The sequence below is a fragment of the Chiloscyllium plagiosum genome, unplaced genomic scaffold, assembly GCF_037043375.1.
Source record: "Chiloscyllium plagiosum isolate Xiang-an unplaced genomic scaffold, Cpla_swu_hap1 HiC_scaffold_30, whole genome shotgun sequence".
In the NCBI taxonomy this organism is placed as follows: domain Eukaryota; kingdom Metazoa; phylum Chordata; class Chondrichthyes; order Orectolobiformes; family Hemiscylliidae; genus Chiloscyllium; species Chiloscyllium plagiosum.
The window spans coordinates 54,825,733-55,027,832 of NW_028270168.1; the positions used below are offsets into that span (position 1 = coordinate 54,825,733).

Consider the following 202,100-nt stretch of genomic DNA (forward strand, 5'->3'; position numbering starts at 1 on the left):
TGTCCTGGAGTGGAATGTCTCATCCTGGGGGCAGATGCAGCAGAGGTGTAGGAATTGGGAGTATGGGATAGCATTTTTAAAAGAGGGTGGGTGAGAAGAATTGTAGGAGAAAGTGAGGACTGCAGATGCTGAGGATCAGAGTCGAGAGTCTGGTGCTGGAAAACTACAGCAGCTCAGGCAGCATCCGAGGACCAGGAGAGAGAGGAATTGTAGTCAAGGTAGTTTTGGGAGTTGGTGGGTTTGAAATGGATATCATTGGTAAGTCAGTTTCCAGAGACATTGACAGTGAGATCCAGGAAGGGGAGGGAAGCGTCAGAAATGGTTCACGTGAATTTAGGGGCAGGGTGGAAGGTGTTGGCAAAGTTGATGAACTATTCAAGCTCCTTGTGGGAGTATGAGGCAGCACAGAAGCAGTCGTCAATGTAATGGGGGAAGAGGTGAAGGATGGTGCCAGTGTAGTTGTAAAGATGGACTGTATCAGGAATCATACAAAGAGGCAAGCGTAGCTTGGGCCCATGTAGGTGCCTCTGGCCACCCCTTTCGTTTATAGGAAGTGAGAAGAATTAAAGGAAAAATTGTTGAAGGTGAAGATCAGTTCTGCCAGGTGAATGAGAGTATCAGTGGAGGGGGAACTGGCTGGGCCTGTTCTTCTCTCTCTTTGGGCTCTATCCTCACCTATTGTTTACTCCTTACCCTTCCCCCCCATACTATCTTCTCCACATAAACTTACATTTTCCCAGCTATCATCAGTTCTGAGCGTCACCAGACCCAAAATGTTGACTCTGTTTTCTCTGCATAGATGCTGCCATAGTTGCTGAGCTTTTCCAACAACTTCTGTTTTTGTTTCTGATTTACAGTATCCACGTTGTTTTTTGTTTTTATTTTGTCTGAGATTTTTAGGAATTTAGACCAAGTTCTGGGATTGAGACTGGGTGCTGGTCCAGCTCTAGGACCAGGTGAGGATCACATTAGGGAAAATTGAAAAGGATTATCAACTTCGAACACCCTTCTAGACTCGATGGTTCTTCCACATGTCCTGACGTGACTTGCATTTCCTGTTTTTTGTTCAGATTTCTGGCATTCTCTGTCCCTGCTCAAACACCATGTGGAGATGCCAGCGTTAGACTGGGTGGACAAATTCAGAAGTCACATGATACCAGTTTACAGTCCAACAGATTTATTCAAAATCACAAGCTTTCGAATCTGTGATTTCAAATAAACCTGTTGGACTATAAAACGGTGTCGTATGACCTCTGACTTTGTGCCTTCAAACAGGCAAATCCTCTCAAACAAGCACTGTATGAAATGACGCCGGTTTAGCCAAAGCCTACCTGCTGGTTATAATACATTGTATACATTAGCCAGCTCCGCTATCTGGAGAAACGTTACTTCAATAAAGTTCTGAAAAGCTAGGCAAACACACATCCATCTAAGTTGCAAACAGGTTAAGCAACATATAAAATGAATTTCGCTTTTCATTTCCTGTAAAATTCTGCACATCTTCAGTCACAGACACTGATTGGTGCAGAGACTTTCCACCGGAGCTGAATGTGAAACTGGTAAGTTAGAAGTGCATTGGGAAACCCAGCAAGAGGTGCTCACGTCTCTCGCCTGGTGAGTGTGGATATTAATGTCCTGGGGTTACAGAATCTGAAAGTTAGTAAGTGTGGAATTTGCTGCATTGTTGTTTAGTGAGTTAAAAGTCACTCAACATCAGGATGTAGACCATGAGGTTTATTTGGAAGCTCTACCAAACCTGTCGGACTATAACGCGGTGTTGGGTAATTTTTAATTTTGTTCACTCCAGTCCAACACCGGTACATCCACATCTTTGTTTCGTAAGTGTGGAAATTAGTGTAACTAGTTAGTGAGTGTGGAAATGACTGAGAGTGGAGGTAGCGGAGTGTCACTGATGCGCGAATGAGGATTTGTGTGAGAAGACCATTGTGAACGGGATGAAATGTGCAGCTGTATCCCCGGAGTGGCCAGCTGTTTGTTTTGTGTCTGACTCTGATGTTGTTTCTAACTAAAATGGGAGTGTGTTGAGCAGCCATTTAGTGCAGCGCTTATTTGGTAGGCGTTGGCGGTTTGAGCAAGGACAGAGGATGTCAGAAATTTGAAAGAAAACCGGAAACGAAAGTCACGTCACGAAATATTGAAGAACCATCGAGTCTAGAAGAGTAATAGAAACTGACGTCCTCCTCCTCCTCAAACTTTCCCATCGCGATCCGAACCTGATGCCAGAACCGGACCAGCTCCCGAATCGAATCCAGAGCGCACTGGTCCAGTGTAGGGCACAGGGTGGGATTGGAAAGATTTAGGTTGGAAAAGTGAGTATGTGAGATGTAATTATTGAGCAGGATTAATTGAAGGCGTAGAAGTTTCATTACTCAGACGTGATTAATTGTTAAGGACCTCTGGGTTCGAGTTTGCCTTCTTCAACCAGACCTCCCAAAGCCCGCGAAATGCTTGCATCTGAATGATTCATTAGTTCTGGATTTGCACTGTCTTGTACAACTTTCTCTGCAATTAATTCTCCTGCCGTCATTTCGATTCCTCAGACCCAACTTTTGTTTCTTTGTCTCTTTTCAGTCCATCTTCTTTTGGTTCTCATGCCATTTAATCTCTTCTGTTTTGCACTCATCATTTTGTTTTGTTGTCCATTCCCAATTCCTCTTTTCCTGTCCCTCTGATGTTTTCAGTCTGATCAGAAAGACCATCTCTGAAGTGTTGACTCTTTTTCTCTCTTTTTCTCTGGTTGACCTGCAGAATATTGCAAATAATTTTGTGAAAAGTTCTAGTATTTGCAGTGTTTTGCCACTTTCCTCCCTCTCTCTTCCCCTTCATCTTGAAGTCTCTCTCTTCCTTAACCACAGCCCTGCTCCAATCACATCGTTGGAAAAATAATACAGAAATGTAACATGCATATTTGTCCTGATTTGGAGGTGCTGGTGTTTGACTGGTGTGTACAAAGTTAAAGATCACACAACAATAGGTAATAGTCCAACAGGTTTATTTGGAAGCACTAGCTTTTGGAGTGCTGCTCCTTCAGTTGATTGTGGAGTATAAGATCATAAGACACAGAATTTATTGCAAAAGTTTACAGTGTGATGCAACTGAAATTATATATTGAAAAAGATCTGGATTGTTTGTTAAGTCTCTCATCTTTTAGAATGATCATGTTGGTTTCAGTTCTTCCGTATGTCAATCCCAGAATGTTTTTTTGAAGTTACATTCTCAAGTGAACTTTAACAATAGGTGCCATGTCATCTCAGATAATGCATTGAAGGTGTGAGGTGCCCTGTGTGAGGCTGTCTGTGCCCCAATGTTCAGACTGATTCTGTTTCTAAAAACATGGATTTCGAGAATCTTAATGGATTCATGCAGTTTTTGAGCAAAATAAAATATAATTCTGCAAGTACAAATTCACCCCACAGTCATGTGTGTCTGTGGGGTGGTGGGGGGGGGGAAGGGTATGAGTGTCTGTGAGAGAGTATGTCTGTGTGTGTGTGTAAAGGGGTGCGAGTGTGGGTATATATATGTAAGCATATGAGAGAGAGTCTGTGTGAGTGGGTCTGTAGGAGTGTGTGTGTGTGTGTGTGTGAGAGAGAGGGTGGGTGGGGGGAGAGAGAGAGAGAGCCTCTGCTTGGCCACTTTTCTTTGTTGCCTGTCCCGAAGTCTGCCTTGGAGGGCAGTCACCCGAAGGTCCGAGGCCAAACGTGCTAGACCGCTGAAGTGTTCTCCGACTGGGAGGGAACACTCCTGTCTGTTGATTGGTGTGCAGTGTCCATTCATCCTTTGCCATAGCCTCTGCTCAGTCTCACCAATGCCCTGGCCATCCTAATTCATTTGCTCCCTGTACTTGATGCACATCTCCCTGCCCCAGACATGACTGACCAACTTATTCACAATATCACTTCTAAACAGAAATGCCAGGGACAAAAAAGGGATCTTTGACCAAGATGGGTCAATAGGAGTCATTGCCCTATAAGGCTCCTCCTTCCTTCCAAATTCTACCCTAGGCTCTCTACACACTAATACATCCTGTGTTAGACATTGTGCTAGCACATTACATTTGGGCGATGCAGAGGGTCAAACAAACAGATGTGGAGTCAAAACTCCATAATTTAAAGAAGTGTAACAAACAATACATAACAAACAGAGCCATTCTCACCCATGTCACCAACATACCCTCATTAAGTTTTATTATTCATCTGCCTCCTACTTTGTTTTAACGCCACCCCTGTTTCTGAGGCTGAGATTGAGGGAGCCTGCTCAGCAGTGAAGGCCTTTGATCCTGGAGGTTTGGTGGTGTGACCACATGGACAACTTTGTCTGGATGAGCTAGACATGTGGAGGGACTACTTGCCAGAGGAAGGCGAAGCTTCCACAGCTGCAACCTCCAAGATTAAGACAGGGGCAGGCTGGGTGGCGATGGATGGTGTGGCCACCTCTGAAGTATCCTGAGATTAGACTACTGAGAGGCCTCTGTGTGAGTCCTCCTTCGGCACCACCCTGTCTCTTCATGAAGAAAGGGCATCTGGATTGTTTGTCAGGTTCCCTATTACTGTGTCACCATGCCTTCAGTCTTGAGAACTACTATCTGAGGCAATGGAGTCCATGTACAATAGACCCTGAAGGTGCTATACCTAGCCCTCAATGACAGCCGCAACCTGTTCATGGAAGCAGCTCGACACTTGTATGACTCACTGCACTGCTGTAGCTCTGGACAATCAGGACCATTGCATCTCAGATACCTATCTGCCTGTCTTGTTGTTTCTGTGCATATGTGAGAAGTCCCTCATTGCTGATACCACAGAATCCTCCTTTGCCTAGGGCTGTGTCGGTTCCTTGTCCCCAAAAGCCTGAGTGCCAGTGGCCTAGGGCATTTCTTCTTCAACCAACTGCTCTTTTAATTCCAATACCTGTACCAGTTTTGAAGAATCATTTAGCAGGGTATTAATAGATTGTATGAGGTCCCAATTTGGCCTCATCCCAGGACTGGGAACCAATATCTTCAAACAATAATGGATGATTCCACAAGATTCCCTGAATCAGGGACTTTTGGAACAATTACTGCAAAACGTAGTAGTGGAATAGTGGTAGCAGAGATTTTTGCAAAATATGGATCACCCAAAAAAATGCAATCAGTTCGAGAATTCAAATTTACATCACACGTATGGAAAGAATAGCTGACAATTTGGCAATAGAGCAATTTAATCTTCTTCTCACCACAATCTAAAAGTGCATTGGAAAGATGGCATCAAATCTTGAAGACCACAGTTACAGCTGATTGCCAAAATGTTACTAGGATTGGGGGGTTTGAACTACAGGGAGAGGCTGAATAGGCTGGGGCTATTTTCTCTGTGGCATAGGAGGCTGAGTGATGACCTTATAGAAATTTATGAAACCATGAGGGGTGTGGACAGGGTAAGTAGACAAGGTCTTTTCTCTGGGGTGGTGGTGTCCAAAGCCAAAGGTTACAGGTATAAGGTGAGGGGGAAAGATTTAACAGGGACCTAATGGGCAACGTTTTCACACAAAGGTGCATGTATTGAATGAGCTGCCAGAGGAAGTGGTGGAGACTGCTACAATACAATATTTAAAAGACAACTGGACAGGTCTTTGAATAGAAAGGATTTCGAGGTAAATGGACCAAATGCTGGAAAATGGGACAAAATTAATTTAGGATATCTGGTTGGCATGGACGAGTTGAACCGAAGGGTCTGCTTCCCTGCTGTATATCTCCATAAGTCTATGTCCTGACTGCCATGTGGGATTCTCTGAATAACTTTACAATATTTAGTCATTATGAAACAATACATAAATATGGGATGAAAGGAGCACCTAAATGATTTCAAGAAAAGTTGAATAAACCAAAGCTCGGAAATGATGCTTAATTTGTCTTGGATTTCTGATCGATATTGACAAAAGCATTTGAGTTGGCTAAAAAGAAACTTGAAGGCTGCTCAAGAAAAGATTAAAAATACAACAAATAAATAGGCAAAGTTTGACATTTGTAGTTAATGTGTTTATGTTATTACCCATTTTTGGAGGACCATTAAAAGCAAGATTCACTGACTGTATCAAATCTGAACAATCTCAATAATATAAATTATGTATAGAGTATGCTAGTCAAGAGAAATGATCAGCAAGTGTATCACTGGAGATTGTTGTCAAGTGAACAGACCTGGGGGTGTAAATGCACAGTTCCTTGGAAGTGGTATCGCAGGTCAACAGGGTAGTGAAGAAGGTGTTTGGTACACTTGCCTTCACTGGTCAGAGCATTGAGTACAGGAGTTGGGACGTCGAGTTGTGGCTGAGCAGGACATTGGCGGGGCCACATTTGGTGTTCTGTGTACAGTTCAGGTTCCTGCAATAGGACAGATGCTGTTAAACTGGAAAGGGTGGAAAAACATTCACAAATTACCAATACAAGAGGGTTCGAGTTATAAGGTGGGGTGGATAAGCTGGAATTTTTCTCTGTAGCATAGGAGTATAAGGGGTGATGTTATAGACGTTTATAAAATCACGAGGGGCATAGATAAGGTGAATAGCCAACGTCTTTTCTCCAAGGTAATGGAGTCCAAAACTACAGGCTTAAGGTGAGAGGTGAAAGATTTAAAAAGGACCTGAGAGGCAATGTTTTCACACAGATGGTGGTGCGTATATTGAGTGTTCTGCCAGAGGCAACGTTTAAGAGACATTTGGACAGGATCATACAGGAAAGGGATGTGGGCCAAATACAGGCAAATGAGACTGTTTCAGTGGAGGAAACCTGGTTGGCATGGATGAGTTGGGCCAAAGGTCTGTATACTCTATGACTGTAAGTTAATATGTTGAAAAGATATTATAACAGAGATGGTCACTGACGAGTATACTCATGGTACCAAAAGAAAAGGGAATAAAGTATAAACATCAGATCAATTGGAGAATGAATCAGAAATGGAAAATTCAAAAGGTGACCCTCCAATAATCAGACAGAGGTGTTTAAAATGTTGGACCTTGTGTTGTGTGATTTTTAAAAATGTTAGATAGCAGCATGTTTTACTTCCATAAGACTATAAATGCGGCTTACTAAATTAGAAACAATAGTTTTAGCTGTTCATGATGTTAATGTGGGGTACACGTTACCTATAAAGTAACATACATACACACTCATTCCTGAGAGATTGGCTCACGTGAGGGATGATATTAAGTTCATGATGGACATTGACATTATTGATTGAGTCATAGCAGCTGAGTCTCACCTATCATGGGTTTTATTGATCATATAAAGTCAATGTGGTAACAAGAGCAGAATCATATCCTGTTTCTAGATTAGAGGATTGTGTTTAAAGAATTGGAACTGTACAATGCGCTACAAATCTCACTTGCTAAAGGATATTATCAGTTTTTGTTAACTGAAAGAACAAAAGAGATATCAGCTTTTGTCGCACTTTATCAGTGAAAAGTCATGCCACTAGGATTGAAAATAATGCACCATCGACATTTCAAAGATTAACAAATAAAGTAATGAACGAACTGTGTTATTGTATGGTGATGATTTGGTTGTTTTTAGCCACACCTGAGAACAGTATTTATACTATTGAATGGATTGTATGTTTGGATACAAAAAGCTAATTGGTGATAAATTTGACTTAAGAGTGAATTTGCCAAGATCAGGGTAAATAATTTGGGCCACACTGTGGGATAGCTGGAAAAGCGCAGCAGGTCAGGCAGCATCCAAGGAACAGGAGAATCGACGTTTCGGGCATATGCCCGAAACGTCGATTCCCCTGTTCCTTGGATGCTGCCTGACCTGCTGCGCTTTTCCAGCAACACATTTTCAGCTCTGAACTCCAGCATCTGCAGCCCTCACTTTCTCTCACACTGTGGGATAGGACCAAGTAACATCTAGAGAAGCAAAGTACAGGCTATTTAGGATTTTCCCATACCAAAAACAAAATGTGGAATTTTACACTGTGCTGGCCTAAGTGGTGATATTGCAAGTTTGTTATAAAATGCAGCACGGTTGTTGCACCTTTAACAAAGTTGTTGGGAAAATAGTAGAAATTTGAATGGATGCAAAGTGCCTTTAAAAATTTGAAGGTATGCTGACAACCATACTAGTTTTAAGTTAAAAATCACACAACACCAGGTTATAGTCCAACAGGTTTAATTGGAAGCACACTAGCTTTCGGAGCGATGCTCCTTCATCAGGTGATAGTGGAGGGCTCAATCACTATCACCTGATGAAGGAGCGTCGCTCCGAAAGCTAGTGTGCTTCCAATTAAACCTGTTGGACTATAACCTGGTGTTGTGTGATTTTTAACTTTGTACACCCCAGTCCAACACCGGCATCTCCAAATCATGATAACTAGTTTTAGCCATGGTACATTATAGTACATTGGCTGTTGATGCCAGCGATATCAGTGTGGAGGCTGTTTCACTGCAATGTGATGAGATGGAATTGAACAACCTGACTCCGCATCATTTTGAAATATATGTCAGCAACAACAATGATTAAAAACGTTATTCATTCACACCAGAATCCTGTAATTTTCTAATAAAAGTTCTGGGACAAGAACTTATCATTACTTTGATGGAGCTTAATTCTCCAACAGTATAATTTGAAAATTGTTCGTATGCTTGTAAAAGACAATATTATTCGCACATTTAATTGGGAGGATATATGAAGGATTCTGAGTGATGAGGTGTTACACCTCTTCCCACCCTACCTCCTGCAAAAATGCTATCCCGTATTCCCAATTCCTCCACCTCCGCCATATCTGCTCCCAGGAGACCAGTTCCACCACAGAACATACCAGATGGCCTCCTTCTTTAGAGACCACAATTTCCCTTCCCACGTGGTTAAAGATGCCCTCCAACGCATCTCGTCCACATCCCGCACCTCCGCCCTCAGATCCCACCACTCCAACCGTAACAAGGACAGAACGTCCCTGGAGCTCACCTTCCACCCTATCAACCTTCACGTAAACCAAATCATCCGCCGACATTTCCGCCACCTCCAAACAGCCCCCACCACCAGGGATATATTTCCCTCCCCACCCCTTTCTGCCTTCCGCAAAGACCGTTCCCTCCGTGACTACCTGGTCAGGTCCACGCCTCCCTACAACCCACCCTCCCATCCTGGCAACTTCCCCTGCCACCGCAGGAATTGCAAAACCTGCGCCCACACCTCCTCCCTCACCTCCATCCAAGGCCCTAAAGGAACCTTCCACATCCATCAAAGTTTTACCTGCACATCCACCATAAATATCATTTACTGTATCCGTTGCTCCCGACGTGGTCTCCTCTACACTGGGGAGACTGGACGCCTCCTAGCAGAGCGCTTTAGGGAACATCTCTGGGACACCCGCACCAATCAACCACACCGTCCTATGGCCCAACATTTCAAATCCCCCTCCCACTCTGCCACCCCCTCACCACTGCTCCCTCACCACCCGACGCCTGGAGGAAGAACGCCTCATCTTCTGCCCCGGAACACCTCAACCCCAGGGCATCAATGTGGACTTCAACAGTTTCCTCATTTCCCCTTCCCCCACCTCACCCCAGTCCCAAACTTCCAGCTCAGCACTGTCCCCATGACTTGTCCTACCTGCCGATCTTCTTTTCCACCTATCCACTCCACCCTCCTCCCTGACCTATCACCTTCATCCCCTCCCCCCACTCACCTATTGTACTCTATGCTACATTTCTCCCCACCCCTATCCTCCTCTTATTTATCTCTCCACCCCTTCAGGCACTCTGCCTGTATTCCTGATGAAGGGCTTTTGCCTGAAACGTCAATTTTCCTCGGATGCTGCCTGAGCTGCTGTGCTTTTCCAGCACCACTAATTCAGAGTCCATGGCATCATGTAAACTGTGTTTGCTGTGTAACTCATTGCACTTTTACTATCAGTAGGTTACCCTAATGTTACTGTGTGTGGGAAAAGACCTGCAAGCCTGCCTACCCATAATGGGCCCACACAGAACATAGGAAAGAAAACTTGGCCAAACTATACCAAAAAACACCCAGAATGCCTCAGCAGGGACCAAGCAGGCTGACAAGTGAAACCAGACAGCACTTGCAGACAAGGGAACACTTCCCAAAACCCACTAACAATACCAGATCAACCGCAGCTGTCCCAAAGCCCAGAGGGCAGTCTCATAACACAGCAATACCAAGGCCACACAAAGAACAGGTCAGACAGAGAGGCAGCACAAGGACATAGCTCCCAGGACAAGACAATGGAAGCACCTTACTGTTTCAAAAGAGACATTCTCACCTACCAGCAAAGAGACCTGGAATCTCCTGGCCCATTGATGCTGTCAGGATGTTGCATTGCATCGAGAATCAGGACATTCATCCGATAACTATTTTTCAGCTATCATTATTGTAACTAGATTACTCCATTTCCAAATACATTTTACCTTTCCCTATTTTAATTAACCTTATTGTACAAGATTCCTATAAAACCCGGCTTCATCTTCAGCTCAAGGAAGAGAATTCTCGGCTACCTGGATAGACTGTCTGTGCTGTTTCAGCTTAGTCAATTTCTTGTCCGCGATATCGCCGTACTAATAAACTTTATTTGTCCGTTTCACTTTGAACTGTGCTTTGCGATCTCTGATTTATTGGGCTAATTTCTCTGACACTGTGACATAGCATTGGTGTTAAGAACATTTTTATGAGTCACAAAAATACCTGTTCAAGAAACGTTATCATTCTTCTCTGGGTGGCAAGTGCATGATTTGTATAAATTTTAAGTTTTCTTTAAAAATGTTGATATTTGAATTTTTAAGTAGTGAGTTTTTTTTCTGTGTGTCTGAAAGGTTTAATGATTAAACTGTTAAGTACTGGTGTAGCCATGGTGATTTTCTTTACAACACTTGGTAGCTATCAATTTATTTAATTTTTGTAAGCTTAGGAGAGATTGCAACCAAGCGAGGTAAAGATTATGCATCAGGGTTTATGTGAGAAATTTCTGGACTTTTCTTAAGTTTAGATGAAACACCAGAAAATAAAGTTTCTCTTAAAGTTTCAGTTTGGGGCAGTTCAACAGAGGTCTTTGGGTGAAGATGTCTTTGTAAAGCAATACTCCCGAGAAAGAGAGTAAGCAATAAAAATAGATTTGTTTAGAGCAAGGATTTTAGTAATAGTTTCAGACCAGTAGTTTTTGAATAAAACTTTGAAGAGGTTATTTGAAGCTGAGACCATTCCTAACTGGAAAATAAAGTCACAAAAATTAAACCAATCAAGGCGTTTGTGGGAGAGATTGTTCTCTGCTGTGAAAACTATACAAAATGTATTTTGGGAGGTCTGTAAAAGATTGTTTTGGGATTAGTAGGATTATGTTTTAAATTTGTTTCAAATAATTAGTGTTATATGTAAATAGTTTGGGTTTATTCTATTTTATTATAATTTCTTGCATGAAATAAACTTCTGTTTTATTGTTAAATCCAAATCTGAAACATTACTTTTTCTGGGCTGTCGAGCTCTATGACTATGACTACAATAGCTGTTAAATTTGAATGAAGGAAATTGTGAAAGCATGAGGCTAAATTGGCTGAACTGGTTTGGAAAAAAGGCATAACTGTACATAAGCAATGCACAGTCTTTAAAGAACGACTACATGGCTCACGGCAACTATATGTTCTATAATGTTGTAAAAACGTCAGTCGCGTATGGCTGACAAAAAAAATGTTAAGGATTATATAAGATTAAAAAACGTATAAATTGGCCAGAGATATTAATAAAATTAAGGATTTGACAATGAGCCAGAGTATGAAGTAGAACTGTGGAGTGGTGCAGCCCTGAGCCAGTGTGACGCGATGCTATTGGAGAGAGAGGTTGAGAGTGTGCATGGACACAGCAAGAGCAGCTGTCTGTGGAACGTGGCTGAGTGCCATCTCCCAGGTACCTTGTCAACTCTTCCCCTGAACCATGACCTCATCATGGAACATCAACATTGTATCAACTATGGTCACTGACCTCATTTCATCTGGTGATCTCTCCCCACCACCTCCAAGCTGATAGTCCGCAGTCCTGCACAGCTCGCTTCTATCTCCTGAAAATTTCCAAACAGGACTGCCCCGACAGACCCATTGTTTCAGCCTGTTCCTGTCCCACAGAACTCACCTTTTTCCACCTTGATTCAGCCTTTTCTCCTTTGGTCCAAACCCTGCCTACATACATTCATGATTCCTTTGATGCTTTTTCACCTGTTTCAGAATTACCAGTTTGCAGGCTGCACTGTCTCCTTTTTCACCATGGACATCCAATCTTTTTATACATCCATCCTCCACCAGGATGGTCACAGGGTTCTCTGATTCTTTCTGCAGCAAAGGACTGAACCATCCCCACCCACCACCACCCTCCTTTGCTTGGCCAAGCTTGTCCTCACCCTCAACAAACTTTTCTTTTAACCCCACTCATTTTCTTCAGGTCAGTGGGGTAGCCATGGGTCCCCGCATGGGCCCTAGTTTAGCCTGTCTCTTTGTGGGGTACATGGATCATTCCTTTTTCCAGTCCTATTCCAGCCTGCAGCCACAACTTTTCTTCAATAGATCAATAATATCATCGGTGTGCTTCCCTGTCTCATCTGGGAATGGAAAAGTTAATCAATTTTGCTTCCAATTTCCACCCTGCCCTCACTTTCATCTGGTCTATCTCTGGCTCCTCCCTTCTCTCCCTTAACATCTGTGTTTTCATTTCTGGGGATAGACTGGCCACTAATATCCATGATAGACTCTCATGGCTACCTGGACTGTATATCCTTGCACCCTACTTTCTATCAAGACTCCATACCACTCTCCCAGTTCCTCCATCTCCATTGCTTGTGCTCTGATGAGGGAGCCTCTCACATATCCGCTTTGTTCCTCTACTGAGGATTACAAGGCACCGTTGTCAACAGGGCCTTCAACCATCTGCCACACTTCTGCCCTCATCCAGAACAGTAATAGGGTTCATCTTGTCCTTCCCTACCATACCACCAGCACTACACCCAGAAGGTAATCACCCACCATTTCTGCTATCTCCAGCGAGATGCCATCACCAGACACATATACCCCTCCCCGCCCTTATCCACCTTTCTTAGGGAGTGTTCTTCTGGGACACCCTTGTCCACTTTCCCTTTACCCCCAACACCAACCCCCGCAATCCTCTGGCACCTTCCCCTGCAACCGCTGAATATGTAACACCTGTCCATTTACCTCCTCTCTCCTCAGTATCCAAAGGCCCAAACATATCTTCCAGATGAAGCAGCACTTTACCTGCACTTCTTACAATCTTGTCTCCAGCATTCGCTGCTCGCAATGTGATCTCCTCTGCATTGGGGAAACGAAGTGTAGACTGGGTGATTGTTACACGGAACATCTACATTTTGCCCAAAAAAAAGACCCTGAGCTTCCAGTTGCCTGCCGCTTTAACACACCACCCTGTTCTCTGGTTAACCTCTCTGTCTCAGGCTTGCTGCAATGCTCCAGTGAAGATCAGCGTAAGCTGAATGAACAACACCTCATATTCCTCTTAGGGATACTACAGCCCTCTGGGCTCAGTATGGAGTTCAATAATTTTAGGACCTGAACTCTCCCATGTCCTAGCCCCCTATTGCAACCAGGCCTTATTATCACATAGTCTGCCATTACATACTACCTACCATTAGCCACTAACAGTCTCCATTAATAGCTACTCACCCTCCCAGCCTGAACCTTACCAATATCGCTTGACATCGGAGTGCGTCTGGGAAAATTAACAAACAATGAAATTCACAACTAATCTTGGACGAATCTGTTTGGGAGAGGTCACAGCACAGAAACACATAAGTGAATATCTTAAGTGTGGCTTTACAAAAGGCTGCAGTATTGAGTAGAGTGGATTCTTTCTTGATTATATGTTATATTGAAATATGTCTCTCGATTAAACTTAAAAATATAATCCATAAGCATTAAGTTAACCTGGAGCAGTGTTTTGTAGAGGAATAAGTCAGTGCTAGTTTCTGGGTCTGGAGATTGAAATAAGCAAAAATGGCCTTCAGTAGAGTGATATGCTCTTCTTGTAGGATGTGGGGGTTTCGGGAGAGTTTATGTGTTACTGAGGATTAAATGTGCAATAAATGCTGTTGGTTGGGAATTCTATCAGATCAAATGGATCAGTTAGAGAGACAGTTAGAGGCAATGAAGAATTAACAAGAGCAAGGGGATGTGATGGATGGCAGTTATAGGAAGGGGGAAAAGTCGCAGATACAGTCACATAGATGGGTTAATTCTGGGAAAGGTAAGAGAGATAGGCAGGTAGTGCAGGAGTCTTCTGTGGCTATCCCCATTTCAAACAAGTATCCTGTTTTGGAAAACGTAGGGGGTGCTAGATTTTCAAGGGAATATAGCATGAACAGGCAAGTTTCTGGTATTGAGACTGGCTCTAATGCAATGAAGGTTACTTTGGGTTCCAAGAGATCAATTATGTTTGGGGACTCTCTAGTCTGAGGTACAGACAGATGTTTCTGTGGCCAGCAACGAAAAGTCAGAATGGTATGTTGCCTCCCTGATGCCAGAATCAAGGATGTCTCAGAATATTCTCAAGGGGGAGAGGGGATAGCAGGAGGTCATTATACACATTGGAACCAATGATATGGGAAGGGAAAAGATTAAGATTGTGAAGGGAGAATACAGAGAGCTAGGCAGGAATTTAAAAAGGAGGGTCCTCGAAAGTAGTAATATCTGGATCACTCCCGGTGAGAGTAGGAACAGGAGAATAGAGCAGATAAATGTGTGGTTGAGGAGCTGGTGTATGGGAGAAGGATTTACATTTTTGGATGATTGGAATCTCTTCTGGGGTAGAAGTGATCTGTCCAAGAAGGACGGATTGCACCTGAATTGGAAGGGGACTAATATACTGGCAGGGAGATTTGCTAAAGCTGCTCGGGAGGATATAAACTAGTAAGGTGGGGCTGTGGGACCCTGGGAGATAGTGAGGAAAGAGATCAATCTGAGGCTGTTACAAATGAGAACAAAGGCAAGCCAAACAGTCAGGGCAGGTAAGAACAGAGCAGAGTACAAGGTAGGACTGATAAATTAAACTGCATTTATTTCAATGCAAGAGGCCTAACAGGGAAGGGAGATAACTCAGGGCATGGTTAGGAACATGGGACTGGGATATCATAGCAGTTACAGAGACATGGCTCAGGGATGGACAGGACTGGCAGCTTAATGTTCCAGGATACAAATGTTACAGGAAGGATAGGAAAGGAGGCAAGAGAGGAGGGGGATTGGCATTTTTGACAAGTGAGAGCATTACAGCTGTACTAAGGGAGGATATTCCTGGAAATACATCTAGGCAAGTTATTTGGGTGGAAACGAGAAATAAGAAAGGGATGATTATCTTATTGGGATTGTATTATAGATCCCCCAGTAGTCAGAGGGAAATTGAGAAACAAATTTGTCAGAAGATTTCAGTTATCTGTAAAAATAATAGATTAGATTACTTACAGTGTGGAAACAGGCCCTTTGGCCCAACAAGTCCACACTGACCTTCCACCCACCCAGACCCATTCCCCTACATGTAATGCTACGGGCAATTTAGCCTGGCCAATTCACCTAACCTGCACATTTTTGGCTTGTGGGAAGAAACCAGAGCACCCGGAGGAAACCCACACAGACACTGGGAGAATGTGCAAACTCCACACAGAGAGTTGCCTGAGGCGGGAATTGAACCCGGATCTCTGGTGCTGTGAGGCAGCAATGCTAACCACTGTGCCACTGTGCTGCCCCTATTTAAAAAAAAAATTTTTAATCCCAAAACTTAATCAGTTCAAAGTAAATGGTGTTTCAAATGAGGTCACCATGAACTGGGAGGCAAAGTGCAACACTAAATAGGGAGCAGATAAGCACAGGGTGAACCTAATCCACAGCAAGATGGCTTTCCCTCAATTATCTCCAAGAACAGTTCAAAAACATGGGCTTTTAGACAGAACAGATTTTAAAAATCATTTAATCATTAATTTTACAGTGTAATTGTAAAACATGGGTCATCAAACAATAAACTTTGTTCAGTATACATTAGTTTCCTTCCAATGTTACTACCAGTTATACAACAGCTCTGCTAATGAGATGCAACTCTTCCTTGTGCACAGAGGGCACTACTCAGTGTGCACAAAGGAGTCTTGGCTTGTGGTTGTGGTAGGAGATTTTAACTTTCCAAACATAGACTGGGACTTGCTGAGATATTTGTATCATCGATAGTCACAGGTGAGGTGCCGGAAGACTGGAGGTTGGCTGAAATGGTGCCACTGTTTAAAATGGTAGTAAGGACAAGTCAGGGAACTGTAGATCAGTGAGCCTGATGTCGGTGGTGTGCAAGTTGTTGGAGGGAATCCTGAGGGACAGGATGTACGTGTACTTGGAAAGGCGAGGACTGAAAAGGGATAGTCAACATTGCTTTGTGCGTGGGAAATCATGTCTCACAAACCTGATTGAGTTTTTTGAAGAAGTAACAAAGACGATTGATGAGGGCAGAGCAGTAGACATGATCTATATGGACTTCAGTAAGGCATTTGACAAGGTTCCCCTTGGAAGACTGGTTAGCAAGGTTAGATCTCATGGAATACAGGAAGTACTAGCCATTTGGATACAGAACTGGTTCAAAGGTAGAAGTTAGAGGGTGGTGGTGGAGGGTTGTTTTTCAGACTGAAGGTACGTGTATGGAATGAGCTGCCAGAGGAAGTGGTGGAGGGTAGTACAATTGCAACATTTAAAAGGCATCCAGATGGGTATATGAATAGGAAGGGTTTGGTGGGATATAGGCTGGGTGCTGGCAGGTGGGACTAGCTTGGGTTGGGATATCTGGTTGGCATGGATGAGTAGGACTAAAGGGTCTGTTTCCGTGCTGTACATCTCTATGATTCTGTAACTTCTTTGTCTGTCCAACTGTTCGTTTGTCTGGGGTGAGTAGATGTGGCGTTGGGAAAACACAGCAGGCCAGACAGCGTCTGAGGAGCAGGAAAGTCAATGTTTCAGGTCGAAACCCTTCGTCAGGAGTGAGGACGGGGAGGGGAGCCCAGAAGTAAATAGAGGGAGTGGGTTGAGCTAGGGAAGTGTAGGTGGGATATAGGTCGAGGGTCATCATGATTGGAGCCAATAGATGAGACGGAAGATGGACAGGTGAGGTCAGGTCAAGGAGGCAAGGAAGAGGAGGAGGGCTGGACATGGGGTTATGCTGGAGGGATTTTAAAGCCAAAATGTGAAGTGTTGTTCCTCCAGTTTATGTGTGGCCTTGCTTTGACAATGGAGGAGGACATGTCATCAAGGAGTGGGAGCAGGAATTGAAATGGATGGCTACTGAATGGTCAGGTGGTTGACACTCCATGGATGCTCTGCGAACCAGTCCCCTCGTCTGTGTTTGGTTTTCCCAATATACATGAGGCTACATTAGGAGCATGGATGCAACAAATGAAGTTGAATGATGTGCAGGTGAATCTCTGCTGGATTTGGAAGGATTGTTCCGGGCCTTGGACGGAGATGAGAGGGAAGGTGAAGGGGGCAGGTGTTACATCTATTGTGGTTTCTGGAGGAGTTACCTGCTGTAGTCGAGAGGTTGGTGGTGGGTGTGGAGTTGATGAGGGAGTCACAGAATGAATTGTCCATGCATAAAGCAGACAGGGGTAGGAAAGGAAATATCCTTTTGGTGGTGGGGTCTTATTGTAGGTGGCAGAAATATTGGAGGATGATGCATTGGGGTTCAGAGGTTGGTGGGATGGTATGTGAGGACTAAGGTGACTCTATCCTTATTGTTATTGGGGGAGGAGTTTTGAGGCCAGAAGTGCAGGAGATGGTGGAGGGCATCTTTGATTACCAGGGATGGGAAACTATGGACCTAAAGTAGGAGGATTTCTGGGATGCAGACTGGAAACAGAGACTTTATGGTGCGACCGTTGATGAACGGTCAAAGAAATTTTTCAAAATGCTCAACAAAAATATTCTGGTAAGAGGAGGGGTAATCTGCCATGGGTGTCTCAGGAAGTAAGGCAGGCTATCAAAGTGAAAGAGAAGGCATATAAAGTAGCCAAAAACAGCAGGAATCTGGAAGATTGGGAAAACTTTTAAGGTCAACAGAAAGCCACAAAAAGAGCTATAAAGAAAAATAAGGTAGAGTATGAGAAAAAATTAGCATAGACTATAAAGACAAATAGCAAAAGTTTCTATAAATATATAAAACAAAGACGAGTGGCTAAAGTAAATGTTGATCCTATAGAGGATGAGAAGGGACAGTTAATTGTGGGATATGATGAAATGGCTGAGGCATTGAACAGGTACTTTGCATTGGTCTTCACAGTGGAGGATACCAATAACATGCCAGTAATGTTGAAGAGATGAAGGTAGTTCAGGACCTGGAATTAATTATTATTATGGAAGAGCTAGTGTTGGGTAAGCTAATGGAGCTAAGGATAGATAAACCTCCTGATGGAATGCATCCTAGGGTACTTAAAGAGGTAGTGGGAGAAATAGTAGCTGGACAGGCAGTAATTTTCCAACATTCACTGACTCTGGAGCAGTCCCAGCAGATTGAAAAATAGCAAATGTGATGCCACTGTTTAAAAAGGATAGTAGACAAAAGATGGGAAATTATAGACCAGTGAGCTTGACCTCTGTAATGGGGAAGATGCTTAAGTCTATTATTAAGGAAGAAATAGTAGGGCATCTCGAAAGAGATTGTTTCTTTGTATAGATGCAGCACAGGTTCATGACGGGCACGTCATGCTTCACAAATCTTTTGGAATTCTATGAAGACATTTCAAGCAAGGTGGACAATGGGGACCCAGTGGATGTGGTGTACCTAGATTTCCAAAAGGTCTTTGACAAGGTGCCACACATGAGGCTGCTGCATAAGATAAGGATGCATGGTGTTCGGGGTAGGGTATTAGCATGGATAGAGAATTGATTGACTGACATAAAGTGGGGATAAATGAGTCGTATTCTGATTGGCAGACTCGATGGGCCGGACGACCTACTCTTGCTCCTAGTTCTTATGTTCTTATGTCCTGGAGTGGAATGTCTCATCCTGGGGGCAGATGCAGCAGAGGTGTAGGAATTGGGAGTATGGGATAGCATTTTTAAAAGAGGGTGGGTGAGAAGAATTGTAGGAGAAAGTGAGGACTGCAGATGCTGAGGATCAGAGTCGGGAGTCTGGTGCTGGAAAACTACAGCAGCTCAGGCAGCATCCGAGGACCAGGAGAGAGAGGAATTGTAGTCAAGGTAGTTTTGGGAGTTGGTGGGTTTGAAATGGTAAGTCAGTTTCCAGAGACATTGACAGTGAGATCCAGGAAGGGGAGGGAAGCGTCAGAAATGGTTCACGTGAATTTAGGGGCAGGGTGGAAGGTGTTGGCAAAGTTGATGAACTATTCAAGCTCCTTGTGGGAGTATGAGGCAGCACAGAAGCAGTCGTCAATGTAATGGGGGAAGAGGTGAAGGATGGTGCCAGTGTAGTTGTAAAGATGGACTGTATCAGGAATCATACAAAGAGGCAAGCGTAGCTTGGGCCCATGTAGGTGCCTCTGGCCACCCCTTTCGTTTATAGGAAGTGAGAAGAATTCAAGGAAAAATTGTTAAAGGTGAAGATCAGTTCTGCCAGGTGAATGAGAGTATCAGTGGAGGGGGAACTGGCTGGGCCTGTTCTTCTCTCTCTTTGGGCTCTATCCTCACCTATTGTTTACTCCTTACCCTTCCCCCCATACTATCTTCTGCACATAAACTTACATTTTCCCAGCTATCATCAGTTCTGAGCGTCACCAGACCCAAAATGTTGACTCTGTTTTCTCTGCATAGATGCTGCCATAGTTGCTGAGCTTTTCCAACAACTTCTGTTTTTGTTTCTGATTTACAGTATCCACGTTGTTTTTTGTTTTTATTTGGTCTGAGATTTTTAGGAATTTAGACCAAGTTCTGGGATTGAGACTGGGTGCTGGTCCAGCTCTAGGACCAGGTGAGGATCACATTAGGGAAAATTGAAAAGGATTATCAACTTCGAACACCCTTCTAGACTCGATGGTTCTTCCACATGTCCTGACGTGACTTGCATTTCCTGTTTTTTGTTCAGATTTCTGGCATTCTCTGTCCCTGCTCAAACACCATGTGGAGATGCCAGCGTTAGACTGGGTGGACAAATTCAGAAGTCACATGATACCAGTTTACAGTCCAACAGATTTATTCAAAATCACAAGCTTTCGAATCTGTGATTTCAAATAAACCTGTTGGACTATAAAACGGTGTCGTATGACCTCTGACTTTGTGCCTTCAAACAGGCAAATCCTCTCAAACAAGCACTGTATGAAATGACGCCGGTTTAGCCAAAGCCTACCTGCTGGTTATAATACATTGTATACATTAGCCAGCTCCGCTATCTGGAGAAACGTTACTTCAATAAAGTTCTGAAAAGCTAGGCAAACACACATCCATCTAAGTTGCAAACAGGTTAAGCAACATATAAAATGAATTTCGCTTTTCATTTCCTGTAAAATTCTGCACATCTTCAGTCACAGACACTGATTGGTGCAGAGACTTTCCACCCGAGCTGAATGTGAAACTGGTAAGTTAGAAGTGCATTGGGAAACCCAGCAAGAGGTGCTCACGTCTCTCGCCTGGTGAGTGTGGATATTAATGTCCTGGGGTTACAGAATCTGAAAGTTAGTAAGTGTGGAATTTGCTGCATTGTTGTTTAGTGAGTTAAAAGTCACTCAACATCAGGATGTAGATCGTGAAGTTTATTTGGAAGCTCTACCAAACCTGTCGGACTATAACGCGGTGTTGGGTAATTTTTAATTTTGTTCACTCCAGTCCAACACCGGTACATCCACATCTTTGTTTCGTAAGTGTGGAAATTAGTGTAACTAGTTAGTGAGTGTGGAAATGACTGAGAGTGGAGGTAGCGGAGTGTCACTGAGGCGCGAATGAGGATTTGTGTGAGAAGACCATTGTGAACGGGATGAAATGTGCAGCTGTATCCCCGGAGTGGCCAGCTGTTTGTTTTGTGTCTGACTCTGATGTTGTTTCTAACTAAAATGGGAGTGTGTTGAGCAGCCATTTAGTGCAGCGCTTATTTGGTAGGCGTTGGCGGTTTGAGCAAGGACAGAGGATGTCAGAAATTTGAAAGAAAACCGGAAACGAAAGTCACGTCACGAAATATTGAAGAACCATCGAGTCTAGAAGAGTAATAGAAACTGACGTCCTCCTCCTCCTCAAACTTTCCCATCGCGATCCGAACCTGATGCCAGAACCGGACCAGCTCCCGAATCGAATCCAGAGCGCACTGGTCCAGTGTAGGGCACAGGGCGGGATTGGAAAGATTTAGGTTGGAAAAGTGAGTATGTGAGATGTAATTATTGAGCAGGATTAATTGAAGGCGTAGAAGTTTCATGACTCAGACGTGATTAATTGTTAAGGACCTCTGGGTTCGAGTTGGCCTTCTTCAACCAGACCTCCCAAAGCCCGCGAAATGCTTGCATCTGAATGATTCATTAGTTCTGGATTCGCACTGTCTTGTACAACTTTCTCTGCAATTAATTCTCCTGCCGTCATTTCGATTCCTCAGACCCAACTTTTGTTTCTTTGTCTCTTTTCAGTCCATCTTCTTTTGGTTCTCATGCCATTTAATCTCTTCTGTTTTGCACTCATCATTTTGTTTTGTTGTCCATTCCCAATTTCTCTTTTCCTGTCCCTCTGATGTTTTCAGCCTGATCAGAAAGACCATCTCTGAAGTATTGACTCTTTTTCTCTCTTTTTCTCTGCTTGACCTGCAGAATATTGCAAATAATTTTGTGAAAAGTTCTAGTATTTGCAGTGTTTTGCCACTTTCCTCCCTCTCTCTTCCCCTTCATCTTGAAGTCTCTCTCTTCCTTAACCACAGCCCTGCTCCAATCACATCGTTGGAAAAATAATACAGAAATGTAACATGCATATTTGTCCTGATCTGGAGGTGCTGGTGTTTGACTGGTGTGTACAAAGTTAAAGATCACACAACAATAGGTAATAGTCCAACAGGTTTATTTGGAAGCCCTAGCTTTTGGAGTGCTGCTCCTTCAGTTGATTGTGGAGTATAAGATCATAAGACACAGAATTTATTGCAAAAGTTTACAGTGTGATGCAACTGAAATTATATATTGAAAAAGATCTGGATTGTTTGTTAAGTCTCTCATCTTTTAGAATGATCATGTTGGTTTCAGTTCTTCCGTATGTAAATCCCAGAAAGTTTTTTTGAAGTTACATTCTCAAGTGAACTTTAACAATCCAGATTGGAGACCTGAGAAATGTTCAAGTCATAAAAAGCGGTTGGCATCTACAATCAGGATCACTTTGTTTATAGTAAATCTAGAATCAACTTCACACTGAAGAATATCTTTGGCTATTAATAGAAATGCTTTACTTTCAGATCTGGTCTGTACAATGGAGTTGGAAGATTCAGAGGGAGCCAACAGCACTTCGTCAGGTACAGCTCATTGTGTCATAATGTTGAGATATATTTCCCTCCCCACCCCTTTCCGCCTTCCGCAAAGACCGTTCCCTCCGTGACTACCTGGTCAGGTCCACGCCCCCCCTACGACCAACCCTCCCATCCTGGCACTTTCCCCTGCCACCGCAGGAACTGTAAAACCTGTGCCCACACCTCCTCCCTCACCTCTATCCAAGGCCCTAAAGGAGCCTTCCACATCCATCAAAGTTTTACCTGCACATCCACTAATATCATTTATTGTATCTGTTGCTCCTCATGCGGTCTCCTCTACATTGGGGAGACTAGGCGCCTCCTAGCAGAGCGCTTTAGGGAACATCTCCGAGACACCCGCACCAATCAACCAAACCGCCCCGTGGCCCAACATTTCTGAGGCTGAGATTGAGGGAGCCTGCTCAGCAGTGAAGGCCATTGATCCTGGAGGTTTGGTGGTGTGACCACATGGACAACTTTGTCTGGATGAGCTAGACATGTGGAGGGACTACTTGCCAGAGGAAAGAGAAGCTTCCACAGCTGCAACCTCCAAGATTAAGACAGGGGCAGGCTGGGTGGCGATGGATGGTGTGACCACCTCTGAAGTATCCTGAGATTACACTACTGAGAGGCCTCTGTGTGAGTCCTCCTTCGGCACCACCCTGTCTCTTCATGAAGAAAGGGCATCTGGATTGTTTGTCAGGTTCCCTATTACTGTGTCACCATGCCTTCAGTCTTGAGAACTAGTATCTGAGGCAATGGAGTCCATGTACAATAGACCCTGAAGGTGCTATACCTAGCCCTCAATGACAGCCGCAACCTGTTCATGGAAGCAGCTCGACACTTGTATGACTCACTGCACTGCTGTAGCTCTGGACAATCAGGACCATTGCATCTCAGATACCTATCTGCCTGTCTTGTTGTTTCTGTGCATATGTGAGAAGTCCCTCATTGCTGATACCACAGAATCCTTCTTTGCCTAGGGCTGTGTCGGTTCCTTGTCCCCAAAAGCCTGAGTGCCAGTGGCCTAGGGCATTTCTTCTTCAACCAACTGCTCTTTTAATTCCAATACCTGTACCAGTTTTGAAGAATCATTTAGCAGGGTATTAATAGATTGTATGAGGTCCCAATTTGGCCTCATCCCAGGACTGGGAACCAATATCTTCAAACAATAATGGATGATTCCACAAGATTCCCTGAATCAGGGACTTTTGGAACAATTACTGCAAAACGTAGTAGTGGAATAGTGGTAGCAGAGATTTTTGCAAAATATGGATCACCCAAAAAAATGCAATCAGTTCGAGAATTCAAGTTTACATCACACGTATGGGAAGAATAGCTGACAATTTGGCAATAGAGCAATTTAATCTTCTTCTCACCACAATCTAAAATGCATTGGAAAGATGGCATCAAATCTTGAAGACCACAGTTACAGCTGATTGCCAAAATGTTACTAGGATTGGGGGGTTTGAACTACAGGGAGAGGCTGAATAGGCTGGGGCTATTTTCTCTGTGGCATAGGAGGCTGAGTGATGACCTTATAGAAATTTATGAAACCATGAGGGGTGTGGACAGGGTAAGTAGACAAGGTCTTTTCTCTGGGGTGGTGGTGTCCAAAGCCAAAGGTTACAGGTATAAGGTGAGGGGGAAAGATTTAACAGGGACCTAATGGGCAACGTTTTCACACAAAGGTGCATGTATTGAATGAGCTGCCAGAGAAAGTGGCGGAGACTGCTACAATACAATATTTAAAAGACATCTGGACAGGTCTTTGAATAGGAAGGATTTCGAGGTAAATGGACCAAATGCTGGAAAATGGGACAAGATTAATTTAGGATATCTGGTTGGCATGGACGAGTTGAACTGAAGGGTCTGCTTCCCTGCTGTATATCTCCATAAGTCTATGTCCTGACTGCCATGAGGGATTCTCTGAATAACTTTACAATATTTAGTCATTATGAAACAATACATAAATATGGGATGAAAGGAGCACCTAAATGATTTCAAGAAAAGTTGAATAAACCAAAGCTCGGAAATGATGCTTAATTTGTCTTGGATTTCTGATCGATATTGACAAAAGCATTTGAGTTGGCTAAAAAAAAACTTGAAGGCTGCTCAAGAAAAGATTAAAAATACAACAAATAAATAGGCAAAGTTTGACATTTGTAGTTAATGTGTTTATGTTATTACCCATCTTTGGAGGACCATTAAAAGCAAGATTCACTGACTGTTATCAAATCTGAACAATCTCAATAATATAAATTATGTATAGAGTATGCTAGTCAAGAGAAATGATCAGCAAGTGTGTCACTGGAGATTGTTGTCAAGTGAACAGACCTGGGGGTGTAAATGCACAGTTCCTTGGAAGTGGTATCGTAGGTCAACAGGGTAGTGAAGAAGGTGTTTGGTACACTTGCCTTTATTGGTCAGAGCATTGAGTACAGGAATTGGGACGTCGAGCTGTGGCTGAGCAGGACATTGGCGGGGCCACATTTGATGTTCTGTGTACAGTTCAGGTTCCTGCAATAGGACAGATGCTGTTAAACTGGAAAGGGTGGAAAAACATTCACAAATTACCAATACAAGAGGGTTCGAGTTATAAGGTGGGGTGGATAAGCTGGAATTTTTCTGTGTAGCATAGGAGCCTAAGGGGTGATGTTATAGACGTTTATAAAATCGCGAGGGGCATAGATAAGGTGAATAGCCAACGTCTTTTCTCCAAGGTCATGGAGTCCAAAACTACAGGCTTAAGGTGAGAGGTGAAAGATTTAAAAAGGACCTGAGAGGCAATGTTTTCACACAGATGGTGGTGCGTATATTGAGTGTTCTGCCAGAGGCAACGTTTAAGAGACATTTGGATAGGATCATACAGGAAAGGGATGTGGGCCAAATACAGGCAAATGAGACTGTTTCAGTTGAGGAAACCTGGTTGGCATGGATGAGTTGGGCCAAAGGTCTGTATACTCTATGACTGTAAGTTAATATGTTGAAAAGATATTATAACAGAGATGGTCACTGACGAGTATACTCATGGTACCGAAAGAAAAGGGAATAAAGTATAAACATCAGATCAATTGGAGAATGAATCAGAAATGGAAAATTCAAAAGGTGACCCTCCAATCATCAGACAGAGGTGTTTAAAATGTTGGACCTTGTGTTGTGTGATTTTTAAAAATGTTAGATAGCAGCATGTTTTACTTCCATAAGACTATAAATGCGGCTTACTAAATTAGAAACAATAGCTTTAGCTGTTCATGATGTTAATGTGGGGTACACGTTACCTATAAAGTAACATACATACAGACTCATTCCTGAGAGATTGGCTCACGTGAGGGAAGATATTAAGTTCATGATGAACATTGACATTATTGATTGAGTCATAGCAGCTGAGTCTCACCTATCATGGGTTTTATTGATCATATAAAGTCAATGTGGTAACAAGAGCAGAATCATATCCTGTTTCTAGATTAGAGGATTGTGTTTAAAGAATTGGAACTATACAATGTGCCACAAATCTCACTTACTAAAGGATATTATCAGTTTCTGTTAACTGAAAGAACAAAAGAGATATCAGCTTTTGTCGCACTTTATCAGTGAATAGTCATGCCACTAGGATTGAAAATAATGCACCATCGACATTTCAAAGATTAACAAATAAAGTAATGAACGAACTGTGTTATTGTATGGTGATGATTTGGTTGTTTTTAGCCACACCTGAGAACAGTATTTATACTATTGAATGGATTGTATGATTGGATACAAAAAGCTAATTGGTGATAAATTTGTCTTAAGAGTGAATTTGCCAAGATCAGGGTAAATAATTTGGGCCACACTGTGGGATAGCTGGAAAAGCGCAGCAGGTCAGGCAGCATCCAAGGAACAGTAGAATCGACGTTTCGGGCATATGCTTTTCCAGCAACACATTTTCAGCTCTGAACTCCAGCATCTGCAGCCCTCACTTTCTCTCACACTGTGGGATAGGACCAAGTAACATCTAGAGAAGCAAAGTACAGGCTATTTAGGATTTTCCCATACCAAAAACAAAATGTGGAATTTTACACTGTGCTGGCCTAAGTGGTGATATTGCAAGTTTGTTATAAAATGCAGCACGGTTGTTGCACCTTTAACAAAGTTTTTGGGAAAATAGTAGAAATTTGAATGGATGCAAAGTGCCTTTAAAAATTTGAAGATATGCTGACAACCATACTAGTTTTAAGTTAAAAATCACACAACACCAGGTTATAGTCCAACAGGTTTAATTGGAAGCACACTAGCTTTCGGAGCGATGCTCCTTCATCAGGTGATAGTGGAGGGCTCAATCACTATCACCTGATGAAGGAGCGTCGCTCCGAAAGCTAGTGTGCTTCCAATTAAACCTGTTGGACTATAACCTGGTGTTGTGTGATTTTTAACTTTGTACACCCCAGTCCAACACCAGCATCTCCAAATCATGAATACTAGTTTTAGCCATGGTACATTATAGTACATTGGCTGTTGATGCCAGCGATATCAGTGTGGAGGCTGTTTCACTGCAATGTGATGCGATGGAATTGAACAACCTGACTCCGCATCATTTTGAAATATATGTCAGCAACAACAATGATTAAAAACGTTATTCATTCACACCAGAATCCTGCAATTTTCTAATAAAAGTTCTGGGACAAGAACTTATAATTACTTTGATGGAGCTTAATTCTCCAATAGTATAATTTGAAAATTGTTCGTATGCTTGTAAAAGACAATATTATTCGCACATTTAATTGGGAGGATATATGAAGGATTCTGAGTGATGAGGTGTTACACCTCTTCCCACCCTACCTCCTGCAAAAATGCTATCCCGTATTCCCAATTCCTCCACCTCCGCCATATCTGCTCCCAGGAGACCAGTTCCACCACAGAACACACCAGATGGCCTCCTTCTTTAGAGACCACAATTTCCCTTCCCATGTGGTTAAAGATGCCCTCCAACGCATCTCGTCCACATCCCGCACCTCCGCCCTCAGACCCCACCACTCCAACCGTAACAAGGACAGAACGTCCCTGGAGCTCACCTTCCACCCTATCAACCTTCACGTAAACCAAATCATCCGCCGACATTTCCGCCACCTCCAAACGGACCCCACCACCAGGGATATATTTCCCTCCCCACCCCTTTCCGCCTTCCGCAAAGACCGTTCCCTCCGTGACTACCTGGTCAGGTCCACGCCTCCCTACAACCCACCCTCCCATCCTGGCAACTTCCCCTGCCACCGCAGGAATTGCAAAACCTGCGCCCACACCTCCTCCCTCACCTCCATCCAAGGCCCTAAAGGAGCCTTCCACATCCATCAAAGTTTTACCTGCACATCCACCATAAATATCATTTACTGTATCCATTGCTCCCGACGTGGTCTCCTCTACACTGGGGAGACTGGACGCCTCCTAGCAGAGAGCTTTAGGGAACATCTCTGGGACACCCGCACCAATCAACCACACCGTCCTATGGCCCAACATTTCAAATCCCCCTCCCACTCTGCCACCCCCTCACCACTGCTCCCTCACCACCCGACGCCTGGAGGAAGAACGCCTCATCTTCTGCCCCGGAACACCTCAACCCCAGGGCATCAATGTGGACTTCAACAGTTTCCTCATTTCCCCTTACCCCACCTCACCCCAGTCCCAAACGTCCAGCTTAGCACTGTCCCCATGACTTGTCCTACCTGCCTATCTTCTTTTCCACCTATCCACTCCACCCTCCTCCCTGATCTATCACCTTCATCCCCTCCCCCCACTCACCTAATGTACTCTATGCTACATTTCACCCCACCCCCATCCTCCTCTTATTTATCTCTCCACCCCTTCAGGCACTCTGCCTGTATTCCTGATGAAGGGCTTTTGCCTGAAACGTCAATTTTCCTCGGATGCTGCCTGAGCTGCTGTGCTTTTCCAGCACCACTAATCCAGAGTCCATGGCATCATATAAACTGTGTTTGCTGTGTAACTCATTGCACTTTTACTATCAGTAGGTTACCCTAATGTTACTGTGTGTGGGAAAAGACCTGCAAGCCTGCCTACCCATAACAGGCCCACACAGAACATAGGAAAGAAAACTTGGCCAAACTATACCAAAAAACACCCAGAATGCCTCAGCAGGGACCAAGCAGGCTGACAAGTGAAACCAGACAGCACTTGCAGACAAGGGAACACTTCCCAAAACCCACTAACAATACCAGATCAACCGCAGCTGTCCCAAAGCCCAGAGGGCAGTCTCATAACACAGCAATACCAAGGCCACACAAAGAACAGGTCAGACAGAGAGGCAGCACAAGGACATAGCTCCCAGGACAAGACAATGGAAGCACCTTACTGTTTCAAAAGAGACATTCTCACCTACCAGCAAAGAGACCTGGAATCTCCTGGCCCATTGATGCTGTCAGGATGTTGCATTGCATCGAGAATCAGGACATTCATCCGATAACTATTTTTCAGCTATCATTATTGTAACTAGATTACTCCATTTCCAAATACATTTTACCTTTCCCTATTTTAATTAACCTTATTGTACAAGATTCCTATAAAACCCGGCTTCATCTTCAGCTCAAGGAAGAGAATTCTCGGCTACCTGGATAGACTGTCTGTGCTGTTTCAGCTTAGTCAATTTCTTGTCCGCGATATCGCCGTACTAATAAACTTTATTTGTCCGTTTCACTTTGAACTGTGCTTTGTGATCTCTGATTTATTGGGCTAATTTCTCTGACACTGTGACATAGCATTGGTGTTAAGAACATTTTTATGAGTCACAAAAATACCTGTTCAAGAAACGTTATCATTCTTCTCTGGGTGGCAAGTGCATGATTTGTATAAATTTTAAGCTTTCTTTAAAAATGTTGATATTTGAATTTTTAAGTAGTGAGTTTTTTTTCTGTGTGTCTGAAAGGTTTAATGATTAAACTGTTAAGTACTGGTGTAGCCATGGTGATTTTCTTTACAACACTTGGTAGCTATCAATTTATTTAATTTTTGTAAGCTTAGGAGAGATTGCAACCAAGCGAGGTAAAGATTATGCATCAGGGTTTATGTGAGAAATTTCTGGACTTTTCTTAAGTTTAGATGAAACACCTGAAAATGAAGTTTCTCTTAAAGTTTCAGTTTGGGGCAGTTCAACAGAGGTCTTTGGGTGAAGATGTCTTTGTAAAGCAATACTCCCGAGAAAGAGAGTAAGCAATAAAAATAGATTTGTTTAGAGCAAGGATTTTAGTAATAGTTTCAGACCAGTAGTTTTTGAATAAAACTTTGAAGAGGTTATTTGAAGCTGAGACCATTCCTAACTGGAAAATAAAGTCACAAAAATTAAACCAATCAAGGCGTTTGTGGGAGAGATTGTTCTCTGCTGTGAAAACTATACAAAATGTATTTTGGGAGGTCTGTAAAAGATTGTTTTGGGATTAGTAGGATTATGTTTTAAATTTGTTTCAAATAATTAGTGTTATATGTAAATAGTTTGGGTTTATTCTATTTTATTATAATTTCTTGCATGAAATAAACTTCTGTTTTATTGTTAAATCCAAATCTGAAACATTACTTTTTCTGGGCTGTCGAGCTCTATGACTATGACTACAATAGCTGTTAAATTTGAATGAAGGAAATTGTGAAAGCATGAGGCTAAATTGGCTGAACTGGTTTGGAAAAAAGGCATAACTGTACATAAGCAATGCACAGTCTTTAAAGAACGACTACATGGCTCACGGCAACTATATGTTCTATAATGTTGTAAAAACGTCAGTCGCGTATGGCTGACAAAAAAAATGTTAAGGATTATATAAGATTAAAAAACGTATAAATTGGCCAGAGATATTAATAAAATTAAGGATTTGACAATGAGCCAGAGTATGAAGTAGAACTGTGGAGTGGTGCAGCCCTGAGCCAGTGTGACGCGATGCTATTGGAGAGAGAGGTTGAGAGTGTGCATGGACACAGCAAGAGCAGCTGTCTGTGGAACGTGGCTGAGTGCCATCTCCCAGGTACCTTGTCAACTCTTCCCCTGAACCATGACCTCATCATGGAACATCAACATTGTATCAACTATGGTCACTGACCTCATTTCATCTGGTGATCTCTCCCCACCACCTCCAAGCTGATAGTCCGCAGTCCTGCACAGCTCGCTTCTATCTCCTGAAAATTTCCAAACAGGACTGCCCCGACAGACCCATTGTTTCAGCCTGTTCCTGTCCCACAGAACTCACCTTTTTCCACCTTGATTCAGCCTTTTCTCCTTTGGTCCAAACCCTGCCTACATACATTCATGATTCCTTTGATGCTTTTTCACCTGTTTCAGAATTACCAGTTTGCAGGCTGCACTGTCTCCTTTTTCACCATGGACATCCAATCTTTTTATACATCCATCCTCCACCAGGATGGTCACAGGGTTCTCTGATTCTTTCTGCAGCAAAGGACTGAACCATCCCCACCCACCACCACCCTCCTTTGCTTGGCCAAGCTTGTCCTCACCCTCAACAAACTTTTCTTTTAACCCCACTCATTTTCTTCAGGTCAGTGGGGTAGCCATGGGTCCCCGCATGGGCCCTAGTTTAGCCTGTCTCTTTGTGGGGTACATGGATCATTCCTTTTTCCAGTCCTATTCCAGCCTGCAGCCACAACTTTTCTTCAATAGATCAATAATATCATCGGTGTGCTTCCCTGTCTCATCTGGGAATGGAAAAGTTAATCAATTTTGCTTCCAATTTCCACCCTGCCCTCACTTTCATCTGGTCTATCTCTGCCTCCTCCCTTCTCTCCCTTAACATCTGTGTTTTCATTTCTGGGGATAGACTGGCCACTAATATCCATGATAGACACTCATGGCTACCTGGACTGTATATCCTTGCACCCTACTTTCTATCAAGACTCCATACCACTCTCCCAGTTCCTCCATCTCCATTGCATGTGCTCTGATGAGGGAGCCTCTCACATGTCCGCTTTGTTCCTCTACTGAGGATTACACAGCACCGTTGTCGACAGGGCCTTCAACCATCTGCCACACTTCTGCCCTCATCCAGAACAGTAATAGGGTTCGTCTTGTCCTTACCTACCATACCACCAGCACTACACCCAGAAGGTAATCACCCACCATTTCTGCTATCTCCAGCGAGATGCCATCACCAGACACATATACCCCTCCCCTCCCTTATCCACCTTTCTTAGGGAGTGTTCTTCTGGGACACCCTTGTCCACTTTCCCTTTACCCCCAACACCAACCCCCGCAATCCTCTGGCACCTTCCCCTGCAACCGCTGAATATGTAACACCTGTCCATTTACCTCCTCTCTCCTCAGTATCCAAAGGCCCAAACATATCTTCCAGATGAAGCAGCACTTTACCTGCACTTCTTACAATCTTGTCTCCAGCATTCGCTGCTCGCAATGTGATCTCCTCTGCATTGGGGAAACGAAGTGTAGACTGGGTGATTGTTACACGGAACATCTACATTTTGCCCAAAAAAAAGACCCTGAGCTTCCAGTTGCCTGCCGCTTTAACACACCACCCTGTTCTCTGGTCAACCTCTCTGTCTCAGGCTTGCTGCAATGCTCCAGTGAAGATCAGCGTAAGCTGAATGAACAACACCTCATATTCCTCTTAGGGATACTACAGCCCTCTGGGCTCAGTATGGAGTTCAATAATTTTAGGACCTGAACTCTCCCATGTCCTAGCCCCCTATTGCAACCAGGCCTTATTATCACATAGTCTGCCATTACATACTACCTACCATTAGCCACTAACAGTCTCCATTAATAGCTACTCACCCTCCCAGCCTGAACCTTACCAATATCGCTTGACATCGGAGTGCGTCTGGGAAAATTAACAAACAATGAAATTCACAACTAATCTTGGACGAATCTGTTTGGGAGAGGTCACAGCACAGAAACACATAAGTGAATATCTTAAGTGTGGCTTTACAAAAGGCTGCAGTATTGAGTAGAGTGGATTCTTTCTTGATTATATGTTATATTGAAATATGTCTCTCGATTAAACTTAAAAATATAATCCATAAGCATTAAGTTAACCTGGAGCAGTGTTTTGTAGAGGAATAAGTCAGTGCTAGTTTCTGGGTCTGTAGATTGAAATAAGCAAAAATGGCCTTCAGTAGAGTGATATGCTCTTCTTGTAGGATGTGGGGGTTTCGGGAGAGTTTATGTGTTACTGAGGATTAAATGTGCAATAAATGCTGTTGGTTGGGAATTCTATCAGATCAAATGGATCAGTTAGAGAGACAGTTAGAGGCAATGAAGAATTAACAAGAGCAAGGGGATGTGATGGATGGCAGTTATAGGAAGGGGGAAAAGTCGCAGATACAGTCACATAGATGGGTTAATTCTGGGAAAGGTAAGAGAGATAGGCAGGTAGTGCAGGAGTCTTCTGTGGCTATCCCCATTTCAAACAAGTATCCTGTTTTGGAAAACGTAGGGGGTGCTAGATTTTCAGGGGAATATAGCATGAACAGGCAAGTTTCTGGTATTGAGACTGGCTCTAATGCAATGAAGGTTACTTTGGGTTCCAAGAGATCAATTATGTTTGGGGACTCTCTAGTCTGAGGTACAGACAGATGTTTCTGTGGCCAGCAACGAAAAGTCAGAATGGTATGTTGCCTCCCTGATGCCAGAATCAAGGATGTCTCAGAATATTCTCAAGGGGGAGAGGGGATAGCAGGAGGTCATTATACACATTGGAACCAATGATATGGGAAGGGAAAAGATTGAGATTGTGAAGGGAGAATACAGAGAGCTAGGCAGGAATTTAAAAAGGAGGGTCCTCGAAAGTAGTAATATCTGGATCACTCCTGGTGAGAGTAGGAACAGGAGAATAGAGCAGATAAATGTGTGGTTGAGGAGCTGGTGTATGGGAGAAGGATTTACATTTTTGGATGATTGGAATCTCTTCTGGGGTAGAAGTGATCTGTCCAAGAAGGACGGATTGCACCTGAATTGGAAGGGGACTAATATACTGGCAGGGAGATTTGCTAAAGCTGCTCGGGAGGATATAAACTAGTAAGGTGGGGCTGTGGGACCCTGGGAGATAGTGAGGAAAGAGATCAATCTGAGGCTGTTACAAATGAGAACAAAGGCAAGCCAAACAGTCAGGGCAGGTAAGAACAGAGCAGAGTACAAGGTAGGACTGATAAATTAAACTGCATTTATTTCAATGCAAGAGGCCTAACAGGGAAGGGAGATAACTCAGGGCATGGTTAGGAACATGGGACTGGGATATCATAGCAGTTACAGAGACATGGCTCAGGGATGGACAGGACTGGCAGCTTAATGTTCCAGGATACAAATGTTACAGGAAGGATAGGAAAGGAGGCAAGAGAGGAGGGGGATTGGCATTTTTGACAAGTGAGAGCATTACAGCTATACTAAGGGAGGATATTCCTGGAAATACATCTAGGCAAGTTATTTGGGTGGAAACGAGAAATAAGAAAGGGATGATTATCTTATTGGGATTGTATTATAGATCCCCCAGTAGTCAGAGGGAAATTGAGAAACAAATTTGTCAGAAGATTTCAGTTATCTGTAAAAATAATAGATTAGATTACTTACAGTGTGGAAACAGGCCCTTTGGCCCAACAAGTCCACACTGACCTTCCACCCACCCAGACCCATTCCCCTACATGTAACGCTACGGGCAATTTAGCCTGGCCAATTCACCTAACCTGCACATTTTTGGCTTGTGGGAAGAAACCAGAGCACCCGGAGGAAACCCACACAGACACTGGGAGAATGTGCAAACTCCACACAGAGAGTTGCCTGAGGCGGGAATTGAACCCGGATCTCTGGTGCTGTGAGGCAGCAATGCTAACCACTGTGCCACTGTGCTGCCCCTATTTAAAAAAAAAATTTTTAATCCCAAAACTTAATCAGTTCAAAGTAAATGGTGTTTCAAATGAGGTCACCATGAACTGGGAGGCAAAGTGCAACACTAAATAGGGAGCAGATAAGCACAGGGTGAACATAATCCACAGCAAGATGGCTTTCCCTCAATTATCTCCAAGAACAGTTCAAAAACATGGGCTTTTAGACAGAACAGATTTTAAAAATCATTTAATCATTAATTTTACAGTGTAATTGTAAAACATGGGTCATCAAACAATAAACTTTGTTCAGTATACATTAGTTTCCTTCCAATGTTACTACCAGTTATACAACAGCTCTGCTAATGAGATGCAACTCTTCCTTGTGCACAGAGGGCACTACTCAGTGTGCACAAAGGAGTCTTGGCTTGTGGTTGCGGTAGGAGATTTTAACTTTCCAAACATAGACTGGGACTTGCTGAGATATTTGTATCATCGATAGTCACAGGTGAGGTGCCGGAAGACTGGAGGTTGGCTGAAATGGTGCCACTGTTTAAAATGGTAGTAAGGACAAGTCAGGGAACTGTAGATCAGTGAGCCTGATGTCGGTGGTGTGCAAGTTGTTGGAGGGAATCCTGAGGGACAGGATGTACGTGTACTTGGAAAGGCGAGGACTGAAAAGGGATAGTCAACATTGCTTTGTGCGTGGGAAATCATGTCTCACAAACCTGATTGAGTTTTTTGAAGAAGTAACAAAGACGATTGATGAGGGCAGAGCAGTAGACATGATCTATATGGACTTCAGTAAGGCATTTGACAAGGTTCCCCTTGGAAGACTGGTTAGCAAGGTTAGATCTCATGGAATACAGGAAGTACTAGCCATTTGGATACAGAACTGGTTCAAAGGTAGAAGTTAGAGGGTGGTGGTGGAGGGTTGTTTTTCAGACTGAAGGTACGTGTATGGAATGAGCTGCCAGAGGAAGTGGTGGAGGGTAGTACAATTGCAACATTTAAAAGGCATCCAGATGGGTATATGAATAGGAAGGGTTTGGTGGGATATAGGCTGGGTGCTGGCAGGTGGGACTAGCTTGGGTTGGGATATCTGGTTGGCATGGATGAGTAGGACTAAAGGGTCTGTTTCCGTGCTGTACATCTCTATGATTCTGTACCTTCTTTGTCTGTCCAACTGTTCGTTTGTCTGGGGTGAGTAGATGTGGCGTTGGGAAAACACAGCAGGCCAGACAGCGTCTGAGGAGCAGGAAAGTCAATGTTTCAGGTCGAAACCCTTCGTCAGGAGTGAGGACGGGGAGGGGAGCCCAGAAGTAAATAGAGGGAGTGGGTTGAGCTAGGGAAGTGTAGGTGGGATATAGGTCGAGGGTCATCATGATTGGAGCCAATAGATGAGACGGAAGATGGACAGGTGAGGTCAGGTCAAGGAGGCAAGGAAGAGGAGGAGGGCTGGACATGGGGTTATGCTGGAGGGATTTTAAAGCCAAAATGTGAAGTGTTGTTCCTCCAGTTTATGTGTGGCCTTGCTTTGACAATGGAGGAGGATATGTCATCAAGGAGTGGGAGCAGGAATTGAAATGGATGGCTACTGAAGGGTCAGGTGGTTGACACTCCATGGATGCTCTGCGAACCAGTCCCCTCGTCTGTGTTTGGTTTTCCCAATATACATGAGGCTACATTAGGAGCATGGATGCAACAAATGAAGTTGAATGATGTGCAGGTGAATCTCTGCTGGATTTGGAAGGATTGTTCCGGGCCTTGGACGGAGATGAGAGGGAAGGTGAAGGGGGCAGGTGTTACATCTATTGTGGTTTCTGGAGGAGTTACCTGCTGTAGTCGAGAGGTTGGTGGTGGGTGTGGAGTTGATGAGGGAGTCACAGAATGAATTGTCCATGCATAAAGCAGACAGGGGTAGGAAAGGAAATATCCTTTTGGTGGTGGGGTCTTATTGTAGGTGGCAGAAATATTGGAGGATGATGCATTGGGGTTCAGAGGTTGGTGGGATGGTATGTGAGGACTAAGGTGACTCTATCCTTATTGTTATTGGGGGAGGAGTTTTGAGGCCAGAAGTGCAGGAGATGGTGGAGGGCATCTTTGATTACCAGGGATGGGAAACTATGGACCTAAAGTAGGAGGATTTCTGGGATGCAGACTGGAAACAGAGACTTTATGGTGCGACCGTTGATGAACGGTCAAAGAAATTTTTCAAAATGCTCAACAAAAATATTCTGGTAAGAGGAAGGGTAATCTGCCATGGGTGTCTCAGGAAGTAAGGCAGGCTATCAAAGTGAAAGAGAAGGCATATAAAGTAGCCAAAAACAGCAGGAATCTGGAAGATTGGGAAAACTTTTAAGGTCAACAGAAAGCCACAAAAAGAGCTATAAAGAAAAATAAGGTAGTGTATGAGAAAAAATTAGCATAGACTATAAAGACAAATAGCAAAAGTTTCTATAAATAAAGAAAACAAAGACGAGTGGCTAAAGTAAATGTTGATCCTATAGAGGATGAGAAGGGACAGTTAATTGTGGGATATGATGAAATGGCTGAGGCATTGAACAGGTACTTTGCATTGGTCTTCACAGTGGAGGATACCAATAACATGCCAGTAATGTTGAAGAGATGAAGGTAGTTCAGGACCTGGAATTAATTATTATTATGGAAGAGCTAGTGTTGGGTAAGCTAATGGAGCTAAGGATAGATAAACCTCCTGATGGAATGCATCCTAGGGTACTTAAAGAGGTAGTGGGAGAAATAGTAGCTGGACAGGCAGTAATTTTCCAACATTCACTGACTCTGGAGCAGTCCCAGCAGATTGAAAAATAGCAAATGTGATGCCACTGTTTAAAAAGGATAGTAGACAAAAGATGGGAAATTATAGACCAGTGAGCTTGACCTCTGTAATGGGGAAGATGCTTAAGTCTATTATTAAGGAAGAAATAGTAGGGCATCTCGAAAGAGATTGTTTCTTTGTATAGATGCAGCACAGGTTCATGACGGGCACGTCATGCTTCACAAATCTTTTGGAATTCTATGAAGACATTTCAAGCAAGGTGGACAATGGGGACCCAGTGGATGTGGTGTACCTAGATTTCCAAAAGGTCTTTGACAAGGTGCCACACATGAGGCTGCTGCATAAGATAAGGATGCATGGTGTTCGGGGTAGGGTATTAGCATGGATAGAGAATTGATTGACTGACATAAAGTGGGGATAAATGAGTCGTATTCTGATTGGCAGACTCGATGGGCCGGACGACCTACTCTTGCTCCTAGTTCTTATGTTCTTATGTCCTGGAGTGGAATGTCTCATCCTGGGGGCAGATGCAGCAGAGGTGTAGGAATTGGGAGTATGGGATAGCATTTTTAAAAGAGGGTGGGTGAGAAGAATTGTAGGAGAAAGTGAGGACTGCAGATGCTGAGGATCAGAGTCGGGAGTCTGGTGCTGGAAAACTACAGCAGCTCAGGCAGCATCCGAGGACCAGGAGAGAGAGGAATTGTAGTCAAGGTAGTTTTGGGAGTTGGTGGGTTTGAAATGGTAAGTCAGTTTCCAGAGACATTGACAGTGAGATCCAGGAAGGGGAGGGAAGCGTCAGAAATGGTTCACGTGAATTTAGGGGCAGGGTGGAAGGTGTTGGCAAAGTTGATGAACTATTCAAGCTCCTTGTGGGAGTATGAGGCAGCACAGAAGCAGTCGTCAATGTAATGGGGGAAGAGGTGAAGGATGGTGCCAGTGTAGTTGTAAAGATGGACTGTATCAGGAATCATACAAAGAGGCAAGCGTAGCTTGGGCCCATGTAGGTGCCTCTGGCCACCCCTTTCGTTTATAGGAAGTGAGAAGAATTCAAGGAAAAATTGTTAAAGGTGAAGATCAGTTCTGCCAGGTGAATGAGAGTATCAGTGGAGGGGGAACTGGCTGGGCCTGTTCTTCTCTCTCTTTGGGCTCTATCCTCACCTATTGTTTACTCCTTACCCTTCCCCCCCATACTATCTTCTGCACATAAACTTACATTTTCCCAGCTATCATCAGTTCTGAGCGTCAGCAGACCCAAAATGTTGACTCTGTTTTCTCTGCATAGATGCTGCCATAGTTGCTGAGCTTTTCCAACAACTTCTGTTTTTGTTTCTGATTTACAGTATCCACGTTGTTTTTTGTTTTTATTTGGTCTGAGATTTTTAGGAATTTAGACCAAGTTCTGGGATTGAGACTGGGTGCTGGTCCAGCTCTAGGACCAGGTGAGGATCACATTAGGGAAAATTGAAAAGGATTATCAACTTCGAACACCCTTCTAGACTCGATGGTTCTTCCACATGTCCTGACGTGACTTGCATTTCCTGTTTTTTGTTCAGATTTCTGGCATTCTCTGTCCCTGCTCAAACACCATGTGGAGATGCCAGCGTTAGACTGGGTGGACAAATTCAGAAGTCACATGATACCAGTTTACAGTCCAACAGATTTATTCAAAATCACAAGCTTTCGAATCTGTGATTTCAAATAAACCTGTTGGACTATAAAACGGTGTCGTATGACCTCTGACTTTGTGCCTTCAAACAGGCAAATCCTCTCAAACAAGCACTGTATGAAATGACGCCGGTTTAGCCAAAGCCTACCTGCTGGTTATAATACATTGTATACATTAGCCAGCTCCGCTATCTGGAGAAACGTTACTTCAATAAAGTTCTGAAAAGCTAGGCAAACACACATCCATCTAAGTTGCAAACAGGTTAAGCAACATATAAAATGAATTTCGCTTTTCATTTCCTGTAAAATTCTGCACATCTTCAGTCACAGACACTGATTGGTGCAGAGACTTTCCACCGGAGCTGAATGTGAAACTGGTAAGTTAGAAGTGCATTGGGAAACCCAGCAAGAGGTGCTCACGTCTCTCGCCTGGTGAGTGTGGATATTAATGTCCTGGGGTTACAGAATCTGAAAGTTAGTAAGTGTGGAATTTGCTGCATTGTTGTTTAGTGAGTTAAAAGTCACTCAACATCAGGATGTAGACCATGAAGTTTATTTGGAAGCTCTACCAAACCTGTCGGACTATAACGCGGTGTTGGGTAATTTTTAATTTTGTTCACTCCAGTCCAACACCGGTACATCCACATCTTTGTTTCGTAAGTGTGGAAATTAGTGTAACTAGTTAGTGAGTGTGGAAATGACTGAGAGTGGAGGTAGCGGAGTGTCACTGATGCGCGAATGAGGATTTGTGTGAGAAGACCATTGTGAACGGGATGAAATGTGCAGCTGTATCCCCGGAGTGGCCAGCTGTTTGTTTTGTGTCTGACTCTGATGTTGTTTCTAACTAAAATGGGAGTGTGTTGAGCAGCCATTTAGTGCAGCGCTTATTTGGTAGGCGTTGGCGGTTTGAGCAAGGACAGAGGATGTCAGAAATTTGAAAGAAAACCGGAAACGAAAGTCACGTCACGAAATATTGAAGAACCATCGAGTCTAGAAGAGTAATAGAAACTGACGTCCTCCTCCTCAAACTTTCCCATCGCGATCCGAACCTGATGCCAGAACCGGACCAGCTCCCGAATCGAATCCAGAGCGCACTGGTCCAGTGTAGGGCACAGGGCGGGATTGGAAAGATTTAGGTTGGAAAAGTGAGTATGTGAGATGTAATTATTGAGCAGGATTAATTGAAGGCGTAGAAGTTTCATTACTCAGACGTGATTAATTGTTAAGGACCTCTGGGTTCGAGTTGGCCTTCAACCAGACCTCCCAAAGCCCGCGAAATGCTTGCATCTGAATGATTCATTAGTTCTGGATTTGCACTGTCTTGTACAACTTTCTCTGCAATTAATTCTCCTGCCGTCATTTCGATTCCTCAGACCCAACTTTTGTTTCTTTGTCTCTTTTCAGTCCATCTTCTTTTGGTTCTCATGCCATTTAATCTCTTCTGTTTTGCACTCATCATTTTGTTTTGTTGTCCATTCCCAATTCCTCTTTTCCTGTCCCTCTGATGTTTTCAGTCTGATCAGAAAGACCATCTCTGAAGTGTTGACTCTTTTTCTCTGCTTGACCTGCAGAATATTGCAAATAATTTTGTGAAAAGTTCTAGTATTTGCAGTGTTTTGCCACTTTCCTCCCTCTCTCTTCCCCTTCATCTTGAAGTCTCTCTCTTCCTTAACCACAGCCCTGCTCCAATCACATCGTTGGAAAAATAATACAGAAATGTAACATGCATATTTGTCCTGATTTGGAGGTGCTGGTGTTTGACTGGTGTGTACAAAGTTAAAGATCACACAACAATAGGTAATAGTCCAACAGGTTTATTTGGAAGCACTAGCTTTTGGAGTGCTGCTCCTTCAGTTGATTGTGGAGTATAAGATCATAAGACACAGAATTTATTGCAAAAGTTTACAGTGTGATGCAACTGAAATTATATATTGAAAAAGATCTGGATTGTTTGTTAAGTCTCTCATCTTTTAGAATGATCATGTTGGTTTCAGTTCTTCCGTATGTCAATCCCAGAACGTTTTTTTGAAGTTACATTCTCAAGTGAACTTTAACAATAGGTGCCATGTCATCTCAGATAATGCATTGAAGGTGTGAGGTGCCCTGTGTGAGGCTGTCTGTGCCCCAATGTTCAGACTGATTCTGTTTCTAAAAACATGGATTTCGAGAATCTTAATGGATTCATGCAGTTTTTGAGCAAAATAAAATATAATTCTGCAAGTACAAATTCACCCCACAGTCATGTGTGTCTGTGGGGTGGGGGCGGGGGGGAAGGGTATGAGTGTCTGTGAGAGAGTATGTCTCTGTGTGTGTGTAAAGGGGTGCGAGTGTGGGTGTGTATATGTAAGCATATGAGAGAGAGTCTGTGTGAGTGGGTCTGTAGGAGTGTGTGTGTGTGTGTGTGAGAGAGAGAGGGTGGGTGGGGGGAGAGAGAGAGAGCCTCTGCTTGGCCACTTTTCTTTGTTGCCTGTCCCGAAGTCTGCCTTGGAGGGCAGTCACCCGTAGGTCCGAGGCCAAACATGCTAGACCGCTGAAGTGTTCTCCGACTGGGAGGGAACACTCCTGTCTGTTGATTGGTGTGCAGTGTCCATTCATCCTTTGCCATAGCCTCTGCTCAGTCTCACCAATGCCTGCAGTGTATGAGATAGATAGCGTTGGCTGAGTCACATGAGTATCTGCTGCATACATGGTGGGAGGTGTCCCCATGTGTAATGGTGGTACCTGTGTGAACATTCTGACACGCCTTGCAACATCTGCCGTGACAGGTTTGTCTGGTGTTGTCCTGAAAGTGGGGCAGTTTGCTGCAAACAATGATCTGTTTGAGGTTTGCTGGTTGTTTAAAGGCAAGAAGTGGAGGGGTGGCGACGGTCTTGGCAAGACGCTAATCCCCATTGATGATATGTTGCAGGCTGTGAAGAACATGGTGTAGTTTTTCGGTTCCTGGGAAGTACTGGACGACAAAGGGTATCCTGTCAGTTGCAACCCGTGTCTGTCTCCTGAGGAGGTCATTACGGTTTCTCACTGTGGCAGGTCGGAACAAGCGGTCAATGAGTTGAGCATCGTAACCCATTCTTATGAGGCCATCCTTGAGTACTTTCAAGAAACCGTAATGACCACACACACACACACACACAATCGCACCCACAAGCACACAGACACACATAACTTTGTGGGGTGAATTTGTACTTGCAGAATTGTATTTTATTTTGCTCAAAAACTGCACGGAATCCATTAAGATTCTCGAAATCCCTTTTTTAGGAATAGAATCAGACTGAACATTAGTGCACAGACAGCCTCACACAGGGCACCTCGCAACTTCAATGCATTATCTGAGACAACATGGCACCTATTGTTAAAGTTCATCTGAGAATGTAACTTTAAAAAAAAGTTCTGGGATTTACTGAAACTGAAGGACTGAAACCAAGATGGTCATTCTAAAAGATGAGAGACTTAATGAACAATCCAGATCTTTTTCAATATATAATTTCAGTTGCATCACACTGTAAACGTTTGCATTAAATTCTGTGTCTTATGATCTTATACTCCATAACCAGCTGATGAAGGAGCAGCATTCCGAAAGCGAGTGCTTCCAAATAAATCTGATGGATTATAACCTGGTGTTGTGTTATTTTTAACTTTGTATATATTTGTAAGTATAAGTCTATTTCCTGTAGTGATATGTTTGTAATGACAGCACTCTACAAAATAACAGGTTTTTCAAGGATAGACTCTCCCTATAGTCTAGAGGTTTTGAAATGGATTGGAGACCTGAGAAATGTTCAAGTCATAAAAAGCAGTTGGCATCTACAATCAGGATCACTTTGTTTATGGTAAATCTAGAATCAACTTCACACTGAAGAATATCTTTGGCTATTAATAGAAATGTTTTACTTTCAGATCTGGTCTGTACAATGGAGTTGGAAGATTCAGAGGGAGCCAACAGCACTTCCTCAGGTACAGCTCATTGTGTCATAATGTTGAGCTTTTTATTTTTGGATTCAGAAAATTGAGTTCTATGCTCATTTTTAAAAGACTACATCCCTAACTTTGCTGGGAGCTGAGTGTAGTCCCCGCTGGAGAGGCCAATGGAACTGAGATTGAAGTGTGGTATGGCTGATTTCTCATCACTTCCTGTGATAAAATAAAGTTCTCAGTCTATTAATGATTTTGTTATTTTAAAAGATACGGTTTATTTAAAGAAAATCAGTACATTGTAATTCCTTCAATTAATCATCTGTGAAAGCAACATTTCACTCAAGTACACAATCTTATGAAAGCAGACTTATTATATAACCACTGATTGTCAATCAAAGTGTTCAGTTGAAGACAGCCCACTGTGAGAATGTTAGATAGTAATCAGCCATGCAGTGTAAATCCTTTAATGGTAACTCCTCAGGCTCATCTCAACAGCTGGCGAAATCTAGCAATAACTGACTTTTTAAAAAAAAAATCCAAACATTTGAAAAAATTTGAAGTCTTATTTGAATAGCTTTTTTCAAATTCTATTTCTGATCTTGATTGAACAAAAATAAGCACTTGCTGCAGACCCTGAGTTTTCCAAACAATTTCTGGTTTTGTTTGATTTCCAGCATCCGAGGTTCTCTTTTTTTTTGCTTTTGAAAGGTGCCTTGTCGAACAGAAGTCCAAATACAAAACATCTACTGGTTTCCCTCGAACCACTCTGGTTGGGACTTCCTCAAAGCTCTAATGAATTGGTCAGGCTCTACTATCGTTTTATGAAGCCATGCTGACTCTGCTTGATTATATTATGATTTTCAAGATATGCTGCTATTACTTACTCGAATGATTCCATTGTCTTCTCCACTTTAGGCTAATCAGCTTATAGTTATTTGCATGTTGTCTCCCTCCCTATCTTGGGTAGGGATGGCACATGGACAGTTTTCCAGTCCTCCAGTTCTTATTCAGAATCCATGTGTTTTTGAAAAATTACAACCAGTACACCGCCATCTCTTTTAGGATCCTCAGATATAAAGGGCAGGGACTTACCTACCATTAGCCCCATCAATCTATGTAATACAGCACCTTCAATGATGGTGACTATACTTAATTACTCCACATTAAAGACTGATGCAAAATATCTGTTTAACTCCTCTGTCATTTCCTTGTTTTCCAAAACCATCTTCCTAGATTCATTTTTGAGGACTTATGCTCACTTTGTTCTCTGTCTCTCTCATTACACATTTCATGAAGTTCTTATTGTCAATCTTTATATAACTTACTAATTTGTCCTGAGTTTTTTTTTCTCTCAATCTGTTTAGTCCTCCTTTACAAGATTCGCTCACTCTTGAATATATCAAACAAACTGACCCCAATAGCTTTCTGTGGTCGAGTATTGCTTAGGTTCACAACTCTGAGTGAAGAAATTCTTCCTCATCTCAGTCCTGAATGGCTTACCCCCTTATTCCTAGACTGTGACCCCTAGCTCTCAACTTCCCCAACATTAGGAACATTCTTCCTGCACCTAATCTGTTCAGTCTCATCATGAATTAGTACTACACTCTGAGTAAAACAACTACCTCTGACATCTGTCCTATATCTATCACTCCTCAGTTTAAAGCTATGTCCCCTTGTGCTAGCCATCACCATCGGAGGAACAAGGCTCTCATTCTCCACCTTATCTAACCCTGTGATTATCTTAACTGTCTCAATTAAGTCAACTCTCAACCTTCTGCTGTCTAACGAAAACAGCCTCAAGTCCCTTTTCCTTTCCTCGTAAGATGTTCGTTCCATACCAAGCAACACCCAGTAAATCTCCTCTGAACCCTTTCCAAAGCTTTCACATCCTTCCTATAATATGGTACTCTGCATTCAATTTATTCCTTTCAAAGTGAACTACCTTACACTTTTCTGCATTAAACTCCATTTGCCACTTCTCAGCCCAGCTCTGCAGCTTATCTATGTCCCTGTGTCACCTACAAAATCCTTCGGCACTATCCACAACTCTACCAACCTTAGTGTCATCTCCAAATTTACTAACCCACCCTTCTACGCTCTCATCCAAATCATTTATAAAAATTACCAACTACCGTGGACTCAAAACAGATCCTTGTGGTACACTATTAGTAATTAAACTCCCGGATGAACATTTTCCATCAACCACCACCCTCTGTCTTCTTTGACTAGCCAATTTCTGATCCAAACCGCTTAATCACCCTCAATTCCATGCCTCCATATTTTGTGCAATAGTCTATCATGGGGAGCCTTATCAAACACCCACTGAAATCCATACACACCACATCAACTGCTTTACCCTCATCCACTTGTTTGGTCACCATCTCAAAGAGCTCAATAAGGTTTGTGAGGCATGACCTACCCATCACAAAACCATGTTGACTATCCCTAATCAACTTATTCCTTTCCAAATGATTATAAATCCTCTCTCTCATAACCTTTTCCTACCTTTACCCACAACCGAAGTAAGGCTCATTGTCTATAATTACCAGGGTTGTCTCGACTTCCCTTCTTGAACAAGGGAACAGCATTTGCTATCCTCCCGTCTTCTGGCACAATTCTTGTAGATAATGACAACATAAAGATCAAAGCCAAAGGCTTGACAGTCTCCTCCCTGGCTTCCCAGAGAATCCGAGGATAAGTCCCATCCGGCCCAGGGGACTTATCTATTTTCAACTTACCAGAATTGCTAACACCCCCTCCTTGTGAACCTCAGTCCCATCTGGTCTCTTAACGGTACTGCCTGCAACAGTAGTAGACCCGCCAACTTTAAGGACATTTAAATGGTCATTGCAGAGACATATGGACAACATTGGAATAGTGTAGGTTAGATGGGTTTCGGATTGGTTTTACAGGTCGGTGCAACATTGAGCGAGGGCCGAGGGGCATGTACTGCGCTGTAATGTTCTATGTTCTGTGATTTTATATGTCTCAATGAGACACCTCCTCATTCTTCTGAATTTCAATGAGTCAAGCCCAGTCAATGTGCATATGCCAATTCTGCCAACCCGGCAATCAGTCTGGTGAATCTTCATTGGATTCCTTCAATAGTATGAATATCCTTCCTCAGACTAGGAGACCAAAACTGCACATGATACTCAGGGAGTGGCGTCACCAAGGTCCTGTAGGACTGAAGCAGGACTTCCCTACTCCTATACATATATCGTCTTCTTTGAAGGCCAGTATGCCATTAGCTTTCCTCACCGCCTGCTAGACCTGCACACTAACCCTCAGTGACTGTTCTACCATGACACTCAGACTCATTACACCTCACCTTTCCCTTAACTGCCACCGTTCAGATATTCTGCCTTCCTTGTTTTGTCACCTGTGTGAATAACCTCATATTTATCCACATTATATTGCATTTGCTAAGTATTTGCCCACTCAGCCAGCCTGTCCAAATCATTCTGCAGCCTCTTAGCATCCTCCTCACAGCACAGACTGCCACTCAGCTTAGTATCATCTGCGAATTTGAAGATATTGCATTTAATTCCCTTGTCTAAATTGTTAATGTATATTGTGAACAGCTAGGGTCACAGCACTGACCCTTGTAGTACCCCACTCATCACTGCCTGCCACTCTCAAAAGAACCAATTTATTCCAAAACAGAGTGAAGATTTTGGACCCAGTATGGCTCTTCTTTAAAACCGGCCTGATTCCCCCAGCCCTGAGAAAATGAAAGTGCCCTGTTGAGGGAAATGACTTTTTATTTCAGGTCACTTCTTGCCACAGAACCACTGGAGACTTGAATGACTCCACGGAGACTTATATCCCGTCATCAAATCACACCTTACTTACACATGGATAGTCCTTGACACTGATCCAGTTTTTATTATTTTATTAAACAGTACAGTTTACAAACAATTAACATTAAAAGTTGTGTACAGAGAAACAGAAATTTACAAGGGAGAGGAGTGGCAAAGCCAGACCCCAAACCCTACCATTCAACCAGTTTTCAGAGAAATGAGGACAATCCTCAAATCCCACTTTCAGTCATCACAGAAGCAGCTGTAACACATAAATACAAGACAGTCCAATTGGATAAGAAACAGTGCATAGAATACTCCAGCAATTATTACCATAAACAGTGCTCTTCCAAATGTAGAGTCCATTGCCAGGAACAGAGTCCTCTCCAGTATACAAAGTGCATTGTCAGAAATAGAGTCCACTCCAGTCTGCAGAGTTCATTGCCAGAAACAATCCACAACCGAGAGCAGAGTCCACTCCGGAAGGCAGCAAATGCAAACCCCACAGTAACCACACCAGTGTTCAGTCTTCATAAAAGCCTGGTCCATCCAGAGAGAACCAGGTCCACTTTCGAACACATTGTGAAGGTGCAGTTAACTCACAGGGATTTGGTCCACTCCTGAAGGCAGAGACCACTCCTGAACTCCAGGATGCAGCAAATGCTCACCTTCCAGCACTCTCACAGGTATTCAGTCTTTACAGAGGCCTAGTCCACCGACAAAAGGCCAGGCCTACCCACAGGAACAGCTCATCTGAAAAGGTGCATTTTCTTATAGGGGCTCAGCCCAAACACCAAAAAAAAGGTGAAAACACATACAAAAAAAAAAGAAAGTCAGGGTGCAAGGGCTAAGCCCTGCCACAAAATCAGCACTGTCCTTTTCCCAAAGTAAAAGCAAAGAGTAACACACAGGCTGTAACCAGCCAGTCAAACAATTGTTTCCTAATGAGAACTAAAACACATTGACTGTGTAGATCAGGCAATTTAAAAATCAGTCCTCAATAAAAAAGGAATACCAATTAACACATTAGCTATATAATTCAGCCAGTTCAGGAATCAGGTTTCCTCCAAAATAAACAGAAACCAACAGTAGCAGTACACACTGAATGTGGGCAGCCAGAGGAGGTGTGGGGTTTGGTGCTGGTGTAGGATCCAGGGAAATAGTGAGGGAAGACATCAATTTGAGACTGGAACAGTTGGGAAAGGGAGCGAGTCAAACAGTCAGGGCAGGAAGGAACAAAGCAGAGAACAAGGTAGAACTGATAAATTAAACTGCATTTACTTCAATCAAGAGGCATAATGAGGAAGGCACATGAACTCAGGGCACAGTTAGGAACATGGGACTGGGATTTCATAGCAATTCTAGAGATTTGGCTGATTTCTATCCTGGAATGTTAAGCTTAACGATCAAGGATACAAATGCTTTCGGAAGGATAGAAAGGATGGCAGGAGAGGGAGTGGCATTTTTGGAAAGGGATCGCATTACTGCTACTTAGGGAGGATAGTCCTGGGAATACATCCAGGGAATTTATTTGGGTGGAACTGAAAAATAAGAAAGGGATGATCACCTTATTGGGATTGTATTATAGACCCCCTAGCAACCAGTGGGAAAATGAGAAACAAGTTTGTAAAGAGATTTCAGTTATCTGTAAGAAAAATAGGGTGGTTATGGTAGGGGATTTTAACTTTCCAAACATAGACTGGGACTGCCATAGTGTTAAGGATTTAGGTGGAGAGGAATTTGTTAAGTGTGTACAAGAAAATTCTCTGATTCAGTTTTTGGATGTACCTACTAGAGAAGGTGCAAAACCTGACCTACACTTGGGAAATAAGGCAGGGCAGGTGACTGAGGGGGAGCATTTTGGGATCAGTGACCATAATTCTATTAGTTTCAAAATAGTGATGGAAAAGGATAGACCAAATCTAAAAGTTGAAGTTCTAAATTGGAGAAAGTCTACTTTTGATGGTATTAGGCAAGAACTTTCAAAAGTTGATTGGGGGCAGATGCTTTCAGGTAAAGGGATGGCTGGAAAATGGGAAGCCTTCAGAAATGAGGTAACGTGAGTCCAAAAACAGTATATTCCTGTTAGGGTGAAAGGCAAGGCTGGTATGTATAGGAATGTTGGATGACGAGAGAAATTGAGGGTTTGGTTAAGGAAAAGAAGGAAGCAAATGTCAGGTTTAGACAGTAAAGATCAAATGAATACTTAGATGAGTATAAAGGCAGTAGGAGTATACTAAAGAGGGAAATCAGGAGAGCAAAAAGGGGATAGCTTTGGCAAATAGGGTTAAGGAGAATCCAAAGGATTTTAATAAATACATTAAGGACAAAAGGGTAACTAGGGAGAGAATAGCGCCCCTCACATATCAATAAGTCAGCCTTTATGTGGAGGTACAGTAGATGGGAGAGATATGAAATGAGTGCAGAGGAACCTTGATTATCCGAAGGAGATGGGCGAGCACTATTTCGTTTGGATAATTGATTGTTCGGTTAATCGATTCAATGTCTTTCCTCTGGGGCTCGGAGTTTTCTATTAAGTCTGCTCTCTGTTCAAGAGACTAGCAGCAGCACAGCAAATGAGCCCCTGCCCCCCAACCCTGTCCAACACCGCACCCCCACCTGACCCCAAGCCCGTCCAACACCGCACCCCCAACCCCCCCCCCCAAAATCCTGTCCAACACAGTCCCCACCCCGCCCCCATCCCCATCCTCACACGCCCCCACCCCGTCTCCAGGGCAGCCGAACTGGACACCAACAACAAGATTACTGCTACTGCCTTTTGGGGGGGAGTGAGCATACACACACATACAACTTTTTACTGCAACTTTTTGACAGGTTCCACCTCTGTCCTGTAGACAACAATGTTAGAGAGATTATCTGGGGAAGGGGGGGTCCAGGGTACACGTCTGTGTCGAACTCCAGGGAAAGTGTGGGAAGAGGGTGGGAGGTCAGTCATTTAGAGACGGTGCCTGTGCTCCCATCAGTCCAGGACTGTTCTCGGCAGCACTTTTAATCACTGTAAACAAAATACGCAATCAGTGTTGGACGTCTTTGATGTAAAATTTCTGTCGGGACCTGGAGATCTTCTTCGGATAATCCGATTTTTGGATAATTTATATTCGGATAATCGAGGTTCATCTGTATTTTGCATCAGTGTTTACTGTGGAGAAGGACTTGGAAGGTATAGAATATGGGGACATAGATGGTGCCATCTTGAAATGTGTCCATATTAGAGATGAGATTTTGGATGTTTTGAAACAGATAAAAATGGTTACATCCCCAAGACCTGATCAGGTGTACCGGAGAACTCTGTGGGAAGCTAGTGAAAGGATTGCTGGGCTCTTTGATGAGATATTTGTATCATTGATAGTCACAGGTGAGGTGCTGGAAGACTAGAGATTGGCTAATGTGGTGCCACTATTTAAGAAAGGTGGTAAGGAAAAGCCAGTGAACTATAGGTGGTGAGCCTGACATCTGTGGTGGGCACATTGTTGGAGGGAATCTTGAGGGACAGGATTTACAAAGAACAAATAAAATTACAGCACCGGAACAGGCCCTTCGGCCATCCAAGCCTGCAATGGAACAGATCCCCTATCTAAACCCATCACCTATTTTCTAAGGGTCTGTGTCCCTCTGCTCCATGCCCATTCATGTATCCGTGTAGATACATCTTAAATGATGCTATCGTGTCCACCCCTACCACTTCCACTGGCAACGTGTTCCAGGCAACCGCCACCTTCTGCACAAAGAACTTTCCACGCATATCTCCCTTAAACTTTTCCCCTCTCACCTTGAACTCGTGACCCCTAGTAATTGAGCCCACCCCCTCCCCCCCCCCCCCCCACTCTGGGAAAAAGCTTCTTGCTATCCACCTCTTATGATTTTGTTGACTTCAATCGAGTCCCCACTCAACCTCGGTCTTTCCAATGAAAATAATCCTAATCTACTCAATCTCTTTTCATAGCTATCTTCCTCCATACCATGCAACATCCTAGTGAACCTCATCTGCACCCTCTCCAAAGCATGCACATCCTTTTGATAATGTGGCAGATGAGATATATCCAAGACTGCTGTGCACAGCAAGGGAGGGCTCTGACTTTAACTTTCTAACTTTCACGTCCTCTGCACATATTGAAGAGTTGCCATAAGATTGAAGGACAGCTGTTGAAGAAATTCCTGTTATCTCAGTTCAAAAGTGTCGTCCCATCACTGTAAGGCTGTGTCCTTTGGTGTTCGTCTTTTCTACTAATGGAAACATCTCCTCCATGTCCACGCTGTCCAGGCATTTCAATATTCTATAATTTTGAATCAGATCTTCCCTCATCCTTCTAAACTCCATTGTGTACAACCCTGACTCCTCAACTGCTCCTTATGTGACAAGGAGCATATATAGGGTGGCACGGTGGCACAGTGGTTAGCACTGCTGCCTCACAGCTCCAGAGACCCGGGTTCAATTCCCCCCTCAGGCGACTGACTGTGTGGAGTTTGCACATTCTCCCCGTGTCTGCGTGGGTTTCCTCCGGGTGCTCCGGTTTCCTCCCACAGTCCAAAGATGTGCAGGTCAGGTGAATTGGCCATGCTAAATTGCCTGTAGTGTTAGGTAAGGGGTAAATGTAGGGGTATGGGTGGGTTGCGCTTCGGCGGGTTGGTGTGAACTTGTTGGGCCGAAGGGCCTGTGTCCACACTGTAAGTAATCTAATCTAAGCTCTTCATCTAATCTAATATCAAGCTCTTCATCTCCAGCTTCATTCTTGTAAACCTTCTCTGGATCTCCTCCAATGCCAGCACTTCATTCTTTGGATACGTGACCCAAAACTGCTTACTATATTATAACTATGGTCTGACCAGAGTCTTATACAGCCTCAGCAGTACATCTCTGCTCTTGTATTCTAGACATCTTGAAATGAATACCAACATGGTTTTGCTTTCCTAACCGTCACTGAACCTGCATGTTAATCTGAAGAGAATCCTGAATTAGGACTCCCAAATCCCTTAGTACTTCATATTTCCAATGCCTTTTCCCTGTTTCGAAAATAGTATATGCCTCTGTTCTTCCTTCCAAATTGCATTAGCTCACATTTTATCACGTTTTATTCCATCTGCCATTTTGCCCACTTGCCTACAAACGCCTTCAGAACCTGGGGTGTAACCCATTCAGTCCAAGTGATTTATTCACCCTCAGAAATTTCTGCTTCCCCAGTGCTTTCTCCTTAGTGATGACCTCTACACTCATCTCTGCCCCTGACTCTTGAAGTTCTGGTGTGCTGCTAGTGTTTTCCATTATAGCTGAATACCTATTCAGTTCTTCTGCCATTTCTTTATTACTATTTCTCTGGCCTCATTTTCTAGCATCTAATGTCCATTCTTGCCTCTCAATTTTTTAGACATCTTAGAAAACACTCTTCAAATCTTATTACTCGCAAGCTTTCGATCATTTTGTCTTCTCCCAACTTATTGCTTCTTAAATTATCCTCTGCTAGTTTTCAAAGGTTTCCAAATCCTCTGCCTTCCCACCAATATTCACTGTACTGTGTGCTTTTTCTTTTGTTTTTATGCTGTCCTTGAGTTCCCTGGTCAGGCATGGTTGTCTTATAATCCCCTTAACGTGTTTCTTCTTCCTTTCAATGAATTTCTGCTGTGCTTCCCAAATTAAACTCCAGAAACTCCTTCTGTTTTTGCTTCACTGCCTTCCTGGCTAAGCTCCCCTTCCAATCAACTCTGGTCAGCTCCTCCCTCATGTCTTTATAGTTACCTTCATTCAATTGTAATAGCCTTGCACCTGATTCAACCATCTCCATCTCAAACTGCAGGGTGACTTCTATTGTATTATGATCTCTGCGAGTATTGGAGTCCCCAGTGATTATTCTAATAGTGTCTTGATTACGTGCATTTTTTAATCTCCTTATTTTTTTTTCTTCCCTGATTACTGACACCCCATCCTGCCTATTGCTAGGAAACCTGTACAAACTCCCATCAGGGTCCTTTTTCTTTGCAATTCTTCATCTCTACTCACAGAGATTTTACACCTTCCGACTCTATATTATTGTTGCTATCGCTTTCATATATTTTATTTAGTCAACCCCTCCTCATCTGCCTGTCCTTTCAACAGGATGTGTATTCTTAGATATTCAGTTCTCATCTCAATCACCTTGTACCACGTTTGGGACACCACAACATGGTACCTCCCAATTTCAACCTGCATTACAAGCTCATTACCTTATTCAGTGTATTTAAGTATAACACCCCAAGACCTGTGTTGACTGACCCCCTTCTCATAGTTGTCCCTTTGCCTGGTGTGCCTGTCGTTAGATTCCTGACCCTTTCCATATTCTGTCCTATTACTTATTCTGGCAACTTTAACTTCTGCTGTCTGCCCCCCTTTAATTGTTTTCCACACAACTGAACCCATCTCTCCACTATTTAGTTAAAGCCCTATGCACAGCCCTAGTAAAGCAATTCGCAAGGACCCTGGTCTCAACAAGATTCAGATAAAGCCCGTCCCATCGGAACAGCTCCTGCTTGCTGCCAATGTCCCATGGATTTCAACCTGTTTCTTGCACACCAGTCTTTGAGCCCCACATGTTGACCTCTTTAATCTTGTGGATATTGTGGCAATTCGTTGGTGGCTCAAATAGTAATCCAGAGATTATTACCTTTTTGGTTCTGCTTTCTAATTTAGCTCCGAGCTATTCCCTCTTTCCTTTTTTTACCTTTATTGTTGTTAGCTATTTGGACCATGATTTGGAGCTTTCCCCTCCCACTCCAAATTCCTCTGCAGCCCAGATGAGATATCCTGAATGCAGACACCAGGCAGACAACATAGCCTTCAGGATTCTTAAACCTGGCCACAGAGCCATAGAGTCATACATAATTTGTGAAAAGATTTGTAGCTCGGGTGCTCGTTGTTGTGGTTCTGTTCTCGGCGAACAGAACCACAACAACAGTCATACATAATGGAAACACGCCCTTCGTTCCAAGTCATTCATGCTAAGTTTCCCAAACTAAACTCATACTATTTACCTACATTTGGCCCATATACCTCTAAACCTTTCCTATTTATATGCCTGTCCAAATGTCTTTTAAATGTTGTAACTGTACCTGTCTACGATTTCTTCTGGCAGTTCTTTCCACATGAGGGTTAGATAGGGTGGACAGTGAGAGCCTTTTTCCTTGGATGGTGAAGGCTAGCACGAGGGGAAATAGCTTTAAATTGAGGGATGACAGATATAGGACAGATGTCAGAGGTTGTTTCTTCATTCAGAGAGTAGTAGGGGTATGGAATGGATGCCCTGCCTGCAACAGCAGTAGACTCATCTGCTTTAAGTGCATTTAAGGGGCAGCACGGTGGCTCAGTAGTTAGCACTGCTGCCTCACAGCATCAGGGTCCTAGGTTCGATTCCAGCCTCGGGCGACTGTCTGTGTGGAGTTTGCACATTCTCCCCATGTCTGCGTGGGCTTCCTCCGGGTGCTCCGGTTTCCTCCCACAGTCCAAAGATGTGCAGGTCAGGTGAATTGGCCATGTTAAATTGCCCATAGTGTTAGGTGCATTAGTCAGAGGGAAAATGGGTCTGGGTGGGTTACTCTTCAGAGGGTCGGTGTGGACCTTTTGGGCCGAAGGGCCTGTTTCCACACTGTAGGGAATCTAATCTAATCTAATCTAATCTAATATGATATAATCTTAAATGGTCATTGGATAGACATATGGATGAAAATGGAATAGTGTAGGTTAGATGGGCTTCAGATTGGTTTCACAGGTTGGAGCAACATTGAGGGCTTAAGGGCCTGTACTGCGCTGTAATGTTCTAAAAAAAATGTGAACCACCTTTGTGAAAATGTTGCCCCTCAGGTTCCTTTTAAATCTTTCTCTTCTCACCTTAAAAATATGCCTTCTAGTTTTGAACTCCCCTAACCTAGGGAAAAGACTTTTCTATTCACCTGATCTATACCCCTCATGATTTTGTAAACTTCCTGTAAGGTCACCCTCAACCTCCTACCGTGGAATGAAAAAAGTACCAGCCTTTCTTTAAAACTGAAACCCTCCAGTTCTAGTAATATCCTTTGTAAATCTTTTCTGCTGACCCTCTCTAATTTAATAATATCATTCCGATAGTTGGACACCAGAACTGTACAGTACTTCAAACGTGGCGTCACCAATGTTCTATATAACTGTAACGTGCGTCCCAGTTCCTAAATGCAATGGCCTGACCTATGGCAGCAAGCGTCCCAAATGCCTTCTGTCTGTTTGTTCTTTGAAAGTTGCATCACAATGTACCTGAACCTCTCTGATTAACAACACTGCCAAGGGTTCTACTATCCACAGTACAATCTGTCCTTGTTCATTTAAAAAAAATGCAATCCATTTATCCAAATTAAAACCATCTGTCATTCCTCAGCCCATTGGCGGAATTGATCAAAATCCCTTTGTAATCTTAGATTTTTTTTTCATTGTCCAGTATACCACCAATAGTGGTGTCATCCACAAACTTACTAACTATGCTTCCTAAATTCTAAATCAAATTGTTTATATAAATGACAAACAACAGTGGACCCAGCACTGATCACTGTGGAACACTGCTGCGCTCAGGCCTCCAGTCCTTTCGACAGCCCTCCACTGCCACCTTCTGTCTCCGACTATCATGCCAATTTTATAGCTAATTGGCAAGCTCTCCCTGAATCCCATGTGATCTAACTTCACTAACCAGTCTACCATGTGGAACCTTGTCAAAGGCTTTACGAAAGTTGATATAGATAACATCCACTGCTCTGCCCGTATCTATTTCTTGGTCTTTTCCTCAAAAAAACTCAAATCAAGTTTGTGAGAAAAGATTTCTCATGCACAAAGCCATGTTGACTATCCTTAATCAGTCCTTGCCTCTCCAAATGCATCTTATCTTTCAAAATCCCCTCCAACAACTTGCCTATCATTGATGTCTATAGTTCCCAGGCTTCTCCTTGCAGCCTTTCTTAAATAAAGCACAACATTAACCATCCTGAAGTCCTCCAGCACTTCACCTGTGGCAGATGATACTTTGCTAGGGGACCCGCAATTTCTTCCATAGTTTCCCACAACATCCTCAGATACATCTGATCAGGCCTCAGAGATTTGTCCACCTTTATGTTTTTTAAGATGTCCAGCCCATCCTTTTCTGTAATATGGACTATTTCAAGACATAAATATTTATTTTTCCAAGTTCCTTAGTTTCCTTGTCTTTCTCCACAGTAAATCCTGATGCAAAATATTAATTAAGTATCACTCCACTCTTATGTGGTTCCATACATAGGTGATTTTGTTGATCTTTAAGGGACCCTATTCTCTCCATGGTTGCTCTTTTGCTCTTAATGTACTTAAAGAACAAAGTACAAAGAAAATTACAGCACAGGGACAGGCCCTTCGACCCTCTAAGCCTGCGCTGATCCAGATCCTCTATCTAAACCTGTCGCCTATTTTCTAAGGGTCTGTATCCTTGTGCTCCCTGCCTATTCATGTCTCTGTCTAGATATGTCTTAAATGGTGCTATCGTGCCCGCCTCGATCACCTCCGCTGGCAATGAGTTCCAAGTCACCACCATTCCCTGCATAAAGATCCTTCCACGCATATCTCCCTTAAACGTTTCCTCTCTACCTTGAACTCATGACCCTAGTAATTGAGACCCCACTCTGGGGAAAAAGCTTCTTGCTATCCACCTGTCCATATCATTCATGATTTTGTAGACCTCATTCAGGTTGCCCCTCAACCTCCACCTTTCTAATGAAAATAATCCTAATCTACACAATCTCTCCTCATAGCTCATGCCCTCCATACCAGGCAACATCCTGGTGAACCTCCTTTGCACCCTGTCCAAAACATCCACATCCTTTTGGTAATGTGGCGACCAGAACTGCACGCAGTATTCCAAATGTGGCTGAACCAAAGTCTTATACAACTGTAACATGACCTGCCAACTCTTATACTCAATACCCTGTCCAATGAAATAAAGTACACTGTATGCCTTCTTGACCATTCTATCGACCTGCGTTGTCACCTTCAGGGTACAATGGACCTGAACATCAAGATCTCTCTATAGATCAATGTTCCCCAGGTCTTTCCCATTTGCTGTAAAGTTTACTCTTGAATTGGATCTTCCAAAATTCATCACCTCGCGTTTCCCGGATTAAACTCCATCTGCCATTTCTCTGCCCATGTCTTCAATCTATCTATGCTTCTGCATTCTCTGACAGTCCCCTTCACTATCTGTGACTCCACCAATCTTAGTGTCATCTGCAAGCTTGCTAATCAGACCACCTATATCTTGCTTCAGATCATTTATGTAAAATTTTAGATTTTTTTTGGATTATCCTTGACTGTTGATCTAAATAAGGACAAATTTAAGGGCACTTAAATGGTCATTGAATGGGCATATGGATGAGAATGGAATAGTGTAGCTTCGATAGGCTTCAGATTGGTTCCACAGGTCAGTGCAACATCGAGGGCTGAAGAGCCTCTACTGTGCTGTAATGTTCTATGTTCTCTGTGCTCCAGATTGTTGATGTAAAATTGTAGAAGTTTTTTAGGATTCCTTGGCCCTCTTGATTTCTCTCTTAATCCTGTCCCTCCTCCCCTTATACTCTTCAAGAGATTCACTCAATCCCAGTTGCCTATACCTGGCACATGCCTCATTCTTATCCTTGACCAGAGCCTCAATTTCTTTATTCATCCATTGTTCCCTATTCCTACCAGCCTTACCCTTCAGTCCAGGTAAAAACAATGACTGCAGATGCTGGAAACCAGAGTCAAGATTAGAGTGGTGCCTGAGGCAGAGAGGCAGAGTGCCTGAAGGGTGGAGAGATAAATGAGAGGAGGGTGGGAGTGGGGAGAAAGTAGCATAGAGTACAATAGGTGAGTGGGGGAGGGGATGAAGGTGATAGGTTGGGGGGAGGGGGGAGTGGAAAGGTTGAAAAGAAGATAGGCAGGTAGGACAAGTCATAGGGACAGTGCTGAGCTGGAAGTTTGGAACTGGGGTGAGGTGGGGGAAGGGAAAATGAGGAAACTGTTGAAGTCCACATTGATGCCCTGGGGTTGAAGTGTTCCGAGGCGGAAGATGAGGCATTCTTCCTCCAGGCGTCTGGTGGTGAGGGAGCGGCGATGAAGGAGGCCCAGGACCACCATGTCCTCGGCAGAATGAGAGGGGGAATTGAAATGTTGGGCCACAGGGCGGTGTGGTTGATTGGTGCGGGTGTCCCAAAGATGTTCCCTAAAGCGCTCTGCTAGGAGGCATCCAGTCTCCTCAATGTAGAGGAGACCGCATTGGGAACAATGGATACAATAAATGATATGGGTGGATGTCCAGGTAAAACTTTGATGGATGTGGAAGGCTCCTTTAGGGCCTTGGATAGAGGTGAGGGAGGAGGTGTGGGCGCAGGTTTTGCAATTCCTGCGGTGGCAGGGGAAGGTGCCAGGATGGGAGGGTGGGTTGTAGGGGGGCGTGGACCTGACCAGGTAGTCACGGAGGGAACGGTCTTTGCGGAAGGCGGAAAGGGGTGGGAAGGGAAATATATCCCTGGTGGTGGGGTCTGTTTGGAGGTGGTGGAAATGTCGGCGGATGATTTGGTTTATGCGAAGGTTGGTAGGGTGGAAGGTGAGCACCAGGGGCGTTCTGTCCTTGTTACGGTTGGAGGGGTGGAGTCTGAGAGCGGAGGTGCGGGATGTGGACGAGATGCGTTGGAGGCCATCTTTAACTATGTGGGAAGGGAAATTGCGGTCTCTAAAGAAGGAGGCCATCTGGTGTGTTCTGTGGTGGAACTGGTCCTCCTGGGAGCAGGTACAGTGGAGGAATTGGGAATATGGGATGGCATTTTTGCAGGAGGTAGGGTGGAAAGAGATGTAATCCAGGTAGCTGTGGGAGTCGGTCTGTTTGTAAAAAATGTCAGTGTCAAGTTGGTCGGCATTAATGGAGATGGAGAGGTCCAGGAAGGGGAGGGAGGTGTCAGAGATGGTACAGGTAAATTGAAGGTCAGGGTGGAATGTGTTGGTGAAGTTAATGAATTGCTCAACCACCTCGAGGGAGCACGAGGTGGCACCAATGCAGTCATCAATGTAGCGGAGGAAGAGGTGGGGAGTGGTGCCGGTGTAATTACAGAAGATGGACTATTAAACGTTGCAAACAAAGAGACAGGCGTAGCTGGGGCCCATATGGGTGCCCATGGCTACCCCTTTGGTCTGGAGGAAGTGTGAGGATTCGAAGGACAAATTGTTAAGGGTGAGGACCAGTTCGGCCAAACGAATGAGAGTGTCGATGGAAGGGTACTTTTGGGGACGTGGGAGAGGAAGAAACTGAGCGCTTGGAGGCCATGGTCATGGCAGATGGAGGTGTAGAGGGACTGGATATCCATGGTGAAGATGAGGCTTTGGGGGCTGGGGAAACGGAAGTCTTGGAAGAGGTGGTGTCTCAAACGTATGTGGGGAGTTCCTGGACTAGGGTGTCAAGGTAGGTAGAAATGAGTTCAGTGGGGCAGGAGCAAGTTGAGACAATGGGTCGGCCAGGGTGGTCAGACTTGTGGATCTTGGGAAGGATGTAGAACTGGGCAGTGTGGGGTTCCCGGACTATGAGGTTGGAAGCTGTGGGTGGGAGATCTCCTGAGGTGATGAGGTTCTGTATGGCCTAGGAGATGATGGTTTGGTGATGGGGGTGGGGTCATGGTCGAGGGGGCGGTAGGAAGAGGTGTCCTCGAGTTGGCGTTTGGTTTCAGCAGTGTAGAGGTCAGTGCGCCAGATTACCTTTTCCTTCAATCCAGCAGAACAGTGTCCATTCTCCTAACTATACTATCCCTGATTACAACTACATTTCTCTTTTCTCCCTACTCTTGGATGGCACCCTGTACCATGGTCAGATTGCCCATCCTTCCCACAATCCCACTCTCAACTGCACAGGAGTCAGACCTGTTAGACACACTCAAAGGCTGAGGCTCCTTCAGCACTACCTCCTGAACCCCTTTACCTGCCTCACTCATATTCATACCCTCCTGTCCCTTACCACTGACCAAGTTTGTGGTGGATGATCTAAGGGGTGTGACTGCCTCCTGAAACACAGCATCCATTTAACTCTTCCTCTCCTTGATTCGATTCGATTTGATTCTCTACAGTGTGGAAACAGGCCCTTCGGCCCAGCAAGTCCACAGCAACCCTCTGAAGAGTAACCCACCCCCCTCTGACTAATGCATCTAACAACTATGGACAATTTGGCATGGCCAATTCACGTGACCTGCACATCTTTGGAATGTGGGAGGAAACCGGAGTACCCGGAGGAAACCCATGCAGACACAGGGAGAATGTGCAAGCTCCACACGGCCACCAAAGGCTGGAGTTGAACCTGGGATCCTGGTGCTGTGAGGCAGCAGTGCTATTCACTGAGCCACCCGTGCTGTGTCACAGTGTTTAAAACTGATTCCAGCATGTCAACTCTGAGCCAGAGTTCATCAAACAACCAACACTTGCTACACATGTGGTAACAATGAGCCACAGTAGGGTCCACTGGCTCCCACATCAAACAGTTACAACATATTGCCTGGCCTGGAATCTCTATTCTTATTATTTTGTCTTAAATTTGATTTTTAGAACTCATCTGTAATCTGTTATTTGCCTTATTTACCTTCAATCTGAAAGTAACTTACAATAGATTGTCAAATTGGTAGCTGTCACTAACCAATGAACTTAGTTTTCCTGTCATGTCATTCTTTTGTTCTTGGCCCCTGATCCTGCTCTTCAGTTATTCTGTTAAACAAACCTTACAAACCATGATCCAAGAAAAGCAAGCAATAGCGCTTCTTTCCCATCTGCACTAAATTTCCATGTTGCCACCAAATTCCCAGACCTGTATACTCACTCAAGCTGTGTCTCACTGAGGATGGGATCTCTCCTTCCTGACCATGCGAAGCTACTAATGAAGTATGATTAGGATGACAGAGGGAAAACTAGTGTGCTTCCAATTAAACCTGTTGGACTATAACCTGGTGTTGTGTGATTTTTAACTTTGTACACCCCAGTCCAATACTGGCTTCTCCAAAGCAAGAAGGGTTACAGTGGTGTCCCAGGGAGGAATGCTAAGACTGCTGTGTTCAGTTCAGGACACTGTACTTTGAGATGTGTGAAGTTAATCAAGGGGATGCAGGTAAGATTTACTTGAGTGATAACAGTGGTAAGGGACTGTTGTTGAGTAGCGAGACTGAAGAAGCTGCACTTCTACTTTAACAAGTCAAGAAGACTAAGGGGAGATTTGATAGGAGCTTTCAAAATCGTGAAGGATTTTAAGTAAGTATGTACCGTATCATGCTATGCTTAATAGATGATGAGAACAATTGTTGATTGTGACATTGTAGTTTTAAAATACATTACTCTTCCAAGGTGTCAGAAGAAACCTGTCTCCTGAAACACCAACAGGAAGGAAGCAACGAAAACGAAAACTCAAAGGCCCTCATATCACAGCAGAAGATTCTGAACTGTGGAAGAATTGTAAGTGTAAAATTTGGGATCTTTTAGCTGACACAAGGGAATGAGGATCGCTATCCTCTTATGAGGTGGCGAGTTCTAATTTTATTAAAGGATCAGACAAATCAGAATATTAGATGTAAGAACATAAAAATAAGAGCAAAAGGAGGCAACAGGACCCCCTAAATTTGCTTCTCCATTCACTAAGATTATGGTTGATCTTTAGCCACAACTCTCTTTTCTTGCTCAGTCTCCACTTAACATGATTCCTGTGGAGCCTAAAAATTGTGCTGATTATAGGTTTGAATATTTTCAATGATTAAACATCCATAGCTGTCTAAGGTAAAAATTCCAAATGTTGCTGATCCCTTAAGAGAAAGCCATGTTCTTGAGTTTGAGACTGACCAGCAAGGACAAGCAGTCTCTCTCAAGCTCTGAAAATCTTATCTTTCCATGAGGTCATCTGATTGTTTGAAACTCCATAGTATATATGTCCAGTTTACTTAATCTTTCCTCATAGGACAAATTATCTAACCCTTGGAATCAATGCACCAAAGAGCTATTGCATCTCCTCCCAAAGCAAGAATTTCATTTTCTTTGATATGGACATCAAAACTGTGTACCCAGGGCTCCACATGATCACAGCAAAGCCCTCTTTATTCATGTGTTCGAAAACTTGTAAAAATTGTGAATGATATATTGTTCTGACTTATCTTGGATGTCTCAAAAAGTGATGTCTCAAACTCATTTCCACAATTTGCTGGCTTTTTATTTTATTTCAGTAAAGCTATTTTCTTTTCATATGCATAGGCAGAAGTCATGGGATAATGAGAATAAGTTTTAAAAATGAACAGCATTAGAAGACAACAACTTAAAAAAAAGGGCGTAAAAACCAACAAATTCCTTGGGTATATTATTGAGAGTGCCAGAGGCATGCAGATACAAACAAACCCCTCAGCTCACCATATCTATGCCGACACAATAAACACCAAACTGCACTAATCCCATTTTCCTGCTTTTGGTCCTTGGCTAATATGCCATGACACTTTAAGTGCTTACTCAGATGCTTCTTAAATGTTGCAAGAATATCTGCCTCCACCACCCTCTCAGGCGGCACCTTCCATATTTTTACCATCTTCTGGATGAAAATTATTTTTTTCGATCTCCTCTAAAGCACTTACTCTTCATTTTAAATTTGTGTGCTCTGGTCTTAAATGCTTCTGTCATGGGGAAAAGATTCTCGTGAAGTACTCTGTCTATGCCTCATAAGTTTGCATACCTCCATCAGTTCTGTCCCTCCACCCCTTTCCTCCTCTGCTCTAAGGAAAACAGACCCAGCTTATCAGTCTCTCCTCAGAACTGAGACTTTTTAACCCAGGCAACAACCTGGTGAATCTCTTCTGCACCCTCTCCAGTGCACTCATGTCCTTCTGATAATGTCATGACTAGGCTGAGACCATTCTCCTCAATACCAACAATACCAATTTTCATTGCATTTGCAAACTTGCCAATGATACCTTCCACATTCACATCCAAGTCATTAATGTATATAATAGACAGCAAGAGTCTCCGAACTGATTCCTGTGGTACTTCCAAACACAATACACAAAAATTCCACCACCATCAGCCCCCTATTTGCAAGCTAGTTCAGATTTGAGATTCCATGGGCTCTTACTTTTTGGATCAGTCTTCTATGTGGGACTTTCCGAAAAATCATGTAAACAATATCAACTGCAGTACCCTCATCAATATATTTAATCACCTTTTCAAAAACTCAAGTAGATTAACTTCTCAGAACTTCCTTTCAACAATTCGATGCTGACTATGCCTGATCAATCCCTGCCTTTCCAAGTGTTGATAATCCTGTCCCTCAGAAGTTTTTTCCAATTTCCCTTCCACTGATGTCAGACTAGCTGGTCTCTAATTACCTGTCCTATCCCTTCTGTCCTTCTTAAACAACATTAGCTATCCTCCAGTCATCTAACACTTCACCTGAGGCCAGCCAACTACTAAATATCTCCTCCAGGACATAACAGTCTCCTCCCTTACCTCCCATTGGCAGCCTGAGATGCATCTCATCAGGCTCTTATGCCTACTGAAACATGTAATGCTGCTCCTTATTAATCTTAACATGTTCAAGAAACTCACCATTTCAACTGAAATGTCTTAGCTACAATGTCTTTCTCCTCTGAATACAGATGAGAAATATTGACTGAAGACCTCAACTACATCCTTTGGGTTCATGCAGAGGTTATCCCATTGGTCTCTTTCTGTAGTAATCCTCTTTCTCTTAATATACTTATAAGATATCTTGGTCTTTTCCGTGATCCTATCTGCCAGATACTCTGTAGCCTTGCTTTGCACTCCTAACTTTCCTTTTTAATCAACCCCTGACACTCTGTATACTTTTGAAGAACCTTTCCTGTTTTTATGCTCTGTATTTAACATACACTTGCTCATTTTTCTTAATCAAACTCTCGTTATCCCTTGTTATCCAGGTTTCTCTAGACTTGCTGCCATTGCCCTTCACTTTTAGAGGAAGATGTTCACCCTGAATTCTCACTATATTTTAAAAGACTTCCACTTCCATTTGGAGACTTAACTTAAAGGATCCACTTCCAGTATGTTAGCCAGATATGTTTGTCCAATGACATTGAAATTGATCTCCCCCCAATTTAGACACCTAACCTTATCCCTTTTCATAATTACTTTGAAATGTACACAGTTATGGTCACTATCTCCAAAACACTTGCTCACTAAAACTTCAATCAAATAACTAGCTTATTCCTTAGGATTAAAAAGTGTGGTGTTGGAAAAGCACATGATGATGAATGATGAAGGAATGATGAAGAGCTTATGCTTGAAACATTGATTCTTCTGCTCCTCGGATGCTGCCTGACTGGTTGTGCTTTTCCAGCACCATAGTCTTCGACTCTGATCTTCAGCATCTGCAGTCCTCACTTTCTCCCTCCAACTAAAACATTGTTTTCTCATACAGTCCTCTGATTTGCCAACATATTTGTTCTTTCTCCTTCTGACGATTGGAAGGGATGTAGTGTAATCCCAGCAAAGGAATTACCCCTTTTTTTCGGGTTTCTGAGTTCTACCTGGATAGCCTCAATTAAAGACTCTTTTAGCATTACATTATTGCAGTGATGTAGCCCTACACCCTAGGTTTCTAAAAGAGGTGACTGCAGAGATATTGGATGCATTGGCTGTGATCTTTGAAAATTCATTATATTCCAGAATGGTGCCAGCAGCTTGGATATTAGCAAATTAATACCACTATTTAAGAAAGCAGGGAGAGAGAAAACAGTTCAGAAAACAGTCTACATGGTTTAATGAAAGGCAAGTCTTGTCTGTCTTTGTAATCTTCCAACCAAAGTGAATAATCTGACACTTCATTATATTACATTCGATCTGCCAATTTGTTGCCTGTTCATCGAACCAATCTTTATATTTTGCAGCCTCTTTGTATTTTTCTCACAGCCTACACTCTCACCTAACTCACTAATGTAGATTGTAAATATCTATAGCTCCAAAACTAATCCTCATTGGTAAACTCTGCCAACTTGATAATTACACATTTATCTCTACTTTGTTCTTTGTTCTTAAACTAATTTTCCATATATTGTTTCCATACACTTTATTTTGTGGAAACTCCTTTGTTTCGTATATAGCACTTGCTGACAGCCTTTGAAATCCTCTTGTTCTAGATTTCCCAGCCGAAGTTACAACATTCACCCTCTCTATGTTCTTGTACAAGTTAGCAAGTCCTGTCAAACCTTGGCTCCCCCAAGGAAACCAACTCATGCCTATGCAATGTTGTCTCAGTTCAGACACTCCACCCATGTAGAATCCTGCAAAACTCCTCCAAACATTCTCTAGTGTGATCATACTCTTTCTACAATGAGATCAGTACTCCGCTTGTGGTGTGAATAACATTTTACACAGCAACAACTCCTCCCCACCAAAACAGCTGCTTGAGCAGCTGGATTACATACAGAGCTATGGCCTTGGCTGAGGGGATCTGGTACCTTTAGAGGGGTCTTCACTCTCATTGTTTGCAAGGCTGAAATAAGACTGTGAGCCAGATGCATTTGGAGAGATTCTCTCACTACCTGCCTGGTCCTTTTTTCTCCCCCTATCTGCGGTTAACCACTCTGCCTGCACTTCCAGAGGGTGTGGGGTGAAATATGCTATCCATTAACACCTCATTCTCATAAATACTCCAGCTGATGCTCAAGCTCCAAACCTGGAGGATGTAATCAGCAGGAGCTTTCCTTGCCTGTGGTTGATCTGATGCTGTGAGACTTCGTGGAGACCAAAGTTAGTGCAGAGAACTTAGAACAACCCACTCTCATGCATATACCACCACCAAGCTGTCACCTTTTTTGAAGTCTACCCTATCATGCTACTGGAAAATATTAACAGTCTGTATGAAATGTATAAGATCCTGAAAAGGGTAGATAAAATATAGAGGAGATGATGGCCTAGTGGTGCAACCGCAGGAGGTGCAACACTTGCGCCCACACCTCCCCCCTCACTTCTCTCCAAGGCCCCAAAGGAAACTTCCATATCCGCCACAGATTCACCTGCACCTCCACCCACATCATCTACTGCATCCGCTGCAGCCGGTGTGGCCTCCTCTATATTGGGGAGACAGGCCGCCTACTTGCGGAGCGATTCAGAGAGCACCTCTGGGCCACCCGGACGAACCAACCCAACCAACCTGTAGCACAGCATTTCAACTCCCCCTCCCACTCCACCGAGGATATGCAGGTCATTGGACTCATCCACCGCCAAACCACAACAACCCGACGGTCGGAGGAGGAGCGTCTTATCTTCCGACTGGGAACCCTCCAACCGCAGGGGATGAACTTGGACTTCACCAGTTTCTTCATCCCCCCTCCCCCCACCTTGTCTCAGCCGGATCCCTCCAGCCCGGCACCGCCTTCCTGACCTGCAGTCTTCTTCTTGACCTCTCCGCCTCCATCCTACTCCGACCTATCACCCTCACCTTGACCTCTTTCCACCTATCACATTTCCAACGCCCCTCCTCCAAGTCCCTCCTCCCTACCTTTTATCTTCTCCTGCTGAACACTCTCTGCTCATTCCTGAAGAAGGGCCTGTGCCCGAAACGTCGAATCTCCTGTTCCCTGGATGCTGCCTGACCTGCTGTGCTGTTCCAGCAATAAAGTTTCAACTTTGATCTCCAGCATCTGCAGACCTCACTTTCTCCTCCTAGTGGTATTATTGTTAGACTATTAATCCAGAAACTCAGCTAATATTCTTGGGACCTGGGTTAAAATCTTGCCATGGCAGATGGTTGAATTTGAATTCATTAGAAAAGAAGCTGGAATTAAGACTCTAATGATGACCAAATTGTCGATTGTCAGGAAAAGAATCTAGTTCACTAATGTCCTTTAGAGAGGGCAGTCTGCCATCCCTATTTGGTTTGACCCACAGAAATAGGTTGATTCTCAATTGCTCTTTGGGCAGTTAGGGATTGGCAATCAATGCTGGCCTAAGCAGCGACACCCTCATCCTATGAGTGAATTTTTAAAACAAAAAGAGAGTGGGAAGAGGAGTTCCTTAAGCAAAATAGCAGCATCGAACACAGCTGACCAGTTCAATCCAGTCTGTGGCTCAGACTTGATTGGCCATGTTTTGAGAAAGGTCTAAATGTGAAATCATGACAAAAGAGGTATTTGAATGGTTAATGTTTTTGAAGGTTGTTAGTCTGTGAAACTTTCTTCCCAAGAAAATAGTGAATTTGAAGGTTACATTTTGTTCCTCTGTTCAAGCTATGGGACCATAAGACATCAGAGCAGAAATTAGGCCATTCAGCCCATTGAGTCTGCTCCGCCATTCAATCATGGCTGATAAGTTTCTCAATCCCATTCTCCGACTTTTTCCCTGTAACCCTTGATCCCCTTGATACTCAAGCCACCTGACCTTATTTGCTGTTGTTTCTAGTCTACTAGTTCTTTTCTCAATTTTGTTTGATTACTGTGACCTATATCCCCCCTTCACTTCATATCGTCCTCTATATTCCATCTGTAAGTTCTGAATATGATTCAGGTGGAGGTGTAGGCCACTCAACTCCTTGAGCCTATATGGTCATTAATTAAAGTAGCCAGTGACCCCATAATTCTTGATTCTACCACAGGAGGAAATATTCTCTCCACAACTTGTGAAATCTTTTTAGGATCTTATATTTCAATCAAGTTACATCTTATTTCTAACTTCAGCTGACACAGGCCTAGCCTGTCCAATTTATCCTCCTAAGATAACACCCTATTTCAGGTATTAATCAATAAACCTTCCCTGAACTGCCTACAACATCTTTACATCTATCTTTAAAGAAGGTGATGAATACTCTGTACTGTACTCCAGATGTGTTCTCACCAGTGCCTTTTTTATTGAAGCACAACATTTTTGCATTCAATTCCTCTCACAATAGCATGCTTTTCAAAATCCTTCCTGCAAAATGGACAATTTTACATTTTCCCATAAATAATTTCATTTTTTGACCCTCAAACTATTTGTAACCTTCTTGTTTTCTCTCCACAATTTACATTCCATCCAATATTTTTGTTGTCAGCAAATTTTGCAACTATACCTTTCATTCCCTCACCCAATTCATTTTACTTAAATTGAGTTCCCAGCACTGATCCCTGAAGCGCACCACTTATTAAACTTGCCAACCTGAAAAAGATTCATTTATGTCACCACGCTGCTTTCTTTTCGGACGGCTTCTTTTTCAGCATGGAAAGAAACCCAATGGCTCATCATTTCCATGCTTATCATCAAATATCCATCGATATTAATCCCATTTTTCAGCACTTGGCACTTTGCCTTGTATGCTAAAACATTTCAAATGTTCATCCAAATAGTTCTTAAATGCCTTATGGGTTCCCCTTTAGGCACGAGTTCCAGATATCCTTGACCGTGTGGATGAAAAGGTTTTCCTCAAATCCTCTCTAAATGTCTTTCTTTCCTTAAACATTTGCCCCCGATTATTGAGCCCTCATCCTAGATGAGAAAATTCTCACCACTGATCCAGTCCTGTCTGTTGTGTATCAACTAGAAATACAGGTGGTGGTATCTCTACAGTGTAGAAACAGGCCCTTCAGCCCAACAAGTCCACACCGACCCTCCAAAGAGTAACCCATGCAGACCCATTACCCCTACCCTCTTACTCTACATTCACCCCTGACTAATACACCTAACCTACACATCCATGAACACTATGGGCAATTTCCCATGGCCAATTCACCTAACCTGCACACTTCTGGATTGTGGAAGGAAACTGGAGCACCCGGAGATAACCCATGCAGACATGGGGAGAATGTGCAAAGTCCACACAGACAGTCGCCCAAGGCTGGAATTGAACCCGGTCCCTGCACTTTATCTTATGGAGCAGCCTTTTGGGTGGTGCCTTGTTGAATGCCATTTGGAAATCTAGATAGATCACACCTACTGGGTCACTGCGTTCTTAATATCTCCAAACAATTCCAGTAAATCAGTTAAACATGACCTGTCCTTGCATTGTTCCCACCGTTACAATGTGCCCTGAGCTCAATTAGTTTTATACTTACTCTGTGCCATTGCTGCACACTCCAACTGCTCCCTGCAGACTAGGCCACTATCCCTGAGCTCAGTTAAGTTTATCCTCACTTGCTATTTCCCATAACATCAGTTTTCGTGTCATCTGTGAACCAACTAATCAAACCTCTTATATCTGTGTCTAGGTCATTAATATACACAAAAAAACAACAGTGGATACTGCACCAAATTCTGTAGACTGCAACTGGACATGGGCTTCCAGACAGAAAAGCAGCATTTGACCATCACTCTCTGCTTGCTTCCACTAAGCCAATTTTGGATCAAATTTGTCCTGGATTCTATGGACTCTTGCCTTCTTAACCAGTCTGCCATGAAAGACATTATTAAATGCCTTACTGAAGTCCATATCGACCACGTCAACTGCATTACCCTTATCTCCAAACCTCATCATCTTCTTGAATAATTTAGTTAGGTATGATCTCCCTCCTACCTACAAAGCTATGATCTTTGAGTAATCCTTGCCTTTCCAAGTGAAATTAATTCTGTGCCTCAAAATGTTTTCTAATAGTTTCCCTAATTCAGACTTAGTTTCCAGGTTTATGCCTACCACCCTGATTGAAGAATGATACTTGTAAAATGTTATCCAGCCAATCCTCTATCCATGTCAATGCAATAACAGTGTAAGCTTTTGTTTTCTGCAATAACCTTTAATGCAGATGGCTTCTCAAAATCTAAGGTGAATTCACCCACCACTTTCCATTTATTCACTGCAAATGAACTCAAAAATAGTAATATTCAGACTATTCCCAATGCTTGTGAGTGCAGAATTTAGGAAGATGGATCAACTGGAGAATTGTTGCAGATGGGAGAGCTTTAGATCCTGAATTGTTGGGACAGGTTTTGTGGCACATGTGATCTGAAGCTAGTATTATGCACACTCACAAGCTGTTCAGGTGCCAATGAGACAGTTATTATCAAGATTGAGGGCCTTTGTCATCCACAACTGGTCATAACTTCACAAACTAATCAGCAATCTGTTGTTGGCTGAATCTCACTTTATATACATCCTCTGATGCTACCCTGTATACAAACAGCCACTGCAAGAACAAAATAGCAGTGTAAACACAATTTGCAATGATTTTTGGTAATTTGCTTTTTAAAAGTTCAAGAATTTCTTCGACAATCCTTGGTCCACAATTAAAACTACAGAAAACTGTAGGGGCATGATCTTTACAGTGTGTATGGATGTATAACTTTTGTTTAAGTAGCTCAATATTTGAAAGAGCAGTGAGCAGCCTCTTCAAATCCTTTCCTACCTCGATAAAATGTCAGTCCTTATCTTGTAGCACCAACCTATTCCTACTCCTGATCAACCCTTTCCACACCCTATACAACATGAGGGACTAAAGGGGATCCACCACAGAAAGTAAGAGGGTAAATTGTAAAGGGTAGATTCCCACACTAAGGTGATTGTGTGGAAAAATATTTCCACTGTCTGAGAAGTCTGTTGCTTGCTGTTGGCTGCATTGATTTGTGTTCTCAAGTATTTTCATTTATTAGGTGACAAATGGGAAGCAAAAACAAAGGAAATTGTTGAAGCAGTGCTAAAGAAGCTGGAGGAGACCAACTCAAACAACCCTAATGAAGAGAATCTGCTGCTCAACCTCAAGTATGTATAGTACAACACTAGATATCAACAGAAAGCAACACAGTATTCAAAGCTGCTCTTACGTGTCCAACACAAGTGTTTTAATCTACTTCTTAAAAATTCAGTCAGGTTTCATTTGGCAGTTCCACATTGGGAAACGTTGGTGCTGGATAGAGTGGACATAGGGAAGTTGTTTCCATGGGTATGATAGACTAGGACCCAAGGGCACAGCCTCAGAGTGAAGGGACGACAGTTTAGAACTGAGATGAGGAGAAATTTCTTCAGCCAGAGAGTGGTGAATCTGTGGAACTTGTGACAGAAAGTCATGGAAGCCAAGTCATTTAAGATAAATGGGTTCTTGATTAGTAAGGGAATCAAAGATTTTGGGGAGAAGACAGGTGAATGTAGTTGAGAAACACATCATCCATGATTGAATAATGAAGCAGACTACATGGGTCAAAAGGCCTAATTCTGTTCCTGTGTTTTATTGGCCTCCTCACTCTCTCCTTCAGGCATTAATTCAGTCAGCTTTTTGGAGTGCCTGCAGTCGGAATATACCTCTTTAAGAGGTGCGGGATACCTCTTAGTAATGATGCAGTCTGCTCTCAGACTAACCTTATCATGCATAGGCATCAGTGTTTGATAACCTTGTAATTGTTAAAAGATAATTTCATAAATAGAGGCATGTTCGGGCACCTGTGTGACCACACAACTGTCCAAGTGCAATGCACCTAATTATAACAGCTGTACACACCATGATGGTCACTCGAGGTTTGCTGTTTCTTTTGCCTGTCAACAAACAGCTGATGGACTCTCTCACAACAAGAAATTAACTCAGTCTGGCATGATCTCTTAAATGGAATTATGAGTTGAAAGTCACTCTTCAGTTCTTGGAACATGAAGTCAACATTCAACCTGATTAATGTATCACCTGATGCTCTGAAAGTAAACAGCCAGCAAGCTGAAGAGTTCAGCTCCCACTCCAAACCATTAATTGGAGTGTTCTGAAATCTTACTGTTCTCCCTCTGCACACATTCTCTCTCAGGCTCCATTACCCTGTACAGCAATGTCTTCACCTGCACTTCTTTTCATAACCTTCCTGACCACTACTTCACTCCCTAACTTTTCCATCATCATCCATCTCACTCCACTCCTCCTTCTCTCTCAAGCCCTTGCTCACTGTAAGGGTGATAGAAACAGTGAGTGGAAGAAATGGTTGGCAAAGTTGAAAGTGACAAGCTGGAGGTGAGTTGGAAGAGTTACTGGGTCATTAAGAATTAGAGAAATCTGAGGCCAGTTAATACTAGTGATTTAATCACTCTGTTGCAGTTGGTTCTATAGAATTCTTAAAGGAAGATTGACTGCAAGCATTCAGCACATTAAAAATCATCAGGGCATTTCTGGACAATTTGTGAAAAGTTTGAATTCCAAGCCCACATCTCCAAAAAAAAATGTTTGGTTCTTGTAGCTCTTTGTTTTGAGCTTGGCAAATTGAAACCAGAGAATTTTGTCTTGAGCCATTTGCACTAATTCATCTTTTTGACTGTCAAATGACTAAAATACAAACTACAATATAAACACGAATAAATGCTTCTCTCATGTATGATGTTATGGTCTGTTACTGATCTTAAAAATCGAGAGGTTAGAAATTCAAATGCCACCGTCAGTATAAAATTGAATCTTATCATTTGAGGATTAATCTGTTATTGTGTCACCAGTGGGGGTGTAATTCTTACCAAAAACTATTCCTACAGTCATTTTCGCAAAATAACTCAATTTGTTTATTTATTGTTTTTGTTTATTCTGGTGGCACACTTCCACACATTCCCCCTGAAACTGGTGAACATAACAAAATTCGTTCTGTATATGATTGAAGAAAGTTGTCAGGTAGTGCCTAATTTTGGACATTATCAGATTTCCAGGCAATCTTTCTTTATATATTTACAATCCATGTATGATTCTTTCACATTCTCTTTTTGTACCTCATTACTTTCTTGGAATTTTTTTCAATGGCGCTCTCAGTCTGCTGGATTTCCATTTACCCTTTCATTTTTAGAAATCTTGTGAGAAACAGAACTCACTCATAAATCAATCAGCCTGAGACAAAGCCTTGGAAACAAGAACAATTTATTACAGCCTTGCAAGAACCAGACACTTCTGCAATCAAGCAGAAATGCGCGCAAAAACAAAGTATATTAGCTTTCTTATTCAGTTTACAAGTTGCGGAATCACGCCTCCCTTTTCCCATCCTATCATAAGCCGATTACCTCACTTGTTAGTTATTTTCTTATCTGGCCATCCTGCTGTCCTTGTCTGCATTCTTTGTTCCTTGTTTGTTACAGCATTTTCTTTTGTCCAGTTTCTCTTATCATACTATAAGCTTTATAGTGAAATGCCCTTGTTGCTTCTTTTTGTGGTCAGCTACAACCCTTCATTGTTATTTCCTAGCTTAAAACTATTTTCTTTAAAAGACCCTCTATATTTATTAAAGTCTTAGCCTTAAGTATGCTACATGCTACATGCTACAAGAATTCCGTGACCGTTTGCATAATGTTCCCCTTCCCTTCCCCCACTAGACCCCCTCACCCATCTGCAAAAACAACATTTCTAATCTCCCACAATACTTCATACTCTTACCTGTCTTTTTAGTATAGCTACTTAATTAGCACAGTTGCACAGTGATTAGCACTGCTGCCTCGCAGCGCCAGGGACCCAGGTTCGATTCCAGCCTCTGGCGACTGTGCAATGAGTTTGCACATTTTCCCTATGTCTGTGTGGGTTTCCTCCAGTTTCCTCCCACAGTCCAAAGATGTGCAGGTCAGGTGAATTGGCCATGCTAAATTGCTGATAGCGATAGGTGCATGAGTAGGGAAATGAGTCTGGGTGGGTTACTCTTCAGAGGGTCAGTGTGAACTTGTTGGGCTGAAGGGCCTGTTTCCGTACTGTAGGGAATCTAATCTAATCTATTTACACAAGTGGAGCTTCTGCATTTTGAGTTTTGTACGAATTTTGTGTTGTACCAAATGCTTCCTACTGCCTGAACCACATACAAAGTGAGAAAAACGTACTCACTTTATGAGCGGTTCTGGTCTGGAATGCACAGCCTTGAAACTGCGCTGGAGGTAGGTTCAGTTGAGGCATTTGGGAAGGTATTGTGGTTGATTTGTTTCTGTTGAAACATAAAAAGGAAGAGAGATGACAAAGCCCCTAAGAAAATTAATCTGAGGAGATTGTGATGGTGAACAACGAAATGTCAGAGGAGTTCAACATATTTTGGATTATCAAATCTCTCAAATGTGGAACAAGGCCATTTGGCCCTATGGGTCTGCACTGACGCTCTGAAGAACACCCCACTCCCACAATATCTTCTATATTTTACTTTGTTGTTCAGCTTTTTCAGCTTTCAAGTGTCAGGTCCTCACTTAGCAACTCTACCAGGGAAATCATGAGGGCTATATTCAGAGCATTATTGGGATGCATCGAACATGTCTGGGATTTGTATTTGTATTGAAGTATATAAATCTGTCATGCATATTTCCCGTGTTTTCCGGGTCCTGGAGGGGGAGGGGGAGCAGCCCGAAGTCGTGGTCCATATTGGCACCAACGACATAGGTAGGAGGAGTGCCGAGGATGTTAGACAGGCTTTCAGGGAGCTAGGTTGGAAGCTCAGAGTTAGAACGAACAGAGTTGTTGTCTCTGGTTTGTTAGCCGTGCCACGTGATCGAGAGTCGAGGAATAGGGAAAGAGAACACTTAAATGCGTGGCTACAGGGATGGTGCAGGAGGGAGGGATTCCGGTTTTTGGATAACTGGGGTTCTTTCTGGGGATGGTGGGACCTCTATAAACAGGATGGTCTACACCTGAACCTGAGGGGCACCAGTATCCTTGGGGGGAGGTTTGCTAGTGCTCTTGGGGGGGGTTTAAACTAACACTGCAGGGGCATGGGAACCCAGATTGTAGCTTCAGGGTGCAGGTCCTGGAGTGTAGGGAGGTTAGGAACATGGCATCAATTTCAAAGGAGGGTGCCTGTAAACAGGAAAGTGGCTTGAAGTGTGTATACTTCAATGCAAGAAGTATACGAAATAAGGTAGGTGAACTTGCAGCGTGGGTTGGTACCTGGGACTTCGATGTTGTGGCTATTACGGAGACATGGCTAGAACAGGGACAGGATTGGCTGTTGCAGGTTCCAGGATTTAAATGTTTTAGTAGGGTCAGAGGTGGGGGTAAAAGAGGGGGAGGTGTGGCATTGCTTGTCAAAGATAGTATTTCAGTGGTGGAAAGGACGATGGATGAGGACTTGCCATCTGAGGTAGTTTGGGCTGAGGTTAGGAATAGGAAAGGTGAGGTCACCCTGTCTTTTACAGGCCTCCTAATAGTCCTAGAATCATTGAAGAAAGGATAGGGAAGGTGATTCAGGAGATGAGTGACAGTAATAGGGTGGTTGTTATGGGGGACTTTAACTTTCCTGATATTGATTGGGAAAGCTATAGCTCAAGTTCGTTAGATGGGTCAGTGTTTGTTCAATGTGTGCAGGAGAGTTTCCTGACACAATATGTAGACAGGCCAACAAGAGGTGAGGCCATACTGGATTTGGTTCTGGGTAACGAACCAGGCCAGGTGTTAGAATTAGAGGTAGGTGAGCACTTTGGGGATAGTGACCATAATTCGGTGATTTTTACTCTCATGATGGAGAGGGATAAGTGTGTACTACAGGGCAAGAGTTATAGCTGGGGTCAGGGAAATTATGATGCGGTGAGGCATGACTTAGAATGTGTGGCTTGGAAAAGTAGACTCCAAGGCAAGAGTGTAAATGATATGTGGAGCTTGTTCAAGGAGCAACTATTGAGTGTCCTTGATAATTATGTACCTGTCAGGCAGGGAGGAAAGGGTCGTGCGAGGGAGCTGTGGTTTAATAAGGAATTGGAATCCCTTGTTAAATGGAAGAGGGCGGCCTATCTCAAGATGAGACGTGAAGGTTCAATTGGGGCGATTGAGAGTTATAGGGTAGCCAGGAAGGACCTGAAGGGAGAGCTAAGAGCAGCAAGGAGGGGACATGAAAGGTCCTTAGTCGGTAGGTTTAGGGAAAACCCTAAGGCTTTCTATAGGTATGTTAGGAATAAAAGAATGACTAGGGTAGGAATAGGTCCAGTCAAGGATAGTAGTGGGAAGTTGCGTGTGGAGGCGGAAGAGATTGGGGAGACACTGAATGAATACTTTTCTTCAGTATTTACTCAGGAACAGGGCATTGTCGTCGATGTGAATACTGAGTCACAAATAAGTAGAATGGATGGCTTTGAGGTATGTAGAGAAGAGGTGTTGGAAATCCTGGAAAAGGTGAAAATAGATAAGTCCCCTGGGCCTGATGGCATTTATCCTAGGATTCTCTGGGAAGCAAGGGAGGAGATTGCAGAGCCATTGGCCTTGATTTTTATGTCCTCTTTGTCTACAGGAGTAGTGCCAGAAGACTGGAGGATAGCAAATGTGGTTCCCTTGTTCAAAAAGGGGAGTAGGGATAACCCTAGTAACTATAGGCCGGTGAGTCTCACTTCTGTTGTGGGCAAAGTCTTAGAGAGAATTGTAAGGGATAGGATTTATGCACATCTGGATAGGAATAATGTGATCAAGGATAGTCAGCATGGTTTTGTGAAGGGCAGGTCGTGCCTCACAAACCTTATTGAATTCTTTGAAAAGGTGACGAAGGAGGTTGATGAGGGGAAAGCGGTAGATGTGGTATATATGGATTTTAGTAAGGCGTTTGATAAGGTTCCCCATGGTAGACTACTGCAGAAAATACGGAGATATGGCATTGAGGGTGAGTTGGAGGTTTGGATTAGGAATTGGCTGGATGGAAGAAGACAGAGGGTAGTAGTTGATGGCAAAGTTTCTTCATGGAGTGCCGTCACTAGCGGTGTTCCGCAAGGATCTGTTTTGGGACCATTGCTGTTTGTCATTTTTATAAATGACCTGGAAGAGGGGTTAGAAGGTTGGGTGAGCAAGTTTGCGGATGATACGAAAGTCGGAGGAGTTGTTGACAGTGAGGAAGGATGTGGCAGGTTACAGCAGGATATAGAGAAGCTGCAGAGCTGGGCAGAAAGGTGGCAAATGGAATTCAATGTAGCTAAGTGTGAGGTGATTTACTTTGGGAAGAATAACAAAAAGATGGGGTACTGGGCTAATGGTCGGATACTTGGTAGTGTGGATGAGCAGAGGGATCTTGGTGTCCATGTACACAGATCTCTGAAAGTTGCCACCCAGGTAAATAGTGCGGTGAGGAAGGCATAAGGCGTACTGGCTTTTATTGGTAGAGGAATTGAGTTCCGGAGTCCTGAGGTCATGATGCAGTTGTATAAGACTCTGGTGCGGCCGCATCTGGAATATTGTGTGCAGTTTTGGTCGCCATACTATAGGAAGGATGTGGAGGCACTGGAACGGGTGCAGAGGAGGTTTACCAGGATGTTGCCTGGTATGGAAGGAAGATCGTATGAGGAAAGACTGAGACACTTGGGGCTGTTTTCATTAGAGAAAAGAAGGTTTAGGGGTGACTTGATTGAGGTGTACAAGATGATTAGGGGGTTAGATAGGGTTGACAGTGTGAACCTTTTCCCGCGTATGGAGTCGGGTATTACAAGGGGACATAGCTTTAAATTAAGGGGGGGTAGATATAGGACTGAAGTTAGGGGTAGGTTCTTCACTCAGCGAGTCGTAAGTTCATGGAATGCCCTGCCAGTAGCAGTGGTGGACTCTCCCTCTTTATGGGCATTTAAGCGGGCATTGGATAGGTATATGGAGGATAGTGGGTTAGTATAGGTTAGGTGGGCTTGGATCGGCGCAACATCGAGGGCCAAAGGGCCTGTACTGCGCTGTATTCTTCTATGTTCTATATTTCCTTTGTGATTTTTGAATCAAGCTAAAAAAGATTCTTTTCAGAAAAAAGGTGCAACAGTTAAAGGAGAAATGTCTTCGGGAGAACATTTACGTTGGAGTCTTTGGACAGACAGGGGCTGGGAAAAGTACACTCCTGAATGCAGTTTTCAAGGAGAAGTCTCTGTTGCCCACATCATCATCAGGAGCCTGCACATCAGCCATAATAAAAGTGCAATCTTACGAAGGTCGCAAGTTTAAAGCAGAGATTGAATTCCTCAGCGAGCAGGTAATAATAATCAAACGAGCATGACCTAGAGTGACCCACTTCTGCTTCCTGTTCTGCTTTTATTTCTTGTCAGATTTCAGTGTTGCTATCCATTCAGTTGCCCCTCTCTAACACAGTAGGTTGGATGAGAATAGGTGTGGACGGAGGGAGATTGGTAATATTCATACAGCTGAAGTGCCAGGTAATGATTATCTTTAACAAAAGAGAATCTAACAATTGCACATCAGTGTTAACCTCAGTATCAACACTGTCGGGGTTACCATGCATTGAACTAGATCTGCTGATAAAATATTGCTGCACCAACAGTTTACACGCTCTGAATTCTGTCTCGAGTAACCCACCTTTTGTCTTCTCAAAATCTGTCCGCCATCGACAAGGAACAAATCAGAATATCTATCATCTCCAACTAGGGAGAATGCTAACCAGTAAAGTCCACATTCCGTGAAATATTAATTAAAGTAAATCATAGAAGTTGGCTGCAGTACTTCTGTTTCTCTTTCAGCATTGTGTTTAAAGCATACTGAAGGAACAAAGTGTGAAAGAAACAAATATCAAGTTTACTTAAAATGTGATTATGGTCGAATAAAGTACAGGGGACCAAGGGATATTGGTGACCTGAGGGTTATTTTTGGAAGTGGGGTTGTTTGGAGCTTGCAGACAGGGGAGATCAGGGGATGTGGATGTGATCAGGAATTGGCTGAAAATGTGTTGCTGGAAAAGTGCAGCAGGTCAGGCAGCATCCAAGGAACAGGAGAATCGACGTTTCGGGCATAAGCCCTTCTTCAGGAAGAAGGACTTATGCCCGAAATGTCGATTCTCCTGTTCCTTGGTTGCTGCCTGACCAGCTGCGCTTTTCCAGCAACACATTTTCAGCTCTGATCTCCAGCATCTGCAGCCCTCACTTTCTCTCAGTGATCAGGAATTGGGGTGAGTTCAGAGAGCCGAGAACAGAGAGAGATTAAGATTTTGGAGAGACATCAGAGGTCAATGAGGGATTGTATATTGGGCGAATGTTTGAAAATTGGAAATAAGTATTGGGATTAGGAGGGTTAGGGAACACTCTTGAGTTAGAGATTGTGTTTGGTGAGTAAAAAGAATAGAGTGGTGTTGATTGCAGCTGGTTTACTGGGAAGATTGGGTTGAAGTAGTCCTGCTCCCCCTCTCTTCTCCATTGCTACGACTGAAAAGGCACTTACTTGCACTCTGTACCTCCCCAGTCTGCTGGGTTTTCTGAGACCTGGGAAACTAACCTTATAGTCAATAGATATAAAGCTTGTTAAATTTATGATTCACAGTTAATACATTTAAATGACTCATATTATTGGAGAGGTAACATTTTTAATTACTTTGTTTTGTTATTTTGTCTCCCATTCTCATTCTGATTCTGTTAAAGTGGCATTTTGAAGGCTGTTTGGGGTTGGATATCTGGTTTTTGAAATATTCGCCCCATTCTCTTATGCCCCTCACCTGTGTGTCTTGGGGATATACATTCCCATGGTTGTTTCAGGTAATAAAGGCATGAAAGGAAAACTGAGTTCTCTATTCGAGGTGATAAAGTGTGTCTAAATTAAAACATGTGTTGGTTAATCTTACAGAAATCCGTAATCAGCTTTTATACAAATAATGTCAACTTTTATTTCATTCTTTTATTATTAGGCTTTGTAGTTAGATCTTGGAAATATGTAATCAACTGTTGATATCCAGCTATTGAATAGTTTTGGTATGATGGAGTTAGACAAACCTTGGTTAGATGTTACTGGTTGGCACTTGGATATTCTGTGAAGGGTCAGACATTTTCTTTTGCCAATTATAAAGTTTGTGATCCTGTCTCAAAGGTCCAGGTTTGGAAAATATTTTATACATGAGGCTAATTGAAATTTAACATGGAAATCTGAACTAGAAATGATTCATATTACAGGATTGGAATAATGAACTGAAGCTTCTTGTTGAGCTTTGTGGGAAGGAGGACAGTGATGATGAAGTTGACGATGAAGATGATAAGGAGGTTGAAATGGCAAAGAACAAACTGCAAACTGTTTATGGATCTTCTGGACCAGAGAAAAGCTATGAGGAGCTAATAAAGATGAACATTTATCAACATATCCCCAAAAGTGGCAAAAAGCTTTTACGTGAGGACAATGTGAGTACTTAACTGAGATATGGAATTCAAAAGGAAACAATAAGTTCTTTTATACAGTTTTTATTTTCATTTGAGCATTGCATTTAGTGAGCCATAAAGGACTTCTCCAGTTGAACACTTCTGTGATTTGACAACAATCCCAGTAAACAGACACCTTCCTATACTTGAGGCTAATTTTTCTGCCCACATCTTTACAATACCACCACAAATCACCTGAATGCCTACAATCTCCAGCACAGTTTTATTGCAGTCTGGTCAGGCTGATCGAACTTCACTCTTCTTCTAATTGGAGTAAAGTCTCTTGATTTTGTCCTCCCTTTATTTTGAGTTATGCCACAATATCACAATCACATTTCCTGTTGAAATCTTGTTGAATTGCACAATGTATAGTGCCCCTTTGTCTTCAGTTTATTCCATGGCCTGAGCTACAAAGGATCACAGTAGAAAACCATGCCTCCTTCACTCAGTGGTGAGGAATTCCTGGCTTCAAAGTTGATGTGAATGTAAATGTTTTTCTTGACAGGAATGAATGGTGGCTGTATTTGGAGTTATTTGTTTGTGATAATGGAATTCTCAGTTTCTTGTTTGAGTTACATGATATCCTGTTTATGATCTCGCCCTTTAACGCCATCAGATAATGGCAGTAACCTAGTGTTCTATTAATAATGTTCTGTTACTTTTAATTGTATTTGCTCTTTTGAAATGTTTGAGTTATCCCTTGCAGCATTAGCCCACCTCTCTTTGTGCTTATGCTGAGGATTCATTTTTATTTTACAGCACCAATATCTGTGGGTTTGCGGGTTTTTTGTAATCTGTAATTTTTTGAGTTGGAGGTGTTATGATCACAACTGATGATAACACTGAACGAGTCAGATCCCAGAATGAAATCTGGCTTGATTCTTTTTTAGTTAACATGGTGATCAATCACTGATACAGAGTAACATGGGCCTGTGCAGTTTCTGTAACAACAGATCAGTTTAGTATTTGAAAGAAGAAAATAAAAAATATATAGTTTGAAACATCTTAAAACACACAGTAAGTGAGAGGCTCAGGCTAGTTCCCAGAGACTCTCATCCAGAGAAATTGTCCCTTTATGTCAAATCTTTAAATTCACCTTTGTTGATTCACCAAGTTTCTTTTCTGAGAATTGCAAAACCTTATTTCATGAATACTTATAAATCTGAGCATTGAGCTTAGCTTTCTCATCACCTCCATATTTCTAACCAAACACTTACAGTTTGGAAGTTTCACAAACTCGACGTTTCCATGCAGTAACAGTACTTTCCCTGAACTGTTTTTATATTCCTTTCTGGGGGAGAATTTATATGTGGTTCTGACTCATCAGGCCTCCTTAAATTGACTAAAGCTCTCAATCTCTGCTTTCTAAGCAAAATTCAGTTCTTGTTTATTCTAAACCAAAAGCAAGTTAATGGCCTTCAATATTTACTCGACTTGTTGTGGCACAAACAATTTTTTATTAATGTTACACGGGTACCCTGCTCTGTGACAGATACTGACTGAGGTGTGGCACCTTATTTGATACCTTTTGGAAATTCATAGAATCCCTACAGTGTGGAAACAGGCCTTTTGTTCCAACACGTACACACTGACCCTCCAAAGAGTAACCATCCTATTCTACATTTCCCCTGACGAAGGCACCTAACCTATACATCCCTGAACACTATGAGCAGTTTAGCATGGCCAATTCACCTAACCTGCATATCCTTGGACTGTGGGAGTAAACCGGAACATCCGGAGGAAACCCACGCTGACATGAGGAGAATGTGCCAACTTCACACTGTCGCCCAAGGCTCCCTGGCTCTGTGAGCCATCGTGTACTATGTACACAATGCCCATTCTCCCCCCCCCCAAACCCATCTATGCTATTAGTTACATCCTCATTATGTTTGACTTGCGTGACTTTTATTTCATGAAACAAACGTGCATTGTTAAAGACTTCTTTGGCAGATTCCAACATTTTCTCGAAGACTCATGTCGCGCTAACTGACCTGCAGTTTTCTGTTTGTTTTTCTCTTTCACCCCTTTGTGAATAACAATGTTAAATTTACTCATTTCCAATCTGCTGAGAACACAGCCCTTATTTTCATTTCTTAGCAATTTTTTTTACCTTTGGGGGCTTAGCTAATTCCCCTTTGAAAGCCACAATTGAATCTGTATCCATCATCCTCCAGGAAGTACATTTCAGTTCTTAATAATTCATTATTAATCAATTTTAAATTTAGAGTATGAATCATGACTGTGTTAGTAGTCACGTATGCTCATGCATAACATCTCTTCCCCTTTACAAATGGAAAGAACATATCCATGCACTGGACCATCGTCAGCTGAACAAATGCCTTTTTTTTGGGTATTGCCCCGTCTTGAATAATCTGAACATACCTGTCTGATTTGAATTTAAACAAAAGCCTGGCAGTTAACCAGTCCTAAAATCACTGTCTCCATCACAAGACCTCTATCAGTCAGAGTCCATTTGCCAACCGGTCAGAACCCTCTTTTAAAGCAGTACAAATTGTTGTTCCCTTTCAGGTTCGATATTCTTGCAATTCTGCCCAGTTGTGTGCAAGATGAAAAGCTTCAACAATCATTTTTTATATTAATTGTTTCTCGATTTCTGTGCTCCGAAGCAATGATCTGTGTCTATGTTATTGTGCCAATTTGTTCTTATTGTCTCTTATGTTTCCTGACCTATTCCTTAGTCCTTCATTACTGAATTCTAAAATCTTTCCCATTCTTAAACAATCATTTTGTTTTGGCAACGTCATAAGACTCTTGCTTTAATTTAACGCCATTTAAAAATTCGTCTTGTTAAAAACAATTCCCCATCATTTTTGTGGGATTGTTGATTGAAAGGACTGTGTATTCATTGCAAATTGTGTTTATTTATTATTTAAGAGCATATTATTGTTTGTCTACAATTAAATGTACTTTTCCAAACAGGCATAGCCTATGTTGCCCTCATATCCATGTAGCTTCCTTATTTAGATGTCAGAACTTAGTTTTGTACTTGACAAAATGACTTTCAAACAATACAAAATTCCAATAAAATTGTGATCATTATTCTCAAGAGATCTTTTGATTAAGGGAAGTTATAAGTTAAGTCTTGCTTAACATATTTGCAGAAACAAACCAAAGAACTGGTCTTGGCCTCAACCTGAAGAGGATTCAAGTCCTTTACCAACCTATCCTAAGACATGCTCCACACTATCCCTACGTTAAGATCAATGGAGAAATCCTCCCAGATGTGAAACACTTCCCTTACCTGGAGAGACCCTCTCATCTAAAGCTGATATTAGTGCTGCGATCTAACATTACATCTAATCTGTGAGTGCTGTCTTCCAGCACCCAGGATGACAATCTTCAATCCAAGCAGACACCAAGATCCTTCTGACTCTTTACATGACTCCAACACTTTGACTTTGTACAGATGTAACCTGGAGGTCCTGGAGAAGTACCATCAACACCATTTGAAATGGATTGTCTGTATGAGTTGAGAGGACAGGCATACTAACATCAGTGTCCTTGAAGGAGCCAATGGCACCGGAATTGAGGCAACTTTTAAAAATTCAGTTATGGTATGTGGGCATTGCTGGCTGGAAAGCATTAATTCCACATCCCTAGTTGCCATTGAGAAGGTGGTGGTAAGCTGATTCCTTGAATCACTGCAGTCAATTTGATGTAGGTATTCCCAAAATACCATTTGAGAGAGGGTTCCAAGATTTTGAGCCAGCAACAGTGAAGGATTGGTGATATATAGGATGATTAGCTCACACAGGAACTTTCAGGTGGTGGTGTTCCGAAATCCTTGTCCTTCTCGATGGAAGTGGTTGTGGATTTGGAAAGTTTGTCTAAGGATCTATGGTGAATTTCTGCAGTGCATCTTGTAGATAATACACACTGAAGCTACTGAGTGTGATGGAGGAAGTGGATGCTTGTGGTGCCAGTCAAGAAGGTTGCTTTGTCCTGGATGGTTTCAAGCTTCTTGTGTTGTTGAAGCTTCACCCGTCTAGGCAACTAGGGAGTATTCCATCGTCCTGTGCTTTGTAGGTAGTGGACAAGCTTTGTGGAGTCAGGAGATGAGTTACCCATCGTAGTATTCCTAGCCTCTAACCTGTTCTTGTAACCTCCATGGCGAGTCCAGTTAAGCTTTTGGTCAGTGGTAACCCCAAAGATATTGATGGTGGAGGATTAAGTGATGGTAACACCATTGAATGTCAACAGGCAGTTGTTAGATCATCTCAAATAAGAAACAGCCATTACCTGGTATGTGTGTGGCTGGAATGTTACTTGTCACTTGTCAGCCGAGGTGACTGTGCTCCATGTTGAAGTGCAGTGTCACTATTACTCGTTATTTTCATGGGTCATCAGCTTCACAATCAGAATTGTTTTATGGTTGTTAGTTTTTATTAGCTGGGCTTGCTGTCCCATTCTCTGATCCTCGGTTGTGTTTTGGTTACAAATGCGGAGCAACTAGCTAAAAATACAGAGCTTGCTAGCCTGGAATGTGAGTCGACCTTTCAACTCAATTAAGAATTCTCTGGATAGAATTCAGTAGTCTGGTGAGGAGAACCACAGTCCTGGTTTCAATCACTTAGGTCCACTAATAGGTTTAGTTGGCTGTTTGTGCTGTGCCAGCCTCAGCTATAAAATCAACTCACTTCTTTCTTTACATTCCTTATACTCAAGGACATCCTGTTTACTCCTCTTCCTCGCAGAAAGACTTGACAGCTGATAGATATAGTTTTCTGATCTCAGTGGACAAATGTGAATATGGAGCTGTTGGATGTGAGTGCAGCATCTCCATTGACCTGAATTTGATGCAGACAATCTCTCAGGGATCACTTTCATCAGCAATCACTTGCTAACCACTTGATTACTTACCTAGGAAATTCCATTGTCACTGGTCATAACTCCTGTGGGTCCTTTCATAGTTGATGAGCCCAATCCTGGAGCTGCATCTCTCTTGGTAGGTGTTTCTGGCCATTGGAGTTGGTCATTGGCCTTGATCATTGGCATGTCTTTCTCCAGTTACTTGCCAATGGGTGTTCTCAAAGAAATTCATCCCTTCATACAGGAGGTTCCTCTGCATTGATTTCTTCTGAACAAGGATCTTCCAGGCATTGAAGTTTGTGTTGCATTTCTTGAAGTACTTCTTCAGGGAGTCTTTGTAGAGTCTTTGGTCCACCTCTCATTTGGGTGACTTCCTTGAGCTCTTCAAAGATTTGCTTTGGCAGTCAGACCGAGAGTATCCAAACACGTGGCCGACCCAAAGGAGCTGGTTTCGGATGATCACGGCCTCGGTGCTGGTGCTGTTAGCTACTGATTTTGTCCATCTGTCCTCCCTTCTGTTGTAGAGAATCCATGTCAGACAACATTGATGTACTACTCAAAAGTCTTGGAGGTGTCATCTGTATGTAGTCCAAGTTTCTGAGCTACATAGAAGAGTCTGAAGAATGGTTGTCTTGTACGCAAGGGTCTTGATATTAGCACAGATGTCACAGTCATCAAAGATTGTCATCCTGAGGCATTTGAAGATTGGCGTTCACAAATTGGATGTGATGTTGAATCTCTGCATCGATGTCAGACTTAGAAAGAGGTAGCTTCTCAAGTAAGTTAAATGTTTAATGTTTGGGAGGATTTCTCCATTGATCTTAATGGAGGGATGGACTGCAATTTGACCTGGGACAGGTTGCTAGTCTTCTTGGGTTTGGGACTGAGACGATTTCTTCAGTATGCTTCCACAAAGGTATTAATGGAGGCATGAAGATTTTCTTCTGAGAGAACAAAGATGACATTGTTATCCACATAACTGAAGTTCAGAAAGAGCAGTCGTGTTGTTTTCTTCTTGGATTTCAGACAGCTGGTCAAAAAGATTTCCATCTATCCTGTAGACAATGTTCACAGTACTGGGAAGTTTGTTCTTGACAAGATGAAGATAGAGATAAGTATAGAGGCAGTGACCCCTAATCTGATCGTTACTGCTAGTGATGATCATTGCCAATATCTTTTTGTGGAGGAAATGAAGGATGTTGTTGATTTGGACAGGTGGTCTTTGACAAGGTCTTCCATATTGACCAATTGACTGATCCAAAAGCCTTGGTCAGATTGATGAAGGTCATGAAGAGTGGCCAATGTTTTCCCTGGCATTTCTCTTGGAGTTGTCAGTCAATGAAAATCATGTCCATAGCTCCAAGGTCTGGTCGACAGCCATATTGGCTTTCAGAAAGGATTTCCTCTGAGATTGGGAGACAATGCCTACTGAGGATTGGGGCAATGATCTCCCAAGCTGTGGAGAATAGGGAAATTCCTTGGGAGTTTCCATAGTCCGCTTTGTCTCCTTTCTTGAAGAGGGTGATGACAGAATCCCGTCCATTCATGCAGCTTTTCCATTCTTCATGTGTCTAATGGAGGCTTCAACTTCTGCCCCACTTGATGAGAGTCCAAGATCATCTATGATAAGTTGTGGAGATTTCCTCAAACATGTCATCATTGGTGATTGTATTGCAGTTTAGGAGTTCTTTGAAGTGTTCTCTCCATCGGAGGCTGATGTCTTCTCTGTTTTTCAAAAGGATGCCATTGTTACACCACGCATGCTTGAGGCGAATGGTGTTGGGTCCATACATTGCTTTGGTACTGAGAAAAACCCAGATGTTGTGCTTATAAGCAAAGATTTACAGCTTTCTCTGTCCACCATTCATGATGATTTCCATAGTTCTTCTTTGTAACTTCACCTTTGTTGTTTGAATTCTCCTTGTCTTGCTGGTGATATTATTTTGACAAGCATGGACGGCTTTCCTCCTGTTGATGAGATCTTGGATGAAGTGGTCATCTTGTCCAATCGGTTTCGTTTTGCTGTGATGATATTTTCACAGCATGAGATGATGGCTGTCTTCAGCTGTTTCCAGGTTTCCTCCACTCCATTAAAATGAATCCTTTGGAGATTTTGGTGAAGACATTGTTGGACATTTACTGTCTGCTGGTCTTGAAGCATTCAATGTTGGCTCTTTTCTGAACCGTTCCTTCATCTTGTGGTTAGCACTGCTGCCTCACAGCGCCAGAGACCCGGGTTCAATTCCCACCTCAGGCGACTGTGTAGAGTTTGTACATTCTCCCCGTGTCTGCGTGGGTTTCCTCCGGGTGCTCCAGTTTCCCCCCCCATAGTCCAAAAATGTGCAGGTTAGGTGAATTGACCATGTTAAATAGCCCGTAGTGTTAGGCGAAGGGGTAAATGTCGGGGAATGGGTCTAGGTGGGTTGTGCTTCGGCGGATTGGTGTGGACTTGTTGGGCCAAAGGGTCTGTTTCCACACTGTAAGTAATCTAATCTTTAGCTGTTTCTGGTGGCATTTGATGGACAGAGAGGAATGGATGAGCTAGTGGTTTGTCCAGCAGTTGCCTGCATTGGACATCTCTTTGATAATGAGGATATCCTTTCAGTCTCAGGATTGAATGATGATATAGTCGATCAAGTGCCTGTGCTTTGATTGTGGATGCCTCCAAGATGTCTTGAACTTATCTTTTTAGTGGAACAGTGTGATGGTGATGACTAGGTAGTATTCTGTACATTTGGCGAGCAGGAGAATTCCACCAGAGTTGTAATTCTTGACTCGTTCCTTTCCAGAGTAAAGCTTCCTCTCCAACCTGGCACTGAAGTAGCCAAGGAGAATAATTTTATCTTCCTTAGGTATGTTAGTGAGTATGGTGTCCAGGGTGAAGTAAAATCTTTCTTTGGACTCAATTGTGGCATCAAGGGCTAAAGCATAGCCACTCATGATCATTGCTTGCTAGTTCTGGCAAGTTGGTGACAGAAAGTCACAAGGTGACTGTTGATGCCAACAGTGAGCTCCAACGGTTGATCCATGAGTTCGATCTTACAGCAAATCTAATTCCATGCGCCCTAGATTGATCCTTGTGTTTTCTTCACCCAGTAGAAGGTATAACCACCACCTTGTTCCTTTTGCTGCCCTTTGAGTTTCCTCGTGGGCAGTTATATCAATGTTGAAGTGCTTGAGCTCACAGACAACAAGGCCAGTTCTTTGTTCCACATGATTCTTTTGCCCGTTATTTGAGTGGGTTCATATACTCCAGGTTCTGAGATTACGTTTCATTAGATCACAGGTAGAGATAACCCCACGAGAAGTAGGTTTTCAGTCAGGCTGGTGATGGAATGTGCTACCTTTCAATGTGCTTTTTCTTTCCTATGTTGGGTGAGCAAAGTAGATCCTGAAGAAGGCAACTCAGTCATGACAAAAGCTATAAAAAAACTTAACTGCTCTTGTTCCAAGAGTAAAACAACTGAGTGCAACCACTGCCTACCCACCAGTCTGGAGCTAGGATCTCACCGTCCTGTCCTTTCATCACAAGTGTGTGTGTGTGTGCGCGCAGATCAGCAGGTCCATGATAGAAGGTAGATTTATTCCTAGTGGCAAGAAAACCTTAACAACTGGAGGTTTCCTACTGCTGTAGCCTTCACTTGCCACTGCACCTGTTGATAACATACAATTATCTTCCACCTGAATCACCATTGAGGAATTGTTTTGAATTGAACTTTGTCTGGTTAGTCCCCTCCAACTAGGGGTGACCCTGCCATGAGTTGAGAACTCCTAACAGTTTCGCTCTCAGGATCATAAAAAAAAATTCAAGCCTCTCCACCACAGCAAGGTGACAATCTACTGAAAGGTGTAGGGGATATGATCCAGTGCAAGCTGCATGGTTTCAGAGCAACTATTTAGAAACATTGAAAAGAATGATGGGCTTGATATTAGACTCACCAGACAAGGGAGGAATGGCTAAGTTTCTATCAAGTCACCTCTCAGTCTTTGAAACTCCAGAGAATACATGCACTGTTCCTTCAGTCTCTCCTCATTCAACAGTTCCACCATTTCAGGAATCAGTCTGGTGAACACCCATTGCACCCCTTCTATGTAAGTATTATGATGCAGAGGTTGAACCCCTCTGTTAATTAAAACCAAACACCCAGAAAAGATCGCCTTGCTTTGAAATCTGTTAAAAGTGTGAGGGAGTGAAAGAGAACTCCTAATTTCCACAATTTAAAGAAAAATAATTTATTTTTGTAACAGAACATTTAAAAAAAGCTTTTAACAAACTGAACACTCTTTCCCCAACTGAACACAATTCTATTAACATACTGTTCCAATCACTCAATTATTAATCATTACATTAACTTAATCTCAAGTCACACAGTCTCTGTCTTCTCCGCTGTCTTCAATCTTCCATCTGCTGATTTCCCTGGGTCGTCTTCTTTCTTTTTACTGCAAATAGTTTTTACAGGAAAAGGTACCTTTTGATGTAGAGAGTGCCTTCTTATTGCTTTGAGAGCAAGATGTTTGATGGGAAGTTAGCTCTCTAGCTCTGTGGCAGTTGTTAGGCTGTTCAGTGGCAATTGTTCTGACCAATTTTCAAAAATGCCCATGTTTTTGTACCCCCAACATCATTTCCCCTCATTGGTCCAATGTTGTCTATACAATAAATTCAAACTTAATTTGGTTTTAGTATCCTTGGCATAACTAAACTAATTCATTAAATTTGAATTGTTATCAAAACAGCAACTAAAACTCAGGTATCCATTTAACAGCCAATTGTTGCATGTATCTATTTTGGAACAGCCCACAGTGGCTGTACTTTCAATTAATTTTAAAATTCAGAAGACACTTTCTAATTCAAGTATACACTCTTTTGACATTGTAATATAATTATGTCCCTCCTTAGGAAAGGAGACCAAAAGTGTTAAATACTCCCAGATGTGGACTCACCAAGTGTCCATATAATTGCAGCAAGATACTTTTACTCCTGTATTCAAATCACCATTCGCATTCCAAATTGCTTGCTGCACCTTCACATCTGCTTTCAGTCACTTATGAACAAGGGCACATGGACCCCTTTAGACACCAACACTTCCCAATCTCTCATCAATTAAGAAATACTCTGTATTTCTGTTCTTTTTCCTTACCAAAGTGCTTAACTTCACATTAAATTCCTTCTATTATGTTTTTGTCCATTTACTTAGCTGATCCAAGTATGTTTGAAACCTTCTTGTGCCTTGGGTCATGAGCAAATTTAGAAATGTTCAAAAGAAGAACGCTTGGGGACTCTACAGCCTTCAGGACTCAATATCAAGTTCCATAAATTTAGGGCTACAGCACCTTCCACCATGTCCTTATCCCAACCCCCACACACCAGACCTTGTCCTCACATGGGCTACTACCACAACAACCCATTGTCAGCCACTAGTGGTCCCCATTAGTATCTATTGATTACCCTACCTGACTTTTTATTTATTCCTTTGTCTACCCAACTGTTATTCTCTCTCTCTCTCTCTCTCTGGGCTCCATTTCCACCAATCATTTACTCTACCCTACCTTGAGCATTCATATCAATCTTTGGGGCAGCACAGTGGATCAGTGGTTAGCACTGCTGCCTCACAGTATCAGGGACCCAGGTTTAATTCCAGCCTTGGGCAACTGTTTGTGTGGAGTTCGTACTTTCTCCCCGTGCCTGCGCATGGGTTTCCTCCCACATGTGTACAGGGACGTGGAGGCTAGGTGCATTAGCCATGGGAAATGCAGGGTTACAGGGTAGGGGGAGTGGTCTGGGTAAGATGCTGTTTGGCCTGCTTCCAACTGGTAGGGCTTCTATGATTTTCCTAGTTACGAGCAGTTCCGAAAAAGGGTCACGATCCCAAACATTAACTTTGCTCTCTCTCCACAGATGCTGCCGGACCTACTGAGTTTTCCAGAACTGTTCATTCTTGTGTTAGAGATGTTCAGTTGTTCCCCACAATAACAGATTGTGGTCAGCTGAGATTCCAAACCTTCCTGTGTGTTCGCTGTTTGAGACTAACTCTGGCTGGGTTTCCTGATCTTCATGTAATGTACCATCTTAACTGTCAGAATAGGTTGCTTAATTCTTCCATGGGTCATGAACCTCACTGGCAAGGGCAGCATTTTTTATCTAGTCTGATTACCCTTGAATTGATTGGCTCTCTCAGTCACTTCTGAGGGAAGTTCAGAGTCAGCCACACTACTGTTGGCCAGACCATGTCAGAAAGGGAGGTTTCCTTCTCTCAAGGACATTAGTGAACTAGGGGAGTACTTACGACAGTTGATCATGATTTCATGATCACTATTAGGTTTGTTTTTAATTCCAGATTTATTATCTGAATTCAGATTTCACCACCTGCTATGGTGGGATTTGAACTCATGTCCCCAAACTATTAGCTGGGTCTCTGGGTCAGCAATACAGTGACATTACCACGACTTCAATGTCTCGTTTTCAGTCTGTCTGATACATGCCATGTGTCAACCTGTTAAACCGTACAAGTCTGTGCTAGCCACATCCTTTCCAAACACCTGAAATGACCCTCAGATCTTGTGGAGCACAGCTCATCTTGGCACACCCTGAGTCTTGCTGGCTTTTACATCACCTGCCTGACTGTAATAAGGCTGTCTGTTAAAACTGCCAGTGGTGTCACACCTACACTTGACTTGCCCATTGCTCCCACCCACAGTCCTGAACCCTCAGGCCCATTCCCAGCAGTTTAATAAATTAATAAATGCACAGATCCTATTGTTTCATTTTGTGATCACATGTTTGGTTCTCTACTAGGCAGAAGAGTTATCCAGAAAGTTAGACCCTTATATTCGGAGCCAACCCTGTCAAACATCCAAAATATACTGGCCAATTGTGAAATCGATCTCTGTTTATATCCCCAACTGTCAAATACTGCCCGAAGGAGTAGTTCTTATTGACTTTCCAGGATCAGGCGACACCAACAAAACAAGAGATGAAATGTGGAAAAAGGTAAGTAGATGTTCCATTCAGCATCGTTGATTGTATAACTGATGAAATTACACTTACAGTATAGAAATAGACCCTTCGGTCCAAATCCTCCATGCCAACCAGATATCCTAAATTAACCTCGTCCCATTTGCCAGCACTTGACCTATATCCCTCTAAACCATTCCTATTCATATCCCCATCCAGATGCCTTTTAAATGCAGTAATTGTACAAGCCTCCACCACTTGCTCTGGCATACATGCACCACCATCTGCTTGAAAACATTACCCCTTAGGTCCCTCTTATATCTTTCCTCTCTCACCCTAAACCTCTGCCTTCTAGTTCTGGACTACCCCACCCCAGGGAAAAGACCTGTGGGCGGCACGGTGGCACAGTGGTTAGCACTGCTGCCTCACAGCGCCAGAGACCCAGGTTCAATTCCTGCCTCAGGCGACTGACTGTGTGGAGTTTGCACATTCTCCCCGTGTCTGCGTGGGTTTCCTCCGGGTGCTCCAGTTTCCTCCCACAGTCCAAAAATGTGCAGGTTAGGTGAATTGGCCCTGCTAAATTGACCGTGGTGTTAGGTGTTAGGTCTGGATAGGTGCGCTTTGGCGGGTCGGTGTGGACTTGTTGGGCCGAAGGGCCTGTTTCCATACTGTAAGTAATCTAATCATCACTTTTTATTTTTATCCGATCCATGCCCCTCATGATTTTATACCGATGCTCCAAGAAAAACAGCCCCAGTCCATTCATTCTCTCTCTATAGCTCAAATCCTCAAACTCTGGCAAAATCCTTGTAAATCTTTTCTGAACCCTTTCAAGTTTCACAACATTCTTCCGACAGGAAGGAAACCAGAATTGCACGCAATATTCCAAAACGTCCTGTACAGCCGCAACATGACCTCCCAACTCCTATACGCTATGCTCTGACTAATAAAGGAAAGCAGATATGGACTGAAGGGTCTGTTTCCATGCTGTACATCTCTATGACTGTATACCAAATGCCACCCTCACTATCCTATCTACTTGCAACTCCACTTTCAAGGAGCGATAAACTTACACTCCAAGGTCTCTTTGTTCAGCAACACTCCCCAGGACCCCTTACCATTAAGTCTATAAGTCCTGCCCTGATTGGCCTTTCCAAAATGCAGCACCTCACTTTTATCTAAATTCAACTCCATCTGCCACTCCTCGGCCAATTGGCCCATCTGATCAAGATCCCATAGTAATCTGAGGTAACCTTCTTCACTGTCCACGACTCCTCCAATTTTGATGTCATCTGCAAACTTATTAACTGTACCTCTTATGTTGTCATTTATATAAATGAAGATAAGCCAAACCGATCCTTCTGGCACAAGTTTGGTCACACGCCTTTAGTCTGAAAAGCAATCCTCCACCATTACCCTCTGTCTTCTATCTTCCAGCAAATTCTGTATCCAAATAGCTAGTTCTCTCTGTATTCCACGTGATCTAACCTTGTTAACTCGCCTACCATGAGGAACCTTGTCTAACACCTTAGTGAAGTCCATATAGATCATGTCCATCAATCTGTCCTCATCAATCCTCTTTATTACCCCTTCAAAAAACTCAATGAAGTCACTGAGACATGATTTCTCACAACACAAAGCTATGTTGATTATCCCTAATCAGTCCTTGCTTTCCAAATACTTGTAAATCCTTTCCCTCAGGATTTCCTCCAACAACTTGCCCACCACTGATGTCAGGCTCACCGGTCTACAGTTTCCTGGCTTTTCCTTACCACCTTTCTTATAGTGGCACCACATTTTCCAACCTCCAGTCTTCTGGCAGCTGACCTGTGACTATCGACATTACAAGTATCTCAGCAAGGGGCCAGCAATCACTTTCTTAGCTTCCCACAGAGTTCTAGGATACATCTGATCAGATTTATCCACTTTTATGCATTTTAACACATGCAGCACCACCTCCTTTGTTATGTAGGCATTTTTCAAGATGTAATTGTCCATTACCCCACCTTGCATATCTTCATATTTAGTATCTCCCTATCCTGTGGTTCCATACGTAGGCCGCCTTGCTGATCTTTGAGGGGCCCTATTCTCTCCCACGTTACCATTTTCTTCTTAATATATTTATAAAATCCCTTTGGATTCTCCAGTTTACCAAAACTATCTCATGTCCCCTTTTTACAGTCCTGATTTCCCTCTTAAGTATACTCCTACTGCCTTTATACTCTCAGGATTCACTCGATCTCTGCAGTGTATCCCTTCCTTCTCTTGACAAAACCGTCAATTTCTCTAGTCATTCAGCATTCCCTTCACCCACCATTTCACTCTAACAGGAACATATTGTCTCTGGACTCTCGTTATCTCATTTTTAATGCTTCCCATTTTCCAGCCGTCAATTTACTTGCAAACATCTGCCCACCCCCCAATCAGCTTTTGACAGTTCTTGCCAAATCCGTCAAAATTGGCCTTCCCCCAATTTACAACTTTAACTTTTAGTTCCAATCTATCCTTTTCCATCACCATTTGAAACTAATAGAATTATGGTCACTGGCCGCAAAGTGCTCCCCCGCTGACACCTCAGTCACCTGACCTGTCTTATTTTCCAAAAGTAGGTCAAGTTTTGCACCTTCTCTTGTAGGTACATCCACATACTCAATCAGAAATTTTTCTTGTACACACTTAAATTCCTCTCTCTCAACCCTTAACACTATGGCAGTCCCAGTCTATGTTTGGAAAATTAACTCCCCTACCATAACCGCCATACTATTCCTACAGATAACTAAGATCTCCTTATAAATTTGTTTCTCAATTTCCTGCTGACTCTTGGGGGGTATATAGTACAATCCCAGTAAGGTGCTCATCCCTTTCTTATTTCTCAGTTCCACCCAAAATAATTTCCTTGGACATATTCCCAGGAAAATCCTCCCTAAATACAGCCATAACGCTATCCCTGATCAAAAACACCACTTCCCCTCTTCCCTTGCCTTCCTTTTCATCCTTCCTCGAGCATGTATGGCCTGGAGCATTAAACTGCCTGTCCTGTCCATCCCTGAGCCACGTCTTGTAATAGCAATGATATCCCAGTGCCACGTTTCTAACCATGCCCTGAGTTCACCTGCCGTCCCTGTTAGGTCTCTTGCATTGAAATAGATGCTATTTAATTGATCAGTCGTACCTTGTTCTTTGCTCTATCCTCGCCTATCCTGACTGTTTGACTTGCTCCTTTTCCCAACTGTACCAGTCTCAGACTGATCTCTTTCCTCATTATCTATCTGGGTCCCACCCTCCCCACCTTACTAGTTTGAATCCTCGGGAGCAAATCTAGCAAATCTCCCTGAAAAATGTGTTGCTGGAAAAGCACAGCAGGCCAGGCTGCATCCAAGGAGCAGGAGAATCGACGTTTCGGGCATAAGCCCTTCTTCGGGAATGAGGAGGGTGTGCCAAGAGGGGGTGGAGAAGTCGCGAAGAAGATTGCAGGTCAAAAGGCGGTGCTGAGTCCGAGGGTTGGGACTGAGATAAGGTGGGGGAGGGGAAATGAGGAAGCTGGAGAAACCAATCCCTCCGCGACTCCCTTGTCAGATCCACACCCCCCACCAACCCAACCTCCACTCCTGGCACCTTCCCCTGCAACCGCAAGAAATGCAAACCCTGCGCCTACACCTCCCCCCTCACTTCCCTCCAAGGCCCCAAGGGATCCTTCCATATCTGTCACAAATTCACCTGCACCTCCACACACATCATTTACTGCATCCGCTGCACCTGATGTGGCCTCCTCTACACTGGAGAGACAGGCCGCCTACTTGCGGAACGTTTCAGAGAACACCTCTGGGACACCCGCACCAACCAACCCAACCACCCCATGGCTGAACACTTTAACTCCCCCCCCCCCCCGCACCCCCACTCTGCCAAGGACATGCAGGTCCTTGGCCTCCTCCATCGCCAGACCATGGCAACATGATGCTTGGAGGAAGGGCGCCTCATCTTCTGCCTAGGAACCCTCCAACCACAAGGGATGAATGCAGATTTCTCCAGCTTCCTCATTTCCCTTCCCCCCAACTTATCTCCATTCCAACTCTCGGACTCAGCACCGCCTTCTTGACCTGCAATCTTCTTCCAGACCTCTCCGCCTGCACCCCCCTCTCTGGCCTATCAGCCTCACCTTAACCTCCTTCCACCTATCGCATTCCCAACACCCCTCCCCCAAGTCCCGCCTCCCTACCTTTTATCTTAACCTGCTTGGTACACCCTCCTCATTTCTGAAGAAGGGCTTATGCCTGAAACGTCGATTCTCCTGCTCTTTGGATACTGCCTGACCTGCTACACTTTTCCAGCAACACACTTTTCAGCTCTGATCTCCAGCAGCTGCAGTCCTCACTTTCTCCTAGCAACTCTCCCTGCCAATATATTAGTCCCCTGTTGTGGTTCTGTTCGCCGATCTGGGAATTTGTGTTGCAGACGTTTCGTCCCCTGTCTAGATGACATCCTCAGTGCTTGGGAGCCTCCTGTGAAGCGCTTCTGTGATCTTTCCTCCAGCATTTATAGTGGTTTGAATCTGCCGCTTCCGGTTGTCAGTTCCAGCTGTCCGTTGCAGTGGTCAGTATATTGGGTCCAGGTCGATGTGCTTATTGATTGAATCTGTGGATGAGTGCCATGCCTCTAGGAATTTCCTGGCTGTTCTCTGTATGGCTTGACCTATAATAGTAGTGGACATCATCAGAAATATACACATAGACAAGGAAGAAACTATGGTCTCATTCGATGTAACGGCACTGTTCACCTCTATCGACAAAACCCTAGCCAGAGAAACAATAGCCAACCTGCTGGACATACAGAACAGACAACAATACAGGGAACCCATCAACAAAGACTGCATACTCAAACTACTGGACCTGTGCCTCACAACACACTTCACATTCAACAATCAAATATATGAACAAATCAACGGCACACCCATGGGCTCAACAATCTCTGGACTCACAGCAGAAGCGGTAATGCAAAGGTTAGAACAAACAGTCCTACTGCAAATTCACCCCAAACTCTGGGTCAGATATGTGGATGACACCTTTATAATCATTAAAGACACAGAAATAGAGAACACACACCGGATCATCAACTCCACACTCACAGGAATCCGATTCACTAGAGAGGAAGAAAAGGACAACCAACTCTCATTCCTAGACGTGATGGTACAGAGAACACTGAACGGAGAATTCACCACAAAGGTATACAGAAAAGCCACACACAGACCAAGTCCTAAACTACGAAAGCAACCACCCCAACACACACAAAAGAAGTTGCATCAAGACACTGTTCAAAAGAGCCACAACACACTGCAGTACACCAGAACTGCAAAAAGAGGAAGAAGAACACCTATACAATATATCTACAAAATCAGATACCCCTGCAATTTCATCAACAGATGCCTAAGGGAAAGACAACGGAACGAGGACATGCCACAATCCAAAGGAACGAGGACTAGCCACACTACCATACATCAAGAGCATTTCCGAACTGACAGCCAGACTACTGCGACCACTAGGACTCATAACAGCACACAAACCAACAGCCATTCTCAGACAACAACTCACCAGAACGAAGGACCCGATACCCAGCATGAGCAAAACCCATGTAGTGTACAAATTCCCATGCAAGGACTGCACAAAACACTCCATAGGACAAACAGGAAGACAGCTAACGATCCATATCCATGAACACCATCTAGCCACGAAACGACACAACCAGCTATCCTTAGTAGCCACACACACACATGACAAGCAACATGAATTCAACTGGGACAACACTACTATTATAGGACAAGCCAAACAGAGAACAGCCAGGGAATTCCTAGAGGCATGGCACTCATCCACAGATTCAATCAATAAGCACATCGATCTGGACCCAATATATCGACCACTGCAACGGACAGCTGGAACTGACAACCGGAAGCGGCAGATTCAAACCACTACAAATGCCGGAGGAAAGATCACAGAAGCGTTTCACAGGAGGCTCCCAAGCACCGAGGATGTCACCTAGACAGGGGACGAAACGTCTGCAACACAAATTCCCAGCTCGGCGAACAGAACCACAACAACGAGCACCCGAGCTACAAATCTTCTCACAAACTTTGAATATTAGTCCCCTTCCAATGCAGGTGCAATCCATCCTCCTTATACATGTCACATCTACCCCAGAAGATTTTCCAATGATCAAAAATGTGAATCCTCCTCTCCTGCACCAGCTCATCAGCCATTCATTCATCTGCTCTATCCTTGAATTCCTACCCTCACAATGGCTCATAGCACCGTGAATAATCCAGCTATTACTACCCTCAAGGACCTTCTTTTTAAATCCTGCCTAACTTTCTATATTCTCCCTTCAGTATAGTTAATAAAATACAGAAGTCCACAGACTGTGTGTAATGATATTAATACTCACCATGAAGATTTGGATTGTCACTAAATGCCTCTAGCCCATGGTGAGTGGATTGGCCATGTGGCAATGGCCACAGCTACCTGCACAGTGCCAGGCTCTGATTGGTCAGCAGATCTTGAAGATGCAGCATTCTGCTCTGCCCTGCACTAAAGACCAACAGGGAGCTGCCTGAGTGGAGCCAGATACACTGACAGGAAGATTCCTCATGGAGACTTAATCCCAACAGTCACCTTGAAATCACCATGGCACATTAGTCACTAGCTCTCCTGCATCGCCACGATTAAATTCTGCCCAAACAATCGGTCTTGGTCTTTGTGCCCCTCTCGGAGGCGAGGGTATTAAACTCAACCCTACATAACTATTGCCAATGGTGCAGTTATTCTGCATCAGTTCACTCTGATACAATTGCAGTGTGTCTTTTCATCCTGATATTTGTCCTGTGGGCAGAATCTTCCACTGGGTGTCAAGACATGAAATGAACTGGATAATGAGACAGTGGCATTTAAGACTCTTGTCAGCTTCCTTTCTCCACCTGATTTTGGTTCTGGTCAGAAAGACAGCCTCTTAACCTGTCAATTAATAAATGGTTAAAGATGACCTAAGGTCCTAGTTATGCCTGGGTTAAAATGTCTGCTTCAGGTAAGGCAAAAATGAAGCTGTCCACCTGACTGACAAACCAGTGTGAGAGGCCAATCAGTTGGCAGGGCATAGGCAATCCCCAAATTGACACTAAGCTGTGAGATTGACATTGACATTGAATGAGGATTAGACACTGAAACCCATCTGCTGTTCCCTTGATTCAGACTTCTCTCTATCCCAACCCCACCAACCCAAAAAGACCAGAGTCCCCACAAAGTATTTTCTCAACAGCTTAGTCTATGTGACCTTGCTTTTTTCCTTCTGGCAGCAGACATGGCCTTCTCCACAGAACTGCTGAGTACAAGAGCTATTCACTTCTGGTTGTTTGACTTCATGCTGTGGGACTTGTGCTCCAGAGCTTGATAACAGAGGAAAGCCCAGTTCAGCCCTTCTAATCAACTAATTGGAACATGATACCCCTGGCCTTCCTCTGAGAATTAGAGAGTGGTGCCTCACCAGCTTTACAGAAAATGAGGGAGACACTTGATGAAAGTGGAAGATTCTATCCTGTGTTATTGTACAGGATGATACTGACACAGTTATTGTGCATGGTTATAAAAAGACTGCAGGATTGTCTATAGCATTTTGATGATTTTTTTTAACCTATGACTATAGATGTTGATAATATTGATTTTGACAATTGTGCTTCTTTCACCCAATCTTATGTGTGTTTTGCAGAATCTGATGAACTGCTCATCTGTATGGATTGTGTCAGCAATTTTTAGGGCTGTTAATGAAAAGATAGTACATGAGATTTTTGGTACTTCAATAAAATCTGCTACAAATGGAGGAAGATGTCATGATGTTGCTTTTATCTGTACAAAGACAGATGATATTGAAGAGCAAGAATATGCAAGGTCTGTGTGCACTAATTGAAACTTTACTGATGTTAAAGTTACATCTATCCCCTGACAGTGGAGCACCTCTCCCACTGTCGTGCTACTTATAGTGGATCACAGGCTCCAGAAACAAGAAATATAATTTAATTCCTGTGTCAAAGGGGTATAAAACATTTTATTCAAGCAGTTTTACTGGAATACTGTCCTATTACATTTTTGTATACAGGAAGTAAACCTTTGACAGCCCCCTGCAAAAGATAGTTGGGGAACTTAATATCATAACAGACTCTCAGTCTGATAACATCAGGGATACCTTGACTTAAATTTCACGAAGTGACAGGATTTCCAAATTATGACTCCCCAGCAACTGAATCCAGGAGGGACCTACAGTCATTCCAGATCCAATCCCAGTCCTTTCTATTCTCAATCCTTCCATCTCCATACTTTGGTTCCCACAATCTCTGATTCCCCACAACTCTGACCATGATCCCTTTGTTTCTAAAGCCCAACCAGGACAAGGCATGTACAAAGCTTGAACAGTATGTAATCCACCACCTTCAGCATTCACTCCTCTCACTCGTGGTATGTGTATATCAATAGTCACCAAATCTCCTTCAGCAGCACCTTTTAAAACTATAAGAAGTAGAAATAGACCGTATGACTCATCGAGTCTGCTCTGCCGTTCAATGAAATTATGGCTGATCTTATAATCCTCTACTCTACATTCCTGCCTTTTTGCCATACCCCTTAATTCCCTGAATGATTAAAAATCTGTGTTGAATATACTTGATAACACATTCTTGACAGGCTTCTGTGATACTCTCTGAGAGGAACAATTCCTTCTCATCTCTGTCCTCACTAAGTGACTGAGAGTTCTCAACCCTTCACAAGAGGAAACAGCTTCTCCACATCCACCCTGTCATGAGTCCCAAAAATCTTGAATGTCTCATGAAGGTGTCCTCTTATTTGTCTAAAACTCCAATGAATACAGGCCCAACCTACTCAACCTCTCCTCACATATCTGGGCTCAGCCGAGTGAACCTTCTCTGTGCTGTCTCCAATGCCAGTATATCTTTCCTTAGATGTGGCAACCAAAACTGTTCACATATTCTCGGTGTGGACTGTACCTTATGTAATTTTGGCAAGTTGGTAGCTTTTTGTGATTCATGCACAAGGACTCCCAAGCACAAATCCCTCTGTGCTGCAGCTTTCAGCCTTTCTACAATTAAGTAATACGTGGCTCCTCTATTCTTCCCACCAAAGTGCATAACCTCACATTTTCCTATTTTATATTCTATATGCCAAGTTCATTGTCCACTCACTTAACCTGTCTATATATCCGTCGCAGACTCCTTATGTCCTTTTCTCTGCCTGTCTATTTTTGCAAATTTGTCTATGTTTACTTTCCTCAAACATTTGTAAATAATTGTGGCCCTGTGGCACTCCACCAGTTTAAAGTGGTGATCCTTAAAATGTCCCTTTTACCACAATATGTCTTCTGTTAGTTAGTCAATCCTCTATCCATGCTAATATGAAAATAATATAAAAAAAGGAAAAGGCAGGATGATCGGATCAGTCACCATCTCACTGAATGGCAGATGGACTCAGTAGGTTGAATTGCCTACTGCTGCTTCTGGTCTTATACACCGAAGTTTCAAGTGGGCTTTGAGAAGCTAAATGATTGGAAAGGACATGGCAGGTGGAATATCATCTAAATAAGTGGGAAGTTATCCCCTTTGGTAGGACCAACAGGAGGATAGACTACTGCTTAAGTGGTGATGGGCTAGGAACACTTGGAGTCCAAAGGGACTAGGTATCCTTGTTCTTGAGTCTCCAATTGCTAGCATGCAGTTGCAACAATCGATGAGAAAGGCAGAGAGCGTATTGCAAGGGAATTGAAGTACAGAAGTTGATATGTCTTCCTACAGTTGTATTGAGTCTTGGTGACACTACATCTAAAAATTGTCTATCATTTTGATCACCACAGCTAAGGAGGGATATAATTACCATATGGAGAAAGTGAGGTCTGCAGATGCTGGAGATCAGAGATGGAAATGTGTTGCTGGAAAAGCGCAGCAGGTCAGGCAGCATCTAGGGAACAGGAGAATCGACGTTTCGGGCATTGGCCCTTCTTCAGGAATCAATTCCTGAAGAAGGGCTAATGCCCGAAACGTTGATTCTCCTGTTCCCTAGATGCTGCCTGACCTGCTGCGCTTTTCCAGCAACACATTTCCATCTATAATTACTATATGTCAGAGGTTCACCAAACTAATCCCTGGGACAGTCAGTTTGTTTTGTGATGACAGATTGACAGAACTGTTTTGAGGAATGAAAGGCGTTCTCATTCAAACATAACATTCTTACAGGATGTGACAGAGTGGATGTAGATGGTATATTTCTACTGGCTGCTGAATCTAAATCAAGGGGCATAATCTTGGAATAAGGGCTAGGCTATTTCAAAGGGAGAGGAGGAATTTCTTCACTCAGGTTGGTTAGTCTTTGGAATTTGAGGGTTTTGGTTGCGCTGACATGAGTACGTTCAAGACAGGAGGTCAATAGGTTTCCAGAAACTAATGACGTCAAGGGACATTGAGATAGTGTGGGTAAGTGACATTGAGGTAGATGAACAGACATGTCATAAGTGAATGGTGGTGCAGACTGGACAGGCTGAATGGCCTACACCTGCTTCTATTTTCCTAAGCTTCCCAACACCATGGACTCTTATTGTCTTGAGGCAACCTGTGTGCTGCCTCACCAATTGCCTTGTAGAAATCCAAATCTATCACATTTACTAGTTATTCTTTATAGGGACATAGGAATTGGGGCTGGAATAGGCAATTCAGTTCTTTGAGCCAATCTACCATTTAACATGATGATTGTTAATCTTATCCTGGTCTCAACTCCAATCTCCTGCCAGGTCCCCATAGTCCCTTATCCCACTTTTCATTAGAAACATAACTATTACTTTCTTGTTATCAATCTTTATCTACCTTCCTTGTTACCTCTTCTAAGAATTCTAATAACTTTTTCAGAAGCGATTTCCCTTGACAAAGCCATGATGACTCTGCTTGATTATATTATGCTTTTCTAAATGCTCTGCTAGTACATCCTCTGGAATGGAATCTGATGGAAAATGTTAAGTCCAACTCATAGTTGGCTAACTGGCTTGTCATTATCTTTTTTTTTCTTCTCTTCCTTTTGTGGGCGGCACGGTGGCACAGTGGTTAGCACTGCTGCCTCAGCACCAGAGACCCGGGTTCAATTCCTGCCTCAGGCGACTGACTGTGTGGAGTTTGCACGTTCTCCCCATGTCTGCGTGGTTTTCCTCTGGGTGCTCTGGTTTCCTCCCACAGTCCAAAGATGTGCAGGTCAGGTGAATTGGCTATGCTAAATTGCCCGTAGTGTTAGGTAAGGGGTAAATGTAGGGGTATGGGTAGGTTGCGCTTCGGCGGGTCGGTGTGGACTTGTTGGGCCGAAGGGCCTGTTTCCACACTGTAACGTAATCTGTAATAATCTGTCATGTTTATGAATAAGGGTGTTATATAGGCACATTTCCAATTAATTGGGGCATTTCCAGAATTTAAGGATTTTTGGAAGATTATTATTATTGTGCCCACTATCTCTGCAGCCACTACCTTGAATATCCTATGTTGCAGGAGACTTATTGACCTTTAACCACAATTACTTTTCCTACTTTTCCTCTCATGTTAGTTATTCTGTTTATCTCTTCCACAGTTTCCTGTTTCATTTTAGTTTTGGAAATCCAAAGACCCCGTGAATACGCTTGCAAAGTATTTATTCAACTATTTTGTCATTTGTTGGTTCATCATTTATTCTTTCCTCAGCCTTGGTCTGTAAGCGATCTTTGTTCACTTTGGCCATTCCCTTCCTCTTTGTATGTTTAAGAAAGCCCTTGCTGACCATTGCTATATAATTTGCTGAGTTACCCTCATAGCTTATTATGCCCTCATTGTTTAACCCATGCTACTTTGTTGAAGGACAAGAGGATCACACATGGGAACACCACTCCTTGCAAGTTCCTCCACCATGCATCATCCTGATTTTGAAATATATCATTGTTCATTTAATGTCACTGGGTCAAAATCCTGTAACTTCTTCCCAGACAGCACTGTGGATGTTCCAAGAGCTCAGGAACTGCAGTAATTCGGGAAGGCTGCTCACTATGAGCTTCTTCCGATGTGGGAATGTGGAAGAATTGTTCACATCCTATCAGAGACCAAAGTTAAAAATCACATCACCAGGTTATAGTCCAACAGGTCTAATTGGAAGCACTAGCTTTCGGAGCGACGCTCCTTCATCAGGTGATTGTGGAATCACCTGATGAAGGAGCGTCGCTCCGAAAGCTAGTGTGCTTCCAATTAAACCTGTTGGACTATAACCTGGTGTTGTGTGATTTTTAACTTTGTACACCCCAGTCCAACACCGGCATCTCCAAATCATATCAGAGATCAAGTTGGGCTAGATGTTGGGACTAGGAGAAAGGGCCTTTGTCTTTGTAAATACGAAAGGATCTGGAACAAAAAAAATAGGTAAATGGAGTTGAGGGTATATCACCACCATGTTCAAATTGATTGGGGAAGAAGTTCATGAGTTCAACTACTAAAAAAGAAATCCACACCTTCTGTTTTACTGCAAACAAGCAGAGGGTGGTGTGTGTATGGAATGAGCTGCCAGAAGTTGTGGAGGCTGGTACAATTACAACATTTTAAAAAGCATCAGGATGGGTATACGAATAGGAAGCTTTAGATGAATATGGGCCAAGTGCTGGAAAATAGGACGAGGTTAATGTAGAATATATGGTCGGCGTTGACGAGTTGGACAGATTGTTCTGTTTCTGTGCTGTACACCTTTGTGACACTATGACTCTGGAACTTCTGAGTAATAATTTCAGAGCAGAGAGAGAGAGAATCAGAATGAGAGCAGTCAGGCTACAGTCTGATCATGCATCCATCATCATATAGCTCTTGGCCCGTCTTGTCTCACAGCATGATGCGAATAACAGCAGTGACCTAAATATATTGACTACATTATACACCCTGACTTATCTTCTTATTCTGTTGGATGATCATAAGAAATTGTAGCAAAGATTTGGGGCCATTACCCTGTTTCACCATTCAGTATGGATGATGGCTGATCGGATTGTGGCCTTCCCTACATTTTCTTACCTGACCACCAAAACCCTCACTGTCTTGTTGATCATTTACTTAACTCAGCTTTGATCATATTAGGGAATAGGGAAAGATATCAGCTGAGGCAAGGAATAGGGAGAGATATCAGCTGTACACGTGGCTGCAAGGATGGTGCAGGAGGGAGGGTTTCAGGTATTTGGATAATTGGGGCTCATTCTGGGGAAGGTGGTACAAACAGGACAATCTTCACTTGACCGAGAGGGATACTAATATCCTGGGTGGGAAATTTGCTGATGCTATTCGGGTGGGTTTAAACGAGCTCAGCAGGGGGATGGGAACCGGAGGTGTAGTTGCAGTGCACAGGAGGATGATTGTAGGGAGGACAGGGACAGGATTTCAGGGTCACAGAAATTTGCTGGCAGACAGCAAGCTGGTTTGAAGTGTCTACTTCCACGCCAGAAGTATCCAAAATAAGATAGGTGAGCTTGCAGCATGGACAGCTACTTGGGACTTCGATGTTGTGGCCATTTCGGAGACATGGATAGAGCAGGGTGAGGAATAGATGTTGCAGGTTCCAGGGTTTAGATCTTTCATAAAGAACAGGTAAGGCAGTAAAAGAGGGGGAGGTGTGGCCTTGTTAGTCAAGGATAATATAACAGTGGCTGAAAGAACTTTTGACGAGGACTCATCTACTGAGGTAGTGTGGGTTGAAGTTAGAAACAAGAAAGGAGAGGTCACACTGCTTGGAGTTTCTTATAGACTTGGCAAAGTTCCAGGGAGGTGGAAGAGAGGATTGGCAAAATTATTCTGGGTAGGAGTGAAAGGAACAGGGTGGTCGTTATGGGAGATTTTAACTCCCCAACATTGACTGGAAATGCTCTAACTCCAGTACGTTGGATTGATCAGTTTTTGTCCAATGTGTACAGGAGGGTTTCCTGACACAGTGTGTTGAAGGGCCGACAAGAGGGGAGGTCACACTGGATCTGGTGCTTGGTAATGAACCAGGCCATATGTTTGATTTAGTTGTAGGTGAGCACTTTGGAGAGAGTGACCATAATTCAGTCACGTTTCGTTTAGTGATTGAAAGGGATAGGTACATGCGACAGGTCAAACGTTATCGACGGGGCAAGGACAATTATAATGCAATTAAGCAAGAATTAGGATGCATAGAATAGGGTAGCAAAATGTAGGAGATGCAGACAATGGAAACGTGGAGCTGGAAGGAACAGATATTGTGTGTCCTTGATAGGTATGTCCCTGTCAGGCAGGGAGGAAGTGATAAGATAAGGGAACTGTGGTTTAGTACAGAAATTGCATCTCTTGTTAAGCAGACGGAAGCTTATGTGGTGATAAGGCAAGATGGTTTCAGCTGAGGTGATGGAGAGTTACAGATCAGCTAGGAAGGATTTAAAGAGAGAGTTAAGGAGAGCAAAGAGAGGACACGAGCAGTCTTTAGCAAATAGAATAAAGGAGAACCCTAAAGCTTTCTATAGGTATGTGACGAATAAGAGGATGACGAGGGTAGGAATAGGGCAGTCAAAGACAAAAGTGGGAAGTTGAGTGTGGACCCTGTGGAGATCGGAGAGGTGCTAAACGAACATTTCTCATCTGTTTTCACGCAGGAAAAGGAGAATATTGTTGAGAAGAATGAGGTACAAGATATTAGATTAGAAAGGATCGAGGTTAGTTACGAACAGGTGTTATCAATTCGAGAAGGAGTGAAAGTAGACAAGTCCCCTCGGCCGGATGGGATTTATTCGAGGATTCTCTGGGAAGCTAGGGAGGAGATAGCAGAGCCTTTGGCTTTGATATTTGAGTGGTCATTGTCTACAGGTTTAGTACCAGAAGATTGGAGGATTGCAGATGTTGTGCCCTTGTTCAAGAAGGGCAGTAGAGATGACCCAGGTAACTATAGACTGGTGAGTCTTACTTCTGTTGTCGGAAATGTTTTGGATAGGATTATAAGAGATAAGATTTATAATTATCTAGCAAGCAACAATTTGATTTCAGATAGTCAACATGGTTTCGTCAAGGGCAGGTCATGTCTCACAAACCTTATTGAGTTTTTTGAGAAGGTGAGCAAGCATGTAGATGAGGGTAGGGCAGTTGACGTGATATTCATGGACTTTAGTAAAGCCTTTGATAAGGTTTCACATGGTAGGCTGTTGGAGAAAATGCAGAGGCATGGGATTGAGGGTGATTTAGCAGTTTGGATTAGAAACTGGCTTTTGGAAAGGAGATAGCGAGTGGTGGTTGATGGAAAATATTCAGTCTGGAGTCCAGTTACTAGTGGTATGCCACAGGGGTCTGTTTTGGGACCACTGCTATTTGTCATTTTTATAAATGACTTAGACGCAGGCATAGGTAGATGGATTAGTAAATTTGTAGATGACACTCAGGTTGGTGGAGTAGTGGACAGATTGGAAGAATGTTGCCGGGGACTTGGGTTTCCTGCAGAATTGGGCTGAGAGGTGGCAAATGGAGTTCAATGCAGCTAAATGTGGGGTGCTGTACTTTGGGAAGAATAACAGGATGGCAGAGTACTGGGTCTGGATGTGCAGAGGAGTCTTAGAGTCCATGTACATAGATCCCTGAAAGTTGCAACCCAGGTGGATAGTGCTGTTAAGAAGGCATACGGTGTGTTAGGTTTCATTTGTAGAGGGATTGAGTTCCGGAGCCGCAATATCATGCTGCAACACTGGTGCGGCCACACTTGGAATATTGTGTACAGTTCTGATCGCCATATTTCGGGAAGGATGTGGAAGCGTTGGAAAAGGTGCAGAGAAGATTTACCAGGATGTTGTCTGGTCTGGAGAAATGTCTTATGAGGAAAGGCTGAGAGACTTGGGTCTGTTCTCATTGGAAAGAAGGCGGCTAAGAGGGGATTTGATAGAGACATACAAGTTGATTGGAGGATTAGATAGGGTAGACAGTGAAAGTCTTTTTCCGAGGATGATGACGTCAGCTTGTACAAGAGGGCATAACTACAAATTGAGGGGTGATAGATTTAAGACAGATGTCAGAGGCAGGTTCTTTACTCAGAGTGGTAAGCACGTAGAATGCCCTACCTGCCAATGTAGTTAACTCAGCCACATTAGGGAGATCTAAATAATCTTTGGATAAGCACATGGATGATGATGGGATAGTGTAGGGGAACGAGCTGAGAATAGTTCACAGGTCGGCGCAACAGCGAGGGACAAAGGGCCTGTTCGGCGCTGTATTGTTCTATGTCCTGTATTCAGTAATCTAGTCCCCACTGCTCTCTAGGAATCAAAACAACACACAGGAGAAACTCCTGTTCATCTCCACTTTAAATGGGAGGCCCTCATTTTTAAACTGTGCCCCCAGTCCTGAAGTTCCCCCACAAGGGAAACATCCTTAACATCCACTGCAACACCAACAAAAGCTAAGAACTGTAGATGCTGGAAATCAGAAACAAAACTAGAAATTGCTGGAAAAATCATAGAATCCCTACAGTGTGGAAACAGGCCATTAGGTCCAACAAGTCCACACCGACCCTCCGAAGAGTAACCTACCCAGACCCATTTCCTACCCTATTACTCGACATTTCCCCTAACTAATGCAGCTACCCTACACATTCCTGAACACTAATCTGCACATCTTTGGATTGTGGGACAAAACAGGTGGTACATGTATGGAGCTGTCCTTCTGTGCAAAATGCCATTCGACTTTAGGAAATACTCAAATTCCCTGCTGGTAAATGACACCCCATTGTCTGTCCAGGAGGCTGTATATCGCAAGTGATGCTCCCATCTTGGAGCTGTCATCCTAGAGTTTTGCTGAATGAACTTTGATTGGACGTCCATGATAACCAGGAACATAGTGGATATGGGTTAACCCAGCCTTTCCCATAAATGTCAGGGTGCTGCTTGTAGTGACCTTTGTTCTTGTTAGCTGAGCACTGCCTCACCAATGCAGCTATGTCGGCATCCAACCCTGGCCACTACACAGTGTCTTGGTGGCATCTTCATCATGGAAACCCCTGGACGATCCTGGTGGAGTTCAGCCAGTTTCTGGTGACAACCTTTGCTCAGGACTGGAAAGTCCCCCAGGAGAAAATGCGAACTGCAGTTACTGGAGATCAGAATCAAAATGTGTGGTGTTGAGAAAGCACAGCCGGTCAGGCAGCATCCAAGGAGCAGGAGAGTCAATGTTGAGCATCAGCTCTTCATCAGGAATGAAGAGCTCATGCTCGAAACATCGACTCTCCTGTTCTGCGGATGCTGCCTGACCGACTGTGCTTTTCCAACACTATGCTTTGAGAATGCCCCTTTTTCAGTAGGTGTGAGGGTACCAAGATGGAGACCAAGTATGAATTTTCTGCAATAATTCATTAACCCAAGGAAAGACCTAAAAAAGTCAGGGACAGACACGAGAGCCAGGGCTCCATTGATCACCCTCACTTGATATTCCAACTGGTGGAACCCAGTTTTGTTGACTCTGTAACCCAGGCAGGTCACTTGAGGAGCTTGGAAGACATATTTTTCCTTTCTAAGGCATAAGCCCATCTGGGAGAAATGTTAAAGCAGTATGTCCAAGTCTTCCAAGTGCTCTCTATTGATCTTCCCTCTTATTAGTGTGTTGTCCAGATAAAAGGCAACCTGGGGTAGTCCTTGTAAAATGTTGTCCATGGTCTGCTGGGAAAGGGCACAGGCTGATGATACCCCAAATAGCAGTCTTGTATATTGGTATAAATCCTTATTGGTGTTAATTGTGGCATTCTTCTGGGACTCCTCATCCAGTTGCAATTGCAGGTAAGCGTGGCTCATGTCTACCTTCATAAAGGACAGCCCTCCTGCCAACTTTGCGTACAAGTCCTCTATGCAATGGATTGGGTGTTCGTCAAGCTGCAAGAAAAGGTTTATCATTTGCTTAAAATCTCCACAAAGGCCAACAGAGCTGTCAGGCTTCACAATCGGTACGACTGATGCTGCCCCTTCTGCAAACTGCACTGCTTTAATGATTCCTTCACTCTCCAGTCTGCTGATTTCCACCTCTATTTTTGCCCATAAGGCAAGTGGCACCGGGTGGGCCTTGCAAAGTCGTGTAATTGTTTGCTGGTCTCCATGTAAAGTAGTTTTGATAGTCCCAAGCCTTTCCTGAAAAACTCCTGGGTGTTTCACTAGGACTTTACTAAGGCAACCATTTTCTAATTGAAAGAGCTTGACGCAATTTAGGTGAGTCTTTCTCAATCAATTACACCCCAATAGACTTGGACCCAAGTTTCTTATTATCATCAATGATAACTGCATCAACTGCTTCTAATAGGAGACCAGATGTATCCTTAACTTGCAACAGTTCCCCAGTGTTTGTTCTCAGTCTGGCTGAGGTCTTGCACAAACTGCAATGTTAGAGGCCCCAGTGAGTCTTACTAAAGTTAGGTTCTGTAAGCACAAATATATTTACACCAATATCAACCTCCATGGGAACTGGGTGACCATTTAAACAAACATGAGTTTTAATTGGTTCTGATTTGAACATTGCTAAGAAATTTAGTTGTTTCAAACCACATGTAGGGGGACTTTCCAGGGAGTGCACGCTCCAGGGTATCAAACTACATGTTTTCTTACTCAAATCAGGCATTGTTGGACTTGTTCGCTGTCTCGAGTCTACATACAGGCAACTACAATGGCTTGACGGCTCAGATCCTGAAAAACATTTTAGCCACTAGGGCAAGGCTCATTTGTTGTGGGATTTTGCTCAGGGCTGGTCTAGGATCCCTCTGCTCAGGATGTCCCCTCCATGAGACTGTGCAATTGCCTACACTGAAGTGGTGTTCCCCAAGTTCAGTCAGACAGGTGAGGGTGTTCCTAACCAATTCAGTCAGCTCTTGGAGGGTTTTAGTGTCTGGTGTCTCTGGGAAAGTTGAGCCCCTTATAATCAAAGATGCTGCAAGTCAGCAAGCAGTCAGAAGGATTACTCATTGTTTTTCATCTGTCCCAGTGTCATATGCCTGAGGAAAAAACAAAAACAAAATCACAATCTTTCCAAATACTGGGCCTCGTCTTTGATAGTAAATGAGTCAAACTTTCCAAATACAGGCAGGAGGCCACAAACACTTACCCCAACTCCAAGATGACTGTTGCGAGCAAATATTCTCCAGGCATGTATGTTTTGTCCTGTTGCCACAGAAATAACTGCACAGAGGCCACTATCCCGTCACCAAGTCCCCCTTTATTTACTTGTGCACAGGACACTGGCTGTGACCAGCCAACTCAGAGTCAGGCCCCTGAACTGAGAATATTCTAAGTTGCCTGTTTTTTATAAATCAACTTATTTTCCTAATTAACCTGTTCAAAGATGTTATGAGATCCCTTTTGAACAGGTGAACTTGAACCCAGGCTTTCTTGTCTAGAGGTAGGGACTCTAGACAAGAAAGTGGGCGGCACGGTGGCACAGTGGTTAGCACTGCTGCCTCACAGAGACCCGGGTTCAATTCCCGCCTCAGGCGACTGTGTGGAGTTTGCACGTTCTCCCCATGTCTGCGTGGGTTTCCTCCAGGTGCTCCGGTTTCCTCCCACCATCCAAAGATGTGCAGGGTCAGGTGAATTGGCCATACTAAATTGCCCGTAGTGTTAGGAAAGGGGTAAATGTAGGGGTATGGGTGGGTTTCGCTTCGGCGGGTCGGTGTGGACTTGTTGGGCCGAAGGGCCTGTTTCCACACTGTAATCTAATCTAAACCACAAGAGGGCTCATTAATCCCTGTTTATGGTGGTCAGCCAGGGCTTCCTGATTGGGGTTGTTAACCTGGGCCAATCAAGGATCTTATAGTCAATGAGATCCACCTGGTTCCAAACACTTACATGTTTGTACATGTCCTGCAATCTCCCCAATGAGGTCTAGAAAATGCCCAACTATGAGCCTGATGGCTCTGGGTATGGTCCCACATGGGAGATTGATAGTGAAGGTAAGAACCCATGAGATGAATCTAAGGAAATTTGCCAGATTGCGTTCACAATTGGCTGAGTGGCAGGAAGATGATGGTTAAATAATGTTTTTGTGACTGGAAGCTTGTGCCCAGTGGGGTTCCTTGGGGATCAGTGTTGGGGTCTTGCAGTTTGTGGCCTATATAAATGGTGTAGGCTTGAATGTGGGAAGGTTGATTCATAAGTTCATAGATGACACAAAAATTAGTGTGGTGATTGTAGTGAGGATATAGATGGGCTGGTCAGATCGGCTGGAACAAAAATAGAAAATGCTGGAGAAACTTGGCAAGTATGGTAAAATCTGTGGACCGGAATACAGAATTAAATCCAGGTTGGACTTAATTTTGTTTTTCTTTCCATGGATTCTCCAGCATTTTTTTTTTAGTTTCAGATCTCCAGCATCTATGGTACTTTATTCTTTTTTGGTTAGGTAGACTGATCAGTGGCAAATGAAATTCAATTGGGATAAATGTGAGATGATGAGGTTGGACAGTGTGAACAAAGCAAGAGAATACATGATGAACAGGAGGACTCTGGGAAACAGTGAGGATCAGAAGGACCTTGGTGTGCATGTACACTGGCTTATTTAGGTAACAGGACAAGTGGATAAAGTGTTTAAGAAGGCATATGTTATACTTTATTAGTTGAGGCATAGAGTTTAAGAGCACTGAGGTTATGCTAGAACTGTATAAAACATTGGTTAAGCCATAGCTGGAGTATTTTGTGCAGTTCTGGAATCCAGATTATAAAATCTAGGATGTGACAGCATTGGAGAGGGTGTGGAGGAGATTTACCAGGGGTTGATTGGGTTGGAGAGTTTCAGTTATGAAGAGAGGTTAGATAAACTGGGGTTGTTTTCCTTAGAGCAAAGGAGACTGAATGAAGATTTGATTAAAATGTATAGAGCTTTGAGCGGCACAGACAGGAAGGATCTTTTCTCTTTGGTTGGGAGGTCAATGACACTTAATGATTATGAGGGTGTTTGTTAAATTGCCTTTACCTCTCTCCACTCCAATGGGAATAATCACAGCTTGTCCATTCTCTCTGTCGATATTACAGTTTACTGTGAATAAGCCTGGCTATTCTTGTAGCTCCATTTCAAATTGCCCCATTTACTGCATTTTCATTCTTCCCAGCAGAAATTGATCACTTCACACTTCTGTTATTTGTCTGTGTCCTCCTGAAGTCTGTTCCTATCTTACCCTGTTTTCATCATGTTTCCATACTCCATGTCATTGATTATGTTCACCTTGAAATTATTCTGAAATCCACGTAACAAAAGAGAGCATTGTCCTCATTGCGACCCCAGGAAAATGCTACTGCCTCACTGATCTGAAAAACAACTGTTTACTACTGCTTTCTGTCTCTGACTTCAGTGGGAGGTTCTTCTACTTAGCTACAGCTAGTATGTCAGCCGACTTATTAATGCCTGGATACTGATGTGCTCTGATTTTCTTATTTCAGAGAGTACCGTTTAACTAATGAAGAAATGAACTTAACTGTAAGTGACTGTGAGAGAAACATTCAACATTATACTCACTCAGCATTGAGGACAGAATTGATTCTTCTTTTGTTTCAAACAGGATGATGACCTGCTGGAATATGATAGAAAACGGAAACAGTACTGCATAAGACATCGCAATATACATGTAAAGAAGACTATGAAGAAACAGTATGAAGAGAAGTGGACTAAACTGATGGTATGCACTATCATTTGGTGTTTCCACTCAGTGCTATCCTTGCTGGTCAAGTACTGCTCAGGGCCCAAAGGAAGATGCTGTTCAAAGTAAATCTGTCTGATAAGAAAAGCATTGCAGAGTTCCTGCTCAACACTGCTCAGGTGCAATTAACTTCACCGTGTCATCGAGCAAATAATAGTATGAGTACTGATTAGACTGGGCGTAATGTGGTACTTTGGGTGGAATTTAATGCCCTCTCTGTGATTGGATTATTGTTGGGGGAGCATTTAATCTGGCAGGAGTTTAGTGTTTGGGGATTAAGCCTGTGATGTAAAGACATCATCCAACCGCCTTTCATCTGCTGACAGCCACCTTCACGCCCTTGCTGACAACTCCTCATCCCCCATGACTCCTGCCCACAATACCCCTGCCTCCATGACTCAAATGTGCCTGGGTCCATGGCAGTACTAGGCCTCAAGTGACTGCAGTCAAGATTAGAGTGGTGCTGGAAAAGCACAGCAGGTCAGACAGCATCTGAGGAGCCGGAAAATTGACATTTCGGGCAAAAGCCCTTCATCTGGAATACTGTTCCCTCAAGTGGCTGTAGTACAGCTGTTTTGTTATTTATACAAAGCTGGGAAATTGTTGTATTATGGATATATATTTAAGGAGGTCAGTAAAGAGCATAGTCAGTCAAAGGAGCTTTTGCCTGTTTGAGAGAGATATAAAGTGAGTATATCTAGGTTTGGTTCAAAGTGGGATTTCAGTGCGGAGGAAGAAGTGTTTTGAATACTGTTTACTGCAAGAAGTAGTCTCCAGAGTGAGGTAAATGGGAAAGGATGAAAAATGTGGATCAAGAGGCTATCTCACAATGATATCAGTAGTTCAGTAATGTTACAGACCACGATGTGATGAGAGTTTGGGACAGCAACTAATCCCTTCTGCCTTGATCATATCCCTCCATTCTTTGCATATTCATGTGCTTATCTAAAAGTCCCTTAAATGACCCTATTGTATCTGCCTCCACCACCACCCATGGCAGCAAGTTCCAGGCACCTGCTACTGTGTGTGGAAAACTTGCACCTTGCATCTCTTTTGAACTTTCCCACTCTCACTTTAAATGCATGCTATTTCAACTCTGGGAGAAAGATTCTGACTGTCAACCTTATCTATACATCACATAATTTTATAGATTTCTATCAAGTCTCCCCTCAGCCTCCACTGCTCCGAAGAAGACAACCAGAGTTTTTCTACCCTCTCCTTAGAGCTCATACCCTCTAATCGAGGCAACATCCTGATAAACCTCACCTGCACTCTCTCCAAAGCCTTCACATCCTTTCTGTAATGTGACAACCAGAATTGAATGCAGTACTCTAAATGTGGCCTAACCAAAGTCCTATAAAGCTGCAACATGACATCCTGACTCTTGTACTCAATTGCTTTACCAATAAAGGTAAGCATACCATACACTTTATTTACCACCCTATCTACTTGCATGGCAACTTCCAAGATCTCGCAATACATCTGGGTCCTGCCATGAACTATACACTTTTGCTAAACATATAGCTACAACACAGTGGCTCAGTGGTTAGCACTGCTGCCTCACAGCGTAAGGTACCTGGGTTTGATTCCAGCCTCTGGCAATTATCTGTGTGGAATTTGCACATTCACCCCATGTCTGCTTGGGTTTCCTTCAGGTGCTCTGTTTTGTCCACAATCCAAAGATGTGCAGGTCAGGTGAATTGGCCAAGCTAAATTTCCCATAGTGTTCAGGCATATGTAAGTTAGCTGCATTAGTTAGGGGTAAGTATAGGATAATGGGGTAAGGGAATGGGTTTGAGTGCATTGCTCTTCAGAGCGTCGGTGTGGAGTTGTTGAGCCGAAGGGCCTGTTTCTACACTGTAGGTATTCTATGATTTGATGTCCCAAAGTGCAGCAGCTGGCACCTACCTGGATTAAACTCCATCTGCCATTTCTCCACCCATATCTGCAACTGATCTATATCCCATTGTATCCTTTAACAAACTCCTAAACTATCGACATTTCCATTGATCTTTGCATCATGTGCATACTTACTAACCTAGTTATCTACATTTTCATCCAAACCATTTGTATATATAACAAACAGTAGAGGTCTCAGTATGGATTCCTGCAGAACACCATTAGCCAGTAATCTTAAACCAGAAAAACACCTTCTATCACCCTTCTGAATCCATGTGGCCAAGTCACTGTTGATCCATGCGTCTTAATCTTCTGGATGAGCATACCATGAGGAACCTTTTTGAAAGCTTTTCTAAAATCCATATGGACAATATCCCACTGCTCTACCCTTATTGTGGTCACCTCAAAAAGTTGGCAAGGCATGACTCCCTCTACACAAAGTCATGCCGACTGTCCCTAATTAGGGGCCATGCTTTTCCAAGTGTGCATAAATCCTATCCCTAAGAATTGCCTCCAATCGCTTCCCCAATTTGAGATTCACCTGTCTGTTTCCTGGTTTATCCCTATTTCCCTTCTTGAACATAGGAACAACATTAGCTCCATAGCCAAGAAAGCCCAGCAGCATCACCGCCTTCTACAGAGGGTTCATTGAGAGTACCCTGAGCTGCTGCATTACTGCCTAGTTCGGGAAATGCACCATCTCTGATCATACTATCCTACAATGGATAGTAAGGACAGCTGAGGAGATCATCAGGGTCTCCCTTCTCTCCATCAGGGGTGGCAAGGTGGCTCAGTGGTTAGCACTGCTGCCTCAATGCCAGGGACCCAGGTTCGACCCCTGGCTCAGACGACTGTGCAAACTCCACACAGACATTCTCCCCATGTCTGTGTGGGTTTCCTCTGGGTGCTCCAGTTTCCTGCCACAATCCAAAGATGTGCAGGTCAGGTGAATTGGCCATGCTAAATTGCCTGTAGTGTTAGGTAATTAGTAAGGGATAAATATAAGGTAGGGGAATGGGTCTGCATGGGTTACTCTTCAGACGGTTGGTGTGGACTTGTTGGGCCGAAGAGCCTGTTTCCATACTGTAGTGAATCTAATCTAATTAGTTATTTACACCACATGCTGCATCCGAAAGGCTAAGAGTATTGTGGAAGACTCCACACACTCCTCACTCAAACTCGTCTCCCTCCTGCCATCTGGCAGAAGATACAGGAGCATTCTGTCTCTCTCGGTCAGACTGTGCAACAGTTTCTTTCCCTCATGCCATCAGGGTCCTGCCATGGGGTTCAAGTCCTTAGCTCTCTGGAAGTGGCTCCTTAACACATTATGACCGGTTTCTTGCCTATCTCAAATTCTGTGCACAACTTCGAATTTCTGCTAGAAAAATACCTGTTATTGTTGTGATTCTGTTCGCCGAGCTGGGAACTTGTGTTGCAGACGTTTCGTCCCCTGTCTAGGTGACATCCTCAGTTCTTGGGAGCCTCCTGTGAAGCGCTTCTGTGATCTTTCCTCCGGCATTTGTAGTGGTTTGAATCTGCCGCTTCCGGTTGTCAGTTCCAGCTCTCCACTGCAGTGGCCGGTATATTGGGTCCAGGTCGATGTGTTTGTTGATAGAATCTGTGGATGAGTGCCATGCCTCGCGGAATTCCCTGGCTGTTCTGTTTGTCCCAGAATAGTAGTGTTGTCCCAGTCAAACCCGTGTTGCTTGACATCTGCGTGTGTGGCTGGTTGTGTCGTTTCGTGGCTAGTTGGTGTTCATGGATACGGATCGTTAGCTGTCTTCCTGTTTGTCCTGTGTAGTGTTTTGTGCAGTCCTTGCATGGGATTTTGTACACTGTTGGTTTTGCTCATGTTGGGTATCGGATCCTTTGTCTTGGTGAGTTGTTGTCTGAGAATGGCTGTTGGTTTGTGTGCTGTTATGAGTCCTAGTGGTCGCAGTAGTCTGGCTGTCCGTTCAGAAATGTTCTTGATGTATGGTAACGTGGCTAGTCCTTTGGGTTGTGGCAAGTCCCCGTTCCGTTGTCTTTCCCTTAGGCATCTGTTGATGAAATTGTGGGGGTATCCGTTTTTGGCGAATACATTGTAGAGGTGTTCTTCTTTTTGCAGTTCTGGTTTGCTGCAGTGTGTTGTGGCTCTTTTGAACAGTGTCATGATGCGACCTCTTTTGTGTGTGTTGGGGTGGTTGCTTTCATAGTTCAGGACTTGGTCTGTGTGTGTGTGTGGCTTTCCTGTATACCTTTGTGGTGAATTCTCCGTTCGGTGTTCTCTGTACCATCGTGTATAGGAATAGGAGTTGGTTGTCCTTTTCTTCCTCTCCTAGTGAATCGGATTCCTGTGAGTGTGGCGTTGATGATCCGGTGTGTGTTTTCTATTTCTGTGTTTTTAATGATTACAAAGGTGTCATCTACATATCTAACCCAGAGTTTGGGTTGAATATGTGGTAAGACTGTTCTAATCATTGCATTACAGCTTCTGCTATGAGTCCAGAGATGGGTGAGCCCATGGGTGTGCCATTGATTTGTTCATATATTTGGTTGTTGAACGTGAAGTGTGTCGTGAGACACAGGTCCAGTAGTTTGAGTATGCAGTCTTTGTTGATGGGTTCCCCGTCTTGTTGTCTGTTCTGTATGTCCAGCGGGTTGGCTATTGTTTCTCTGGCTAGGGTTTTGTCGATAGAGGTGAAACATCTAGAGAAACAGCCAGAGAAACAGTAGCCAACCTGCTGGACATACAGAACAGACAACAAGACGGGGAACCCATCAACAAAGACTGCATACTCAAACTACTGGACCTGTGTCTCACGACACACTTCACGTTCAACAACCAAATATATGAACAAATCAATGGCACACCCATGGGCTCACCCATCTCTGGACTCATAGCAGAAGCTGTAATGCCCTGGGGACTTATCCACCTTTAATGCTGTTCAAGAGACCCAACACCACTTCTTTCTTAATCTCAAAATGCCACAGCATATTAGCATGCGCCACACTAATCTCATTATCCTCTGTGTCTCTATTCACCCAGAATAAGATATAAAGTTCGCATTTTGGATCTTGCCCACATCCTCTGCCTCCAAGCAGAAAAGTTCCCTCCTTTTATCCTTGAGTGGTCCTACCTTCTCCCTGGGTTAACCTCCTTTTTAATGTAGGTACAGAGATTCTCTCCAACTCTACTTGCCAAAGTCATTTCATAGCTCCTTCTTGCTCCCCTAATTCCCTGCTTGAGTTTTTTCCTACTTTCTTTATATTCCTCATTGGCCCTGTCAGAATTTAGCTCCCTAAACCTTATACATGCTTCTATTATCCTTTTGACTAAATTCACAACCTCCCTTATTATCCAAGAGTGCATTGCCTTGCCATCTTTGTACTTCCTCGTTACTGGAACATCCCAGTCCTGTACTCTGATCAGTAGGCCTTTAAACAACTCCCACAAGTGCTTAGAGCAGATATTCTTAAGGGTTCATCAAATGAGGCCATATGGTTAGAACATAAAAACAGTAAGGGGATGGTCACTCTGTTAGGACTGTATTAGAGAGTCCCAAATAGCCAGTGAGTACTAGAGGAGTAGATGTGTAGAGAGATTGCAGGCACCTGTAGGAATAATAGAGTAATACTGTTTTGGAGATTTTAATTTCCTCTGAATTGACTGGGCCATTCTGAGTGTAAAAGGTTTGGATGGGCTAGAATTTGTCAAATGTGTCCAAGAAAGTTCCTAAATTTAAAGATAAAGACTTACCTCAGGTGTTCATCAGTTGCAGTGGGAGGAGTGACAGTGAGGACCAGAGACCCGAGAAGAAGGTCAATTTAAAAGATAAAAACTGACCTCACGTGTAGGCAGAGAGCACGCTGAACAGTAGCAGACATGGGACTGCTGGGTAACTGAAGCTTTATATTTGGGCAGTTGTTTTACCTAAAACACTATTTGGGTAGTGTCTCCACCCATCTTCCTCCTTTAACAAAAAAAAAGTTCTGTGCACCGGATTGGGAAGGTGACTTGTTTTTTTTTGTTTTGTTTTTCAGTAGACTCATTGGGAATTTAGAATAATGGGAATGGAGGTTAGGGCAGTTGAATGCTCCTCCTGCAGAATGTGGGAGATAAGGGTCACTACTAGTGTCCCTGCTAACTGCATCTGCGGGAAGTGCACCCAACTCCAGCTCCTCAAACCACGTTGGTGAACTGGACCTGGATTAACTTTGGATCATTCGGGAGGCGGAGTGGGTTATTTAGAGGAATTACAGGGAGGTAGTCACACCTCGGGTACAAGAAGGTAAATGGTTCCCGTCAAGGAATGGAAAGGGAACCAGCAGGAAGTGCAAGGATCCTCTGTGGCCATTCTCTTCAACAAGGACATCTTTTTGGATACTGCTTGAGGGGACGTCTTACCAGGGTAAGCAATGGGACACAGGTCTCTGGCCCAGAGTCTGTCTCTGTTGCCCAGAAGGGAAGGGGGAAGAGGAGCAGAGCTTTAGTCACTGGGGACTCCATAGTTAGGGATACAGATAGGAAGTTCTGTGGGAACGAGAGAGACGCACGGTTGGTGTGTTGCCTCCCAGGTGCCAGAGTTCGTGATGCCTCTGATCATGTTTTCAGGATCCTTGAGGGGGAGGAGGGGCAGCCCCAAATCGTGGTCCACATAAGCACTAACAACATAGGTAGGAAGAAAGGTGAAGATCTAAGGCAGAAATTCAGGGAACTAGAGCTAGAACAAAGAGTTTATCATCTCTGGTTTGTTGCCTGTGCCACATGCTAGCGAGGTGAGGAATAGGGAGAGAGAGGGGTTTAACGCATGGCTACAGGAATGGTGCAGAAGGGAGGGTTTTGAATTCCTGAATAATTGGAGCTCTTTCTGGGGTAGGTGGGACCTCTACAACCAGGATGGTCTTCACCTGAACCAGAGGGGTACCAATATCCTCGGGGGGAAATTTGCTAATGCTGTTTGGGTTTAAACTAATTCAGCAGGGGGATGGGAACTTAAATTGTAATTCAAGTATACAGGAGGTTGAGAGTAGTGAGGTCAGAAATAAAGTTTTAAGGTTACAAGATGGCACTGGCAAGTTGGTTTGAAGTGTGTCTACTTCAACACCAGGAGCATCTAGAGTAAGGTGGGTGAACTTGCAGCACGGGTTGGAACCTGTGAATTCGATGAAATGGCAAAAACAGAGACATGGGTAGAGCGGGGACAGGAATGGTTGTTGCAGGTTCGGGTAAGAACACAGATGGCAAAAGAGGGGACAGGTGGCACTGTTAGTCAAGGACAGTATTAGAGTTGCAGAAAGGATGTTTGAGGACACATCTACTGAGGTAGCATGGGCTGAGGTTAGAAAGGAGAAGTCACCCTATGGGAGTTTTCTATAGGCCTCCGAATAGTTCCAGAGATGTCGTTGATAGGATAGCAAAAACAATTCTCGAAAGGAATGAGAGTCTTGGGGTAGTTATGGTGGACTTTAACTTTCCAAGTATTTACTGGGAATACTATAGTTTAAATATTTTAGATGGGTCAATCTTTGTCTAATGTGTGCAGGAAGGTTTCCTGACACAGTTTGTAGACAGGCCAACATTAGATTTGGTACTGGGTAATGAACCTGGCCAGGTTTAGATTTGGTAGTATGTTAGCACTTTGGTGATAATGACCACAAATTCAGTTATGTTTACTTTAGCAATGGAAATGGAAAGGTATATAATGCAGGATAAGAGTTATAGCTGGGGAAAGGCAATGACTATGTGATTAGGCAAGATTTAGGATGCATAGGATGGGGAAAGAAACTGCAGGGGGTGGGCACAATTGAAATGTGGAGCTTATTCAAGGATCAAGAGGAGAAAGTGAGGACTGCAGATGCTGGAGATCAGAGCTGCAAATGTGTTGCTGGAAAAGCGCAGCAGGTCAGGCAACATCCAAGGAACAGGAGAATCGACGTTTCGGGCATAAGCCCTTCTTCAGGAAGGCTTATGCCCGAAACGTCGATTCTCCTGTTCCTTGGATGCTGCCTGACCTGCTGCGCTTTTCCAGCAACACATTTTCAGCTTATTCAAGGATCACCTACTGTGTGTCCTTGATACGTATGTACTGATCAGGTAGGGAGGAAGAGGTCGAGCGAGGAGCCGTGCTTTACTAAGAAGTTGAATCTCTTGTCAAGAGGAAGAACGTGGCTTATGTTAGGATGAGTTGTGAAGACTCACAGCGATTGAGAGTTACAAGTTAGCCAGGAAAGACCAAAAGAGAAAGCTACATACAGCCAGGAGGGGACATGAGAAGTCGTTGTCAGATAGGATAAAGAAAAACCCTAAGGCTTTCTGTCGGGATATCAGGAATAAAAGAATGACTAGTGTAAGATTAGGGCCAATCAAGGACAGCAGTGGGAAGTTGTGTGTGGAGTCAGAGGAGATAGGGAACGCTTTAAATTAATATTTTTCATCAGTATTCACACTGGAAAAAGATAATGTTGTCAGGATACTGAGCATCACAATACTGAGATATAGGCTACTAGAGTAGATGAGATTGGTGCTCACAAGGAAGAGGTGTTAGCAATTCTGGAAAGTGTGAAAGTAGAGAAGTACCCTGGGCCAAGTGGGATTTATCCTCTGATTCTCTGGGAAGCAGGAAGGAGATTGCTGAGCCTTTGGCTTTGATCTTTTGTCATCATTGTCTACAGGAATAGTGCCAGAAGACTGGAGGATAGCAACTGTTGTTCCCTTGTTTAAGAAGGGGAGTAGAGATAAGCCTGGTAATTATAGACCAGTGACCCTTACTTCGGTTGTGGGTAAAGTGTTGGAAAAGGTTATGAGAGATAGGATTCATAATCATCTAGAAAGGAATAAGTTGATTAAAGATAGTCAACACTGTTTTGTGTAGGGTAGGTCGTACCTTACAAACCCTTATTGAGTTCTTTGAGATGGTGACCAAAAGGTGGATGCGGGTAAAACGGTTGTGGTCTATATGGATTTCGGCAAATGTTTGATAAGGTTCCCCATGGTAGGCTATTGCACAAAATAACAAGGCATGCGATTGAGGGGAATTTAGCAGTTAGGATCAGAAATTGGAAAGAAGCCAGAGGGTGGTGGTTGATGGGAACGGTTCATCCTGGTGTTCAGTTACTAGTCGTGTGCCACAGGGATCTGTTTAGGGACCACTTCTGTTTGTCATTTTTTATAAACAACCTGGATGAGGGCATAGAAGGGTAGTTTAGTAAATTTGCAGATGAAACTAAGGTCTGACGAATTGTGGATAGTGCCGAAGAATGTTGTAGGTTACTGAGGGACATTGCAAAGCTGGGCTGACAGGTGGCAATTAGAGTTTAATGTGGAAAAGTGGGAGGTGATTCACTTTGGAAAGAGTAACAGGAATGCAGAGTTCTGGGCTAATGGTAAGATTCTTGGTAGAGTAGATGAATCGAGATCTGTGTCCACGTATATCCCTGAAAGTTGCCATTCAGGTTGATAGGGCTGTTAAGAAGGCATACGGTGTTAGGTTTTATAAGTAGAGGGATTGAGTTTTGGAACCAAAATGTCATGCTGCAACTGAACAAAATTCTAGTGTGGCTGAACTTGGCGTATTGTGTACAGTTCTGGTCACTGCATTATAGGAAGGATGTGGAAGCTTTGGAAAGGGTTCAGAGGAGATTTACTAGGATGTTGCTTGGTTGGAGAGAAGGCCTTATAAGGAAAGGCTGAAGGACTTGAGGCTGTTTTCATTGGAGAGAAGAAGATTGAGAGGGGACTTAATTGAGACATATAAGATAATCAAAGGATTAGGTAGAGTGGATAGTGACAGCCTTTTTCTTCAGTAGGTGATGGCTAGCATGAGGGGGACATAGCTTTAAATTCAGGGGTAATAGATATAGGTCAGATGTGAGAGGTAGTTTCTTTACTCTGAGAATAGTAGGGGCATGGAATGCACTGCCTGCAACAGTGGTAGACTCACCAACTTTTAAGGGCATTTAAATGGTCATTGGATAAACATATATGGACGAAAATAGAATCGTGTAGGTTAGATGGGCTTCAGATTGGTTTCACAGTTCGGTGCAACATTGAGGGCCAAAGAGCCTGTACTGTGCTGTAATGTTCTATCTATCTAAATCAGTATGTAGAGAACCCTGGACCTCCTCTTAGGACACGAGGTTGGGCAAGTGACTGAAGTGTCAATCAGAGAGCACTCTGGGTCCAGTGATCATAACACTCTCTTAATTTTAACCAGTGGACCAGTTCTGTCTTTATTCAAAATTATGTTAAGGTGCTAAACTGGAGCGGGGCCATTAGGCAGGATCTAGCAGAGGAGACAGTGAGGTCTGCAGATTAGATTCCCTACAATGTGGAAGCAGGTCCTGCAGCCCAGCAAGTCCACATTGACCCTCCAAAGAGTAACCCACCCCCCCCTTTTGACTAATGCACCCAACAACTATGGTCAATTAGCATGACCAATTCACCTGACCTGCAGACTTTTGGACTGTGGGAGGAAACCCACGCAGACCCGGGGAGAATGAGCAAACTCCACACACAGTTGCCCAAGGCTGGAATTGAGCCTGAGACCCTGGTGCTGTGAGGCAGCAGTGCTAACCACAGCCCCTGTGCTGCCCCAGATGCTGGAGATCAGTTGAGCATGTTGCTGGAAAAGCAAGGTCAGGCAGCATCTGAGGAGCAGGAAAATTGATGTTTCGGGCTGGAGTCCTTCAGGGTCTAGCAGAGGTCAACTGGGTGAATCTGTTTGAAGGAAAAGGAACAAATGGCAAAAGGGAGGTTTCTAAAAGAATGACATCAAGAGTCCAGGGACAGCATGTCCCTGTTAGGATGAAGAGAAACACTGGTGGGTTTAAGGATATTGATGCTCTGGTCAGGATAAAGAAGAAGGCATACATTGGGTTTAAGCTATGGGGCTCCAGTGGAATCCTTGATGACTGTAAAAAGGGTAAGAGCACACCTTGAGAGAAATCAGAAGAGCGAAAAGAGAATATGAGATGGATCTGGCAAATAAGGTTAAAGGTATTCCCAAGAGGTTCTATAGCTATCTTCAGAGTGAAGACGTGGCTCGGGAGAGAATCGATCCTCTTAAAGATCAGCAGGAGAGGGGAAGATTTTTATTGAATATTTCTCCTCCATGTTTACTGAGGAGAGAATCATGGATGCCAAGGAAATAAAGGAAATAAGGGAAACAAGTGGGGATGCATTTGACTGCAAACATATTACCAGAGAGAAGGTGTTTGCAGCGTTTTGCAGAGCAAGAAATTGCAGAGATTTTTGCTTCATCTTTAGCCACTGGTGAAGTTCTGAAAGACTGGAGGATGGCACGTGTTGTTCCATTGTTTTTAAAAAAGTAGCAAAGACAAGCCAGGGAACTACAGGCCAGTGAGCCTGACAACAGTGGTAGTCAAGTTGTTGGAGAGGATACTGAGGGACTGAATCAACCAACATTGGCTATCCAAATGTCTGATTAGGAATAGTCAGCATGGACTTGTGCGCGGGAAGTCATGTTTGACACATCGTTTAGTGTTGAAGAGGTAACAAAGAGGATAGATCAGGGTAGGGCAGTGGATGTTGTTGATATGAACTTTGGGACCTTTTCAAAGGCCTTACTAAACGGCAGGCTGGTCATGATGGTTAGGTCACATGGGATCCAGGAATCCAGCTAGCTAATTGGATCCAAAATTGGCTTGATGGTAGGAAGCAAAGGGTGATGGTTAAAGGTTATTTCTCAGACTCTCTAGTCTTGTGACTAGTGGTGGGCCACAGAGGTTGCTGCGGAGACCACTGTTATTTCTTTCTTTACATAAATGATCTGGATGTGAATGATTGGTAAGTTTGTGTATGATACAAATGAGGTATTATTGATAGTGAGGAAGGTTATCAAAAATTACAAAGGGATCCTGATCAGATGGGTAAGTGGGCTGAGGAGTGGCAAATGCAATTCAATGCAGATAAGTGTGAGATTTTGCATTTTGGAAAGTCGAATCAAGAGAGGACTTGTACAGTAAATGGTAAGGGCCTGAGGAATGTTGTGGGACTGAGGAGTACACATACATAGTTTGTTGAAAGTGACATCACAGGTAGACAGGGTGGTGAGGAAGGCATTTAGCATGCTGACCTTCATCGGTCAAGGCATTGAGAATAGGAGTTAGGACGTTATGTTACTGTTTTATAAGTCTTTGGTGAGGCCCACACTTAGAGTATTGTGTACAGTTTTGGTCACCCTGTTATAGGAAAACTGTCATAGTTCAACTGCAAAGAAAGTTTACAAGGATGTTGCCGGGACTAGTAGGCCTGCATTATAGGGAGAGGTTGACCAGGATAGGACTTTATTCCTTGGAATGTAGGAGAATAAGGGCTAACCTTATGAGGTGTATAAAATCATGAGGGGCTTAGATAGGATGAATGCATATAGTCTTTATCCCAGGGATGGGGAGTTGAAAAGTAGAGTGCACAGATTTAAGGTTAGAGGGGAACAATTTAGGAAGGACCTGAGGGGCAATTTCTTCAGTGTTTTATATGTGGAATGGGGTGCCAGAGTAAGTGGTTGAGGCAAGTACAGTAGCACCATTTATAAAACATTGGGATAGGTACATGGATGGGATGGGCTTGGATATGGACCAAATGTGAACAATTAGAGCTGCCTGAGTTGGCTCCGTTGTCAGCATGGATCAGTTTGGGCCGAAAGGCCTATTTCCAATGCTGTATTATCATATGAATTTCTGATTCTATTTCAAATATGGACTTGCTGATTAAAGCTCATCCTATTTCCCTAGCTCCTGCTAATACTGACATAATTTGCCCTCCCCCAATTCAGTGTCTTTTCACAAGGTCCTGACTTATCCTTATTCATAACTGTTAAAACTTAAGGAGCTGTGATCACTGGTTCCAAAATGCGCTCTTGCTGAAAGGCCAATCACCCGGCTGGGCTCAATAGCCAATATAAGTTTCCCTCCTCGAGTTGGTCTATCCATCTACTGTTCCAAGAAGCCCTCTTTGATATACCTTACAAATTCTGCCCTGTCTGAGCCTCTTGATCAAATGGAGTTCTAGTCAATACTGGGGAAGTTAAAACCACCCCTTGTGACCACCCTGTTGTTGTTGCATCTTTCCATCATCTGTCTACATATTTGTTGCTCAATATCTGGTAGCTGTTGGAGGGGACCTATGGTATAATCTAATCAGAGTGATTGCAGTCACTCCTATTTTTGAGCTGTACCCATGTTGCCGCAGTGGACGAGCCCTCCAGTATGTTCTGAGTGCAGAAGTGATATTCTCCCTGATTAGTCATGGAACTGTTCCACCCCTCTTACCTTCCTCTCTACCTTGTCTAAAACAGTGAAACCCTGGAAAGTTGAGAAGCCAATCCTGTCCCTCTCTTAACCAAGTCTCTGCAATGGCCACAACATCATAGTCCCATGCACTGATCCAGGCTCTAGGCTCATCTGCCTTGCCTATAAAACTCCTTGCATTGAAATAAACCCATTTCAGCCCATTAGTACCATAGGTATTCATTTACATGTCTCTGACTCTCCTTTTTTAACATTTTAGTCTTAAAATCAACCTTCCCCTCAATCCCTTTACTTGCTGACCTGCTGCTCTGGTTTCCTGACCCCTGCCATTTTGGTTTAAAACCTCACGAGTAGCATGAGCAAACCTCTCTGCAAGGATATTGGTTTCCCTACAGACTAGGGACATAGATAAGCTGCAGAACTGGGCTGAGAGGTGGCAAATGGAGTTGAGTCATAGAGATGTACGGCATAAGAAACAGACCCTTTGGTCCAACTTGTGCATGCCGCCCAGATATCCTAACCTAATATAGTCCCATTTAACAGCACTTACTCTTATCCCTCTAAACCCCTCCTTTTCATATACTCATCCAGATGCCTTTTAAATGCTGTATTGTACTACCCTCTATCACTTCCTCTAGCAGCTCAGTCTATGCACACACTACCCTCTGCATGAAAATGTTGCCCCTTAGGTCCCTTTTTATATTTTTCCTCTCTCAACCTAAACCTACACCCTCTGGTTCTGAACTGCCCCACCCCAAGGAAAAGACCTTGTCTATTTATCCTATCCATCCCCCCTCATGATTTTATAAACCTCTATAAGGTAACTCCTCAGCCTCCAATGCTCCAGGGAAACCAGCCCCAGCCTTTTCAGCCTCTCCCTGTAGTTCAAATCCTCCAATCCTGGCGGCAACATTGTATGAACCCTTTCAAGTTTCACAATATCCTTCCAAAAGTGGCCTAACCAATGTCCTGTACAGCCATAACATGACCTCCCAACTCCTATACTCAATACTCTGACCAGTAAAGGAAAGCAGAACAAAAGCTGCTTTCACTATCCTATCTACCTGCGACTCTACTTTCAAGGCACTATGAACCTATGCTCCAACGTCTTTGTTCAGCAACACTCCCAGGACCTTACCATTAAGTGTAGAAGTCCTGTTTTAATGCGGAAAAGTGAGATGATTCACTTTGGAAGGAGTAACAGGAATGCGGAGTACTGGGCTAATAGTAAGATTCTTGGTAGAGTAGATGAACAGAGCGATCTCTGTGTCCACGTGCATAGATCCCTGAAAGTTGCCACCCAGGTTGATAAGGTTGTTAAGAAAGCATATGGTGTATTAGCTTTTATTGGTGGAGGGATTGCATTTCTGAGCAATGAGGTAATGTTCCAGCTGTACAAAACTCTGGTGCAGATGCACTTGACAGTTCTGGTCACTGCATTATAGGAAGGCCGTGGAAGCTTTGGAAAGGGTTCCGAGAAGGTTTACCAGGATGTTGCTTGGTATGGAGGGAAGGTTTTATGATGAAAGGCTGAGGGACTTGAGGCTGTTTTTGTTTGAGAGAAGAAGGTTGAGAGGTGACGTAATTGAGACAAATATGATAATCAGAGGGTTAGACAGGTTGGACAGTGAGCCTTTTTTCTTTGGATGGTGATGGCTAGCATGAGGGGACATAGCTTTAAATTGAGGGGGTGATAGATAAAGGACAGATGTCAGAAGTAATTTCTTTACTCAGTAATAGCCGGGTGGATCACACTGCCTGCAACAGTAGTAGACTTGCCAACTTTAAGGGCATTTAAATGGTCATTGGATAGATATATGGACAAAAATGCAATAGATAGGTTAGATGGGCTTCAGATCGGTTTCACAGGTCAGCACAATATCAAGGGCCAAAGGACCTGTACTGCACTGTATTTTTCTATGTTCTACACTATGGTAATGTAATTTTTGGGGCTTACCATTCCTTGACACCAGATTCTTCCTCCATTCACTGTTCAGTCATGGGTGAATGAGCTGACTTCTCCCAGAATGCTCCTCAGTGACGTGTCTGTCACTTTTTATTGGATGCTCTTGCCTCTATTTATCACAAGGGGTGGGATTCTTCCTCAATCAATTGTTCGGTTGTGGTGACTGAGCTAACTTCTCACAGAATTTGTTTTTATTCCAAAACATACCCTATTCATAACAAAATCTCTTTATATATAAAAATTAAACTCCAAAGATCTCTCTTACACATACAATATTACAATTACGTACATTTCAGGTGCTGTGAGGGTGTGATTACTGAAGGGACCCCAATTAACTTGAGCATGAAGACCTCAGGTAGTGGTCTTTCCCCACTGTGCCTTGGCTTTTGTGCATCCCTCAGCACGTAGTCCTGGACCTTAGAATGTACCAGTCTGCAACACACTGCTCCAGAAGGCAGCAACAGCCCTCAGTCTAGGTAATTCAAATCCTTTATCACAGACCAAACATGAGGCACAGGAACTCACTGAGGAGAGTTCAATGAGCTTTAAATGTCTGCAGTACAGAGACAGTTTCAAAGTTCTTGCAAGCTTTGGGCATGATAGTGGGGTCTGTAGGGAAAATGGCCAACTGACCATGGCACAAAGGTACAGGGAATCATTCAAGTAATGAGAGGAAAAGCAACATGGTAGCAATAGGAGACAATATAACTAACAGGATAGATACTGTTCTCTTCAAGTGGGGGTAAGAATTCCAAATGCCATGTCACCTGTCTGATGTTAAAATTCTGGACATATCCTCAGTGTTGGATTGATTGATTGAATCATTCATTGTCATGCATATACAAATACCATGACAAGTTTATATTGTTGCCATGATTCAGTGCATATCTCATTAACTTAAAGTTAAGCAAAAGAATTATAAACTTGGAGTCCAACTTTTCTTTCTCTCCCACTACAGTACCGCTCTGGCTTCAGCAGCCCATTCCACTCTGTAACTAGGAGAAAGTGAATATTGCAGATGCTAGAGAGATGCTAGAAAAGTATGTGGCGCTGGAAAAGTATAGCAGGTCAGGCAGCATCTGAGGAGCAGGAGAGTTGACCTTTCGGGCATAAGCTTTCATCAGGAATGTGGAGGGGAAAGGAGGCTGAGACACAAATTAGGGGGTGGAACTGGGGGTAGGTAGCTGGGGAGGCGATAGGTAGGTGCAGGTGGGGGGTAGTTGTGATAGGTCAGTGGGAAGAAAGATGGACAGGTCAATAGGGTGGTGCTGAGTTGAAGGATTGGATCTGAGATGAGGTGTGGGGGGGGGAGATTTGGAAACTAATGAAGTTGATGCTGTGTGGTTGAAAATGAGACATTCTTCCTCCAGTCATCAGGTGGCTTGGATTTGGCGGTGGAGGAGGCCCAGGACTTGGATGTCCTTGGCAGAGTGGAAAGGACAATTGAAGTGGCCAGCCACAGGGTGGTTGGGTTGTTTGGTGCCTGTGTCCCAGAGATGTTCTCTGAGACACTCTGCAGGTTGGTGTCCTGTCTCCACGATGAAGAGGAGACCACATCGAGAGCAATGGACACAGTATATGAGGGTGGTGGATGTGCAGGAAAATCTCTGCTAGATGTGATATGGGGCCTTGGACGGATGTGAGAGGGGTGGTATGGGCACAGATTTTACACACCTTGTGGTGGCAAGGGAAGGTGGTGGGGAGGGAAATATATCCCTGGTACTTTCCCTTGCAAGAGATGTAATACCTCCCCATTCACCTCAGTCTAAGGCCGCAATGGATCTCCATGCATCCAGCAGAGAATTTCCTGCACATCCACCCACCTCATCTACTGAGTCCGTTGCTCTTGATGCCATCTCCCCTAGATTGGGGAGACAGGACGCCAACTCATGGTGTGTTTCAGGGAACATCTCTGGGACACATGAGCCAAACAACCCTATATCCCTGCGGCCGACTGTTCAACTACCCCTCCCATTCCCCCAAGGATATTAAAGTCCTGGGCGTCCTCCACCGCTAAATCAAAGCCACTTGACAACTGGAGAAAGAATGCCTCCTTTTCCACCTTTGGAATCCTTCAACCTCATGGCATCAACAATGACTTCTGTAGTTTCCAAATCTCCCCTCCACCCCCACACACACACCCCACCCCAACTCCCACCTCCATTCCAGATCCAACCCTCCAACTTGGCACCCCCCTCACGACCTGTCCTATCTGTCCATCTCCCTTCCCACCTATTCGTTCCACCCTCCCCACCAACCTATCACAATCACCTGCCCCCACCTGCATCCAATCTATCGCGTTCTCAGCTACCTTCCCGACCCCACCCCCACTCCACTATTTATCTCTCAGCCCTCTTTCCCCTTCCACATTCCTGATAAAGGGCTTATGTCCGAAACGTTGACTCTCCTGCTCCTCGGATGCTGCCTAATGTGCTGTATTTTTCCAGCACCACACTTTTCCACTCCACTCCTCAGCCAACGTCTCACTCCGTGCTTACCCAGCCCACTCCACTCTCAGCATTGACTCTTAAAACACAGTTTGTGTCTCTGGATGAGGAATCCTGCTGGAATAATGGGGGGCAATGAGAAAGAACATCTCAAATGTGAGGGCTGTTTGGCTGAAAATGTAAGAATGGAATAAAGTGAGATTTTCTAATCATTTTTCCTGGTTCTAATTATTGAACTTGGGAACAGACATTTTGAAACAGCATTCCTCATTTCATATTTTTATTTTCAGACAAAAGAATCCACCCAATTGGAGTTTTCAAAAGATGATCTGTGTGTCTACACTGTGAGTGCAAAACAATATTGGAAGTTAGAACATGAACATAAAGGACCAAGCAACATTTTTGCAGAAACAACAGGTTTGTGTGAAGTGTGTTTTAATGGAGTCATAAAGGTGTACAGCACAGAAACAGACCCTTTGCTCCAACTCGTCCATGCCAACCAGATATCCTAAACTAATCTTGTCTCAGTGGCCAGCACTTGGCCCATTTCTCTCTAACTCATTCCTCTTCATATCGTGTCCAGATGCCTTTTAAATGTTGTAATTAATTGTACCAGCCTTGACCACTTCCTCTGGCAGCTCATTCCATACATGCACCACCCTCTGCATGGAAAAGATCCCTTTAAAATCTTTCCCATCTCATCATAAATCTATGCCCTCCAGTTCTGGACTCCCACCCTAGAGACTTTGTCTATTTACCCTATCCATGCCCCTCGTGATTTTACAAACCTCTATAAGGTCACCCCTCAACCTCTAACACTCCAGGGAAAACAGCCCCACTTATTCAGCCTCTCCCTAAAGCTTAAACTCTCCAACGCTGGCAAAAGCCTTGTAAATCTTTTCTGAACCCTTTCAAGTTTCATAACATTCTTCCAAGAGGAAGGAGACCAGAATTGCCCACAGTATTCCAAAAGTGACTTAAACAATGTCCTGTACAGCCGCAACATGACCTCTCAACTCCTATACTCGGTGCTCTGAGCAATAAAGGCAAGCATATCAAATACTGTCTTCACTATCCTATCTACCTGCGACTCCACTTTCAAGGAGCTATGAACCTGCATTCCAAGGTTTCTTTGTTCAGCAACATATACTCCAAGTTGAAGAGATTAACTAACTATTAACTAACTGATTCAATATACTCAATACTCTGACCAATAAAGGAAAGCATACCGAATGCTGCCTTCACTATCCTATCTACCTGCGACTCTACTTTCAAGGACCTGTGAACCTGCACTTCAAGGTCTCCTTGTTCCACAATACTCTCTGGGACCTTACCCTTAAGTGTATAAGTACTGCTCTGATTTGCTTTTCCAAAATGCAGCACCTGGCATCTATCTAAATTAAACTTCATCTGACTCTCCTCAACCCATTGGCCCATCTGATAAAGATCCCCATTATAATCTGAGGTGACCTTCTTCGCTATCCACTACACCTCCAATTTTGGTGTCATCTGCAAACTTACTAACTATGCCTCTTATGTTCACATCCAAATCATTTATATAAAATGACAAGTAGTGGACCCAGCATCGATCTTTGTGGCACTCCACTGGTCACGGGCCTCCAGTCGTAAAAACAACCCTCCATTTCCACTTCCACCCTCTGTCTTCTACCTTCGAGCCAGTTCTGTATCCAAATGGCCAGTTCTCCCTGTGTTGAGACATGATTTGACACACACAAAGCCATGTTGAATCCCTAATCAGTCCTTGCCTGTCCAAATACATTTAAATCCTGTCCCTCAGGATTTTCTTCAACAACTTGCCCACTACCATCGTCAAGGCTCACTGGTCTACAGTTCTCTGGCTTGTCCTTACCATCTTAAATAGTGGCACAATGTTTGCCAACCTGTGATCTTCTGGCACGTCACCTGTGACTATTGATGATACAAATATCTTGGCAAGGGGCCCAGCAATCACTTTCCGAGTTTCCCACAGCGTTCTGGGCTACACCTGATCAGGTCCTGGGGATTTATCCACCTTATTAGATTACTTAGTGTGGAAACAGGCCCTTCGGCCCAACAAGTCCACACCGACCTGCCGAAGCGCAACCCACCCAGACCCATTCCCCCACATTTACCCCTTCCCCTAACACTACGGGCAATTTAGCATGGCCAATTCACCTGACCTGCACATCTTTGGAATGTGGGAGGAAACCAGAGCACCCTGAGGAAACCCACGCAGACACTGGGAGAATGTGCAAACTCCACACAGTCAGCCGCCTGAGGCGGGAATTGAACCCGGGTCTCTGGTGCTGTGAGGCAGCAGTGCTAACCACTGTGCCACCGTGCTGCCCAGCGTTTTGTGTTTTAACACATCAGCACTTTCTCCTCTGTAATATGGACATTTTTCAAGGTGTCACCATCTGTATCCCTACATTCTATATCTTCCATGTCCTTCTCCAAATAAACACTGATGTAAAATACTCGTTTAGTATCTCGTAAGACGTAGAAGAAAGGATTGCGAGGATGATTCAGGAGAAGAGTTAAAGTAATAGGGGGGTTGTTATGGGGGCTTTAACATTCCAAATATTGACTGGGAAAGCTATAGCTCGAGTTCGTTAGATGGGTCGGTGTTTGTCCAATGTGTGCAGGAGGGTTCCTGACACAATATGTAGACAGGCCAACAAGAGGTGAGGCCATACTGGATTTGGTTCTGGGTAGCGAACCAGGCCACGTGTTAGAATTGGAGATAGGTGAGCACTTTGGGGACAGTGACCACAATTCAGTGACTTTTACTCTAGTGATGGAGAGGGATATGTGTGCACTGCAGGGCAAGAGTTATAGTTGGGGGCAGGGAAATTATGATGTGGTGAGGCACGACATAGGATGCGTGGCTTGGAAAAGTAGGCTTCAAGGCATGGGCACAATTGATATGTGGAGCTTGTTCAAGGAACAACTATTGAGTGTCCGTGATAAGTATGTACCTGTCAGGCAGGGAGGAAAGGGTCGTGTGAGGGAGCCGCGGTTTAATAAGTAATTGGAATCCCTTGTTAAATGGAAGAGGGCGGCCTATGTAAAGATGAGGCATGAAGGTTCAATTGGGGTGATTGAGAGTTATAAGGTAGCCAGAAAGGATCTGAAGAGAGCTAAGAGCAGCAAGGAGGGGACATGAAAAGTCCTTAGTTGGTAGGGTTAGGGAAAAGCTGAAAATGTGTTGCTGGAAAAGCGCAGCAGGTCAGGCAGCATCCAAGGAACAGGAGAATCGACGTTTCGGGCATAAGCCCTTCTTCAGGAATGAGGAAAATGTGTCCAGCAGGCTAAGGTAAAACCCTCCAACCACAAGGGATGAACTCAGATTTCTCCAGTTTCCTCATTTCCCCTCCCCCCCCACCTTGTCTCAGTCAAATCCCTCGAACTTAGCACCGCCTTCCTAACCTGCAATCATTTTCCTGACCTCTCCGCCCCCACCCCACTCCGGCCTATCACCCTCACCTTGACCTCCCTCCACCTATCGCATTTCCAAAGTCCCTCCTCCCTACCTTTTATCGTAGCCTGCTGGACACACTTTCCTCATTCCTGAAGAAGGGCTTATGCCCGAAACGTCAATTCTCCTGTTCCTTGGATGCTGCCTGACCTGCTCCGTTTTTCCAGCAACACATTTTCAGCTCTGATCTCCAGCATCTGCAGTCCTCACTTTCTCCTGGGATTAGGGAAAACCCTAAGGCTTTCTATAGGTATGTCAGGAATAAAAGAATGACAAGGGTAGGAGTAGGTCCGTTCAAGGATAGTAGTGGGAAGTTGCGTGTAGAGGCTGAAGAGATTGGGGAGACACTGAATGAATACTTTTCGTCAGTATTCACTCAGGAACAGGATATTGTTGCCGATGTGAATATTGAGTCACAATTAATTAGAATGGACGGCTTTGAGGTATGTAGAGAAGAGGTGTTGGAAATTCTGGAAAGGGTGAAAATAGATAAGTCCCTAGGCCTGATGGCATTTATCCTAGGATTCTCTGGGAAGCAAGGGAGGAGATTGCAGAGCCATTGGCCTTGATGTTTATGTCCTCGTTGTCTACAGGAATAGTGCCAGTAGACTGGAGGATAGCAAATGTGGTTCCCTTGTTCAAAAAGGGGAGTAGGGATAACCCTAGTAACTATAGGCCGGTGAGTCTCACTTCTGTTGTGGGCAAAGTCTTAGAGAGAATTGTAAGGGATAGGATTTATGAACATCTGGATAGGAATAATGTGATCAAGGATAGTCAGCATGGTTTTGTGAAGGGCAGGTCGTGCCTCACAAACCTTATTGAATTCTTTGAGAAGGTGAGTAAGGAGGTAGATGAGGGTAAAGCGGTAGATGTGGTGTATATGGATTTTAGTAAGGCGTTTGATAAGGTTCCCCATGGTAGGCTACTGCAAAAAATAGAGGTATGGCATTGAGGGTGAGTTGGAGGTTTGGATTAGGAATTGGCTGGCTGGAAGAAGACAGGGTAGTAGTTGATGGTAAAGGTTCATCTTGGAGTGCAGTTACTAGCGGTGTTCCGCAAGGATCTGTTTTGGGACCATTGCTGTTTGTCATTTTTATAAATGACTTGGAGGAGGGGCTGGAAGGTTGGGTGAGCAAGTTTGCGGATGATACGAAAGTCGGTGGAGTTGTTGACAGTGAGGAAGGATGTGTCAGGTTACAGCGGGATATAGATAAGTTGCAGAGCTGGGCAGAAAGGTGGCAAATGGAGTTCAATGTAGGTAAGTGTGAGGTGATTCACTTTGGTAAGAGTAACAAGAAGATGGGGTACTGGGCTAATGGTCGGATGCTTGGTAGTGTGGATGAGCAGAGGGATCTTGGTGTCCATGTACACAGATCTCTGAAAGTTGCCACCCAGGTAAGTAGTGCGATAATGAAGGCATATGGTATACTGGCTTTTATTGGTAGAGGAATTGAGTTCCGGAGCCCTGAGGTCATGTTGCAGTTGTATAAGACTCTGGTGCGGCTGCATCTGGAGTATTGTGTGCAGTTTTGGTCGCCATACTATAGGAAGGATGTGGAGGCACTGGAACGGGTGCAGAGGAGGTTTACCAGGATGGAGCTCCTGCAGACCCGGTCTGTCTTTGGCTTCCGGATAAAATGGAAGATGCCTCAGGTGACTGAAACAGCACAGTTTTGGGGAATGGGAGACCTGTGCCACATACAAGAACAGAAAGTACCTCAACGGATGACCAGATTTTTACACGCAATAATCTGCCATTCTCATTTGGATGCTCTTTTATCGCTTGGGTGGAGGAGGTGGCTCTTCCTCCCTCAGCTGATCAGTCATAGTGACTGAGCCAACTTTTCCCAGAATGCTCCTCAGCAAAGTCTCTCTACTGTCCTCAATTGGGTGCTTTTCCTCCACACACCACCCATTGTGCTAACCCACTTGACACATCACATCAACCAGAGAGACACAAATGAAGGTTAGATTGATCTTAGATTAAGATAAATGCTCCGCACAACATCGTGGGCTTAAGGGCGTGTCCTATGCTGTACTATTCTATGTTCTATATTGTTAATCCTGTGATTGTGACATTGCCATTACTGTTTCCAGTGTAACCTATTGGGAGAAACTCCTTTGCACCTTCTGAGTTGAACTTAATCTTCAAATCATCAGATTCATTTTCATTGAGATGCGGTAAACACTCGGCCTGTAGTTGCATTCAAAACCTGAGGCAGCTGAAGAACTGGGGAATGAATGGAAACTTATTGTTTTCAAGTCCTTACTCTCTATTTGTCAATGTGTCAGCAGCACAAATGAGAATAACTTTAACATTTTGCAGGTTTCTCATGTGGTCAGTACAGTACCTCTTGTGATTGTATCATTTTTAGAAATATCAAGTCTGAGAAAACACATCATCGACTTGTATTTGAAAGAAAGAAAGAAAGTGGTGAATATCTACGTGTCTGAAGTGTGGGGGATGCTGCTCCTCCTTATATCGCTCAACCAAAATAAACAGGTATTTATAATTAAACCTCAGCACACTGAGCTCTGCATCCTCAAATCCCAAATACCTCTGGACACTCTCCTCTGCCCTAGCCTTTCAGACACTATCCTAATAATTCTTGTAAAAACCCTTTTGAAGCCTATTTTTGATCAAAATTGACAAAAGCCTGACTGGTTTCTGAATTATTACACATTTCCAGAATGAGATCCTGAAAAGCAGGTTCAACACCATTAATAAAGAATTCCACATGAGTTTGGAAGCTTTTAATGAACATCTGGAGGATATCTGCAAACGTCTGCAGGATCATCTCAAACAAGGAGTTCAGGAAGCAGAGAAAAAGTGTGGGAAAGTCATTCAACAACAGATAGAGCGGGTAGGTACACCAAGTGGGACTAGCAGCAGGGTTTGTATCTTGCATGGATGATTTCAGTATATGATTTCATTTTATTGTTGCCAGAATTAATTACCAAACTAGGAATAAATTTCTGCAGGTTCCAAATCACATTGACCTATATTCTCTTTGTTTCATGTTAGTTAACCAATCCTATGTCCTTGCTAATATATTACCCAATATTGAGTTCTTGTATTGTGTAGTAACCTATAATATGACTTCTGCTTGAATGCATTTGGAAATATAAATACATGACTCTACTGTTTACCCTTTATCTATCCCATTTATTGCATCCTCAAAGATCACTAATCTATTTATTATTAAAATTGCATGAGACCATGGCTGAACTATCTCACCCACATCTTGCTACATTATCCTCACATTGCATAATTCTCTTAATATCCAAAAAGCTATTCACTTCTGTCTTGAACTTCTACACATTCCAATCGGGCTTGAAAATGTTACGAAGGTGTAGAGGTGTCCTGTACCTTTAAGAGAATGAAAAGCTAGCAAGGTCTGATACAGCACAAAGTGTTCTGAACAAAGTTCAAATGTAACACTTGGTTAAAACAAATAGCTGCAGCTGAGTTCCCATGAAACAAAAACAAATTCCGCCGATCAGTTTAAATTATGCCCCAAGATACCAAAATCCAATCAAATTTGGATCGAGTATTTTGATCATATTAAAACCAATGAAATGATCCGATGTTGTGGAGTATAAACCATACATTTTGAACAGTTAGGAGGAGAACTGCCCAGGACCAATATATAGACTCCTAGCTGAAGAGTTCTCTGAAAGTGACCTGTCTAGAAGAAGTTTGCACAGCAGAACATCAAAACCGACCTCGTGAAAATCTACAAAGGAGAATCGACAAAGCTGGCTGGTTTTGAAATGTGATTTTTTTTTAATATTTATATATAAATGTTAATCGGGCATTTTATTCGACTAGTATTGTAGTGTGGGAGGTAAAAGATAGATTTAAGAGAAAGGAGTTGTAAATACTTGTTGGTTTAATATTCTCTGGACTTAAAAAATAAAGTTGTTGCTTTTCACTTTAAATAATGACCTCTGGGATAGTTCATTGCCTCTGAAATTTTAACCGATTACAGCACAAGGTGAAACTTTTCTGTGTGGTTGGTTTAAATTAGCAGAGGGGTTTACTCCGTGTCGTTACGGTTTGGGGCTTTCGTCCACAATTTGAAAAGGTTCAGACAGATCCAGTCTGAGATTTGAACAGATTTGAATAGAATTTGGGGTACGAAAAAGCCCAGTAGATGTAAACACTTCTTCAGATTAGTGTCCCATGTCTTTAAATAAAATGTAGGTGAGACAATTTGTTCAATTTCGGTGACTTGTGGTTGGTTAAATTAAAGATGAAAGAAATGGCTCTTAAAATTGTTAAAGAGGTTCTGGGGTTTGAAGGTGATTCTCAAATTTGCCAAGAAAGTTTTGAAGGAAAGAAAAAGGCCATACTTTTAGAATTAGCAAAGAAGTTAGATTTGGGTTTAACAAAGGACAAAAGAAGAGCTGAGATTGTAAAGGAGTTACTGAAACCTTAGGTGTGACAGAGAAACAGACAAGTGCAGTAGAGTTAGGAAAACTTAAATTATCATTGAGAAAAATGGAGTTAGAAGATAAACAAACAAAGAGGGAGAGTAAAAAGAGAGTTCTTAGCTGAGCAAAGGGATAGAGAAGGAGAGAGAATTTGAACTTGAGAAGTTGCGACTTAGTCATAGGGGTGTACAGCACGGAAATGGACCCTTCGGTCAAACCCGTCCATGCCGACCCAAATCCCTCCAAACCCTTCCTATTTATATACCCATCCAAATGCCATTTAAAGTTGCAATTGTACCAGCCTCCTCCACTTCCTCTGGCAGCTCATTCCATACACGCACCACCCTCTGCATGAAAACGTTACGCCTTAGGTCTCTTTTACATCTTTCCCCTCTCACCCTAAACCTATGCCCTCTCGTTCTAGACTCCCCACCCAGGGAAAAGACTTTGTCAATTTATCCTATCCATGCCCCTCATGATTTTGTAAACCTCTATAAGGACACCCCTCAGCCTCCGATGCTCCAGGAAAAACAGCCTCAGCCTGTTCAGCATCTCCCTATAGCTCAAACCCTCCAACCCTGGCAACATCCTTGAAAATATTTTCTGAACTCTTTCAAGTTTGACCACATCTTTCCGATAGGAAGGAGATTAGAATTGCATGCAATATTCCAACAGTAGCCTAACCAATGTCCTGTACAGTCGTAACATGACCTTCCAACCCTATACTCAATACTCTGACCAATAAAGAAAAGCATATCAAACGCCGCCTTCACTATCCTATCTACCTGCAACTCTGCTTTCAAGGAGCTATGAACCTGCACTCCAAGGTCTTTTTGTTCAGCAACACTCCCCAGGACCTTACCGTTAAGTGTATAAGTCCTGCTAAGATTTGCGTTTCCCAAAATGCAGCACCTTGCATTTATCTGAATTAAACTCCATCTGCCACTTCTCAGCCCATTGGCCCATCTGATCAAGATCTTGTTGTAATTTGAGGTAACCTTCTTCGCTGTCCACTATACCTCCAATTTTGTTGTCATCTGCAAACTTACTAACTGTACCTCTTATGCTCTCATCCAAATCATTTATGTAAATGATGAGAAGTAGTGGACCCAGCACCGATCCTTGTGGCACTCCACTGGTCACAGGCCTCCAGTCTGAAAAGCAACCCTCCCACCACCACCCTCTGTCTTCTACCTTTTGAGCCAGTTCTGTATCCAAATGGCTAGTGCTCCCTGTATTTTTTGAGATCTAACCTTGCTAACCATTCTCCCATGGGAACCTTGTCAAATGCCTTACTGAAGTCCATATAGATCACACCTACCGTTCTGCCCTCATCAATCATCTTTGTTACTTCTTCAAAAAAACTCGAACAAGTTTGTGAGACAATTTCCCACGCACAAAGTCATGTTGACTATCCGTAAGCAGTCCTTGCCTTTCCAAATGCATGTACATCCTGTCCCTCAGGATTCCCTCCAACAACTCCTGTAGGGAATCTAATCTAAACTTGCCCACCAGGTTGACTGGTCTATAGTTCCCTGGCTTGTCCTTACCACCTTTCCTAAACAGTGGCACCATGTTAGCCAACCTCCAGTCTTCCGGCACGTCACCTGTGACTATCAATGATACAAATATCTCAGCAAGAGGCCCAGCAATCTCTTCCCGAGCTTCCCACAGAGTTCTAAGGTACACTTGATCATGTCCTGGGGGTTTATCCACTCTTATGCGTTTCAAGGCATAAGGCATCCAGCATCCATCCTCAGTAATATGGACATTTTTCAAGGTGTCACCATCTATTTCCCTACATTCTATATCTTCCATGTCCTTTTCCCCAGGAAACACTGATGCGAAATACTCGTTTAGTATCTCCCCCACCTCCTGTGGCTCCACACAAAGGCCGCCTTGCTGATCTTTGAACAGCCCTATTCTCTCCCTCATTACCCTTTTGTCCTTAATGTATTTGTAAAAACCCTTTGGATTCTCCTTAATTCTATTTGCCAAAGCTATCTCATGTCCCCTTTTTGCTCTCCTGATGTCTCACTTCAGTATACTCCTACTGTCTTTATACTCTAAGGATTCACTCGATCTATCCTGTCTATACCTTACATATGCTTCCTTTTTCTTAACCAAACCTTCAATTTATTTAGTCATCCAGCATTCCCTATAACTTCCGAGGGGTATGAAAGACTCTGGCTAAGGCACAGAAACATTTTTATTGGCCTAGAATGCATAAGGATGTGGTGAACGTTTGCCGTGCGTGTCATACATGCCAAATGTTAGGTAAGCCACAGGCAGTAATAAAACCATGACCTTTATTGCTAATTCCCACACTTGAAGAACCTTTCACACGGGTTATAATTGATTGTGTAGGTCCCCTCCCGAGAACTAAAAGTGGGAACCAGTACTTGTTAATGGTACAGACACATAATGGATGTGTCTACCAGATTTCTGGAGGCAATTCCATTACAGAGTATCAAGGCAAAAAGGGTAGTAGAGGAGTCAGTAGCTTTCTTCACATGGTATGGGCTACCCAGAGATTCAGTCGGACCAAGGATCAAATTTTTACTGCTAGGCTGTTAAAGGAGGTTATGGATAGCGTTGGTATACAGCACTTTAAATCCAGTGTGTATCATCCTGAGTCCCAGGGAGCTTTAGAAAGGTGGTATCAGACTTTGAAGACCATGTTGAGAGCATCCCGTCAGGATTACTGAATGATTGGGATAAAGGCATCCCATTCGTATTGTTTGCCATTAGAGATGCCCCAAGTTGCACCCACTGAATCTACTCAGTTCACTCCCTTCAAGTTAATATTTTGGCATAAAGTGAGAGGCCCTTTAAAATGATAACATAGAAAATAGAACATTACAGCGCAGTACAGGCCCTTGGGCCCTCGATGTTGCGCCAACCTGTGGAACCAATCTGAAGCCCATCTAACCTATGTCTATTCTATCTTCATCCATATGTCTATCCAATGACCATTTAAACGCCCTTATATTTGGCGAGTCTACTGCGGTTGCAGGCAATGTGTTCCATGCCTTTACTACTCCAAGTAAAAAAACTACCTCTGACATTTGTCCTTATATCTATCATCCCTCAATTTAAAGCTATGTCCTCAAGTGCTTGCCATCACTATCTGAGGAAAAAGGCTCTCACTGTCCACTCAATCTAACCCTCTGATTATCTAATATGTCTCAATTAAATCACCTCTCAACCTCTTCTCTCTAACAAAGACAGCCCCACGGTGGCACAGTGGTTAGCACTGCTGCCTCACAGCGCCAGAGACCCGGGTTCAATTCCCGCCTCAGGCGACTGACTGTGTGGAGTTTGCACGTTCTCCCCGTGTCGGCGTGGGTTTCCTCCGGGTGCTCCGGTTTCCTCCCACATCACAAAAGATGTGCAGGGTCAGGTGAATTGGCCATACTAAATTGCCCGTAGTGTTAGGTAAAGGGTAAATGTAGGGATATGGGTGGGTTTCGCTTCGGCGGGTCGGTGTGGACTTGTTGGGCCGAAGGGCCTGTTTCTACACTGTAATCTAATCTAAAAAAAAAAAAAAAAAATCCCTCAGCCTTTCCTCATAAGGCCTTCCGTCCATACCAGGCAACATCAGTGTGGACATAGTAGGGTTGTTGTAATGGGTGACTTTAACTTTCCCAATATTGATTGGAACCTCCTTCGAGCAGAAGATTTGAATGGAGCTGTTTTTATAAGGTGCGTTCAGGAGGGTTTCCTAACTCAGTACGTTGACAGGCCGACGAGGGGAGAGGCCATTCTAGACTTGGTGCTCAGAAACGAGCCGGGGCAGGTATCAGATCTTGTGGTGGGAGAGCATTTTGGTGATAGTGACCACAACTCCCTCACGTTCTACATAGCTATGGAGAAGGAGAGGATTAGGCAAAATGGGAGGATATTTAATTGGGGAAGAGGAAACTATGATGCGATTAGACATGACTTAGGAAGCATGGATTGGGAGCAATTGTTCCATGGTAAAGGCACTATAGACATGTGGAGACTGCTTAAGGAACAGTTGTTGCAAGTGATGAATAAATATGTCCCTCTGAGACAGGCAAGAAGCGGTAAGTTAAAGGAACCTTGGATGACGAGAGCGGTGGAGCTTCTCGTCAAAAGGAAGAAGGTGGAGGAAGCTAGGTTCAAGCTCAGCTGTAGAGGATTTCAGGCAGGAGCTCAAAAATGGTCTGAGGAGAGCCAGGAGGGGGCACGAGAAAGGCTTGGCAGAACTGATTAGGAAGAACACAAAGGCATTTTACACTTATATGAGGAATAAGAGAATGGTCAAAGAAAGAGTAGGGCCGATCAGGGATAGCATAGGGAACTTGTGTGTGGAATCTGAGGAAGTAGGGGAAGACCCCGGCAATTAGTTTTTTGCTTCTGTCTTTACGAAAGAAACGAACTTTGTAGTGAATGAAACCTTTGAAGAGCAGGTGTGCATGCTGGAATGGATAGAGATAGAGGAAGCTGATGTGCTGAAAATTTTGTCAAACATTAAGATTGACAAGTCGCCAAGCCCAGACCAGATTTGTCCTCGGCTGCTTTGGGAAAAGAGAAATGCGATTGCTTCGCCACTTGTGAAGGTCTTTGCATCCTCGCTCAACACTGGAGTTGTACCAAAGGACTTGGCGAGAGGCAAATGTAATTCCTCTCTTCAAGAAAGGAAATAGGGAAATCCCCGGTAATTACAGACCAGTAAGTCTCACGTCTGTCGTCTGCAAGGTGTTAGAAAGGATTCTGAGGGATAGGATTTATGACCATCTGGAAGAGCATGGCTTTGTGAGGGGCAGGTCATGCCTCACAAACCTTATCGAGTTCTTTGAGGATGTGACTAGAAAAGTTGATGAGGGTCGAGCTCTGGATGTGGTGAATATGGACTTCAGCAAGGCATTTGATAAGGTTCCCCATGGTAGGCTCATTCAGAAGGTCAGGAGGAATGGGATACAGGGGAACTTAGCTGTCTGGATACAGAATTGGCTGGCCAACAGAAGACAGCGAGTGGTAGTAGAAGGAAAATATTCTACCTGGAAGTCAGTGATGAGTGGTGTTCCACAGGGCTCTGTCCTTGGGCCTCCACTATTTGTAATTTTTATTAATGACTTGGATGAGGGGATTGAAGGATGGGTCAGCAAGTTTGCAGATGACACAAAGGTTGGAGGTGTCGTTGACAGTATAGAGGGCTGTTGTAGGCTACAGCGGGACATTGACAGGATGCAGAGATGGGCTGAGAGTTGGCAGATGGAGTTCAACCTGGATAAATGCGAGGTGATGCACTTTGGAAGGTAAAATTTGAAAGCTGAGTATAGGATTAAGGATAGGATTCTTGGCAGTGTGGAGGAACAGAGGGATCTTGGTGTGCAGGTACATAGATTCTTTAAAATGGCCACCCAAGTGGACAGGGTTGTTAAGAAAGCATATGGTGTTTTGGCTTTCATTAACAGGGGGAATTGAGTTTAAGAGTCATGAGATCTTGTTGCAGCTCTATAAAACTTTGGTTAGACCGCACTTGGAATACTACATCCAGTTCTGGTCGCCCTATTATAGGAAAGATGTGGATGCTTTGGAGAGGGTTCAGAGGAGGTTTACCAGGATGCTGCCTGGACTGGAGGGCTTAACTTATGAATAGAGGTTGACTGAGCTCGGACTTTTTTCATTGGAGAAAAGGAGGAGGAGAGGGGACCTAATTGAGGTATACAAAATAATGAGAGGCATAGATAGTCGATAGCCAGAGACTATTTCCCAGGGCAGAAATGGCTAACACGAGAGGTCATAGTTTTAAGCTGGTTGGAGGAAAGTTTAGAGGGGATGTCAGAGGCGGGTTCGTTACACAGAGTTGTGAGAGCATGAAATACGTTGCCAGCAGCAGTTGTGCAAGCAAGGTCATTGGGGACATTTAAGAGACTGCTGGACATGCATATGGTCACAGACATTTGAGGGGGCATACATGAGAATCAATGGTCGGTACAATGTCGTGGGCTGAAGGGCCTGTTCTGTGCTGTACTGTTCTATGTTCTATCCCAGTAAATCTCCTCTGAACCCTTTCCAAAGTTTCCACATCCTTCCTACAATGCAGTGACGAGAATTGTACGCAATACTCCAAATGCAGCTGCACCAGAGTTTTGTACAGTTGCAGCATGACCTCATGGTTCCGAAACGCAATCGCTCTACTAATAAAAGCTAACACACTGTATGCCTTCTTAACAACCCTATCAATCTGGGTGGCAACTTTCAGGGATCTATGTGCATGGACACCGAGATCTCTCTGCTCATCTACACTACCAAGAATCTACACTCCACAACTACCTGATGAAGGAGCAGCACTACGAAAGCTAGTGGTTTCAAATAATTAGGTTGGACTATAACCTGGTGTTGTGTGACTTTTTTAACTTTGTACACCCCAGTCTAACACCCTGCAAATCAAGAATTTTACCATTAGCCCAGTACTCTTCCTGTTGCTCCTTCCAAAGTGAATCACCTCACACTTTTCCACATTAAACTCCATTTGCCACCTCTCAGTCCAGCTTCGCAGCTTATCTATGTCTCTCTCTAACCTACAACATCCTTCATCAATATCCACAACTCTACCAACCTTAGTGTCATCCGCAAATTTACTTACTATCCTTCTATGCCCTCATCCAGGTCATCTATAAAAATGACAAACAGCAGTGGCCCAAATCAGATCCTTGTGGTACACCACTAGTAACAACACCAGTAAGAATATTTCCCATCAACTACCACCTTCTGCCTTCTTTAAGCTAGCCAACTTCTGATCCAAACCTCTAAATCACCCTCAATCCCATGCCTCCGTATTTTGTAGAATAGCCTACTGTGGGGAACCTTATCAAATACCTTACTGAAATCCATATTCACCACATCAACCGATTTACCTTCATCCGCCTGTTTGATCACCATCTGAAAGAAATCAATAAGGTTTGTGAGGCATGACCTATCCTTCACAAAACCGTGTTGACTATCTCTTTGCCAACATTTCAGCTACATCCAAAGTAAGGCTCACCGGTCTATAATTATCAGGATTGTCTCTACTCCCTTTCTTGAATAAGGGGACAACATTTGCTACCCTCCGGTCTTCTGACACTATTCCTGTCGACAGTGGTGACATAAAGATCAAAGCCAAAGGCTCTGCAAACTCCTCCCTGGCTTCCCAGAGAATCCTAGGATAAATCCCATCCAGCCCAGGGGGCTTATCTATTTTCACACTTGCCAGAATTGCTAACACCTTCTGTTTGCAAACGTCAATCCCGTCCAGTCTAGTTGCATTTATCTCCATACTGTCCTCGACAACATTGTCTTTTTCCAGAGTGAATGCCAACAAAAAATATTAATTTAGTGTTTCCCCTATCTCCTTGGACTCCACGCACAACTTCCACTACTATCCTTGATTGGCTCTAATCTTTCTCTAGTCATTCTAATTAACTAAAGAAAAATTGACAGGCCCAAAGTTGGAGATCTCACACTTAGATTATGTATTGGAGATGAGGGAGAGATTAAATCGAGTAGGTGAGTTGGCTAAACAGCACCTAAAGAGGGCACAATGTAGAGAGAAGCAGGTGGCAGATTAAAAACTCTGAGACTCGGACGTTTTCCCAAGGGGATAACGTGTTAGTACTGTTACCAGTGTTGGGAGATCTCTTCCAAGCTAGGTTTAGAGGTCCCTATCAAATTGAGAGAAAAGTGGAGTCAGTTGAACTACCATGTAAAGATGCCAAGTAGAAAAAATGGTATCGGGTATGTCATGTGAACATGTTGAAAACTTATTATACTAGAGAGAAAGAACTAGAGAAACAGGTGTTAGTACTGCCCCGGGGAGTGAGGAATCAATTCTAGATGTGGTAGATTTTGATTTGCCTCAATATGTTAAAACATGAAGAAGTCCTTGAGGAGTGGGATAGGTTAGTAAACTTTCTGTCTCAGGAGATAGAATGTAGCTGAAAGGTTTGTTACTGCAGTACGATGACGTGTAAGAATCAGGTATGGAAGACTAATGCTATTGTATGTGAAATATACGTAGGGAATACTGCTCTGATAAAGCAACACCCCTATCGGCTTAATCCTTTCAAAGCCAGACAGGTCCAGAAGGAGGTGGAGGCCATGCTCAATGAGGATATCATCGAACCGAGTCAGAGCGAGTGGAGTTTGTCAATCATCTTAGTTCTCAAACCGGATGGGACGCAACGATTTTGCATGGATTATCAGAAAGACAACATTGTTATAAAATCAGACTGATATCCAGTAATGAGATTGGATTGTATCGAGAAAGTTGGACAAGCCAGTTACATCACCATGTTGGACTTACTGTGTAGTTACTAGCAGGTACCTTTATCAGAGAAGGCAAAATAATTTTCTGCATTAGTCCAATAAAATCCCAATTAAGATTTACAAAAAAAACCACATTTCAAAACCAGCCACCTTTGTTGATTCTCCTTTGTAGATTTTCCTCTGTAGATTTTCTTGAGGTCGGTTTTGACCTGTGGGATAGCTCTTTGCCTCTCAAATATTAACAGATTACAGCACTGAATTGTTTCTGTGTAGCTGGTTCAATTTAGCAGAGGAGTTTATCCCGTGTTGTAACAAAAAGCTCCAATCTTGTATGCACAGTTTATGTTTTCAACTGGAATGGATCCAGCCATTCCTGACAAAGGAACATATGCAGGCCATTGAGTTTGCCCTATCAACATAATTTAGTAACCATTAAATAAAGGGATTGTACAGTATAAGGGAAACATTGGTTTAAAATGTAATGTATATTTATATTGAAATTATGGTTTTGTAGCCTGGTGGAAGAAATTACCAAGGTTTCCACAAGACACTAAAGGCAATATGTAGAAATGATGGAGTATTCAACTCAGCCACGTTTGGGCCAATTGACATTAACCATGATCTGTCAAAGCCTCTCCACCAGAAAATTGATCATTTTTGTGAAAGCACCTTACAGTAAGTATCTGAGTTATCAGCACAGCACTTCAACATAATGGTATGTGACCAATCAACGATTATTAATAATATGTAACTTTAAGCATCATATTTCCTTGTTTAGTAAATGCAGTTCAAAGCCTAATTATTTGCTGATATTTTAATAGTTTATGTTCATTAATGCAGAGATCTTGTCTGTGGTGCTGTCATTAATCCATGTTGCTCAATAGAACAAGCTGTGTTGAGTCCTATGCTATTTAAATAATATTCAGAAACTTTGAGAATGCTTCCTGAGAGGTTATAAAATGGTATTCTCCTTACACTGTTATGCTTAGGTCCTTCCCCATAGTAATGTTCGAATAACTGGCTTGTAGTCCAGACATCGTTTCCTGAATGAAGAGCCTGGATGCTTTACCACTGAAGTGGGTTGTAAGAGCTGAAAAAATTCCCAGCTTTTCTGGCCTGATTCAGACACATGGGCTCACAAAAACAGGATCTTGTTAACTGGGATGAGGGGTGGTTGCAGGGGTGGGCTGACCCAAAAAAGACATTGGACTTTAGGGAATGTTCACTGATCATTGTACAATGTTCAGCATCATGTACGACCCTTCAGATACTAAAGCAGTTAATGTTCAAATGTATCAAGACCTGCAAAAGGCAAGCAACATTCGCACCACATAAATACAAGATAATTGCTATCGCCAATAAGAGACAATCTAACTACCCTTTGATATTCAAAGGTGTTATTGTGACTGAATTCCCCCTGCCAAAATCCTGGGGGTCACTATTGACCAGAAATTCAACTGGACTTGCCACATAAACATAGTCACTATAAGAGTAAATGAGAGTCTTGGAACCCTGCAATGAGTAATTTATAGAATCCCTACAGTGTTGGAAGCAGGCCATTCAGCCCGTTAAGACTACACCAACCCTCTGAAGAGCATCCCACCCAGACCTGCCTTCCCCCACCCTTACACCTTGCATTTACCACAGGTAATCCACCTAACCTGCACATCCCTGGACACTACAGGCAATCACCTAACCTGCGCATTTTTGGACTGTGGGAGGAAACTGGAACAACTGAGGAAACCTACACAGACACCGGGAGAATGTGCAAACTCCACACAGACAGTTGCCCAAGGTTGGAATTGAACTCTGGTCCCTGCCGCTGTGAGAAAGCAGTGCTAACCTCTGTGCTGTCCCAGTGACATTCACCTCACCAAAGCCTTCCCACCATACAATGCACAAGTCGGGAGTGTGATGGAACACTCCCCACTTACCTGGATGGTTTCAACTCCACCAAAACTCAAGAAGCTTGACATTATCCAGGGCAAAACAGCCTACTTGATTGGCATTACATCCACAAGTGTCCACTCCCTCCACCACCAATGCTCAGTAACAAGTGTGTGTACTATCGACAAGATGCACTGCAGCAATTCACCAGGGCTCCTCAGACAGCATCTTCCAAACTCATGACTACTTCCATCGAGAGGGACAAGGACAGCAGATATGAGAAGCCCACCACTAAGTTGTCCTCCATACCAATCACCATCTTGACCTAAAAACACATTGCGATCCCTTCAAGGGCTGTGGGTCAAAATCCTGGAAGTCCTTCCATAAAGGTGTCGTGGGTCACTCTGCTGCACATGGACTGCAGCAGTTCAAAAAGGCAGCTTGCTACCACCTTTTCAGTGACAACTAGGGATGAGCAATAAATGCTGGCCAGCCAATGATGCTCACATCCCATGAGAGAATAAAAACAAAGTGGAAATTGTAGGCAGCGGCAAAGAGACAGCAACAAGAGGACACAGATTTAAGATAATTGGCAAAAGGACCAGAGGCAACATTGGGACTGTTTTTATTGACAACAACATCCATTTATTTCACACATCTGACATAGTAAAATTGTCCAAAGAGAATGATCAAACAATACGAAGATTGGTGGAGTTGTGGATAGTGAGGAGGGTGTTGTCGGCTGCAAAGGGACTTAGATATGGTGCAGAGCTGGACTGAGGAGTGGCAGATGGAGTTCAACCCTGTCAAGTGTGAGGTGGTCCATTTTGGAAGGACAAATAAGAATGCGGAATACAGGGTTAACGGTAGGGTTCTTAGTAACGTGGAGGAGCAGAGGGATCTTGGGGTCTATGTTCATAGCTCTTTGAAAGTTGCCACTCAGGTGGATAGAGCTTGTAAGAAGGCCTATGGTGTATTAGCGTTCATTAGCAGAGGGATTGAATTCAAGAGTCGTGAGGTGATGTTGCAGCTGTACAGGACCTTGGTAAGGCCACATTTGGAGTACTGTGTGCAGTTCTGGTCGCCTCACTTTAGGAAAGATGTGGAAGCTTTGGAGAGGGTGCAGAGGAGATTTACCAGGATGTTGCCTGGAATGGAGAATAGATCGTACGAGGATAGGTTGAGAGTGCTAGGCCTTTTCTCATTGGAAAGGCGAAGGATGAGGGGTGACTTGATAGAGGTTTATAAGATGATCATGGGAATAGATAGAGTAGACAGTCAGAAACTTTTTCCCCGGGTACAACAAAGTGTTACAAGGGGACATAAATTTAAGGTGAAGGGTGGAAGGTATAGGTTCTTTACCCAGAGAGTGGTGGGGGCATGGAATGCGCTGCCTTTGGGAGTGGCAGAGTCAGAATCATTGGTGACCTTTAAGCAGCAATTGGATAGGTGCTTAAGCTAGGACAAATGTTCGGCACAACATCGTGGGCGAAGGGCCTGTTCTGTGCTGTATTGTTCTATGTTCTATGTTCAATGTTCTAAATAAACTTGGAGACTGATCTACATAAAATATTAGAACAAATGAGCAAAGATTTGATCAAGGAGACACATTTTAATGAGTGTTTGAGCAAGAGAAAGGAGAAGGAGGAAGAGAAGGACAAAATTTCAGCTTTAAGGCATTGATAGCTGGAAGCATGGCTGTTTACATAGAACATAGAAGAATACAGCGCAGTACAGGCCCTTGGGCCCTCGATGTTGCACCGATCCAAGCCCACCTAAACTACACTAACCCACTATCCTCCATATACCTATCCAATGCCCTCTTAAATGCCCATAAAGAGGGAGAGTCCACCACTGTTACTGGCAGGGCATTCCATGAACTAACGACTCGCTGAGTGAAGAACCTACCCCTAACATCAGTCCTATATCTACCCCCCCTTAATTTAAAGCTATGCCCCCTTGTAATACCCGACTCAATACGCGGGAAAAGGTTCATACTGTCGACCCTATCTAACCCCCTAATCATCTTGTACACCTCAATCAAGTCACCCCTAAACCTTCTTTTCTCTAGTGAAAACAGCCCCAAGTGCCTCAGTCTTTCCTCATACGATTTTCCTTCCATACCAGGCAACATCCTGGTAAACCTCCTCTGCACCCGTTCCAATGCCTCCACATCCTTCCTATAGTATGGCGACCAAAACTGCACACAATATTCCAGATGCGGCCGTACCAGAGTCTTATACAACTGCATCATGACCTCAGGACTCCGGAACTCAATTCCTCTACCAATAAAAGCCAGTACGCCATATGCCTTCCTCACCGCACTATTTACCTGGGTGGCAACTTTCAGAGATCTGTGTACATGGACACCAAGATCCCTCTGCTCATCCACACTACCAAGTATCCGACCATTAGCCCAGTACCCCATCTTTTTGTTATTCTTCCCAAAGTGAATCACCTCGCACTTAGAAACAGTGCGAACAAGCAATATTGAGATGCCCAAAAGATCAGCAATGAAGATGTGCAAGTATCATAGAAGATTGTCAGACTGGAGGAGATCATGGAGATAGGGTGCATCAAGTTCATGGGCACTTAAAGACATGAGAATTCTAAGACTCAAGCATTTCCAGGCTGAAAGCTGATGTAGGTCAATGGGCATGTGGTGATAGGTAAATTAGACGGGGTGTGAATTAAGATCCAGGCAACAGAATTTAGATGAATTAAAGTTTATGGTGAGTGCTGTGTTCTGAAATGCACTTTCTGACATCTAGGTCCAATAATAACTTAAATACTTGAAGGGAGAAAGAGGGAATAGGATCTATTGGATAGCTTTTTCATGAACGTGGATGACATGATGGAACAAAGGTCCTCCTCTTTTGCTGTGTCATTCTACCATTCTATACTATCACAGTTAGTCCAGGTTCATAGACAAACAGGGAACATGCTCCATAAGCTTCCATTTGGTAATGGTATGGAGACTCCTGGGTCCCAGGGTCCGGGATGTCTCTAGATAGAGTCTACAGGATTCATAAGGGGAGGGAAAGCAGCCAGAATATGTGGTACATATCGGTACCAACGACATAAGTAGGGAAAGGGAGGCGGACCTGAAAAAAGAATATAGGGAGTTAGGTTGGAAGCTAGAAGGCAGGACGAGTCGAGTAGTAATCTCAGGATTGCTACCAATGCCACATGCTAGTGAGATTAGGAGTACAGACTAAGTGCAGATGAACACGTGGCTGCAGGACTGGTGTAGGAGGGAGAGCTTCAGACATGTGGATCATTGAGATACCTTCTAGGGAAGGTGGGACCTGAACAAGAAGGGCGGGTTGCACTAAACTGAAGGGGTACCAATATTCTGAGTGGGAGGTTTACTGGAGCTCTTTGGGAGGGAGGTAAAAGAGGTTTGAGGAGTGGTATTGCTAATCAGGGATAGTATCACAGCTGCAGAAAGGGAGGTCTACAGAGTCAGTATGAGTGAAAGTCAGAAACCTGAAAGGAGAGTCACTGTATTGGGACTTTTCTACAGACCCCCCCCCCCCCCCCCCCATAGCAACAGAGATACTGAGGAGCAGATTGGGAGGCAGATTTTGGAGGCAGAAGTAACATGGTTGTTATCACAGGTGACTTTAAATTCTCTAATATTGATTGTAACTTCCTTAGTTCAAATAGTTTGGATGGAGCAGTTTTTGTCAGGTGTGTCCAGGAATGGTTCATGACTCAACATGTACAAAGTCCGACTAGAGGGGAGGCTATATTGGATTTGATGCTTGGTAACAAACCTGGTCAGGTGTCAGGTCTCTCGGTGGGAGAGCATTTCGGTGATAATGGTCACAATTCCCTGACCTTGATTATATTCATGGAGAGGGATAGGAGCAGACAAAATGGGAAAGTATTTAATTGGGAAAGGGGGAATTACAATGCTATTAGGCCAGGAACTGTGGAGCATAAATTGGGAGCAGATATTCTCAGGAAAATGCACAACAGAAATGTGGAGGTTGTTTAGGGAGCACTTGCTATGAGTGCCAGGTAGGTTTGTCCCACTGAGGCAAGGAAGGGATGGTAGGGTGAAGGAACCTTGATTGACAAGAGATGTGGAACATCTAGTCAAGAGGAAGGAAGAAGCTTATTTAAGGTTGATGAAGCAAAGATCAGACAGACCTCTGGAGGATTACAAGTTAGCCAGGAAGGAACTGAAGAATGGACTTAGGAAAGCTAGAAAGGGGCATGAAAAAACTTTAGTGGGTAGGATTAAGGAAAACCCTAAGGCATTCTACACTTATGTGAGGAACAAGAGGATGGCCAGAGTGAGTGTTGTGCTGATCAGTGATAGTGGAGGGAACTTGCACATGCAGTCAGAGGAGGTAGGAGAGGTACTTAATGAATACTTTGCTTCAATATTCACTACTGAGAGGGACCTTGACTTTTCTGAGGACAACGTGAAACAGACTGATATGCTACAACAGGTTGATTTTAGGAAGGAGGATGGGCTGAAAATTTTGAAAAACATAGGAATAGATAAATCCCCTGGGCCAGACGGGATATACCCTAGGTTGCTATAGGAAGAACGGGAAGAGATTATCTTTGCGTCCTCACTGTCCACTGGAGTAGTACCAGATGTCTGGAGGGTGGCAAATGTTATTCCCTTGTTCAAGAAAGGGAATAGGGATAATCCTGGATGTTACAGACTAGTCAGTCTCACATCTGTGGTGAATAAAGTATTGGAGAGGATTCTGAGAGACAGGGTTTATGAATACTTGGAAAACCATAGTTTGATCATAGATGATCAGAGCATGGTTTTGTGAGGGACAAATCATGTTCACAAACCTTGTTGAAGTCTTTGAGGATGGGATAAAACACTTGGATGAAGGTACAGCAATGGATGTGGTGTACATAGATTTTAGTGAGGCATTTGATAAGGTTCCCCATGGCGGACTCATTCTGAAAATAGGGAGGCATGGGATACAGGGAAATCTGGCTGTCTGGATACAGAATTGGCTGGCCCATAGAAGACAAAGGGTGGTAGTAGATGCAAAGTATTCATTCTAGAGCTCGGTGACCAGTGGTGTTCCACACGGATCTGTTCTGGGATCTATACTTTTTGTGATTTTTATAAATGACTTGGATGAGGAAGTGGAAGGGTGGGTTAGTAAGTTTGTCGATAGCACAGAAGTTGGTGGAGTTGTGGATAAGTTGGTGGAGTTGTAGCTGTTGTAGGTTGCAACGGGACATTGACAGGATGCAGAGCTGGGCTGAAAAATGGCAGATGGAGTTCAACCTGGAAAAGTGTGAAGTGATTCACTTGGAAGGTTGAATTTGAATGTAGATTACAGGGTTAAAGGCAGGCTTCTTGGCAGTGTGGAGGAACTGGGGTTCATGTCTGTAGATCCCTCAAAGTTGCCACCCAAGTTGATAGGGTTGTTAAGAAGGTGTATGATGTGTTGGCTTTCATTAGCAGGGGGATTGAGTTTAAGAGCCACAAGGTTATGCTGCGGCTCTATAAAACCCTGGTTAGACCACACTTGAAATATTGTGTTCAGTTCATTATAAGAAGGATGTGGAAGCTTTAGAGAGGGTGCAGAGCAGATTTCCCAGGATGCTGCCTGGACTGGAGAGCATGTCTTATGAAGAAAGGTTGAGGGAGCTAGGGTTTTTCTCATTGGAGCGAAGAAGGATGCGAGATGACTTGATAGAGGTGTACAAGGTGATGAGAGGCATAGATAGAGTGGATAGCCAGAGACTTTTCCCAGGGCGGAAATGTCTATCATGAGGGGGCATAAATGTAGGGTGATTGGAGGAATGTTTTGGGGAGATGTCAGAGGTAGGTTCTTTATACAGAGAGTGGTGGGTGTGTGGAATGCACTGCCAGCAGGAGTAGTAGAGTCAGGATACAGTAGGAACATTTAAGCACCAATTGGACAGGCACATGGAAGATCGTAAAATGAAGGGGATGTAGTCAAGTCTGATCTTAGAATAGGATAAAAGGCTAGCACAACACCGAGGGCTGAAGGGCCTGTACTATTTAATGTTCTATGATTTGGCAGCGACATTCTACTGGTCAAGAGACTTTAAGCCTACAGTTCGCTTTTACTTGGGAAGCGAAGAAGTCAGGGGAGCCCACAAATAACTTGCTTTGCCCAAGTCTGATCAGTTCTGTTCTGCTGTACTGGCTCACGGTCTGCTAGTTACAAATAGATACTATGTCTCCTCTATCTGTCTCTGTCCCCACTCCTCACTTCTGAAAAGGGATTGGTACAAGGTATTTCTGATCGTTCAGTCTGAAGTTGCAATGATTGAGAAATTGCAAATGTTTAATTCTTGTGGGAATAGACTTGGTGATTTTTTTCATGTATCCTACTTTGTACAACAGGTTTAACAAAGGTCGAAGGAATTCAATGAAAGGACGGTTCAATAGTATTAAATTATCACTGACAAACATTATTGATGAGCCACTTCCCACCAAATCTACTGCAGAAAATTCATGGGTTTGGAAATGCCGAAAAGATTTCATGAAAACTGAGGTCAGTGGAACTTGATATTCACGTGGTGGTGAAAATCATATTATACAACCTGCAGATGTACAGACTTTCAAAGAAGAGTCATCAGACTTGAAACATTAATTGTGTTTCTCTCTCCATAGATACTGCCATATCTGTTGAGTGTCTCGGGCTTTCTATTTTGATTTCAGATACAAACGGTTTGATATTGAAACAAAGTTTAAGCCCATCAAATAAAAGGGATAGGGACAGCTGGGGTTAGCTGCATGATAGGAAACAGTGTAATAGTGAAAGACTGTGTTTTGGGTTGGTGAAGGTGTACAGTGATATTTCCCAGAGATCAATGTTAAAGACCCCTTTTTTCCTTGTCATATTTTGACAGCATGGGGGAATTAAGCACAAATATAACATTTACAGGTGGTTTAAAATAAAAACTTGGAAATATAGTGAACTGCGAGGATTGTGACAAAGTTCAAGAGGACAGGCTGGTGGAATGGGCAAATGGAATTTAATCCATGAAAGTGCCAAGTGAAATATTCACTTAGGAAGAAGGAGGAACAACAAGGTAATATAAAGGAATTAATTCTAAAGCAACAACAAGAGAAGAGGGAGCTGGGTGCATATTCATTAAACATGGCAAGATCTTGCGCTTGAGAATTGGAGATCAGGAAGTTCTAAAATACTGATTTGGAATCAACTGCCATATTGTCATCAATGTTTGGTGAATGTGGCAGGTTTGGTGCAGGGATTCCCGAATCATGGGCTGCAATTCCTTATAGGGACACAGGAGTCACATTGGGGGGGGAGGGGGAGCGGGTTGTGAGCACACTCTCTGATATACCAGTCCTCTTGGATGCTATTTCCTATTAATAAAGTTGAGAATATGCTGTAGTTTATTGACTGTTTTCCCCACCAGTCTGTCCACTTTCAATAATCTGTGCATGAGGGCTCAGTGGTTCGCACTTTTGCCTCACAGCGCCAAGGATCCAGGTTCAATTCCAGCCTTGGGCAACTGTCTGTGTAGGTGTTTGCACATTCTCTCAGTGTCTATTTGGGTTTCCTCCCACAGTCCAAAGATGTGCAGGTTAGGTGAATTGGCCATGCTAAATTGGCTATCGTGTCCAGGGATGTGTAGGTTAGTCGCATTAGTCAGGGGTAAATGTAGAGTAATAAGGTAGGGGAATGGGTCTGGGTGTGTTACTCTTTGGAGGGTTGGTGTGGACGTTTTGGGCCAAATGGCCTGTTTCCACAATGAAGGGATTCTATGATTCTATGATATACACCCGGGAACCTCTACTCCTGCACCACCTTTAGAATTGTACTCCCAAGTTTATATTGTCTTTCGGTCTCTTCTGACTAATGTGCATCACCTCACACTTCTCTGCATTGAACTTCACCTGCCACCTATTGGTCCACTTGACCAACATGTTAATATCCTTTTGGAGTGCTACATTATCCTGTTCACTGTTTACAATTTGTCCAAGTTTTGTGTAATTTTCACACTTTGAAATTGTCCCCTGCAAACCAGGAACTAGATCATTAATATCTCCTTAAATGTTTGCTACTGCATCTCTATTAATCAATACCCTAACTTAAATCACTTTTGCTAGATCTGCTTTTCTCCTTTTTGCCCTTGCTTAAATTCAAAGTAGTAGTCTTGGGCCCAGATTTCTCTCCCTTAAATTGTATGTAAAAGTCAATCATATTATGGTTACTATTCCCAGGGTGCTTTCATTACCAGGTCTGTGAATAATCCTCTTTCATTGATCAAAACCAAGTCCAGTAGAGGCTGATTGGTGCCATAACATGCTAAGACATTGTCCCAAAAACATTCAATGAATTCCTCTCCCAGACAACTTTTTCCCGTCTATATAAAAGTTAAATTCCCCCATGATAATTGCTGTACTCTTTTGACAATCTTCCATCATTTCTTCTTGATACCCTGTTCTACCATGTGATTACTATTAGGGGGTCTACACAACTCCCAGAGGTGACCTCTTTTCTTTACATTCCTCATCTCCATCCAGACTGCATCTATATTCTAGTTTCCTGAATTAAGATCATACCCCTCTATCGTGCTGATATCATCTTCGATTAACCGAGCCAGTCCTCCACAATTGCCTCACTTTCTGTTCATCCTAAATATCACAAACTCTTTAATATTGAGATCCAATCTAGGTCACCTTTCAGCCATGCCTCATGTAATATACACTACATCATATTTATTCATCTCAATTTATATCACAAGTTCATTTATGTTGTTTTGAATGTATGTATATTCAAATACAGTCCTTTAATTTTTATCCTTTTATCATTTTTGTAACCTGTATTCTTACATTTTTTATTATTAGGTCTGCATTCTTCCTGGCGTCCTTCTGCATTCTATCCCTACCTGCTACTGTCTGTTTATCATTCATTCTTTCCTGTTACTTTTGACGCACTGATTCACCACAGCTTCCCAAATTTGGGCCCTTGCAGTCAATATTTTATTTAAAACCTGCTCTGCTTCTCTAGATATGCAGCTGACAAGAACACCTGTCCCAGTATGTTCAGGTATAGACCATCCCACAAAACTGGAACCCACTTCTCTCATACAAGTCTTTCAGGCGCACATCCTTTAACTGCCTTTATGCCAATTCACACTTGGATCATGTAATAATCTAAACATTATTACCTTTGAAGTTCTGCTAATTAATTTGATGCCTAACTCCTTGTACTGGCTATGCAGAACCTCTTTTGTAGTTCTACCTCAGTCAATGGTGGCTCCATGAACCATGATAACTGAATCTTCTCTCTCCCACTGCAAGTTCTCCTCCACGGCAGATACCCAGAACCTCGACACTGGGCAGACAACTCAGCATCTGGAGTCATGCTCCTTGCTGCAGTAAGCAGTGTCAACCTCCATCTCCACTCCATTGTAAATATGTTTGCTCAGGATCACACTAGTATCCTTGAACTCCCACATTCTGTAACTATGCCTCACTGGGATGTTAACTGCAGGCCACTCTTCCCAGTCTGCTCCACACCAATGCTGACTGTAACACTCTTTCCAGTCTGCTTCACTGTGATTTTGACTGCAGGCCACCCTTGCTGGACTGTTTCATTGCAGTGCTGACTGCAGACCATTCTTCCCCAGCCACAGATCTGCTACTTTTATCAGCCAATTTATATGCCCCTTTCTAGGATCTAATGTTATCCCTGACTTCCCTTGTTTGGCACAGTTGGGCCCTTTTCCCATTTTATTTTCATGCAAATCATGAATGAAAATTGTTATGGTTCCTCCAGGTTCCCTTTAAAGTTTGCCATTGCCTATCCATTATCATCCTTTTAAGTAATGTTTCCCAATTAATCACAGACAGCATACACTATATGCAACTGAGTTTTCTTTATTTAGATTAGGACCTGAATCTCAAAATCAATGACAGAACAACGTCGATTATCCAAACAAGACGGGCGGGGAGTATCTTTTTCAGTTAACTGAGAGTTCGGATAACGGATTGTTCGGATAACTGATTGCGTCTTTACGGGACCTTGCAATCTTGTTCGGATAATCTGAAATTCAGATAATTGATGTTTGGATAATTGAGGTTATCTCCACTTTAACAAGTTATCATACTTTCCCCAAGGGGTCTCGCATAGCTAGATTGCCAATTATTTCTTTCTCAATTTTGGATGTTTCAATAAGGTCACCTCATTCTTCTTGATTCTAATGAGAACAATTTGTGGGATTCTCTGCCACAGAACACAGTTGAGGCAAAAATGTTGAGTGTTTTCAAGAAGGAGTTAGATGAGTTCTTCGGACTAAAGGGTGTGTGGAGCAAGCAAACACGGTGTACAAGGTTGGATGACCAGTCACAAAGGAACTCAAAGGGACGAATGGCTTCTTTTAGCTCCTATTTTCTATGTTTCTAACCTCACCTTATAAGACCATCCCTCCATGCCAGTATATATTTTCCCTTAGATAAAGGCCCAAAAGGGATGTGACTACAGTGTGTTTTGGTTTTGGTCTCGGACCACTGCCTGCGTAGTCACCTTTGCAGTTGTTTTTACGTATTTATCAACCGCAAAGTAGGTCGAACCTCCACGTGGTTCCCCCCGGTAACGACCGAAACGAGGAGGCTCTTGACGGTGGCGATTTTAAGCTGTTTGTTGGCATCTTAGTCTGGTTTTTATCAGTGTTTTACCATTGTTTTACCATTGTTTTATCATTGGTTATCTTTGGTTTTACCTGGTTTTACCTGTACTTTGTCCTACGGACGGTTTTATCGTTTTACCGTTGTCTGAGCGTTACTCGGAGTAGGTCGGCGAATACGACCTGTTTCCGTTTTTGTGAAAGATACGAGACGGCTGGTGACCTTTCGGTCTGCGAGAAAAACTAAATTTGGTTGAGGCGTTATGGCTGATTCCAGGATATCCGGTTGGGTGGGAGACCGGGTAAATAACCGCCCCGCACGGTGGCTATTGGCGGCCCCGTGCATAAAGTGTGCAAGCCAAACCCGAATTGTTCAATCCGTCTCAGTCCAGACCCAGACGGACGAGACCTTACGATTTGTTCCGGCCAGGTTGTCCTCGGGCAGGCACGGGGACACCGATAATAGTGCCCAGAACAGTACTATGGAAACTCGAATGGATAGGCTGAGAGAGAAGGCCCCTCTACAGCGCAGTCCACTCAAGAGCTGGACAATTTTTAATTCGAGTTTTAAAGGGCCATTTAATTTTAAGTGTAGCAGAGTTCCGGAGAGCGAGGATGAGAGAGGGGATGAAAGGATTGTCCATCCAATAAGTGTAGAGAAACCTGAGGAATTAGAAATAATTGTTAACTACCCCATAGACGATTTTACGTGTAAATATTGTAAGAATGTTTATAACACAACGGGGGGTTTTAGGAAACATCTTAAAATATGCAAAGGGATTAAGGCCATTAGGATAAGGTGCAGTAAGGATAAGGTTCCAGTTGTGGTCTGGCTTGTATCTTGTATAGTTTTAATAAAATCTTCGTACTTTTATACTCTATTCTCTTCGAAATAAAGACCAACATTCCATTAGCTTTCCCTATAAGCGACTCAATCTGGATTTTTGTGATTCATGCATAAAGTTGCACAAATCCCTCTGTTGTGTAACTTTCCACAGGCCTTCTTCACTTAAATAATCAGCAATTATTCTTCCTGCCAAAATGCATTACCTCATATTTTGCCAGATTATTTTCCAACTGTCAAATTTATGCCACTCAATGAACTCTCTTATCACTCCGTGTCTTCCTCATCACTTGTATTTCCACCCAATTTTGACTTGCAAGTGTTGATGTTGGACTGGGGTGTACGAAGTTAAAAATCACACAACACCAAGTTATACTTCAATAGGTTTATTTGGAAGCACTAACTGTTTGACTATAATCTAGTGTTGTGAGATTTTTAACTTTGTCCATCTATTTTTGTCATCTGCAAACATCTGCTACAGTGCATTCACTTTTTTCATCGAAATCATTAATACCCATTGAAAATAATTATTGCCCCAGAACTGATCCCTGTAGCACTATGCCATCCCCCTTTTCCCAACTCTATCTCTTCTATTAGTTAGCCAGTGCTCCATCTGTGCTAATATACTAACCCAACATCCTGGGCTATTACATTGCCTAATATGTGGTACCTTAATAATGAAATCAGATGCTACTAATATATTGCAATAATACATTTATATTATGCTTGTTAATGTTGTTTTAAGGATTGTGTACTTATGCACACTGACAACTTACTCTGGCTCACTAAATGAAAGATGCTTTAACTGTTGTAACATGTGAAATTGCTTGTGTTCTTTTTCTTAGGGCTCAGAAAACCTGGCTGTGAGACATGATAGGAAGTGATTTGGGAAGCACTGATTCCTATCCCTAATAAGTACTGATCAAGTCTGTGATAGCTCAGTAGTCTTGTGCTGTTGGTTTCCTCATACAGTGGAAAATGGAAGAGAAAAATGTTCATGTGAATGTTTTGTGGTAGATATTGGCAGGGTCTTCAAAAACCCTGGAGTTTCCCACTTAGAGCCCACAAATAACTGTCTTTGTATGTGATGTAATAACAGCAAAATAAAGCCATCTTTATTTTGAATGAAACACATTATTGCTGGCAAATTGAAACAGAAGCTATGAACTACTTGTGCATTTACAAACTACAAACAATGTGTTACACCAACCAGGATATACAATATGATATTAACAACCTTTATTTTTTGACAGATCAACGGACTATTTTACGACTTGACAAAGCAGATAACTGAAAGAAAACAGCATTTTTATAATGCCCCTAACCTGTCTGTTCAATGTTCAATGAAACCAGCATATAAAGGTACTGTCTATTTTAAATGGCTGGCCTTGTGAACACTGACTGTGTAAAATAGCTGAGGCACGTACAGTGGCATAGAGGTATAATGTGTCCAGGAGCTACTGACTATCTCCAATGTGACCATCCAGCTTAGTCCAGATGACATTCAGTTTGTTGCCATCACTGAATCCTTATTAAGATACAACCATGTCTAAAACATATATAGACGGTCATGTCAATATTGCAGGTACAAGAACACAACTTTCACCATTTGACAGAATTCTAGCTTTAAGCTCATAGAATTATGCCCTTTTCTTTTATTTCCCGCTGGCTGCCTGGGGGATTGTTAAACAGCTGTTCTGTCTTGACTCTGCCCTCAATCTAATTGGTCTAACATGAATGAGAAATCCAGAGGTCAGACCTTCAGCAGTGCTTAGCCTGCAATGTGTTGCCTGCACTGGGCTGTCTTCCTGGTGCTGTTCAGGATCATTGTCAATTCTGTTCAAGCTGCAACATTTAAGGTAATTCCTGAAACAGCCATTTGTTGCTCAGTTGTGAAGAGTGTGGTGGAGGCAGGTTCACTTGAGTGAACAGGGTCTGGAATGTACTGTCTGAGAATGTGGGGTAGGCAGGTTCACTCGAGTGGTTAGGGTCTGGAATGGATTGTCTGAGAACGTGGTAGATGCAGGTTCACTCAAGTGGTTAAGATCTGGAATTGTACTGGCTGAGAAGTGTAGGGTCAGCAGGCTCAATTCAAACATTCAAAAGGGAATTAGATAATTATCTGAACAAAAAGAATGTGCAGGGTTCCAGAAAGAAAGTGAATCACTCGTTCAGAGAGCTAGTACAAGCACAAGTGGCACTGTAACAATGCTGTGACGTTGTAATCTTAAATAATTCAATATTTATGTCTTAGGAGTTTTCACTATCGGGAACAAGAACACCTGCATTTGTTGGGAACAAACTATGGCTAGAGTTATATAGGGGTGAGAATGGGAGTGGGTGCATTGGTCAAGAACGAGGCCAGGCTGAGATTTGAGTGTGAATGCTGAGAGCAGGACCAGGATTTTGAGGGGCAAGGGAGGGGAAACATTGGTGATACTGGGATTCAGGTCCGTGTTTTGGGACTGATTGTCGTGACTGTCTCTGCTTCAGCTTTCCAACATTGGACAAGCTAAAGATATCAAAACTGGATGGAGGTTAAGATGGAGAAGGCATGGGAAACTGAGTGACAAGCCAAGTGAGGAGGAGGAGATGCGAGTGAGAGCATAGAGGCACTTTGCCCCTCTCACTTTGAATGCATGTCCCCTATTATCAAACATTTCAACACTAAGAAAATGATTCTGACCGTCAATCTTATTGATGCATTTCATAATTTTATAAACTTCTATCAAGTCTCCGCCTCCGCCACTCCAAAGAAAAGAGCCCAAGGTTTTCTAGCTCCCACACCCTCTAATCCAAGCAGCATCTTGATAAACCTTCTCTAAAGATTCCACATGCTTCCTGTAATGTAGTGACCAGAATTGAACGCAATGCTCTGAGTATGGCCTAACCAAAGTTTTATAAGGCTGCAACATGACATCCTGGCTCCTGTACTCAATTCCCCAACCAATAAAAGCAAGTATGCTATATGTCTTCTATATCAACTTATGTATTTGCAAGGCCACTTTCAGAAGCTATGGACTTGAACCCCAAGATCCCTCTGTACATCAATGCTGTTCAAGATCCTGACATTAACTTTCTCTTAATGTTTGATCTTCCAAAGTGTAGCTCCTCTCACTTACTCAGATGTAACTCTATCGGCCATTTCTCCAACCATGTCTGCAACTGATCTTTATCCTGCTGTATCCTTTGTCAACCTTCTACACTATCCACAACTTCACCAATCTGTGTTGTCTGCAACTTACTAACCCACCCATCTATATTTTCGTTCAAGTCATTTATATATAATCACAAACAGCAGAGGTCTCTGTATGGATTCCTCCAGAATACTATTGTCCTGGATCTCCAGTCAAAAAAAACCCTTCCTCCCCATCTCTCTGCCTTTTACTGGCTAGCCAGTTCTGAATCCAAGCAGCCAAGTCACTGTGGATCATCACCTGAGCCCATTATACATCAGACCTCCAGTCCACGTTTACATTGGTGCCTGGGTGTCCTTGGAGAAGAAACATGTGGTGTCCATCAAAGCTCTTGATGCCTTTACAGAAAGATGCACACCGCAGGGAATACAGTATTTTATCTCCTATTCCAATTCCATTCTTGTTGAGTCCCTTCCCACTCACCTTTGATAGTTTGCATTGCCCATAGTAAGCTTTGCTTTTGAATATTTACTTGGCTATCTGGGTGTTTACTTGTGGTAGTTAGTGTTTAGAAAGGAAAACCGAACAGGTTTTGCTTGTAAATTTTTGATTGACCACATGGTGATTACTGGTAGACATTAATAGCTTAAAAACAAAAAAAAAGTCTGTGATTTGATGGTGGGAAATCCATTCAATTGTGTATAAAACACATCCGGCTATAATAATAGAGAATAAAAAGCAGACGCAGGAGGGGTCTTGTGCTGCAGTGATAGTATCCTTGCCTCTGGTTCAGGAGGCCAAGGACCAAGTTCCACCTGCTTTGGAAGTGTATGATGACAAACAATCAAGGTATTTTTCAATGTATAATTTCAGTTACATCACATTGTAAACTTTTGCTATAAGTTCTGTATCTTACAATTGTGTACTCCACAACCACCTAATTAAGGAGCAGCACTCCGAAAGCTAGTACTATAGCCTGGACTATAGCCTGGTGTTGTGTGACTTTTAACTTTGTACACCCCAGTCCAACAACGGCATCTCCACATCAGGACATCTCTGAACAGGTTGACCCAATGCACAACCTTTTGAGTTATTTGAAAATTATTTTGTTGTGCCTTAGTTGCACTTCAGCTGCACACTGCTGATCTTCAGGCATCTGGTGTTGCACAGTGGCAGCAGTGTGTACCATCTACAAGATACACGTCAGAAACTCACCAAGGATTGTCAGTTAGCATAATCTAAACCATGACCTCTGTCACCTTGAAGGACAATGGCAGCAAATGCATGAGAAATCTGCAAGATCGCATCCAAGCCATACACCATTCTGATTTAGAAATGTAACACAATCCATCACACTGTCAAAAATGTGGAACTCCCTCGCTGACAGCAACGGAGGTATCCATGAACCTCAAGAAAGGAGGTTTAAGAAAGTAGCTGACTACCACCTTCAAAGAAAATTTGGAATGGGTAATAAATTCTGATCTTTTCAATGAAGTGCACATCCTAAGAATGAAAATAATTATTTTTACGTTTCAGAAGCTGCACAAAAGAAAGGTGCTGGTGTTTTGCCTTTCATGAAGAAGATATTAAAGGATCATGTTGAACAAAAGCATGAGGAGTTTTTCAAAGATGCAAGAGACAGTGCGATGGAGCAATTCAATGACATGAAGGTTTCTTACAGATTCATACTGTTTTCTGGCTGAAGGTTTACCAATATATGCTGTGTATTTAAGTAAGATGCACACACTGAAATAAAAGCAGTGTTCCATAATACATAATATACACACACTGAAATACACACTCTGCAATACTCATTGTGTTCCATATTAGATAACGTACATGTACTGAGTTATACGTGCTGAAATACATGCTCTGTTCCATATCGGGAATTAAGCAGGTGTTAAGTTGTAATGAACAGATATTACATTGCATTTTTTTTTATCATGTTAAGGAGAAATTGAAGAAGGAAATTCATGGAAGAATGACCATCACCTTGGAACTTGGTTTCTCCCAGTGGTCTGGGCATAATCCTTTACCAGGTACCTGAACACTGGCTACACTTCACACATACATTCATGCTACCATTATTTAGAACTAACCCTTTACAATATTTTGATTGCAGATTTTCGAAATGAGTTTGATCAGATAAATCTAATCTGGGATGAAGTAAAGGATTTATCAGACACTGACTAATCATTTTGGATCTGTTTGTTTCTTTGAAGTTGATGTTATAGTACTATGGCCTTCTAAAAAAATGTACATCTTACTGATTTTGTGAAGCTCTCACATTAGTGAAAGATACATTATACTCCTCCCTCAATAGCAAATATATCCTCTTTTAGGTAGATACCGCACACGGTAGTCCAGCTGTGATCTCACTGTGGCACATAAATTGGCCTTCCTAATTGGTTACTGTACCTACCTGTCTACTTTCATTGACTGGCATACAGTACAAGGCTACCTGGACCTGTTTGTGCATTCACACTTCCACAAATATTATCATTTTATATTGCTCTTCCCTTCTGCTTTTAACACTGTAGTTTCATGTTTAGCCACATTCTATTGCATCTGCCTTGTGCTTAGCTATTGTTGTGAACTTGGGTAGAGTAATTCCAAATTGGGAGACAGGACATTTGATTTGCTGTGTGTAAAATTGTAAAGTGAGGAAAGTTTGGATTGGTCCTTTAAAAATGATGTGCTTTTCCTATGCTTAGAGATTTAAAATTATGTCTGTGAGAAGCAGCTTATGGGTTTACCAGTATAGAAAGTACCCAAATTGAAACATGTATTGAAAGTCCAAGCAGCATTTTTACCAAGATAACAGTTTTGGATTTTAGCCAATCAATTTAAACCAAGCACTTAGTTACCAAAAACCTATTAAATTTAAACCTGATGGTCTTGACAAAAGAATCAATACTACGTAAGAAATATTACTATGTCATCATGAGTATAAACAAGGCAGTAGTTGGACTGAGACCCCAGAACCAATTGCCATTTGCTAAGAGATAACAGCTCTCACAGTCCTCTATGTATTGGAGAAAGCATACTCTGAATGACATCAGTACCAACATCGGAGAAGGCATTTCAGACAAAAGAAAATGTTGGAGAAGGCATTTCGGTCAGAGGAAGACGACGGAGAAGACATAGAAAGTACCGAAGACATAATTTATGTTTTTGTATATGTGTGGGACTTGTAGTTATTGCAACAGCTAAAAACCGTTAGAATCTTGCTTTATTCAGAAATCGTTGGTAGTTTGAAGGAATTTATTCAGATTGTTCATAATTTAGTTAATTTGTTCGCTGTTAGAGTTAGATAAATAAATTGTCACTTGTTTTTTGTTTTTATTTGATTTAATCACTAAAGGTTGCTGAGAAACAGATTGCCCCTCTCTGCACACTCCTTTTAACATATTATAAAGCACATGGCCACTCTCTGGGTGTTTCAGTTTTGGTTATCATAGAGCAAAACCTCCACTTTATAACACTCGATTTGTCTAAATCACCTTGAAGCCCCATTGCATCTTCCTCACTGTTTGAAACAAACTCAATAAAATTTTAGACGAGACCAACAAATCTGGAAACAATTTATTACGGACTTGCAAGTACGGGCTGCAACTGCACAAAGCAATTGAGCGAATTAGACTTGGGTTAGTTTACAATTATACCTTTGAGCTGAGTGAGGTCACCTCTCCAGACTCCTAATTACCCAATCTCTCAAACTAGGCTAGATAGCTGCCCATCTTCGCTCCACCCTTGTTACTTCCCCTTCCCCATGTTGGCAACCTTCCTCCCTGTTAGTGCTGACTTTTTCATTATTTTGTCGATAGTACATCAAGATATAGTTTAACATTTTGTATCAATACTGCTGGTACATTCCATTCTCCGTACATTTCATCAACTTTGTATCATTTTTGTACAGCTCAGGCATTTTAGTTATCTCAGTTTTTTGCTGAAAACTTATTTTAAAAGTCATGATTCGGAGATGCTGGTGTTGGACTGGGGTGTACAAAGTTAAAAATCACACAACACCAGATTATAGTCCAACAGGTTTAATTGGAAGCACACTAGCTTTCAGAGCGACACTCCTTCATCAGATGATTGTCACTTTTTGGACTTAATATCGCCCATATTTCTTTTGTAAGATGTTGTGATTCACCTTTCCTCTTCAGACAAGAATGAATATTGTTGTAATTCATGCATACATTCATTGAATAAGAACCATTGCCAATCTACCTTCAACCCCTTTAGTATGGCTCCTCCATCCTTCATTGACAATTCATTCCTCAGACCCCAAAAGTTGCTGTTATTTAGCTTCATGACCTTAGTTTTGTATTTGGCTATTTCATCTTTGTGAAGAATTCTATCATATTATGGTTGCTGTTCTCCAAGGGACTTTGCATAACAAAGCATTTGAGATTACTACATTGGTTTTAATTGGGGATGTGCTTATATGCTTACAAAAGACAATATTAATCTGAAATAAAAAAATGTGTTGGAGAAATTTAACAGCTCTGCAGCCTCTATTTCTCTCTCCAAGTCCAATATGTTTCTTTTTAAGTTGCTTTTCTGTGTTTTTCATTACAGGAGGTTCTGCTATTATGCAGTTTAGATTAGATTACTTACAGTGTGGAAACAGGCCCTTCGGCCCAACAAGTCCACACTGACCCACCGAAGCGCACCCACCCAGACCCATTCCCCTACATTTAGCCCTTCACCTAACACTACGGGTAATTTAGCATGGCCAATTCACCTAACCTGCACATTTTTGGACTGTGGGAGGAAACCGGAGCACCCGGAGGAAACCCACGCAGACACGGGGAGAATGTGCAAACTCCACACAGACAGTCGCCCAAGGCAGGAATTGAACCCGGGTCTCTGGCGCTGTGAGGCAGCAGTGCTAACCACTGTGCCACCGTGCCGCCCAAAGTTGTTGCATTCTTGTGCGAGCCCTTGCTATGTAAAAATCGTGCAATAAAGTGCCAGCACTTAAAGTGTTCGCGGTGCAATTGCCTTATAGCCAACACACGTTTATATAAAAATAAATTTTATTGGCGGGAAGACCCACTACGCGTAATTTTTTTTCTCCAACCTCGATTTTCGAGGTCATTGTCCTGTTCCAGTGAGGCCCGAACCTGTCCTTCCAAGGTTTGGATCCGCCCCTCGGAGTTCTCTGTCTCTGTCTCCGATGCTGCAGTCCTTTGCTCGACTGCTTCCACACGTCAATTCAATGCCTGAATCTCCTGCTCATGCTTTGTCAGCATGGCAGTAATCAGTTCTAGCTCTGTGAGTGGATGCAGCTGTTCCACCAAGCTCAAAGGCGCCACCACAGGAGTTGAGGAAGCAGCTGCAGGAGTACCTGACACAGCAGGGGAGTGCTCTGCCTGCTGCACTCCCCTAGCTCCTTTTCCTTTATTAGTCTTCATCTCGACTCCAAAACATCGAAATCCAAATTTAAAAGGTTCTAGGTGTTCTGCCTGCTTTATGCTGAAAATGTTCTTCAGGGGTGGCTCATGGGGGAGGAGTAGGAGCCAACTTGCCTGGGGTATGGCACAGAGTACAACACAGTAGACTTTTCAGACTGCCACCATCTTGAATCTCCTGCCAACACACGTTTTAAAAGTTGGAGCTTTAGTAACAGTGTCCCTATTCGTTAATCGCTTTACATCCAATTTGCGTTGATGAAAACTGCCGTATAGCACAACTACCTGTATTCCTTCGACTTGAAATGAAACAAAATGAAATGCAATGACACATAAAAGCATGAAGCTTTGTGATGACTGAATGATTAGGAAGGCCACTGGTTTTAAAGTGCTGAATGAATTTGTGTTTTAAAATTCGGTCATTGTTATAATCTGGATTTAGTATGTTACTGATCAAGCGAATGAGATGAATGAAACAGAAACAGGAGTTCAAATTTCATCACACAAATTTTAGTTCAGTTAATTAAATGAATCTGAAAGATAAAAGCTAGTCTCAGCAATGATAATCATGAAGCCAGCAGATTGCCTAACAGCCTATCTGATCCACTGATTTCCATTAGGAAAGGAATTCTGCTGTTGGAACATGTGCATTTCCACAGCAATGTAGTTGATGTTTAAGTGCTCTCTGAAATGGCCAAGCAAACCACTCAGTTGTCAAGAAGATTTGTTACCACCTCTGAGAGGTAAATACATATGGCTATGCCAGTGCAGATATTAACCAAATTTTGCTGGGTTAGCTGAAATGAAATGAGAAGGAAAAACATGTGACGCCTAATGGTGACCTAATGACTTGTTAGTCACCGAATCATAGAGAAAGCACTGGAAAAGGCCCTTCAGCCCATCAAGTCTCTTCCAGTCAAAAACAACCACCTAACTATTCGAACTCCATTTTCCAGCACTTGGCCCATAGAATTTGCATACCTTGGCATCACAAGTGTATATCTAAATACTTCTTCAATGTTACAAGGGTTTCTGCCTCTAACACCCTTACAGGCAGTGAGTTCCAGATTCCCACCACCCACTGGGTGAAAACAAATTCCTCGCATCTCCTCTAAACCTCTGCCCCATACTTCAATCTAAGCCAACGGGGGGGGGGGGGTGTTAAGTTCCTTCTTGTCTACCCTATTTATGCCCTATCTATGCCCCTCATAATATTATATATCTCCACAATCTCCTCTGCTCTAAGGAAAACAACCCAAGTCTGTCAAATCTCTCTTCATAAATGAAACTCTGTAGCCCAGGGAACATCTTGATAAATCTTCTTTGCACTCTGTCTAGTGATATCACATCCCTCCTATGATATGGATTCCAGAACTGCACACAATACTCTAGCTATGACCTAACCAACATTTTATATATTCTCAACACAACCTCCCTGCTCTTAAACTGTATGTCTTAACTAATAAAGGCAAGTTACCATATGCCTTCATAGCTACCTTTTCCACCTATCCTGATATCTTAAGGGGCCAATGTGTGTGCTCAATAAGGTGCCTCTCATCCTTGGTGCTTCCCAGGGATCTACCATTCATCATGTATTGCCTTATTTCTCCTGGAGAACATGATTCCTGATGAAGGGCTCCTGCCCAAAATATCGATTCTCCTGATCCTTGGATGCTGCATGACCTGCTGAGCTTTTCCAGCACCACACTCTGTCAACTTATTTGTCCTGCCCGAGTGCACTACCTCACATTTATCCAAATTGAATTCAATTCACCACTTGTCAGCCCATCTGACCAGCCTGACTATATCTTACAGTCTAAGGCTACCCTCCTTAGATTGCCATCTCACTAACTTTGTATCATCTGGACAAATGGGAGGTGACGCATTTTGGAAGATCTGATTTAGGAGGGAAATGTGCTATAAATGCCAGAAGCCATAATAGCATCAACATACAGAGGGATCTAGGCATACAGGTCCACAGTTCCCTGAAAGAGGCAACACAAGTGGATAAAGTGGTCAAGAAGACATATACCATGCTTACCTTCATCAGTCAGGACGTAAAGAATAAAAATTGGCAAGTCATGTTGCAGCTATATGGAACATCAGTTAGGCAACATTTGGAATATTGTGTATATAGTGGTGCCTCGGAATCTGACTTTAATTCATTCCAGGAGGCTGTTCCGATTGCGAAACGTTCGGATTCCGAAACTATTTTCCCCATAAGAAATAATGGAAAGTGAATTAATCTGTTTCTTGACCCAAAAAAAAATTTCAAGACACTTTTAACTGCAAATACACATGGTTAAGGTAAAATAAGATGCATAAATGACCTAAATATCAAGTAATAATAATAAAAACAATAAATAAATGTACTAACATGAAAATAACTTCATTTACCTTAGTGAGGAGTGCTAATGGTGCATGTGGAAGCTGGAGAGGAGGAAGGAGGGAGAGGGTTTACTGCTTAATTAAAAAAGACAGCACAAATCAAGGTGAAAACACTAGTGTGGGATATAGATGAATTAATGTTATTTCTGCAACTATAAATTCTGATACAGAACAAGAATGGGGAAATATATATATTCAGCAAAAAAATGATATGTTAGCATGAGACATGATTATAGAACAATGGTAGATGTATGGGCAAACAGGAAAAACATCTGTTTCCCACTTGTACAGAGACACAGGAACAAACCCCCAATTAAAAGGGCTTAGTGATAAGATGCTGTGAGGGGCAGCGCAGATGGAGGGAGCAGATAATGGTAAGCAAAGGATGGGATGACGTCAAACAACCTTATCGGGGGCCAGAGATAGGCATTTGTCACGGACAAGGCCGGATAAACAGAAGTTGTGGGATCAGTCTTAAGGAAATGAATGACATAAGCGGAGGAAGGGGGCAAACAATGAAATAAGAAAAAAATATGGGGATTCAAACTGTATAAATTTCGAGAGTTTGTTGGATTTGATGTGCATTTGTCATTGCCTTACCTGGCATTAGACATTGCACCCACTTGCAAGTGTACAAATAAACGACACTGTTTCAATTGGAGGCTGTCCGGGATTTTCTTCCATCGTCAGGGGGAGTGGCTGGCCTTGGACACTGGTAAGACGCGTCCCGTTCCCCATTGAGGAGCGGTCTCGTGTCCCAGTTTGGTCTGCTCCCTTGGGTGACTGGTGTGAATCCTACAAGAGAGACATCTGAATCAGACAGTGATAGGAGGTTGATAGACAATACGGAAAAAAGGGGCCAGGCAACTCTGTGCACAGACCAGGGTAAGAAAATTGACTTTTAAGTATTGCCTTGGTGGCCGGGATTGAGTTTTAGTAGTTAATAAGGGACTAACGAAGGAACTCAATATGGATTGTGCTGTGGGTGAGGAAAAAGCCTCCGGGAAAACAAAGTAAGGAAAAGGCAATGGAAATGGAGGCGGGGTCCCTTACAACATACCTCCAGAAAGTCCTTTGGGTAGGATGTTGTGGAATTGGCAAAATAATACTTATACAAGGGAGAAAGATGATTAAATATTGTTGCTTTGTATGGACTAAGGAATCCATTCTTCGTCCCGCTGTCTTCTGGCCAAAGTACAGATCGGACAAAGACTGTGTTTGTAAATATCTGAATTTATATGTCAATGTGCGAGAGAGAGAGTGAATGAAAAGAGCTGTACAGCTGGTAGGAAGTTTAACCCTTTGTGATTTGGTTTGAGTGAACATTTGTTTGTTGGTGATTGAAGGTTTGTGTTTTATTCCCTGGAGCTTGAGTTCCAGGACTGTTTTGAATCTGATTTTTATTATGGAAACTTAACATGATTTCTTTTAAGGTTAAGGATTCTATCGAGATTATGAAGAAAAAAAAGAATGATAACTCCTGTTCTTTTTACAGATCATGACTGCCTTACTATCAGTTTCTAACTAATCTCTTTTATCTTTACGTAAAAGCGATTTATGGAGGACAGTTGAAGTTTCAGTTCAACATGAGATTGTAGTAAAAGCAAAATTCTATGGTTAATATCTGTGACCGTGGATTCAGCCATTGTTCATGCATTAGAAGTTTTTTTAAACTTGAATAGACAAATTCTTTTAAGGCAGCTCTGATTGTTTTACGACCTATAGTATTGTAATTGAGCAATGATTGGTCAGGACTATTTAAGAAAACTAATTTTGGATTTAAATTAAAGGACTAAAACTGGGTAATTACAGTGAATTGCAAAATTGGGAACTGTATGCATTTTGCATTTTAACTATTAAATACTGAAGAAATGAACGTAAATATATAAATATATTTATAAGTTAGGAACAGGCTTTAAAGGTTAGTCAAGCATGAATTGATGAATTGGTGTTTGAAGTTATGGGGAGCTAGAAATATTGCAATATTTCTTTAAAAAAAGAAAAAGGGGAAGAACGTAATGACTTATCCCCTTCAGGAGGTACCCATAGGGGACAAAGAGATTGGGTTTGTAAGTGCCCCCCTCACTAGTGAGGAGGTCAGAACATTTAAAAAGGAAATGAAGGTCCTGGTTGAGGATCCGGTGGGGTTGTCTGAACAAATTGATCAATTTCTGGAGCCCAGTCTGTATACCTGGGCTGAGTTAATGTCTATTTTGAATATACTATTTACTGGGGAGGAAAGGGGACTTATACGGGGAGCTGCTATTAAAATATGGGACAGGGAACATCCGATTGGAGATGGGGATGCTGGACAGGGAGAGGTGAAGTTTCCCCTCAAAGACCCCCAGTGGGAAAACCAAAACCCAGAGCATAGAGAAGAAATGAGGGAATTGAAAGACCTGATTCTAAAAGGAATAAGAGAGGCAGTTCCGAAGTCACAGAATTTGACTAAAGCCTTTGAAATTAGACAGGAGAAAGATGAGACTCCCTCAGCTTGCTTGCAAAGATTAAGGGACTCAATGCGGAAATATTCTGGAATGAACCCTGAGGACCCAGTGGCACAGGGTCTTTTGAAAGTACATTTTGTGACAAAAGCATGGCCAGACATACAGAGAAAGATACAGAAGATAGAAGGGTGGAGTGAAAAACCATTAGATGAATTGTTGAGAGAGGCACAGAAAGTGTTTGTAAAGAGGGAGGATGAGAGACAAAAACAGAAGGCGAAAATGATGGTAGCTACGGTTGATGAGGTAGTTAAGAGGAGAATGGAACCAATACTGAGCAACCGGAGCAGCGGGTGGCAGCATGTAGGACAGAGAGGGAGAGGGAGAGGACAAGGGGGAGCATTTGATAGAGGGTTTGGGCGACAGGGGCAGAGATGGAAGTCTCCACAGGCAGGATGCTATTATTACGGAAAGATAGGGCATTTTAGGCGGGAGTGTCCTGATCTACAAAGGGAAGAAAGGGCAATTCCGCTTATGAATTTTGATGAAGAATAGGGGTGTCAGGGGTTCCTGCCCTCGGGGGCCCACCAGGAACCTTTGATAAACTTGAAGGTGGGACCCTGTAGGGAAGAGGCAGTCTTCCTAGTAAATACTGGGGTGGCACGGTCATCGCTGAATTTTAAACCAAAGAGGGTAGAAATGTCGACATGATCAATTATTGTTTCGGGGGTAAAAGGGGAAGGATTTACTGTTCCGGTATTTGAACCTATGATGATAGAAGGTCCTAAGGATAGGGTCACAGGGGAACTGCTGTATATCCCTGATATAGGAAGTAACTTACTAGGGAGAGACTTAATTATCCTTTTAGGACTGGAGATTGGAATTCAGGAAAAGGAATTAGTTGTACAACTGGCAATGTTGACAGAGGATGCAGAGAGAAAGATAGACCCTATTGTATGGGCTAGAGAATGGAATCATGGAAAACTACAGATCCCTCCACTTTTAATAAATTTAAAATGGAAAAGGGACGTTGACTGTGAACGACAATGCCCTATTTCCATAGAAGGTAAACGAGGACTGCAGCCAGTAATTGAGGGACTGATTAGAGATGGACTGTTGGAGCCATGTATGTCTCCTTACAATACTCCAATTCTACCAGTGCGGAAATCTGATGGAACTTATCGATTGGTGCAGGATTTGAGAACATTAAATCGAATAGTACAGATCAGGCATCCAGTGGTACCAAACCCCTATATGTTGTCAAGTAAGATCCCTCATGATTACAGATGGTTTAGTGTGATAGATTTAAAGGATGCCTTTTGGGCTTGTCCCTTGGCGGAGGAAAGATTTGGGACTATCCCCCTATGAAATCTTATTTGGATTACCTTATCTGGGAACGAATGGAGAATTGCCAATTCCCGAAACTAAAGATTTGTTTTTAAAGAAGTATATACTGGGCTTGTCGTCCTCTTTATCTTTCCTCAGAAAACAGGGTCTATTGGCACAGACTCCGCCCCTTGAATTCGCTGTTCACCCCATCCGGCCAGGAGATTGGGTCTTAGTAAAATCATGGACAGAGACTAAATTGCAGCCGGACTGGGAAGGGCAGTATCAGGCTCTTTTGACTACCGAAACGGCAATAAGGACGGTGGAGAAAGGCTGGACTCATTATACTCGGATCAAAGGGCCAGTGGACCCTCCAGTTGAGGAAGAAGTCTGGACAGCCGAATCAACGCAAGACCCGCTAAAACTCAGACTAAAGAGACTTTGAGTAACTGACTATACAGTGGCGACGCGAGCGCGGGATTATTTCTGTAAGATTGTATATTAAGCCTTTTTGTGCTTCAGCATGATGATTAGAATGCTGGGAATGTCTAGAGTTATGATGCTAGCCCTCTTAGTATTAGGATTTTGTCACATATCATTTTCATATGTATTATTAATGGTTCCTGAGTCTGATAATCCACAAGTAATAGACACTGATATATGTAGCTTAGTAAATTGTGGGAATGTAGCTAATCAGAGACAATACCGCAATTCTGAGATACATCTTAAGTCCTATGGGGATGGCCTCGGGGATGGTACCTGGTATAATGGTCTCGTCACAGTACACCGGGCCCCCTTCCGACCAGCTCGCGATTGTCTCGATAAGAAGTGTAACCCAATATACTTGACGATAAGGAAAACCACATGGCATGAAGCAATTCTGGGTGGGGGGCACTTATGAGATACAATTAAATGAAACATTTGGGATTGAAATGAAAACAAATGGGAAGGAGTTCGTGGGCTGTTGTTTTCAAATTAGCATAGGACAGGGAAAACGGATAGAATTACTGGGTAATAAGGTACAACCCTTCACCCCTCCCGATGATCCTAAAGTAGTAAAAATTATAAAGGTAACGGATTTGAAACAGACCATCGAAATAGAAACTGGGTACGGGGATGCAAATGCCTGGGTTGAATGGGTAAAGTATACTGTAAAAAGTCTGAACAAAAGCAATTGCTATGCATGTGCCTCTGGTAGGCCAGTGGCCCAGGTGGTTCCCTTTCCGCTCGGGTGGAAGCGAGACAGGAAGGGCATGAAATGTATGATAGCCCTGTACCAGGATGAGACTGCATGGAATGATAGGAATTGTACCTCCCTATCTCTAATGTTCACTCCCTTGGAGGAGAAAGATGCAAAAGATCCCCCCACATTTTCCGCCGCAGTTGGAAATCACACATCGTGTGTGCGCAGGCAAGGTACAAGTCGGTCGAGAGATTTGGGGGAGCTGAAATTATGTACAGAGATTAAGAATGTTACCGAAACGGAGAAGGGAGGGAACTACTCAGCACTAAAGGTTCCCCGAGCGGATCTGTGGTGGTACTGTGGAGGCAAAATATTGAGACCCACCCTACCTCCGGATTGGAAAGGGATATGCGCAATTGTACAATTGGCAATTCCATTTACCTTGGCATTTGAGAAGGAAAAGATCGTAGGGAAAAAGGGAAGAGGTAAGAGATTACTGTTAGATACTTCTTTTGATGACAGGATTTATCTTGATTCAGTAGGAGTCCCTAGGGGAGTACCTGATGAGTTCAAAGCTCGTAACCAGATTGCAGCAGGCTTTGAGTCAGCTCTCTTTTGGTGGGTAACATTTAATAAAAATGTAGACTGGATAAATTACATTTTTTAATAATCAGCAGCGATTTATAAATTATACAAGAGAGGCGGTTAAAGGAATATCAGAACAGCTTGATGCGACAAGTAGGATGGCATGGAAAAATAGAATAGCTCTTGATATGATTTTAACAGAAAAAGGGTGTGTGTGTGTGATGTTAGGAGGAAGCTGTTGTACCTTTATTCCTAATAACACTGCGCCTGATAGTTCAATTACTCGGGCCTTACGGGAATTGACTACCTTAGCAGAGGAACTGGCTGAGAATTCAGGAGCAGACACATCTCTCACGGGATGGCTTGAATCCTGGTTTGGAAAATGGAAGGGGGTGGTGGTTTCTATCCTTACTTCCCTGATAGTAGTAGTCGGGGTATTGGTGGCCATTGGCTGTTGTGTCATACCCTGTATACGAGGGCTCACCCAAAGACTGATTGAAACAGCCTTGATGAAACAGATGCCCCTAAGAGGGAATCAGACAGAGGAACTTTATCGGCTAAATAATGAGGAGATGAGTGAAACCAAGATGGATGAAATCTCTGAAATGATGCTTGCAAATTGTGGGAACGATGTCTAAAAAAAAAGAGACAAAAATGCAGAAGATAACAAATGGTAATGAAAAGAAAAAGGGGAAATTGTGGGATATAGATGAATTAATGTTATTTCTGCAACTATAAATTCTGATACAGAACAAGAATGAGGAAATATATATATTCAGCAAAAAAATGATATGTTAGCATGAGACATGATTATAGAACAATGGTAGATGTATGGGCAAACAGGAAAAACATCTGTTTCCCACTTGTACAGAGACACAGGAACAAACCCCAATTAAAAGGGCTTAGTGATAAGATGCTGTGAGGGGCAGCGCAGATGGAGGGAGCAGATAATGGTAAGCAAAGGATGGGATGACGTCAAACAACCTTATCGGGGGCCAGAGATAGGCATTTGTCACGGACAAGGCCGGATAAACAGAAGTTGTTGGATCAGTCTTAAGGAAATGAATGACGTAAGCAGAGGATGGGGGCAAACAATGAAATAAGAAAAAAATATGGGGATTCAAACTGTATAAATTTCGAGAGTTTGTTGGATTTGATGTGCATTTGTCATTGCCTTACCTGGCATTAGACATTGCACCCACTTGCAAGTGTACAAATAAACGACACTGTTTCAGCTTTTTGGTCTCGGACTGAAATTATTGAAGTGAGTGAGCGTTTGTTTCTCACACTAGATGAACTAGTCATGGACACACGAGAGATGCTTTCACAACTACTTCCCGGGATGAACTGAACAAACAATGTGCGACCTGAACGGTACGTAGTGTTCGGATTTTAGGGCAAAATTTTCTCAAAATAATTGTTCCGATTCCAATTTGTTTGAACAATAGGGCTTTTGGATTCCGGGGTCAGCACTGTAATTCTTGTCACCACATTACTAGAAGGATGTGGAGATGGTAGAAAGGTACAGAAATGAATTACCAGGCTGTTGCTTGCTTTGGAGGTTATTAGCTATGAGGACATATTGAACAAACTTGGTTTGTTTTGACTTGAACGTCGAAGGATGGGGGCAATCTAATACAGGTTTCCCACATGTTCCTTTCAGGAGGAGCCAGCAGCACATATTCCAGGGGAGCATCTTGCTGAAATCACCAGGTGGTGGGGTGGTGGGGGAAGGAGCACAGTTTCTAATTGGTCAGTGCTGGTCAGGTGCTAGTTTGTGTTAACCCATTCATTCCCTTGATGTAACAGGTGAAGGAATCTCACAGGGTCAGTGTGTCTCAGTCTTTCTAAAGTGTTAGTACAGTTAGTTCATGATGTGGAGATGCAGGTGGTGGACTTAGGTGCACAAAGTCAGAAGCCGCATGAAACCAGGTTATAGTCCAACAGATTTATTTAAAATCACAAGCTTACGTAGCACTGCTCCTTTACCAGGTGATGAAGGAACAGCGCCCTAAAAATAAACCAGTTAGTTCATCTTCTGCTTAGTACAGGGAGTTCAGATAGTGAGTATGTTATGGGATGCTATTTGTTAGAAAGTATTAACTGAAATTTTTAGGTAGCTAATTAAAATGTAACTTGTAATCTAACAGATGGGCCAATGGGCTGAGGAGTGGCAGATGGAGTTTAATTTAGATAAATGTGAGGTGTTGCATTTTGGTAAAGCAAATCAGAGCAGGACTTATACAGTTAATATCCTAGGGAGTGTTGCTGGACAAAGAGACCTTGGAGTGCAGGTTCATAGTCCCTTGAAAGTGGAGTCGCAGGTAGATAGGATAGTGAAGAAGGCATTTGGTATACTTTCCTTTATTGGTAAGAGCATTGAGTATAGGAGTTGAGAGGTCATGTTATGACTGTACAGGACACTGGTTAGGCCAGCTCTGGAATATTGCATGCAATTCTAGTTTCCTTCCTATTGGAAGGATGTTGTGAAACTTGAAAGGGTTCAGAAAATATTTACTAGGATGTAGCCAGGGTTGGAGGATTTGAGCTATAGGGACACACTGAATAAGCTGGGGATGTTTCCCCTGGAGCATCGGAGGCTGAGGGGTCCCCTCATAGAGGTTTACAAAATCATGAGGGGCATGCATAGGGTAAATAGACAAAGTCTTTTTCCTGGGGTGGGGGAGTCCAGAACTAGAGGGTTTAGGGTGAGAGGGGAAAGATATAAAAGGGACCTAAGGAGCAACATTTTCACACAGAGGGTGGTGCGTGTATGGAATGAGCTGCCAGAGGAAGTGGTGGAGGCTGGTACAATTGCAATATTTAAAAGACATCTGGATGGGTATATGAATAGGAAGAGTTTGAAGGGATATGAGCTGGTAGGTGGGACTAGATTGGGTTGAGATATCTGGTTGGCATGGATGAGTTGGACCGAAGGTTCTGTTTCTGTGCTGTACATCTCTATGACTCTATAACCAAAAGAGGATTAGTCTATGTCAGTTGGTGAGGTTTTGTGTTCTGCCTGCAAGATGTTGTCAATCATGAATACTGAAAGCGGCACGGTGGTTCAGTGGTTAGCACTGCAGCCTCACAGCACCAGGGTCCCAGGTTCAATTCCTGCCTCGGGTGAACTGTCTGTGTGGAGTTTGCACATTCTCCCCGTGTCTGCGTGGGTTTCCTCCAGGTGCTCCGGTTTCCTCCCACAATCCAAAGATGTGCAAGTCAGGTGGATTGGCCATACTAAATTGCCCATGGTGTTAGGTACATTAGTCAGAGGGAAATGGGTATGGGTGGGTTACTCTTCAGAGAGTCAGAAGGGCCAGTTTCCACACTGTAGGGAATCTAATCTAATTATCCCTGAAATTTACATCTGCATGAAGTGTTCCTAGCTTCAGCTCCTCACCGAACAAATGGATCGCTTGAGTGACCGATGGAGACACTAAGAAGTGTACAAATGGCAGAGAGAATCATAGGTAGAAGTTATAGAAACATGGTCACACTCAAGGTACAGGAAGATAGATGTGTGACTACTAGACAGGGCAAACAGTGAGTGCAGGATTCCCCGTCTTCAAATATTCCATTTGTGATCCTGATGAGGGGATAGCCTATCACGTGACAGCAGTATCAGCAACCAGAGCACCACAGCTGGCCCTGCTGTACAGAGAGGACAGACAAAGCATAGAGCAATAGTAATTGGAGATTCAATAATCGGGGCACTGATAGGTGCTTCTGTGGCTGCGCGAAAGACTCCTGTTTCCTCCCCAGTGCCAGGGTCATGGATTTCTTTGAATCCTAAAATGGAAAGATAAACAGACAGAAGCTATTGTCCACAAATGACATGAGTAGGAGGAGTGGCAAAACCCTGCAGCAACAATTCAGGGAGTTAGGTAGTAAATTAGCAGGAATGTTCTAGTGTTCTTATCTCTGGATTGTTAATCCTGAGACCCATGTAATGTTCTGGGCACTCAGGTTTGAATCTCATCACGGCAGATAATGGAATTTGAATTCAATAAATATCTGGAATTAAGAGTCAAAGTCAATTGTCGGAAAAACCCATCTGGTTCACTAATGTTCTTTAGGGAAGGAAAACATTGTGGTTGACTCTTGACTGCAATCTGGGCAAGTAGGGATGGGCAATAAATGCTGGCCTTGCCAGTGATACCCTCACCCCATGAATGAATTAGTAAAAAGAAAATAGGACCTCCAGGCTAGTAATCGCAGGATTACTCCCCGTGCCATATGCTGCTGGGGCTAGGAACAGCAGATACAATTGAACATGTGGCTGAAGTGCTGGTCTGAGAGGGAGGGCTTCAGATATGTGGATCATTGGTAGGTATTCCAGGTAAGGTGACCTTATACAAGAAAGATGGGTTGCACCTAAAATAGAGGGACACCAATATCCTGGCAGGGAAGTTTGATAATGCCACTCAGAACTAGTGTGTCAGGAACCAGAGCAGCAGGTCAGTAAATACAGAGACTGGGGAAAAGCTTAAGACTAAGGCAAATATACTTAACAAGTGCAGTTAGGGAGAGGTTGCTGAGCTCAGCAGAACTGAAGGCTTGGATTCTATTTGCTTCAATGCAAGAAATATAACAGGTAAGACAGATGAACTGAGAGTCTGGATTAATGCATGCAGTTATGATGTTGCTGCTATCACAGAGACACGCCTGAAAGAGGGACAGGATTGGCAGCTTAACGTTGTGGGATATTGATGTTTTAGTTGAGACAGAGGAGGAAGCAAAAGAGGTGGGGGAGTTGCATTACTAGTTAGGGAGCATATCACAGCTGTGTTGAGGGAGGACACTCTGGAGGGATCTTGCAGAGAGGTGTTATGGGTAGAGGTCAGAAATAGGAAGGGTGCAATTGCAATGCTGGAGTTATACTACAGACCTTCCAACTGCCAGTGGGAGATGGAGGAAGAGTTATGTGGTTGGATTCTGGACAGATGTGATAATAACAGGGTTGCTGTGGTAAGTGATTTTAACTTCCCCCATATTGACTGGGACTCACTTGGTGCCAGGGGTTTGGATGGAGAGTAATTTTTTTTAGGTGTGTCCAGAAGGGTGTTTTGAAAGTATATTGATAGTCCAATGAGAGAAGGGCCAGAATGGACCTGGTATTGGGAAATGAGCCTGGCCAGGTGATCAGAGCTTCTGTGGGTCAGCATTTTGGGAAGAGTGACCATAATTCTGTAAGTTTTCAACGCTTATGGATAAGGACAAGAATGAACTTCGGATGAAGGTGTTAATTTGGAGAAGGCCAGCTATAACCAAATTGACAACAATTGGAGATGTGGATTAGGGGCAGCTGTTTGAAGGTAATTCCACATCTGACATGTAGAGTGAATGACAGGTATGTTCCTGTATAAATGAAGGACAGGAATGGCAGGATTTGAGAACCAAGGATGACAGGGATAATTATCAGCTCAGTCAAGAGCACAACGGAGCGACACTTTGAAAGCTAGTGCTTCCGAATAAACCTGTTGGACTGTTGACTCAACCTGGTGGTGTGATTTTTAACTTAGTCAAAAAAAGGCAAGCATACCTAAGGTTTAGGTAACTAGAAACAGATGATGTCCTTGAAGAATATAGAGAAAGTAGGAAGGAGCTGAAAGGGTCCATGAAATGTCCGTAGCCAGCAGGGTTAAGGAGAGTCCCAAGGCACGTTATACACATATTAGGAGCAAGACGGTAGCTAGGGAAAAAGCCCCATCAAGGATAAAGGAGGGAGATTATGTGTGGAGTGAGAGGAAATTAGTAAGATCCTTAATGTTTATTTTAAATCAGTATTCACCAAAGGCAGGGATGTTGAGGTTTTTGAAGGGTATGTGAATATTCTCAGGCAGGTCAATATAATGAGGGAGCAAGTGTCGGAGTGTCTTGAAATGTATTAAAGTAGACAAGTTCCCAGGACAAGATGGGATCTATCCCAGATTACTGTGGGAGGCTAGGGAAGAAATAGCTAGGGCTTCAGTGGATAACTTTGCATCCTCTTTGGCCTCAGGTGAGGTTCCAGAGGACTGGAAAATGGCCAGAGTTGTTCCTTCATTTAAAATGGGAAACTGAGATAATGCAGGAAATCAGATCTCACTCAGGAAGGAGATCATCTGATCAGCAGCTTGAGGTTGTGATAGAGCAGGCTGATCACCTGCTCTGGTCTGATCCTTGGCCAAGTTGGTGTAAACGGGTTCACATGTAATTATAAGCATTGCATGGGTAAGGTTTCTGCAGTGTTTTGGAATGCACTGTGCTTTAATTTAGTTCCATTGTTAGAACTACTTTGAGTAATTGAACTCCACAATAAACCCAACAGACCAGGGAAAGTGAGATTAAAAGTGACAAACAAATGGCTTGAGAGAATTTAAAAACAACCATGCACAACATATAAAATCAGTCATCAATAAGCATGTACCCCACGTGAAAATACCAGATGATTTATTAACTCCCTAACTCACTTTGCATTCTGTACTCCCATATTTATGGCAACTTGAAATATCCCTGATTTGACAGTCTGGCAGATGGCTCCTCATGCTGCTGAAGGATAGGGTGGCCATCAGTTCCTGACAGTGAATCATTGATGCTGGGCACCCTGGTCTTGCCCTCTCTGCTCCTGAGCAATTGAGCTGAGGGTGGAGACTTGAATCTTGCCACCTGCTGTTGTCCTTAGAGATAGAGGGAACTAGGAGCTCAATGGCTGCAGGTTGGCAACAGCAACAGACTGGAAGCCCTGGTGCCCGGGCTGCTCTGATTTGGTTCCACAGCTCTAGACTGTGCTTTCACTGAGGGTAGAATCCCTGCTTACTCCCTGGTTGCCTGTTCCCTGGGACCTTGTTCCAGATGCAGACAGGAAAAGCCAGTTTTCCCATATGCATAGAGGAAATACAGACTTGACTGCCAGATCAGTTCTCAAGAGATCAATACCAATTATCCTCCAACATTTTATTCCAACCTATGCATTCTCTGTCGCATGATTCTGACCAAGGATATTTTTTAATCAACCAATTCAAAGATGTTATTACACATATGTGGAACAGGTCAGCTTGAACCTGGGTCTCCTGACTGAGACATAGGGACACTACACCACAGTCCTTAGCCACTGTTTGTGCTCTATCCAAATTCAAATAGGAAGAAAAGAAGAAAAATTGTGCAGGAAATAGCAGTTTAGGAGCTGGAGAGCAAATAGATGACAGCAGGTATTGAATCCAGTGTTTAAACTACTTGTGCATTGCAACAATGGACAATCAACATTTGGTTAAGAAGTATTGCAGTGTGCATCTCATTAAAAACAGTAAATATGTAGTTTTGCTTGCATGATGTTTTGAAACAGTGGTGTAAGTTGTTGGAGGTATTTTTAACAGCTCTAGCTGCAGATTTTGAAGGTGTAGTACAAAGGTAAATGAGACAGTTTGCAGAATGTCACAGCTCATATAGATGTAAAAATAGTTAAATGTCACATTCCTGCTAAGGAGCATTATTTTAACCACAGGAGGGCATATTTATTAGCTTAAAATGGGGCAGCACAATGTCTCAGTGGTTAGCACCACAATCTCACAACACCAGGGACCTGGGTTCGATCCCAGCCTTGGGCGATTATCTGTGTGGAGTTTGTACATTCTTGCCATGTCTGTGTGGGTTTCATCTGTCAGTCCAAAGATGTGCAGGTTAGGTGAATTAGCCATGCTAAGTTGCTCATAGTGTCAGGTGCATTAGTTAGAGGAGGGATTGAAAGGGAAGTAACTGTGAGGACCAATATGTCAGAAAAGGAAGGACAGGCAGAGACAGGTAAATCAACATGATGGTAGTGTAGGAGTATTATAAGTAAGGCAGATGAGCTTAGAGCCTGATCAGTACATGGGACAATAATATTGTGGCCATTACAGAGACTTGATTGATAGAGGGATAGGATTGGCTGCTCAACGTTTCCAGGTTTTGTTGTTTTAGATGAGATAGAGAGGAAAGTAATAGAGTTGGAGGAGTTGCATTAGTAACCAGGGAGAATGTCACAGTTGTACTCAGATACTAGAGGGCTCATCCACTGAGGCAATATGGTTAGAGCTTAAAAATAAGATGGGTGCAATCACTCGGATAGAATTATACAATAGGTCCCCCAACAATTACCATGACATTGAGGAACAAATATGCAGGCAGATTATAGAAAGATGCAATGACAAGAGGGTTGTCAAAGTGGGTGACTTTAATGCCCCCATTATTAATTTGGACTCCCTTAGAGCAAGAGGCTTAAAAGGGGGCAGAATTTGTTAAATGCATTCAAGAGGATGTTTTGAAACAGGTATGGATAGTCCAACTAGAGGACGGGCCATTCTGTCCTTGTATTGACTAATGAGCCCAGCCAAGTGACTGACCTTTCAATGTGAGAGCATTTTGGAAATATTGATCACAACTCCTTACGTTTTAAGATAGCTATGAAAAAGGATAATTCAGGATGTTGAGGGAAGGTACTATATTGAGGGAGGTCAAAATATGTCAATATTAAGCAGGAGCTAGAAAGTGTTAGTTAATTGGGCAAGTCCACATTTGACATGTGGGAGTTATTTAAAGATCTGCTGATGAGAGTTCAGGACCGGCATGTTCCAGTAAGGAGGAAGGATAATGATGGCAAGATAAAGGACCCTTTGATAATGAGATAGATTGTGAATTTAGTCAAAAGGGAAAAAAGAAGCATATGTGAGATCTAGGAAGCTAAAATCAGACAGGGCTGATGAGGAATATAAAGAAAGTAGGAAAGAAACAAATAGGAAATTAAGAGAGCGAGAAGGGGCCATGAAATGACCTTGGCAAATAGGATAAAAAGAATCTCAAGGCATTCTATACATACATCAAAATCAAGTAGATAACTAAGGAGACGGTAGGGCCATTCAAGGATAAATGAGGGAAGTTGTACTCGGAGGCAGAGGATTGGGTGAGATCCTAAATGAGAGCTTTGCATCAGTATTCGTCAAGGACAAGGATATGTAGAATAGTGAGACTTGTATGGAGCATGCTAGTACACTACGGCATTTTAAGTGACTTTGGGTCTCTTGAAGAGCATTAAGATGGATAAGTCCCCGAGACACAATGGTATGTACACAGGTTATTAAGAGAGGCAAGCATAGAGATTGTTGGGGCCTTGACAAAGATCTTTGTATCCTCGCAGGTCACTGGAGAGGTCCCGGACAACTGACAAGTAGCTAATGTTGTTCCTCTGTTCAAGAAGGGTAATAGGGATAATCTAGGAAAGTATAGACCATTGAATCTTACATTGCTGCTTGGGAAGCTATTGGAAAGAATTCTTAGGGATAGGAATTACGGACATTTGGAAAAGCATGGCCTAATTAGAGACAGTCAACATGGCTTTGTGCAGGGCAGGTCATGTCTTACTAATCTGACTGATATTTTTGAGGAGTTGACAAAGATGATCGATGAATGTAGAACAGTGGGATGTTGGCCACATGGACTTTAGTAAGGCTTTTAACAAGGTCCTTCAGGCTCATTCAGAAGATTAAGATGCATGAGATCCATGGTGACTTGGCTGTGTGGATTCAGAATTGATTTGCCCATAGAAGGCAGAGGGTAGTGGTGGAAGAGTGTTTTTCTGGCTGGAGATCCATTACTCGTAGTGTTCCGCAAAGGGAAGTATTGGGAACTCTGTTATTTGTGATATATTATGTAAATGACTTGGATGAAAATATTAGATGGGTGGGTTAGTAAGTTTTCAGACAATACAAAGATTGGTGGACTTATGGATAGTGTAGAGGGTTATCAAAGGATACAACGGGATATAGATCAGTTGCAGATATGGGCGGAGAAATATCAGATGTAGTTTAATCCGAATAAGTGTGAGGTGCTGCGCTTTGGGAGATCAAATATTAAGGAAAAGTTATTGACAGGACCCTAAATAGCACTGATGTACAGAGATCTTGAAGTTTAAATCCAAAGCTCTGTGAAACTGGCTATGCAAGTAGATAGGGTGGTAAAGAAGGCATATGGCATACTTGCCTTTATTGGTAGGGAATTAAGCACCAGGGTCAGGATGTTGTGTTGCAGCTTTATAGGACTTTGATTAGGCTGGACTTAAGAGTATTGCATTCAATTCTGGTTGCCGTATTACAGGGAGGATGTCAAAGCTTTGGAGAGGGCGTAGGAGAGGTTTACCAGTGGGTATAAGGAGAGGTTGGAAAAACTCTGTTTTTTCTGGAGGAGGCTGAGAGGAGACTTTATAGAAGTCTGTCAGGAGATGTACAGATTGAGTTGATGGTCAGAATCTTTTCCCCAGAGCTGAAATATCTAAGTGGGGGGGGGGGGGGGGGGGGGGTATGTATTTAAGGTGAGGGGGGCAAGTTCAAAGGAGATGTGAGGGGCAAACTTTTTTTGTAAACACAGGAATAATAGGATTCTGGAATGCACTGCCAAGTGGTGGAGGAGGCAGATATGATAGCGGTGTTTAAGGGACTTTTAGATAAGTACATGAATATTAGTTGAGGCATGGATTAAAAAAGCAGGGAAGTCATGTTGGAACTGTACAGAACTTTATTTGGCTACAGCTGGAGTACTGTGTACCAGTTCTGGTCTTATAGTGCCACAATAGGAAGGATGTGATCTCAGTGGAGATGATGCAGAGAAAATTCATCAGGTATAAGCAGTTTAACTATGAAGCAGCAGAGAAAACTGAGATGGAACTGAATTGAGGTCTATTAGGTTGAGATTATGCAGACCAGGTAGATAGAAAGCAGCTGTTCCCCTTAGTTCAAGGGTCAGTAACAAGGGGCCAATTATTTTAATGTGAAAGACAGGAGGTCGAGAAGGATTTGAGGAAAGCGTTTTCACCCAGAGGGTAATAGGAAACAGAATGCATTGCCTGGAAGGGACACCTCATAACCTTTGAGAGTACCTGGAAAAACACTTGAAATGTCATGACTTTAGGCTATAGGCTGAGTGCTAGAATAAACTTGGGTTGATTTAGAATAGCATTTTGTCAACGCAGAGAAGGTCCTTGTGTGTCCTGTATGATTCTATGTTTAATAAAAGCATTGTTGGGAATGAAATTATTTATCATGAGCAGTTGGCTACCAGTGTGTTTCATAATTGCTTCTAATTGTGGACTCTGAGGCAGGAATTTAATTGAGCAGAAGGGTTACAGCTGAGGACTGTGCTCAAGTGAAAACAGAAATTGCTACAGAAACTCAACAGGTCCAGCAGCGTCTGTGGGAAGAGAGAAGAGTTCATGCCTCAAATTTGATATGAGTCTTTTTCAGAACAGAGTCCTTCTCCTCTCTGTCCCCATTAAGCGCCATTTCACCTACACTCACTTAAGTGTCCCAATCCTAGACTGTGAATATTAATTTAGCAAGATGCAGAGGCCTAAAGAGCAAGTCCTTTTAGGGTTGTTCTTGGACTTCAAGCAGGGTTCCTTGTTCAAAGATACTCAGTGCCTGATTGAAGGACCTGTGAGAAGCTCTATTCTAGCTGCTGACTCCCTCCCCTACAACCCAGATTGTGTGATAAACTTCCCATCCCCACTTGATTGTTGCCTTGGTCCCTTGATAATCCTGGCTCTTGGGTGGATTCATCATTGTCATCAGCTACTGCTCCCTGGAGGTTCAGCTGAGCAAGTACAGCTGCAGCCTCTGGATGACTGGCAGGTGTCAGTTTATACCAGGGGGTGTTACAAAGCAGATGTGGACATCCCGCTGATAATTAAAACCAAAACACCCAGAAAAGATTGCTTCGCCTCTTAATCTGATAAAAGAAGAGTGAAACATAGTTTAACCTACCTTTTACCCCCAATCTGTTATAAAGGAGTGGTTAAATGAAATGGAATCCTTTCACCCACTCTTTAATTAACAAGTAACAATTTATTTATCTAACTCCAACAGTGAAAAAATTAACAGAATTGCTAACAAACTGGACAATTTCCTCCAAGTACTAACTATTCCCTAACTGAACTAAATTCTACTGCAATGAATGCTGTTCAAATAAATACATTTATGTAAAACCAAGTAATAAGAAAAATGATAAATTACAAAGTAATCTCTTCAAGTTCACATAATCTTTTCCGTTTTATCTCCAATCTTTCTTCTGCTGATCTCATGTCACAAATGCCTTTCTTTGTTGAATTCTGGTATCCAAAATGCCTCTCTCTATCAAATTCATGGCAGGAATATTAGTTTAGAGTGCCGTGTACCTTTAGCTGCTGCTTAATCAGAGCTTAAAGATTTCTGTGAGAGCCCAATATTTACTCTTCAGATGGCGGGTGAATCTCTCTTAATTTTCAAAAAATACTTACAGAAATACCACCGATGATGCAAATTCTCATATGACTGGTTTCAGGCTGTAAACTCCATCCATTTTTAAATACAGTTGGCTTTGATTTTCTGAGTGTTTGGTTTAAATTAATTGGCCAAATTCAAACTTGTAGTCAAAGCAAGCATAAGGTCTCCACTCACAAAGTCAATTGTTACATGTTTCCATTTTAGAATTGTCTGTACAATCCCCTAACTGCTCATGGGCCCCTTCTCTGTTCAACTCTAAACTTTAAAAGCACTTTACCTCTTAAAGGGTCATGCCAAAGCGTTCCCCCATTTTTACACACCAGTTTCGTGACAGGTGGCAGAGAAGGGGAAAGGGTATGCAGAGCCTTTGGGCTTCTTAAGCCGAAGGAAGGCCAAACATTTTTAATCTGCCATGTAATTTGGCAATCTCTGCTGAAAGCATGATTCCTGTGTAAGGTGTTCAGTGTAGGATGCAAAACCTCTATTTCCTGCAATTAAATTCTGCCTTCAGTCACCTTGGAGACACTGTGAGTATAATAGTGGGAAACTGGCAGCTGCACCATGGATGGATTATGAATGTAATTTGGACATGGCCTTCAGCATCTAGTTGCATGAGACAATTAAGAGGGTTGGTTTGTAAGTGTTCCCAATTTAAAACAGACATCAGAGAATCTGCCTCCCATTGACTCAAACACAGGCTTTAGAGAAAAAAAAGAAGGCACTGATGAAATTGAGCAGGTCTGATAGTGTTTGTAAGGAAAGAAACAGTGTTAACATTTTGAATCCAATATGATTCTTCCTCAAAAAGATTTTAGAAAGTTCTGAGGCTTTTCGTAACAGCGGCAGAGCTGCTCAAACAGATTTTACTTTTTATGTACACGCAACACAGAGATTTTAACCAGGTCAGCTGGGTGGACCTCATAGAATTTCAGTTCCCTGACTGGGGCTGTTAATGTGGTCCAAACGGGAGCCTTGGCTGACAAATATAAACATGAGCGTTAGACATCCTTTTTACTCTGAGGAAGCTGGATCCTTTCTGCTTTCCATATGTAAATAAAGGGTGACTTGGTGACAGGATACCGACTCTGTGGAGTTATTTCAGAGATGACACCATTTCCAAAAAGTGCTTGTGAAGTATTGATTGGCTCTTCTTCCTTCTTTCATTGGGTGTTTCATGCGACAAGCCTTTCAACTTTGATTGTATCTCAGGAATCTTCCACCAACTCAGCAGTTTACACTTCACTTGTTGTCTTCACACCTGACTGGAGAATTCTCCATCCATCTGCTGCAGTTTACATCCGTGCAATCAGACATTAGGTGTGACTGGTATAGAACGGGAAGTATAACTATCACAAACAGGAAATAACACAAGCCGAAATGTACCTAATAGCACAGAAAGTGTGATTGTCACAGGAGAGGAAATGTTGACAGTTACAATAGGAACTGTGGCAGATCGAGAAATAAACAGAAGAGGAAGTGCGACAATTACAGATGATAAAGAACGTGCAGATTTCCATTGTTTTGTAATGGAAATAGACCTCATGCACTATAGTAATTCCCATGTTCACAGTCAGAATTACTATCACTGTTGAACAGATCAGATCTGCAGCAAGTTTATTGGATGTGGGTTACAGATGGAGGGAGCAGGTCCAGATTAATTATTTCTGGGGCATTGCTCAGTATCTATATTGTGGTTGATTGAAGACACTTTAGAACTCTGTTTCTCACAACAGACACTGTTCTGGTCCACTGTATTGGTCTTTGAATGATAACGCATCTTCTTCACATAAATATCCCGGATATTGACACATGGTAGACCTGCAGCCAACTTTCTCAGTTCTTGGTTGCGAATCACAACATCAATGGCTTGTTCCCGTCGGTAATACTTTGAAAATCGGTTAAATATGACACTAACCGGCAAAGCCACCATCAACAAGCCGAAGATGATGCAAGTGCTGCCAATGAGCTTCCCTTGAATTGTGACTGGGTAAGTATCCCCATAACCAACAGTAGTCATGCTAATGGTTGCCCACCACCAGCCAATGGGGATACTGTGAAGACCAGTTTCTTTTTCATCTTTCTCTGATGAGTAGATGAGAGCTGAGAAGATGGCAATACCCACAGTCAAGAACACAATCAGGAGTCCTACCTCTTCATAGCTGTGTCTGAAAGTAGCCCCAAGTGATCTCAATCCGATGGAGTGGCGAGCCAACTTCAGGACCCGAAAGATACGCATCAACCGAAGGACCTGTACTACTCGGCCAATGTTCACCAGCTCTGAGCTCTCATCATCTATACGTTCCACGACCAGGGTGAGGTAGAATGGTAGAAATGATAAAAAGTCAATGATATTCAGTGGATTTTGAAGGAATTTGCAGATATATGGGGCGACTATTAACCTTGCTATGTATTCAAAGCTAAACCACGCAATACAGGTAGATTCAACAATCAGGAAGCCAAGGCCTTCCTGTTGCTCCTGGAATTCAGGCAGACTATGAACACACATAGTCACAATGGAGAGCAACACAATGGCCAGTGAGGATATAGTAAAAACCTTGGCTGCAAAGGAATATTCTGGATTCTCTAAAATGAGCCACAATTTTTCTCTCTGTTTGCCGCACCACATATGTTTAAAACTTTCGATTTGTTGGGGGATGGTGCTGGCATCTTCAGAACTTGTTAAGCTCAACTCATCACTCTGTGTGTCAAACTCTTTCTCAACTATATTCTCTTTGCGTTCATGGTACTTGAACCTGCAGCAATGATGGATAGAGATCCCGCCAAGTCCCCAGTACTCAATTTCTTGGTTGAATGAGAATATACAAATCCCCTCCATCACATGAAGCTTGCCCGTGGAATAGAAATTCAACACATAGTGAAAGAAACTTGGATTTCTGTCAAAGTAATATTCATCTGTGTGCACATCATAGTCATCACACAATTCAAGGGTGTCCTCCTTGGAGGAACATCTCAGTAACTTTCCCAACCTGGTCTCTGGGAATTTTAACAATACTTTTTGATCGACCTTTTGTTTCAGGCCCCCAACGTTAACATTGATCATCTTTAGATATAGTCTGTCCCTGTGGTAGAACTGTCCATAAACCATGATCAACCCCCAGTGTGATGAACTGAGGCTAGAATCCTCCTCAGAAACTGGTGTGAATTCAGAATCCTGTCTTTAAGAGCTCATGCTATAGAAGCTGGGAAAGTGGTCTCTTCTCAAGGCCTTGTGGAAGCAGATCCATGTGAATTCTAGTTCTGTAAAAGTACCAACAATAAGGGAATTCAGAAGAAACATATACTACTGATTGGTAAGAACAACCGATCTAACTGAAATTCAAAAATATGCAGTTTAGATTAAATTGAGTGGTATAATTAATTCTGAGTAGGGAGGCAAACGCTTACAAGAAGCCATTAATAAACTTGCATATCGGGCATATTGATTTCAACAGAGTTAAGTGTGGAGTGTTACATTTTCGTCAAAAAGTAAAGAGCTCATGTATTATTTGTAGATTGGGCGGAGGAGAAATGGGATTTAGGAGGATAATCAGAATAAAAGAACAATGCAGATTAATCAGGATATTAAAACAAACTAATATTTCTCACCGCTGGAGAAAACTGAAAAGAAGAGAAACCTGTGTCAAAATTAATTAGTCATATTTGGAGTGTTATGATTATTATCAACGTTTTGGCCTTCATCAGTCCCTACTTTCTCCCTGTATCCTCCTTACCTTGGTAAAGGCCAGCATTTCATTTGGCTTCTTAATTACTTGCTTTAACATTTTTAACTTCATTCATGGATGTGTACATCACTGGCAGGGACAGCATTTATTGTTCATCCCAACATGATACACACTGCTGCTACTGAGCATCAGTGGTGGAGGGAGTGAATGCTTGTAGATATGGTGTCAAGATTCTAGAGTGCACCATCCAGGCAAGTGGGGAGTATTCCATCACACATCTTGTGTTTTTTAGACAGTGCACAGTCAGAAGGTGAATTTATTACTGAAGATTCCTACCCTTTTATCTGCTGTTGCAGCCATTGTTTTTATGTAGTTAGATCAGTTCAGTTTCTGATTAATGATGACCCCTAAAATGTTGATAATGGAGGATTCAATGATGGTAATACCATTGAATTTCAAGGGGCGATAGTTAGATTCTCTTTTTGGAGACGGTCATTGCCTGGCACTTGTGTGGCATTAAATTTACTCACTACAAGTCCAGATGTTGCCCAGTTCTTGCTGCATTTGCGTTTAGACTGCATGGACTATATGAGGAGTCATGAATGGTGCTAAACATCGTTCCATCATCAGCGAATACCCCCACTTCTGACCTGAGGAGCTGAAGATGTTTGGGACTAGGACACTACCCTGAGGAACTCCTGCAGAGATGCCCTGGAACTGACCTTCAACAACTACAACCATGTTCCTCTGTGTCTGTGGAGAATTACTGATTCTCATAAAACTCCAGTTTTACAAGGGCTCCTTAATACTACACTTGGTCAAATCCAGCCTTAATGTCAAAGGCAGTCACCCCCACCTCATCTCTGGAATTCAACTCTTTTGTCTGTTTATGAACAAACTATAATGAAGTCAGGAGCTGAGTGACCATGGTAGAACCTAAACTTAGTGTTACTAAGCAGGTTAGTGCTGTTTGATAGCATTGCTGAAGATACCATCACTTTACTGATTATCGAGGGTATACAGTCTGGGTGATAATTGGCCAGGTTGAAATTTGCTTTTCATGTACAGGGTATACCTGGGCAATTTTCCACATCATAGATGGAAGTATTATAACTGTACTGGAACAGCCTGACTAGGGGAATGACAGGTTCTGGAGCACACTTCTTCAGTGTATAGTTGGAACGATGTCAGGGGCCCATAGCCTTTGCAGTATCCAATGCTTCCAACCATTTCTTCATATCATATGCAGTGAATAGAATTGGCTGAAGACTGGCGCCTATAATATTTGGGGCCCTTTCTAGAGGAGGTTGAGATAGATCATCCATTTGGCACTTCTGGCTGAAGATTGCTGTGAATGTTTCAGCCTCATCTTTTGCGCTGATGTACTAGGCGTTTACATTATTGAGGATGGGGATATTTGTAGAGCCTCTTCACGTGAGTAGATCGATTGTCAATACTATTTGCAACTGGATATGGAAAGACTACAGAGCTTAGATCTGATCTGCTGGTTATTGAATTGCTTAGCTTTTGTAAATCTGGCTGTTTACAATATTTGACATGCAACTTGTTATGTTTCATAACTTCTCCATATTGGACCCCTGAATTTTTCATGTGCTAGTTCCTATCTATCCCAGTTAGTACTGTAATAGTGCCACACAAATCAGTCGAGGGTATGCCAAATTTGGAAGTGGGACTTCTCCACAAGGACTGTGCCATGGTCACTTTCGCCATGGGGCAGCACGGTGGCTAAGTGGTTAGCACTGCTGCCCCACAGTGCCAGGGACCCAGGTTCGATTCCAGCCTCAGGCGACTGTCTATGTGGAGTTTGCACATTCTCCCTGTGTTTGCAAGGGTTTCCTCCCACAGTCCATAAATGTGCAGTTAGGTAAATTGCCGATAGTATTCAGGGATGTGTAGGTTAGATGCCTGAGTCAGGGTAAATGTAGTGTAATGGGGAATGGGTTTGGGTGGGTTACTCTTCAGAGGGTCGGTGTGGACTTGTTGGGCCGAAGGGCCTGATTCCACACTGATTCTATGATTCGATACTGTCATGGAGAGACACATTTACAGCTGGCTGATTGGTAACGATGAGGTCAAGTAGGTCTATTCAAAGAAGGTCACTACACTTTAAATATTAATTCTCTTTCTCTTTCCACAGACACTGCTAGACCTTCTCCAGCAACTTCTGTTCCTCTTGGTTCCCTTAACACCTGCTGCAGACCTAGTGTAGTAGCTATGTCCTTCATGATCCAACCAGCTCAATCAGTAATGCTGCTGCCAAGCCACTCTTGCTGGTGGGCAATGAAATCCCCCAGCCAGAGTATATTTTGCATCCTTTCCACCCTCAGTGCTTTCTCCAAGTAGTGTTCAACATGGAGGAATATTGATTCATCAGCCAAAGGAGCACAGTATGTGGTAACCAGCAGGAGGTTTCCTTACCCCTGTCTAAACTGAAGCCATGAGACTTCATGGGTTCAACGTCAATGTTGAGGACTTCCAGGGCCACTCCCTTCCAATTGTGTGCCTCCACCTCTGCTGGGCCTGTCCTGCCAGTGGGACAGGTCCTATCCAGAGATGATGATAGTGTTGTCTGGGATATTGTCTGCAAGATATGATTTTGTGAGTGTGACTATCAGGCTGTTGTTTGACACATCTGTGAGACAGCAGTCCCAGTTTTGGCACTGGCACCCAGATTTTACTAAGGAGGACATTGCGGGGCTGTCTTTGCTGTTGTTATTTATGGTGTCAGTGTTAATAGTGGGTGGTTGTTCAGTTCAATTACCTTTTCCCTTTCTAGTGATTGTTGCAACTGAATGGCTTGCTAGACCATTTCAGAGACAGTTAAGAGTCAACCATATTGCTGTTGGTCTGGAGTCACTTGTTGGCTAGACCAGGTAAAGACTGCAGATTTTATTCCCTACAGGATATTAGTGAACTTGATGGGTTTTTACAGCAAACAACTTATTAGACTTTTATTCCAGTTTTTTTTTTAATTGAATTCCGATTGCACCATCTACCATGGTCAGAGTTAAACCAAGTCTCCAGAATAATATCAGGATCTCTGGATTACTAGCACAGTGACAATGGGACTCGGCCTTTACCTCTCATTTGTACATGAATGCTCCGTGATTCATGCTCAACAACATCCACATCCCTCAGTACTGCTGCATTCTGCAATCTCCCTCCATTAATAAAATGAGGTTTTGCTATTTTTCCAAAGTGGACAAGTCACATTTTCTCATATTATCTCCATCTCCCAAATTTTTGCCCACTCATTTAGCCTATTTTCTTTTGCAAACTATTGAATCCTTCTTCCTACTCGCTTTCTCACCTATCTTTTGTTTTGCCATATTTAGTTCATTTATCCAAGTCATTCAGGTAGATTGCCAGGACTTCAAATAGTTACACTGATACCTGTGACATTTCATTAGTAACAATTTGCCAACCTGAAAATGACCTTTCTTTCCTGACACTGTTCCTGAGTCCTCTATCCATGCTAATGTAGATTAGATTAGATTACATTACAGTGTGGAAACAGGCCCTTCGGCCCAACAAGTCCACACCGACCCGCCGAAGCGAAACCCACCCATACCCCTACATTTACCCCTTACCTGACACTACGGGCAATTTAGCATGGCCAATTCACCTGGCCCTGCACATCTTTGTGACTGTGGGAGGAAACCGGAGCACCCGGAGGAAACCCACACAGACACGGGGAGAACGTGCAAACTCCACACAGTCAGTCGCCTGAGGCGGGAATTGAACCCGGGTCTCTGGCGCTGTGCGGCAGCAGTGCTAACCACTGTGCCACCGTGCCGCCCAAATCCACAATATTGAGATCTTATGTTGTGCAGTAATATTCCATATAGCACTTTATTTTGATTCACTCATGTGGGCATCACAGGCTGGCCAACATTTATTGCCTGTACCTTGCAAATCTTTATCAAATGCCTTTTGGAAAACCAAATATGTTACAGTTGGTCCCTCTCTATCCACCTTTCTTGTTACATACTTACAGAACTCTAATAAATTTGTCAAACACATTCCCTTTTACAAAACCATGTAGACACTACTTAATTGTATTATGATTTTCTGAACGATCTGTTAATACCCCTGAGTAGTAACTTCCAGCATTTCCCAATGACAGATATTAGACTAACAATCCTAATAATTCCTGATTTCTCTCTTCTCTTCTTGAATAGAGTTCTTGCATCCATTACAAAATTACAAATAATGCATTCACTATCTCTGCATCTATTTCTTTGAAGACACTCAGATGTAAACCAGTAGAACTGGCCTTTCCTACTCTATGTCCATTGGAAGCAGAGCCTTTGAGTCAGTTGTGGACCATTGAATCAGCTGATGTTGTGGCTAACTCCCCCTGTGAGATAAAGCTGACTGTAGCAGCCCTCCCTATGGTGTAACTGGTAAACTAGTGATGTAAACTGTGGGATTTGAGATTTCTGTGTGTCTGAAGTTAATAACTGCAAGCATTTCTGTAGCCATGGTGATTTATTTTAAAAGCAGATTTTTAGGTCTAGCTTTAGAGTGAATGGTTATTGGGCACTATTAGTGGACTTTTTTTATTTAGACCATTTTGCAACCCAAGAGGGTAAATAATGGGCCTCAAAGTTGTTAGTGTGTTCCAGAACTTGCATTTTTAAGATAAAAGCAACACTCATAGTCGAGAGAGAGAAATTTTCCATTTTACCTTTGATTTTAAGTGGGACAGTCCTGTGAAGTTCTTTGAATAGCATGGCTCCTCAGAAAGTCCACCTCAGAAGGGAAGGATATATATGGATAAAACAAAGATGCTGGAAATGTGAAACAAAAATTGAAATTGCTGGAAAAACTCAGCAGGTCTGGCAACAGTCGTAGAGTCATAAAGTTATACACCTGTGGAGAGAAAGCAGAGTTAACATTTTGAGACCGAAATAACTTGACAGAGGCCATCAAATCGCCCTTTATTTACACATGAACAGTCCTTGACTATAGTACTGCTTCATACACAGTCAGGCATCAGAGTGTCAATATTCCTGACATTCAACTTTTTTATATCAGTCTGGACTCCCTGACTGAACCAGATTAACAGCCCCAATCTTGGAACAGTGACCCTTCTTCAGAAAAAGGTCACTGGACTCGAAACATTAACTCTACTTTCACAGAACATAGAACAGTACCGCACAGGAACCAGCCCTTCGGTCCACAGTATTGTGCTGTACACGACACCAAACTAAACTAATCACTTCTGGTCTGCCAAGGTCCATATCCCTCCATTTTTTGCATATTAATGTGCTTATCTAAAAGCCCCTCAAATCCCCCCATCGAATTTGCCTCCACTAGCATCCATGGGAGCATGTGCCAGACATCTATTACACTCTTTGCAAACAAAAACTTGCCCCCTCTCTCCACAGATGTTTCTAGACCTGTTGAATGACTCTAGGATACATAGAGAACTAGGTTACCTCAGACTGTAGAGTTAGTGTTATTCCAAGATCAGAAGTATTGGGATAAGAAGTTACTTGAAGCTGAGTAAATGTAAACAGGCATAAATTCTAGGAATAAATTATCTGCAGCTCCAACCCAAATATTGAAGCTCAAGTGCCTTAAACCTAACAAGGTGGTAGGGACAGGGACTCTGATGTGGGTATTGTATGAGTGGAGAGTATTGGGTACTGTGCAAAAGCTGCTTATCATTGAATTTATAAACAAGTGTTTCGGGATTAATGGGATTATACTTTTACTGTGTCCTTTAAAAACTTTGAATTTGTATTAGAAGCAGATATTTAGTTTATTCTTCACTATCTTTAATATTTTTGTAATGAAGTTTAGTTTTATTGTTAAAGTAAAATCTGAAGCATTATATGCTTATATTTCATACAGCCATAGAGTTATAGAGATGTACAGCACAGAACAGACCCTTCAATCCATGCCGACCAGATATCCCAACCCAATCTAGTCCCACCTGCCAGCACCCGGCCTATATCCCTCCAAACCTTTCCTATTCATATACCCATCCAAATGCCTTTTAAATGTTGCAACTGTACCAGCCTCCACCACTTCCTCTCGCAGCTCATTTCATACCCCTACCATCCTCTGTGTGAAAAAGTTGCCTCTTAGGTCTCTTTTATGTCTTTCCACTCTTACCCTAAACCTATGCCCTTTAGTTCTGGACTCCACCACCCCAGGGAAAAGACTTTATCCTATCCAAGCCCCTCATATTTTGTAAACCTCTATAAGGTCACCCCTCAGCCTCCAATGCTGCAGGGAAAACACTCCCAACCTATTCAGCCTCTCCCTGTAGCTCAAATCCTCCAGCCCTGGCAACATCCTTGTAAATCTTTTCTGAACCCTTTCAAGTTTCACAACATCTTTCCAATAGGAAGGAGACCAGAATTGCACACAATATTCCAACAGTGGCCTAACCAATGTCCTGTACAGCCGCAACATGACCTCCCAACTCCTGTACTCAATACTCTAACCAATAAAGGAAAGCCTACCAAATGCCATCTTCACTATCCTATCTACCTGTGACTCCACTTTCAAGGAGCTATGAACCTGCACTCCGAGGTCTCTTTGTTCAGCAACACTCCCTAGGACCTTTGTCACAGCAAACTAAAAATATGATCTAAAAAGCCAGGTCCTGTCTGAACTCTGACATGTCCAATAATAACAGCTGGGCGCATGACGATCTGCACTAGTCTTGTGGTCAGGTGACCAGCAGCAGAAATGCTTACAAGACTGGTTGAGAGCTACAATCAAGCATGCTGGGAATTTTAGTAAAATTAATTTAAACTCTGACCTCAGTTATAACTGCAGCCAGGCTATGTTGTGACCAGCAGTTTCCTGTGTTGATCAAATAAGGCAAGTGTCATGGTGCCAGACTGGCACCACATTAAGAATCTCTAGAATAGTATTCTCTTTCTATATTCCTGCACACAGACTCTGGAGTTCCCTAGTTTTTATCCTTGAACTCTCCTAGTTCTCATCTGTATGCCATCCCTCAGTAACATAGTGAAAAGCTCACGATTAGATTCCACTGACAATACCCATCTCTCCCTCACCTGCAGCTCTCTCCAGTGCTCTCTTATTGCTCACACAACTTCTCCAATATCCAGGACAAATATAAACACTGGGAAGATAGAAACCATTGTCTTCACCTGACAGCAATTCCAATCCTCCCTCTGGTTCATGTCTGAGGCTGAACAAAATCATTCTCAACCATGCTATTCTATTTGACACTGAGCTGACTTACCAACCTCATATCCACAACATCAACAGCAAGACCATGTGTGTAAGTTCCTGATCATAAACCTTCCTCAAACTTGAACTTACATTCTTTAGTAGGTTTCAAAGGTCTTTGCAGGTCAAACTCTTTTCAGCACTTTTTCTCTCCACCATACACCAGGAGATGGGATATTAGACCAGACTGGAAACCCCACTGCAAACATGTTTGTAGACATAAGAACACTTACTAATTATCCTGCGACTGAGCAGATTCCACATCAGTTGCAACTTGAGGTTAGCATAGGCTGCTGCCTGTCAGAGACAGTGTGGAGGGTCTGAATGTTGAAAGCGATAGATAGGATTTGTTGACCTGGAGTGAATTCTCATGTTTTCAGTATTTTTGGAGTTGCACTCACCATTTAGCATGAGAGCATTTGTTTTTATTCACTCTTGAGACATGGGCGTCTCTAGCTGGCCAGTATTTACTGCTAGTTTCCCTTGAGAAGGTGATGAGCTGTCTTCTTAAAATAGTGGCAATCCACATGCTGTTGCAATGAAAAAATGTGATATATTTACAAGTCTGCTATATTTCCAGGTCAGGATGGTGAGTGGTTTGGAGGAGAAAGTGCAGGTGGAGATGTCCCAATCAATAAGATCATGACTATTCTGTACCTCCAGATGGCCTTTGCCCTATATCCTTGAAAAGTTTTGAATAGCATAAATTTATCAACCCCATCTTTGACAATAACAATTATCTCAACATCAATTGCCTTTTTCAGAAAACAGTTCCAAACTCTGACTAGTCTTTCTGTGAAGAAATATTTCTGAGTTTTTATTGACTTGTTTCACTTAGTGTAATGAGAATATTAATTGAATTACTCTGCAGTAGCATCTAAGGAATGCTCACTGGTGTAATCTCTCCTAATTTAACCTTGGTGTCCACCTATCATTCTCGTGAGTGAGTGCTGCATTCCCTTCAAGGCTGAGCTATCCTTCTTACACCCTGGTGTCAGACTGCTCCCGGCAGCTCCATGTATGCTCTAACACCAGCTTAGTACAGTTGAGGTATGACTTCTATCCCCTTGTTTTCCCATCCTCTACATATAAAGGCCAGCATACATTTCCCTTTTTCAATATTTTCTGGTGTTATTGTTGTGTCGCCATAGTCTTGCCAGACCACAGGGGCTGCTCTCTTATTAGAGAGAAGTGGCTGGCAGTGATTTAACCTGAGGTTCACCAGATCTCAAGTGAGGGAAGAGGTTGAGAAGGAGAGTCCTTCACGGTAACCTCAAACTTGTGATGGGAATTGGACCCATGCTGTTGGCATCACACTGCTCTACAAACCAACAATCCATTCCTGAAGAAGGGCTTATGCCCGAAATGTCGATTCTCCTGCTCCTTGGATGCTGCCTGACCTGCTGCGCTTTTCCAGCAACACATTTTTCAAACCAACAATCCAGCCAACTGAGCTAAATTGATTCATATTTTCTGTACTTGTTCATGACATATTAATAACCTGTGTATGCAAATCTCCAATTCTCTTTGGACCATCATTATTTCTAGCTTTCCAACGTATCCTATTCCAGATTCCAGAGTTTTCCTACATTCAAATTTGAGAGCCATAGTTTTGCCCATTCTCTAACTTATTAATGGGCCAGATCTTCCAATAGATATTATGCTATCATATACGGAAGCTGTGTGTTGGGACCTTGCAGAAGTCCCAACATAGCTTACTCTGCTGGAATTATCAAGAAGTTAAAACTTCCAATAGTGTCTGGAATCCTCTGAAAATGACCCAACTCTGAGTTAGATTTGGAGATCTTAGAGGGTTCCAACACACTGACTTCTGTGAATAGTTAGGCAGGAAAGATTAGAGCATTGAAACTGGTTAATTTTGAAAAGTAACATTCTCGCTCACCGTTGACTGCATCCTGATTGCTGCCCCAACTCACCATGGACACCACACTCCACAACTGATTCCCCATTCCCACAGCCCAGACCTGACAGCTCTTCCCCAATTCCTCTTCTGGACCTGACACACTTCGCTAACCCCCGTGTCATGTTGCAGCTGTACAGGACATTGGTTAGGCCACTGTTGGAATATTGCATGCAATTCTGGTCTCCTTCCTATCGGAAAGATGTTGTGAAATTTGAAAGGGTTCAAAAAAGATTTACAAGAATGTTGCCAGGGTTGGAGGATTTGAGCTATAAGGAGAGGCTGAACAGGCTGGAGCTGTTTTCCCTGGAGCGTTGGAGGCTGAGGGGTGACCTTATAGAGGTTTATAAAATCATGAGAGGCTTAGATAGGATAAATAGACAAAGTCGTTTCCCTGGGTGGAGGAGTCCAGAACTAGAGATCATAGGTTTAGGG

General features: G+C 43.0%; 2 protein-coding genes across 5 annotated transcripts; one reads left to right on the forward strand and one right to left on the reverse strand.

The window, feature by feature from the left end:
* The first annotated feature begins 20,592 nt into the window (after positions 1–20,592).
* Positions 20,593–167,710, forward strand: LOC122563766 (nuclear GTPase SLIP-GC-like). Of its 4 annotated transcripts, none has more exons than XM_087976961.1 (20): positions 20,593–20,618; positions 22,403–22,459; positions 42,636–42,692; positions 60,834–60,941; positions 70,050–70,158; positions 77,066–77,288; positions 79,207–79,428; positions 91,070–91,264; positions 98,975–99,153; positions 112,697–112,733; positions 112,816–112,932; positions 130,806–130,932; positions 136,369–136,496; positions 136,684–136,857; positions 147,225–147,385; positions 154,965–155,115; positions 161,321–161,429; positions 164,741–164,874; positions 165,156–165,243; positions 165,327–167,710. In XM_087976961.1, exons 2-20 carry the CDS (start codon positions 22,417–22,419, stop codon positions 165,395–165,397), a joined length of 2,433 nt encoding a protein of 810 aa, XP_087833087.1. In that variant the 5' UTR covers positions 20,593–20,618; positions 22,403–22,416; the 3' UTR covers positions 165,398–167,710. The 4 variants fall into 4 exon arrangements, with proteins under 4 accessions (XP_087833087.1, XP_087833086.1, XP_087833089.1 ...); XM_087976960.1 differs by lacking the exon at positions 20,593–20,618 and adding an exon at positions 21,161–21,334; XM_087976963.1 differs by lacking the exons at positions 20,593–20,618; positions 22,403–22,459 and adding an exon at positions 39,136–39,170.
* Positions 167,711–190,473: 22,763 nt separating this feature from the next.
* On the reverse strand, positions 190,474–191,977 carry LOC122563767 (delayed-rectifier potassium channel regulatory subunit KCNS3-like). Its single transcript, XM_087976981.1, has one exon. The coding sequence runs from the start codon at positions 191,923–191,925 to the stop codon at positions 190,474–190,476; it is 1,452 nt and encodes a 483-aa protein (XP_087833107.1). The 5' UTR covers positions 191,926–191,977.
* Positions 191,978–202,100: the final 10,123 nt, after the last annotated feature.

What these genes read in the sequence shown, in the direction of transcription:
- LOC122563766 (XM_087976961.1), top strand. Translation starts at nt 22,417, where the DNA reads ATGGAGTTGGAAGATTCAGAGGGAGCCAACAGCACTTCGTCAG. An exon ending in AATCTGCTGCTCAACCTCAA is followed by an intron (nt 70,159 to 77,065) that starts GTATGTATAGTA and finishes GATTCTTTTCAG; the next exon opens with AAAAAAGGTGCAACAGTTAA. An exon ending in GAAGAGCAAGAATATGCAAG is followed by an intron (nt 99,154 to 112,696) that starts GTCTGTGTGCAC and finishes TTCTTATTTCAG; the next exon opens with AGAGTACCGTTTAACTAATG.
- LOC122563767 (XM_087976981.1), bottom strand. Translation starts at nt 191,925, where the DNA reads ATGGTTTATGGACAGTTCTACCACAGGGACAGACTATATCTAAAGATG.